General features: G+C 35.6%; 1 protein-coding gene and 1 non-coding gene across 4 annotated transcripts; one reads left to right on the forward strand and one right to left on the reverse strand.

Moving 5' to 3' along the window:
• Positions 1-21301: 21301 nt before the first annotated feature.
• GABRA2 (gamma-aminobutyric acid type A receptor subunit alpha2) lies at positions 21302-168641 on the reverse strand. 3 transcript variants are annotated; one of them, XM_063107958.1, is made up of 10 exons: positions 168571-168641; positions 166001-166116; positions 102207-102274; positions 84078-84298; positions 82028-82110; positions 77343-77486; positions 76141-76293; positions 32773-32975; positions 23506-23508; positions 21302-21598 (listed from the first exon to the last, which is right to left on the reverse strand). In XM_063107958.1, the coding sequence occupies exons 1-10, from the start codon at positions 168639-168641 to the stop codon at positions 21302-21304; spliced, it is 1359 nt and encodes a 452-aa protein (XP_062964028.1). The 3 variants fall into 3 exon arrangements, with proteins under 3 accessions (XP_062964028.1, XP_062964027.1, XP_062964029.1); XM_063107957.1 differs by lacking the exon at positions 23506-23508 and adding an exon at positions 26963-27142; XM_063107959.1 differs by lacking the exon at positions 23506-23508.
• Positions 168642-249365: 80724 nt separating this feature from the next.
• Positions 249366-249508, forward strand: LOC134386646 (U4 spliceosomal RNA). Its single transcript, XR_010024482.1, has one exon. It is a non-coding gene; the product is annotated as a U4 spliceosomal RNA (small nuclear RNA).
• Positions 249509-288358: the final 38850 nt, after the last annotated feature.

A 288358-nucleotide genomic window follows, 5' to 3' on the forward strand; every position in this document is an offset into this window, starting at 1 on the left:
GTGTATGTTTCTATTGGAATATGAAAACTGAAGAACCAGGAACACTGATGTCAGAGGGCAGGAGAAGATGAATGTCCCTGCTCAAACAGAGAGGGTGAGTTCTTCCCTTCTCCACCTTTTTAATCTATTTGGGCACTCAATTGATTGGATGATGCTCATCTATATTGGTGAGGGTAAATGTGATGGTCAATTATATGTGTCAACTTGAGTAGGGTAAGGGATGCCCAGATAGCCGAAAAAACATTTATTCTCAAGAAGAGATTAGCATTTGAGTCAGTAGACGGGTAAAGAAGGTTTGTCCTCACCAATATGGGTGGGCATCATCCAATTCCTTAAGGGTCTGAAATAGAATGAAAACATAGAGAAAAAGCAAATTCTTTCTCCCTTCTTGATCTGGGACATCCATCTTTTCCTGCCCTTGGACATTGGAGCTGCTAGTTCTCTGACCATCAGACTCCAGACTCCAGGACTTACACCAGCTCTATTCCCCCATATCCCAGTTTACCCATAAGTTCTCAGGCCTTTGGCCTCAGATTACAAGTTACACTATCAGTTCCCCTGGTATTCAGGCCTTCAGACCAAAAGTAAATTACAACACTAGCTTTCCTGGTTCTCCAGCTTGCTGACTGCATATCAAGAGACTTCTTGGCCTTCATAATCACATGAGCCAATTATCTTAATCAATATGTTCATATCTATATCTACTTCTATCTCTATCTCTGTATCTATCTATATCTATGTTTCCTATTGGTTCTGTTTGTTTCTCTGGAGAACACTGAGTAACACAAATTTTGGTACTGAGATTGGTTCTAGAGGAACAGAATTTTAAGGATGAATTTTTTAAATTGGTTTTGGAGTTCTGGAACTGGCTCTCTAATCTGATTAGAATTAAAGATACTAATGACTCTTTTCCAGTAGTAAATAGAAAGCTGATAGTTCATGGTATGATATGAAAAATATCTGCACCCGATACTCATAATCCATCACTTATTAGAAGCAAGGAGATAACCAACTGTGTATGTGATACTTACACACACTACTGGAAAACAAAGGAATATAATGACATTGGTTGATTGTTCTTGATGTTGCTAGACAAAGTGGTGTAAGAAAATCTTAGTCATTTGAATTCCCAGCTCAAGAGCCACATCAAAGACCTGTGACCTTCTAGGTGTGCCCTGAGGAAATGCCCTATAGCCCCAGGATTAAAATTGCTGAAAATCAAATGTAGGACCTCATCCTGCAATTGGCTGAATTACAAGGCAAGTTGGACTCTTGGTCTTGCTGGTGTCTACTGATAAAGTTAGGGCATTAATTGGGAAAGAATAGGATACTGTAAGTTGGAATGGGCTGTGTGGGAAGGCCTTGATGAAGCTGGGATATTAAGCCCCTAGACTCCGATGGGTCTTCTTTGACAGTGGAATTAGATTTCCCACTCCTAGAGGAAGTAGCCTCCCCAAATCCAGCAAAACTGGCCTGCTCACCCCCAGTGGCAGCAGCATCCCAACCCTCAGTGGTAAAGGCCTCCCCACCCACAGTAGTCTCTGCCCTCCTTCCACCTCCTTCTGGAGGATTAACCCTGAACTGCCTGAGGAAAAAAGACTGACCTCCCCTAAAGCAGTTGCCATGCAATACCCTGCTGATTCTCCTCAGGACCCACCCCTCCATCCCTCCTTGCTTACAGACCTATAACTAGACTCAAGTCCCAGCAGGCCCCTAAAGGTGAATTACAAATTGTGACCCATCTCCCATAAGGAGGTATGCTACACTCCAAAAGAACCCCTTGAGTTTTCTAATTTATATAAGCAGAAATACAGGGAACATGTGTGGGAATGGATATTAATGATGTGGCATCATGGTGGGAAGCACATAAAGTTAGATTAGGCTGAATTTATTGATGTGGGCCCACTAGCAGAGATTCTGAATTTAACATTGCATTCAGGGAGTTAGAAGGGTCTCCAACAATTTGGTTGGTTGATCAGCTGAAAATTGGATTAAAGATGACCCAGTGTGAGTAAATTGGAAATGCCCAGTCTCCCTTGATTTAATGTAAAGAAAGAGATTCAAAGACTTGGGGAGATTAAAATGCTAGAGGGATTTGCCATTAGGATCTACTCACACACACTAGGAGGATCCAGAAGATATAGCTTTCATCAATATTTTGTGAAATGAATTTGTAAGGGAAGCCCCAGCATCCTTGAAAAGCTCAGTGATTGCTCTTCTCCCTAGGCCTGTTTTAGGGCACACTCAGCTCCTGGCTGAGGCTCCTCAAAATTGGTACCAAATTCACAGGTCCAGCTGCCTATCCCCAGACAATATCAAAGCACCAGGAAGTCAAATGTTGGTGAAAATGGAAGTCAGTTTTTATTCAGGAATACTAGTGACCTGAGGAGTGATGTTAGGCAACCCATCTCTCTGGTAAACCCAAAGGAGAATGGCCAGGCTAAAGCCACCTGAAAGACTTAGATTTACTGAGGGGTTTTTAAAAGGGGGCCAGGGGGTGAGGGAATGTGAGAAATGAAAAGCAGGAGGGAGGGGCATGTGAGCAGCAAGGGCTTCATGAAAGGTCTCAAGTGCAAGGTCTCGCAGAGACTCATCTGGTTTCTGCTATTGTCCTGCTGTTATCTCATAATCCTGCTGGAGGGGTGGAATCAGCATAGCTTTACTGATGTCTTCCTTGGTTTCCCAGTGTCTGGATAGTTCATGCAAGTCTGTAAGTCCTGGCTTGCTGTAAAATAACTTTACATTCATATAAATAATGTCATCTTGTCCCATAACCCAGGTCCAAAATATCAAACAACCATAGGAAAAGAGGAAACTCACAGACATGCATGCCAAGAAAAAAAAAAAACTGTCTTTTTAAAACTTGCTTATAGCGCATGTGGTTTCAGGTCCCAACATGGCTTCAGTCCTGCTCACTCCAACAGACCAGACCTTACAGTGGGAACCATAGACACTCTACTTGAACACCTAAATGTAATGGGAGTAATTAGATCCCAGGGTGGCAGTGGTCAAGTGGTGGCACTCAACTGCTAACGGCAATATGGGCTTGTGTGAAGGTTAATTTTAGGTGTCAATTTGATTAGATTAAGGAATGCCGAGAAACCTGGTAAAGCTATCTTTTTATGTTTGTTCATTAGGGTGTTTCCAGAAGAGATTAGCATGAAAGCCTGAGTGGACTGGGTGGGAAAGATTTCCCCTCAGTATATATAGGCAGGAAACATCCAATCCGCTGGAGGCCCCAAAAGAACAAAAAAACAGAGAAAAAAGATGAATTGCTCTCTCTATCCACTTGGGCTTGGATACACTCTTCTCTCCTGTCCGTGGACATCAGAGTTCAAGATGCTTCAGCTTTTGGGTTCTAGGACTTATACCAAGGACACCATCAGTTTCCCTGGTTTTGAGGCCTTTGGACTTGAAATGAGCCACGCTCAGTTTGCAGACAGCCTGTCATGGGACTTCTCTTCATAACTGTGTGAGCTAATTCCCCTAATAAATTCCCTCTCATATATTTATAACATATCCTATTGATTCCTTCTCTCTGGAGAACTGTGACTACCACAGCATGGTTACCTTAATGGACAGGAGAGTCAAAGCAGCAGTCAGAATAGTCTGACTCTTGCAAAAATCTAGCATTGGATAGTTGATCACAGTGTTCGTAGAAAGGAAATAGATAGGAAGCCTGCTAAATTCTTACTTGTTTTATATAAGCAGAGAAGTTCCAAGCCAAGCGAGCAGAAGTCTAACTCAGATAATAAAAACAGAAAAACATGGCCCCTACAGTCAATTCCCGGACTTAAGCCAGTTTATAGACTCAGAACCCCTTGAACAAAGGGGAGGCTTGGTCTTCTTGAGGAAGGATCCAGTAGTACTACCAAAAACTTACACTGTTAATATTTCTCCGAGACTTCTCCAAAGAAATCTACATCCTTTAATCAGGATAACAGTGCACTGGGGAAGAGGAAATAATCCAACCTTTGAGGGACTTCTGACTCCGTCTCTGAACTGACATTTATTCCAGGAATCAAAAAAAAAAAAAAAAATCTCTGTGACCCACCAGCTTATGAAGGTCAAGTGATCAATAGAGTTTTAACTCAGGTCAATCTCCCAGGGGTCGAATGACACTCTGGTGCTACCCTGTGGTTATTTCCCCAGTTCCAGAATGCATAATTGGAATAGATATACTTAGAAGGTGGACAAATACCCATACTCGTTTCCCGAACTGTGGAGTGGTAGCTATTGTAGTGAAAAAGGCTGAATGGAAGCCATTAGAACTGCCTCTGTCTAGAAAAACAGTGAATCAAAACCAATACCATATTTCAGTAGTGGCTGCAGAGATTAGTGCAACCATCAGGAATTTGAAAGATTCAGGGGTTTCGGTTTCTACTACATTTCCATTCAACTCTTCTATTTGGCCAGTGCAGAAGACAGATGGATACTGGAGAATTACAGTGGATTATTTTAAACTTAACCAGGTTGTGACTCCAATTGCAGCCACTGTATCAGATGTGGTTTCACGGCTTGGTACATCCCCAGGTAGCTGGTATGCAGCTATTGATCTGGGAAATATTTTTTATTTTATTTTCCTCCATCCCTTTCAAAAGGTCCATGAATAGCAGTTTGCTTGATGTTGGGAAGGCCAGCAATACACCTACATTGTTCTATCTCAGGGTTATATCAACTAACCAGCCACATATAATTTAGTGCATAGGAATTTTGATTACCTTTCCTTTCCACAAGATATCACACTATATTTGTTACATTATGCTGATGAGATCTACCAAGTGGGAAGTAGCAACTACTTTAGACTTATTGGTAAGGCATTTGTGTGTCAGAGGGTGAAAAATAAATCTGGCTAAAGTTCAATATCTTTTTACCTCAGTGAAATTTTTAGGGGTCCGGGTACGAGGCATATTGATATATTCCTTTTAAATTGAAAGATAAGTTCTTGCATCTGGCCCCTCCTATAACCAAGAAATAGGCCTAATGCCTAGTGGGCCTGTTTAAATTTGGGGGATCCCTCATTTGGGTGTGTTACTCCAGCCCATTTATCAAGTCACCTAAGAAGCTTCTAGTTTTGAGCGGGGCCCAGAACATGTGAAGACTCTGCAACAGGTCTAGGTTGCTGTGCAAGTTGCTCTGCCAGTTGAGTCATTTGATCCAGCAGACCGAATGTGTTTGAAGTGGCAGTGGCAGATAGGGATGCTGTTTGGAACCTTCGACAGGCCTCCCCAGAGGCAAATCACAGAGCAGGCCTTTACGGTTTTGAAGCAAGTTCCTGCCATTATCCCCGGATGACTATTCTTCTGAGAGATGGCTCTTGGCCTGCTGCTGGGCCTTCGTAGAAACTAAACATTTCATCATAGGCTGTCAATTTACCATGTCACCTGAGAAAACCATCATGAAGTGGGTGTTATCTGACCCACTAAGCCATGTAGTTGGCACGCACGGCAATACAGCATTATCAAATGGAAGTGGTATATACGTAACCAGGCGGAGCATGTCTTGAAGGCACAAGTAAGTTACATGAAGAAGTGGCCCAAATGCCTATGGTCCCCACTCCTACATTGCCTACATTGCCTTTTCTCTCCCAGCTCACACCTGTGGCTCAGAGGCCATATGTGTTTCCTATGATCAGTTGACAGAGGAATAGGAAACTTGGGCCTGGTTTACAGATGTCCTCACAATATGCAGGCACCACTGGAAGGTGCATCGCTGCAGCACCGCAGCCCTTCTCTGGCACGTCACTGAAATGCAGTGGTAAAATCTTCCCAATGGGTAGAACTTTGGGCAGTGCACCTGGTTGTGCACTTTATTTGGAAGGAGAAATGGCCAGACATGATTACATACATATTCATGGGATGTAACCAATGGTTTGGCTGGATGGTCAGCAAATTGAAGGGGAAATGACTCATAATAAGATCACCAAAAGATATGACCTGGGGAAAAATAAATGTATGACTTTAGTCTTTCTAATATGATGATATAGATAGAGGTGGGGAAAAGTTAAACAGGCTTGCCTCCAATAGAACTCTCAGAATTCCACCTGTAATTCTGGTAAATTTATCCATATACAACATCTGATTCAGAGTTAAGATGTTGTCAGCAAACCAGTAGCAGTTCCTTCTACTGGTGGCAGACTCATAATGATCAAAATATGATATTGATGTGTAAAATATATGACTTTAAAACTTCCTTTTTGACTTTAGGATTTAACTCTCAGAGCAAATTTATTTCTTTGATGTCTAGTATTTTGAGAGATTGGGGTGCGTATTTAATTGAGCCCCTACATTTTTGATATGATATAAAAAGCTATGGGCCTGAAATATAATATTGTCAATCATATTATTAGTAAAATGCCTTTCAGCTGAGAAGTTCAATGTGCCATATGTGAGTGCAGTCTGTAATTTTTAGAACAGCCTAAGAGTAAGAATTGGAATCACATAAAAAGTGGACACACATAGCTTGCTCAGAAGCTCAGCAAGACAAATCCCATTTTTCTTGACTTTTTTTGCAATTGTTATGTCATAAGTAACTTCTCCTTTTTTGTACTTTAGCTTTAAAATGCATACCCACTCATCCCATTATTCTTAACCTACATGAACAGCTGGATTTACCACAAAAGCAGAACTTTCTTTTCTCTAGAGAATAAGATGAGAATAATTTAAAACATTTATAATAATATTTGAATGAAATGGCAAATAGGCCAGACATTGGGTGCCTTTCTGGGCTTTCTGTTCAAGTAGCTCATTCTTCCTCAGTCGGCAGTGTGCTGTGTTCTTAATGAAGCCCAAGTGTTCTGTATTGCTTGCCCTATAATTTTCTGGACAGAGTGAGCTGTTGTCTCTGCCAAGAGAGAACTACACACTCCATTATCTTTTCAATAGGCCTGAAAATTATTTGTTTAAAAATCTTTCCCACTGTCACTTTTGGAAACATTTGCAAAAGTGATTGTTACAGATTTCCCTCTAATTATAATTTCCAAGTTGCCTCACATGCATTCTCTCCTACATTTCAGTTAAGAAACTGAACTTGAAGTTTGAAAATCACTTACCCTCTATGGCTCTGTTTCTTTCCCAGGGGTTGTCCCTTCTTTGTTCATAAATATTTTGGTTCACAAACTGCTCTCTTCCCATGCATTCAATTATTCCCTTGTCATTCTCATGAGAGCCCTTCACAGTGCATCTTCTGAGGAACAGATTGTACCATGCCCTTAATTTCTCTCTTCACTACCCACGAAATCATCACATAACAGTGCTGGAAATGTATTTAGAATGGCATTTCATTGCTGATGTCTTTTAGTTTGAGGAATGCTATAATTCTGGGGTGTTTTTCTGCCACATTTGCCCAGTCTATGTTTCTAAAGCATTTCATCACTCAGTTACCCAAACAGTCCTACAATTTCAAGAGTCTTACAGAGATTCTTTTGTGGTCAGTATATATAAAAAACTTACATTTTTAAAATGCTAGCCAAGACTTTTCAATCCACTCTTTATTCTAGATCTTTATATTTGCTAAAGAGCAAAATCAGTTTGAAATAGTACTGATTTCCTGGCACTATCATTCATTATATTTTCTCAACGAATAGATTCCACTTCCTGCAAGTATCCTTCCTTTTCTAGTCATTTCCCAACATGGCAGTTAAAAGTCCTTGTTCCTTCCTTAAAGAATTAGCATACATAATCTCTAATCACTTTCTTATTCATGCCAGTTTACATTTATGACCTCAAATGGTAGCTCCAAAACCACCTACCTGCCTTAGGAGTGGCAGAATGGCATAATGAAATGACTAGACATCTAACTGAGACACTTATTTTGCTACTACTTACTTAATCTCCAAAAAAGACCTGTTGCATAAAATTGTGTTTTCAAAAAACATTTTGTGGTTTATTTGGAGCAGATTTTATTTCTACCACATATAAGAAATCAATGCATTATGAAGAATTTGGTGGAATGGTTCTCAACATCTATCTCATGGTACTCTGAGTATGGTTTCCTGTTCTTGGGAGCCAGAAGATTAATATCTTCATTTTTCAGACTCCTATACATCTGGAGTTCTGGATTTCACTTAAGTTTGGCCAAAGTCATAGAACATTTGAAAAGTGAAAACCAAGAAAAGGAAAGGTATCTCCTGCTTTTGCTTTTTATTCTAGGGAAGAATAGTCTAGGAGATTTGGGGGTTTTGTGCAGTGGTATTAGTAGAGGTCCCACTCTTCCAGTGCCATAGGACTTGAAAGGCAGGGCATGGACATACATTTTGCTCATTTTGATTATGGCTAACACAGTATGTCCGTGCATCTAGATGTTATATACAGTTACTTGGTTATGAGGTTGATTGTGACAGTGGTGTCAGTATGGCATCTGTGGCTTCCTGATTATAGAAGAGGTTATAAAAGTTTCCTTGGTAGTCATTCTTCAGAACATCTTTCAGAGACTTTCTTAACCTAGAGCTTCTTTCCATGGATTTTTTCAATGAGTCTGTGTACAATTTATATCTCACAAGAAATCCATTCTTTCTTAAAATAGAGTGTATTTTTTTCGTCTGCATATGGATAATGGTCAATCAAATAATTGGTAATGATAGTGTTTGAAAGTAATAGATTTTTAAAGAAATGGGAACTTGGACTTAAGTCACCTGGTTTAAATTGGCAATGTCCCTACTAGCATTAGAAGATGGACTATGGATAGTCTATAATATACAGTGGTAAAAGCATTATTTGAATAACCAATTATACAAATTGATTGAAGTCATAGACTGGAGATTTATAAATACAAGATTTATTATATTCTAGATGTGTGACCTCTGGCAAATTAACTTAAGTTTTTTGCCTCAGTTTCCTCATCTGTATAATACTAATTTACAGCTTTGTTTTGAAGATAAAATCTATTAATATAAAGTTCCTAGAAAGATGTTTGACATGGGAGAGCTTTCTTTGTCATTTGTAAATATTATCATTATTATTGTTACTAGTATTGTTGTTGTGATTGTTATTTGTCAAGAACTGTGAAGTCTAAGATTTTACCCTGCATGCAAGCTAACAAGTTAGCCAGCCACAATTTTCTAGGTACTGGCAGAAGACATGAGACTCCAGAATCAGAGACAAAAGACAGTTTATTACTACAGTAAGAGAAATAATCTGGGTAGCATCATGTTTTCAACCATATCCTGAATCTCAATTCTTAAAGGGCAAAAAAATAGATTCAGCACACACGTGCACACACAATAGATTACATTGCAGGAGAGAAATCTAAAGCATAGGTAACTCAAATCTTTTATAATGTGCAGTAAACTTGTCTAGCCTTTGCCCCAGACAGACATTATCTGTGTCAAACTATGCTTTCAATAACCAGACATTGCCGTTATCTTTATTTCCCAAGGCTTTGTCCTATAAGAACATATTTGAAAATGTAGTTTGGAGCAAAGGCAGCCAGTGCTTTTTTGCTGACAAGATGAGCAGAAATGTGAGATACCCATGGAGAATTATTTCCGGAAAGATGTGCCCCTTGTTTCTACACCATCTTGGATTTGGGCAAAATTTTCCAAGAGTATATGTCACTTTAATAATTCCTCTGATAAATCTAATTTGAACAGATTATATCTGTTCAATTTGTCTCATACAATATTTAGCTAAGGCTGTTATCAAGATCTCTATAAACATTGTACCCATTTATGAAATATGAAACTATTTAAAAATCTAGTGCCTAAATAGGACAATATTCAAAGAGAGTCAAATTTAAATGGATTGATTTTGATTTTAGTTTTGAAGTAATTGGAATTATCACTTATAATTCTAGAAGAAGATACACAGGAATGCAAAAGGCATTCATCTTCTATGAGCCGGCTTAAGTCAATTGCCAGAATTTCAGATCATGGAGTTTCAGCTTGGAGGTTCTCCATGGGCTAATGTATGGTTTTCACAAATTCTTATTAAATATGTAAACATTTTATATTCATCTCAACTCTTTTCAAAGCGAGAGAATTATAGACCAGTGTGCAACTTAATGAATAGAGCATGGACTTGAAATCAAAAATTAAAAATACAGTTTTATGTAAGTTATTTAGCCTTTGCTCAAAAGAAATGAGCAAGAATGCAGACCAAAGTCATGAAAACGTAAAAGAGAGGTTAGGAGACATAAAGGATACAGTGAGAAGAGCTAACATATAAGCAATTGGCATTCCAGAAAGACAGGGGAAAGAGAAAAGGGAGAAGGAATGTTGTTTAAAGGGATAATGACTGAGAACTTTCCAGAACCCCTAAGCAATCCACAGCCTCAAAGAATTCCAGTGCATTTCAATCAAAAGCTTTGAAAAATATGGGCACAATCCATACTATTAAAAACATTGTAGACTAATGGGGAAAACAAATATTGAGTAAATGTGAGCAACACGGGAGCCCAGTGATGCACAAAAGGGCATCTGATCAGGCACACGTTTTCAATGAAGGTGATTTAGAGCTTAAGTCCTGGTTAGTGTAAAGAACTTAGCTTCACTATGTATACAAGCTAGGGATGCAATTGACTTCTTTCATCCAGTGCAAGAACTAACTGTGGGATAACTGAGAATGTAGGCAAACAAGAAAAGATGTGGAGCCTGATTTTGCCTAATATAAATTTACAGTTTTATGAAAGTCTGTCTGTGGTGTGATCAAAACAAGCAATATCTTATAAATTATTATCTAGTATTTCAGTTCTATTGTTATTAAAATATTAGTTTCAGCAATTTTATAGTACTAAGAAATGAGGTTCAATATAATAGAAATTATAATAATATATGTTTCATAATAAAAAGTCATTAATAGCAACATCTTGTATAAACATAACTTCATTCTTCTAAACAGAAAGTGAAATTATAAAGTTATGTTTTAGGAAAATAGTGCTGTACTACTATGAAATATTCTAATCAGTTAAGTTTACATTAAATATTAGATGTGATCCTTATTTCTATATCAAAATTTCTCATGTGGCATAAAAATTATCCTAATTAAAACCTTTGAATAAAGAAACAGCAATATGCAGAATGCATGTGTAGTGGTATAAATTAATATTAAATTCTAGCCTTTGAAAACATAGAAGACCTAGTCCTTAAGTCTTGATTCCTGCTTCTATTCATTCAAACCCCAAACTAATTATTTAGTTATTGTCTTCTGCTACTCTCTCTCTCTCTTTTTTTTTTTTTCCCCAAAAGATGACCAGTAAGGGTATCTTAACCCTTGACTTGGTGTTGTCAGCACCACGCTCTCCCAAGTGAACCACATGCCGGCCCATCTTCTGCTACTTTCTAAGATAGAATTGTATTCACTTCTCATAACTTTTACTGCATCTTGTTTATTTTACCTAATATTAAGGGGACCCATCATATATTATGAGGATAATAGGCAGTGAAGACAAGTTTGATATTCTAATTTCATTCTTGGTCATCTACAGAGACTCTATTTCCCTCATTTGTATCGTGTGTTTCAATTCCATTCCAGTTCTGCTTCATCTCCTAACACTCTTGTTTTTGCCTTGTTCCTGCCATTTGGACTAGATTGCAATTTTCCTGGAATGTACCGTGCCAGATAACTTCTGTTTGACATTAAGTTTTAGGCTTTCCTAGTCTTGGATTCTTTAGGATAGGAAATAGAGTTCTACTTTTGTCCTCTAGTACCCCACATTCCAATCATGACTCACTTGCAAGAGCCACCAGTCACCTCCATACTTCTTGAGGGACTGTGCATATAGAGGCAAGTATGAATATAAATGGCCTGTCATCCCAGTATAAACTAAACACAAATAACTTTGATAATAAAAATGCATATAACAAAATCTGTGAAATACATGTTCTCTTTGCTTTCCTACATATTACTTTGTATTTTTATGTTAACATTATGCAAACACATAAACACTAACAGTTCAATTACAAATTATATCATCCTTAAGTAGTTGATTTATGTCAACTAGAAAATACATTTATATGAGTGTTGAGAACAATAGTCTTTTTTTTGTTTTCTTTTTTTACATACTTTAATTTTCAGAATATTTCATAGAAAAACAAAAACAAAAACAAATTCATTTTGGTGTAACAGACAATGTTTTGAAGTGTATGTAGAACGTTTGCCTCAATAGCCACAGTCTCTTTCCATGCCAAGGGGTAACCCAGCATCTGTGCTTATCTTTTTTACTCAAGATAATACAGTCAATTGCACCAAGGGGCTCCTATCCAGTTCCATTACTCAAGAATTTGAACTGAGCTGCATAGGCAGTGAGTCCCGGTATTCCATCATATTAGTAAAGTCCATTGCCCAGTTTCTATCTTTCCTGACTTCATGGGCTTTAATGCTTACTTGTAATTGAATGATACATCTTATATCCTTTCATTGAATTTATTCTGTGCTTCAGTCAGCTTGAAATTGCCCTTGCTCTTAGTTAAAGGAGTCGTAGCTAAGATACTGACTTGTAGTAAGCAAAATATGATTTTCAGTAAGATACTTGTCCTTAACTTCAACACCTCCAAAAGTTACCCGCAGGAGTCATGAAGCTTAATACTACTGGATAGGATTCTAGAATAGCAAAAGAGGAATACAATGATCAGTATGAGGTAAAGTTTAAAAAAAAAATGGAGAATTATAAACATTTTTCTCTTGAGGTATAAATTCAGGTGTCCAGAATGGATTGAACTTTGAGATACACCTTAAAGTAACCCCTGTACGTACCTATTATGAAACCTTCCTGTAAGCTGTGATTGTGGTAGACATGATGACTTTTAAATATCGATAAACTGTTTCATTTTTTTATTTATCTGGCTGTTTTGTGCATTTTACTTTGGAAGTAAAGCTAGCTCAAAGAGTAAGTGCACAGGCAGTTCAAGACTGATATTCTTCAATTATTAGCTTATGCCTTTTCATTATTCTACATTTTAAGACATGATATAGATATTTGTATTGATTCAGGGAAGAAATGCCAAGCTATTAATGGAATATAAAGTTCTCCACAGGAGTAAATTTTCCAGATAAATGAAACTCAAATAATTAAGCTCCAAAATAGTCACTGTTATTGATGGAAAAAAGTAAAATTTCAAAAAAAAAAAAAAAGCAATTTCCCTGATTTCCTAAACCTAGAACACTGTATATAATTTTACATTTTCTTAAGGGACAGTTGAGGGATTTGGTGGTATTTTTACTACTTGTATCTGGTTTTCTATCTTTCTATTTTCTATCTGCATCTGAAAACCTCCCAGAATTAATATTGACCATGGGTCTGAGGATATAAAACCTTTTCAAATTGGTAGTGCAACCAAATTCACAGCATGTTATTATTATTTGAGGCAAAACTTCTAACGCCATATATAGCCCTTTGAAATCTCAGTTTCTCCCTTATGAATCTTTCAGAGCAAAGGTGACATGAATGCTTCCATTCATAGCATGCTTTCATTTAAATGATTGTGATCAAGTCTGGAGTATAAGCTGATTGATTTTAGGGAAACTAGTTGAGTGCTGTTGATGTATGTAGCATTTTGCTGGCTATAATTTTACTGAGATGTGAATTTGGAACTATTAATACTCATCTTATTACTTAAATTGATTATATTTTCCCCGAAGCAAATACTAGCAAAAACGTGCTACTATAAGTAATTTTTTTAAATATTTGATTAAAAAGCATAGGCTGAAGATGACAATTACATCATTTTATATATATACACACACATATATATACGCCCAAGTGTATATATATATATATATATTTACATGGTTTATAATTAATTACAGGTCTACAAGGAAAAGAGTAAGACAGCAATTTTAATTAATTGATTAGAATAGTAAAATTCCAAGAATGAATACTTTGTTAGTGGAGATTTGATATTGTCACTAAAATTCACTATATTATGTGAAAATTGACTTAGAATATTCATTTAATTTTATGGTTGTTTCTTCTTTTCTTTGATAATATAGACTAAACTAAAAGCTATAGACTAGCAAGCAGAGGTCTCCAAAAAGGAAACAGATGAGGAAGAGCCCATGAAAAGGTTTATGAAATAAAGCATATATAAATACACCTGTAGAGTAGAATTACTTGAAGCATTTTTTTAAAATTCTCATAATCTCTTCTCACTCAAGATTCTGATTTATCTGATAATTTATAAAACCTCTCAGGTGATTTTAAAATGTGGCTAAGGCTGAGAAATATTTTATAAGAAATTCACCGTGCTGATAAAAATTGCTTTGTTTTTATACTTTTTTGACATTTGAAAAACATTTTATTTCAGTAATATTAGCAATAATAGCAATAATCAAAAGAACAACTCATTTAAATAATATTGCATTAATTTAAGAAAATAGGCCTAACAAGAAAACTTGAATTTCTGGGTTTACATAGAGAATGAAGTTGAGTCTATCTAAAGAAAGAAAAATCTTACTTATTTTATTTAACACTTTCATGTAAATATGACACTTTTTATGATAGATGGTAGCCAATTTTCTGGGTGAACGTATATTTTTCACAGCACCACTTAAAGTGTTAAAGTGATTAACATTAGAAATTCATGATTCTCCCCCAAAATTTCAGGGTAGGTATATGCTTTTCTTGTCACCCTATAACTTTTTATTTTAAAGATAAGTTTAAGAAACTAACATTTAAAACCATTAATACAAAACATCATGTTATATCCCAATATAAAAGCCATATTTACAATAAATTCAATTCTTATAACCAAACATGTAATGATAAGAGTATAAAAAAGCACAATTTTCAGATCAAATATATTTGAATTAATTTTAATAAGTACAAAAAGATCGTGTTTAGCATTAATTTGTATGTGATAAATCAGGGATTTTTTAAACAGCAAGCCTAATGACACATTCAATAAAGGTCAAGTTGTCTTACATATATAAAAACTAGTGGCTTTTCCAAATTACAACAAGGTCACAAATTATACATATTATTAGCTCCTGAATTATTTTCTTAAGCCAGAAAACCTGCCATATAAATGTATTGTCACCCAGAAAATTTCAAATTTCACATGTGGAGTATTAAAAGTGTAGTGTTGGAGCCTCATCGGGCATTGTTTATGTACATAATTTTATTATAATTTGCAGCAAGGGGAAAACATTTTTTAATTTTTTTCTTTTCTAATTTATCAACAAATATGAAGCTTTTTTAAGTTACCATGCACATGACCTCTAATAGGTATTTCATGAAAGGTCATATTTGACCTCAGGTTCAAAGAACACCAAAACGTGAATTTGTATCTGCTCAGAAAAATCTTGAAAACAAATAGGATATCAACGTAGTTAAAATCAGGTATGGCTCAAACACCCAAGGTCACCAGACAATTAAGGACTTAACCATGGATAGTCAAATTTAATTCATAAACATTCTGGCTCAACAGTTTAGTTTTATTTCATCTTTCTAATCATACATTAAACTTCATTACATATTATGCTGAATTTAAAGCACAGCCAAGTTCTTCATCTACTGTGTTGAATATTTTAAAAATAAGTAAATTGGATACAAATCAATAAGCCATTATTTCTGGAGTAATTCTGCATCTAACTTTTTTGTTTTACTGTGCTAGTACCAGTTGATTTAAGAAATAAAACTTTATTGGAGGTACTCATAATTTATCCAATAATACAAGCTTGCATTTTGGCAGCATGATATAGTAAGTAAGTCTTCTAAGAAAAGTGAAATTTTCACACCAACTAAGCTAATTCAACACTTACAGTCCCAACAATGGCATTTTTTTGGAATCAATTTAGGTTTCTTCATAAAAATAGTAATTTACAACAAAGTGTTTGATGAAATCAATACATAATGCTTGAAGCTCAACGGGTTTAAATGTCATAAACCAACAACATAGAAAGTAAAAACAAAGCCTCTCCAACCACTAACAAAAGTGGCAAAATAAGAGAAAAATAGAAGAAAATAGAGAAGTGCTTACATTTGTGTGCTGGATCAACTTTAAGTATTTTTTTAAAATACATGATCATTACCTATGGATCAACAAAGAAAAATACAACGTATTCCCAGAAACTGAATTGTAACCAATGCTAACGAATAGTTAGAGTCACAAAAATAGATTCTTGGTTGCTGCACCGTACAGTTTTCTTGTTAAGTGTTTGGTTTTATATTGTAGAAAAGAGAGAGTGGCCTTTTAATTGGACGGATGTTCCCCAAAATGTATGAATATAAATTTGAATGAAAGCAAAGAAAAATACAGATTTGTTTGTTTGTTTTTAACTTTTCCTAAAATATGTGTTAGACTGGTATGTTGGTGTACTATACAGACATTGTAGACTTCCAGAACTTCAAGAATCACACAGTGATCACGGTTGCTGTGAGAAATTAATGAGGTAATATTTAAGAAGGGCTTAGAACACTGCCTAACGTGAAGAGCTACCTATGAGAATATACTCAGAACCATTTCAATCCATAAAATAAGGTATGAAACTAGCCAATAATGAATATAGATATCTTGGTATTTGCAAATGATCAACCAGATATTTAATTTTTTAAAGAGCTTTCACAAATCTCTATTGGGAAACTTGAAATTCAAAGATTTTTCTATCTGATCTTACAAAGCAGAATTGCAAGATTATTTTGAATTGAATGGCTCAAAAGAATCAACTAGAAATACACTGGAAAAAGGTTTACACCTATATAGGAAGGATATTTCTAACTATATGTATGACTCAAACCTAATTCTAACTAATAAGCTTTTTATGGATCTATTGATTGAGTTACTTACTAGTTTAATAAGAATTACATTTGCGATTGGATCCATTAGTAAAATAAATAGTTTAGATTTGACAAATTTATCTGAATTTTTCAAAATGTTCTTTTATTCATACCTGGGAATCACGTGCACACATACACACACACACACACACACACACACACACACACACACACACACACACACACACACACACACACACACACACACACACACACACACACCGAAAGCTATGACCTTATTAAAGGTTCTTTGGGATTATTACTATAAACCAAAACATAAACATGTTAATTTTTGTTCCCTACTGGCAATATTAGTTGATGTTATATATTAGATATAGTGAAGAGAGGTTTGAGGTGGGGTATATACTTGCATATAATTACCTATATAAGAAGCTGTTCTTTATATAAACAAACAAAATAAAATATTTCAGTGAAACAAAATGGAAGACACAGTGGTCTAACTATGTTGAGATAATTAAGAATTTTAACAAAAAACATAATGATACATACTTCTTATAAAAATAGCTTGAATAATTTATTATCTTCCCAAATGTCTTTTACATGACCTTTATTTTAGTATTTCAGTCATGATGCTTATTTACCATGACAGTGAAAATATTTCAGTATATACATATGTATTTATAATTTATTCACTTTCAAGGGAGTTAAAAAGGAAAAATGCTTCACTTGGTTTAATTAGCAACGGCCTCATTTTTCCTGTGGGTTCTTCTTTTTAATATTCTTTTCCTGTTTCTTTCTTTGAATTTGATGAAAATATAAGCTCTTAAATATTGATGAAAAATATTAATATCTTTAATACAAATTTAGATAGCAAAATATTATGGATATTAAATAATCTTATTAGATACTGGCTTACATTTTTAAAGTATGAATTCAATAGAGAATAATATCATAATTTGTCTTATCTACACTGTTACAAGTAGTTTTGTTACACGGTCCAAGGTTCCCAAGCATGCAAATGTTAAAAATAATTACCCATCACCAGTTTAAATTTTATTCTTTTGTATGCTTTGGATTAATAAAAGGGAAGCACAAAATGCTCATGGGACCTCAATTAAAAGGAAACTAAAAGGATTTTACTATGGGAAAGCAATGGGTCATGATACTTTTGAAATTCTGAATCTTTTCATATGAAAAAAATTGGCAATTTTTTCAAAAGTATGCAGAAGAAGGTAAGAGTGCCAGAAGACTAATAACAGGAAGGACCTATTTAGAAAATATATATATATATCAAATATATTTACCAGACAAAAAATATAGTGAAATAATAGCTTCGGTTATGTTTTAAATAAGCTATAAGCTACTCAAGAAAAAAAAAAAAAGGAACATGGCTCAAGGGGATCCCTTATCCAAACCTGAGATAAATTCAAAATAGAAAGATCCCTGAAAAAAAATTTCTAAACATTACCATTGGCACTTAAAAAATCACTGATATTTTTTAAAAAAATTTTAAATGTTTATGTTAGTTCCATTTTTATATTCAAACACACAGGGTCATGGATAGCAGAAAAGAGCAAAACAGCCACCATCTTAGCAACTAGTGGTAAACAACTCTCAGTACTAAGTTAATTTACATGTTTCATTTAGTTCTTAATTTTAAGTCTTTGTAAAAATGAGTCACACTTTAATTTTCAACTAAATTCTGTGGGTATAATATGAGTGATACTGACAGCAACTTCAGGGAATGGCACATAGTAGAAGGTAAAAAAAAAATATTTGTTGAATAAATATTAGTTGAATCAGAGTAGTAGCTATACAATAATGAGATTATATCCCTGTATATGTACATGTATTTATCTACATTTTGTACATACCTTAACTCTTTATGTCATTGTATGTCAGCTGCATAAAATAGGTGTAATTTTATGGGTCAAAGAAGCTAAGTTAGGATATAAAAAAATGTATTTCCTGAAAAATTGGCCTTATTTTGATAAATTACTTACTTGATAAATTCAAGTCATTTTTATTTTGTGTTTTAACTGGTTTACAGAAGGGAGAATAATTGTAAAGACTCTGGTTCTATAATTTAAAATTCATTTCCATAGCATCCTCCCTCTAGAAAGAGCAAAGCTCTTTTGATTTTTCTAAACTTTAAAATAATAAGAAGTCTGTAAAAAGTACATTGAAATTAGAGAACTAACAGAAAATTCTGATCCATATTACTGGAAAATCCAATCTGTCAGAATGTCAGTAGGTTCAAATAATATTTTAACAGTTAAAATTAATAATACAAATAACAATAAGGATAATAGGTTTTCTGGTCAATCTGCTATAAATGCTAATAAAACTGGTGTCATCAATGTGGTTGCAGCCCTTTGCCCAAGGTAGTGTTTTCCACTGTCCTACAGAAACTGTTATTTACAATTATTTTTACATATGTACATATTTATAAATTTATAATTCAAAGTCAGCCATTAAGGGGGCAATGCAGACCTTACAAGGAAAACATTCATAAAGTATCTAATAATGCATACCACACAAAGCGTTTTTATTGTTTGCCTTCAAGCATTGTGTACTTTCTCCTATTATTGCATACTTCCCTAAACTACAAAGAACTTTGCTATATTTAAACGTGTAAGAAAATAGAATATCTCTATTTCAATCTATGAATAAAGTGCACATTATAAAACTACAGTATTTAGATGACAAAGAAGATGTTATCAGAAGGGAATTAAAGAAATACATTTGTTGGCTCATATAACAATTTTATTTTATTAAGGATTATGGATTACCTTTTGCGAGGGAATTTTTAATGTCAAGGCTGTCTTCACGGCAAATTCTGTTAATAAGATGTATTTGTGACCTTGGTATTAATACAATCATGCAAAGCACATAATAGAATCACACTAAAACAAAAAAAAAATAACTGAAAAAAATTTAAACAAGGCAAAAGGAATAGCAATTTTTGTTGAAATTTTGCTTATTTCCATAAGGTATTCCTTTTATTGATTTTATGAACATACCTATTTATGCACTATACTAAAATACTGTACAAAACTGCAAGAAATGCCACTATTTGACTACTATATTTCTACAAAAACACCATCATAAAGGTGCATCTATTAGTAAAAGTCAACTAATAACTGCTAATGTACATGTCAATCAAAAGTACTTTAGGCTTGCCAAAAACTTTGAATCTAGGCATGATACATAATTGTTAACTTTTATTAACATATTTCAGGGGCATAAAGAGTATTTTTAAAATATTAAAAGAAAAATGAATTTTACTCATTAATAATTAGTACTTATATAAAATTGGAAGTTGTGTTTTCTAATTTAGCTACGTGTTTGTGTGTATCTGTGTATTTGTGTGTCTGTGTTTGTGCATGTGAAATAATCCATAATCTGTTGGTGATGTTTTAAAGCTGCAGTTTAAAAATGTTCAACTCTTACCAAAACCTTTTCTGGTATACAAAGCTGTTGTAAATTTGAGACAATGAAATTTAAAGTTGCAATTTACAAAAGCAGATTTACATTAATTCTTATCTGAAAAAGCTGCTCTCAAGACAGAAAAATGTGCCAATTAACTGCCCTTTCCTTTATAATTAGTGGCTTCTGAGTCCTGATGAAAAGAAGCCTTAAGGCAGAATTTGCAGTAAACAGGAAAGAAGAGAATCATACAAGTGCTCATCTACAGTTTGGGACACCTATGAATCTCATCAGTGGGAGTTTCTGGCACAGTTTTCTCATCCAATATGAATGTTGCTCCACAGCAGCCAAACTGGATGCTTTTTCCAGTCTCCAGCACCAAGAAAATTCAGCTGATCAATTTCAATACAACACATAAATGTGTGGAAAGACACATTTACTGTCTTTTTTTTTTTTATTTTTACTTTAAGGTAGTTTCCAATGATTGAAATAAATTGTAGGATTTTAATTATTACTTTCAAACAAACTCTGAAGCTAAAAATGTAATGACCATGACATTCCAGTAGTTGTTAAATTGTAGATATAATTAACGTCCTGTCGGGGTGAATCATACTTATTTGAGCTTGTCATGCTATAATATGTACCTGATTCTAGATACTATATAGAGTAATTAAAAGCCGATTTCAAATCTCTGGTTTTTCTTATTATGTGTGTCAAACTTCCAATTATACTAGCAGGGATTCTGAGTACTCATGAAGGGAACTGATGTTGCAGATATGAAGTTGTTATTTAGAAGAATTCATCTTTGAATGACAAAGTTATCTTCCATTATAATTAAGAAACAGAAGAAAATACTCCTTCTTAAGACCTAACTAAATCAAAAGGGTGGTCTAGTCTCTCCATTTTCATTGCTATTAGAAGAACAGGAAATCAATCAGGTAAGCTGAAATCCATTTTAAACCAGGTTGTAGGGTAAATCTTTAAACAAGGCAATGGCTCTTCTGGCGTGAGGTGCTATCTGCCTGCAGTTCCATGAGTTAGCAAATGCATGTCTCCATAGAGGGTTTACTGGTAAGCTATATCGCTATATACATACTGTACATGTAGGTTCACAAATTAGCAGTTATTAGTCGGACTGTACATAGCAAAACAAACCAAGTTTAATGTTGCCATACGTCCCAATGATAACATGTATCTAGATTCAAGGACTGACCCCTAATACAGGCTCCCTGTTTAAATAAGTAGCCCAGTAAACTAAATTAAATGTACCAAACAAAACCGGGAAAACTATTCTAGACATTCTGTCAATTTTGCTAACACTGTTGAAGGTTTTCTTGGCTTCAGCTGGCTTGTTTTCCGGCTTCTTATTGGGCTCTGGAGTGGTTGCACTCTTGGAGATGGTGGAGAGAACTGGATCTTTTGAAAGATTCGGGGCATAATTGGCGACAGCCACCGCATAAGCATTGTTCTGTATCATGACAGAGGTTTTCTCTTTTTTCTAGTGAAAAATACAAGAATTAACAGAGAGCAGGCTGAGTCTGCTACTTAACATTTCCCAAACTCCATTTCAAATTCTGAAGAAACGTGCCCCGATTAACATCATTATCCAGTAGAAAAAAGAAATTTAGAGAAATAAATAAAAGGAGTTTATTAAATCCTAAAACTGTTAGGGTGAGGAAACCCCCAAAGTAAAATCATTGGTACCATTTTCCTGGAGAATAATTTTTTGTTGTTTACATGGAAAATAAACAATAGAAAAATACAACTTCTATAAACAACACATTTTTTTTTTTTACTCTTATGAGTCACTCACATATTTTTGAATGAATGAGTGAATGAAAAAGTGAAATGTAGAAATATTTCCACAAGAGAAATGATCTACAATGAATGATCAAAAATTTGTAACTTGTTAACAGGATCCACATCCCCCCCCCATGTCAAAATCATGCAGTAATATTTTACTCAGATGGTGGGAAATTATAATATTATGCAGATGATAGTGTAAAAGATACTAAAAACGTAGAAGGAAAATGGAATATGAACCACTGAATTTTTCCCTAGCTCACTCCCAACCTGTTCTACTTTATAATATCCTGTTCAGTTATCACTACCTCTTATCTAGGTCACTTTCCTACCTGGACCAAGCACTACTCCTTTGTGCTCTTCCAGCTTGGCTTGAACTTGTGCAATCATTTGACACACAGGAATCTTTTAAAGACATAAATTGGATTATGGCACAACTATGCTTAAATCTCTTAAATACTATCTTATGGAACTTAGAATAAAAGCATTTCTTACCATGGCTTCTTTCCTTTCCTTATTCCTGACTTTACTCGTTACATACTGATCTCACTGCCATAACTTCAGTTTTCATAATACTTCCTTGCTTTGGTGCCTTTGGCCATGCTAATTACCCAGCCTCATACCAGGCCAATTCCCTCTCCTATTTTGGCCTTGTTTTAAATGCCATTTCCTCAGAAAGGCCTTCTCTAATCACTCTATCTAACGTAGCCTTTGTCCACCTAACATGCTCTTTCATAGCACTCACATTTGTTTCTGTCATTGGTATTTTTCAAAATGTGTAAATTCTTTCTTAGCCTTGTGATCATTTGATGGACATCTTCCTTTCTCAATCTAGGGTCGATGAAGGCTGGTGCTTGTGTCTTGTTTACCTTTGTAACCTTGGCACTTAGCATGAATCCTTTCACGAGGTAGACACCTAATACTGACTGTATTCATGAAACCTGAAGACATAAGTAGTAATTTTCTATGTTTCTAATACTGAAACAAATATATTGTTAGTCATCTAAATGCAAAGAAAATTGGGCCAGCAATCAGTTATTTTAAGAATTTTAAAAATATTTGAATTAAATAAGAAAGGAGCTATGAAAGCTCAGGAGGATCTGAAAACAGGACTGGATTACCCATCCCTCTTTGAGTGAATTTCTCCATCTCGTTTTTCTTTTGCTGACAAGACATTCTTCCAGATCTGCCTGGAGTATAAAAGAAGGAAGGATGAGGGATTACCATTTGTAACTTTACAAAATCCATAAAACAGCTCTTCTCCAGTGAAGATTCACGTAGATCCCATGTTACAAGTGGAGGATAATCTCCAAGTGTATAAGCACATGATGCTAACACCTTTTGAGCACTAGAATGTGACCAGTGTTAAGCTGAGATATCATCTCTGACAAATCTTATTTATTAACCCCATGTTATAAATTCATAAATGGAGGCTAATGAGGTTTCATAACTTGACCCAGGTCTCCTGTCTAATAAATGGCTATAAAAGCACAAAAACATAGGGCCGAGCCCGTGGCACACTTGGTAGAGTGCTGCGCTGGGAGCGCGGCGACGCTCCCGCCGCGGGTTCGGATCCTATATAGGACTGACCGGTGCACTCACTGGCTGAGTGCCGGTCACGGTCACGAAAAAACGACAAAAAAAAAATAAATAAATAAAGCACAAAAACATAGATGTGTCTGACTTCCAAATCACTGCCTTTAAACACCATGCTATGTAACTTTCTCACTGAGGAAGCCATCTGAAACTTGGGAGAACTTTTTCCTAAAATATCCTAGTTGAGGTTTATATCACCAAGTCTTCAAGGACTCTTTAACTAATAAATTATATAATATATAGTGTTTATATAATTATTTTGACTGTATCTAAATATCATTTAAAACAATATCAAATTACATTTATAGAGAATTTTGGCCTTGGGAAAGTTCTTAACTTCTCCCTGCCTCAGATTCTAGTTTGAAAAAAAGAGAGATAATGATACCAAAGCCAAACTGAACAGCTGCGATAACAATAAACTAATGTATATTCTTACTACATTGAAAAACCTATATTCTCCTAGTGGAGCGCAGTGACGATCATAACTATTACAAACAAGTTAGACACTGATTACTGGCATAAAAGATGTATATGTAATGAAATTTATTATGTCTTTTGAAGAAGAAGACATAAACACTGTGTGGAAGAAATCAAGGAAGGTTTTATGGAAGTGGGACATTTAAATTGTACTAGGAATTATGGTGTAAGATTAAGAAATTTAGATAAAGAAACAAAGTGTAAATGTCCTTTGTTGCAACAGGAGTCTACAGACAGAAACTTGATGGGCCTTTTGTTGTTGTTGTTTCATCCTAACACTGTGGACTCTTTAAAATGCAGTGTTAAAAGTTTTTCCAATATATATTTGTAACTTTTATTGGCTTAGTTATAAGGGACAAAATTTGTCTTATTTTTTCTTCATTTTTCAAAGTACAGCCTCAATTTCCGAATGAAAGTATAAACTTCAGAGGCGGGCTCAGCACTTAACAAGGTGATGGTTTTGGCTTCAAAGTGCTTCCTTGGAACTTGGGAACTTAACCAGTTTCAGGACGAGTAGTAAGCAAAGTGCAACAGCCACAAGTACTATCTTTAGTGAAGAACCCAGCAGTTGGCACATGTAATTTCTTACCAGCTCTTTGAATGAAGGCTGGGCATCCAGATGGTGCCACATCTTCTCCATTCCTAGCCAGAACACAGCAAAGCTTTTCTGGCTCAGAATCTTACAAAGTCTTGTTTTGAGGGAGAAAATAACTCTCCTCGGCCATTTGAAAGTAATAACCACAGATCTACAGTAAAGCAAACTGTTCTTCTTTCTTTAAAATCATGTGTATAGACAAAAAGTACTGTTGAACTCAAGCTGACTTATAAGTCTAAGATCTTCTAAAGGAAAATATACAGATTTAGTCCACATAATATATTTTATTATTGTTCTTTATAAGACAATGATTTGCTAGTGATAGTACCAAAAAATATTTGTACTTCAAACAATTATCAGGAGATGATACCTTGTGCTATTTACTACCAATTTCTCTGGAAAAGAACTATATTAAGAAAAATTGTACTACAGAGATCTCTTTGAATATAATTCAGGCCTTGGGTCAAACCATACGATTAGCAGGCTGACTACTTAGGCCACATGACTTAGACCCCTCCAGAATGATTTTACTTTACTTAGCGTAACCCTTGGCTTATCCTCAGACCCTTGAAGAAAAATAGCTCAATGAAACCCATCGTTGCATAACTGTTCAAAACAGTACTCACTGCCATGAAGGAGTTTTTTTTTTTTAATTCCCATGTTTATACACAATTTTTGTTTCTTTAGAAAAAGAGAAGTTCTGATAGTTCCTACCACCTCATTTAATGCAATGCTATTTTTCTACTTTAAGGCACTTAGGCCACTTCATATAATTTGAAAAATAGGGCCATGTACGGCTGAAAATATACACAAACATAAACTGGGTTTCTGAAGTAAAAAAAAAAAAAAAAAGTAATGGTAAAAGATATGAATGGAATCGATCGGAAGAAGAATGGGGAAAATGAAAGCAAACTGCTAGTTTCTATTAATTTTAAGTGACTGTTATGGCTTTTGATACCTCTACATGGATGGTTGATACAATATCTCTCAAGAATTCTTAACTACTAGACTAGACTAAACTTCTTCACCTACATGTCCCACAGGTAATTAAAACATAAAATATCCAGAAATGCACTTAGCTTCAATTCACTCTCACTTCCTGCCCAAATTATACACCCTCCTGTACTCCCTAACCTGTGAAGAGTACCACAATCCAGCCAAGAACTGGTAATTAACTCCACATTGGTCCCCATGTCAGATACATTCAACCTCCTTACTATAACCAGGCTAACACTGACTCAGCTCTGAGTCACATCTATCGAGACATCACCTCCTACTGTGGACATTAAACAGCTCTTCCATTCCCTTCCTCACCACCCTGGTGCTTGCCTCTATAATGACACATATATGTATTTTTCCTTTTACTTAGTTGTAAGTTCCTTGAAGTCACAGACTGTGTACTGCAGAGCTCCAAGCACTGTTCCTAGCACAGAGCAGGCTCAAAAAATATTTGCTTAATGATAAATGAATGGCATATTCTAGAATGATTACTATGATACAAATGTATATATAAGAGATACGTTTTATAGAATAAAATAAATACTTTATTAGACTAATAGAAACAGAATTCAATAGCTTATTCTACAGTTCTATTACATAATTATCCTGAAAATCCTAAATTTCACCATCTGCAAATGTGGAAGACTGGTAACTAATAAAATAATCTCAGCTAAAAAAAATTGCCTACGGAAGTAGTTTTACTTGTGATTGGGACCCATAGAAATGGAAAGGGGGAAGGGGTGTGTCTTGTAAACAAAATCAATAACGATGTATTTTTATACAATATCTGAGGTGGGGGAGAGAATAAACTATGTTGTTATAGTTTTCTGACAGTTTGGTTGTCACTGAGGTGGAACGAAAAGGGAATACTACCCACACTAATTGATTTAGTATTTTTAAAATTATGCTTTACAGGATTCAGAATGTTTTGAGTTTATTATTTAATAGAATCTCTGGATATTACAGAAATCAAAATGTCTTAAACCATGATGGCAGACCAATCTTGGCTTCCTTTGAATGATAGAGAAAATAATGTGATAATAACTTGAGCAAATGCTCTAGCTAAAATATAGACACCTATTGGTGAAGAGCTCTGGCACATGAATGAAAATAACAATCACGTGCTTTCAGAGTTAGAAAGAAATTTAGAGATTGGCTTTTACAAAAAGGATATGGGGCTCTCATATCAAACACTGAATACAACAAGCTTTGTAGAAAAACCCAGGTCTCCAAAGTGCAAATTGATGCTCTTTCTACCATACCATCTTGGCTTTTGACAGTTATTGTGGCTACTAGAAAGCCTCTTTCTTGTAAAAACAACATGCTCCCTGGTCAGATAATGCTACTGTTAACTGTCTGCTAACCATCCTGACTGAGAAAAGTGATACTTACAGAAGATTGTTTGAAGGTTAAACAGTCCATCCACTTCTCTAAGTACTCTAAAGTCTTTCCTTGGATTAAATTGGGCCATGAGAAAGCTATATACTTGGACCATATTAGCTTAGATCCTTGAAGAATTGCCTTCACTGAGTTGTATGTTAATGTAATGCCTTCAGCTTTTATTGAAGGGGACTACAAGAAACATCAATATGAAATTCATTACTGCGTTTATTGGGAAAAAATTGACATCACTTGCTATAGTACCCAGCTTTCCCTAATATAAAACCCACATGACATTTTGTGTGTAAAAAAATAGTGATTTCAGTGTAAGGAAAAGCTATTCTCTGAGAAAAGTTATTTCCATTTTTTGACTCAAGAAAAATAACTTCCCCTTTTATGTGTTATTTTGGTCACCAAGAAACTCAGAATTTGAAGCTCAAATACTATAGCTACAGACTACAGCTCATGTGCAGGCCTACTGGTCTATTTTTCTTCTTCCTGATTTCCTACTTCTTTTTCTATTTATTTGATTACAATTTAAGTGCATGCATTCTTTTGATAAGCTGCCTGAAATTCTTTTGGAATAGGCAGGATGTTAAAAATGCAAATAAATAAATAAATACACTTGAAAATGTGTTGTTTTCTATGAATTAAATAGTGATTCACAAAACAATGGAACATTCCAGAATAGTTTGAATATTATGTTGCTATGTGTGTGTTTTAAGTAATTTATCATCTAGTGTTTTCTATGCTTTCCTTAGCCAGTTTAGACTCACTGACTGAGATTTAGAAATGAAAGCAGTCTTAAGGAGTTAAAGATAATAATTTTTTTTATGTAAGTCAAATAAGCTATGTGCCAGATGCTGTGTTATATAACAGCAGATACAATGATGAATAAGACAAAACTATTATCCTCTCAGATCTTGTAACCTAGTGTTAGAAACAGATTTATTTACAAGAAACTATAATTTAATGAGATGGCGCAAAAAATTTGTGCTAAGTGCTGTGGAAACACACTAGCAGGGGTCAATTACGTTAGTCTGCAAAGTTTTGAAATTAAGTAAAATCAGATAGAACTTGAGGAATAAGTAGGAATTTGTCACTTAGGCAAGGAAGAAGAGATATTATTACAAAAGGAGTCAGCACGTCTAAAGTCATGGAGATGTGAAGAGGCATGGATGTTTGTGGAAATGATTGTGGCTTGGACCATATTAGCTTAGTTCCTTGAAGAATTGCCTATAACAATTCTTTAAAGAGCTAAAAAGTTAAATGACATGATTTATGTTTTAGAAGGATAACTCTGGATAATATAGACAATGGATTAGAGGAAGATGCAATTAGAGTTAGAGAGCAGTAAATAAACTATAAAAATAATGAGAGATGGTGAAGACACGATCTAAGGCAGGTAGAAAGAAGAATGGGCAAGATTTAATGACTGGTTAGAAGTTGAAACATATTTTCAAGTTGTTGGCATGTGAAATCAGGTTGTGCCATTAACTGAGGTATCAATTACTAACAAATGCATGAGTAGGAAAAATATATAAAATTAATTTAGGAGGTTGTATTTTGTTTGCTTGTCTGTTGTTTCTTTTATCTTTTTTGTAAGATGTGCAGAGATTGAGATGTTATATTCAGGTAGAAATGTCTGGGGAATAGTCTGTATATATGATACCTGAAAGCTATAAGAAAAATGTGAGGTGTAGTTATAGATAATGACCCTGGACAGTAAGATAAAGACATGATAGATTTTGATTTAGTAATACCTCATTAATTCATACCATATTTACTGAGCTCCTAATACATGCAAGACACTCTGCAAAGGGCCAGGGATAAATGTTTTATTAAAATAAACATGGTCATTGTTATCATGGTTGGTGAAGAAGCTGAGACACACATGTGCAATTACAAACGATGATAAGGGCTCTAATGCAAAAGGGCAAGAACTGGGTACACTTACAATGGGGACCTAATCATTTCGGAGGGTGAGGGTTCAGAAATTTCCTGAGGAATTGATATTTGTGCTGAGGATGTGTAGGGATTATCTGGCTGGGATGATAAATGGGTGGATAGTGTGGTTAGTGCTGCACATAGTCCTGCAAACAGTGTCAGTAAAACCCTTAATGTGAGAATCACACAGTGAATACTAAAAACAAAAATAGCATAAAAGAAAGCTGAAATGACTGTCTTTGGGGATAAACAAGAACAGATGCTAGGGAGTCTGGATCCACTCTGAACTCTGGCAGAGAATCTTAAACACAGAATGAATAGTGGCAGCTGCCAGGATGTGAGGGAAGGAAGCTGATATCCTGGGGCCTGTTTTAAAGAGGAAAAGAAGAGAAAAAGTTTCCGAGTTGGGTCTGAAATAGGGTCTGGAGCATACCAGTAAAACCATTCAATTGTGATCAGTTAAGAAAAATGGAGAATCATTATCAGATCTTAAAATATGGAGGTTATTGTTGCCTCTTGTTACAGGACAGTAAATGGAAAGGAAATCTGTTTATAGTGGGTTGACAATTGAATTGAAAGTGAGAAGATAACACTGTAAGCAATGCTGTCAGAAAGCTTGAAAGGAGAAGAGAGGGTAGAATCTGAGGATGGGGGAAGGCAGTGGCACAAGATGTGGAGAGAGTTTTGTTTTTGCCCATATGGTAAATTAAACATATTAAGCATCTCCATGAACTGAAAGGAAGGAGGCAGATGAAAAGGAAAAGATGGCTTTGAAAAAAAATAAGAGAAGAAAATTATAACTGACATAACAAGTTTGAGAAAGCGACAAGAAGAAAAGAGATCAAGAGCTGGAGTGAAAGAATTAGTCATGGGCAAGAGGGAAAACATTGGGCATGAAGGAAGGTTCCAGAAGACCTTGGGGGTTGCATAAATAAATACTGTTTATATGGAAGGGCATAAAATTTAGAGTTGTATCATTTGATAGAGCACTACATTTTTAGAATGATAAGGTTGTATTGCCTAATTTCATGACTGAAACTAAAAGTAGTTTCAAGTCCTGTCCAAGATCACAGAGCAAGATAAGCTTTGTCTTTTAACATAGGGCTCAAAAGTAGCTTGAATATAAATAAGTGGACTTATTTATTTATTTATTTATTTGCAAAAAGTAACATCAAATATCATCAGAGCACAACCTACATGCAAACTGTAGATTTGTGCTATTCATGTATAAATGTGATAAATACATATCTTTTCTCAAATATACTATATCGATATGTATCTCTGAGTAATATTCTTATGAGACAACACTTGCTGTATTACAAATTTTTAAGAACTTTTCATGTGCTCTTTGGATTGACTTAATTTAACTGCATCTATTCATGTTTACTAACATCAAAAGTAAAGGACTTCTGTCAGCCTGGTTAATCTGAAAGGACACAAAAATGGCCATGGACAAAAATTCTGCATTCCATGCAAATCATTATTTTCCTCTTAAAAATTAAATTTAAGGAAAACTAGAGCAGAGGTAAACTGTACTGAAATATCTTTCAGGCAGGTAGGCTACTTTTGAGCATTCTATCTGATTTCCTTTTAGCTTTAAGGACCTGATTATTTCACCTCCCAAAATTCACTGGAATCATGAAATTGGATGGAGTACCCATTGATAAATTCACCATTGCAAAGTTTTAAAAATGTTTCCATGAAAGAAAAGAAGCCCCCTCGTGGGTACTGCATTGCCATATCAGAAACTCATTTATTCTTTTATTCAATGAATATTTCTGAAGTGCCTATTAAGTGCCAGGCACTGTACTAGGAACTCTAGCTACAGAAAAGTGAATGAGAACATGCAACATGCTTGATATCATGTTCTCTTTAACTAAATCACAAGAACTGAAATAAACAATGTTTGTTGTTTTCCTGAAAATTAGGTTGGAACATCAGTGGTTTTGTCAGAGATTTATCTTGGCTACCTGTGATGTGACATGTGGGTAAGCTCCAGTATTCATCTATAGTAGGTTACTGCTTTTAGAATGCATTATCAAGAATTTGTTTTTTGCATTTATAGGTACTTCTATTTTCCAAGTTGAACAGTTGAGAAGGCATATCATTGATATGACAAATCACAATGTCAATTTGATTGGCATCCCCTAGCATTAAAAATAATACATAAATAAATTTCTATACGGAAATTTATATCACAAAACATTACAATTTATCTTTTGTGACATATTTACACAGAAGTAACTAACATTTTATCTTTGAAAAATATTAGTATGAAAGTGCATGTATAACTGATAGAGCTAAAAAGAAGTAATTGCATAGATACAATGAAAAAGCAATACACTATATGGGAAATGAAAACATAAATCAACAGTAAAATACAATGGAAATGCTGAAATAGCCTAGATGTTAAGCACAGACTACTGATCAGATTCCTTTTAAAATTTATTCATAGGCTCTGTTAGTAGGCAAAACAAGATATATAATATATATATATATATATATATATATATATATATATATATATATATAAAAAGACACTCACTAAAACTTCTATAGTTTACAACATTAAGGAAAAAGAGCAAGACTTTTAAACCATAATATTCATTGTTGGTATGCTTAAACTGCAATATAATCATAGAAATAAAAATATATATTATATTCAAAAAATTGAAAAAATTAAATCAGCAAGTATGTTATTCCAAATTTAATGGAAGACACATTTAGGTAGATGTAGTGTTAAAAGAAATACTCAAACTGAAGTCTTTTACTAGTATTAAGAATACTGTATATATCATTATGGTATACCCAAAGCCTCCTCTTAAGGCAGATAAATAATCTACAAAATAAGAAAGGAAACAGCTGTTACATCAATGCATGAAACTCCCACTAGCTTCAGTACTTGAAATGTAAAAATGGATACCAATAATCTCAAAAGAAGTTAATCTAAGGTTGCTTATTTGAGATTTGTTTCTTTATGATGTAGATGTTTATCACTATAAATTTCTCCCATAATACTATTTTTGCTGCATTTTATAGGTTTTAATATCTTGTATTTTTATTTTTATTTATCTCATATTTTTAAAATTACTTTCTTATTTTCTCTTTGCCCCAATGGTTGTTCAAGAGTGTCTTGATTAGTTTTAATATAATAGTAAATTTTCCTACTTTCTTAAAAAATAAATAAATAATTTTCTTCTTTTAGACAATAAGAGCAATTTAAAATTCCTACTTCCAGCACCTACAAATTGATTTGGTACAACAGGGGAGAGATAAAAATGCTAGTGGGGCTTTGGCAACCAAGAAACAGAGGTGGGAATAAGTGAGGCGTATATAACCCATTGATAGAGCCTGGAATTCTGTAACAGGTAAAGTTCATGCCCACTTTCTTTTCCCAGTCTCTATTGTAATGCAGTGTAGTGTTTAAGAGCATGAACTTAATGATCAGACAGACAGATCTGGGTTCAAGTACACTTACTAACCAGTTGTGTTAGCTTGGGCCAGTAAATAATTTTACTAAGCTTCAGCTTTTTCATCAGTAAAAAATGAGAATTAAGAAGAGACCCTAGTTATAAGGATTCTGTAAAGATTACTGGAAAGAATGTATGTAAAAATCTTAGCACAGTGCCTGACACGTAGACCTCAACAGATGCTTAGGAGTGATTTAACCCAAGTGTTACTACCACAAACACTCCTAAAGGATTTCAGGCAAGAACACACTTTAAAAGAATTCAATAAGATTCTAATTTACATACATATACGTTACATAGATATGAATAAATGTTCTTAATGTCAATTTTTAGGAACATATCCGTTACAAGCTGAATCTATTGGAGGGTTTTCTAAATTACAATGAGAAGGAAGTTCTCACTTACCTTGTCATTTACTACACTCTTCCCATCCCAGGCCCATCCTCTTTTGGTGAAGTAATTAACAGTTGCAAATTCAATTAGGGCAGAGAACACAAATGCATAACATACAGCAATAAACCAGTCCATGGCAGTTGCATAAGCCACTTTGGGGAGAGAATTCCGAGCACTGATGCTCAGAGTTGTCATTGTCAGAACAGTTGTTACTCCTGCAAAAGAAAGATAGGAACCAAAAACATAATAGGTACTGGCAGGACAACATTGGAAGCAGTTTTTCTTTTCTTTTATTTCTCCAAAGCTACTTTCAGCTCTAGTTCTATGTACTTTAAAAAAAAGAAAAGAAAAAAGAAAAAAAGAAAGAAATTAGGATTAAAAAGAAATACTGGAAGAAAACAGTGCAAGGTTAATTGTCTTAAATGATTACTATATTTCTTGAAGAAAAGACACTGAAAATACTATCAGATTTCATTTTTGGCCTGTATGAATCACTTTTCCTCTTCTAAAATACAGTTGAGGTTAAAGAGTGGTGATATTGGAGAAGAACAGTTTCCTTAAATTGACCCATTGCTTATTAACATTACTTTTTAAAAAATTCTACAAAAACCTCACGTTAATTTCTTCATCATTTATTTCTATCATGCTAAGCAATGAATGAATAACCCACACCAGTGATCACAAAGGAACTGTGACTAAGAAATTCTTCATTCAAGTATGGCTACAAAAGTATGAAATTAATTTGGGGTTGATTTGCATTGCGAGGACTTAATCTCTTTCATAGCAGAGCTTAGAATCAAAGCTTATAAAACATAAATCACTATTTTTAAAGAATACTTATATCTTTGTTGGTTTAAAACTCTAGTTTCTTTCATTATACAGCTTTCCTGCCAGTAAAGTTACAATTGCTTAAAAAATAAAAAATAAAAAAGTAACTCAGGAGGTAAGTTGCACTATCAGCACTCAAAATGGCTACACTCACCTGTTTTATTAGAAATCCAACAGAAGTTTATGTAAACAAGAAATACATTAAATTAAAAGAAAATAAAAATGTTAAAGAAGTGTTCATTCATATTTTCAAGTTTTTGCATTTTATTTTACACTTTCCTTAGGATAAAGCAATTTTTTCCTCACCTACAATAGACTTATTAATTCAAAATAGCAATAATTCTACATAATCATGAGTGATTACATTTAAGAATATGACAGTAGTAGAAATAAAAGGTAGAAAAATAAATTTTGTTCCCCTGCTGCTGAGTCATTACTGAAAAACACATTTACAGAAACACATTGCAGTGTATTGACTGAATTGTGTCATAAAGAGTATATATATTAGAAGCTTTATCCCCACTGTAACTGTTCAGAGTGGGAAATCTTTTTACAGTAATTGAAAGGTGGGGCCTTGAAGAAGTGATTAAATTCTAGGACCATGAAGTAGTGAACAGATTAATAATGTTGATAATGGGCATGGCTCTGAGGGCTTTAAAAGGAGAGCACACCCGGAATCTCTCTCTCCGCTCTGACATTTTCTGCCATGTGAGCCCCTTGCATTGCTGTAAAGCCACCACAAAATAAGACCCTTATCAGATGTGTTCTCTGGACTTTGGACTTCCCAGCCTCCAAAACTGTTAGCAATAAATTTTGTTTTCTTATAAATTACTGAATTCCAAGTATTTTGTTATAAACAACAGAAATGGACTAATATACACATGTGTTTGCATGCATTAAACTATGAAAGGTTTTATATTGTTAAGGTGTTTTCTTTTGAGACTGTTGTATAGAAGATTAAACACCATATAAGACAGATACACACATGTACGTATATACAAACATATATATTTATGTGCAGTGTGTGTGTGTGTGTGTATATATATATGCATACAATCATAATGTAGGGAATGAAATTAACAAAGCAATATATGGAAATATATTTAACTTTACCAGCAGTCAAGGAAACACTTTTTAAAACAATATTATCATCAAAATGTTAGCAGAACTTTAAATATTGGTACTCTCCTTGTGTTAAGGATGTGGGCAATGTAAATCCTCTTTAATAGTGATTAAAAATTGGTATCATAGCTAAGAAACTGTTGACTAATCCAAGGTAAGGAAGATTTAGGTCTACATTTTCTTGAGCTTTATACTTTTACATTTATGTCTTTGGTCTATTACAAATAAGTGTTTGTGTATGGTGTGAGGTAGATGTCCAAATTTATTCTTTTGCTTGTGAATAAATAGCCAGTTGTCCCAGCACCATTTGTTGAGAATCAATTGACCATAGATATGTGGGTTTACTTCTGGCCTCTCAGTTCTATGCTGTTGATCTGTGTATCCATCCTTAAGTAGGTTTTACACTGTTGTGGTGACTGTAGCTTTAGATTAAGGGTTTTTTAAGGGTTCTTTTTTTTTCCCAAGTCTTTCTCAAGCTGCCTGTTTCCTCCACATTCAAGAACCCTGGCGATTACAGTGGGCCCACCCAGATACTCCAGGATAATGTCTCTCTATTTTGTTTTTTAATTTTATTTTATCAATATACAATGTGGTTGATTATAGTGGCCAATTACCAAAACCTCCCCCTCCCTCTCCCCCTCCCTCCCAACAACCTCATATCTGTTCGCTTGTTGTAACAACTTCAAGGAATTGTGATTGCTATGTCTTCTTCCCTCCCCACCCCCACCCAGTTTAATTGTGTATTTATTTATTTATTTTTAGCTCCCACAAATAAGTGAGAACATGTTGTATTTCTCTTTCTGTGCCTGACTCGTTTCACTTAATATAATGTTCTTTACCATATGACCCAACTATCCCACTGCTGGGAATATACCCATAGGAATGAAAATCATCAAGTCAAAGGTACACCTGTTCCCCAATGTTCATTGCAGCACTCTTTACAATAGCTAACAGTTGGAACCAGCCCAAATGTCCATCATCGGACTAGGAGATATGGAAAATGTGGTATATCTACACAATGGAATACTACTCTGCTATAAAAAAGAATGAAATACTGCCATTTGCAACAATATAGATTAAGTTTTGAAATTGGGAAGCTTTCTCACTTTTGAGTCCTTTCTTATTTTTATTCAAATTTCCTGTTCTTTTTCAAGATTGTTTTGGCTATTAAGGATCTTTTTACATTTTCACATGTTATGATCAGTTGGCCCATTTATGCAAAAATTAAAAATAGTCATTGGAATTTTGATACGTATTACATTGAATCTATTGATTGTTTTGAGTAGTACTGCCATCTTAACTATATTAACTTTTCCAATCTTTGAACATGGAATATCTTTCCATTAGATAGATAGACAGTCACGCATCACTTAATGATGGGACAGGTCTTGGGAAGTGCATCACTGGGCAATTTAGTCATTGTGCAAACATCATGGAGTGTACACACCTAGATGGAATAGCCTACTACACAGTTATGCTATATGGCATAGCCTATTGCTCCTAGGCTACAAACCTGTACAACATGCTACTGTACTGAAAACTGTAGGCAATTATAACAATGTATTTGTGTATCTAAAAAGTAAAGGTACAGTAAAGATATGGTATGAAAGATAAAAATGGTACACCTGTATAGGGTACTTACCTTGATTGAATAGAGCTTGCAGGACTGGAAGTTGGTCTGGGTGAGTCAGTGAGTGAATAGTGAGTGAATGTGAAGGCCTGGGACATAACTATGCACTACTGTAGACTTTATGAATATTGTACACTTAGGCTACACTAAATTTATAAAAGATGTTTTTTGGTAATAAATTAACCTTAGCTTACTGTAACTGTTTTACTTCATAAATGTTTTAAATATTTTTATCTTTTTGACTCCTGTAATAACTCAGCTAAAAACACAAACACATTGTACAGCTGCATAAGAATATTTTCTTTAAGTCCTTATTCTATAAGCTTTTTTCTATATTTTTTTAACTTTTTGTTCAAAATTAAGACACAAATACACACATTAGCCAGACCTACACAGGATTAAGATTATCTATCACTGTCTTCTGCCTCTACATCTTGTCCCACTGGAAGGTCTTCAGGAACAATAACACACTAAAGTTGTCATCTCTTATAATAACAATGCTTTTTCTGGAATACCTCCTGAGGGACATGCCCGAAACTGTGATAGTTAGCTTTTTATTTTAATAAGTAGAAAGAGTACATTCTAGAAAATTTTTAAAAAGTACAGGGTATAAATATGTACATAAATATGTGCCAGTAACATAATTGTTTGTCATTATCAAGTATTATGTACTATACATAATTGAATGTGCTATACTTTTATATGCCTAGCAGCACAGTAGGTTTTTTAATACCAGCATAACCACAAATACATGAGTAATGTATTGGGCTATGATGTCACTTGGTACTAGAAATATTTTTATAAACTTATGGTACCACCATCATGTATGCAGTTTATTGTTGACTGAAATATCATTATGTGGTGTATGACTACATAGAATATGTATTTATATATGTGTGTATATATATAAAATAAATATTTAAATTTATTTATTTATTCCATTTATTTATTTAAATATTCTTTAATTTCATTCAGCTACATTCTGTAGTTTCTAATGTAAAATTCTTTCACCTACGTGGTTAAATTTATTTGTAGATATTTTATTTGTTTGGATGCTAATGAAAGTTAAATTTTTTCTTAACTTGTTCAGTTTGTTCACTGCTGCTGTATAGAAACAGAATTGATTTTTGTGTGTTGATTTTGTAACCTTGCTGAAATTTCATAATAGCTCTAATAGTTTTTATGTGGTTTATTGAGGGCTTTCTATAAATAAGATCATACTATCTGCAAATAGAGTTTTACTTCTTCCTTTCCAATTTGCATGCCTTCTATTTGTTTTTCTTGCTTAACTGCCCTTGCTAGAACCTGTAGTATAATGTTGAACAGAATTGGTGAGAGCAGACATCTGTTAATGAGAAAGTTTTTCATCCTTCACCTGTAACCATGATGGTGTTAGCTGTGGGCTTTTCTTAGATGTCCTTTATCATGTTGAGGAAATTCTCTCCTATTGCTAGTTTGAATGTTTTTATCACAAAAGAGTGTTGAATTTTCTCAAATATTTTTCTGTGTCTATTGATATGATTGTGTTTTTGTTTCATTTTCCATAAATATGTTGTATTGTGCTGATTAATTTTTCTATGTTGAACTAATCGTGCATTCTTGGGATAAATTTCATTTGATCGTGACATGTAATCCTTTTTAAATGTGGCTGGTTTCGTTTTGCTAGTATTTTGTTGAGGACATTTACATATATATTCATAAGAAATATTGATCTGTAGGTGTTTTATTCCCTTGTGATTTCTTTGTCTGGTTTTGTTGTTTTGGAACTATTTTCCTCCCCACCCGCAAAAGAATGAGTTAAGAAGTGATCCCTCCTCATCTATTTTTTGGAAGAGTTTGAGAAAGATTGGTGTTAATTCTTTAAATGTTTGATAAAATTTACCAGTGAAGCCATTTGGCCTTGGGCTTTGCTTGATTGAAAGTTTTTTGATTACTAAATTCATACCTTCACTTGTTATAGTTTTATTCAGAATCTTGAGTCAGTTTTGGTAATTTGTATTTTCCAGGAATTGAATCATTCAATCTAGGTTATCTAAAATTTTGGCATACAATTGTTCATAGAATTCTTTTATAGCATATATATTTTTAATTTCTCCAAGGTAAATAGCAATGTTCCTTCTTTGTTTTCCTGATTTTAAAAATTTGAGTCAGCTCTCATTTTTTTTTTCTTGGTTATTCTAGATAAAGATAAGGAAATTTTGTTGAATTTTTTGAAAACCAATTTATGATTTTGTTTTGATTTTCCCTATTGTCATTCCTATTCTCTATTCAGTTTGCCTCTACTATAATAGTTATGAGGGTACTTCATAAAGTTCCTAAAAAAATAGAATTAAAAGATAATACAAATATTTCCATGAACTTTTTGGAAACCCTTTACATTATTTCCTTTCTTCTTGCCCTGGATTTAGTTTGCTCTTATTTTTCTACATTTTAAGGAGAAAGGTGAGGTTATTGATTGAAGAACTTTTTTTTTTCTTTTTTTAATATAGATATTTAGAGATATAAATTTCTCTCTAAAAACTGCTTTTGTCATATTCTGTAAGTTATGGCATACTGTGTTTTCATTTCCATTTATCTTATTTTCTAATTTCCCTTGTGACATATTCTTTGATCAAATGGCTATTGAGAAGGCTCATATTTAATGTACACATATTTGTAAATTTTTAAATTTTCTTCTATTATTAATTTCTATTTTCATTTCATTGTGATCTGTGAACATAATTTGTACATAACATAATTTGTAACATTTTGATCTTTAAATGTATTGCGACTTGTTTTATGGCCTAATGCATTATCTTCATGGAGAATGTTCCACATGCATTTGAGAAGAATGTACATTCTGCTTTTGTTGGACAGAGTATGTTAGGTCTAGTTGGCTAATATTTTGTTTAAGTCTCCTACTTTCTTGCCAATCTTCTGTGATGTTCTAATCATTACTGAAAGTGGGCCATTGAACTCTCCAACTAATATTGTTGAACTGTTCATTTCTCCCTTCAATTTTTTTCAGTCTATGATTCAAATATTTTGGGACTCTTTTGTTAGATGCATATACATTTAAAATTGTTATATAGTCCTGATGAATTGAAAGTTTTATCATTACATAATGCCCTTCTCTATCTTATGTAACATTTATTGTCTTAACATTTATTCCATCTGTTATAAGTGTAGTTAATCTAGCTCTCTTTGGTTGTTTGCATAAAATATCTTTTTCCATCCTTTTACTTTACTTATCTGTATTTTGAGTATAAAGTAATTTTCTTATAGACAGCATATTGTTGAACCATGTTATTTTTTGTTTTCAATCCATTCTGCCAATCTCTGCATTTTAATTGGTAAGATTAATCCATTCACATATAATGTAATTACTGATAAGTGAAACTTCTGCCATTTTGCTATTTTCTTTTTGTATGTATTTTATCTTTTTGTTCCTCAGTTCCACCATTCCTTCCCTTTTTGTGTTAAGTAGATGTTTCATAATGTATGACTTTAATTCCCTTGTTTTTTTTTACTATATGTTTTTGAGTTATTTTCTTAATGTTTACCTTGAGGACTAAATTTCATAACAATCTAGTCTGAATTAATACCACCTAAATATCAATAGTATCCAAAATTTTCCTCCTATATAGTTTCATCTCTCCCTCTTTATGCTGTTATATCACAAATTATATCTTTATATATTATGTGCCATCAGTATATACGTATAATTATTGCTTTGTGAAGTTGCCTTTCAAATGAGTTAAAAATAGAAGGAATAAAAACAAAAAAAGTTCACTTAAACTGTTTTTTATATTCACTTATGTAGTTACCTTTACTGTTGCTCTTTAATTCTTACTGTGGATTCGAGTTATTATCCAGTGTCCTTTCATTTCAACTTGAGGGTGTTCTTTACCACTTCTTGTAGGGTAGTTCTGCTGACGACAAAACTCACTCAGTTTTTATTTATCTGAGAATATTTAATTTCTACTTAAATTTTGAAGGATAGCTTTGGTGGATATATAATTCTTGGTTGACAGTCTCTTCCTTTTGCTTTGAATATGACACCCTGCTACCTTCTTGTCTCCACAGTTTTTGATAATTTATTAGGTGCTAATCGTATTGAGGATCACTTTTATATAAAGTGTCACTTTTGCTTGAAGCTTTGGCTGATTTCAAGATTCTCTATTTGTCTTTCTCTTTCCATAGTTTTATTATGATGTGTCTAGTTGTGATTTCTTTGAATTTATTTTACTTCTAATTCATTGAGTTTCTTGGATGTGTCGATTGATTTTTTTTTTATTGTATTTGAAAGATTTTGGCTATCAGCTCTTCGTTTTTTTTGGGGGGGGGGACCGGTAAGGGGATCACAACCCTTGGCTTGGTGTTGTCTGCACCGCGCTCAGCCAGTGAGCGCCGGCCATCCCTATATAGGATCCAAACCCACGGCAGGAGCGCCGCTGGGCTCCCAGCGCCACACTCTCCCGAGTGCGCCACGGGGTCAGCCCTCTTCGGTTTTTTTTTAACCTTTCTCTCTCTCCTCTCTTCTTTCTGTGACTACAATTATGCATGTGTTGATATGCTTTGTGATGAGGAACAGAACTCTTAGATTTTACTTAATTTCCTTTATACTTTTTTGTTGTTGTTGTTCCTTATCCTCAATAATCTTAATTGACTTATCTTTGAGTTCACTAATTCTTTCTACTAAGTGTTTGAATCTTCTGGTGGGCCGCCCTACTGATCTTCCATTTCAGTTATGGTACTTTGAACTACCATATTTCTTTCAATAAAGAAATAGGAAAAAAATACAATTTCCATTTCTTTATTGAAGAACATAATTTCTTTATTGAAGAAGTTATAATTTTTTTCAATAAAGAAATACAAATCATAAAAAATAAAACAGAAATTCTGTAGTCTCTGGTGAAACATTATTCTGCTTTCCTGTAGTTTTGCAGACATGGTTCCCTTTAGTCTTTTAACATATCTCCTACAGTTTATTTAAATTCTTGTCTAGTTAGTACAATGTCTGAGCTTCCTCTAGAATAGTTCCTAATTAATCATTTTTCTCTCCTGTAAATGGGTTATAGTTTCTTTTTTCTTTGCACGTGTCATGATTTTTTTATGAAAACTGAACATTTTGGATACTGTAATTCGGCAACTCTGGAAATCAGATTCTGGCCCCTCTACAGGGTTTGTGGTCATTGCTGATGTACGTGTTGTTGCTTGTTTGTTAAGTAACTTTTCTTAATTAATTCTATAAAGTCTGCATTCATTTTAATTTGAGGCCATTAAAGTTTTTATTAGCTTAGTGTCCCTCTAGTGATTGAACAGTTTTCCTTAAACACCTAGAGCCAAAAAAATCTCCCATTCTTTGTCAAATGGCTGTGTGTTCAGGCTGGCATATGTCTGAAACATTCAGCCAGACAGTTTACAACTCTGTCTTGACATTCACTTCCTGCTTGTGTAGGTAACATTCACTTCCTGTGATATTCACTTCCTGCTTGGCCTTTATGAAGGGGTAGATCTTCAGAATTTTACATGCCACCATTTTTGTTGATGTCACCTCTCCTAACATTTTAAGTGGGAGTACCCTGAGACTCAGCAATTCTACTTTTAGATGAAGCAGGGCAATATGGAATACTGGTTAATAATGTAGCTAGGTGCTCAGGTGGCCTCCTAGTCTGACTGCCTATGTTTGAATCCTGATGCCACTACTTGCTGCCTTTGTAATTTTGAGCAAGTTACTTTAACATTCTCATCACCTTCCTCATCTGCAAAATAAAATTATAAACCATACCTAATTCAGAGGGATATTGCAAAGCTTAAGTATAGCTTTAATACAAAGCCTGGCACATTGTAAGTATGTAAATTTTAGCTATTTCGATTCTTCTTATTTTTGTTATTACTACTACTATTCTGAGAAATCTATCTTATTGAAATGATAGCAAGAAAATACAGAGACCTGAAGCCATAAAACTATTAGAAGAAAACATAGAGGGAAAACTACATGACATGGTCTGGACAATGATTTTTTATATTTGATACCAAAAACATAGGCATAAAATCAAAGGCAGACAAATGGGATTGCATCAAAGTAAAAATATTCTGCATAGTAAAGAAAACAATTAACAGAGTAAAGAAACAATCTATGGATTGGGAGAAAATATGTGCAGGCCATACATCTAATAAGGGATTAATATCCAAAATACATAAAAAACACAAACAACTCTATACGAAAACAAATAATCTGATTGAAAATATAGGCATGGAACCTGAATAGACATTTCTTAAAATGGGTGACAGGTACATGAAAGAAATGTTCAACAACACCTATCATTAGGGAGAAGCAAATTAAAACCACAATGAAATATCACTTCATACCTGTTAGTCTGGTTTTATCAAAAAGACAAAAGGTAGCAAGTGTTGGCAAGGATGTGGGGAAAAGGGAACCCTGGTATACTGTTGGTGAGAATGGAAATTAGTACAACCATTATGGAAAACAGCATGAAGGGTCCTAATGAAAGCAGAAATAGAATTACCATAGAATCCTGCAATCCTACTTTTGGGTATTTACCCAAAATGTTTGAAATCTGTATGTCAAAGAGTTGTCTGCATTCCTATGTTCATTTCAACAGCATTCACAATAGCCAAGTTATAAACTCAATCTAAGCGTCCATCAGGGATGAATGAACAAAGCAAGTATAGTATATAGATACAATGAAATATTATTCAGCCTCAACAAAGAAAAAAAATTCTGTCATTTGCAACAACATGGATGGAATTGGAGAACATTATGCTAAGTGAAATAAGCCAAGCACAGAAAGACAAATACAGTATGTTCTACTTCTACAAGTATATGAAATCTAAAGCAATTGAACTCATAGAAACAGAGAATAGATCGTGGTTACTAGAGAATATGGGATGGAGGAAAGTGGAGGGTATGGAGACATGATAGTTAAAGGGTGCAAAGCTTTAGTTATGCAGGAGGAATAAGTTTGATTTATTTTTGAGATCTATTGCACAACATGGTAAATACAGCTAATGATTGAGTTCTGTACATTTCAATGTCTCTGAGAGTAAATCTCTAATGTTCTCATTACATAAAAAGTTCAATATTTGAGGTGCTATATATGTTAATTAGCTCAATTTATTTTTTATTTTTGTTTTTTTATTTAATCTTTCCACATTTTATTAGAAAGTTTTAACACTACTTTGTGCCCCATAAATATATACAACTATAAATTGTTCAATATATAATTTAAAAAGAAAATATAGAGATAAATGATATACAAGACTCTTACATGAACACTGCTTTTAAAAGCAAAACAGTGGCAAGTTAGCATATTCACTGATAGGGAAATAGTTTCAAAAATTGAATACCTACACTATGAATACTATGATAATATTACTAAGTATAAAGTATAACTATACATTGCCTGTAAATATGTTTCCAATATATTCTGTGGAAAAAAAGTCTCATAATTCTATTTTATTGGAAATACATGCACTTGGATTTATATTCAATATAGATATATGCCTATATAAACCTACTGGAAAAAAATAAGAAAGGACAGTCAAATACATTTCCCAATTTGAGGGAGAATGTAGTATCTGTATTAAATGAATAAAATAGAACATGGATTTGTGGTTGATTTTTTTTTTTTTTTTTTTTTTTTTTTTTTTACTGTTTTACATTTTGGGGGATTTTATAATGAAATACCAGAAAGAAAATCAAAGAACAAAATTTTAAAGATACAATCTAAGATGATAATATTAGTTTAGCTGTGAGAATTAATAATAAAGGAATTTTATTATTTATTTTTTTCTTTCTGTTTATTCACTTTCCTGCAGTGAACCTGCTTTGTTTTTGTGATAAGGAAAAAAAATAAAAATCTTAATTTAAAAAAGGCATCTCTCAGTTCCAATTCAACTGAATTCTCAGAATGAATGCATTAATGCCGATTAATTTGTATTAAAAATTAAAGACATTACAATAAAATACAAGTTGAAATAATGGAAAACCAGAAGTTGAATTCTGTTTGTAAGTCTAAACTGGCAGTTTCAAGTTAGATTTGGGTCTATTAATTCAAGCCAATAAAATGTTATAGCAATTTAATATGAATCAATTATAAGGCTATTTTTCCCCATATTCAAATCTTTCTCATATATAAATTTCATTTTTTTTATTTGATTTTGGAAATTTGACAGCGATACTGTTAACTTTGTCTGTAGGTCCTTTTCTCCTTCCCTCCCTCTCTCTTCCCTTTTGTGTGTTGAGGGAAGAATAAGATTCTCACATGCCAGCTTTTCTGCCTCCTGGTTCAGCCTAGACTGGTCTCACTACACTGTAAATAAAAAGAGCTGGGCATTCAATAAAGACCTGGAAAGCTCACAAACCTTCCATGTACCTGTCTTCCAACAATAGGCATTTTTCTACACTTACCTAGGGCTTTCTATAAATGAGAGTTTCCTTAACATTCCTTCTATTTTTTTTTTTTTAATTAATTAATTAATTTTTTTTTTAAATTTTATTTTGTCGATATACATTGTAGCTGATTATTGCTCCCCATCACCAAATCCTCCCTCCCTTCTCCCTCCCCCCCTCCCCCCCAACAATGTCCTTTCTGTTTGCTTGTTGTATCAACTTCAAATAATCGTGGTTGTTATATCTTCTCCCCCCCCCCCCCCGGTTTGTGTGTGTGTGTGTGTATGTGTGTGTGTGAATTTATATATTAATTTTTAGCTCCCTCCAATAAGTGAGAACATGTGGTATTTCTCTTTCTGTGCCTGACTTGTTTCACTTAATATAATTCTCTCAAGGTCCATCCATGTTGTTGCAAATGGCAGTATTTCATTCGTTTTTATAGCTGAGTAGTATTCCATTGTGTAGATGTACCACATTTTCCGTATCCACTCATCTGATGATGGGCATTTGGGCTGGTTCCAACTCTTGGCTATTGTAAAGAGTGCTGCGATGAACATTGGGGAACAGGTATACCTTCGACTTGATGATTTCCATTCCTCTGGGTATATTCCCAACAGTGGGATAGCTGGGTCGTATGGTAGATCTATTTGCAATTGTTTAAGGAACCTCCATACCATTTTCCATAGAGGCTGCACCATTTTGCAGTCCCACCAACAATGTATGAGAGTTCCTTTTTCTCCGCAGCCTCGCCAGCATTTATCGTTCATAGTCTTTTGGATTTTAGCCATCCTAACTGGGGTTAGATGGTATCTCAATGTGGTTTTGATTTGCATTTCCCGGATGCTGAGTGATGTTGGGCATTTTTTCATATGTCTGTTGGCCATTTGGATATCTTCCTTAGAGAAATGCCTACTTAGCTCTTTTGCCCATTTTTTAATTGGGTTGCTTGTTTTCTTCTTGTAAAGTTGTTTGAGTTCCTTATATATTCTGGATATTAATCCTTTGTCAGATGTATATTTTGCAAATATTTTCTCCCACTCTGTTGGTTGTCTTTTAACTCTTTTAATTGTTTCTTTTGCTGTGCAGAAGCTTTTTAGTTTGATATAATCCCATTTGTTTATTTTTCCTTTGGTTGCCCGTGCTTTTGGGGTCGTATTCATGAAGTCTGTGCCCAGTCCTATTTCCTGAAGTGTTTCTCCTATGTTTTCTTTAAGAAGTTTTATTGTCTCAGGGTGTATATTTAAATCCTTAATCCATTTTGAGTTGATTTTAGTATACGGTGAGAGGTATGGATCTAGTTTCATTCTCCTGCATATCGATATCCAGTTATCCCAGCACCACTTGCTGAAGAGGCAGTCCCTTCCCCAGTGAATAGGCTTGGTGCCTTTGTCAAAGATCAGATGGCAGTAAGTGTGTGGGTTGATTTCTGGATTCTCTATTCTATTCCATTGGTCAGTGTGTCTGTTTTTATGCCAGTACCATACTGTTTTGGTTATTATAGCTTTGTAGTATAGCTTAAAGTCAGGTAGTGTTATGCCTCCAGCTTTATTTTTTTTGCTGAGCATTGCTTTGGCTATTCGTGGTCTTTTATTGTTCCATATAAATGTCTGAATAGTTTTTTCCATTTCTGAGAAAAATGTCTTTGGAATTTTGATGGGGATTGCATTGAATTTGTATATCACTTTGGGTAGTATGGACATTTTCACTATGTTGATTCTTCCAATCCAAGAGCATGGAATATCTTTCCATCTTCTTGTATCCTCTCTAATTTCTCTCAGCAGTGGTTTGTAGTTCTCATTATAGAGATTTTTCACCTCCTTGGTTAACTCAATTCCTAAGTATTTTATTTTTTTGGTGGCTATTGTAAATGGGCAGGCTTTCTTGATTTCTCCTTCTGCATGTTCACTATTGGAGAAAAGAAATGCTACTGATTTTTGTGTGTTGATTTTGTATCCTGCTACTGTGCTGAAATCATTTATCAATTCCAAGAGTTTTTTTGTAGAGGTTTTAGGCTGTTCGATATATAGGATCATGTCATCTGCAAACAGGGACAGTTTGACTTCATCTTTTCCAATCTGGATGCCCTTTATTTCCTTCTCTTCTCTGATTGCTCTGGCTAGTACTTCCAACACTATGTTGAATAGGAGTGGTGAGAGTGGGCATCCTTGTCTAGTGCCTGTTCTTAAAGGAAAAGCTTTCAGCTTTTCCCCATTCAGGATGATATTGGCAGTGGGTTTGTCATATATGGCTTTAATTATGTTGAGATACTTTCCCTCTATACCTAACTTATAGAGGGTCTTTGTCATGAATGGGTGCTGAACTTTATCAAATGCTTTTTCAGCATCTATAGAGATGATCATATGGTCCTTGTGTTTGAGTTTATTAATATGGTGTATCACATTTATTGATTTGCGTATGTTGAACCAACCTTGCATCCCTGGGATGAATCCCACTTGATCGTGATGAATAATTTTTCGTATGTGTTGCTGTATTCTGTTTGCTAGTATTTTAGTGAGGATTTTTGCATCTATATTCATCAAGGATATCGGCCTGTAGTTTTCTTTTTTGGTTATATCTTTACCTGGTTTTGGTATCAGGATGATGTTTGCTTCATAGAATGAGTTTGGGAGATTTGCGTCCGTTTCAATCTTTTGGAATAGTTTGTAAAGAATCGGTGTCAATTCCTCTTTGAATGTTTGGTAAAATTCTGCTGTGAATCCATCTGGTCCTGGGCTTTTCTTTGTTGGGAGCCTTCTGATAACAGCTTCAATCTCCTTTATTGTTATTGGTCTGTTCAAATTTTCTACGTCTTCACGGTTCAGTTTTGGGAGCTTGTGTGTGTCCAGAAATTTATCCATTTCCTCCAGATTTTCAAATTTGTTCGCGTATAGTTGTTTGTAGTAGTCTCGAATGATTCCTTGCATTTCAGATGAATCAGTTGTAATATCGCCTTTTTCATTTATAATTTTTGTTATTTGAGTCTTCTCTCTTCTTTTTTTTGTTAGCCATGCTAATGGTTTGTCAATTTTATTTATCTTTTCAAAAAACCAACTTTTTGATTCGTTGATCTTTTGAATTGTTTTTTGGTTTTCAATTTCATTCAGTTCTGCTCTGATCTTAATGATTTCTTTCCGTCTGCTAACTTTAGGATTGGATTGTTCTTGTTTTTCTAGTTCTTTAAGGTGAAGTGTTAGGTTGTTCACTTGCCATCTTTCCATTCTTATGAAGTGAGCATTTAATGCAATAAATTTTCCCCTCAATACTGCTTTTGCAGTATCTCACATGTTTTGGTATGATGTATCATTGTTTTCATTAGTTTCAATAAACTTTTTGATTTCCTGCTTGATTTCTTCTTGGACCCATATGTCATTAAGTAGAATGCTGTTTAATTTCCATGTGTTTGTATAATTTCCAGAGTTTTGTTTGTTATTAATTACTAGTTTTAATCCATTGTGGTCTGAGAAGATACATGGGATAATTCCAATTTTTTTGAATTTATTGAGACTTGATTTGTGACCTAATATGTGATCTATCCTGGAGAATGATCCATGTGCTGCTGAGAAGAATGAATATTCTGAGGTTGTTGGGTGGAATGTTCTGTAGATATCTGCCAATTCCAATTGGTCTAGAGTATTGTTTAGATCTTGTGTTTCTCTACTGATTCTTTGCCTAGATGATCTGTCTAATATTGACAGTGGGGTGTTCAGGTCCCCTGCTATTATGGTATTAGTGTCTATTTCCTTCTTTAGGTCTAATAGAGTTTGTTTTATAAATCTGGCTGCTCCAACATTGGGTGCGTACATATTTATGATTGTTATGTCTTCTTGATGGATCAGTCCTTTTATCATTAAGTAGTGTCCCTCATTGTCTCTTTTTATGGTTTTTAGTTTAAAGTCTATTTTGTCAGATATAAGAATAGCCACTCCAGCTCGTTTTTCTTTTCTGTTTGCATGGTAAATCTTTTTCCATCCTTTCACTCTTAGTCTGTGTGAATCTTTATGGGTGAGGTGGGTCTCTTGTAGGCAGCATATAGTTGGGTCCTGCTTTTTGATCCAGTCAGCCAGTCTGTGTCTTTTAATTGGGGAATTTAAGCCTTTAACATTAAGAGTTGTTATTGAAAGGTGTTGATTTATTCCTAGCATTTTATTGGTTGTTTGGTTGTCTTAGGTGTCTTTTGTTCCTTGCTTTCTGATTTACTGTTTGGTTTCTTTGTTTGTTGGTTCCTTAGGTTGTAGATAGTGTTTTTGTTAGCTTGTTTTCTCTTCATGAATGCCATTTTTATTGTACTAGCGGGTTTTGATTTTTCTTAGGTTTTTATGGCAGTGGTAGTTATTTTTCAGGAACCAAACCCAGTACTCCCTTGAGGATTTCTTGTAAGGGTGGTCTTGTGGTAGTGAACTCCCGCAGTTTTTGTTTGTCTGAGAAATATACTATTTGCCCCTCATTTCGGAAGGATAGCCTTGCAGGGTAGAGTATTCTTGGCTGGCAATCTTTGTCTTTTAGTATTTTGAAAATATCATCCCATTCCTTTCTAGCTTTTAGGGTTTGTGATGAAAAGTCTGATGTTAACCTGATTGGGGCTCCCTTATAGGTGATTTGACGCTTCTCTCTTGCAGCTTTTAAGATTCTCTCTTTGTCTCTGAGTTTTGCCAATTTGACTATGACATGTCTTGGAGAAGGCCTTTTTGGGTTGAATACGTTTGGAGATCGTTGAGCTTCCTGGATCTGAAGATCTGTGATTTTTCCTATACCTGGGAAGTTTTCTGCCACTATTTTGTTGAATATGTTTTCAATGGAATCTCCATTTTCCTCCCCTTCTGGAATACCCATGACTCGGATATTTGAGCGCTTGAGGTTGTCTGATATCTCTCTCAGATTTTCTTCAATGTCCTTGATTCTTTTTTCTTTCTTTTTGTCTGCTTGTGTTATTTCAAACAGCCCATCTTCAAGTTCAGAGGTTCTCTCTTCAACTTCGACAAGCCTGCTGGTTAAACTCTCCGTTGTGTTTTTTATTTCGCTGAATAACTTCTTCAGTTCAGCAAGTTCTGCTACATTTTTTTTCAGGACATTGATTTCCTTGTATATTTCCTCTTTCAGATCCTGTATACTTTTCCTCATTTCATCATGATGTCTAGCTGAGTTTTCTTGTATCTCATTCAGTTTCCTTAGAATTATCACTCGAAATTCCTTGTCAGTTATTTCAAGGGCTTCTTGTTCTATAGGATCTAGAGTATGAGATTTATTAACTTTTGGTGGTGTACTTTCTTGATTTTTTGTATTTCTGGTGTCTTTTTTTTGGTGTTTATTCATTGTGGCAGGGGGTTTCACAGTCCACCGGTTTGAGACTAATGACTAACTAGGATGTTGCTGTGGTTGCCAATTTGGTATGGCTCCCGCCGTGACTGCTCAGTTGGCCTCTAGTGTCTTGTGTGTGTGGTTGCCTCGGGTCTTGGGCTTCTCCTGGGATCCACCTTTCTGGTCAGCTTGTACTCTGCTGGGCTGGTGGATCACGTACCACAGGGTGTGTGATCTCTGTTGAGCTTTCACTTTCTGTACAGGACTTCTCCCCGTTCCGTGTGCTCTGGCCCAGGCTGTTAGATCGTGCAGTGGCGACCCCACAGGGTGTGTGGTTTCTGTCGAGTCTCCGCCTCCCTGGCCGCACGTCTCCCCACTCTGTGCACACTGTGCTGGGCTGGGGTGTGTCTTCTGCACCCCTCTTCTATCAGCTGGGCCTTCAAGACCCTGCTCAGCACCGTCTCGCCCAGGAAGTCTACCAGGTTTCTGCTAGGCACAGACGACCGGTCTCTCTAGGTGCCTTTGTAGCACTGTGTAGATCTTTCTCGGGTCTTGTTCACCTTTGTATCCCCCCGGTATAAACCGAGTCTAGTGTCCGCCTGCAGCCTGCTCTCCGGCAGGTTCAAGCGGACCTGGGAACTCTCCTACCACACTATTCCCAACCAGAAATTCGTTAGGCTTTTTTCCAAACTGGTGGTCGCAGAGATGGTATCTGCCTCCCAGTAACAGGAAGTTTACTGGGGCCGGAGTCCAGGGTGTGGTGGAGTGACAGTCGGCCCGCCCGTACTTCCTAGCCCTCCCAACACTGGTCGGGACGCCCCACACCCCCAGCCCCACCAGAGAACCACGGAGGGAGTGGGAGAGGAGGCCGGCCCGCAGGGTCCGGAAAGCCCCGCGCCAGGCCAAGCAAATGGGCTCAGTGATGGCCGAGCAGGGCGGAGCTGCCCGCACCTGGGAAAATGGAGGCAGCACCGGGGCAGTGAGTGGCCTGGTGGTGCAGGCGGGAGCCGCGTGGGCATCCACCCCCCGAACAGAGCTGTGCCAGGGATCACTCACAGTGCTGTGCCAGGTCGGGCGCTCGCTCTGTCTCTGGTTTGTTGCCTTCCGTGTTCTCGGCGCTGCTGCCTCGGGCTGTTCAGTCGCGGCGCCGCTCGGGCGCTCCCAGGAATCTTCTTTAATGCCGGCCTGAAACCTCGAATCCTGAATAGGGCAGCTGGCCGCCTTCAGTGCGGCCCCAGCCTCCGGGATCCTGGCTGCATCCACAGCAGCCCTGGCGCCGTGTTCCCTGTTTCAAGACTCGCTTTTGCAGCTAAGAATCAGTTCTTTTCCTGCTCCACACTTCAAAGCTGTTGCCTGTAAATGAGGCAGCCTCTCCTGCCGGGGGCAAAGTGGCGTTGAGCCCCCACAACCGGCCAGCAGCAGCAGTCCTCCCTTAAGAGATGGCCAGAGGAAGGTCCACAAGTTTCCCGGCTGCCTGAGGCCCAGTGGCCACCTTTTCCACCTCAGCTACTCCGCGCCAGCCGCCGCAGCCGCCGCCATCTTGAAACTACTTAAAATTAATTTCAACATTCCTTCTTCAAAAGACTTTCTTCCCTTAATTACCTCTGTATGACCTCCACGACTCACTTCTTCTCTGGGAGCCTTGTTTCTTTCTCAGTAAAATAAAAGCCAAGTATCTTAAAGTGTTTTTAACACTAAAATTCTATGCATATATGTAAAATACATGTGATCATTCCCATGCACAGACAATATCTAGCGTATAGCTCTTTTATACTCTGGTTTTATTTTATGTAATATTTCTTATTTCAAGGTGTAGGTGCCAAAAACCTTACATAACTAATTGATATGTCAACTCATAGTAGTTGAGCAAGTGGTGTCTAAGCAAAAAAAAAAAAAAGAAAGAAAAGAAAAAAAAAATCTGAGTATTGGGTTAAAATATGCACTAAAAGATTAAAGTCAAATCGGGAGGTGGTTTCAGCACAGAGACTGACACTGTGGGTTCCACAGCCAGATGCCTGAGTTCTAATCTTGGGGAAATTGCCTAGTTTTGTTTGTTTGTTTGTTTGTTTGTTTGTTTGTTTGTTTTAAACCACAGCTTCCTCACTTTTAAAGTGGGGATTACAAATAGTGCTTTCCAATGATGCTGTTATTGAGACCAAATGAGTTACTGCACGTAAAGCAATGTCACTATCATAAAAAGATACTTCGTTGCATGTGAGGAAAAAATATTACCCTGAAAACAAAGTCAGAAAAGATTTAAATGAAAAAGATAAAATAAAATGAAAACCTCCTGTAGACCTTTATCCAATCAACTTCTTGTGTGTCAGTGTTTCAGTTTGGGGAATGTGGTAGAAGTTAGCAAGTAGTCTCAGAAACCAAAGGGGCACAAAAACTGCAATAGGACAAATGTAGAATTGTTTGATACCACCTGCTGGTAACTGCTAGAAATGGCAGAAACCAAAATCATTCTAAGTGTTTTTTTCCCTTTCAGCCCAATTGACAAAACAATACCCCGTCCCCCAAGTAAAATAAAATAACATTTACAAATGCAGCCTTAGTGTGCTTTGAAATGTTGCTATTTTAACACATAACTGCACTACATCTGAATGATCAAAACATTGAAACTTTTATGTGTTAGAGAAATTTGAACCTGGCAACATATTTTGTCATAAAACCTAATTAATTCAAACCCCACTAATTTAAAATTTGTGAGAATTTAGAAACAAGTATGGTCTGGAGAAAATGTTAAATAGGCTAATGATAGCATGGACAGCACGGTTAAGGGAATTACAGGTTTTGGTTTTTGCTTACATGACTATATCATGAATTTAATACATCCGAAACTCATATCCTCTCCCCAAACCCTTTTCTTCCTGACGTACTTCTCTCAGTGAAGACTTCACAATCTAAATGATGTCATTTTCACACTCCAGGTCGAAGATGCAGAGACATAAATATTTGGTCAGTCTGGGTAATTGTATGTGCTGTTTGCTCTCCAAGGAGTCTTTTCCCTGTCACTCATTCTCTTCTTCTTCATTTAGCTAACTCCTGTCCCTTCACTTCATTATTACTGGGTACATACTAAATGTCAGGTGCTTTTTATAAGCACTGGGAACACCTCAATTAACAAAATAGCAAAGAAGTCTGCACCTAGAGAACACATTCTACTAACGCTGCAGTATACACAGCTTAGTTTTCATAGTCTGTGAGACCTTCTCTGAGGCACCTATGACCTATTTCTATGCATACTTCTATCGTATCTTATCCTTTTCAAATTTTCTGTTGGTTTATACAACTGTATACCCCAATAAAATACATAAATTATAGCTTTTTTCCCCCAAATGTAAAAGGATGCTTAGTACAGGGTAGGAGCTCATTAAATAGTTTTTGAACAAATTAGTATTTATTGAAACTATTCCTCCAATGATCTGTAAATGATAAGCATTTACTTATTAGGATAATTGTAAGAAATCTATTTTTTTTTTATTTTAATGAAGCAAACATGAATTTAGTCCCCACTTTGTGCTAGGTACTGTGGAACTGTGAATGGAATGTGAGCAAAACCAGATAAGATGTATATACTAAAAAATGAGAGTACAAAGTAGCTTAATGTTACAGCTAGGCAAAATCTATTATGACCCATAATAGGGCAATCTACCTAGACTGGGAGGTTGGGTAAGGCTTCTCTAGGAAATTAAGAGGAGAAGTTAAGGGGGTCACCAGAGAAGAAAGTATAATAGCAGCCTAGGAAATAGCATGTGCAGAAATCTAGAGACATAGCGAAGCAGTGTATTTAGGGGGAAAGGAAAGAAGGCTGCAAGGTGGTGAAGCAGAAAATAAGGGTTTCATGGAAAGAGATGGGGCCAGAGTGTGAGTCTAGAACCAGACTATTAAAGGCCTATTTGACTATGTTGAGATAATATATAAGTTGATTTCAAGAGCAATGAGAAACCCTTATAAATTTTAAACAGGGTAATGACATGATCAGTATTTCTTGTTTAAAAGCTTACTTTGGTATTTTTTCTTTATAGCTAAAGCATTGGTTTTTATTTGTGTGGTTGGGTTTTTTTAGTGTTTTTCAAGATTTTCTCTTTGTCTTTGGTTTACAGTACCTTAAATGTAACATGATTAGTTGTGTGTTTTTTGATATTGTTTTTCATTTTTTATATTATTCTTTTTGGCATTCTCTGAGCTTTCTGGATCTGTGGTTTGGTGTCTTTCATTAATATATGAAAAGTTCTTAGCTATTATTACCTCCAATGTTTCTTCTGCTCTGTTCTCATTTTCTTCTCTTTCTGATATTTAAACTGTACGTATGTTATCACTATTGAAATTGTAGCACAGTTCTTGGATACTTTGTTCTGTTTGGTTGTTTATTCATTTATGTGTTTTTTGTATAAATTTCAGTTTGGGAAATTTCTAATAACCTACATGGAAGCTCACTGATTCTTTTCTTAGTTATGTTGAGTTTATTGATGAGCCTATTGAAGCCATTCTCCATTTCTCTTATTGTTTTTTATTTCTATCATTTCTTTTGATTATTTCTTACAGTTTGCCTCTCTCTACTTACATCATCTTTCTCTGCTTACATGTTGTTTATTTTTTTCCATTAAAGCTATTAACATATTGATGATTGCAATAAATCCTATTTTAAATTCCCTGTCTGATAATGCTAACATCTGGTCACTATTCTCATGTTTGCTCTGTTTCTTCTGACTGTGTTTTGTTTTTTTATTTTGTCATATTGTGTAATTTTTTTGTTGAAAGCTCACCATGTTGATTTGGGTAACATGAACTAAGTAAAATAGACCTTAAGTGTAGGATTTGTGTTAATCTTTCTAGGAGTTGGGCTGTGTTTACTGTTTGCTGTAGTTACAGGTGCCACAGGATTCAAATTCCTTTAGTGTTCTTATTGTTGTCTCTCCTCTGTTGATTTTAGATTTCCCTAAGCACTCTTCCTCAGAGAGAATCTGTATGTTGCCATTCTTTCTGCTGTATGCTACTTCCATTCTGTTGGAGCCCTTTTGGTGTGGCAGTAAGGTATAGGAGAGGAAGACTGTTCTATAACCTTCTGATTAAATCTTAGCCTTCTGGTGGGCCTGTGTCTCAGGCTGTACCTTTCACAAGTGTTTCTCCATTCTCCTTGTTCCCTTCCCTGGCTACAGCATTCCTAATCTATTTCCTTGAAGCTCTGATCCTCTTGACTCTGTTTTGTTTCCTCCCACTCCCCTTAGGTGAGACAGTAAGGTTAGAGGGCCCAGAGATGGAGGAATGACTTTCCATCAGCGGGGGAAAGGATCTGGCAAAGTCTCTTTCTCTACAGACAGGCTTTAGTTATGAAGAAGGCTCTGGGTATATTTCAGAATTGTTATTCCTCCTTTCGCCATCACCTGCCATAATCAGAAAGAAATATTTCTCAGATCTTTACCTTGAGAACCTAGTGGGATTCTTTGAGGCAAAGCCCATGAACATGTGGGTGCCCCATAAGGCTGTGGCCTCTAGGAGTTTCTTATTCTCACACAAGTCCACAATCACTCTCCAGCAATTCATCAAAATTAGCATTTAAGTGCTCCAACCAGTGTATGGCTTCAGCAACTCTTCTTCAAGGTAAAAATATCTGACTGAGTCTTTCTGAATGCACCTGCCTCTTCATAATTTTGGACAGCAGTTTGCCTGTAATCTCAGTTCTCTTACAAATACAATAAAAGTCTTTAATTTTCAGTTCGTTTAGCTTTATCGTGTTATAAGGATAGGAGTGACAACTTGAAAGTGCTGCACATGTCAGCACTTAAACCTGAGGCTCAGTGCCTTAATTTTAATAATGATATTTTATAACTTCCTATGTTATTAGTCAGATGTCTATTTTTCGTCTTCTTTGGGGAATTAAATAAAAAACTAAAATCATCAGCAGATGACTGATACTCAAAAAGAAAAATTCATAAATCTCTGAATGTGTCCAGCAAAGTTAAATTTGAAACACAGATGCTCTAACAGTTCATTTTATTCCTGCTAACTGACTCTTAAGAGGGGAACATTGAAATCATATAAAAATGAATCAAAAATAAATACTAATAAAATGTCAGAGGGTTGTTATAATATTGTTCCATGCATTCCATTTTAAGCTTGCTGAAAAATGGAAAATCCAAGAAATCAACCAAGGGTTTAATTACTATGCGCCTGATTTATTCAATCAGTTTGCCTAATCACCACTGCCCATCCCCCACCCACCCCCCAACTGGTTTTTATGGTTTTGGAAAAAGCATGACCTATAAACTTTGGCCAAATTATTTAATGCTTTCATCACAGGCATAAGCAAAACCTTACTATGACTGAAAGCGAGAAGAAAACCCATACAATAAAGTATCTCAACCTAGTTTAACATCTGTGCACACTTGCTGTTAAATTAGTAAGATGTCAAAAACCTTCATGGGTACAGACTGAAATTTATTTGCAATCAGTAAGAATGTGAAAGTTCACGCACATGGATATTCAAGAACTCTGGGGAATCAGTGGTGGAGTTTCAAGCTGTGAGGATGAAGTACTACTCCAATTCTGGGTTGAGTCCCTTCTATGTTATCAGATACCACCTTGTGTATTTCCATAACATCACGTATCATAATATATTGCAATAGTTTACCTGCTTATCTCCCAAACAGATTGAAACCTTTTTGAGGGTGGGGATCATATCTTCCTTATTTACCAGTGTATCTGTAAGGCCTAGCATAGTGCCTGCCACATATTTTCATATTGAATGAACGAATAAATATAGCTTATGAAGCAAATGCACCTGTTCGTGTGCATATAGACATAGAAATGAGTGGGTATGTTTGTCTGTGTTTGGTGTTAAATACACAAATACACAAAAATAGCTTCATAACTACTTTTTTCCAGAATTCAATGAGTAGGGAAATGATGCCTTGGAGGATTTGGGATTAGAGAGATCTACGATCATTTCCACAGAGTTTTTAAACAAACATTTTATGTGGTCAATATACCTATTCATCATGTCATAGACAGATAGATATTTCTTGACTTAAGCATTAGAAAAACTATTAAGCTAAGCACCAACTAAAGACTATTCTCTGGAGTGAGCAGGTAGGAAAGCATTAAAATGATTAAAAAATTTTCCCCCTCCCCTCTCTCTCATTTAACAGTTATGGCATAAGACATCCAAGGGTAGGATGGCCTTAGTGTTCGGGACAGAGGCTTCCTCTATATTATTTTTCTGCCATTTTTAAGGTATTGCTCAGGTTCTTGATATGCAAGAAGGCTTGCCAACACTGGTCTGCATTCCAGCAAACAAAAAGGGGGAAAGAAAAACAGAGGTATATATGTTCACTTTAAGGGCATGACCCTGAGCTTCCCACCAAAAATTAACCAATAATCAAAAATTATACACTTAATTTTTACACATATCTCTTTGAGAAATGAGTCATATGGCCAAATCTAGCTGTAAGTGATGCAAAGAAATGTTGTCTTGATGTGATATACACAGCTGGAATCAAAACTTCTATTATTCTATAAGTTATCAGAAGACAACTGATCATCTCTGACAGAAGAAGGACTGTGATTATCTAGTTACTGACTGTGTCAGTTGGCTCAAACTTGGAAAGGGAAGAAAAGAATGCTTTATACTGCCCCTCTCAAATTCCAAGCTATCTAATAAACAGAGCAAAACTCAACATATATGCATTGGCCTCCTGCAAGCCACTCCAATGTGCCTGCTATGCAAATGCAGCTTCAAGATAGTTCCAAGCCTCTACTTCCAAACAGGATGGCCTCTTCTAAATAGAAATTTTAGAGCCACTATTATTACATGGACATTTTATCTTTTAGCCACTCCTTTTTCATTCCCTTTGACACTAGCAATTTAATTGTTAGTATCCCCAACGTACTACATTGCTCCTCTATTCTTCTTACTTTACAGCTCTCCCTTGCCAATCTCCTTTCTTCTCTTTTTCTGACCATGAGCTCTAGAGCCAAATATCTGACTGTCTCTAAATATCTCTACATGGACTCAATAAAAATCTATTGAGCCTTCTATATGATATTGACTTATTCATTAAAAATGAATACAGTCTACTATGTGCGACTCACTTTGTTAGACACAAGTATATAAGAAACATACAATATATGCTCAGGGAAAGTACAACCTACTAGAAAATGGACATAATTGTTAGGCAAATTACACAGACAGAATTAAAAGTGACAGAAAAAGTATGGAGTGCTCTAAAATTAATAACGGGTACCTATCCAAGATGTTAGAGTCAGAAAAGGCTTCCTAGAGGAAGCACTTTATAAAAGGAGACTTGAAGAGTCTGGGGAATGTGTTCAATGCTGAAAAAAACATGTTCCCAGGTCAGACGTAGATCAAACAGCAAAAGGAGGATTACAACAAGCTAGGCTGAGGAGGCCTCCTGAAGGCCTTTGAATCCATAATAAGGATTTTTGTCAATGGCTGCAATATAGAGCCACGGACAGTTTTCATGCAGAAAAGAGTTACATAACTAGATTTGAGTCTTAGAAAGATCACTCTTACCACCACGTGTAGAATGGTAATGAAGGTAAGGAGGAAGGTAAGACTAGAGACAGGAAAACCAGAGAAACCTTTTACTGTATATCAAGAGAGATGGGTCCCATAGAAATCTCAGACCTAAACATCCGCAAGTGAATCTATAGTCTAAATCAAAATCTATTACATCTTCCATAGTTCTCTATTGCAGGAAATAACACTGCGTTCCCTAGCCACTCAATTAGAAATCTAGGAATATTTCCCAATGCCTACATCTTTCTCTCCTTCAGACTCACTATGTCCTTTTCTCCCTCCCTAGTATCTTGGAAATCTATGAATCCTTCTCTGCCAACACCCATTGTCCTATTCAGGCCCTAATCATTTCTCACCTGGATGAGGTCAATTATCTCTTAACTAGTCATCCTGTATTCACACACCCTATTTTAATCTATTTTATACCTTACGTCTCATAATAGTGTTCCCCAAACTCAAATGTACCCATTTCATTCTCTTGCTAAAATACATTTCAAGTAGTTTCCATGGCCTTAGCATGGGATATAAGGCTGCACATGAACAGGACACTATCTAACCATGCTTTCAAACAGATGAATCCCATGTCTGAGATACACCAGTCAATAATTTGCTGCTCTCCATATGTTCCACATTGTTTTTGATAATTGTGTACCTTCTGCTTAGAACACGGCCTTTTCCATTATACTAATTTGCAAAGCTTGACTTGATGATTCTTACCTGTGGGCTTCTCTGACTTCCTAAGTTACAATTGCTTTACTTCTTTTTGCCCTTACCTTATTTTGGAATATTTTTCTCCTAATGCCTATGACCCTTCACTTGTTGATATACATGCCTGTCTCATCCCTCCACACTCTGAGAAGCTCATGGGCATGTGGCTTATTGCATCTTTTAAAAGTATTGCCACCTAACTAAGCTTCTGGCAATGGTAAATACTCATTATCAGTTGGTTAAATGAATGAAAGAATTAATTTTAAAAATTTGTGAACAGTAACACTAGTGGACCATACTTACAGATTCTATAGGAAGGAATATACAAATTAAGAATATAGTAAGCTTTAGAATGAAATAGAGTTTTAATCACAACATCATTTTAAAATTCTATAAATCCTATAAATTTTAAAATTCTATAAATTGATGCCTTTTGTACATAATTCTTATATATTCTAATATTCTTACATTATTCTAGATAGAATAATAAGAGCCATCACTTAGGAGCACTTACTATATGCCTCTTCCTTTTCTAAGGACTTTTCATGTAATACTTTGTATAATCCTAACAACCCTATGAGTTAGGTATTAATATCCTCATTTACAGATGAGGAAATTGAATCTAAGTGTGAGATTTAGTATCTTACTGAAGATTATACTGTTGGCAAGTAGTAGAGGTGAGTTACAAAGCCAGGCAGCATGACTCAAAAGTCCATACTCTTTACCGAAAAATTATACTGCTTAATCTGTAAATGGGACTTTCTTCCTTATATGTATATATCATATATTTCACAATATCCTTAATATATCCCTTGCTGGTGCATCCCCTAAGATATTTATAAATTTTAAAGATATATCATGGTTAAAGTGTTTGAATTGCTTGAAAGTGGCTATGGATAGAGAATAATGGGCACTAAAATCAGGGAAAGGTTTGGATTCTGCTTCTGTCACAGCAACTATGCGATCTCACTAAACTTCAGGCCCTTCCTGCATCTGCAAAATAAAAATGATATTCATTTCAGGTGGTTGAGAGGATAAAGTATGAGCATACATGCCTGGTGTATATAGTTGCCCAACGAATGTTAAGTTCTCTGTGAGCCTCAGTGACTTTACCTCTAAAATGGGAATTAGAATATGCATCTTACAGACTTCCAAACACTAAATAACGTATGCAAAAGCCCCATGTAGAACCTGTGAAATACAGAGTTCTATAGTTTCCCTGTTATTTCTGAATTCATTTAGACCCCTCAAATTGTGGAAAGAGGCAAAGAATCCAAACCAAGGCTGCAAGAGTCCCATCTAGTGGTGGTTTAAGAAAAATCAAATGACTACTTAGGCATTGCATTGCTTAAATCACTGTCTAAAAGCCTTGGGCAATTTTATTTTAGTTATGCATTTCCCACCTTGAGAAATAATTTACTGTGTCTTACATGAAAAGAGAAAGGAAAACCTTTGAACTGGATTCCCCTCCATTCTTCCATTGTTCCAACAAAGCCCAGAATGTTGTCAGAATGGATTCACATATTTCTGGTCTCATTAAACTCATCATCTGCATAACTGAACTACTCTGTTCCTAGGTTTTTAAAAGAATATGATTCAGCTCCTTAATTAGGCATAAAGTGATAGCCCGATGCTATTAAATGGATTCACCAGTGTCATTTTGACTGAAGACCGTTCTCTTGCAAGAAAAACACATTTACTACATTTGAGAGGTGACTTCCAAGAAATCTAGTGTAGTGCACATCTAACTTCAAGTGAAATCATTTACGGAGGTTCTGCATTAATATAAGGTCGGATCTAATAATGGCCAAATACCACCTGCTAGGGCTATCACTCTGAGACCCCCGCACTTTTACTCCTTTATATTAGAAGGTCCAATCTGCTGTGACCACTGCTACGTGTCACAGCAATATTCTCATTTTATGAGTTTAAAATAAAATATTTGGCATGATGACAATAAGACAATAAAAGAACAGGAGCCAACAGAAATCCCTACCCTGCATAAACTCCTCATTGCTATCAAATTCTTTTTCTATTTTAGTCTTGTAAATTGCATAGCCATAAAATGTAGAGTGACTATTCAAATGTTAATAGTTTCAATGATTTCTTATAACTCCCCGAGGAGATTTAACTAGGGAGATAGGAAATTATTTGTAATGAATAATGCATTATTAGATAATTTTTATCACAAAAAGTCACCTAACTGGAAATCATTTCCTTGAAAGACTAGAACATATTTGAAAATAAATAATATATTTTATTCTTTCCTTTTTTAAAAAAACTAAGAACAAATATCCACTCAAAATTTTGCTGCAGTGGAAGTACGTAAATATTTCACTACTTAGTGGCTACCTAAATTCTATAAATAGTAGAATAATCAGAGTAGAGAAGCCATTATTTTCAACTTCGTTATTTCAAAGCGTAAGGGAAGAAAACAGAAACTATATTTACAAAAAAAGCAAATCAAAACAAAAAACAAAAAACCCTCCTCCTGAAACACCTGCCATCTCCCTCATATACTCTATAAAGTTATAAAATCATAGATAAGTCCCAAGAGAAAGGATATTACGGAAAAACAGGCTTACAGAATGCAGTCAAAAGAAGTAATTAAATTCTCTACCTCATATTATGCAGACATTTCTAATGACTAAGGTGGTCCTATTATAAATAGCTATATTTTTAAAGATCTGGTGGGACTGAATGTTGAAAAGTCACTTTATTGTATTAGCTGCTGTACCATATTCTGATAGTAACAACTTCTGCTATAGTGCAAGGAATCCAAAATACTTCAATAAGCAGCTGCTGACACCTAACAATTAACTAGGGGAATTCAAATCTAAATGTTAATTAAACCCTCAAACAGAAATTGCCCATATATGAAGCAAACACCCAGGATATTTCTGACTTCAGACTCTAAAAGTAAAAATGGAAAATGTGGTTTGATGTGGCATAATGGTTCAGTAGAAAGAGTGAAAGCATTAGAGTAAGAGGGCTGTAAGGTCAAATTCTTTCTTTTTACTGTTTGATAACAAAGTACTCTCTTAATAACTCTGAGTCTCAATGTTCTTCTTTGAAAAGTGGGGATAATGTTACTTTTCTAACTGTTTTTCTTTTTCAGAATTAAATAATGAGTAAATTTGAAGTGCCTAACACAGTGTATGGTATAGAGAAAGTGCTCAATAAATGCTATTTTAAATGTTTTTTCTCGTCATCATTACTATATCGACTTCAGTGTAGGAAATGGGTTATTTGCTCTCATGACAGTGATATTTGCATGTCCTGGTCAAAAACCTAAAAATTACAACAAAAGTCACCAACAAAACAATAACATATCCTTTTAATTCTCCCCCAAGTCTTTACTATAAGGAGATAATAATTCATTTACAACAATTGAGCTTTACCAGGCCACCTACATTTCTGAAACAAGTTCTTAGCCTAGAACTAGCAAGGCTCTCTAATTTTCCTTGTCATGGCTTATTAATGTATTTTGCTTCAGTCACTTTCCTAATTGGCAGTGGGCTGACTGGGATGAGATTGACAGCAGCGGGGAAGATGGTGGCTGGTGGCCTGGCAGCTTGCGTCTCATTAGCATGTGCTGCCTTGTGCCAAAGTCAATTCTGGGATGCCAGGTGTGCCTCCTGTTAGCACTCTGCAGCCCCTGCCTGCTGGAAGACAGGGATTTGGAATGAGTTTCTGCCCTTCACAGGCTTTCTGCTCATTGGTATCATATCCTGCCACCACCCAGGCATTCACTCCTCCTTCCACCTTCCCACTACTTTCCAGTTAAAAATCACCTATTTCTCCTTCTAAAGGTACCTCCAACTCTTTAGCCTGGGTGGGCTGAAGCTGTACTCATGGGACTTTCTGATTTTTACTCTCTGCCTTTGTTTGTTTTGTCTAGTTCTTATGAAAAGCCCTTTTCTATCTCTGCATGCCCTGACATATAGGCTGCTGATTCAAATGTCCACAAGGCTAGGCAGGAAAATAAATGAGTAAGGTGAACAGTAGTGAGAAGGAAGGGCTGTGGCAGACAAGAGATTATTTGTCTAAAAAGAGCTACTGCTATTCAGTTCCAGTTGAGGACCACCATGCAAGAATGAGTTCCTGTTTTACCAAATCTGATTTTTCAATGCCGTGTGTGTGTGTGTGTGTGTGCGCGCGCGCGCACGTGTGTGTGTGTGTGTGCAACTATCTCTATCTTTCTATCTTGTCTATTTACCTAACTAACTATCTTTACCCTAACTCTGGTATTCAGTAGCTAGTCAGACAGTGTAAACGTAAAAAGTAGTTAGTTTTGTATACGAATGTGGAAAATAGTTGAAACTCTGTAGAACTGGAGATTATGAGCTCAGACTAAAGGAATTGAATTCAAGGAAAACACACACACACATACAACACTGGATCCAGAGCACATTTTACAGTATCCTTGGTTCTCAGGAAATGCTCAAACCTGCTGTTTGTTGAATAAATAAGCAATAAAGATGAGCTACTCTTGTTGGCAATATTCTGTGTGTTGTCAATGGCAGAAGAGTAAAACTGTCCATGACTCCATGGGGACAGGACCTGGACTCTACTTCCTTTCCTCCTTTCTACTTCTACTTCTGTGCTTCTTCCCTTAGCTGATTTTAACCTATATCCTTTCTGTGTAATAAACCATAACCATGAGCATAACATCATTCAGTGAGTTCTCTGAGTCCTTCTAGTGACCTTTTAAAACTAGAGGTGGTTTTGGGAAACCGCAGGATGTATAGTTAGCATCAGAGTGAGAGCATCCCTGCCCTGTGGACTGTGTACCCTCTAAACTTCACAGTTTGCTAATCAATTGCAATGGATAATTTTTATTTATTTTTTTGCCCAATATCCATCAGCCTTCTTTTGGAAGTAGCACTCTCATTTCCTGTGGCTAACTACCTGGTGTACAATTTTATACAAGTTTATACAGATTTGGTTTTGCTAACCTAGCCACTGTTGAATTAATGAATGTACATGTTCACCGATCTATTTATCTTCTATGTATGTAGGTACGAATCAGTCTATGCATATCTATCTATCCATTTTTCTACCTTTTATTATCTATGTACTTACCTATCTAAAATCACTTTCCAATTTACTTATTGCCTCACACCCATATCAGAGTTTTATACACTGTAACATCTTATATCATAAAGTTTGGTAATTAAAAATCCCTCCTCATCTCTCTTTTTAATTTTTTTTTTTTGCATCACAATTATGTGTTCTTCCACATGAAGACTCATACTAAACAGTGTCATAGTGATATGTTATTATTAAAAATTTTCATACAGAAATATGTCTTTCTACACATGTATTCAGATCTTCACATTTCACAGTAAAGTTTGGAGTATTCAGTATTTGGACTATTCTATGACAGTTTCTGTTTTCCACTACCATGGAAAGTAGAATCTTCTTTCTACCCTTTAAATTACCCAACTCATTATTTTATGCAGAAAACCTATGAATCATGCATGCTAAGTTGTTCTAGCCACCTCAATAAAACCACTTATTAATACTAAGAATTTATAGTTGTATGATTTTGCTTTATAGTATACCATTATCTACAGTGATAATGATTTTATTATACTTATGGGATGAAAATATCCTTTATGTTTTCTTACACAGTATGCATTAATTCATTCTATTAACAAATATTTATTGAGGACCTACCATGTGTCATATGGGTCAGCCATTCTTCTAGCCCCACAAGTTAAAAAAAAAAAAAAAAAGAGAGAGAGAGAAATAAAAAATACCTGCTCTCCTTTTCTATAGGATGTTAGAAGGTGATACACGTGATGGAGAAAAAGAGTAGGGCCAGGGGAGCAGAAGAGTCAGGACTGGGATGCAGCTTGTAATTTTAAATCAGGTTATCCAGAGGCCTCTTTCAGAGGATTACAACTGAGAAAAGCCTAGAGGAGGTGAAGGAGTGAACCACACAAATCTCTAGGGAAAGACAGGTGCAGGCAGAAAAAACAGACAAAGCTGGTAGGTGAATCCCTGGTATATTCGTCAAATGAAAGGAAGCCTGTCGAGCGTGCTGGGGAAGGGAGTTCATAGTGCATAACTAAATTTTTGAAGAGTTTTTGGCTGTTACTTTGAGTATGTTGGTGAGCTAATAAGCAGTTTGGAGCACAGGTATGACATGATATGATTTACATTTTGAAAGGATAACTATAACTGTTATGTTGGCGTTATGTTGGGAAAAGACTTCCACAAAGGTAGAAGCAAGAGTCAGTTAAGAGTCAGAGAATTACAAATGCTGGCAATAGAGTGGAGAAAGGGGAACTCTCTTACACTGTTGGTGGGACTGTAAATTGGTGCAGCCATTATGGAAAATGCTATGGAGATTCCTAAAACAACTTCAGATAGAACTGCCATACTATCCAGTAATCCTACTGCTGGGATGGAAATCATCAGTCAAAGGGATACCTGTACTCCCATGTTGATTGCAGCTCTATTTACAATATCCAAGATACGGAACCAACCTAATTGTTCATCAACAGATGACTGGATGAGGAAAAAGTGGTATATATACACAATGGAACATTCATTACTCACCAGAAAAAGGAATGAAATTCTGTCATTTGCAGGTACATGGATGAACATAGAGAAAATTACGTTAAGTGAAATAAGCCAGGTACAGAAAGAGAAATACTGCATGTTTTCACTCATAACTGGTAATTAAAAAATAAACAAATAAATTTTAAAAAGTAAAAAAGAAAGATACAATCATAATAATTCATTGAACTTTCAAAAGAGAAAAGAACTGAGGCCACAAGAGGTGGTAAACAGGGAGGGAGAGAGGGAATTATTGATAAATTGGTAAATGGCCACACCAAATAATTATATTGTATAATGCTGAATATACTAATTATCCTGATTTGAGTTTCACATAATCCGTACAAGTATCAATGATCAATGCTGTACCCCACAGATATGTACAAGCAATTATTTTTCAAAAAAAAAAAAAGAGTCTAGTGTTGTATGGACTGAATGTTTGCGTCCCGCCCCCTCCCATCCTCCACAAATATGGTTAAGCCCTGACCTCTTAATGTGGCTGTATTTGGAGATGAGATCTCTAAGGAAGAATTAAGATTAAATGAGGTTATGAAGGTGGTTCCCTGATCCAATAGGGTTAGTATCTTTATAAGAGGAGATAACAGAGAGCTCCCTCCCTCTCTTCCTGTGCATGCACACCAAGAAAGGCCATGCGAGGACACAGAAAAAGACAGCCATCTGCAAGCCAGGAAGAGAGCCTTCAGCAGAAACTGATACTTCTGAACCTTGATCATGGACTTCTAGTCTCCAGAACTACGAGAAAATAATTTTTTGTTGTTTAAGCCACCCAATCTATGGTACCTTGTAACCTCCCAAGCAGAATAAGACATGTAGTGATCCAGGAGAGAGGTAAGGGTGGCTCAGTCCAGGGTATAAGCAAGGCTAACAGTGAGTAGATTGTGAGGAGAGGAAGACTGAAAGTTCAAGTCTGTGCATATCGAGTTTGTCTACTGGACATCCATTAACAATATTAGCCCAGTGTTGCAGAGGGATGAAACTAAGGAGCAGAGTGGTTAAGAAACCTGCCAGATGTCACCCAGTCTGATATTAATAGAGCCAGGTTTTAAACCATGATACTCTGACTCCAGAATATGTTTTTTAATCACTTTTGACCTTCATAGCAAAACAGCTATTTTTCTTATTGTGGTAGAAACTGCTAGCTACCAAGCTAATATATAGTCAACCTATAATATTAGAACACTGAATTTATTCAGGATGGCAATTTCTCAGACTCTCTGGTTATAGGACCAAGACAGACTAATGATATACAAAGATTATTGGAAGTGACTTCTATGAAAGCTCATTATGTGGCAAACTGAGAGCTTGAAAAGGTTTTTTGAACTTCACTTATTTCTTCTTGTTTTCTGAAAGATGAATGCAATGGCTGGAATACCAATAGCCTGTGAAGCACAACCACAAGCTAAGAATATCAAGCAGAAAGACAAGAAGAGACTGAGTGCCTGATGCCCATGGTGCTGCAGTATCAGTCTCGGGCCACCTCCTTGTGAACTTCCTTTGTGTGGGAAAAACAAACGAATAAAAGAAGTCTTACATATTCAAGCCACTGTATTTGGGATCTCTCATATAAAAGTCAAACTGAATCAAGGAAATCTGTGGAACTAAGAAGAAAAATGATCAATTCGAGCATATCCCTTTTGGAGTTTTAATTATTTCAAAATTTATGTAAGACAAGCAGCTGATGTCCTTGCATATGACTTGAACTTTGTATGCAATATTTGAAGCTCCTGTACTCTTGTGCCAAACATCTACACCCTAATAGATGTTTGTTGTTCAATGTCAGTTCTTATTAGAAAAAATTGTTGTATACTAAATATAGTATTAATATAAAAATATAAGGACATAATTCATAGAAACTTATCCAAAATTTAAAAAGAAATGACTTGGCTTCAAATCTAGAGACAATAGTTGGCAAATTCCTTACCAGTATTTGTTATTTCTATAAATTTCTAAAGAATGTTAGGAACTGAAAGGACCAGAGCCACAATTTTGCAAAATAAGTGTATGAATAATAAAACAAGGTTTGTATATTGTGAATGCATTGTCTCCTCTCAGAAGTCTTGAAAGCACAACACCTAAGGAATAAGGTTCAATTTTTCCAAGTGCTTTCTTATATTGACAACAGACAGCAAATAGCTCATCATGAAGGGAGCTGTGTTTGTTTTTTTATTCAAGGATGTAACCCAAACCTCTAGAACAATACTGACATATAGAACCTCAGCATTTGTTGGCTTTGGATGATTTGGGCATGAAAACTCAGAGGAAGTGAAAGAAGGCTTTTATCATTGCAAGATAAATGGGCAGTCCCTTTGAATTAATATCTTTGAAAGATATCATGCTGGCTGTACACCACCAAACAAATGCAATGTACAAAAAAAAAAGATAAAACCCAATATAATGGAGCAAAGTCTCTAATATCAAGAGATTGCACATGCTAATTTTGACTTCTCTGCCTACAGTCTTGTTTGCTCTGTTTTCTTATTCTATTTATAGCATGAAGGTCAGAAAGACCTCAAAGGTTGAGAAATTCAAATTCTGTCTCCCGGGGCATCTTCATTTCTTTATTTAGCAGTTTCTTTTTTACTGGGATAGATTACCCACCACATAAAGCCTTGGATTGGGGGGAGGGCAGATAATTTAATGATCTCTTACCAGATAGAGAGGGTTGTGAAACTGACTGCTAATTTAAAGTGAGTTATTCAGAAAGGGTAGAAATTTTGCTTAGGTAAATGCTGTGTATAAGTCAGATGATTATGTTTACCATCAAAAGAAGGCAGAAAACAATGAAGGATAAAATGAGGGTCTAGAATAAGGAGAATGAGCAGCTTTCAAGTTCCATTCCAGGCAGTCTTAGCATTTTTGTTAATCTTAAACTTGCCCCCCACCCACCCCACATACACTCACACAGAATTATATTTATTACAATATTTACACAGAATAACTTGTAAAGACACTACTAAGAATGCTTTTAGCACCTAACAGTCTCAATTCACATAAAAATGTGACTTTTGAATCCATAAACATATACCGTAAATAAGTAGTATAAAATTTACACATTCAATTATAGTTTGGATTTTTAACTTTATATACATTATATTTATCACCGATATTTAAAAACATTTGTAAATTTGTTATAATTTAGCTTGGCAGCCTTGACACTAACACCTTCTGCTGATTCAAAGTTAAATATTTATTCTTCTATTTATTGTTCCTTTATAGTTGGACAGGTAGAGTCTTCTATTGGCTTCTTTTAAAATATGCATTTATGTAATTTATGCTATGAAATCTTTGTTATCCTTGTCTTTATTAACCTCAATACAATATTTCATTTCCCTCACAATGTTTATTGAACAAATAAGTTGTTATTTCATTTTATCTAATTTGTCATATATTTACATATAAATTTAGTTCTTTCTGGAATATCACTTCTGTCCCATTAATTTCCTTTGTTTTTTGTAACTATATATGTCCTATTCCCTACAACAGTTTTCTTTATTATTTGTGCTTAGAAAGGCATGCAACCTTATTTTTTAAGTCATCTGAATGAAAACTTTTTGTTATGTTTGGCCACATCAATTTTTTTTTTTTTTTTGTCTTCTACTCAATAATTTGCAAAAAATAGTTTGAAATAGGCATCCCATGGGGGTCCCTGGGAACCCTGTCAGTGGTCTTGTTGGCCTAAGGGCCACCAAAGCCCTCTTCTCCCCATGCTGCTTCCAAGCAACTTCATTCGAAGGGCACAGATGCAGCTTTTGCCAGCTCTTGCCCCGTGTGCTCACCAGGGCCAGCCTTGGAGCAGCCAAGGCTCAAAATGGTGGGAGTGATCTTTTCTTTCTCTCATCGTGGCTTCTTCTGTCTTCATGAACTCTGTAGGTCTGTCTTCCTCTTCCTCTGAGCTCTAGGGGCCCCAGTTTGGCTGTTGTTGCTTTTTAATAGTTGTAATTTTTTTTTTTTTTTGTGGGAGAGAGTGACCTTGGCAACTGTCTATTCCACCATCTTGACCAGAAGCCTAACTTCCTTTTGAACTGCTCATTGCTGATGTAGTAAATCAAACTGATTTTTGTGCATTGATCTTGTATCCTGGAAAATAGTTGAATTGTTTTTTAGCTCTGGTAGGTTTTTAAAAAATTCTTTTGGAATATAGATATATATGTATATATATATTTAAATATATATAGTTATACATATTCATGTCATCTGCAAATAGAGATAGTTTTACTTATTCCTTTCCAATTTGGATGTCTTTTATTTCTTTTTCTTGGCTAATGTCAGTTGCTAGAACTTCTAGTATAATGTGAATAACACTGGTGAAAGTGGGCATCCATTTTTTTGTTCCTGGGTAAAGTTTTCAGTCTTACAACATTAAGTGTGATGTCAACTGTGGGTTTTCATAAATGTCCTTTTACATGTTAAAGATGGTCTCCTCTATTGCTAGCTTTCTGAGTGTTCTGAGTGTTCTTATCATGATAGGCTGTTAATTTTTGTCTAATACATTTTCTGTATCTATTGAGATAATCACGCATGAATGGGGTTATGTTTTGTTTTGTTTGTTGGCTTTTCCTTTTCCTTTACTTTACTTTACTTCCTTGTATTGACTGCATTTGTTATACTGAATCACCCTTCTATATCTGGGATAAGTCCCACTTGGTTATGCTATATAATCTTTTAATTTGTGGTTAGATTTACTTTGCTAGTGTTTGTTGAGAATTTTTGCATCTATATTCATAAGGGACATTGACCTATAGTTTTCTTGTGGTATCTTTGTCTGGATTTGATATTAGGATAATGTTGGCCACATGAAATGTGTAAGGAAGTGTTAAATTTTATCTTCCCTTTTTTGGAGAAGTTTGAAGATGATTGGTATTAGTTCTTCTATAAATGTTTGGTAGAATTTATCACCCACACCTGGTCACAGGCTTTTCTTTGTTGGGAAGTTTTTGATTACTTATTGAATCTCTTTACTTATTATAGATCTGTTGAAGTTTTCAATTTCTTTTTAAGTCAGGTTTGCTAATTTGTGTTTCTCTAGGAATGTGTCCATTTCATCAAAATTATTTAATTTGTTGGTGCACAATTTTCATATTATTCTCTTATAATCCTTTTAATTTCTGTAAGGTTAGTAATGTTCCAACTTTCTTTTCTAATTTTTGAGTCCTCTCCCTTCTTCTTACCTAAGTCTAGCTGATATTTCCAAAGAACCATCTTTTGGTTTTGTTGACTATCACTATGTTTTTCTTATTCTCTATTTCATTTATCCCTGCTCTGATCTTTATTTTCTTCCCTCTACTGGCTTTAGGTTTAGTCAGTTTGTTCTTATTTTTTTATTTTTTATGTTATTGATTTGAAATCTTCATTCTTTTTAAATACAAGCATTAGAGCTATAAATTTTCCTACAAGCACTACTTTCAATGCATCTCATAAGTTTTGGTATGCTGTTTTTTAATTTTCATTTGTCTCAAAGTATTTTCCCGATTTCCCTGGTCATTTATTATTTGACCCATTGGTTGTTTAAGAGAGTTTGATACCCACATATTAGTGAATTTTCCAATTTTCATTTTAGCAGTGATTTATTGCTTCATTCCAATGTGCTTATAGAAGAGACTTTCTATGATTTCAATCTTTTTAAGTTTATTGAGAATTGTTTTATAGCCTAATATATGATCTATTCTGGAAAATGTTTCATGTGTGCATTTGCAAAGCATGTGTAACTGCTACTGTTGAGTTCTGTTGATCTGTGTTTTTCCCCCCCTCACCATCTCTTCTTTATGTGTGTTACTTTTGTTTGTTTGACATTTTGTTTTTGTGGCATTTTCATTATTTCCATATTAATTCCTGTAATTGTGCTAATCTCTTTATTAATGTTCTTTGTTCACATTTCCTACATGTTATTTTAATACTCATAATGTACATTCCTCTCACAGAGAATATCTTTATAGCTCTGTATGTGCATAGGTAATGTGGGCTTTGTTTTGTTTTGTTGTACTAACAATAGTGGAAACACATTTGTTGATGTTTAGAATTAAACTTAATTTTATTTTCCATTATTGTTTCCTTAATAAGTTGAATATGAAGCAATTGCCCCTTGAAATGGGTTACTTTATTATCCCTCCACTCAGTTATCTGTTATCTGTCACTCATTTATCATATACTTGATAGTACATACAATGTTCTAACTGTTGGAACTGTGTGTGGGAACTCTCTGAAGAGTGAGAGATGCATTGAAACAGAATAACTATAATGAAATATATTTAGTGTCATAATTTGGACATTTGCAAAGCAACATAAAAGACTGATGGAAGGGGAACTTTGAACTGTTTAGTGCATTAACAGTTGAAGATATCAATGCGTTAATTTATAATTTGTACTTCATATTGAAAATTAAGTATAAACTCAAATTGAGGGCTATGTTCCATTGGAATTTTCTATGAAATCCTAATATAACACCTTAGTTTAATTCCTAGATATAATTTCAGTATATTATTTCTTAAACACATAGCTTTTAAAAGAGTATACATTTTGAGTATTGTATTCTACATAACTAAATTATGGGTTGTAAAAAATATCAACTTCTTATTGACTGAGCATAAAATATTTAATAAGGCACATGTATAGAAAATAACCAACTTGTATAGTACTATGTAAACTACTTAAATGTTCTGTAGTTAAATAGATCACAGCATGTAATATTAGTACAAAGTAAACATGATGACATAATAACAAACAAATGTTAATAATCTTAAACTAAAATTGATTTTGCAGATATATTCTAATTTAAATTTTGTCCATAAAATATATATATATGTATGTGTGTGTATATATATATATATATATGTTATATATATATATATATGGGTGCATATATTTTAAAATAAAAATTTCTCTTGTTACTCTCCCTTCATTCTCTACTTCTCTCCCCCTTAGTCCTAGTGTATGATGGTTTTGTTTAGTTCTTTCTGAAACTCTCCCATCAAATCTATTCTGCAAAAAAGTTCTGCTATTATTCTTACACAACTTGGTTGAAATTTTAACTCACTATATTAATTTTTGAGGTCATTTGCTGTTTAAATCATATTTATAATTAATGACATAGTCTCTAAGTAATTTTTTTCTACAATAATGTAATCATAGAACACTTTTTTCCAAAATAAACAAATTTTGTGTTTGTTCAACACTCAAGCAAAGATTTTGAGAGAGGAAAGCATCAAGAAAGCCCATCTTGAGCCCCTTTATTCTGTATTGGAGCGAGAGGAGTCCTTCTTTTTGACAAACCTAGCCCATTTTAAGTATTTTCATTAGGTACTTGCTCATCAGAAATGTCTGCTTCTTATGTATCTTCAGTCTCCTTTTTGTTTCTTGACTCCTTCTCCTTAAGAGAGAGTCATGAAGGTAGCATCCTGTAGTTGAAGGAACTTAAGCTTTGGAGTAAGGTTCTGCTTCAAGAACTTGAGCAAGATCCCTAAAATTTTAGAGTCTCAGTCTTCTCCTGCTTAGAAGGGAAATGTTATAATCTACTGCATGGGCAAAATAAGAAGTATGCAACTTCAGCATGTGGCTTGGCATAGAGTAATCCCCCCTATTGTTCTAATTTCCATGTTAATAACAATATATTAATAATAATTATGATAATAATAATGATGATGATTCACCCATCTCTCCAGCTATTTTAATCTTTCTCTTCTTCCAAATTTGTTGTATACTCAGCTCCTTCCCTTTCTCACTTCTTATTTCCACTTCAATCTGATTTTACGCCAAAGCAACTTTTCATATCTAACTGATTAGTGTCAGCAACCTTCTACTAGCCAAGTTCACTCAATGTGTTTTAGACTTACCTGTATGTATTTGATACCTTCTATCCAAAGTGGCTGTGTGAGTGTGTGTGCATGCACAGGTGTGAGACTGAAATTCTGCTCTTTTCCTTTAGAGCGCTGTTGTCTCCTGGTTTCCTTCCTAATTTTCTGATCATTCCAGTTAGTTCTTTTTTATCTTCCAAATCCTGCAATTTTTATATTTTTAAGGAATCTGTCCTCTGATCTTGCATTCATCAGCCTAATTTTTCTGAGAGTTAGGTTCTATACTGAAAGGTCTATTATCTTGTAGTCGATAATTCCCACATTTATCAGCAGCTCCTATTATTTATCTGTGTTCCATATACTTATTTCTGTTTTTATTATGGTCTACTGTATATCAAATTGATATCACAAGGAACTTCAAAATACGCATAACTCAAACTACATTCATTTTTTCCTTCTTCTCTTCTTTCTTCCCTTTTATTACATCAATAGCAACATTATAAACTTAAAGTGTCCGAGAAAGAAAACCTAAATATTACCCTAAATTATTTTTTTCTGTCGCTATAGATGTTCATCAAATTCAATGATTCTCACTCCCAAACATCCTTTGATCCTGTCCTTTTTTCCTTTGTTGCCACGGTCTTCATTTGGAATAACCTAATCATATCTTATCGAGACTATTTCAGTAGCCTCCTAACTTTTCTGCCTGCCTCTGGTTATTTCCATCTTCCAGTTCATCCTTCACAAAGACACTATATCTTTCTAAAGTACAAATAGGATCAGATTAATAATAAGAATAGCTTTAGTTAGGCAAGATAACTAAGTTCTGGAGATCTATATAGCATAGTGCCTATGGCTAACAATACTGTATTGTATACTTAAAATTTGCTAGGAGAATAGATCTAATGTTAAGTGTCCTTACACACACACACACACACACACACACACACACACACACACACACACACACACACACACACACACACAAATAATAATTTTAAAGGGGGTGAGAGGAAACTTTGGGAGGTAATGGATATGTCTTTGGCCTTGATGTTTCATGGCTGTATATTATCTCCAAACTCTTTGAGTTGTATACACTAAATTTGTACAGCTTTTTGTATGTCAATCATACCTCAATTAAGTAGTTAAAAAATAGCTAATATAGAATTGATTAAATTCCAGGCATTGTTCTGAGAGTTATACACATATTATGGCCTCAAAACACTACAGTAGCTTAGTATAGCTTATAAGATAAAGGCACATTTTGTTAACATGACCTACAAAGCCGTTCTCTTCTAGGCCTCAAGCTCTATTTTTATTGGTATCCCCACTGATACTGAAACAGCTCAGTATCACTGAACATACCATGCTCTTTCACCCCTCAATATCACTGCACAATCTATTCATTTGAGCTAGGATTTTTGTCCCATCTCATTTATCTGGGAAACTCCTACTCATCCTTCAATATTTAGCTCACATATTAACTCAGCTACTTAATTAATTCTCCTAGGGAGGATCCATGCTGTTGATTTTTATAACAATGTGGATATGCCTCTTTTATCTTGTATGCCTTTTTCTTGTATTGTCATTACCCTTTCTGGTTATTCTGCTGCCATCCACTATACTAAGCTACTTGAATGCAGAGGCTATATTTTATCTGTATTTGCAGCTCTAGGATCTGGTGTAGTATCTGACAGCAGAGTTTCCCAGTACAACTTTCCTAAAGGAATGAGTAAACCAAACATACAAAGGTAATCTACTTTTCACAAAATGTGCTCAGCCTAGTTCATATATCCAAAAATCGGTAACTAAATTCCCCTGCATGGTTTTAATCAAGAAAATGAACTTTGTTACTAAATACACTAATGGAAAGACCTCTTTCTCTCTCTTTCTCTAATTTAAATACTGAGATCATCCTTCTTCATCTTCAAATAAATAAATAAATATTAAAAGCTCAGAAATATGGTATTGCAGACTCTCAATTAAAAAATTCCCCTGCTTGATTTTAGTCAAGAGAATCAAACACACTATTAAAAGTGAATGAGGTCTCCCTCCCTCCCGCCTTCTCTCTTTAACTTAAATACTAAGATTATCCTTCTTTAGCTAAAAACAAAAGAAAAATAAACATAGAAAGCCTAGAAATACAGCACTGTTATACTAAATTAAAACCTCTAAGAAAATTCTCCTTATACGCACATGGAGGCAAATGTTGACGAGCAACACAATTGGACAGAAAGACAACGAAATGTTATTTCCAATATACTTGAGCACTGTTTCTATTCCCTATTAACAGTGTGGCACTGACTCTGTATGTTACCTCTCTGAGCTGCAGTTTCCTCATCTATAAGGTGAAAACAATACTCCCTGCCCCACACACCACAAAGTACTGGCGTGAGGATCCAGAGAGAGAATGCTTTTGAAAGCACACCGTGAAACATAATGTGCCGTACTACAAAGTGTGTAGTTATTCACTCACCAAACACAGTTCTTGCAGGCACAGATTCTCTGTTAAGCCAGAATGACACTTGGGAGAGAATGACAGTCATGATGCAAGGCAGATATGTCTGAATCACAAAATACCCAATTTTTCTTTTCAAATGGAAATGAGCTGTCATTACAGTATATTCACCTAGAAGAAAAATTTAAGAAGCCTCAGGAACGGTAATAGTGAATAGTTAGAACATTTTGTAAATGGAAGGGATTAGAGATAGAACAGACCATGACTTTTTTTTTTAAAAAGGATTTATCACTTTTATGTCATGAAACTTGTATCACCTTTAAATCCTTCATTAGCATAGCAAGAGTATTTAAAATAGAATTTTAAGAATATCAGGAAACTGGAGTCCCTGTCCCACGACATGGTATTTGTTTTTCTCTCTTGGTCATGCTTATTGACCGAGGAGATTCAGAATTCAAACATGCTCTCTGCCAATGTTATTATCTTACTTGCTCAGGTCCCTCATCCCCACTGGTGCCAAACTCAAGCCTCTACTTTGTTTGTTCTAACTCAGTACTCTCAGGCTCTTTAAGTGTTGATCTCTGGACACATCTCCAAGGCTGGTCTTCTGGCCCAGATTTTCCATTTTTGACTCCATCAGCCAACTCTGAATTCCTTATTGTTGTATGTACAGTCTAATTTGCTTCAGTCACTTCTGTTGGATACTCATATCTACCTTCCTTTCTGCTCCCTGAGTTTTAATTATTGCCAGATATAAGATAATTTGCAAACACAGCTGCTTTTTTCTTAGATGAAGGTAGTCCTTAGAGAGGGAATCTGCTTTTTTACACAGGCCAGTAGCAATTATCCATAAATCAAGAGTTAAATAATCACAAATTATCCAGAATAGGGGAAAAAGAATTAGAAAACTAGGAAATTGTTATCGCTTGTTTGAAAGTAAATGTTAAAACTGACTGGTCTGAGAAGACACACACTTTTTGAATACTTTAGGCTAGTGTTTCCCAAACTTTAGTGCACATAAAAATCTCCTTGGAATCTTGTTAAAATGAAGATCCTGATTTATTAAGAGGTGAGGCCTAAATTCTGAATGTCTAAAAAGCTCTCAAGCACAACCTATGCTGCTAATCCTCCGACCTCAAGAGAAATTTGATACATTTCCAATGATTTTAATGCATTAATTTTCTTAGGTCCTAGCTTTCCTTCAGACTCATTTTACTAACCTGTACTGGATTTAATTGTCTCCTTCCCAATGGATTGGCCTAGTAGATCATACTGATTTAACCTGGAGCCATCAGGAGCAACCTGTACTGAATCAGATGCATTGTAAGTCCAAATATAAGTTACTTCTGAGGTTGTATATGCATCTGTAGGAAATCAGAAAAAAATATTTTAAGCACTTTAATAAGAACCATCAATAGAGTGCAACATCAAAGGTTGTGTATTTCATAAAATCACTGATTACTAAAAATATTAATACTTAAATATCACATACTTTCAGGGCAAAAATGTGTCCTTCGAATTTACTTCAACATGAAGGATGTAAAGTAGACCAAGAGAGATGATCAAGATATGAGAGTATTTTCATTGCAATCACTTTGAGAGGTAAAGAACAAATTTCTCTATCGAGTTTGCAAAAATCACTGGGCCCTGAAATAGTTATATCATTCCCTTTAGTCCGAGGTTAGCAGATGAAGACATTGTGGTAATCAAATTATAAATGCCCAAAGTCTAGTGAGACAGCTTATTCAGAAATAGCAATCACTCATAAAATAAAAATATCATAATTTAAAATTATATTGCTTTCTGGACATAAAAGTAACCTAGGTACGAGTTAAATGACTTAGCTATCATGATAAAATGCATTTCATTAGCAGAAAGAGAACTAATTATTGCAGAACATGTAAAATAAGTCAGACACTACAGTTCCATCAAGTTGCAAAACTTTTAAAAACATGTTCATGTTTAAATTAATTAATGCACACAGATGTCACTAGACTACACTTTCACAGCATCTCAGCTGAGTTATGGATTGGCAGGAAAAGGCAAAACATAGACAGACCAGGTATTAGTTCCTGATTAATCTGGCCAAGGATGCAGAAGTTAGCAGAAGTGAGATGACTATAGAGCTGGAGTGCAGGTAACATATCTGGTCTAAGACTGTCTCTGGCAGTGGCATTTCTCTTGTCCCTATATGTCCTGTTGCTTACTTCTCCATGCAGGCAGAGTTCCTCCACAGTTGAATAAACAGATAATTATTGCTATACTACTGACCTTTTGAAAAGCTTCTGCATACTTTTGCTCATGAGAATATTTAGAAATATTAGTTACTCCTGATGCTTATGCAAAACTCATCATCACAATCACATTTTCAATTGAGGCGGAGAAACGGCCAGTTGTCTCTGGCAGTAGCTCTGCCTCCACCTCCCCAGGACACTGTAAATGTCCTTTCTCCCATCTATATGTTGTCTAGTTTAATATCACTGTGCTATGGCGGTCCTGGAACTGAACTTGATGCAAGGTCTGTGGTCATAGATCAATTTCCAATCAAGCATTAGTAACAATAAAGTGAATGTTTATGAGTTTGTATCTTACTCGCCATCTGGTCTTTCAGCAACATACTGCAATGTTGTCTGGTTTTCTGAATGTTACTACTAAATGCTAATATCAATGAAATGCTGTTTTCATTGTGTATGTATTCATCTACATCCACAAGTAAATTATATTATGTAAAACAATTTTTGAAATAGGATTCTTAAAAATATATATGTATAAGTATATGAAGGGTCTTCAAAAAGTCCATGGAAAGATCCATATCATCTTTTAATTCTACTTTTTCACAAACTTTTTGAACTATCCTCATATATTTTTAATAATAGAGAAATATTCACATGTTTGCATATGAGTGAATTCTAGTTGCTATAAGGTCTGAATTTCTTTTTAATTATTTTCAAATAGTTAATCATCAATGGTTATACTAAGAAGATTAAATAATAACATTGGTAATGTGGATAACTAGCAACTCATTTGCAGATGATGAAATGACTTGTTGTATTTCCTCCTAGAATACATATCCTGGCCCTCTCTTCAATATAATGTCAAATGGCATAGAATTTAATAAATCAAAACTATACATCACACGTGCCATTTTACATCAGAAGGTCCTCATAATACTCCATAGTTGTGAATTTTAATAAATGATGATGTTTTTTCAATTACACCACTTTTGAATTATGGTGTTACTTTTAAACATAAATAAGAGAAGATGAAACCCTATAAAAGTAACAAAATTTGTAAGTAACTAGTGAGATACTGTGGGCAGGAACTCTGTCTGATTCATGTCTATACTTCTAGTACCTAGGACAGTGCCAGAGACACAGAAAAAGTTCTCAGTTTGTTCTTACTAGATTAATAAATAAACTTATAATATTTTAATTGTTATTTACTGTAATAGAGATGAAAATCTGGAGAAGAGTCGAGAATATATTAAACAAAATGACTGATCCTTTACATGGCTGTTTAAAAAGCAGTTACTGCATTTCATTAGTTTGTTTTTTTTTTTTAATTTTGCAAATGTGTAACAGAAAATTATCCAATGCAGATTAGAGGCTCTCTCTGGTGTATTAATATATATAGAGACCAGGAGGCCACCATAATGTTCCTCAGTAACGTACCAAAGAAGAGAAAGACTGTTTTACAAAATTCATTATAAATTCCACCCCTAAATTAGGCTCATTAAATAATTTTATTTAATTCTCTTAAATAATTCATTTTTTATTCCTATGTTGCATTAAACAGATGCATCCTGACTAATTCTTAATATCTGGTAACCAAGAAAAATACTCCAAAATTATTTTTAACTATTAACTTTAACTATTAAATCTAAAAATGTATAACTTCTTTTGGCCTAATGCACAGCATATCCCTACACTTCCATTTAGGAAGTTTTAGTTAAGTTAAACAACAAAGAAAAATACAAAGGGATGATGCAATAGGAATAAAACAAGACTGAATTTAAAATTGTAAACATATAGAAAAGATGCTTCTTTTATTTGAGGAAAATGATAAAGTTCCAGTAATTCAATCATTCGCCAGGGGAACTGCTTGGGGGGGAGGGACTTTAAGTAAGAGAAAAACAAATGACTAGAAGAAAAAGTCAGGGTGCTTCTGCCAAACGTTGTTGTCTCAACATTTTAAGGTTTGGCGTGGCTTGTTGGCCTATTACTCCACACTGGTATCCATACTTTTAGCACTTATGCATCAAGCACCTACTATAGGCAAAAATAAATAAAAGAATATACAAGTTGTTTATTCAGCATATCAAAAATAAATGTGAGAAAACAAAATAAATAATAATTACTTAAGAGGAGAATGCCTAAACACAAACTTTATGTGTTGCTCATATCACTTCTGGATACAGAAAACTATTCTTAAGTATGCAGTATTTCACTACTCTATAGGTGCACGGTAAATATTAAAATGTCTAGAATATTTTCAAGCACATTTATTTTATTTTCGGAATTGAGACATTACATCATTTGATGTCTTAATGACAATATCTTGTCCACTGAAAAAAATGTCTTTCCTCCTTACATCATCACTGCATCTTAAATAATTTCTTTCTTTGCTATCAAGACTTTTCAATTTTCTCTTTAATGCCACTTATGTGATGCAAATGAATTTTTCCCTGCTGCATCTGCTGTGGTTTTGTCAGCACCATGTTTACACTGTATAACATGATTGACTTTCTTAAATCATGTTGCAAGAAATGTCAGTAGTGAAGTGATGGTTTCCATGACAATAAAAGAAGGCTTTGTGGTTAAAAAAAAAAAAAAAAGGAGATTCTCAAAGAAAATTCAGAACTGACACCTTCTATAAGAACAAACAAAATTGAACTCATTCCACAAAACTGTGGTCATCAAAATGATTAGAGGGTTTGCATTCACATTAGCTTTCATTCTTCCCTTTACTTTCACTTGATACAGTCTGTGAAGAGAAGACACACTATGCAGTCATATATTTTCAATCAAGTGAGAGCACTGCATTTCTAGTCAACAGAGAATGAAAAGTCAAAAGCTGCCCCAAATGGACAAAGACGGGGGTGTCAGAAAGAGCACTATTTCTAAAAAGGTCAGGCAATGGGACACACTCACACAAGAGGGAAGCTGCTGAGTGATGTTCATGAATTTATTCAGAACCTGCCTGGAATGCCACGTAGATCTAAGGGGATGATTTGACCTTCCTCCTTTTCAATTATTCAGGGAGTGTGAATGCTTCTGCTTGACATACAAGATATAACCCTAGTGACCTAAAGAATGGCCAAAGGCACAGAGCTTTTTCTGAAATGTTCTGTGTACACCGGAGGTGTCTGAATGTTGCAATCCAGCTACATCATCTCCTTCAAATCAATTTTTTGGGAAAAAAAAAATCCTTTTCATTAGTTACACCATAGAAAGACAACTGCACAGATTCAGCTTCTGTGCTCACCATTTGCAATAGTCTGATTGCTACTTTAATGAAAAATAGAATCTATCTTTTAAATTCATTCCTAGTTGATGAAAAAGAAACATTTATTTTGTATTTTTAATGTTCTAGTGCTTGGAAAAGAAGGTAAATTATTATTTCCGACCTTCAAGGAGCTCCTGGTCTAATTTTACACATGTACTAAAGTCCATGCTGCTCTTTATTAGCAGTAAAATAAGTGATAATTTAAACATCATTAAATATAATGATATTTGAGAGTAGCATAGGGCTAGACAATCAGTTCCTTGAGGGTGATTGGCGTGTCTTTTATTTCTGTATCAGCCAAGAATTAAGTATTCCATAATGAATCTATAAAATCAAGCAATGCTGTTGACTATCCATGAGACTATTGACCCAAAACATGTACTTCCATCCCTGTACTTACAGCTGCCAAATTTCAGAGGACATGAATGAGCATCCATTGGAAAATCCTCCAAGTGCATTGGACATTCAGCTTGAACTGTAAGCCTAAAAGTCAAAATTCCACTCTTTGTTTAAGTAAATTGGCAAGTCAACAAAAAAACACTCATCACTGTTGTCAGCAGAATTAATGATGAGATAGGACCTGCATTACAGCATCATATTAGGCTAATTCACATTTAAATATGTTTTGTTCTTTCACATTTAAGTGATTTCTCAAAAGACATTGGCATAATCATAATCTGAGCATAAATAACAATAATAGTTATTAAAATACATTTAGCCATGTTATACTCCGTGGTTTAAGAAGTAAAGAAATTATGTATGCATTTTTGAAGGTCTGCTTTCCCATCAACCTCACAATATTTGAAATGTTACAGACAAAATTGGGGAAAAAACCCTATTGTGAAAAGAATGCCATATTTCCTATCATCTCATCAATAACCATGCAGCAAGTTAATATAAGAATTCAACACTGGCTTAGAGAAGCTCCCTTCAAAAACATACATATATAGTATCATATACTATATATAGATACACAGATATAAATATAGAAGTAGTTGTAAATACATAAATAGATGTAACTCCTAGAAATATCTTGTTGAGACTAAATTGTTGGCTAAATTATAAATACAAGTTATAAATGTTATATACATTTTTTTCTGTATCTACATGATCACAATAAAAAGTAATCACTGTAAATATGTTTTTTAAAAAGCTTCCAATCTTTCCATTTCACATAAAGGCAAAATGAATAAAGCATGTATTAAATGGAACTTATAGAATAATCTGTCCTAATGAGCAAAGTAAATGTGGCCAACAATTTATTATGATTATATACTTCTAAGAGTACTTAAATAGAGCCTCATGCAGTATTTTCTAAAATTCTGTATATTCTGTGCCTATATTTTGTTTAAATCCGAAATTTGCAATCATTGCCTTAATCCATAAGAATAGTGTAAAATCAACAGGGGAATTGCATCTGAATGTTTCGCAGGATTCAGAGGCAAAGGCAGAAAGAACAGCTAACCAACACTTCCATTTTAGGCAATGGCCATTTAGTAATGAGTCTTCAACAGTTTTTTCTTTAAAGATCAAAATAGGTAGGAATGTATTATTGTCCCTTCTTAAATAATTCTCATAACTAAAGTACAGCACTTAAGTTTTCATATGAAATAACAGCACATCAAATGCCTAGAATACAATGTCTGTCTGTCTATAATGCTGATGATATTTGCCCAAACTTTAAATCCTTTATTAAACAATTTAACTTTCAATTCTACATCATTTTATTAGATTTATGATTCTTTTCTTTCTTACATAGCATAAGTAACTTATTTTAAAATATTAATCCATGAGTATATTTCAAGTGGAAGAGTTGTTAGGATCAACAACTGATTATTTCTTTCAATGATTTTATTAATGTTTTAATCATATAAAATTGATGCTATGTGACACTTTTACAAGATGGTAATTTCCTACGGTTCAATCTAATACATATATTTATCACATACAACTTACTTGTAAGCCTTATCAAGTAAAACCTCTCTGAATTTAATTTTTTTTTGTAGAATAACTTCATAAGGAATATAAAATTATTAAATTAAATAAAACATTAAATTAAGTAAAACCTTGCTTAAAAATCACTTAAAGTTATGATGGGATGTCCAACAGCATATTAAAAATGAAATTACATGCTGGTCTAAACAAAATTAAAGTTCTTGTGTTAAAATTGTACTTAATTAAAATGTAGTGTTAAGAATAAATAAGCAAAAAAATCAATTCTTAATAACTGAGGTAATTCTTAAATTTTAGTATGCTGTGAATCAAATTCGTAAATGCCATTTTATCTTTTTATTCTAATATCTATCTATTTACAAAGCATGTCATGGGTACTTCAACAATCTGTAGGAAAATGTTCAACTTGTGCTAATACTTGACAACTAGGTTGGCTTGTTGTTTAATACATGGATTTCCCAGTATTTAAATGTGGCATATCAAACCTAAACACGTACCTCATTGTATACAGCAGAGTTCCATCATCCTGGATTCGAAGCAGCTTATTTGGCATTGTCATATTATGAGCTACTGACTTTTTCCCATTATGAAAGAAGGTATCTGGAGTCCAGATTTTGCTAGCCATTAAATTGTTAAGTCGAAGGATATTCATAGGACCTTTAAATTTTAAACGTTCATCTTTCCACTTTTGTCGAAAGAAAACATCTATTGTATATTCCTGAAATATAAAATAGCATTCCTTTGAAAATAATAAATGTTTCAGATATAACAGAACACTATAAAATTGTGCAGTATGTGCATGTATTGAAACAACATAGTGTACCCCCAAAATATGTATAAGTAAATGTTAAAATATTTTGAATTAAATAAAAAGGACTCTCACAAATTAGAACAACAAATAAACAATAAAATAAAATAAAATTCTAAATAGTTGAGAGAGCTGAGACAAGTGAAATTTTAATCAGAAAGAGCATTCTTTTAATTTATAAATAAATGTTGCTGCTTACAATGGGATAAAGTATGTGTATTTACACAGTTAACTATGTATTCTTGTGAAAAGAAAATAATAAATTTACTTTTTCTGGCCTTGCTCAGTTGAAAAAGTCTCAGTCAAACTGCTTTACTGCATTCTATAGTTCAGAACTTCTTGGAGAGGGGATACACTGGGGCAGGATCTGGACGGATTATTTTAAGTAGTTTATCTCAAGAGAAAATGAGCAGGCAGCATTTCCAGTAGTGAAATAAATAAATAAACATTTTTTAAAAATTAAAATTTAAAAAAAGAAACAACATTTAAGCACACTGTCAGATCTGTATGAGTCATCATGCCCTGTTGCCAAAGAGACTATAAAATAAGAATATCATATTTCTTTTTTAATCCTAAAAAAAATGGTGAGATATCATATTGTTAGCAAGAATGTGTTAAGGGATGATGAGTTCAATAAAGTTTATTTTTGAAATTAGTTGTAATACAAGTTCCTTACAAGTTATTAGACTATTTGAAGTGCAAATATTTTGTAAATAAACTTCCTCATGTTAAAATGTCCTTTAAAATACAGATCAGCTAGTGATCAATTCTGCTATTATTAATCTCCAATACTTTAACTTAGCTGAACCTCTCTCTCCTTTCTCTAACCGTCTCTAATTTCCATTCTCTCTCTATATATAGATGTTTACATATCTTTACCTCTTTCTGTCTCAGTCTCTATCTCTCTTTCTTAATAGAATGTATACTATTTAGATGAGACATAAAATTCACAATCGTGATTAATATTGACAATGTATTACATATTAAAATTTTTGTCAATGTATGTTTGTGAAAACACATTATAAATAATTTAAATGTTCAATTACACACCTGAGAATGGAAATTCAGAAACTATCCTTTGGGCACAAAACCACAGTAATCATGTTTGAAAATAAACGCTTAAGCAATTGGCAATTGCACTAAACTAAAATTATGTTTGTAGAAAAGCACAGATTAAAAAGGCCATATACTTATGAAAATATCAAATCAATTATACAAATCTGAATCAAGTAAATGATTCCCAGTGATCCCTCACAAATTGAATTGGTGAAGAGGTGATTACATTGTGAGGAGCATACGCTCGTGAATGGATTGCTTCATTCATGGAGTAATGAGCATGGTTCTGATGGATTTATCAGGAGAGTGAGTGAGCAGGTTAGCACTCTCTTGCTCAAGACATTTTCCATGTGATACCCTGCATTGCTGTACAGCCACCACCAGCAAGGCTCTCATCAGATGTGTTCCCTGTACTTTGGACTTACCAGCCTCTGAAACTGTAAGAAATAAATTTCATGTCTTTATAAATTACCCAGTTTTATGTACTCTGTTATAAACAACAGAAATGGACTAACACAGCTTAGTTCCAATAAAATTTTATTTACAAAAATGGGCAGTTGACAGGATTTAGCCCACAGAATGCAGTATGCTCACCACTGCCCTAGACTAATTTTACAAGTGGCATTACTGGAATTAATTGTATGTGCTTCTTTAAAATAACAAAATATTGTCAAATTGAAAACCTGACAGGTATGTAAATTTATATTCTCACTAGTAGTGTATGAACTTTCTTCTTTCTTTACAAGTTGGTGTAGACAGAATACTTCATTTTAGCCATTGTGATTAGTGTGAAATGGTTCATAGTACTAAAGTGGATTTCTCCATTAACTAGTGAAATTTAATAGATTCTAGTTTTCTATGAATTCTACTCAGTTTCCTTTTAGGTTGTCCTTTTTTTTTCTTATCCAGTTATAGAAATTCTTTATGTGTTCTATATACCAACACTTTCTAAAAGAATATACAACTCAGTAAGAATTATCATAAAGATGTCCAAAAATAGCATAAATATATTCCTGTATATTTCTTCTAAAGATGTGAAAGTTCTGCTTTTCACACTTAGGTCTTTCCTCCACCTGGAATTACTGTGTGTGATATGAGATAGAAGTCCATTTTTTTTTTCCCAAATAGAAAACCGACGTTACCAGCATCATTTATTGACTGACACATGGCCTTTCTATCATGTATCTAATTTCTATAAAGGTATGGATCTGTTTCTGAGTTCTATTTTTGTTCCATTGTTTGGAGTTCTATTTTTGTTCCTATCCCTGAATCAATTCCAAAGTCAGGTTTACAATAATTGTATAATAAGTTTGTATTTATAGTACTTTAATTATTGCTCAGTTGAAGATATAATTTCCATTATGGCCTTTCTTTTTCCTTACATAGGAGAATCTGTGAACTATGTTTTTATATTTCCAACTGTATTGGTTTCTTTTATTTATATATTTGTCACTGATGGAATTTGGATGTGTTGTCCCCTCCAAAACTCATGTGGAAATCTGATCCCCAATGTTGGAAACTGATTGATTCGTGGGGGTGGATCCCTCATGAATGGATTAATTCTCTCCCTGGGGGAGGGGGGACCGAGAGAGATCTCGCTCTATTAGTTCCTGTGAGAGCTGGTTGTTTAAAAGACCCTGGCACCTTCTCTCTCTCTCTCTTGCTTCCTCTCGCCATGTGATCTGGTTATACCCACCAGTTGCCTGCCACTTTCTGCCATGAGTAGAAGCAGCCTGAGGCCCGTGCCAGATGCAGCTGTCCCAGAATCATAAGCCAAATAAACCTCTCTTCTTTATAAATTACCCAGTCTCAGGTATTTCCATTATAGTAACACAAAACAGACTAAAACAGTCACTGACGTTTAGTTGTAATAAGAGATTATGTTCTATAAGATACCAGTTCTTTACAATTTGTTAAATCTATACAATTTATAAAATTTCTTGTTTTTTTTTTGTTGAATCTGACAACCTCCATCTTTTCATAATTCAGTTTATTTACATTTATTATGATTACTAATATTAGACATGTTCCCAGGCTATATTGTTTTAGCAATGACAAAATGCCGAGGATCGAAGAAATAACATATATAAACTTTGCATGATCAACTGATGAAACTAAATAAGGAAAGAACTCTAGAAAATTAAGAGAGGGACCATAAAAGAACAGAAGCACACAAACACACACATACACATATGCACACACAAAGCAGAGGGAGAAAAAAATATCAAATCAAAAGAAAATTTTAAAAGCAAATAGACATCAAAGAGTACTGAAACATCATGAATGCTTAGAACTGGAACGGGCAAAAACCAGAATGCAGTGAGTTGAGGAGCGAACAGAGGATGCAAGTGGGTAAGGAGTACAGTACCCTCCCCTACTCTAAAATTTGTAAATGCCAGTAAGATAATGATAAGTTTCATCTTAAGCATATGCTGTAACTTTACATACTGATCAATAACAGCATACGGCTATTGTAAGTTGTAAGTCATTTTAAAAACTGAACATCCAGAACATAAAGACAAACATCTAAAATTTGTGGTTGGGTTTAAATTTGAATTCCCATATTTTTTTCAGCTGTAACAGTCATTAAAACAAATATTAAGTAGCTATCCTATGGCCTATATGTAGGAAAAGTGAGAGAGACTTGTGTGAAACTGAAGAGTTACAGAATCCATATATTCCAATTTGAAAAATTACTTACAGGAAATTTAATCCAACTTCCTACTTTCATAGATGGGGTCATAGATAAATTCAGTGAATTTCCTGTTTCTAAGCTTGCTAGGGGCAGAGCCCAGACAAGGATGCAGCTTCCAGTAGAGTGTTTTCACTACCACTAAAAAATCTCCATTTATACAGTAAACTTCTTAAGTGTTATTTCCATAATTTGTCTTGCAAATAGGGAAATCACTCTCTATTGCAAAGTTTAGAATATAAACATGATTTCAAGGACATTAACTTAGTAAAGACAGTGTATTCTTTAGTGCCTGACTACATTAATTACAAGTCAATGGTTGTAACCAATTTCTGAAGAATTATATCTACTTACTAAAACATGATCAAATTGCAGGACTGCTCTTAGAATGATTTCTCATTTACTTTTATTAACTAAGTTTATCTTAAAGTACTAAAATTTATTTGATTATACCCTTTTTGCTAATAAAAGCTGGTCTCCTCTGAGTAAATTCCAATTAGAGTATTTCTTCTATAATAAAGAAAGATGTGGCTTATGAAGCAGGTATGCAGCAATTAAAGAAACAACGCCCTTGGAATATACAGGAATAGTTAAGCTCAAACACATTCAAATTGGTACTCAAAGGAGACTAGGCATCAAATTTAGCAAAGTATTAACATTGCAAAAATTGCCAAAAAGTGGAAAGCTTAAGAACAGATCAGCAGAGTGCCAATAAACCCAATTATTATAAGATCATAAAGCCCTGTTACACAAAGAAGCTCACTCAAACAGAAATTGCAGAACAACAAAGCCACTGCATATTCCAGCCACTTTGGAGGGAAGACGTTGGGCTTTCTCTTACTAGGGACTGGGAAAGTTTCACTAACAAACTAAAACTGATTCTAGAGATTCATATTCTAATAGATTATTAAAATAACAACCTTACTAAATATGCAAATTTTTTCCCATTTCATAGGTGGGGAACACTTCTGAAGCAATATTTATTTTTTAAAAAATGAGAGCACCAAAATTCAAACTCAAATATTATGCTTTCAAACACCATGCCCTTTTCATTATACCATATATAAAAACAACCCTTGAAGGCAAGACATCAAAGTGAAATTTCCTTCTTTTACAGCCCAGTAAATGGATGTTAGTCATGGATTATGGAAGGTTGCAGGAAGTACTAAGTTACAGGTCTGAGACTGAAGTTTTACAATCTGCGTACGATGGTCTCTTTGATAAATGGTGTTGGGAAAAGTGGACATCCATATGCAGATGAATGGAATTTCACCCTTCTTTTACATCACATACAAAAATCAACTCAAAATGAGTTAAAAGCCTAAATGTAAGGCCTGAAACCATAAAACTCCTAGAAGAAAACAGAGGAAAAGCTTCTTGACACTGGTCTTGGCAATGATTTTTTTTTAAATACCACACCAAAAGCTCAGGGGAGAAGAGCAAAAATAAACAAGTGGGACTGCAACAAATTAGAATGCTCCTGCACAGCATAGGAAACAATCACCAAAATGAATTGGCAGCCTACAGATGGGGAAAAAAATTCTATGTTTGATAAGAGGTTAATATCCAAAACATATAAAAACTCACACAACTCAATAGTAAAAAAACAAATAAGTTGATTAAAATTGGCAAAGGACCTGAAAACACGTTTGTCCAATGAACACATAAAAATATATGAAAAGGTGCTCAACACCTCTAATCATCAGGGAAATAGAAATTAAAACCACAGTGAGATACAACCTCACACCAGTTAGGATGGTGATTATCAAAAAGACAGATAACAAGTGTTGGCCAATATATGGAGAAAAGGGAATCCTTGTACACTATTGGTGGGAATGGAAATTGGTGCAGCCACTCTGGAAAAGAGTATAGAGGTTCCTCAAACAATTAAAAGTAAAACAAACTACCATATGACCCATCAATCCCTCTGCTGAGTATGTACCCAAAGGAAATGAAATCAACACCAAAGATATCTTTGCTCCATTTTCATTGTGGCATTATGCACAACAGTCAAGATATGGAAACAAGCTAAGTGTCTGTTGGTGGACAAATGGATTTTAAAAATGTGGTACATGTATATGAGTAAATATTATTCAGCCTTAAAAAAGGAGATCCTGCCATTTGCAACAACATGGATGAGCCTGGAGGACATTATGCTAAATAAAATAAGCCAGACGCAGATAAACATATACTACATGATCTCACTTACATATGGAATCTAAGGGAGGAAAAAAGATAAATACATAGAAATAGAGAATGGAACAGTGATTACCAGACATGAGGCAGGAAGAGGGAGCAAGTGGGGAGATGTTAGGCAAAGGGTATAAAGCTTCAGATGCGTAGGATAAATAAATATAGAGATCTAAAGTATAAAATGAAAACTATAATTATAACATTGTATTGTATACAGGAAATTTGCTAAGAGAGTAGATTTTAGTTGCTCTTACTGCAAAGAAAAAAAAAGTAACTATGTGAGATGATGGATATGTTAATTTGCTTGACTACAGTAACCATTTTAATATGGACAGGTATACCAAAACATCATGCTGTACACCTTAAATATATACAATAAATTTTTTTTCACATTTAAAACTGACTCAAACACAAGATCAAAAATTAACAACAATAATAAATTGAGTAATATAAAATAGATGTCAAAAGCATGGACTCTTAATTCAGGTAGATCAGGTAGCTGACTTTGAGCGGGTTAGTTAATCTCTCTTCATATCAGTACACTTATCTGTATAGCAGTGATAAAATAGAACCTACTTCCTAGGACTCTTCTAAGGATGAAGTAAGATTATATGTGTCAAGTTTTTAGAAAACAGTTTGTTCATCAAAGAAGGTAGCCTGCCATAAATCACTTTCAAGGGATCCTTCTCCTTCCCCCTATATTCATCAAAAGGGTGGCCTGATAAGGGAGGGACACCCAGCAATAAAAGGTCATGAAGTAAAGTGCCAGGAGGAGGGCTGTGTAGAATGCCATAAGAAAATGCCATCAGATTATAAGTCACCTGTGTTTCTGGTAACTGTGCAATAATGTTCGTTGAGAAGAAATCACAAATGTGCCTCATGAAAGATCCAATATTTATCTACTAGCCGTACAAATGGCTAGTTGTAATTGATTGCCAAGAGAGAACTATCAGTAGAACTAGGTAAGTAAAAAAGTATTTGCCCCCTTTTTAAATCTCCCTTCCCCTTATCTTAATTCTGGAAGACCCAGAAAGAGGGGTGGGAAAGTAGATCATGGCCTGTCCCCCATGGTACATCCCTTAGCTGTGAGCCCAGCTGGGGAAAAGAGAGCAGGTCTGAATAGCATAGGAGTTTAAACTGGACTGGACTGGACTCTAAGCTATGGGATGCACTGAGATATTGCCATGATGTGGAGAAGGGAGTTCCAAAGAATAAAGTGTTGCTGTGTTTGGTCCGCTGAATTTCAAAAGCCCCTTGGATGAAGTTCAAACACTCTCACAGCCTCAAAGCCCTGCATGATCCCTTCCTCCCTTACCCTCTAGACTTGTCACCAGCAATCACCCACCACACAAACACACAAACACACACACATACACATACACACACACACACACACACACACACACATTCACACACACTTTGTTCTGCAGCAGTACTGAAATACGTGTAGGGCCTCTGATGTGGCATGCTCCACCTCACTACACAAACTCATTGATCTCGCTGGAGGAGTCACTCTTCTCTGTCAGCTCCCTACATCTGGACAACTTTTACTCCACACTGAGAACAAGGGCCATGACCACCTTCTTCAATGCTGTGTCACCAGCATCTCAAAAAGTGCATGGGTATAGAAAATATACAATATTTAGTCCATGAATGAATGAATGAATGTAATCATTGGAAATTTAATGTAGTAACAAGAATTCTGAGCAACAAGGTCTCCAATAGCACATATGGAGAAAGGCATCAGGAGAGACAGATGGCAGAAAAGCTCTGGCAGACAGTCACCTGAGCATAATACCCTAATCCTTAAATTTGCAGGTGTGAAGTGTCTTTTGAGTGTGTATGTGTGTGTGCATTTGTGTGTGTTTGCGTAGATATATTAAACTGATCACAGTAGGTTTTTATTATGTGTAAGCTATATTTTAAAGAATGTCAACATATATCTAAAAAGCTGTGCAACAAGCTCTCTGGTAACAGAAATCTACTATGTTTTAAAGTTTTATTTGAGGACACATCTGTGGTTTTTTGTTTGTTTGTTTGTTTGTTTGTTTTGAGCAATTAGCATAACACCCTTCATGACCTGGCTCTGAGTACTTTTCCAGTCTCATCCCTCTCAAAATCCCTATGATCATTCTAGGCTCCAGCTATACTGAACTTTTTTACATTTTCTAAACTCAACAAGCTCTTCCAATTTGTTCTAAAATACTCTTTCTCCATTATGTAGCTGCATAATCCTTATTTGCTCCTCAGTTATCTTCTTTTCCTAGAAACCCTCCCAAACTCTATATCTTCCACCCACATCCCTTCTGATACCCTATTAATTCAACAATTCTTCAATAAAAGCATCATCACACTTCTAAAATTGATGACTTTTCTTAGCTGTCCCCCACTACCCTGTGAGCAACTTGGGGGTAATCCCTGGTTATTCCTAGATATTTCAGCTCCCAACACTGTGACAGGCACAGCGTATGTTACTTAGTACATCTTGTTGAAATGAATAGACACAAGTCACATCATCCAGCAGCTAAAACTGAAGAAAAATTACATGTAAAGGTTGTTATAATCCTGTGTGCAATATCATAAAAATAGTATAAACACCGTGTTGTGGAGCACAAGAAAAAGGACCGTGTACTTGGAGTAAGCTAAAAAGACATCAGAGAAAATGAAACTTGAGCTTGGCCTTGAATAAATAAAAGATCTCCAGTTGGCAAAGGAGGAGGGAAGCATAACAGGAACAGAGAAAAACATGTGCAAGGCCAGAGAGTTGTTAACAATAATGACATGTTTGGAGAACAGTGAGAAGTTCAATGAGATCGTTAAAAATAAAAGCTTCACTGATAGTTACAACGCCTGATACCTACTGCCCCTGTCTCGCCTCCTCTCATCAACCACACAGCTTAAAAAAGTTGCCTGCACTCTTTCCCCATTTCCTCACCTCCCACAAACCTCCACCCACTGCAATCTGCTTGCTTTTACTCAATCAGCAAATACCTCCTTGTTCTTCATCTAATGACATATTTAAACCCTTTTCTTGGCTTTACCACAAAATATGACACAATTGTACTCTCCTTACTTTTGTAATGCTCTCCTGCACTGGCGTTCTTAAGACCACATTCTCCTAGTGCTGTGGAAAACCTGGGAAAATCCTCACTGTGGCATCTGAGACTTCCCATGCCAGTCAACAATCTACATGTACTGTTATCTCCTGGAAAAAGTATGGAGGTAACCCAGTGGTTAATATCTATTATTCTTAATCTACACATGCAAGTTCTATGTGGCTCTCCCAAAAAGACGGGCTCCACACTTACAACCTAGGAAAAGAACATGCAGCCTCTGCAATTTTTATTTTTAAAATTTGCTTTATGTTTAAAAATCATAGTTGTTATTTAGTTTATACAAAATAATGGGGAGGGTGGTAGAGAATGCCACTCTGTGTCCCTAGGAAACCAAGAGAGCTATGACTGGATGTACCAAGTTCCCACAACCTCCCTCTCCAGAAAGGTAATGGAAGGTAATGGATGCCCTCTTGTCTGGAACTGTCACCCCCTCCATAGGTGAGATTTGACTAGGCAAAACTCATGGGTTCATACTATTACCAAATGAACCATACTGTATTCTTGAGTCTATGAAATCTCACCTTGACAGAGAGCTGTGGTACAGATATCTGACTACTGCACATCATTGATCTGATCAAGATTAAAAGGCAGCAGTCTCTGAATTTTGCTGTTAAGGATCAAAGCACAGTCTAATCTGAAAGGGGAACTGCCTTTCATTTTGACAAACATCTATGGTTGCTCCTTCTCGGTATTCTCTGCAATCTTTTTTCATCCTTTTTCTGTCCTTTAAATATTGCTGTTCTAGAATTTCTGTAAGAATATGATGACCATTTCACTCTAATCTCTTTACTTGTGCAGTTGTATGTATGCCTTTGGTTTCAAACATCACAAGAATCCACTCTAAGCCCCCCTACTGAGCTCCGGCTCTGTGACTGCTACCTAGACATCACCAATTAAATAGACCCTAACTCGACAAGTCCAAAACATAAATATTCATCTTCCAAATTACAAAACACAAGCAAACAAAACTTTTCCTCCTGCGTTTCATATGGCAGTGAATTGTATCAGCAGCCGCCCGATCCCCCAAGCCTTTATTCTGTACTTCTTCTTCAACCCCTACACCCAACAGATCACCAGGTTTTGTCAATCTACCACATAGGGTTCTTTTCAATCTTTTCAGTTCTCTCTATCTTCAGTATCCCTACCCTGGCTCAGTCCACAATCATCTCTTGCCTGGAATACAACAGCTTACTACCTAGTTTTTCCCTGCCCCATATTCTAATATTGGATTACAGAAAATCTGATTCTATCACATGCAACCCTCCAACAACCTCAGAATGGATTTTTGCTGCCCTCAGCATAAAGTCAAATACCTTAACCTATTGAGATGCAGACTGTCAAACTCCAAAGCCAGGAATTATGAGTCTATAGATCTTAGAAGAGGCTCAGGAAACAACTAGTTTCATAAATATTCTAGGTGATTCCAATGCAGGTATCTATGAATCACATTTTGAGGAACAGTACTGTAAATTCTAGAAGGGTGCTTAAAAATATTTGCTGAATGGATGGATGATCCCCGAGTCTAATTCCTAAACTTCTAAGATATCAATAACCTTCCAGTAACAAACTTTTATATGCCAGCTTTAAAGTGAGTAAACATTATTATTTTACCTTTGATGTACAGTGTTTGCCATGTTTGTAGCAGGCTTCCTTAGCCAGCTACATTTATAAATAACATCTGATCAAAGATAACAGATAAGCCCATTGACAATTTTTAATCAGATATTAAAATCTAATAACTCTCTAAACCTCCCTATGATGTTAACTACTGACCTACGTGATATCTCAATAGCTTCCAAGGATTCTAAGAGATAATGCACTCTACATTTTCATAGAGGAAGAAAAGTATTAACCAAGAAAATCAATATGATCAATAAACCAAGGTCACACTTACCTGACTGCCTGCTTCTTAACAGCCTGTATTAATCTGTTTTTGTGTTGTTGCTATAACAGAATACCTGAAACTGGGTGATTTATAAAGAAAAATGACATTTGTTGCTTACAGTTTCTGAGGCTGGGAAGTCCAAAGTCCATCTGGTGGTGGCAATAGTGAACCAGGGTTCTCACATTGCAAGATGGTGGAAGCAGAGAGAGCAGAGACAGACAGACTCTCCACTTAAATCCCTCAGAAGCATGCCCTTGACCACCATTTTTAATCCATTCACTACAGCATGTTCCTACAATACAATCACGTCTTTAAGGCTCCACCTTCCAATTCCCATAATAGGATTTCCCACCCTCTTAACAGTCACAGTGGGAGCTAAGTTTCTAATACATAATATTTGAGGGACATAATTCAAGCTTCAGTGAGTTTTGGGGGACATAATTCAATCTACTGCATTCCACCCCTGGCCCCCTAAAACTCATGTCTTTTCACATGCAAATAGATTCATTTCATCCCCAAGGTCTTAACTTGTTTCAACTCAAAAGTCCAGAGCTCAAAGTCCTGTCTGTGAAATCAGTACAAGTTATCAACTTCCCAGATACAATGGTGGGAAAAACATAGGGTATATATTCCCATTCCAAAAGGAAGAAATAGGATAAAAGAAAGGTGTAACAGGTCCTAAGCAAGTCCAAAATCCAGTAGAGCAGGCATTAAACCTGAAAGCTGGCAAATCAGGTACCTCGACTTCATGTTTGACATCCTCTGCACTCTGGTGCAGGGGTTGGGCCCCCAAGTCCTCAGGCAGCTCCACTCCTGTGGTTTTTCTTGTCTCAGGTGATGCTTCAGATCTCGCTGGCTGGCGTTGCACTCTGGTAGTTCCACAGGTCTGGGGTTTCCATGGCAGTCCCACTCTCACAGCTCCACTAGGCATGGTGCTGATGGTTTCCGTGCTACAACTCCGACCCCACATTTCTACTTGCCATTGCTCTAGCAAAGGTTGTCTTCAGTGACTCCACCCCTGCGGCAGATCTCTTCCAGGGCCCCCAGACTTTCCCAAACATCCTCTCAAATCAGGTTGGAGACTCCCAAGCCTCCACAGCTCCAGCATTCTGCAAGCCTACAGACCTAACACCACGTGGATGCCACCAAGGCTTCCTGCTTGTATCTTCCAAGCTGCGGATCCAGCCATACCTGGGGCCAATTTACCCACAGCTGGAGCAGCCAAAGCAGCTGGGGTGCTGGTGCTGGAAGCAACTTCTTGAGATGCCCCTGAGCAGTGAGGCTGTGGAGGGTGCCTCGGGCCTGTTCCCCAAGACCATTCTGTATCTCTAGGCCTCTGGGCCTGTAATGGAAGGGTTGGTCCCAGAGGCTTCTGCAATGCCTTCAGGGCCTTTTTCCCCTTCTCCTGATAATCCCATTCTTCTGTGTAAATCTTCTTAATACCATTGAATTTTTCTTCTGAAAATGCTCTCTGCTTCTCTTCCACATGACCAGGCTGCAAATTTTCCAAATCTTTACACTCTGCTTCTCTTTTAAATTCTGGATTTACAGCATGCCTTTGCCACCATAACTCAGAGCAGGCTGTTAGAAGTAACCATGCAGCTTCCTTAATGCTTTGCTACTTAGAAATTTCTTCCGCCAAATACTCTGGTTCACAACTCCTGAGTTCCAACTTCCACAAATTCCTAGGGCATGGACACAATGCAGCCAAGTTCCTTGCCAGTTCACAGTAAGGGTAAGCTTTGCCCCAGTTGCCAATAAACTCCTTCTGATTTCTATCTGAGACCTCCTTAGAACAGTTTTTACAGTCCATATTTCTATCAGCACTCTGCTTGCCACTATGTAACCAAGCTCTAAGACATTCCAAATTTTTCCTCATCTTTTTGTCTTCTTCTGAGTCCTCCAAACTCCTCCAACCTTTGTCCAATACCCAGTTCCAAAGCCATTTCCACATTTTCAAGTATTTTTATAAGCAACACCCCACTTCTCTGGTACCAATTTTCTGTATTAGTCCACTTTATGTTGCTATAACAGAATACCTGAAACTGGGTGATTTATAAGGAAAAAATGACATTTATTGCTTACAGTTTCTGACACTGGGAAGTCCAAAGTCCATCTGGTGGTGGCAACAGAGAACAAGGGGTCTCACATTGCAAGATGGTGGAACCAGAGAGAGCAGAGACAGACAGACTCTTCTCTTAAAGCTGTCAGAACCACACCCTTGACCACCATTTTTAATCCATTCACTACAGCATGGTCCTACAATACAATCACCTCTTTAAAGGTCCACCTTTCAATTCCCATAATAGGACTTCCCATCCTCTTAACAGTAACAATGGGAGCTATATTTCTAACACATAATACTTGTGGGACATAATTCAAGCTTCAGTGAGTTTTGCGGAACGTAATTCAATCCACTATACAGCCTAATGATGAACATTGGATTAGAAATCTCAAGATTACTTTGAATTTTCTATTGTTCAAGCTCTAACCCCTACACGTAGCAAAACAATCATTTAAGCTAAGGCTGAGTCTAGGCTTAGGCTCAATAATTGTTAGCTGCTATACCACTAATGCTTGAAGGATATGCACACAGTGAAAATGTTATAATTATAGGAAAAGACATCTTACGCAGAAACCAAGAAGTAAAAAAAAATGAAAATAAAAAAGGAGTAAGAAATTGCTGAAATGCTCATGCCTACTACAAACTTTGTCAATTTTCAGCTACTAGTACATTCCAAAGTTTAATTACTTTCTTACTCATGAGTTTTTTTTAAATGTTTAAAGAAAAGATTTTTAAACTTAATTTCAGACACTGTAATTAGAATCTTTAATTATAATTTAGATCTGAAACTTTCTTTGGACAATTACATTGGTTAGCAATTCTGAGATATTTCTCTCTCTCTCTCTCTCTCTGTGTGTGTGTGTGTGTGTGTGTGTGTGTGTGCGCGCGCGCGCGCGTGTGCATGTTTGTCCTTTTGGTTCTTAATTCTTTTTGCTATGCTGCTTTTTCCTCTCAGGCGAATGTCATAACAGATTTACCTCACTACCTGAACAGGAGAACTTAGGGGTTTAGGTTTAGCTACTGAGTATGCATACTGCATAGAAATAACAGTGTATCAGGTAAGTTACGATAAATGAAATTAAATTTATTCTCTACTTGGTCCCTCTAACAAATTGCTTTTGTAAGCCATTAATTAGATATCTCCATATCCACTTTTACTTATAGGTGATATATGGGTATGTTTGCACTTCCTATCATAATAATATTTCTATTTAGAGTGTCACAGCCAAGTTTCATTTCTTGACCTGTCTATACTTTTCAATGTTTATCTTGCCTATTAGCAAAAGCAATGTGAAGATTGAAACCACTCCTCCTGATCATCATGAAGACCAAATTGTTTTCTTCACAAAATGTATGTATGCTTTTTAACTGAGTTCCTTCTTTCCTAATAGATGTACTGTGAAGTGTGTATATCTGTGTCTGTATTACATGTATATAAAAATTATTCAACTTTAATTTTCTCCAGCTTCATCTCCTCCACATTTGAATGAATATCGAATTGTACCTGTTGAATGATCAGACTATCTCCTTGTCCTCACTCTAAATTCTCCCTATATTAGACATCATTTTGTATGCCAGTTATCAGGTATTGTCCCTCAACTCCAAATCCACCTCCTTTTTCCCTTCTTTGTGATGCAGAAGATGGACCCTGTAAACATTACCTCTTTGCTAGTTCACACAATGCTAGGTTTTTTCAAAAGAGGGTGCTGGAGGGATAGTCCAATGTCATAGGAAAAAAGGAAGCTTTTCTCTCTGGTTCTCTTCCTGGTTCAGGTGCACTGTCATTCTCTGGCACAGCTTCAAAGTCTTCAGCCACAAGGCAGGCTAGCCTATGAACCAGCTTCAGCATGTACCCTCACATGCTTCTTCACCACCAACAGTTGCATGTTCCCATAGTAGCAACACCCACCCTAATGAGGTGTGAATTCACTGCTTTTGGATAGAAGGGCACTCTTCCAAGTCCTTAGTTCCTTCCTGTTTCATGATACTGCACTACTTCTAGGCAGATGCCATCAAGCCTTTCAAGAGCTTGCACTGATGTTGAATATATATTTCATTCTGGAGAATATCTCCATATATATGTGTGCACACATGTATTCATACTCATATATACACACTTGCACACACATGTTCTGAACTCTAAAAAGAAAACTAAAACTTCTACGTCAGTAATTTCTTTAAATCTTGTCAACTGAAATTCCACTCAACTCAATTTAATCTACATATAGTTGGGAGTATAAGTGCATTTCAATGTTTACTATAATTTGTGGTAGGTTCCCCCCAAATGAGAAAGTGTATCTTGAGCTGGCTAAAAATTTCTAATGTCCTTGAGTTTGATTTACTGATGAGACCAAAGTGTTTTGAGTTCAATTCACGTATGAAGGAGTTAGTTTAAATTCACTCTATTGCTAATGACTGTACATCTAATACCAGCTACCAACTTTTTAAATGTGTGTTAGTGATCACAAACAATGATCAAAGTAGAGAGGAAGGATTTGCCAAATATGTATGACTTGGGTTTGTCTAAAACCCCCCAAATACCACATGTGTCTTGCTAGAAATATGTATGTATATTTTTAATTTTGATATTTTTAGGTAAATAATTCACTTTGCAAAAAAAAAAAATGGAAAAATTTCAATTCAGTAACTATGACTACTAATATTCAAAATATTTTTTAAAAAAACTATGACATGGAAATCTTGCTGATATTTTGGGGTTCTATATTGTTTGCTCTTTTATTTTGACTGGTAAGAAGACACCAAAGGTAATCATATAAAAATTATCATTTGTATAATATTCTGCTAGTTTCTCAGTGGAGCACTACACAAAATCCTGACTCTCTGCACTTGATGCTACATAGAAGTTAGTTTTTTTTCTTTTTCTACCTTTTTTATTAAATTTAATGTTTGAATTGAAAAATAGTTGATTGTACATATTTATGGGATACAGAGTTGATTGTCAGGATTTGTGTACAGTGTGTGGTGATCAAATCAATATTATTAGCATGCTTGTCATTACAAATCATAATTATTCTTTGTATCCCTTACCTAATTACTCCCTAACCTCCCTCCTTCTCCCCCTTTCCCACCCCTAGTAACTACAGGTCTGTTCTATCCTAGAAGTTAAGTGTTTTTTCTCACTGTGTCTCTATTATTTGGAATCATTTACTAAGACAAGTTGCACTAAGACAAGGAGGATCTATCAAGGCAAGATTACCTTTACAGAGAACTGGTCACATTTGGAATACACACTCTTACTAAATATGTCTATGTCATCATTTCAAGGTCCTGTCTACTTAAATCAACTTATGGTAAGAAGCAGATTAATATTTCAGGTTAAAATATAATATAATGCAGGGACAGGGGAGGGGTATGTTGAAAAGTGGGTTTTCTTGTTGTTCCAGAATTGTGCCTAAGACTCGAAGTTGGGGGCAGGGGAAAGCATTTAAATCTTCACATTCTAACTTGAAAGAACTTTAAAGACCTGACAGTGTTTGGTATCAACCACCACCCCAAAGGTGGGGATCACCCTCAACTCCATGGTGCCTCACATGTTCAGTCACTCAGGCCAATATAAGAAAAGGACTATGATATTAGAGAAGTGGCTCTGATGGAAGAAAAAGCAGACTTTTTATGATAAAAGTGGCATTTCTACTCCCTAATGGAAAGGTAGGGAGGTCCCAATAAATTGACTAATAATTTTTGTGAATGCTGGAAAAAAGGGACAATCTTACTGTTGTTTGTTTATCCAGGTGGAAAATCTCCAAACTTGCCAACTTTCTTCTTTAGTTATTAGAGAGATAGAAGAAATTGGGGAGGAATGACATTGTGGGGATGACTGGGCAAAAACGGGACAAGGGCATCTGCTCTAATGCTTAATCCCTGGACCATAAAGAAGATAGACCTCTGAAGAGCAGTAGTGCCCTGGAGTGCAGGATGCCTGAGGGGTGAATGAGATTATGAGCCACAAACTTGCCAGCGACATAGCTTACGACAAGGGACGTGCACATCAAGAGAATACAAAGCAAGGCTGGTATCCGCTGGCTGAACCTGACAAGATACTAATTAATGAAAAATCATTTAAACAAACATTTCTGTTACAAAGCACTATACTAAGCAGTAGAAATGGAAGACTGATTACTAAAATTTTTATACTAAATCAAAAATTTACCCTTGATGATTCTAGCCCACTAGTTTCTAACCCACCAGACCAATTTCCCTTTCCTATCCTCATTTTAAATAAAGTAAGCACCAATTCCATAGTATCCAAGACTATCAGTGTTCTAGTTTTCTTTAGATTGATTTACATGTGCCTGCTATGTATGCTGACTGTATGTACTGTATGCATGTAGAGAGCATGACAAGGCACCCACCTTGCTCAGTGACAAAAGAAGTTTTTCATGTATTAACACGGATCATGACCACATTCTGTAAGAAGTAGTGGTTTATAAAACTGAACAGACTCATGGAAGTCCAAGCAGGTGCCTTAATCCCAGAAAATTGTTCTCAGTAATATGATTATTTTTATTTAAACAATCTTTACCACACTGTAGCTAGGTAGACAAGTTTTGAAAAGAATATAAAATGTACAAGGGTAATATGAACACTCAAGCTGGAACTGAGCACAACAGCTTAAACAGGTTAACGTCCTTAACTCTTGATGTATTGGGCAGACTAACTAGACCCAAAAGAGATACATAATTCTGTAACAGTAAAAATATTTTTTTTATTTTAAAATAATTTATTCAAAATTACCCCCACCCCCGCTTCCCTTTATATAAAGTGAAAATACTACTTAATGAAAAACTCACCATATCTGTATCTGAGACAGGGCCAAAACTGGTCACGTAGATGTTAGTGAAGACTTCAGTAATACTGTCTGATATGAGAAAAAGAGATTGAATAAAGATATTACATAATGAGAGCCACAGAAGAAAGAAGGGGTCAAGTACATGGTATGGTTAGAAAGCTGTGTGGTAAATTTAAGAGCATTGCTTTTTACTTTCTTTTCAACTTTCATAACCAACAAATATAGCTATACTGTTCAGTTATTTCCCAGATTCTCACAATCCTAAATGAAAAATGCCTAGAAGTATTACCACACCGGTATTTAGAAACTATACCTGATTAGGACATTATTTTTTAAGATTATATTGCTCAGAATGAATAGTTTCTTAGAAACCATCTTAAATGAACTAGTTTACAATAAATTTACCACCAATGCTGAAAATAAACTATGGTTGTTGTCTAATATGGTCCTAAATTTGATGTTTAAACTAAATATTTCAGATTGTATTTCATGATGGTACAGGTTTAGTTTATAGGTTGTAAATCAGTATATCTTCTCTGTAAAGCACAAAAACAGATTGTTAATCATTACTAAATAAACATAATTCATATGAATATAAAAAGCTTTATTATTCAGTGACATAAAATAGATGCAAATAACTTGCATTAATCACAATGGATTACTTACAAACAAGCTTGCCTTTAAACGTATTTAAGAATGCCTAAAATGCTAAGATTGAATTGAAGTGGATTCTAAAATTAAATAACTTATTAACGGGATTCCTCTACTAACCAGGTAATTTAGATCTTTGATTTTTTTTTTAAAAGCTAAATAGTGATGGGGAAAAAGCTCAGAGAAAAGATTTAAAAATAAAAATCCTTTCAATGTTCTCGTAGAGAAAAAAAAATACATCATTAATTTCTATCATCATGAAGTAAATACCCCATCTACTGTCAAATTTGTAATTCTACACAACAATATCATGAAATATATTTTATGAAATATTATACTGGTCACTAATTTACAATCATAAAAGTAAATTATGTCTGGGATATTGTATCCACTAAGGTAAAAACAAAAAAAATTTTTTTAAAGATTTTGATAAAACTGGGTAGAATTTGGATGCTTATTACATACCAGGTACTCTTCAAAAGACCTTAAATTTGATAATCTGTATTTCAAACCTATGCGATAGATTTTCTGTTATCATCCCTGTGCACATGTACAATATGCACAGAAACGGAAGTAGATGTGCCCAATTACCCATGGCTTGTAGAATAGATAGAGCCAGGTTTTAGAACCCAAGAAATCTGGCTTCTGAGTCTTCAGGCTAAACCAAAACAGGGTACCATGGTCAACAATAAACTTGAAACTAAAAGTAGTTTCTTATTAATTACATATTTCTATTCAGAATGCCCTGTGTCAAAACCAGTTATGATGCTCCATTCAATTAGATTATATACTATTTTATTCCTAAAACTGTATTTATGAAATTCTATTATTATAGACATTTATATATTTATAACATTATTTGCAGCTGCCACGTACCCCAAAGACCTGCAAAGGTCAGCTTCCTTGGCATGCAACTTGTGTAGTGCCATAGGATCCTGTGCTCAGAATAGTCCTAGGCTTGCTTAATGTTCTTTTTTTTCTCTTTTAAAATTCTTAATTATTTTTTGAATAAAGGGCCCTGTATTTTGGACCGGTCCTCACAAACTATGTAGCAGGTGCTAGACCTGAATTATATATTTTATTAGAAAGAAACTATGATTGTGAAAATAAGGCCCAAGTCCCCCCCTTCTTCTTATTCACGACAAATTAATCATGCTATCATATTTATTAAATAAACAACTGAATAAACTTTAGCTGTTACAGAAGTTGATTTTAAATGTTCCTGAGAAGAGAAATGAAGATATTAAAGTAGTTTTCACCCTAATAGAGGCAAGTGAAATTATTCTCCTTAGTCTGAATAGTAAAGTTAGAGAAGAGAAATGACAAAAATGTGTGAATGTACTGATGCTGAGGATATGAGCAACATTCACTACATGTCAAATAGCAAGCAAAGGGTAAGGGGATGCTATCCCAGTGGCCGTAGGAAGGTTTCAGCTAAGTATTGGAAGAGAAGAAAAAGGTTAACCTCAAAGCTCTAAGAAGTAAGAGAAACACCTAAAAATGTAGAATATAGATAGGCAAAGTCACCTTAAGAAAAGGCAAAGGTTCCATGATTTATTGACTTCAGAAACATAGCTAAAGGATGTATGCATTGGAAGGGATATTATTTTGCTATGGAAATTTAGAAACGGGAAAATCAGCAAGTCAAACACTGATCATGAATATCCAATAGCTATCTGGGCCTGGAAAAGGGAACCTTGGTAATTAGATTTTGAGGACAAAAACCATATGATTATCTCAATAGACATTGTAAAAGCATTTGACCAACTTCAACATTCCTTCATGGTAAAGACTCAAGAACTTAGGTATAGAAGGAAAGTATCTCAGCACAATAAAAGCCATCTATGACAAGCCCACCACCAGTACATTCTGAATGGAGAAAAACTGAAGGCTTTTACATTAAGAACAGGAACAAGACAAGGATGCCCACTCTCACCACTTCTATTTAACATAGTACTGGAGATACTAGTCAGAGCAATCAGGGAAGAGAAAGAAATAAAGGGAATCCAGATTGAAAAAAACAAAATCAAATTTTCCCTATTTGCAGATGACATGATACTATATATAGGAAAACCTAAAGACTCTATCAAAAAACTCCTAGAGCTGGTTAATAACTTCAGTAACATTGCAGGATACAAAATAAATGCCCCCAATTCAGCTGCACTTATATACTCAAATAATGATCTAACAGAAAGAGAAATCAATAAAGTAAGCCCATTTACAAAAGTCACACACAAAAAATAAAATACCTAGGAATCAATTGAACCAAGAAGGTGAAAGATGTCTACAATGAGAACTACAAACCGCTACTGAAAGAAGTTAAAGAAGACACAAAAAGATGGAAAGACATTCTATGCTGTTGGATTGGAAGAATTAACATTGTGAAAATGTCTATACTATACAAAGTGGTCTAGAGATTCAATGTAATCACCATCAAAATACCAATGTCATTCTTCACAGAATTGGGAAAAACAATCTTAACATTCATATGGAACAAAAAAAGACCCCAAATAGCTAAAGCAATCCAAAGCAAAAAAAAACAAAAAAAAAAAAAATTAAAGCCAGGGGCATAACACTACCTGACTTCAAATTATAGTACAAAGCTGTAGTAACCAAAGTAGCATGATACTGGCATAAAAAAAGACACTTGGACCAATGGAGCAGAATTGAGAACCCAGAAATCACCCCCCAGGCTTACAGCCATCTGATATTTCACAAAGGCAACAAAAACCTACATTGGGGGAAAGACTGCCTCTTCAATAAGTGCTGGTGGGAAAATTGGATATCCACATGCAGAAGAATGAAACTAGATATGTATCTCTCACCATATACTAAAATCAACTCAAAATGGATTAAAGACCAAAGTATAAGACCTGAAAATGAAAAATTACTAAGGGAAATTATAGGTGAAACACTTCAGAAACTAGGTCTGGGAACAGACTTTATGAACATGAGCCCGAAAGCACAGGCAATGAAAGAAAAAAATAAACAAATGGGACTATATCAAACTAAAAAGCTTCTGCACAGCAAAGGAAACAATCAACAGAGTGAAATGACAACCTATAGAGTGTGAGAAAATTTTTGCTAACTATGCATATAACAAGAGATTAATATCTGCAATATACAAGGAACTCAAGCCATTATACAGTAAAAAAACCCAATAACCTAACTTAAAAAATAGGCAAAGGAACTGAATAGACATTTTTCAAAGAAAGATACATAAATGGCCAACAGATACATGAAAAAATGCTCAACATCATGAGTCATCAGGGAAATGCAAATTAAAACCACATTGAGATATCACCTCACCCCAGTTAAACTGGCTATAATCAAAAAGACTAAAAATAATAAATGCTGCCATGGGTGTGGAGAGAAGGGAATGCTCCTACACTGTTGGTGGGACTGTGAATTAGTACAACCACTATGGAAAACAGTATGGAGGTTTCTCAAACAACTACAGATAGCTCTTCCATACTATCCATCAATCATACTTCTGGGTATATATCCAAAGGAGTGGAAATCATCATGTCATAGGGATATCTGCACTCCCATGTTTATCACAGCTCTGTTTACAATATTGAAGAGCTGGAATCAACCTAAATGTTCATCAACAGATGACTGGATATGGAAAATGTGGTATATATACACCATGGAATACTACTCTGCCATAAAAAAGAATGAAATTCTCCCATTTGCAACAACATGGATGAGCTTGGAGAAACTTATGTTGACTGAAATAAGCAAAGCACAGAGGGATAGATACTGCATGTGTTCACTCATAAGTGGGAGCTAAGAGAGAAAGAAGGAAGGAAAGAAAGACCACAGTGGTGCATTGGATTTGCAGAGGGAGAAAACATACCTAGGGATACAAAATGGAGTGGGGGATTGGGAGATGGGTAGGGAGGTCGGGGACAATTGGGTGGGAGACAGAATTTGTGGTAATGGGCATGCTGCCAATATGGATCTGGCCATCACATCTTGGGCATGAGTGGTGACAATCAGCTTTGTATCTCATGAATATTCATAACCAATAAATAAATAGCTTTTGTAAATAAAATAATAATAATAAATACCCAAGCAAATCAGTAATTACCTTAAGTGTGAATGAACTAGATGACTCAGTTAAAAGAGATGCATCTAAAACCAAACGATATAGAAAGATCAAAAATTTAAAAACAATAAAAATTTTAAAAAGATTGTGAGGATTTCAGTATGGACGGAATCACTTCACAGAGCTGTGAACAACTCACCCAGATTAGTGAAATATTTTTGTGTGATGACTACAAACATTTGATAGATCTAACATAACTCTCCAGGGTTCTGTATTCAAAGTGCAATCTTTGGTGATGATTTGGCTTTCCATAAGAGAAGGAAAGCGAAGGGAACAAAAGGAAAGAGAAGAGAAAGGAAGGGACAGGAGTGGAGGAGAAACAGATGAGAGCATGTGAATGTGCTCTGTTTCCAGAGCTGGTGACACTGACTTGTCAAAAAAAGTCCATGGTATCTTCTAGTTACGTTTTGTTTTCCCATACGGATTTAGAACAGGGTGGAAATGTGCTGTTAATGACTGTTACAATTGTCTGATCCATGGGACAGATTTATGTCACAAAAGTAAACAAATAGACTTAGAGTCTGGTGGCATCCTCGGTCTCTGTGTATTTTAGGTGTTATTTATCACCTTCTGAATTCCTGATCTCCCAGTGGACACACTGAGTGCTGTCCTGACTCAGCTTCCACACTGGCCGTGACCTCTTCTCTTCCTTTCTTGAATAATTGCTTCTTTGCCTTTAAGTCTGAGTCTAAATATTCTCAGCTCAGAGCAGAGGTTCACTACTCCTCCTATCTAATGTAAGTCTCCTTCTCTCATTTTCGGTCAGTGATATTCTGTTTCTTTTTATATGATATTTTAAAATTCACCATTATTTTCAATATTTGCCATTATTTTCATTATTTTTCTTCATAGTTTTTTACTTGTTTTTTGTTTTGTGTTTAGTTTGTCTCCCAAATCTAAAGGGCAAAGACTGTGTCATTTCTGTTCACTATTATATCATGAGTGCTTAGATAAAGAAGGAAAGAAAAGAAAAAAAGAATGAAAGAGAGAAAGAGAGAAAGAATTACAATAATACATTAAACTTTCAAAAAAAAAAGAACAGAACTGTGGTTATCAGAGATGAGAAAGTGGGAGGGGGAGGGGAGTTGGTGAGAAACTAGTTAAGGGTCACAATGATTGATCATGTTTTGTAAACATGAGTATACTGATTATACTGATTTGATCACCACATATTGCACACATGTATTGATATTCGATTCTGTACTCCACAAATATATATAACCATTCAATAAAAAATGAGTGCTTAGTACAATATCTGTCACATATTAGGTGCTATATACTGTATTTGAATAATCTAATCATTTCTCATTACAGTTTATGTAGAACAAATATATTTTCCCAAAATATTTCATCAACATTAAAAATAGCCATTCATAGCTATTGCTACTCATAAGAAAAAGACAACTGTCATTTGTGAAGGCAGAGACCAAACTGTCCATTAACAAAGGTAGGTTGAAAGTCCAATAGGTTCCCAGTGAAGTAACAAAGTTAAGCAGAGGGGAAGAATGTACTTGAAGAAAGCACTGATTCAGAGCAAGCCGAAATTAAATTCTGAATAATAATTAGCTCTTCACCAAACCTCAATCATGAATTAATTCAAAATATATATATTTTTTTACCAGCTCAATGTTTGACTTTAGGAATACCAACAGTGTAGCATGCAAAAGTAAGATGATCTTCTGTATAGATTTCTCCAGAGGGAAAATACCATGAGGTTTATAATAGGTAATTTAGGAGAAATAAGGAATGCATATGGCAAACAGAGAAGAGTGTGTGATCCTTAGAAACAATCATTAAATTCAGGATGGCAGGAGAGAAGAAAAATAGCCTGCAGAAGTGTACCAAGGGGAACATAATGTATTTCTAATATATTCCTCTTTTAAAATTGATCCTAATCAATTTTGGCAAATCTTAAGATTCAATGAATGTGGTAGTTGAATAAATCATATTATTCTTTGTACTTTTCTGAATGTTTGAAATACTTTACAGAAAAAAATAAATGACTATGAAGCATATTTAGAATAAATATATAAAGAATTTCAAGAAGTGTTTATATTAATTCATAAAAATTTCTTAACTGGGTAATGGGTAATGAAGAATACAATACCAAAGCTTCCTTACAAAATCCTTCAAACAACTATGGACGAACAAAAATAATGGGCAACTAAGATTTCTTATTCTAGAAAATCCACTTAAGATAGACACTTGAGGATAAAAAGTGAATAAGCAAAATGTCTGCCTGTGAAGGAATAACAGCATACTAGAAAACAAATGCAAAAAAGACTAGTACTATAAATGTCTCTTGTAACCGAGAAGATAGTACATATATTGAGGCTCCCAGAAGCATCTTGCAAAAAGGAATCTAGGTGAATTTCACTCTTTAGTGATTTTCAAAAGTGATAAGCACCCTTTAAGCCAACAAAATGCTGGGGGGCTATTCCAGGCCAAGAAAAAACCTTTGTGCAAAAGTCAAGTCCCTTAAGCAGTTAAGTTTGACTCGTGAACATGGTGAACATGTGCAGAAGGGTTGGGGATCAGTTTGTAAAGAAAGGCAGAAATTGTATCAAAAAAACCTGATGTGCCACCACTATGAGAATATCGTCTATATACATGGCCACAGGGGATTCATGGGAGGACTCTGATCTGGGGAACAGTATGGCCAAGTCTGTGTTATTAGAAATGTGATGTTACAGGTATAACAGTGGGCAAGCTGAATCTAAGGAAACTGAAGACAGTGTATCCAGTTTGGAAGATGTTACAGTAGTTAAGACAAAAGAAAAAAAATAATGAGATTGAGAATAGGAAAGGGTAGAAATCAAAGGAAGAGTTTGTTTGCTTGCTTGCTTGTTTTTAAAGTGACATTCCTGAAATAGGCCCTTTTGTTTGAGTATTTAGAGCAATTTCAGTAGAACTGTAAAGGCATAAAACACCTGGAAAGTGAATGGATAGTAAGGATATGAAAAGAACAAATGGAAAATATTCTTTTGAAAAGCTTGTCAAAAAATTTTTGATGAACTTATGAACAGTCGAACTGTACTGGGTAATGTGACATGCAATAGCAGTCAAACTTTCCAAACAAAAATTTCTAACATCTGGCAAGAGCAAAATGATTGATGGTTATTTGTAATGTATATTGTTTGTACCAAGTCTCTTTTCTCTCTCCCTCCCCACAACCACACACACACACACACACACACACACACACACACACACACACACACACACACTTTAAAATTTAATTTCTCAAGACAGCTAAAATAGTACATGCAAGGTTAGAAAGAGAATCATAAAAACATTTCAAAGAATTTTGCATGCATCAAATTAAAGAAAAAAGAAGAAATAGTGGTGGACATCTATTGTTTATGTAGCCAATAACTCCATTATTCAAAGAATGAAAAATAACTTCTCTAGGAAAAACCTATTTTCCCCACTTCAGTGATGTGGAATCCCAGGAAACTATCTACATTCAGTTGAACCAGAATAGTTCCTCAATATACAATCATCTGCATATTTTTTTTAAAACAAAACCTTTATCCAACATTTACTTCTATTTAGTTCTTATCGCATTGGTCAATCTTCAATAAGTATGTTAAATATTAGAGAAATGTATGCTTGCATTTATTACTATTTTTTTAAATTTATGTTACTGGAATACATCTAGCATAGCACTTCCCAAAGTGAGCTAACCACAATGGATGGGAAGAGAACTAACAGATTTTTCATAATCCCTGTGTGTGCTAATTACCAGACTCTTGTAGGCATTTGAGACTAAAAATCTTCAAAAGCTATACAGTCCCTCATAGTGTTCTTTCTTCTCAGTCCCTATCCATAGAATCTTCCTTGGATGAATTCTTAGGCTATTATTTGCTGTGGCTAACCTATCCTATCCCTGTCTCTGACATTTTACTCTTATTATATTCTTAGAGTTCAAAAGTCTAAAGAGACAGCTACTGATAAGTGGGAAGGGGGGACCAGTTTTCTAATTTAAAGACATTGCAGTTCAAAAATATAGAGCAGGCAGTTTTGATGGAATGAAGGATTTTTTCACCATCCACAAGGCTAACCAGGCTTGTTTCCTGTGGTTTATCATGGGTAGGTATATGATTTTCAACACAATCAAATATAGCAGTGTTTTTGTTTTTGTTTTTGTTTGGTTACCTCCTCAATGAGGCCCACCCTTATCATTCCACTTTAAATTACAACAACTCCAAATTTCTCTTGGCTCTATATATTCATTTATTTATGCTTACTGTTTGCTGTCTATATCTACCAATACAGTAGACACAAGCCACGTGTGGTCATCTAAATTACATTAAAAATTAGTTCCTCAGTCACTCTAGCCACATTTTATCAATATGTGGCTATGGCTACCATATTGGATAGCACATTGAACATTTCCATTATCACAGAAAGTTCTATAAGATAGTACTAGTCTATATCCTCCCACTAGAAGTTAAGTTCCATGAAGACAGGGATATTTTTTGCTCAGAAAAGTAAAACCACAGCAGAGAACAACTTTGATATAGTGTATGTTCTTAATACATTCTTGTTGAATAAATGAGTAAATGAATTCTTACTCTTAGTTCACAGAGTCACGGTCATTTAAATTAGACATAGTCTCCGCTATCATAATGGAGTTTATTACAGCCTAATGAAGAGAGATGCTATGTAAAAATCAAGTAAATATACAATTACAGACATGACATATGTTATGAGAGCATATAACAAGGAAATACTCCTCTTGGAAATGCTTTTTTCACTTTGTCTCCCGGACACCACAGTTTCCTGATTTTATTCCAACTGCACTGGTTGCTTCTTTTCTGAATCCTTCATTTCTATCTGCCCAACCAGTTAATATTGGAATACTATGACTTTTAATTTTGGGTCCTCTTTACTTGCACTTACTTCTTTGATGATTTATTTCATGTAGTCAAAGACTCCTGAATTTCTAGTTTCAGTCCAAAGCTTTCTTCTAAAATCTAGACTTCTCCATTCAGTTGTCCAATTGACATCTCCACTTGGCTGTCTAATATTTTTCAAACTCATCATTTTCCAAACAAAACAGATTTTCCTCCCCCAAATCAGCTACTCTTACAGCCTTCCCTATTGTATTTGGCTGTTAGTCCAACCCTTTGGGCCACAAATCTTGATTTTATTCACGACTTCTCTCTTTCAGAAGTAAATCTCTCAATGATATCTACAATCCAAAGACTTCTCACCTCTCCCATTGTCACTACTATTAAGGCTACCATTATCTCTCTAAGGGAATACTGCTTCCACTCACTCACCCCTACAGACTCTAATTCAATTTTTTAAAAATGGATTTATTGAGATGTAACTTACATAATATGAAATGCACTCTTTTAATATGTACAATTCAGTGTTTTTTAGCATAGTCACGAAATTGTGCAACATCACTGCTATCTAAACTTAGAACTTCTATCACCAGAAAGAAGCCCTGTACCCATCAGCAGTCATTTGCCATTCTCCAATTTTCCCAGCCTCTGACAACTACTAATTCAGTTTCCGTTTCCATGTATTTGCATATTTCACTGTAAACAGAACCCTTTCTTTTCCTAGTTTGTAGACAGTTTTTATGGTACAGGATTTTGTCAAATGCTTTTTCTGCATCTGTAAGAATCATTATGATCGTGAAGCATTTGCTTTCCACTTAATATGATGCCTTACATCAATTTATTTTCATGTGTTTCATCAACTTTGCATTCATAGAATAAATCTTGCTTGGTTTTGGTGTTTAGTTTTTACATGTTACTAGGTTTGACTTGCTAGTATTTTGTTGAGCATTTTTTGTCTATATTCTCAAGTGATACTGCTCTGCAGATTTCTTGTGATATATTTGTCTGGTTGTATCAGGGTAATATTGGACTAACAGAATGAGTTGAGAAGAATTCTCTCCTTTTCTGTATTTTTTAGAAGAGTTTGTGAAGGATCAGTGTTAATTCTTTAAATGTTTGGTAAAAATCATGAATCTGTCTGGGCCTGGGTTTTCTGGGTTTTGCTTTGTGGGAAGTTTTTATTACTAATTCAACCTCTTTATTTGTATAAGTCTATTCAGATTTTCTATTTGTTTTGTAGTTAATTTTGGTAGTTTGTGTCTTCCTGCAAAGTTGCCCATTTCATCTGAGTTATTAACTTGTTGTCATGCAAGTGCTCATCCTATACCATTACATTATTTCAATAAGATCAGTATTAATGACTCTTCAATTTTAGTAACTTGAGTCTTCCTTATTTTTCCTGGTCACTCTAGCTAAAGATCTGTCAATTCTGTTGATCTTGTCAAAGAAGGAAATTTTACTTTATTATATTTTACTTTTCTTTATTCTCTATTTTATTATTTTCCTCTCTAATATTATTTGTTCTGGCTTGTTTTAGGTCTAGTTTGCCCTTCTCTTTGTAGTTTGATAAGGTGAAAAATTAGACTTTTAAAATAAGATGTTTCATTTTTTTCATATAAACATTTATAGCTATAAATTTCCCGCCAAGCACTGCTGTGACTGATTCCCATAAATTTTGCTCTGTTATGTCTTTACTTTAATTAATCTGAAAGTATTTTAAAATTCCCTTTGTGGTTTCTTATTTGACCCACTGCTCTTTATGAGCATCCTGTTAGTGTGCACATGTGAATTTCCCAAATTTCTTTTTGTTTTTGATTTCTAATATTAATCCTTTGTTGTAGAAGAACATTCATTGTGTGATTTTAATTATTTTACATTTATTAAGCTAGACTTTTGGTCTAACATATAATCTATTCTGGAAAATGTTTCATGTACACTTAAGAAGAATGTGTATTCTCTTATTGGGTGATGTCTGTTAGGTCTAGTTGGTTCACAGTGTTTTCCAAGTCTTCTGTTTTCCTGCTGATCTTCTGCTTAGATCTATCCATCAAAAAGTGGGGTACTAAAGTTTCAAGATGTTATAGTGGAAACATATATTTTTTTGTTGTTGCTATTTTTGACCTAAAGATCCTTCTACTTGTTTTATCCCATGTCTTTCTTTTATGTTTCATAGACATTTTATAGTACATCATTTTATTTCCCTAGTAGCTTCTTTTACTATATTTTGTGTTATTTTATTAATAATTTCCCTGGGAATTACAAAATTAAAATTTTAACTTAAGACAATCTAGTTTGGGTTAATATCAATTTAATGTTAATAAGAAACAAAAGTTTGCTCTACTTACAGTCCCTTCCAAATACACCTCCTTTATACAATTTTCATCATATAAATTATGCCTTTATACATCTTAAACCCATCTATGCTGTGTAATTTTTAGTTTAGGTAGCTATCTTCAAATGAGATAGAAAAAATGTTGCAGACAAAAATACATTTTTACTATTGTTTACAGTCAGCTATATATTTACTTTTAGTCATGCTCTTTATTCCTTCATGTGGACTCAAGTTACTGTCTAGTGTCTTTATTTAAGCCTAAAGGGCTATCTTTAATATTTCTTTAGGGGAGGTCTGCTAGTGACAAGTTCTCTCAGTTCTTGTTTATTTGTAAATGTCTTAATTTCTCCTTAATTGATAAAGGATAGTTTTGCTGGATATAGAATTATTAGTTGATGGGCTCTTTCTTTCAGAAATTTGAATATGTCATGGCACTACCTTCTGGCCTACAATATTTCTGATGAGAAGCAAACTGCTTATCTTACTGAGGATCCCTGGTAAATGATGAGAAATTGCTTTGCTGTTTCTAAGATTCTGTCTGTGTCTATCTGTAGCTTGAATATGTTGTGTCTAGATGTGGGTCTCTTTCAACTTATCTTTTGAATTTAGTGAGCTTCTTGGATATATGGATTAATGTTTCTCATAAAAATTGGGAAGTTTTCTACCACTATTTTTAAGTCATAGACTTTATTTTTAAAGCAGTGCTATGAGTTAAATGTGTCCCCACAGGTTTTTTGTATTGGAAAAACTAGACCCTTATTGTGACAGTGCTAAGAGGGTAGGAAATCCAATTACGCTATTCAAAAAATGGGGCCTTTAAGAGGTGATTAGATTGTGAGGCCTGCGCCTTCGTGAATGGATTAATCCATTCATGAAGTATTGGGCATGGTTTTGATGGCTTTAAAAAGAAGAACAAGCAAGGTTAGCTCTCTTGCCTCTGTCCAGTCTTGCCATGTGATACCCTGAGTTGTAGAGAGTCACTTCACCAAGAAAAAGGCACTCACCAGATGTGTTCCTTCAACCTTGGTTTTCCCAGCCTCCAAAAATGTAAGAAATAAATTTTGTTTCTTTATAAATTACCCAGCTTCAGGCATTCAGTTATAAGCAACAGAAACAGACTAATACAAGCAGTATTAGGTTTATAGAACTGAGCAAAAAGGACAGAGCGCATACCTCCCCCCCACCCACACACACACACTCACAATTTCTCCCATTATTAACATTTTACATTAGCATGGTACATTTGTTAACAATTATAAAACAATAATATTGATACAATATTATTAACTCAATCTTACATTCGGGTTCCCTCTTCCTGTTATGTTCCTTGGGCTTTGCCAAAAGTATGTCATATGTTCACTATGACAGTATCATACAGTATAGTTTCACTGCCCTAAAAATCCTCTGTACTCCACCTATTCATCCCCCACTCTCTCCTCTTCTGAAACCTTGGCAACAACTGATCTTTGTGTGTGTGTGTGTGTGTGTGTGTGTGTGTGTGTGTGTGTGTTACCTCAAACATTTATTATTTCTTTATGTTGGGAACACTCACAATCCTCTTTTAGCTAATTGAAAATATGCAACAAATTGTTAACTACAGTTAATTACAGTGCTGTAGAACACTAGATATTATTTCTCTTATGCAGCTGTAATTCTGTACCTGTTAGGCAACCTCTCACTATCCCTCTCCCCTCTCCCCTTCAAAGTCTCTGGTACTCACCATTCTATTCTCTACTTCTATGAGATCAAGTTCCTTAGCTTCCACATGAGTGAGAACATGCAGTATTTCTCTTTCTGTTTTCGGCTTACTTCACTTAAAAGAATGAACATTGTTTATTTAAATATCAGTTCTTCCCCTTTCTCTCCTCTCCTTCTGGGACTTCCTTTATGCAAAAGTTGGGATACTTTATGTGTCCCACAGTTCTTTCAGGTTGCACTCATGATTTTCATTATTTTTTCTTCTGTTCTTCAAAATGAATAATTTTAATTAAATTTTTTCAGGTTTATTGAGTCTTATGACAGTTCAAATTTGCTACTGAATCCCTCTAGTAAATTTTTCATTTTAGTTATTTTTTATATCCAGGATTTCTATGTGGCTCTTTTTAAAAAAATATTTAATATCCATCTCTTTAACAATATTCTCTTTTGGTGAAGCATTGCTTTTTTCCTTTCCATTTATTGTTTAGACAGTATTGTTACCTTTAGTTTATTGAACATATTTAGAAAAGATCATTTAAATTTGTTGTCTAGGAAGTCCTATGTCTAAGTTTCCTGAAGGACAGTTTCTACTGATTCATGTTTTTTTCTGTATAGAGAGCATACTTTCCCATTTCTTTGTATGAGTCATAATTTTTTGTTGAAAACTTGAAATTTTACTTATTTATTTATTTAAATATAGTTGATTGTACATATTTGTGGGAGTACGGAGTTAAATATCAATATTGGTGTGCAATATGCGATGCTCAAAACAGGATAGTTAGTATATTCAACATTATCCAATGTAATAGTTATTCATGGCCCTTTACCAATTCCTCCCTTACCGGCCTTTCTCGCCCCATTTCCCATCTATGGTACCTCAGTTTTGTTCTGTCCTTTTGAAAGTTCAGTGTATCATTGTGATTGTTGTAGCTTTCTTACTTTTTTCTTTGTTTTGATTTTTTTTTCTTTTTTTTTTTTAGCTCCTACTTATGAGTGAGGACATGCATTGTTTTTCTTTCTGTGCCTGGCTTATTAATATAATAACACTTAATGTTCTCTGAGTTCATCCATTTGCTGTAATTGGCAGTATTTCATTCTTTTTTATGGCTGAGTAATATTCCATTGTGTATATACACAATAATTTCCTTATCCAGTCATCTGTTCATGGACATTTGGGCTGGTTCCAACTCTTGGCTATTGTAAATAGAGCTGAAATAAACATGGGAGTGCAAGTATCCCTTCAACGCGATGATTTCCATTCCTTTGGGTATACACCCAGCAGTAGAATTGCTGGATCACATGGCAGTTCTATCTGTAGTTGTTTGAGGAACCTCCATATCATTTTCCATAATGGCTTCACCACTTTACAGTCCCACCAACAGTGTGGGAGGGTTCCCCTTTCTCTGCATCCTTGCCAGCATTTGTTATTCTGTCTTTTGATAATAGCCAGTCTAACTGTGGAGAGATGATCTCTCAATGTAATATTGATCTGCATTTCCCTGATGCTGAGTGATGTTGAGCCTTTTTCAAGTGTCTGTTGGCCATTTGTAGCTTTGAAAAATGCCTATTCAGCTCCTTTGTCTATTATTTAATCAGTTAATTTTTTTTTTACTGTTAAGTTGAAAGCTTGAAATATGAAATACTATAATGTGTTAACTCTAAATATAAGAAATCTCCATACTTCTAGTGTGTGTGCATGTGTGTGTGTTCTGCTGTTTGTTGCTGGTGCTATTTTTTGTTTAGTGACTTTACAGGACTATTTCTGTAAAGCCTATGTTCTTAGTCTTTTGCTGCTACTGAAGTCTCTACTCGATTAGCTCAGTGGTCAGCTAATGATAGCACAATAATTTTTCTTAAATGCCTTGAGCCAATAAGACTCCAAGGCTTTCCTCAAAGTCTCTCTATGTGTGCATGTATGAGATGCGGGATGTAGAGTAAAGACTTCAGCACTCCAGCACACAGTTTATAGCTCTACCTTAGCCTTAACTTCCTGCTTGTGCAGAGCCACAAGGCCATACTGATGTGAAATATTAGGGCCTTCTCACGTCTTTCCTGGACATGTACATAGCCCTGAACTTGTGCACGGCTTTCTAGATTCTCAGGAATACCTCTGAGGTTTCAGAAGTCCCTGTTGTCATCTCAGTTTCCAGTTTTTCCTTTTAAGTTTGTTTTGTTGTTGTTGTTTTTGTTTGTTTGTTTTTGCCTACCTTCTTGTTAACCCCAGCTGGTATCCTGTTAAAATAGCTGTGACATTAAATAATAGCTGCTGATTTGTTTCAAAAAATGCCTTGGCAATAAGGCTATTTACACAGAGCAAGCTGAGTCAGGTAATATAAAGACAAGCCCTGAGAATGGAAAGACAGATCAAATAGTGGCAGTTCTTTGAGGATGGGGCTTTTGGGGAAGCTCCAAACCCATTGCATCCCTTCCAGTAGATGCTAGGCTGCTGGTTTTCACAATTTACATAGTTGCAAGACTATTGTTTTTTAAGTTGAGCACAGAGCTGCAGAAAGGGAGATGGAATAATGAAAGTTAAAATGACAAAAAGCTCAATATGCTTACTGAGATTCAATCATTTTTTTCTAGTAAACACTCCTTAAATTGTTGCAAGCCTTTGGTTAATTTTCAGAGTTCTGAGAAAATAGATCATATAAATTGTGTTTCTGCTCTTGTTGCTGTTATAGAGGAGCAAATTTTTGGAAGTCCTTACTCTGCCATTCCACAAGTGTTTTCCCATAGTCTTTTCTTAACTTATAAATGAGATTGTGACAATTCTCTTCACAAAACCTTAGAATAGTTCCTTACCTCCCTCAGAGTAAAATTATAGCCCTCATATTCATGAGCTACACAATACTTCATGACCACACCCTGTTACCTTTTCTATCCTGTTTCCTGCCATTGTTCTCACTAACTCCTGCCTCATTGACCTCCTAGCTGTTCATCAGACATGCTTAGTCTTTGCACAGACATACCCTGCCTGGGAGGCCCTTGTCACAGTTAGGTATATAGCTTACTTTCTACCTCATTTACATAAGTATGTTTGTATTTATACATTCATTTTATCATATAGTTATAGAGGGTCTATTAAATGTCAGGCACTTTCAAAGCATTTAACAAATACTAACCTATTTAAGGCTTTGATCAAAAGCCACTTTTTTTCAATGGACCCAGTAAACTGGACATCATAATTCAAATTGCACTTTCCCTTCACCCCCAGCACTTACCTTGCACTTATCTCTCTTACCTTGCCACCCCCCTTTTCCATAGTAATAATAACTTCCAATATTCCCTGTAAGTTGCTTACATCTTATGTAAATTGATTGAAATGAAACCTCTAAGAAAGCACAGACAGTATGTGAAAGCACATAAGTATGTTTGGTTTATCAATGTGTTCCAAGAACACAGAAGGCTCTGAATAAATATTTGTTGAGGGAATCGACCATTGAGGCTGACTCAGCTTGGGATAGGGAGTGTGGGACTGGGACTGGTTTCCTTCATCACAGTACATCTCAGTGACATCAAAAGATACATTATAGCGATTGTAGTAAAGTATGTAGGCTGGAGGGAGACACATAAGATAATATTTAGTTCTTACTAGCATAAAAGAAGCTACACATTTAAAGATCCTGAGATGGGAAATAGTTGGACCCCTTGAGGAAGTTAAAAAAAAAAAAAAAGAGCAGTAAGAGAACAGAAAGGGAGCACGAGAATAGTGCAAGGTGGATCTGGAGAAATAGAGCTAGACTTTGCATGCTTTGTAATTGTGTGATCTTGGACGAGTAGTTTCATCTGTGAAATACAGATAATAACTATACCTACATCATGGGCTTGTCATGAAGATTAGATAATTTAATTTATAAAATATCTTATAGCACACACTTAGAAAGTCATAGGAAAATGCTTGCTACCTATTTATATCTACAGCAAACTGGGGAGTTCTGGGTTGTGAATGCATAGTGCAGAGTCCTTTGTTCTATTGATAGTAACTGGACAAATTATTCAACCTGTGTGTACCTAAGTTCATATCTAAAGCAAGAAAAATAACAGAAACCACCTCACTAGTTTCCTGTGAGGATTAAAGCCTTTAAGAAGTAAAAAAAAAAAGTGTCAGATAATGTTCCATAATGTGAGATATTAGCACTGTTACTGTTATACTATAAATGGAGTCCTAGAAGTAGATATATTCACCTAAGATCAGAATATAAAGCAAAATGGAAAAAAGACCACAGCTTCAATATGTAAAGAACTGCAAAAAGAAAATGAGCCAAGAAGGAGAATCTAGAGAAGTAATGGCATCAAAAGTAGAGGAGAATATAGTGTCCCAAAGACTAGAAATAGAGTGTTACAAAGGCAATTTATACTCCCTTAAGAAGGCAGTGATGTACAGCCAACCCTACCAAGAGGTCAAGTAATCAGAGGCCTGAAAGATTTGCTGGATTTTGAGATCTGGGAGTCACTGGTAAAGTAAAGGATGTGTGAGAGGCTAGCTTGGAGTGAGACATGGGAGAAGAGGAAAAGGCTAGAGTGACATTAAACCATCCTTGAGAAGTTTGACTGTGAAGGGGAAGAGGACTCTAGCAACAGGACGAGGTGGGGCAAAAGAGACAGCTTTTTCTTTTGCTTGTGTAAGGTGGAAGATAGTTGAGCATACGGTAACACAGATGGGAAGGACTGGGGTGGGACGGGCGGAGATGAACATGCAAGAGAGAAAAGACAATGACAGGAAGATTCCAGAGTGAGCTGTTAGAACGTTCATTAAAAGGGATTGGCAATAGATATATGGAGGGAAGGAGGAGGAGGAAAATACTCTTGATTACATCAAGAATGAGTAGGGGGAGTGCTGAAATAAGTGGAAATAGAATTTTACCTCGTGTGGTAAAAAAGCTGAGGAAATTCCTGAAGGGAAATTTCTAGTTATTTGCCAAATATTTGTACATCATTCTTATTGTAATAGATGACAATTCCAGGTCAAAAGTCTGACAGTGTAAGCAAATATATTAACAAAATTTTAAATATTATGCATCCATAGAAGGCTAGTGTAGCTTCTGCCATCAGTTCCTCATCCATATTCCCTTGGCAATCACAATTCCTCTGCATGCTGTGGAGTTCTTCTGCAAGCACCTGTGATTCTCTGTCTGAAGGCTTTCTTTGGCTGTGTGGGGAAAACCAGAAGTACAGAAGAGTTTATGCTCCTGGGAACAAGCATTATCCAATGACTGATGGAATATGGAAGAAATATAAGTCAGCTTTCTCTCCCTCTCGATGGAGAAAACTGTAAGGCATGTTCCACACCATTTCCCAAAGGTCCTCATTGGAACTAAACCCCAGTGTCCTCAGTAGTAACCTGCTCATTAGTGTACCTTTCATTGCCTTCCTTCTCTTCCCTGAGTCACTTTTCCACCCCCTCTGCTAGTCCCTTCTTTCATTCCTTCTCAAATAAATCCATATCTTAGAGTCTGTTTCTGAGGGAAACCAAACCAAATGCAAACATCACTCACTTACTCTAAGAAGGAAAAATTATAATAGTTACAGAATAGAAAAGACATTTATTGAATTCACAGGAGCTAACCATCCAAGCAATAATCTATACTTGCCTCATCCCTATGATTTAGATACTGACAGTGATATCAATGAAGACATGAATTTACAATACTGAGAGTAAATGAAACTGTAGATGACATCCCTTCAAGAAGATCAGAATGCTAATAAATTTGCTCATCATTTATCATAACTAGAATGTCATGCACATATTTTAAGACAAGTTAGTCATTGCTGTGTTTTGCGTTAGTCTGTCAGCAACAACAAAGACATTTTGCTTCCTGGGATGATTTTCATAACACCTACATGTGCCATTTGCCATCGATCAATTTCATTAAAGTCAACAAAAGCTTATTAAGTGACTTCTGTGTACATGGCACTTAGTGTTCTGCACTAAAAGTTAAAGACATTAAATTTAATAATATAATTTGTAATCATTCTACCACAAAGGAATTGTTGCACCTTACCCAATATCTTACTCCCAGAAGGCACTCAATGCTCATTTGATAAAAAGGATGACTAAACCACACAGTTTGGCATTTGGATGGTTGATGAAGTGTCCATAAAAGCAGGGAGAGTTAAGAACAATAATAAAACCAGTATGTGTTTTGTTTTGGTACAATCATTTTTCATTATATTTCTAAATTTTCATCTTTGATACACTGTGATGATTTGGAGAACTGAAATATCAATATATGTTTAATATATGAAATTTCTTCTCAGTGTAAGATTCCTAGTGCTTTTTAATTTGTTTGCATTTTTATGCATTTTGTTTGTTAAAGTTTTATTTGCTTACTTTTTCCATTTTTTTTTTTCAATTAATGAAAATGCATTGATTTTAAAATATAGCCTATTTGGGAATCCTGAACAAGAATACTTGTATGCCTGTCTCACCACTTCTATTTACCATAGTACTGGAAGTCCTCACCAGAGCAATTAGGCAAGAAAAAAATAAGTAAAAGCCATCCAAATAGGAAAGGAAGACATAAAATTGGTCCTGTATGTCAGAGACATTATCTTATACACAGAAAACTTTAAAGACTCCACCAAAAAACTGTTAGAACTGATAAACAAATTCCATAAAGTTCCAGGTTACAAAATCAACATACAAAAATCAGTAGCATTTCTATCCACTAACAACAAACTATCTGAAAAAGACAATATATATAACAGCATCAAAAAAAAAAAGATTAAAAAGACTTAGGAGTAAATTTAATCAAGTTGGTGAATGATCTGTACACTGAAAACTATAAAACATCATTGAAAGAAATTGAAGATGTCACAAATGAACTGAAAGGTATTCTGTGATCATGGACTGGAAAATTCTGTATCATTAAAATGACCATACTACCCACAGAAATCTACAGATTCAATAAAATTTCCAACAAAATTCCAATATCATTCCTCACAGAAATAGAAAAAATAATTCTAAAATTTGTATGGAACCATGAAAGACCCTCAATAGCCAAAGCAATCTTGAGCAAAAAGAAGAAAGCTGGAGGCATCATACTACCTGATTTCAAAAAAATATTACATAGTTACAGTAATCAAAACAATATGGTGCTGGCATAAAAACAGATACATCAACCAATGAAAAATGATAGAAAGCCCAGAAATAAATCCATGTATCTACGATCAATTGATTTTCAACAAAGGTGGCAATAACACACAATGGAACAGGACAGTCTCTTTAATAAAAGGTGCTAAGAAAACTGGCTATACAAATGCAGAAAAATGAAATTAGACCCTTGTACCACCCCTGGTACAAGAATCAGTAAAGGAAACAATTAACAGAGTGGAGAGACAACCACAAACTGGGAGAAAATATTTGCCAATCATACATCAGATAAAGGGCTTATATCCAAGATATACAAGGGGTCTTTAAAAAGTTCATGGAAAGATTAGTATTATCTTTCAATTCCAGTTTTCCACAAACTTTTTGAAGTACCTTTGTATAAGGAACTCAAACTACTCAATAAGAAGATAATAAATAACCCTATGAAATTTTGGCAAAGAAACTGAATAGACATTTCTCAAAGGAAGATATACAAATGGCCAACAGATCTATCTATCTATCTATCTATCTATCTATCTATCTATCTATCTATCTATCTATCTATCTATCTATCTAAAGTATATATAAAAATATGTATATAAATATATATAATAATATGTATATATATAAATGCTCAACATCATTAATCGCCAGGGAAATGCAAATTAAAACCACAATAAGATTTGACCTCACACCTGTTAGAATACACTGTTGATATGAATGTAAATTAGTACAATCACTATGGAAAACAGTATGAAGGTTCCTCAAAAAACTAAAAGCAGAATTACCACATGATCCAGGAATTTCAATTCTGGGTATATCCAGAGGAATCAAAATCAGGATTTTAAGGAGATGTTTGCACCCCACGTTCATTGCAGCATTATTCAAAATAATGTAAATAATTGGCTATTGTAAACAGAGCTGCAATGAACACAGGAGTGTAGGTGTCCCTTCAACATGATGATTTCCATCCCTCTGGGTATATACCCAGAAGTGGGATTGCTGGATCATATGGAAGATCTATCTGTAGTTGTTTGAAAAACCTCCATACTGTTTTCCATACTGATTGTACTAATTTACAGTCCCACCAACCTAAATGCCCACCAATGGATGATTGGATAAGGAAACTATGGTTACACCATGAAATACTACTCTACCACAAAAAAGAATGAAATCTTCCCATTTGCAACAACATGGATGAGCCTGGGGAAACTTATGTTGAGTGAAATAAGCAAAGCACAGAGGGATAAATACCACATGTACTCACTCATAAGTGGGAGCTAAGAGAGAACGAAGAAAGGAAAGAAAGACCACAGTGGTGTGTTGAACTTGCAGAGGGAGAGAATATACCATGGGCTACAAAGTGGAGTGGGGTGGATAGGAGGAGAGGGAGGGAGGATGGGGATTATTGGGTGGGGGACACAGGGCATAAATGCAATTTGTGGTGATAGGTATGCAGCCAATATGAATCTGGCCTTCACATCTTGGGCATGTGACAGGGTTGACAATCAACTCTGTATCTCATGAATATTCATAATCAATTTTAAAAGTGAATAACTGTGTATGAATAATAAATAAGTGAATAAATGAATTTTAAAAAGTGGCAAATATACACTACTCAGCTTTAAAAATACAACAAAATCCTGTCATTTGCAACAACATGGATGAATCTAGAGGACATTTTGCTAAGTGAAATAAGTGAGGCACAGAGAGGCAAGTACTGCATGATCTCACTTGCATGTGGAATGTAAAAAATCGATCTCATGGAAGTAGAGAGTAGAATGGTAGTTAAGGGGTAAGGGGAAGTATTAATCAAAGGGTACAAAGTTTCAGTTAGACAAGAGGAATAAGTTCTGGTGATTTATTAGACAGTAAGTTTACTATAGTTCATAATAATGTATTGTGTATTTCAAAATTACTAAAGGAATGGATTTTAAACATTCTCACCATAAAGAAATCCGAAGTATGTGAGGTGATGGATATGTTAATAAGCCTGGTTTGCTCATTCCACAATGTATCAAAACATCACACTATACCTCATAAACATATGCAATTATTATTTGTCAATTAAACATTTTAAAAAGAAAAAAAAAAAAAAACTTCTGGGTGCTTATGGACAGGATACAAAAAGTCCTTAAAAGAAAAACTAAAGACATCCCATCATTATAGTCTCTGACTGTGGTTTACAAATGAATCTGACTTTGAAATTACTGCAGGGTCTATCTATCCCCAACAAGTTTTGAAACTGTTCTGGCTCTCAGAACCATCACCTAGGTAGCAGATTTGGAGTGCCTTCTCTCTCTCTGAAATGTCTTTCTTCAATACCTAATGATTCAGTGTACTCTAGTGAGGGAACTGAAGATAATTCTCTCCCCAAAGCCCTAGTGAAGGAAATCAACTAGGAAAGGGAAGAGGAGATTGAATGCACAATGATTTGCATCAATTTGGTGTGACCATTTGGTTCAATTAACAAATATCTACCAAGGGCTTACTAAGTACAACTTGGAGACATCCCTGCCTGACAGACAAGGGAGAGAATGCTTCCAGAGGAAAGCTGTATGTGGTACCTTAAGCTATTTACATTCCTCAAGGTAATGTTTCATCAAGCAATTGCTACATGCTCAGTCTGGGGCTCTGACAAGGGAAAGGAGTGAAGATGTTCTCACAAAGATCCCACTTCTATTATAAACTAGATTCTCCTGGGAGGAGATTCTAGTGACCCGCCCCATTCCAAGTTGTTAAAGATGGCATCCAGAGCACGTGGGGTATGCTAGAACACTAAGTCCACAGTGTAGTCAGAGACCAGCCATTGCTGATCTAGTATTCCTGAGTTAGTTAGTAACTTGTAGCATTTTAGTCATTATCCTGAATCCCATGCTGTTCCCAAAGGCACTGATAGAAACCAGCTTAATAGCTGACTTATGAGAATTTGAAAATAAAAATATGCTGATATGAATTTACATCTTGCTGCCAATATTCATGTTAGTGAGAAAAAAACTCTGATAGCCAACATATAACAGGGATAAACTTTCATCTTTTTAAGATAATGAATTATTTTATTAATCAACATAAATTGAAGATCTTAGTACACTAAGAAATACAATTTGTATATATTGCTAATATTAAGAGAGCAAAAAATCCTACTGTATTCATTCTCTTTATTATAAAAAGGTACCTAAGTTAAAATATGCTAAGTGACTTTTTATGACTTTTCGTCACCCCCACACAATACTGCTGTTGACAATATTTCTGTTTAACTTATAAAATAAGTTTTCTGTTCTGTCCGTACTATTTTGTAGAAGGAAATAAAAGTATTAACACTGAAAAAACAACCCAAATAATTTCAAAAGTTTATATAGGCCATGGCTTTCAAACAATCAAAATTCTGCCTCCTGTATTTTCAGTCTTGGTAAAAATACACCGTTATCAAGGCAGTTGTCAAACATTGTTAGACTCAATCTGAACTTCTAGCTTATATTCTACATTTTAATTTTTCACTGGGTTCTGTTGGTTATATTTTCTATGTATTTCTTAAATTTTCTTTCTCTCCCCACACTCACTGGTAATGGTCTCTTTAGATTTTCTCTGCCTCTAGTCTTGCCAACTCCTATATACGTTCCATGATACTGCTAAATGTTCCTTCTGAATTAGAAATCTTGTGTTGTCTCTTCTCTGATCAAAATTTTTCTCAACAAACTTTCCTTTGCCTAAAGGTCAAGTTCAAAGATCTTTGCATGGCACATGAGACCCTTCATGATGTGTCTTTGTCCACCTTTATTTTCTAATCTAATGGTGTTCTATATTGTGTATCTTGGCTCTACCAAACTCCATGACATTCTCCTTCCTGCCTTTGTTTGTTTGTACTTAACTCTTTCTTCTATGTAAAATGCCTTCTCATTTAACTTTTGTTCTTAAAAAAAAAAAAATGTGCTCAAATAACACTTCCTAAGTGAAGTTATCCTTGCCATTCCTGGGATATTTAGTTAATCTTTCTATTGGTTCCAGGATTTTCTTTTTTTCTTTTTTTCGTTTTTTTTACTTCCTCAAATAGAATAATCAAATCACATAGTAACTTTAAACGCATGAAAATGTATTAAATGGCCAGGTGGTCCCCCATTCTATTTGCCACTCAACAACCCCCCGAATCTTGTCCTATAGGAGCAACATAGAGCATCAAAGATAATCATCAAATGACACAAAGTAACATGCTACGAAAAATGTCTTTATTTTCACTGTTTTCTATCATCTACTTATATCTTATTTAGAAACATTGCTTTTAAGTAGGTAATTAACTTTGATCTCCTTCTTGTTGGATAGCATATTATAATCTAAGACCTTACAAATACTGTCACACTTGACCATGAAATAAGTCAAAGAATTATCTTTATACCTATGGATAATCTGAAATAAATTACACGTAGAAAATTGTATGGTAAACTGCTGAATTACATTAGTCATGCAGAAAAATTTTAAAGCAGCATTTTAGGTTTAGATGCTAAAAAACATAGGTTTTTAAGATCAGTTGCTTTTGTTTCAGGTAGCATTCAGTTCTCACATTCACCAAACCAACATTTTTTATCTACAACATTACAAAGTTACATGCATTCAAAGCCTTGTTGGCAATGTTAAGAGCCCTTGCTATCTTTCTCTGTATCTCCTGGATCAGCCTCAAAAAGAAACTCTGTACTTATAACAGGGAGCTTATTGATATTCTAATTTGATGATAGTATCAACGTCTTCTTAAAAATAAATTTAGGTTAAAGTATTATAAAAAGAAAAAAGATATCTATTAAAGTAATTAACTTTGTCACATATTACTGGATGCTGAAGGTATGTAAATTGTTAAATATTATGATTACTCTATACCTAACACGTAATTAAGAACTTTTAAAAACTTAAGTAGCAACACTTAAGTACTTGTCATATCTGCTGAATTCCCAATGTATGATAATAAGAGGAACTTACCACCTATTAAGCATTTACTACAATGCCTGGACTAGGTGGAATTTTTATATATATGATCCAAATTTATCTCTATGACCACCCTATGAACTGTGCATAATTATATTCATTTTATTCCTCATCCAAATTTAACAGCTAATAAGAGAGAGAGCTGCATTGAAATTTTTTTCTCTGACTTAAAATCTCATTCTCATAATCACTACAGTAATAAAATGCCATTCAAAAACACAGCCAGGAAAAAAAAAAAAAAAACACAGCCAGTACAAGCATTTTTCATTTAGTTTAAGACTGGTATCTTGAGCTGTGCCAGTATAGCAAACACCCTTCATGGGCCAGCCTCATATTATATATTTTGGGAGATATAATAATATAAAAATTGTACTAGAGAAATCTACAGTCCAGTTATCAGCGCTAGTTGTGCAAAACATAATGTCATTTAAACTTTTCATCTCATCATAAATATGACATACATGTATATATAATACATATCTAAATTTTGATGTTGAGTGTTCTCATATTTAAATAGAAGAATTGCATCACTCTGTCTCAGTACTGGACAGATGATCTAGGCAACAAACCAACAGAGGAACAGTTAATCTATCAGATGGAGAGAACAAATCTATGGTTATTGTGGGGGGAGAGGTAAGGGGGAAAGGGACAGATTGGATAAGGTGCATAAATAAGTATTATTTGCAACAATGAATATGCTATTAAAAAAGAAAAAAGAAATATAAAAGACACTGGACAGCCTTCAAAAAAAAAAAAGAAAAAGAAAATGAAAAAATTTGAGTGCTCATTATACTGTGCAATATACTTAGATAAAAGACAAATAAAGAAGATAATATGTAGCCATCATAGTCCTGGAGGGAAAAGAAATAAGTAAATAGATTATTGTCCATGAAGTGTGCATAAATGGTAAAAATAATCAAAGATGCTGAAGTGTGGTGTGGGCAGGCAAAAGATGGAGATGAGTAAGGGGAGAGGTGGTATTGAACGCAGAGCTAAGTCAGAGAAAGCTTCCCAGAAAAAGTCCTCCTAGGCAATCCTATCTATAACACATATATCTATGCTTCTTTTTATTTATATTTTCTTCTGTTTTAAGAACCTTTTCCTTCTATCACTTCAACTCATTTTATTACATGATCTCATAGTTGCAGGCATAAAGAGAGAGAGAGAGAAAAAAACAGAGTTATTAATTACAATAAACATTGATGACTATGATAAGCCCCTTTGATAAAATTCTAGGATATCTAGATTTTTTTCTTAGGCAGAAAATCTTAAGAAAATAGATGCGAAATAGGGTTGGAATCTCAAAGTGAGTACAGAAATTGATAGAAGAAATTTAACTAAAAAGATTCATTAGACATGAAAGAGAAAAATGAGGAAATAAAAAAAGATGACTATAAATTAATCATAGAATTCTCTGGTGGTCTTTCAAAATTGTTTTGAATGCTACACCTAAATCTGGTCATAAAATGCTAATTTTGTTCTAATGCAAGTTCTCAAACTAAGCATTCTTTGCAATTCACAACATTATTTACCTTTGTTATAACTCTGTCCTTGAATCCTATTTATGTTTATATATTTTTCAGAACAATAATTATTTTTATTTTAGGCATGTGCCACTAGAAAAAAGAGAGACAAAAAATACATTTTTTACAAACAAAATTTTAGAAATCAGAATATTTTAAAAGATATGGGAATAGGTAATAATATTCAAGACTTAAACATGAAAAAATGATTTTCCAAGAGAACTGATTGCAGATCATGTTTGAAATAAAAAACTGAATTTACTTCTAATTAGTCTGGAACATATCTTTAATTTCTCAGCTATGATCATGTGTCTTATACAATATATTTAAATATAAATATTCAAGCTGCTTTATTCTTATTTCATTTGCATTTAAATTGTATTGTTTTTCCTTCTCTGCTCTGATACACTGTTGCGAACAGTTTTCCCCCACCGCCACCCTTAATTCAGTTTCCACTACTGCTTCTTATTTTTTTTTTTTTTTTTGTCTTTTTTGTGACCGGCACTCAGCCAGTGAGTGCACTGGTCATTCCTATATAGGATCCGAACCCGCGGCGGGGGCGATGCCGCGCTCCCAGCGCCGCACTCTCCCGAGTGCGCCACGGGCTCGGCCCCCCTACTGCTTCTTATAAGAGTATTTGTCATATACACTTGTAAGTGGATACATTTGGGGTTTCCCGCCTGTCCACCCTTACTTGCTCTTGTCATTCCCGGTAGTCTTTTAAACTGCTAAAGCTCTCTGGGCAGTTTTAAAAGGTACCTGGTACAGCCCCAGCTAACAGATCAAAGAGACTCACCCCATGTTCGCCTTCACTGAACTCAGACCAGGGGACTGTTAGACTCTGGCTCTAAGGGCTGAGAATCACTACAAATGAGCCTTTGGACCTCATGCAATAAAAATACATGCAGTGTGTAGTCTCAGGGACAGTCATAGCTAAATCAGCGTATTCCATTTGTGCTCTGGTACTCCTCATCGACACCTCTCCTGTTTGGAACTAACACTGCATTTCTGAACTCTATTTACAACAGTTGAGCCTCAACATTTGGCTAATAGTGTGACTCACAGATTAGGAAGGACAGACAGAAATAGTAAGTAAGCTACATAATTTAATTTTCTTTTGGCCCTCCCAGAAATAATGTTTGGCCCTCCCAGAAATAATGTTTGCTTCTCCTCTCAGTGTGAAAGGTTTTATGTATCCCATCCGTAAATGTTCACAAGAATATAAATCCAATACAGAAATGAAATATATCATTTCCTGAAAGCATTGTGGTATTCTTTTTAATTCCTAAGGATATAACAGCACATAAAGAGAAGAACTGAGATCGACTTTTGCCCATGGAAGAGAAATTTTAGACAAACCTTGTAGGACTTATTTAGCCAGGTAATTTCATCCATTGTTCGTTTCCACTGAATATACAGGACTTGACTCGATGTAGCCAGAGAACAATGAGGCCATGTCGTTATGAAGTCTCTTAAAAAGGGAGCCTATTTTCTGCAATCAAGAAGGCTGTGGGCACCCATATTGGTTTTGGAAAAAGGCTATAGCACAGTGCCTGGATCAGTCAATTTAATGGAGGGTGAATAGGCAGAGCTAGCCATACATCCAGCTGAAAGTAAAAGAAGTTTTTCTCTGGAAGGCTTTATTATCTTTTTGTGACTTACTGTTTGTTTTCTCTGAGCAGTAGAGTTGTCCCCATATTCCTCATGGGTTCTACTATCATTCATTCAGCATCAATTTTATGCATATCATTTTCAATAAGTACTGTGCAGGATATAAAGAAGTACACAAGTGTGTTCATAGTTCTTTTATAAGTGTGTAAAACAAAAAGACACAAATTTTAAAATAACAATAATTACATTTATTATAAGCCTTCCTGTTAGGCCAAAACCTTGTAACTATCCTTGACTTTGCTCTTTCACACCCACATCCAATCTGTCAGGAAACCTGTTGTCCCTGTATCAGAAGATATCCAGAATCCTGCTGCCTCTCAAGAACTCAGATCATGTCTTGGATCTGCTCAGAACTCTGCAACAATTTTTTATTTCACTCCAAAGCTCTGAGAGTGGCCAGCAAGGCTCAAAGTGATCTGAGCCATCCTCTGACTTCATCTCCTACTAATCTCACCCTCTATCATCTTGGCCTTTTTTCTCTAGGCCCTTTCACGTTAGAGCCTTAGTACTGGCTGCACACCTCCCCAACACAAATCTTGTCCAGACATCCAAATAGCTGACTCCTTAAACCTTTAAGTCCTCATCAAAATGTCAACATCTCAATGAGGCTGATATTAACAACCCTATATAAACTGAAAAAGTGCTCATCTTACTCCCAGTTTTCCCACTACTTATTTCCATAAATAAATAAATTTTTATTATTTAATTTTATTTTCTCGATAGTCTTCATCACTTACTGACATACCATATATTTTACCTCTTTTCTATGTTTATTATTTATTTCTGCTCCATTTATTAAGATGTAGGTTCACTGGGGCAGGAACCTGTTTTGTTCACTGATGCATTTCAATGGATTAGAACAATTGCTGACACATATTTGGCACTTAATAAATACTTATTAAATAAATAAATGTATGAAAGAATGAATAAAAAATGCTGTCTTTTACTGAGTGCATGCTAAATGCCAGTGCTTTGCTAAGTATTTTGCATACATTATCTTATTTCATGTCATAAACCCTGTGATGTAGGTGTTAATCCTCTTCCTGGCAAATGTTGAAAGCAACATGTAGAAAAGTTTGTTACTTGTCCAAAGTTATACAGCAGGTAAGTGACAGAGCCAGGATAAAACTCATATTTACGTCTGAGGTCTGGATGTTAACCACTGTGACATGCTGTAAGTAGCAACTTGTTTCACTACACAGTTCTGCATAATCATGAGCCTCTGTTATGTGTAGGAAAAGGATTTAAGCTTTCAGAACTGAGAAGCATAAAGCAATTATCAAGAAATGTGTTATTCCAGAGACTAATCCTAATTTAGAAAATTTCTCAAAACAAAACACTGGCTCATATTTTCTATAAGAAAAGACAAGAAAAATACAGAGAACTTGGGTGAATTTGAATTTGTTATTCTTTTAATTTATTTCATAATATGCTGATTCTCAATTCTCCCCTGGAGATTGCTCCTAAGTGTCTCTAATGTTTGACCTCTGTCCTTGACATCTAATTAATGCAAAACACAAACAATCAGTAAATTCAACATTTTAAAATCAACAGGTGATTTTTTTAAATAATCATTCCAGCTGCTTATTTGGAATCATGTAAACCAACTGACCAGCTGCTCCTCAGCTACTCTTGATGGCTTCTCTTGAATTCAGCCATGGTCTCAAGAATAACAACAATTTGTCCCAGCTTGAAAAAGCAAAAGAATGTTTTAACTTCACTCACTTGTGGTGGCAGTTTTATGCATTTGCCCCTCTTCTTGTACATGTTACCTATTTTAAGTTTGAATTTGTCATCAGTTGTGCTCCATTTGTGTAATGCCTGGCTCCACATGTGTCTTGGATTCTAAATTTCTTTTTTTTTTTTTTTTTTTTTTAAATTTTATTTTGTCGATATACATTGTAGCTGATTAATGCTCCCCATCACCAAAACCTCCCTCCCTTCTCCCTCCCCCCCTCCCCCCCAACAATGTCCTTTCTGTTTGCTTGTTGTATCAACTTCAATAATTGTGGTTGTTATATCTTCTTCCCCCCCCCCCCCGGTTTGTGTGTGTATGTGTGTATCTGTGTGTGTGAATTTATATATTAATTTTTAGCTCCCACCAATAAATGAGAACATGTGGTATTTCTCTTTCTGTGCCTGACTTGTTTCACTTAATATAATTCTCTCGAGGTCCATCCATGTTGTTGCAAATGGCAGTATTTCATTCGTTTTTATAGCTGAGTAGTATTCCATTGTGTAGATGTACCACATTTTCCGTATCCACTCATCTGATGATGGGCATTTGGGCTGGTTCCAACTCTTGGCTATTGTAAAGAGTGCTGCGATGAACATTGGGGAACAGGTATACCTTCGACTTGATGATTTCCATTCCTCTGGGTATATTCCCAACAGTGGGATGGCAGGGTCGTATGGTAGATCTATTTGCAATTGTTTAAGGAACCTCCATACCATTTTCCATAGAGGCTGCACCATTTTGCAGTCCCACCAACAATGTATGAGAGTTCCTTTTTCTCCGCAGCCTCGCCAGCATTTATCGTTCATAGTCTTTTGGATTTTAGCCATCCTAACTGGGGTTAGATGGTATCTCAATGTGGTTTTGATTTGCATTTCCCGGATGCTGAGTGATGTTGAGCATTTTTTCATATGTCTGTTGGCCATTTGGATATCTTCCTTAGAGAAATGCCTACTTAGCTCTTTTGCCCATTTTTTAATTGGGTTGCTTGTTTTCTTCTTGTAAAGTTGTTTGAGTTCCTTATATATTCTGGATATTAATCCTTTGTCAGATGTATATTTTGCAAATATTTTCTCCCACTCTGTTGGTTGTCTTTTAACTCTGTTAATTGTTTCTTTTGCTGTGCAGAAGCTTTTTAGTTTGATATAATCCCATTTGTTTATTTTTCCTTTGGTTGCCCGTGCTTTGGGGGTCGTATTCATGAAGTCTGTGCCCAGTCCTATTTCCTGAAGTGTTTCCCCTATGTTTTCTTTAAGAAGTTTTATTGTCTCAGGGTGTATATTTAAATCCTTAATCCATTTTGAGTTGATTTTAGTATACGGTGAGAGGTATGGATCTAGTTTCATTCTCCTGCATATCGATATCCAGTTATCCCAGCACCACTTGCTGAAGAGGCAGTCCCTTCCCCAGTGAATAGGCTTGGTGCCTTTGTCAAAGATCAGATGGAAGTAAGTGTGAGGGTTGATTTCTGGATTCTCTATTCTATTCCATTGGTCAGTGTGTCTGTTTTTATGCCAGTACCATACTGTTTTGGTTATTATAGCTTTGTAGTATAGCTTAAAGTCAGGTAGTGTTATGCCTCCAGCTTTATTTTTTTTGCTGAGCATTGCTTTGGCTATTCGTGGTCTTTTATTGTTCCATATAAATGTCTGAATAGTTTTTTCCATTTCTGAGAAAAATGTCTTTGGAATTTTGATGGGGATTGCATTGAATTTGTATATCACTTTGGGTAGTATGGACATTTTCACTATGTTGATTCTTCCAATCCAAGAGCATGGAATATCTTTCCATCTTCTTGTATCCTCTCTAATTTCTCTCAGCAGTGGTTTGTAGTTCTCATGATAGAGATTTTTCACCTCCTTGGTTAACTCAATTCCTAAGTATTTTATTTTTTTGGTGGCTATTGTAAATGGGCAGGCTTTCTTGATTTCTCCTTCTGCATGTTCACTATTGGAGAAAAGAAATGCTACTGATTTTTGTGTGTTGATTTTGTATCCTGCTACTGTGCTGAAATCATTTATCAATTCCAACAGTTTTTTTGTAGAGGTTTTAGGCTGTTCGATATATAGGATCATGTCATCTGCAAACAGGGACAGTTTGACTTCATCTTTTCCAATCTGGATGCCCTTTATTTCCTTCTCTTCTCTGATTGCTCTGGCTAGTACTTCCAACACTATGTTGAATAGGAGTGGTGAGAGTGGGCATCCTTGTCTAGTGCCTGTTCTTAAAGGAAAAGCTTTCAGCTTTTCCCCATTCAGGATGATATTGGCAGTGGGTTTGGCATATATGGCTTTAATTATGTTGAGATACTTTCCCTCTATACCTAACTTATAGAGGGTCTTTGTCATGAATGAGTGCTGAACTTTATCAAATGCTTTTTCAGCATCTATAGAGATGATCATATGGTCCTTGTGTTTGAGTTTATTAATATGGTGTATCACATTTATTGATTTGCGTATGTTGAACCAACCTTGCATCCCTGGGATGAATCCCACTTGATCGTGATGAATAATTTTTCATATGTGTTGCTGTATTCTGTTTGCTAGTATTTTAGTGAGGATTTTTGCATCTATATTCATCAAGGATATCGGCCTGTAGTTTTCTTTTTTGGTTATATCTTTACCTGGTTTTGGTATCAGGATGATGTTTGCTTCATAGAATGAGTTTGGGAGATTTGCGTCCGTTTCAATCTTTTGGAATAGTTTGTAAAGAATCGGTGTCAATTCCTCTTTGAATGTTTGGTAAAATTCTGCTGTGAATCCATCTGGTCCTGGGCTTTTCTTTGTTGGGAGCCTTCTGATAACAGCTTCAATCTCCTTTATTGTTATTGGTCTGTTCAAATTTTCTACGTCTTCACGGTTCAGTTTTGGGAGCTTGTGTGTGTCCAGAAATTTATCCATTTCCTCCAGATTTTCAAATTTGTTGGCGTATAGTTGTTTATAGTAGTCTCGAATGATTCCTTGTATTTCAGATGAATCAGTTGTAATATTGCCTTTTTCATTTATAATTTTTGTTATTTGAGTCTTCTCTCTTCTTTTTTTTGTTAGCCATGCTAATGGTTTGTCAATTTTATTTATCTTTTCAAAAAACCAACTTTTTGATTCGTTGATCTTTTGAATTGTTTTTTGGTTTTCAATTTCATTCAGTTCTGCTCTGATCTTAATGATTTCTTTCCGTCTGCTAACTTTAGGATTGGATTGTTCTTGTTTTTCTAGTTCTTTAAGGTGAAGTGTTAGGTTGTTCACTTGCCATCTTTCCATTCTTCTGAAGTGAGCATTTAATGCAATAAATTTTCCCCTCAATACTGCTTTTGCAGTATCCCACAGGTTTTGGTATGATGTTTCATTGTTTTCATTAGTTTCAATAAACTTTTTGATTTCCTGCTTGATTTCTTCTTGGACCCATATGTCATTAAGTAGAATGCTGTTTAATTTCCATGTGTTTGTATAGTTTCCAGAGTTTTGTTTGTTATTAATTTCTAGTTTTAATCCATTGTGGTCTGAGAAGATACATGGGATAATTCCAATTTTTTTGAATTTATTGAGACTTGATTTGTGACCTAATATGTGATCTATCTTGGAGAATGATCCATGTGCTGATGAGAAGAATGAATATTCTGAGGTTGTTGGGTGGAATGTTCTGTAGATATCTGCCAATTCCAATTGGTCTAGAGTCTTGTTTAGATCTTGTGTTTCTCTACTGATTCTTTGCCTAGATGATCTGTCTAATATTGACAGTGGAGTGTTCAGGTCCCCTGCTATTATGGTATTAGTGTCTATTTCCTTCTTTAGGTCTAATAGAGTTTGTTTTATAAATCTGGCTGCTCCAACATTGGGTGCGTACATATTTATGATTGTTATGTCTTCTTGATGGATCAGTCCTTTTATCATTAAGTAGTGTCCCTCATTGTCTCTTTTTATGGTTTTTAGTTTAAAGTCTATTTTGTCAGATATAAGAATAGCCACTCCAGCTCGTTTTTCTTTTCTGTTTGCATGGTAAATCTTTTTCCATCCTTTCACTCTTAGTCTGTGTGAATCTTTATGGGTGAGGTGGGTCTCTTGTAGGCAGCATATAGTTGGGTCCTGCTTTTTGATCCAGTCAGCCAGTCTGTGTCTTTTAATTGGGGAATTTAAGCCTTTAACATTAAGAGTTGTTATTGAAAGGTGTTGATTTATTCTTAGCATTTTATTGGTTGTTTGGTTGTCTTAGGTGTCTTTTGTTCCTTGCTTTCTGATTTACTGTTTGGTTTCTTTGTTTGTTGGTTCCTTAGGTTGTAGATAGTGTTTTTGTTAGCTTGTTTTCTCTTCATGAATGCCATTTTTATTGTACTAGCGGGTTTAGATTTTTCTTAGGTTTTTATGGCAGTGGTAGTTATTTTTCAGGAACCAAACCCAGTACTCCCTTGAGGATTTCTTGTAAGGGTGGTCTTGTGGTAGTGAACTCCCGCAGTTTTTGTTTGTCTGAGAAATATACTATTTGCCCCTCATTTCGGAAGGATAGCCTTGCAGGGTAGAGTATTCTTGGCTGGCAATCTTTGTCTTTTAGTATTTTGAAAATATCATCCCATTCCTTTCTAGCTTTTAGGGTTTGTGATGAAAAGTCTGATGTTAACCTGATTGGGGCTCCCTTATAGGTGATTTGACGCTTCTCTCTTGCAGCTTTTAAGATTCTCTCTTTGTCTCTGAGTTTTGCCAATTTGACTATGACATGTCTTGGAGAAGGCCTTTTTGGGTTGAATACGTTTGGAGATCGTTGAGCTTCCTGGATCTGAAGATCTGTGATTTTTCCTATACCTGGGAAGTTTTCTGCCACTATTTTGTTGAATATGTTTTCAATGGAATCTCCATTTTCCTCCCCTTCTGGAATACCCATGACTCGGATATTTGAGCGCTTGAGGTTGTCTGATATCTCTCTCAGATTTTCTTCCATGTCCTTGATTCTTTTTTCTTTCTTTTTGTCTGCTTGTGTTATTTCAAACAGCCCATCTTCAAGTTCAGAGGTTCTCTCTTCAACTTCGACAAGCCTGCTGGTTAAACTCTCCGTTGTGTTTTTTATTTCGCTGAATAACTTCTTCAGTTCAGCAAGTTCTGCTACATTTTTTTTCAGGACATTGATTTCCTTGTATATTTCCTCTTTCAGATCCTGTATACTTTTCCTCATTTCATCATGATGTCTAGCTGAGTTTTCTTGTATCTCATTCAGTTTCCTTAGAATTATCACTCGAAATTCCTTGTCAGTTATTTCAAGGGCTTCTTGTTCTATAGGATCTAGAGTATGAGATTTATTAACTTTTGGTGGTGTACTTTCTTGATTTTTTGTATTTCTGGTGTCTTTTTTTTGGTGTTTATTCATTGTGGCAGGGGGTTTCACAGTCCACCGGTTTAAGACTAATGACTAACTAGGATGTTGCTGTGGTTGCCAATTTGGTATGGCTCCCGCCGTGATTGCTCAGTTGGCCTCTAGTGTCTTGTGTGTGTGGTTGCCTCGGGTCTTGGGCTTCTCCGGGGATCCACCTTTCTGGTCAGCTTGTACTCTGCTGGGCTGGTGGATCACGTACCACAGGGTGTGTGATCTCTGTTGAGCTTTCACTTTCTGTACAGGACTTCTCCCCGTTCCGTGTGCTCTGGCCAAGGCTGTTAGATCGTGCAGTGGTGACCCCACCGGGTGTATGGTTTCTGTCGAGTCTCCGCCTCCCTGGCCGCACGTCTCCCCCCTCTGTGCACACTGTGCTGGGTTGGGGCGTGTCTTCTGCACCCCTCGTCTATCAGCTGGGCCTTCAAGACCCTGCTCAGCACCGCCTCGCCCAGGAAGTCTACCAGGTTTCTGCTAGGCACAGACGACCGGTCTCTCTGGGTGCCTTTGTAGCACTGTGTAGATCTTTCTCGGGTCTTGTTCACCTTTGTATCCCCCCGGTATAAACCGAGTCTAGTGCCCGCCTGCAGCCTGGTCTCCGGCAGGTTCAAGCGGACCTGGGAACTCTCCTGCCACACTATTCCCAACCAGAAATTCGTTAGGCTTTTTTCCAAACTGGTGGTCGCAGAGATGGTATCTGCCTCCCAGTAACAGGAAGTTTACCGGGGCCGGAGTCCAGGGTGTGGTGGAGTGACAGTCGGCCCGCCCGTACTTCCTAGCCCTCCCAAAACTGGTCGGGACGCCCCACACCCCCAGCCCCGCCAGAGAACCATGGAGGGAGTGGGAGAGGAGGTCGGCCTGCAGGGTCCGGAAAGCCCCGCGCCAGGCCAAGCAAATGGGCTCAGTGATGGCCGAGCAGGGCGGAGCTGCCCGCACCTGGGAAAATGGAGGCAGCACCGGGGCAGTGAGTGGCCTGGTGGTGCAGGCGGGGAGCCGCGTGGGCATCCACCCCCCGAACAGAGCTGTGCCAGGGATCACTCACAGTGCTGTGCCAGGTCGGGCGCTCGCTCTGTCTCTGGTTTGTTGCCTTCCGTGTTCTCGGCGCTGCCGCCTCGGGCTGTTCAGTCGCGGCGCGGCTCGGGCGCTCCCAGGAGTCTTCTTTAATGCCGGCCTGAAACCTCGAATCCTGGATAGGGCAGCTGGCCGCCTTCAGTGCGGCCCCAGCCTCCGGGATCCTGGCTGCATCCACAGCAGCCCTGGCGCCGTGTTCCCTGTTTCAAGACTCGCTTTTGCAGCTAAGAATCAGTTCTTTTCCTGGATTCTAAATTTCCATGTAGAGAACAAAACTGAGGCCTCCAGAGGTAGGAATGGGGGGAGGAGGAGTTAGAGAGAAATAGGTAAAGGGCTACAAAAAAGTTATTACATTGTGTAAAGTTGAATATACTAATTTTCCTGATTTGCACATCATATATTGCACACAGGTGTTGATATTAAGCATTGTACCCCACAAATATGTACAATTACATTTCAATAAAAAAATAAATTTTTTAAAAAACATGCATGCTGGAAAAGGATACCTGGATATAATTATACACACTAACTCACTTTATACAGACCTCACAGGCATTCACGAACTCAGTAGACTCTTAATATGTACATCCTGATAAAAATATCCTAGTTGACTCCCTTCCAAGGCACCCTCCACCCACGGCTACAGTTCACTTTCTTTTTCATTTGCTGGTGACTCATATCAGTGCTGCAAATTTATATTAAATGCTTCAATTCCAATTTCTTGCCCTTTTTTTTGGCCAGCATTTTCTTAACCTGAATAGTCCTTATAACTGCAATTGTTCACTTCTTGTGGTATAAACATCAAGGAATGTATAAGTAGTCAACAGACTCCTAGCATTTCAATGCACTAAACAATATTTTTTTAGAATTAAACATTCATCATGCTTTAAAAATACTCCAACAGATTGTGTTTCTAAATGGTGCCTTAAACAGCAGTTGTCCCTTTCTTTGCAAGCTCAGTGAAGAGATAATACATCCTTTGGGGTCAGGCTATGCTCCATTTCCGCCCCCCCCCTCCAGTAAACCCCTTAACAGCAAATAACTTTTCTTAAATGGATTCTCAAATTTCTTTTTAAATCAAGGCTATTATTAAATTAAAGAAAACAAGAGAATTGCTTCTTATACCAAGCATTCACTTTAGCACTTCCTGCAGGGTAGCTTATTTAAATATGTAGGATCTGTGATTCTCCCTTTTCCAAAGATCCCTCTGAGCACAGGAGCCCCTAGGTAATCAGGGCTATGCTAAGCACAGCACTACCAGAGCACTGTTGGGGAAAAAAATACTTTACAGCCTAATCTGCTACATGTTTTCTACCTTGCTTTCATTTATTTATGATTTTCTGTATGACTTTAAAATATTACTAGCTTAATTAAAATGGCAGCTCAATAGTAAGACTCTTCAAGGTTCTTTTTAAATACATGTCCCATCAGATTGTTAGAACACTTGAAACTAAATGCTAAAACATTTTTGTTGTTTGCATTTTCAATTATTATTTTCATAATGATGCATTGCCTACCTCGAGAGGCATGTGGGCTGATCTCCATCTTCAATGAACTTGCTGAATCATGATATTCCTTGCTTCACATAAGGTGTCAATATCAGACCCCCGCTAATCATTAGTTAAATCACATGCCCCTGCCCCAGTTAATCCTCATGAAAGAATACCACTTCCTTCCAAATCCACCCTTTAAACTCCTAAAGTCGATTTATTCCACCACTACTCCATTGTGTTCCTCAGAAAACTTTAATAATTCTGGGGTTCTCTGAATATCAAAATCAGCTTTCTTTCGATCTGTTTTTAATCTCTTCTCCTAAGATTTTTAATTTTATCCTTCTGTCCAGTCCCTCTCCGTGGATTTGCCAATGCCAATCTGCTTGTTGATTTTCTGATTTTCTTGAAATCTCCCATTCAAGAACCTGTTTACTGCAATGTCTTCACACCCCTGCCCAGGAAGAAAATGTACAGTACTTGCAATTATCCGGGGTATGGCAAACTTACTGAACAGAAAGCAGCCACTGCTTTTCAGCTTCCCAAATGTGTGGCATCTAGCAGCTCCTCTCCTTGATGTTCATCAAGCAATTACAGCTGTACCAGAATAAGCACACCTTTGAAGAACATAGAGTCCTCACAACAAAATCACTTCTGAGATTCACATGAACCCTGGGTCTGCAGAGATAGTCACAGGACAATCATGAGCTAATCTAATGATTTCAGGATTAGTATATTCTATTTTTGAAAATGGCCAGAAAGATCAAGACATAACTGCCTCCCTGTGGAAGTTTGGTCTAGTATTAGGAGGAATTCTCAATACCCACGCCTCACATTGTTATGGATGTGTCCCTCCCTAGAGGGACATTATTAAAGTACCACTTCCAGCCCATTCACTACTCATTCACATCTCCCCTGAGAGAGAAGTAGTGACTCTTGTGACAAGTGAGATTGGGAGAAGGAACTGAACATGACTAGCTTTGCCACTTTCTGTGTTTTAGAATCTCCCTGTCCAGAAGAACTGTGACTAGCACCCAAGGTCAGGCATAGGCCTGTCATGCAGAGGCAGGTCTGAAAGAGTGCCTATTTCTGGATGCACTATCGAGGTTCTACACACATACAGCAGTGTCCATCTGCAAGCCCCAGTACTCCTTGAGTTGAAATATTAGAGAGCCTGACTAAGACCATACAACTGAGCCACGTTCTCCAATCTAGCTTTGTTAGTAATAAAACCAACATCTGATCTTCATCAATTTGCTTTCTATGTCTAGTTTTTATTGGTGTTGGGGTTTATAAGAGTAATAAAGGGTTCTTATTACAGGCCCCGTACACCCTCAACAGCTAGAGAGGAGCAAGTATACGTGGTTTTCACCCAAAATATTGCATTTCACTTGGTTAGAATTGTGTGGAATAAAGAGATCTTAATTTGAATCTAAATTCTGTCACTTAACTATCTGTATAAACTTGGGCAAGTAATTTAGCCTCTTAATGCTTCTGTTTCCTCAATCATGTATTCAACGAATATTTAATGAGCTCATACCATGAGTCAGGCACTAGTCTAGGGAATGGTGATATACAGTGAACCGACTAAGATGTCTGTGTTCATGGAGCTTTCATTCAGTAAAACTGAAATATTCGTATGACGTAAGGTCAGTATGAGTTAGTATAAGAGACCCACTTACAGTGATGCCCAGAGCATAGTAAGCACTCAATAAGTAATAATGTTGTTGATGATGATAATAATTGTTCTTCATTAAGGGAAGCAACACCAACTCTAGCCAAATAATTCTTGCTATTAATGCAGTTCTTCTTTCTCTGTGATTGTCTCTGAGCATCAGGATATCCCTTGATGCAATGATAATTCTCAGGTGAAAATATTTTACAGCTTCTGATTTCTAAACTCTACTCTCAAACCCTGAATTCAGCTCCTTAGGGGATACTGTTATTTAGCATACTATGCTGTGTCAGGAAGAATTATTTTCTGACTTTGAAAGTACAGGGCTTTCATTTTTGTTTTGTTTTGTAATATTCAGGTAAACATGTTCTGTATAGTAAATCATATTTTTAGTTGGATTATGGTAGGCACTACTGAAAATTATTTTGTCTTGTCTTTTTGAGACAGTAGGACACTGCTAAATAAATACAGCTAACAAATTGCTATGGTCTCAATGTTTGTCCCCTCCAAAGCTCATGTGGAAGCTTGATCCCCAAGGTGGCAGTGATAAAAGGTGGGGCCTTTAGAAGATGATTGAATGATGATGGCTGTGCCCTCATGAATTAATTAATCCATTAATGGATTAATAGGTTAGTGAGTGAATGGAATATCACTATCATGGGAGTGGCACTCACAACTTTATAAGGAGAGGGAGAAGCACATTAGTATGCTCTTGCCATTTGATGCCCTGCACAATCATGGGACTCTGCAAAGAGTCCTCACAAGAAAAAAGGCCCTCACTGGATGTGCCCCTTCAGCCTTGGACTTCCAAAGTTGTAAGAATAACCTTCAACCTTTTTTCTCCAAAACTGTAAGAAATAAATCATGTTCCTTTGTAAATTACCCATTTTCAGATATTCTGTTATAAGTAACAGAAAATGGACTAACACAGAAGTCAACAAGGATGTTGCCAAACAGAATTGGCACCTTTTTAAGAATATTCTTATCATTATCTCAGTGGCACTCATTGAATAGTTAGGAATTCCAGGCTCACATGTTTGCTGGGTTGGTTCTAATAAAAAAATGATGGTTACACTGGTACAATCCTGCCCTTAGACACATACATAGCCACTGACTCCAATGCAACTAATCTAGATTTAGTCTCAGACTAACCTCAGTACAGTTTTCTATCAGAAAGTCCTTTCATCTACATGCCATGCCAGTTATGATGATCTCACATGCTAGCTCAGTTACTTGATAGAATTTGTCCATTTGAATTCCTGTCTAACCATCTGTGACCAACCCATTTATCTCAGCCACATTAGTGTTCTGTACATAAGGGATGATGACTTATTTTCACAGCCAATACATAACAACCAAACACAGCTCATTTCTTCATCCCTTCATTCAACCATCATGAATACATGCTTGTTTTTTTTTTTTTTTTTTTACCAAATATTGTGATCTGCAAGTTTATCTTCATTTTGAAACAGGAAATAAAAACTTGTGTAATGTAAATATATAGTTCATGGGGTCATAAAGATAATAAATAGCAGAGGCATTAACCAAAATGTTTTCTTCCTGACCCAAGGTCTATTAAACTACAGATACCGGTCTGTGGAGGTTTACTAAAAACTGCCCAAATATGTTTTAAAGTACAATAAAAATCACTCACTCCAAATTCGAGGATATATTCTTAAACTACATCGTTATTGGACCCAGTGTTCTCAAACACATTCCCTCCATTAATGTTGTAAACTCTAATGAAAATTACTCACCCCAAATTTAAGGAGATATTCTTAAACTAAATCTTTATAAGACTTAACATTCTCTGACACTTTAGAGAAGACCTTCAATTGTGGACACTCATATTTATTATACTTAACTGTGCAGGACTCATGAAAAGGTACTGTCAACCCCTTCTACCAACTGTCAAATAGAAGATGATTGATGTATGTCATGTCTTTCTTTACTCAGAAATGTGTAAACAACATATCTACAATTGCCTTTCTAATACAATAAGCCAACTAATATTGGTACCTTTATTGTGCTCTCTATTGTTAAGAATTTCATTTTTTTTTTTTCAAAAATAATTATCTTCAACATGGAAGGACATCATATAGCAATTTCTGTTTTTACACTGTAATGCAAGACAAATCAAAACCTGAAAGAATTTTAAGGGCAGTGGGAGCTGCACTCATCCCTGAAAAGAGAGGGTTAAGAAGAAAATCAACTGGTGAAAAGAGGATTCAACCCCCTCACCACCACCACCACCATCTGTCTACTGGTCAGGGAGCAAAACAAGGTAGAAATGCCCTCTGGATCTTTTGGAATGTGATTTATTCAAGACATTCAAAAATAATAAGTCCAACATTTCTTCAACTTTGTTTAGCACTTTGATTGTGGTGATGGTACCAAGGGTGTGTGCACATAACCAAATTCATCAAAACGTATACATTAAATATGTGTGCTTACTTTGAATATCAATTATCTCTCAATCAACCTAAGAAAAAGAAAACTCAAAAAATTAAAAAATTTAAAAACACTGTTTTACAGGTAGAGGTTAAGTTATATTCCATTCAACAAGAAAAGCAGTTTGGAAGTAGAACAGGTTTCAAAAATATTTTGATGAAATTATGATAACAGAGCCACAAAAAGCTACTAAGTAAAAGACTTGAGATTATGTCTCTAAACTTTTAATCACTGGTTGTAAGCAGCTGCCATATGGCTGCTGAACATTATTAAGAGAAAAAGACAGGTCTTAGCAGACTTATTTGCAGTAAAACAATGTTTTGCAAAAGGACAAAAGATGATCAACTTAAACTCGCTTATTCAATTATTAAACATTTATGGGGTGATACTCTATGAAGGATGGTGTGCTAACTGCTATGGGGATAAAACAATCAAATTACTTAGTTCCTATAGCCAAAAAATTTATAATCAACTCAGAAAGCTAAGGCATGTATAACAGTAGCTATTAAGTTCAGATCTTTTCTATTTAAGTAAAAGTCAACAGCTTCCATCCCCTTGCCTAAGTCAACATCCTTTGAGCCATCCTTGATTTTTCTCCTCACCTCATCTAGTCTAACAAGTTAAATTTCTACTACCTGCATGACAGATCCCAAGTCATATGTTTTTCAAAGATCAGTAAAGCAGCTATGGATAAGATAGACAAGAAGGAATAGATAATGAATGTAGAGAACGAATGAATATTTCAATATGCTGGAAAGAAGATAAGTGGCTGAAGGAGTGTTAAGGGTTAGTGGAGACAGCTAAGAAGTAAGCATGAATGGATAGAGCTACGAGATGTTTACACCTGCAAAGCAGAGCACCTGTAATGTCTACAAGCTACGAAGAGATTTGGAATCGTGTACACCGAAGGGCAGCTGAATCCCTGGGAATAGATGAGACCACCAAGAATAAAAATGAGAGTAAGAGATGTATATGCACACGGATTTAAAGAGAAAGAGAAGAGGTCATCAGAGAAAAAAGAAGCAGAAACACACTAATATTAGCTAAAAAATATGACATGATAATGGCCCATTTGAAAAAATATCTAATGACTTATAACTAGTTTAAAGAACAGTTTTGCAAAGCTTAAAGAAAAAAATAGACTTTATTATATAGAATTTCTAATATGTAATAGCTTAACCTTTTAGCCATAAAGTTAATATTCTGAGAATATTTTCTAAGATATTTAATAAAGATACAAGAATATTAACAGTCTTAAAATGGTTTTAAAAGACATTTATTCAATATATGCAAGGGTGATAAAAATAAAATTAAACATGAGTGTGTCAATAATGCACTCTAAAAGTGAGTAATTTTGGAATGTGTAATTTTATTTGGATTAATGACAATTCTGAGGTATACACTAACAATTTTGTGACCCTCTGTACATTACTTAACTTGTATGTGCTTCAGTTTTCTCATCTGTTAAATGGGGCTCATAATGCCTATTTTACAATATTTTTAAAGAATTAAATGAGATGATGTCTGTAAAGTATACTTAAAAATATTTGTTTTTTTTTATTATTAGCAATAGTAGTTGTACAAGTATTAGTTTTCTACTGTTGTGTAACAAATTATTACAAATTTAGCAGCATAAAACAACATCAACTTAGCATATAGTTCTGTAGGTCAGAATTCCAGCGTGGTGTGGCTGAGTTCTCTGCTCAGGTTCTCACAAGGCTGAAAACAATGTATTAGCTGGTCTGTGTTCCTTTCTGGAGTCGCCAGGGAAGAATTATCTTCCAAGCTTATTTAGGTTGTTGGCCAATTCCAGTTCCTTGTAGCTATAGAACTAAGGTTTCCATTTTCCTTGCTGGCTCTCATGTCTCATCTCGCAGAGGCTGTCAGATTCCTTGTCACATGGCCCCCTCCAGCAAAGAAAGATCTTTCTCATGTTTCTAGTATATCTGACTTCTCTATCTCTGATCTTTAGATCCAGATTTAAAGGGCTTATGTGGCTGGGTTAGGCCCACCTGGATAATATACCTTTCCTAAAGCCAAGTGTACCACAAAACAAAACCTCATCACAGGATTGAGATCATAGTCATAGTCCCAGAGATACAAGGCATGTAAAACATGTGGCAGGAATCTTAGGTGACATCTTAGAATTCTATCTCTTATAATAGCTTTGGTAACAGTCTTGATAATTGTCTATTGCATGACACTTCCAATCATTTTAAATGTTTACCTTTTTTTTCAGATTTGAAGAAATCATAGGTAATTATGATTAGAACCCTAATAGAAACTTTTGTGTTATTATATCATTAATGCCAAATTACATTTATACATGGGAGATACAACATATTTATGGGAGTTTACACATTTATACATGGGAGATACAACATTTTTATGGGAGTTTACTTTTCTAAAGAATAAGCCAAAAGAAGCTACACAACCATTTACCAGCCTGTTCATGTTTTCTCAGAAACACCTTATTCCCCAGTTTGGTTCTGCACTTCCACAGAAGTAATCTTGAAAGACAGCAATTCCCTTTAATTTAATTCCCGTGTTTGACAAGAAATACAATGCAATTCCCAGACTCTATGGAGAGATTTGCAACAAACTTTTACTGGAAGGCCACCCTCCACAGAAGAAAAGTTTAACAGCAGGCAACAAAATAAAGATTATCAAACTCCATAGTTTCTCTAGTAAAAATAACTGTCTCCTATCCTATTTTGAAAAGATCCCTCATTTTATTTCCTAAATTGTGAAGAAATCTCCACATTATGACATATTAGCAAGAATCAAAGGGCAAGTAGGAAGTTGGCCACTAATAAATAGCTACCACATGCCAGGTACTTTTATGAAAACATTACACATACAATTTCATTTAATCTTTGTAACCTTCCTATGAATGTTAGTTATTTTAGATCTATTTTACTGATGGAGCTTAGAGATGGTAACTAATGTGTATAAAAACCACACAGAAAGAACATGCTCAAGCCAGAATACAACCCGGGTTTATCAGACTCCAAAGCCTGATCTCTCTCCAAAGCATATTATACTGCCTCATAAGATCAACAAGGGTCATATGAGAACAGAGAAGGAAGCAGTCTTAACTCAATACATCTAACAAAAGGACTCTTGCATTTCATACTCCTTCATTTCTTTGGTTTTCCTGTACTTATCCTTCCTTCACGTGCCATATTCCTTAAATATCAATTTAAGCCTATCATAGTTGAAATAGACATAGCCAATTGTGTCTTTACATTATTGATTTAACAAATAATCTAACCACCAATTTATTAAGTACCAACCAACGTTGGAATTATCTACCTAGACTACATGATATTCTTGGGTCCTTCTCATTAGCAAATCTGGAGCATAATAATAGAAAAGCTCTGATCCACATCTAGTAAGGAGTAAAACCAGCAGAATGAGAGTCAAAGATTCTAGCTTTAATTCACAATGTCCTAAGAGATGTTCTACTAAGCACTGTCTTTTCTGTCTCTTCATATCCAAGTCCAGCTCCAAGTCTGGGATATATGTCAAAGTCAAGGGCAACCAAAAAATGTGAAAAGGAGAACTCTTAAACAATAAACGAGTGGGGTTGCACACCATCCTTCCCCTTCCACAGGTACTTACCCAGAGGCTCATGATTACACATTAGTATATCACTGCCTCCCAGGACACAGAAACACTCACTGCCATTCACCACCTTTGTTGGATTTGGAGGTTCTTAATTCCTGACCAATGGGACTCTGGAGAAAGGCTCTTGAAAAAGATGCATCTGATGGAATTTCCACTCTATCACAACATATTGGGTGACAAAGGGCAAGTAATTGGTCTCTGGCTCTCATTTTCTTACTTGTAAGGTGAGGAATCATCAGTTTACCTACCTCATGGGACTTATAATGAATATTAAGTCATAGGTAAAGTGCTTAGCATTGTACCTGGCACTCATACATGTTAGAGACTATTATTAATTTAGCATGATTCACATTATTTTATATTATTTAGTTAGACAACCTCTGCAAGACAATTGAAAGATTTAAATGGTCCTTATAAACTAGCAACAGTTTTGAATAATATCAACACAGGGAAACATTTTAGGCTTCTGCTACTAAAGATTTTGAAATACATTTTTGTAGTTTTGTTTTTGTTCATATCATGCACAACTAGTGTCTCTTCCAGAGCTTTCCTTTTGGTGTTAGGATGCAGTGCATACACCCTGCAGATAACTGAAACCATGAAGCTTTAAGTCATGATCATTGCTAATAACGAATGGTTTCAAATTCTGTAACAGCACGAGCCACCGAATTAGTCCATTTCACTCTATTAAATCTATGCTCATCCTAGTGGTTCTAATTTTATACACTACTGAATGTAAGGTTCAGCAGAGTAATTGAACTCATCTATCAATCAACATTGTGTCTGAGAAGGATGAGTCATTGTTAGCAATGTCAGAAGTCTAAACCACTAAAATTTAGAGATAAAATTAATATCTGAGAACCCAAAGTAAGGAGCTATCCAAACTAGAGATATACCTATGTACTTACATGTATATGAGTGTTAGATTCAAATACATAATCAGTTGACAAATAGTAAATTCTAGATACTATGCCAGGCACTGAGGACACAGCAGCAAACAAGAAAGACATGATCTCTGCTCCTCGCCCATTTAATTCCACTCCCTGGCAATTACTGTCACGGAAGCTTGAGATTTCAGGCTAACACTTCAAAGACTCTTTTTAAATACCTGCAATTGGGGTTATGTTTTCACAGCCCAAATGGCAAAACTCTTTATTCCTGGGAACTGGGAAAGAGGACTTTGAAGGTATATCACATCAATAGTGTCAAAAATAGAAAGCACAACAATTAACTCCATAAACACTCTATGCACGTTACACATAAAACAGAGTTGCAGGATTACATATCTTGAAATGAGATATAACCTTTGTCACCAAGTAGTGTGCACAGTCAGTTACTACTGAAGATGAGTTATACCCTGAGTGCATCTTGTTAAGTGTGGTAGACACTAAGCTACTTGTCAAATTGTTCTAATTCTTCTGCTTTGGAGTAAGTGATAGGGATGCACTTCCTTGCCCCTTTGTGCTTCCCTTAAACAATGGAATGTGAGCAGAAGTGATGCTGTGTCAAATCTGGTCAGAAGCTTGGTTACAGTGTGCACCTGGCCACGTGTCTCTCCCCAGCCATGGTGACCAGCAATCTTTTAGATGGTAGAAGCTCATCAGCCTTAGACCCTAAGTGAAGATGACATGTAGGAGATCCAATCTCCACTTACCCATCCAACCTCAGTGGACAATGTTAGGTAATGAGCAAGGTAAATGAGAGAGAAATAAAACTGGATATTTGTCACTGCAGCATGATCCACTTCATGTTGACTAATATATTCAGTAAACAGAAGTGGGTCTCTGACCCTATAAAAGTGAGAGCCAGCTCACAACAATGGGAACAAATGCCCCTCTTTTAGGTTATTGAGCATATTGCTATCCAGAATCACCTGGTGAAAGACCAATCCTACTATACACATTTATTTTTATCTTTTAACTGAAAAGGGTACGCATAACGTACTATGAGAGAAAGAGGGAATAAACTATTATTTTTAACCAGAAACTTGAAGATGGGTGACTCAGCAGAGTGTTCAGACCATGTATATCAGAATCAAGAATACCTGATGAAATGCAGAGTAATGCTGAATATACTAATTATCCTGATTTGAGCATCACATACTGTGCACAGGTATTGATTATAAACTTTGTACTCCACAGTTACATACAATCAACTATGTTACAATAATTAATTAATTAATTAATAACAAATCTGAATGAATCTTTAAGTATTTGTTAAATTTGCGTTTAGCAAGTTCTCCAATTGATTCCTTTATACCCTTCATGAGAAATCTTGGTTTGGGCTAAGAGGTTACAAACTAATGCTCAGGTATGTTTTGTTTGAGAACAAGATTTTGTTTGTTTTGATTTGAATTGGAACGGGTTGGCCTTTAAAATTAAGAAACTTCCCATAAAAATTGAGATTTCCACCAAGTTTTGAAAAATAATTGGAATATCTGGCAACTCTGATTTCAAAGACTTATATTGCAATAATTAGATAAAACTTAGCCCTCCTTCATACAAGGAGTGCACTCTCCAGGTTTTTCAGTCTCCATAATGCTGAACTCATTCCTTTATTTATTCTTTCTATGAGTTTGGGACTCCTTTTTCGAGTTCCTGAATGGTATTTTATACAAACTGGGAATTACACTCTGGAAATTGTGGATAAAGAAAGCCATTGAAAAATGTTGAGCAAAAAGAATTACATAAGCAAGTCTAATTAAAAATTAGAAATCTGGCAACATGGAAAAGAGGAGAGACCTACGTTTATACACTCAAATGTTTCCTTGGAGCAGCACAGGATTTACTGGTCACGCAGCTACCGACTGAGTGACACGGACTAAATGAGATCTCTGGCTAAACGAAGTCTGTGGCTAAATGTAAAGGGCACACCCCTGTAAATAGGGGAAGCTGCTACCCATTTCAATGAGTTGCTGTCATAGGAAATTTCATCCTGTGGTCACCAGATCTGACATTTATAAAATAGAAGACAGAAATCCACATTTTTATTGAAAATGTCCTGATTTCTAAATGTTTTAATTATTTATTTAAAAACAAAAACAGGCCAATCAGTCAGGTTGATACCTGTAGATTAGAGTATAGCAGGATTAGAGTCAGGAGACTGAATAGGAGTAAAGAGGATTTGAAAAATTATTCTCAGATGGATTTTTAGCTCTTGCAGTTTGACAAGTACTGATACCATTAACCATGCATGAGAACCACAGGATGAAAAGCAGTTTCAGATGGCAAAAGTATGAGCTTAGTTTCTAGAAGTTAAATTTGAGAAATTCGCATGTGAAAGGACACAGTTCCTCATTTCTTTATTCATCTATTCAGCAGATATGATTACTATCTATCTCCTAGAAACATTACAAATAGTACTAGGGATTGAACAACAGACAAGGAGTCTTAAATCTCTGCCTTTAGAGATCTCAGATTCCAATATATGTTCTGCAGAGTTGTAAAGTAGTACATTAGTGTTATGCCAAATATAGTAATGGTGATTTGTTCCATAGAGGTGTGTGCGCTGAGGGGTGGCAATCACGCAGTCATGTAAGCCTTCTAGAAAGTACTGATATCTCAGCTAGATCCCAAAGAAAGGAAAATGTGTTCTCAGTAGAAGCAACAGCTTGTATAAAGGCCCCCAGGCTAGGGAAGCCAGATGCATTAAAATATAAAAAGTGAAATGAGGTCAGTGAATATTGACCACCATGTACAAAATATGATACATGAGAGGTGAAGCCAGAAAAATGAACAGAGGCTAGGAGCTGTGTGATCTACTTTACAGGATCTGGATTTGATCCTGAAAGCTGTGGGTGGTTGTAGAAGGGGGTCCACGTGGGCAGCAATAAGCAAATTTATGTCAGAAAATAGTGTCAGGACTGTAGGTAGAGATTTTTGAATTATATGCATATATGTTAATACTTGAGGTTATGAAATTGACTGAGATTGTTCTGGGAAAATCACTAAAAAGCAGTAACAGCTAAAGGTACAGAACCTTGGGGCACACCCACACTTAAGAAGAGAGGCGATAGAGAGAAATCAAAGAATAAAAACTGATGAAGAAGGGCACAGAGACTAGGAAAGAGGAGTGAGTTTAAAGGGAGGGAGGTCCATGATGTCAAAGCAGAGAAGTAAAAGAGGGTGAGCTTCGAAGAGAGGTTGCCATTCACATCACACATACAAAAAGTACAGAGCAAGTTTTAAAAACATAAACATTGGTAAATATAATTGGGTACATTTATCACTACCTCACTAGTACTGATCACTTCTTAATCAAACCTTACTTGGCTTTAAGAGAAGCTTTTAATTAAAATATTCATGCAGTGGCAGTACCTAGTTTTGGACAAACTGCTAGTTGCTAGGATTCAGAAAACCAAACCAGTCTTTGTATTCTTCCAGGCTGGACAGATTTTAGAGGCTTAGCAGCCTTATTCTGTTAGCTTGTATTCAGCCCCATACTCTGTCTCTCCTCTTTTTCTGTACAATGAGAGAAAAAATTGGTTTTAGATTTCTGTTCCAAGAATCTTATTTTCTACTCTATTTGCCTTGAAACAAGCCACAAAAAGATGGGAGAGATTTTAGATGAAGGGGACATTGCAGGTCATTGGCTACAGACTGCTCATCTTCATGATTTGGAAACTGAGGCACAGAGATAATAATTGTCTCGTCCAATGTCATACAGCTTTTATTAAGAAGGAAAGGGGAGATTTTCATGTATTGACTAGTTTTTTTTTTAATACTTTTCTACACTGCTTTGCCATCACAGCCTCCTCTGATCAAATGAAAAGCCCTTTCTCCTTTCAGCAAGTTTGTAAAATTAAGATACAATTATTTCTTTACCAGTTTAGGATCCTCTAGGCTTATAATCTGGCCTCTATAAGGCCCTCTAATACAAACCATGTATAATATAATTTTAAAGGAAATCACACATTTTCTATTTCTCCGAAAAGAAAACTTGAAACCTCTTAAATAGAACATAAAGTAACTTGAAAATAGTGCTCTATTATTTTTTTACCCTCAAGATTACACAGCGGTAAAATTTTATTTAACATAATACCATATCCAGAGTTAATTTTTTTTATCAGCAATTACTTATACAAGTTTAGTTCACAAGTTTTATGTTAGGATTTTTTCCCCCATAACTAGTTAACTGCAATATCCAACACATTTTTATGAGGCAAAGTTCAAATATCAACACAGCATTATCACAGATTAGTTTTAATTTTTTCTATATAGATATAGATATGTCTTTATTTCTAGGGTGTGATATAACTATAGTGTGCTTATGGCTGGGTAGAAAAATTATATTTAATATTATACAGCATATTCACCTAAACTAATGATCAACCTAACATTTACCAGAAATTTTCCAAAAGCATATCATAAGGAATAAACTTGTCTATGATGATACTGTGCTAAAAATAAAGTTTATCACCACCAACTTTTAGAAATAAATTATAAATTCCTAATTGTCAGAAAAAACTTGAAATAACAATAATAGTAATACATTTGGTGCACATTTAAAGGACCTCTCCTCTTCACTGCACGACATTCTATGAGTGTCCCCTGAGGTTGTACCACATGGTAGCCTTAGCTGAGCACTTCCTTACTACTCAAAGTGTGGCCCATAAACCAGGAGCACTGACATCACCTACAGGCTTATTAGAAATGCAGCATCTTGAGTTCCACATAGATGTACTGAATCAAAATATGCATTTTAACAATCACCATACAGGTGATTCATGTGCACATTTTTACACAGCAGAAAATTGAGGCACAGAGAGATTAAGTAATTTTTCTTTTAGAATGTTAGTAGATGTGGCAGACATTGTCTGTAGCCTACTGATTACCCAATACATCCTTCCTTTTATCTAATAAATCCCCAATTTTATTTGGAGCAAAAATGTACCCAAACCCACGTAGGACACTCATTTTCCCAGATGCCCTCATAGCTAGAGAGCCATTACAGAAAGGTAGAAGTAAGCTGCAAGTGCTGGGAAGACTTATTTTTCTAATGAAAGAAGCAGATAGAGCTGGTGCCACCCCTTCCTTTTGTTCCAGCTTTAACCACGGATAAGATAGCTGGAGCTGCAGCAGCCATCTAGGGATCACGATGTGACAAGCATAAGGACAGAAGTAAACACAAAAGAAGAGGATGGAAAAATAAAAACCATCTGTGTTCCTTCTGCCATCACTTAAGAACTCAACCAGTGCTAGGAGTCACTACCTCTAGCCTTCTTATTGGTGAGAAAAATTGACCCCCCAAAGAAGACACTATCAATGAATTTTTCTGCCACTTTCAAGCAAACACATCCCTAACTGTGGAAGGCTACCATGACATTCTTCTTTCTCCTATATTTGATTACTTTATACCAATGCCAGGGAGAAAAGTTTCCTTTGTTTCCAACTTGCATTAAACTTGCAATATAAAAAGCCACTCAAGATTATTATATCAACTTCTAATGTGTTCAGACAGAAGTATGTGATGTGTCATACCAGCCTCTCTAAAAGGGTGGGGAAAATTACAGAGATGACAGGCCACAAAAAAGTTCCCTAAAGGGAAGGTGTTTGATGAAGAGACATCTGCTTTCCACTCCACTGACTTTCATATCCACTCACTTAAACATGCACCTGCCCACTTTCCTTATCTGTTGGTAGATTTTGCTTAACATCCCAGCTGTTCTGAAGCAGTGGCAACAAAGGTAGAAATTGCAGCTGCCCCCTGCAGCTGGTGGCAGTCAGATGTCTAAGAGTAATATTCCTGCATTAGATGCCTGTATTAGAAGCTGTCACCAAAATGACAAAGACCCAGTTGGGTGTGGTAACAGCTAAAGGAGACGGCAAAGGCAGGCAACATCAGTGGAAGGAGCATCTAAATGTAAATGTCTCCATCCTGAGTCAGCAACTGGATCCCCTGGGACTTTTCATCACCCCTCTGTTTCACAAATAATCATGTAAATCCTAAATGACCCTCCCTGCTAAAGCTATGAGTCATACCATCAGTTTAGTGGCAGCCAAAAATACCTCTGAGAGCGATTCAGATTCTGTGGGAAGCTTGAAGGAATGAAAGTTGAAAGGAATCCTACTACAGCAATATTTTCCTCACAACAGCGTCTCCTCATCTTTTCCTTTAAGAATTCAGACACTGCTATTCTGATGTATATGTTTAAAGAGTAACAAGTCAATTTTCATCATTTAATCTATTTTAAATGATGACATACTTTAATGTATGCATTATTAATAAGACGGTTCTATATATGGTTTTCTTGTTATCTTTTGATCTTGTAATTCTGTAATCACTACTATGCCAAAAGCTACTCAAAATGATGAAAAGATACTCAGTTTTAATTTTGACTTATCAAGGGACTTCACTGTTCTCTTAGTAATGCTCTAATGACTACTTACTTAAAGTGGCCATACACTGACCCCCTCTCTTATATAACATTTTCACCACTAAAGGCCCCCACCATTCAGTTTCTTTAGACTCTGAAGTTTCTCCTACTCTAATATCTATTGGATAATTTTTTTGCTATTCTCCCAAGCAAAATCATCAGTTTCTCATTTTTTGCTTCAGTGATTACACTCACATGCCCTAGATAATTAATTAAACTTATCTCCCCATATTCCCCTTTACCCAACCTGAGCAACAGTCTTGCACTTCCATTTTCTTTTAATTAAAATTTCCTCTCTCTTGGTATCCAAATTTTAATCTTCCTTATAAAACTGGCTGGAATTTTATTACACTATTTCCTTTCTTGAGAATTTAGAGAGTTTCTCCATATAACCATGGTAAAAACAATAATCTTTTTTCCCCATTTACCTCAATTTTCCATGGCTAACTTGCTTAATTCCATCCTAATGACATCTAAAAAATTCATATAAGTGAAAAAACTTGGACTATCCAACTCAAAGATCTGAGTAGTAACTCAGCATCTTTAGCTTCAAAATCTAGAATATTCTCATGAGTAATTAAGAGTAAACAAAAAATCCTTTCATCTCTTTCTAAAAGTCTCCCATGACATTTGTCTTCCTCCTATAAACTGCTCCTCAATTCAAGCCTGGTTCTCTTCTGTCCTGGCAAGCTTTTAACACACATCATTCTCAAATCACCTGATCCTTTTACCTTCTAATGGAAGCCAAATGCTTCCCCAACACTTACTAAAATACCTTAGGTACCACTACAAAACATAATCTAAATAATGGGTTTTGGAATGCTATTAGGCAACATTTATAATTTTTATCCTTTCTTCAACCTTCCTTAACCTTGTGATATAACTCTATTCCCCTACTCATAAACAATATCCAATTGTCTACTCATTATACCATATTCCTGAAATATTCATAAAGTTATTAGACTTTGCTAACCATAATAGTTCAACCAAAATAGTTGAAAATAGCATTATCTTATTTTTGACATATTTTTCTGTGGATTCTATATGCTTATCTATATATCAGAAGAAGGAAAGCCTTACATTTTATTTATTTATGTTTTAAATCAAATTAGTAATACCTTGACTAAACATATGCTCTAAAAATACTGAAATGTTTCTATACAGAAAGAATATTCCTGGAACATTTTCATTCAGTCCCCCAAAAAGCTGCTGACATCCTGAATGTTAATAAAGATATTTATAAAAGGATGCTCTTAGAACATACTACTATTTTTTAAATTTTATATGAAACCATTTTTTTGTTTTTAATATGTTTTAAATATTGAAATAAACAAGACAGAATATAAACAAGATGAAATAAATTTAACTCATTTCAAATTAAAAAGGCAGTGTACTGATTGTTCTACATTCTGGTTTTTCGATTTATTAAAAGGGTACAATAAAAACATACAAAGATATCAAAACTACTACCTAATGTTAGTAACATAAATTACAAAACCCAATGGACAATCTGAAGGAATCTGTATCTTATGATGAGTTGATATCCCTAATCTGATGAGCATCTGTGTAAATTTTTTATATTTAAACATTAATTTTATTCTTTTCATAACTTATTCATAAATGATAAGATCTGTACGTCATGGGATAAGGGAATTTTAAGTTAAAAACAAATTTTCAGAATTCTGTGATGTGTCAACAACATTAAAAATTCAAAAGAAATTCTTTTAACCCTCATCGTACTATCTTCATAACTTTAACTTTTCATTTCACAGTGCATGTCTAGTTATTTTTTCATTCTCCTGTAGCTCAGGTGAGATACAGCAGAAAATAAGTTTTCCTTGAGAAGATAACTGATGAGTATTCCAAAATTTCAATTGGAATTAACACCATCTTAGTACCTCTGGGAATGCCACTCTTAACTTAAACACCCTCAACATCCCTGGTGCAGACACAGAAAGACATGCTCTCTGGGTGTTACATTCTTCTGTAGATATAATAATTCACAGCCTGACAGTAAATATACCAGAAATCACTCTTCCCTTCATGAAAGAAGACTCACAGTTTATTAAAGAAAACATAGGGTAATCATACAGTATTCATAATTAAGGAGAAAAAGAAGAAACCAATGTCTAGAATACATGAAAGGGAAAAAGAGCCAAAATACAGTGTGATATGAATTTATGTAAAGACAGTCTTGTTCGTTATAATATTTCCAGCATTTAAAATACCTAGCAAATCCTGAGCCTTGGAAAGAAACAGTTAAATGAATGAACTACACTTAGAGCTATGGAACTTGGCTAACTCCAGTAACGTGATATAAGTAAAAGTGATTTCTCACTTCTGTGAACTTCCATAGTACATTCATATAATGGAACATGTGATGTACTGTTTTGAGTTATTCTGAGAATGATAGTATACATGGCTTATATGCCCTCCAAGAGACTTTATTCCCTAGAAGACCAATACCACACCTTGTACGTCTTTATATCCTGCAGAGTGTCTGGCACATCACATGCCTTTAATACCTATCTGTCAAGAAACAAAATACTAGAATAATTTCATTTGACTCTTTCCATGTTAACACATTGAAAAGTAATGAATTGCTGACTGGCCAAGCTGTTCACTTGGCCATCTCCACTACCAATATAGATTTCTACAGTGTGATTGAGCTGTAGCAATCAAAAATAACACTAAAACAAATGGATCTGTCATGCTTATAGTCCAATTTATCCACTGTGTATTTAGGGGGAAAAAACCCCACAATTTTGACTGCACCTGAGTTTAAGTACTAGAGGAAAAAAAAAAATACACTGAATTAGGTATGCTTGTGCCTCAAAGACCCACAACAACAATCCCTCAAAATTGTGACTGAGGGCAACACCTTTCTAGAGGTGATGATTGAAAGAACAAACTTCTATTAACCAAAAAATATTTTAGGGTGAAAACAAAGCTCTAGTGTCAGTTCATTAATATATGGGTAGTATTTCCTGAGTTGTCATGTCAGTGACGTCATCTTGAATTTTGCCTAAGCATTGCTCCATGGGGAGAAAGGGCCACGTCTAACCTAATGCATACCAGTGCTGTCAGGCATTCAGTCTGGCTTTCCTATAAAATAATCATCAGCTATAGATCTAATTAAAACAACAAACTGAGGAAACATTTTGCAAAACTACCTTACTCTAATCTTTTCTGAAGAAGCCTGTCTTAGGTTCTCTGCAACAGGGAGTTACCCAACGACATACACAGTGTTACTGACAGTGTGCAGAAACACTAAGATGCCTGTTAGTCATGCCTCGAAATACTAAAAAGAATACCAAAACCGGTGCATAACATTACCATGCTTCTAGATAACCTAGCATGCCCTGTCATGAGGCCTGTCAGCACACTATCTTCAGAGAAAAGCAGGACAGGCCTCAGACAAAACTGAAGAAGCTGACTTTGAAAGCTGTGTCCAGGGTCTCCAGCTCACCCAGTGGCATTCCACTTCAGGCAGCCAGTGCCTTTCCGCTTTCTATCTTTCATGCCTCCAGAAAATAGTCTTAAATAAATAGGAAATGACAAATGACTTGATATCAGTCATTTGCACTTTTATTGAAAGCTACTTACACACCTGTGTGAAATCACCTCAATTTCCATGTTCTCATTCGTGAAATGATCAAACAGTGTTCCTGTACCCTTCAGGCAGGCTCAAGAGGGTGGGTCTGGTGCAGAGCACATTCTGAAATCTCCTTACCCTAAAGCTTATTCTGAAGGTTATCCTATTCCGGGCACTGTAGGAGACCCCAGGAGTCTGAGTCAGAAGAGAAGGGAGACTAGATTCTCAGCCACCTCACGCCTCTGCAGGAGCATCAGCCCCAAGTGCAGCTGCCTGAATGACGAGGAAAATGCCAAACATCACAGTTTCTCAAAGAAGCAGAGGCCCCAACGTTGGGGGTTTACCCTGCCTCCATCTGAAATCAGAACTACTTAAACAGCTCAGCTCAATCTCTTCCTTTCTACTCATCTTACAGCCCACCTCTCCTCTACCTTCCCCTCTCCTCCCCAATTCTATATGGTGAGATTTCAAACCATTCTCAGTGTGTTCTCTACCTCTTGAGGCCTCCACCACCCCTCACCTTAAAGATAAGTATACTACTATAAAGCATCAGGCATACACTCTATAGTTGCAAGAGCCAGAGTTTTTGTCATTCAAGTACCTGGTACATCCCAGGTAAACTGATAGATATGCTTGCAATTCTATGTCCCTAAAATCATCATTAATGTCATATAGCAAGCTTTTATTCTGTAAATATAATTGTGTTCCCATAGGCAAATTAATTATCATGAATTCATGATGCCAAATTATCTATCACGATAATTATGAAGGACAATAAACATCATCTTTCTGTTGTTATTGGCTTTGTTATCAGAGATTCTGTGCATATACAAAGGTGTGTCTGCAGAATGAGACTGAATGCATAAGAAACATACAAACATCTCCTTTCTTTAAAACTGTATTATGTGTATTCCAAATTTATCAATTTTTAGAAGTCACAGCTCCTAAAAATCCAGTGTGAATTTGGGTGATATCTTCTATTGCATTTGAAGTAAAAGTAGCGGTAGAACCAACAATAAGGGTGATTATTATCTACATGTATTGAGTTCTTTCTCTGTTTGCCAGACACTGTCCAGAAGATTTAAAAACAAAAAATAAACTAAAATAACCCCCCAACAAACCACTAAGTCACATACTTTTACCCTCATTTTACAAATAAAGAAACCAAAGCAAGGAGAGTTTGAGTAACATGCTAAAAGTTATGTGGTAAATATATGATGGCGACAGAATTAAAAATCCAAAGCAGGCACTGATCTTTAACCATTGCTTTATCAAGTAACACAACACTCTTTTGAGGTCAGACTCCCTCTTAGGTTTTGGGAAAAATCAGATTTTTTGGTATTAATTTTGCTCACTGAATAGCCCACATTTTATTTTTATAATTTTGAGAGTAATAAAATTCATAGAAACATGTTATCATACATCTCTCTATAGCCTGAGGATAACTATTCAGGAGAGAAGTTGGAAACCAAACCTCAAACCCTAAATCTATGATCCATCCTCATGTTTTTCATGGATTTAAGGGTAAAGTTTCTTCAAGATTTCTGAGTATAAAACAAGTGCACAAGGGGAGAGAAATTCTACACAAACTCCTAGAAACAGTTTTTTAAAACACATTTTAGCATGGTACTCAATCTGCATTTTCCTGACTGAATCTATAATTTAGATAACAAGCCTTGTCATTTCTAATATTTGTCACTGTTGAGCATTGTGGATGTTAGCTGTCATAATTATATGAGGCCTGTCTACACATTTACTTTTCCAATGACCCCATAAAATGGGTCCAAAAATCAAATGTTTCTTCTTTTATTCATTTAACAATTTGAACACCTTTTATAAAAGGTAAAAATCCATGAGTGGCACCTCACCTTGTTAGCTCCAATAATTTAAATAAAAACAAAAGGAAAATTTGGTTCAGTTATTAGTTCTAGCTAATCTCAATATATGATCTTGGAGGCAATCCCATCTCAGATTTCCAGACCCACAAAGAAATAAGACTACCAAATGCTTAAGACATACCAATGTTTTATTGACGTGTTTTCAAAAAAATATTATCTCCTAGGAAAATATTCTCAGAGAACTTTCCTCCACTGTTCCTAACAGTACTAATATTTATCAATGAGACGTCACACCATGCTTTCTTAAGAATTTTAATTTACTTGAGCCACACAATATCCCTGTGAGATAACAACAGAATAAGTAGAACTCTCATTTCACAGATAAGTACATTAAGTCACAGACAGAATAATGAATCAACCCAAAATCATGCAGTTATCTCAGGGCAGAATCACAGGTAACATAAAGTCAGAAGTTTGAATAATTGGTGCAATAATTGTTCCAATTCACCAAGAACTCAACCTAAAATATGCTGATGCTAATAGTGAGAGGCCAGTGTGGTAAAATTAATTATTCCATTGACTTCAAGGATAAGGTAAGTTCTACAGTTGATTCTTTTCATGGTAGCATACTAAAAAATTAGACTTAATTAATTATTTTAAAATTCATTCAAGGAATATTTAATTGAGTGCTTAGAACATTCCAGGCACTGTTCTAGATGTTTAGGATAGATATATCAGTGAACCAAAGAACAAAAATAGGCAAAAATCTCTGACTTCATAAAGCCTATGTTCTAGCTAAAAGAGACAAAAATAAGCAGTTGACATAATGGCAATAAATAAGTAAATAAATAATTTTGAATATTAATATATAAATGCTAAAGAAAAAATGAAGCTGGGTGAAAGCGATCAGGATTGCTAGGGGTAGACAGGTTTAGTGGATATTAAATGGGTTGGGGTAGGTCTAACTGAGAAAATGAGATCCCAGGAAAGAGGGAACAGCCTCATGAGAAAAGGCCTCATGGAGTACCCTGGTATGTTCAAAAAACAGGAAGAAAGCCCATTTGACCAGCAGTGTTAGCTAGCAGGAAAGTTATTTAAGGTGAGGTCAAATGGGGAGACAGATCTTTCAGGGCCTCGGAGGACACCACAAGAAATCTGGCTTTTATTCTAAAAAATAGGGCACCATTGCAGACTTTTGAGAAGCTGAGTGGCATGATCTGACTTAAATTTTAAAAAGGATCTATTATTAATCATTAAATACTTTCAAATTGTATCACTCAATATATTACATAATCTTTGTCATATACATGAATCACAATAGACTCTCCTCCTCTCAGAATAAAATACTATTATTCTCATTTTCCCGAAGAAAATATCAAAAGTCAGAATGTCTAAGTAAGTTGCCTAGAGTAAGATCTAGTAGTAGAGCCAGGTGAAAAGAAAAATTTTTGTAACTCATAGTTCAAAACTGCTTCTTCTTTCCTAAGTACTCATTTATATTAAAGTTATAAAGGAAAGAAAATACAAATTGAGATTAATTATCCAGATTATCCATCAATAGGAATGTTCAGCTTGATATATTAAAATTGAATCAAACCTTTTTTTTGTCCTTATTATTAATTTCTGGGGTGTAATGATATGTAGGTAATTTACCTGAACTTTCTATTTGAAATGTTATATGTACATTCAAGCTAAGAATTTTGGATACAGAAGCAATCATCATAATAATCTAAACTTGTAGCAGTATATTTAGAAAGTTTTTCAAAGTCTTTTAGTTATTGTGAATTATTAACTCTCTACCATATGTTAGTCAGTGTGCTAAATTCAACGCATATAGCATCATATTTAATATTCACCTGAACTCTAAGAAACATATTAAAAATCCCAAATGTGGACCCCAAAAGGCTAAGGATTGAAAGATTATGCGACTGCTAAGTACCAAAGCTGGGATTTGACCTAATCTTCACAGTCTAAAGTTATGTTGTCTTCACTAAACCATGCTCCCCTCCTGTAGCATGATAGTCAACACATCACGTCAACATTTCTGACTAAAAAGTCAACCAGATATGAGTAGTCCCATTTTCCAGATGATTAACTGGTCATAGAACAACTAATCAAGAAATCAACATTTATTTTATGGCCACGATATGCAAATCAATATTTAGTAGCTGAGACACAGAGGATTTATGATACAATATCTTGCTTCGATGAGCTTACAATCTTATTAGGGTAACAAGAGACATATAAAAAGGGAATAAATAATACATGATAACACATAGTAAGTACTAAATGAGATAATGAGCCAACAACTGCTAAAGAAATTCAACAGAAAGAAAATTGAATCTGGGAGCTTCAATTCAGTTAAGACAGATCTTTGCTAAAGAAGACTTGTATAAGATGATTTTTTACAGGAAAGGTAGGGTTTAGATCAGCAGAGAGGATGAGAAAAAAATCATTCCAGTCAAAGGGAATAAAATGACCAAAGGTGAAGGGAGCAGAGGGGAATGAACTATCAAGAGAAAATGAATAGTTGGTGTTTGAAATGCAGGACGGACAGAAGATAAGGTAAAGTGGTAAATGAAGCCAGACAACTAGATTGTGGAAAACCTAGTTAAATTAGGAATCTAACACAGAGAAGAAATTGGTATTTGTTGCACTGCTAGTATGTAGCATATGCTTTGTGTTTACTTTTTGTGTAATCCTCTCAATGACCCTGTAAGGTAGAAAGGTAGATATAGCATGGCCATTTTAAATCAAAGGAAACAGAGATCATCTGGCCAAGGCACAGTTATGTATGTGTGAGCAGAATTCGAGTCTAGATCTGTCTGCCTCCAAGGACAGTCTCTTCCACTATCCCTTACCTTCCTGCAAAAGGCAATGGGAAGCCATCAAAGGTATCTGATCAAGAGAAGAGAGTGGCACAGGAAAGGCAGTGCAAGACTAAAAGAAGACTAATCTGACTGTGAGATATTAGCATATGTTCAATATCAGAGGATTGGGGAAAGAAGACAATAAGACAAGAAAGGCCACTTAGTATATTGCATTAACGCAAACAACAAGATAATGAGGATCTATATTTGAGTGCAAGCAATAGAAATAAAAAGCATGTAAGATATTACCAAAGAAATATGAAGAGATGGATGGCTATACCCAAGTCCCAAAACAGGTAGTTTCTACTACCCAACCATACACCCAGAGGGTAAATATTCTTCTTAAAAACTCAAAAAAGACAAAGTCCAAGGTCTAGCTTGAATATTTCAAGATTTTTTGACAGCACATGATTTATTTAAAATGATAAAATCTATGGCTTAGAAAAGAGATCTGCCTTAGTGTAATCTACCTCTTAAACCACCATCATGAATTATGACAGCCTAATGCAAAGCTTACTTTACTTACCTGAGTTTGACTATATTTCACTGCTACATATGCTAACACAAATAATTCCTTATATCCATGCTCATTAGACATATTAATTATTAAGGAGATATTATTTTCCTTTTGATTTTCCTTGTAGAAACTAAGCGTATATTAAATAATTAAATTTTCCTTTAGGGATACAATCTGTCATATTTTTGAAAATTATTTCTTCCTAGGACTTCTCTCTTAATACAAGGTATCAGTCAGGGACTCGAGTCAAAACTAATAGCAATTAAGTGGCATATTAATTAACAAGTTGGGTCTCTTCTGACTTTTATCACCTCCTGGGCAATTCAAATCATGCAATTTCCAAAGATGTACATAAAATTAACAATGACTTATATTGCTCAAAGTAAATATGACATAAATATTCAGGCATTTAGTCAAGAAAAAAATCTTTTCAAGCAACTTAATATTGCAAAGTCACCGAACTTGGCAATAACCAGGCTAACTATATAAATCTTTGATCAGTATCAAGTGTTCCACTAATTTGTCTTAGTTTTGAATTAATTATTAAATTAAACATCTTAATAATTATAAAACATACATGTGACAAATGTCATAATTAAACTTAAACATATTAGTCATTTAATTTCCTTTAATTTTCTGGATAAAAATAAGTTTGTTTTTGAATGAAAATTAATGTTTAATTTTGAAGTCACACCATGCCACAACCCAATAATTTAATGCCTTTAGCTAATGTATATCTAAAATGTCTTTGAAAATTTCAAGAATGTCAAATCTGTGCTGTCTTTTAGAAATATCATATACATGTGTAAAGAAGTATTACCTTAAAATCCTAAAAAATCTGTTTGTCAAAATACAACCCAGATACTCTTTTACTTTTTTATGTTCCTTATTTCTGCATATCTGAACCAGGTGAAAACAGGCATCTATAAAATATGATGAAAGAAACCAAAAATACTACACAAGCATGTCTGCTCAATAATGTTAGACTTTAACATACTCTAAGTTTGAAAAACTTAACCATTAGAAATAAATTAATTTGAAAACTATCCATGCAGGAAGCCTGGGCTCCATATGACTTTAGTCATTCTATTAAAGATATGTTAAATACATTACACAGGTATAAAAAGAATCACACGGACAGTGTTTATTTCATATATCTATCTTTCTTTTATATGTAAATTTTAAAACAGTGATGCATTCATATACAAAATGTATTAAAATAGAAATGTTACCCTTTACTTTTAAAGGCATTATTTTGTGAGAGTTTAGAGAAAAGAAAACTATTTTTACCTCCAAGTCCTGGTCTAAGCCGATTATCGTAACCATCCAGAAGTCTGTCTAGAATTCTCGTAAAGATGGTAATGTTATTTTTAGCTTCATCTTCTTGGATGTTAGCCAGCACCAACCTAAACAGATAATTTTACAAGCTGATATATGTACATATGTGTGTTTTGCAAGTGCCAACATGCTCTTCTTCCTTGATTTGAATTTTAAGCCTCCCTAAGCTATTAGTGTCACCCATTTTCCTCCTCTTCTTCACTTCTATAAACACCAGTATGTCTTCAGGAAAGGTAAACATGCTGTTAAAAATGAATACAAAATAGTAGATTATCAGAAGTTTGATGTTAAAACTATCTGAGCTTTCTACCACTATATTCTATGTGAACTATTCATTTTTTCCCTAAAATTAATTGCCTAGAATACATTATGATTGTGTATCACATGCAGACACTATCGGTAATGTTATTCTGCATTAATAATGTTATTTCTGCAGAAATGTATAATTATCAAATGGACTCCTGAACTAATTCTTCAGTATTTTGAATATTAATTGGAAAATAAATTGCCTCCTTGGGGGTACAAAATTTTTGTATCTTCTTCATAAATATATTTCTTTTTCTCTTCATGTCTTTTGCTTTTTTAAACCAAGATGATTTTCTTACTTTGGGTATACCTCCACCCAATGGCCAAGTGCAATATAGACATCAGGGAAACTCCACTGGCTGTTTGCCAGGCTCCACTGTAGCCAGGAGGTGGAGGTGGGCTCAGAAAACACCAGCAACACACACCCAGCTACAGAGGATCTTGGAGGACTAGTCCCTCCTGATTAGATCCATAGGGGCTACATAAAGATTAAAATGCCCAGTTACTATTTTCTGGTGATAAATTTGTAGAAAGAACAGGTGGTCTTAAAATATCACCAGAAAAGGTTTGGGAATGGTGATATTCTCCATTATTTCTCCATCACAAAGCCAGACATCTGATTTTGTGACATCCAGCAGTTTGGTGCAGAAGCAACTGAATATAGAAAACAGAATGTCCCTTTTCACTGCCATTTTTTTTTTTTTTTTAACTCAGAATGATTCAGAGATTTAAATTACTGGCTCCAAAAAAGAATCATTTATATAATAGAATAAAATACTGGCATGAGAATAACTGGTCAAATATAGAACAGAAAACTAGTGGAGAGAAATATGGTAAAGCACTGAGGATTTTCAATGATTATTAATTAATCATGGATTGTTCACTGCTTTAAAATCAAAGATTACATATAATTATATTCTGATCAAGATGTATTATGTAAAATATCATTGACAGAGTCCATTTGCACTTAAATGATTACAGAACTAGTAGCTAAAAATAGTCATAATACATCGAAAATTGGTAACCAACTACAAATATTGCTATACGACCATAGAAAATGCTAAAACACTGATATCAACATAAACATTTATAAATTAAATAAGTATATTAGTTCACACATTTTAGGCTCAAAAGTTTCTGTATCACCTATTTAAGCTAATTTTAAAACCAATCACTAAAATAGTCATAAAGTTCCACATGGAGATTTTTAATCAAAAGAGTTTTTTAATCACATTTCATATTTTCTTTCTAAAGTCAATATGCAGATGTTAAATGAATAGATATTGTCCACTTAAAAATAAGGCTTTACAAATAGATTTCTTATCAATTCTAGAAAATATTTTCATACTTTGACCATTTTTTGACAGGAAAATAAAAAATTAAAAGGGAATTAAAAGTATTATAAAGACATTGATTTTTTAAAACAGAATGATTACAGGAACATTCTTATGAAACTTGTATTTTTAAGTCCTCTGGTATTTTGAAAATCATACCCTAAAGGCATTAGATACAAGATACCCATTGATGACAAAAATTAGAAAGGACTACAACTAAAATTAATTTATTTATCATAATAAAAATTAATTTCATGTTCGAAGAGTATAGGCAAAAAGAAAACCAGTTATTTGAAATAAGTACTCTGTATGACAGTAACCATGTGAAAAATAAGAGATCTCTAAATTTATAATATGAAAAGTTGACTAATAAATCAAGCTTTTGTTTCATTATTTGTAATTTGGGAAGTTGTATACTACCTCCACCTAGAGGTTTAAAACTTACACATCATTTCGGTTTTCTATGTTGACTAAAAGAGCAAAAACCATTAAAAAAGAAAAAAAAATTAAGCTAACACAAATCATTTATCTGGTACTTTTCTGTCTGGCTTGAAGAAAAACTTAGCTTTTGTACTGAATTTGTTGTTATTAGAAGTGCATATAATTTAACCACTTCAATTCGCCGAAGAATATGCCATTGAAAGGACATTCTTTTCCTCAGTGATTGTTTTGTATAGAAAATAGCTCTTTTTACTTTTGCATCTTATCGCTAAAAACAAGAAACAGTGAACTTTTTGTAGTCTACCACTTCACAGTACACTTTCCTGGTAGAACTCTTTTTTTGTGGGAAATAATTCTTGAAAACATCCCTGTATTGATGGCATTCAAGAAACACCTATTTAAAATTTGAATTAAAAGAGTCAAATACAATAAATGTCTCACCTGGTTGGGTCCCACACCAAAACAACAAGAAGCAGCAACTGCATATTGTAAATGTCCAGTTTCGCCTTCATCTTCTCTCTTTGCAAAGCCATGAGAGAAAAACAAAATGTACTTGAAATTGCCTTGGTCTCAACATCCAAGTAACCCAAAAGAATGTTATTTCAACTGGGAATTGGAGTTAAAACTATGGAGATTACTCCAGTGGACTAAGTGTAGGGAGAGATGATTGGGGGAGGGATTTTTGATTTTCTTTTCTTTTCTTTCTTTTTTTTTTTTGAACAGGAAGATGACCAGGTAACAAGACTTTGCCTTGCCAGGAACTTCCCCCAGCCCCATCGTCAGCAAGCACTGTTTTGTGCACACATGTAATAATAACACCCGGGATTCTAAACTGACATACGAGCTGGAGAAGGGAACGGGTTGGAGAGGAGAGTGGAAAAGGCGAGCAGATGGACTCTTCATGCCACAAGCCCCTCAACCAAAGCCACCCCCGCAACCACAGTGGAAAAGGCAAGGGGCAGCCAGCCCACTCTTTCAATTATTCTTTTCATTACAGTCAACTGCGGTCCTCATGTCTTCACTTCTTCACTCCCCCTATCGTAAGATAGAATAAAATAATCTCGCTCTCTGCTCATCCAAGGTTGCCTAAGATCACGTCTTTAGGCAGCCGGGTTCGGATCCAGTGCTGCGAAACGACGCGTTTGACAGCTGCTCAGGAGCTGCGGGTCACAGTAAGAGAAGGAGCGCGAGGCTCCCGGATCAAGCACCAGCCAGGCGGGCAGCGGCAACCACAGTGTGCAAAGTTGAAGACTATAGCGGAGCCAGGCTAACGTGCTGACCGGCAGGCGTCCTAGATCTCACTGTAGTTGCAAATATGCTTCCGATGATGAATATCGAGATTATTTTTCTAATGAGCTGGGGAGGAGGGGGCGGGGGGACTTGAGCCTCCTCCGCTTCCAGGGAGCATCGCAAAGTGGGGTAGGGGGAGATGAGGCATGCACGCGAGGCAAAGGCAAACGGCAAAGGGTCCCTGTGGGGACCAGCGTGTGCGACCCTACCTGAAACAGCAAGCAGAATTCAGTGTTTTCCTTCCTCTGCCCTGATCTTGAGGATATAGGAAACTTGGGGGGGGGGGGGTGGAAAGAGAGAGGAGAGAGAGACTGCTGCAGCCGAGCGAGCAGGGAGCGATGGGCTGGTGGAAGCCGGAGGGGAGCGCGAGGAGTAGAAGGAGGCGAAGGCGTCCGTAGTGGCGGTGACGGGAGGAGGAGGAGGAGGAGGAGGAGGAAGAGGAGGAGGGGAGCGTCGGCAGGAGCTGGCGGGGCGGGGGGCAGACGCGGGCAGAGGCGCGGAGCGCGCACCGGCGTCGGGCACGAGCCCCGCGCCTGGAGGAGGAGGAGCCAGGACGAGGAGGAGGGCTAACGAGCTTCCCAGGAACGCAGAGACCCCCGGCCCGACTCCGGGGAACCGACCGCCGCCCTCCAGGCACCTGCAGCGGCGCAGCTCCGGGCGGCGTCGGGGGCCCGGGTGCGCCCCGAGCGCCACTCCCAGCGCCCACGCCGCGCCGGAGGAGAAAAGCCCAGGCGCCGCCCGGGGCTGCTCCCCGCAGCCGCCTGCCGGGGCTCCCGAGAGGCCCCGAGGTTCCTGGGGGCGCTGCCGGTGGGTGTTGGTGCAGAGTCGGGAAGGCAGGGTGTCCGCCAGGCCCTAGAGCCCCGGGGCCGCGCCCTGCCGCTCGCCCCAGGGCATCCCCCGGCTGGCTGTGGAGCAACGTGGCTGCCCAGAAGAGGTAAAGAGGTACCGCGCCCGTTGGAGGGCGAGGGGGGGCTCATCACGCCTTTCCTTAGTCATCAGCGCATCCACACAGGACCAAGTTCAAAGCATGCTGCGTGGAATCAGACAGCAGGAAGTTTCTTTGATTTCCTGAGCCTTCTTGATATAGCACCGTTCTTCCACACTTCTGCAATCAGGACCAATGTTCTCTCAAAGCTCTGAGGCTGGAGACTTCTCTTGAACCAGTCTGTAAAGTCCATTTACAAATTATACACTTCAGGAAACCTCCCTTTCACGTTCAGCAATCACGTTCTCCCCAAGCTCTTTTCACAGGCGTCCTCCCTACCAAGCGATCAAACTCAATCAACATCTCTAAAAAGTTCACGATACCCCCAGGCGAAAAGGGACCTGCTGTGCTTCTAGTACTTCTGCAATTCATTCCCCAGGCGGGGGGGAATGTGGCAAGATTTGAGGTTTTCCCCGTTTAGGGCTTTTTGCTAGCAAAGGGACTTGTAATTCCATCCCATGTACAATTTCAGCATTGTGTGTTTGATCTGTCTCATTTCTCTTCCATTTTATCTTAGGTGATAAAATCCAAACGTGCAACTTGAACAAAAAAAAAAAAAAAAAGAGAGAGAGAGAGAGAGAGAGAGAGAGAGAGAGATTTCCTTTTTTTACTGCACATGTTATTCACATTCTACTAAGGCAAAGCAGAGCCGGGGTTTATCTCTTCCAGAAGTTGTTAGAAACGTTAGACACTTAAAAAAAAAAAAAAAAGATCAACACGCTGATATGTTGCTGTCATTTTACATTCAAAGTCAACACATGCCAAACACTTCTATTTCATTAGTTATGCACCAAAAATTCAGATGTTTTTCCTAGATGGTGCGTTTTCATAACAGGCACTGCTAATCTACAGTAAATTTTAGCTTTGCTTTGAAGATTATGTGAAGAGAGTAAAACCTTTACATTGTAAATATTTCAAGCTGTCCTTTTCAACCTATTAATCACCACTTTCTGAATGAGCATTTAATATGCTACAACCTAAACAAACATTTGCTCTGTTATTTAGCTGGCTCTGTGAAGAATGGAACACCACCCAGCTTTCTCCTCCATCATTAATATTCCTTTCCTGACTTGCCCATTGCAGAGGCTAATTGAAATTCACAAAGATAAAAAGCATGCCGTTTAAAACCTTGCAACCAGGCAATCCAAACGTCTTATACTTGGCGTGAACACTTCACTTTCGTCTATAGTTTCCTCTCTTCCATTTCTATGAGTCAATCGTCATTAAGATCTCTATCCCTTTGCCATTTATATTACCATTCAATTGTTTATATTTTGATAATGGAAGTTGAGCAGTGCATGGTTTCTTTCCAGCCTTAATTGCTGTGCTCTTTCATGAATGTCACAATTTTGTAAATATCTTCATATATTATTCTCATACTTACGACTCTGGTATTTTACCTGGATTATAACACCAAATTATGGATTTGGGTTTCAATAGCTTTTTTTTCTTTCAAAATGTGTATCAATTCTTTTGATCTGTTCTAAAAAAAAAAAAAAAACCAAACAAACAAACAAACAAAAAACAAGAAAAACTCAACTTTTCTCATTAACACCCTTATATATTGGTTTGTAATCTCATTGACATATGACCCACTTATATGGAATTTCAGAGAGTTCAAATTATTTTGGATGATTTTCATCTTTTTTTTTTTTTTTTAAGTGTATGTCCAAAGATTTGGATATGCCTTTACTGGAGAAACATCCTTAGCAAAAACTAGATTTTAAAAAAAATTCATTATAAAATCCTGCTTTTTACTTCTTCCCCACAAGATGTTTTGCAGTTGTATTGATGTTGGATAACTGTAATTTAACCTTCAAAGCACATGAAAGGGAATAGAAATCAGAAAAGCTGACTGCAAGCAACAGACCTCTACTTCTAGCTATCGGTATACTGATATTTTATTGTAGTGGCAGTCCAGGCAAATTTCTTCGGACACTTGGAGGACTGTCCAGCTTTGCCAAACATCTGACAAATCCATTCTGATTTCCTTCTCCCCTCTCTGTGATACAGTGCGGGTTAACTGCTTGAGATTTGAGAGCCAGCCTGTGTGGGTCGTGACTAAGCTCTTCCTTCCTACTCCTTTTGGAGCATGTCCCAAGGCAACCAATCCTGGAGAAGAATTGACAACTAATTGGTTGCCAGTAAATCCATTCCCACCCAGGCTTGGGCAGTGCAAAACCTTCTGTTTGAACCTGTTCGAATTACTCTCCCACCAATTGGATTGGAGGGGCTCACTTCTTATATTCCTCATCTTTAACATCCAAGTCCCAACGGAAATTTCCACATGAGGACCAAGAATAGAAGAAAGTGGAAGAACTGGGGGATCATGGTTTTGTCTGACTTTTTTTTCTTTCCTGATATCTCATAATACTGTGCAATTATAAAATTTGCTATAAAAACTATTCATGGTGTTGAACAGATATTTCTCAGTGCTTTCATTGTTAGGGCCCAGCTAGGCACTACTGCTCCAGGGAACTACTATTCTGTATGCCCTAGAAGGCTTTATGAAGCTTTAAGTTTTCTATAAGAAAATATGTGTATGTGTATATAAGCATATACATACATACCTATATACAAATAGGCAGATATAAATCTGTAGATAGATAAACATCTGAACTAATAAAAATAGATGAGGATTTTAATAAAAATAGTATTTAAGTGACACATTTCCACAAAATGCATTCAGTCTTACTACTACATGATATGATCATGTTGATTTTTACGTACTTTGAAGATAAATATTAGAATTACTTCAACAAGAATAGCATTTCACAATATTTAATTTTTTAAAATATCCATATTTCATATAATAAATATGCGTACACTTTAACTACATACCTTCTTATGTGATTCATTTATTCCAATGAGGATATAAATTAATGAAAAAATTAGAAACTAAAACACAGATTATCCTGTTTTCACAGAATCAAATACTATCTTGTACTTTTCCCCCTGAATGCCATACTAATTTCAAAATGTTATTGGAGTATAAATCTGTTCTCACATATTAACCACATTACAAAAAAAAAAAAGAAAAGAAAAGAAAGAAAGAAAGAAAAAGAAAACACCTGGAGCAATTCCCATTTGGCGATTCTCAAGTCAAAACTGTGGCTTGATCAAGCTCCATTTTTCCTGTAAGTTGAATTTAGATGGATGGTTAGTCTCTAAGCTTCTGAAAGAAGAAACAGCTGCAAAGTGGGAGTAACTAGTCTTATAAACAAATAATTCTAAAACTACTCTCTTACATTAATGTATCTAGGTCACATTTCAGTAGAGCTAAATATATCACGTATACTAGCTTGGATAAACTATGCACGTTACCATCTTCAAACAGAGTTAGTAACTGTTTATAAGATAATTTTACAAATTCTTATTCAACTTGCAAATTGAATATATGAAATATTCAGTATATCATGGTGGTTTCTGAGATTTTAACAACTATTCACATCATCACAAACATACAGAGTAATTTGCAAGAAAATTATTTTGCCTTCCTTTTGTGAAATTTATTAAGTAGAATTTATTTTGAGGTAGTTTACTTGTTCCCAAGACAAAGAGGAAACTCCAGTAATTCAAACCAAAAATTCCCTCACTGAAAAATACACTGTGCATTTTATTGAAGGATAAGCTGCTAGATGATCAGCAACTTTTCCCTGTGAAGTATGTCTTGTAAATAATAATCATAGTAATGAAAATAATAAAAGTAAAACTACGGTGTCTTCATGTGTATAACAGTTTAAATTCCATTCTAAATACTTTCTGTGTATTAACTCATTTAACTTTCACAAGTAAGAGTTAGGTTACTATTATTCCCATTTCACTGATGAGAAACTTTAGGCACAGAAAGATTAAGCTGCTTCAAGGTGTCTCAGTGGTGCCCAGGCAATATGGCTCTAGGGTTTCCATTCTTAACTACTGCCATATTTGCATTAACACCTATCATGCAAAAATATGCAGAAGAAGCCTGCAACAATAGAAACAACAAAATCAGAGAATAGGGGGGGTCCAGGATCTAATTTGAGCCCGTCTGCATACATTTCAGGTGGGATAAGATTGGTCCCAACTAAAGAATTATTCCAATATTATTATAGCATTGAAACTCTTCCTTCTTGAGAGGAAGAAAGGGTGTACATATTGTGAAAAAATAAATGAAAAATATAATCAGGCTATGAGCATTTCGTGGTCAGTCAGAGAGACATGAAAGAGAAAATAGAAATCAATTATTTCTAAGAAAAAGTGAACAATGCCATGGCAAATTAATTATGGATATCAAATGATTTTAAATATAGATCATTTATCCATGGCAGAGACTCTGTATTTGCCAGAGTGGCTTGTTCATAGATGCTCAATAAATAAATGCTGATCTTTGTAGAGTTAAGCACTTTGGGATACAAATTGGGAACCTTGGTTCTAGAGTTAAAAATGGCATGACTTTTGGCAATCTTAGCTATAATATATGCTTGTATCTCCCAAAGCTTGCTCTATGTGTAATAGCTCAATGTCCATCACTGCTTAGACAACTTCTTTCTTCAAAATGTACTTCCTCTGGTGTTCTCTATCTTACCCCCATCAAAATCCTAAAAACTGGGAGTCATTCTAGCCTTTCTTTTTCAACATCCTATAAACACACATTTACTATTGCTGAGAAAGTACCTCCCGTCTATGGATTATCCAATCAATTCAATCCATTACCAATTCCACAGCCTTAGCTCTGTCCTCACTTGGACTCCTGCAGTACAGGACAATAAGCAGTAGCCTACTAACAAGTTTTGTTGCCTTTGATCTCAGCTTTCTCCAGTTTGTCTTCTACAAGGCCAAAAAAAGAGTCTTTCTAAAACCAAATTTAAGAGTATCACTCAATCATTTAAAATTCTTGCTTGGTAAAGGTATAAGGTTAAATTTTTTTTACAGATCACATCTGACTCCAGCTTATATCTCCAGTTTCAACTCTGCTCTTTCCACGTACCCCTTGTCGATGTGTGCATGTGTATGCATGTGTACACACACAGGTGCACACACGTGCATACATCGGTAACCAACATTCATTTTCCAGGCATCATCTTTTCCTCTGTTCTCCTTACAAATGGAATTCTGCATTTCTCTCAACAGCCAGTGGCCAGTTATAGGGTGGCAGTTCCAGGTTCTTGATCCATCCAGTGAAAGGAAAAGAAGAGAGAGACAGGGAAATGGAACATAATAGGGCTTTATTACCAAGTGAAGGTATGCACCACAGAAATGAACAGGCATCTCTGCCAGACAGAAACACATGCACCCCTGACCTTGTCCTTTCTGTCACCCATGGAAACCCATAATGGTGGTCATCTGTCCTTTTGTTCCTCCTACTGTGCAGGTGCTGGCCCATCCAGTCTGAATGTTTATGAGCAACCTCCCTGGGGTGTGTGCCTATTCTGCCCTGCCTCAACTCCACCCTGAGAGAGTTTGCTCCTATAAATCTTTTTGGGATGCACAGGGCCACAGATCTCATCAGTCTTAGATAGTTGCTTCCTGCTGGGTCGGGGTAGTTGTCCCTGCCTGTCCTGGGTAGCTAAATTCTCTGCCTAGACTGTCAAGCGGTCCCAGGGAAGGCTCAGGTGTAGAAAGGGGCAGGAGCTCGTATCCTCAAAGCGCCATGATGGAGAGCTAACTGCCTCAGTTCCACGCCTCTTTGCTTTTGGTTCTCATTGCCTCCTCCAGGTGGAATGCCTCTTTTACACTGTCCACCTGGTGAACACTTCAAGCTTTAGCCCTATAAACTATTTCTTGCCCATATAGATAAAATTAGCTATGTTTTCCTTTGTACTCCTGCTGAACCTAGCACAGGTATTTGACATTAAACCTAGAATATTCAACTGAATTTATTTATTAATTTTTCTACTGTAGTCATTTTTGGCTGCTATAACAAAATACCATAAATTGGGGAGCTTTTAAGAAAGGTAAATTTATTTTGCAGTTCTGGAGACCAGAAAGCCCACGGTCAAGGTGCCAGTGTCTGGAGAGGACCTGCTTTCTGATTTGCAGATGGTGCCTTCCCACTGTGACCTCACATGGTGGAAAAGGGCAGGATAGCTCTGTGGGGCCTCTTTTGTAAGGGCACTAATCCCATACATTAGGGCTCTTTATGACCTAAGCACTTCCCCAAAATCTCCTGGTTTGGATTTCAGCATATGAATAGGGGGCTAGGGAACATTCAGATCATAGCACTTGCCCTGTTAGACTGTGAGCTCTTTAAAGGCAGGAGTCACATTTAATCATCATTATCTTCCACATGCATAGACAGAACGAGGTATATATAATCTTTTAGGAAATTCTTAAGGAATAAATGAAAGAATGAATCCATGAATGAGTGCACAATGTGATGAATTAATGGAGAAGACCTGATATCTGTGCCTTCTTATGTGTATGCGAACCATAAAACCTCCTTCAGAGGAAATGAGATGCAACAGAGAGCCGTGGTTAAGAGCTCAGACTGGACCTATGTTCAAATCCTAATTCTACTACTGACTATGCAACCTTAGGCAAATTCTTTAGCCTCACTATGTCTTAGTTTTCTTACCTGTAGAATAAAAGTAATTGTAGAACCTACTTAATATAGTCACCATGAGGTTGATATAGGTGCACAGAACACCTAGATCATAGACAACACTGCATAGTGTTTGATTATTATACTGAAATATTTGAAACTGTTAGATCACTCCCTCTACATTTGGTACGTGAAATTTAATTGCACTCACAGCCCTTGAATTTATTGGATTTTTTTTCTCTCCTTTCTTTTCCCATAGTGAGCATGTTCTCATCCACTCTTTCTACATTCAAGCTCCCACCTTCACAGAATAATCTGTCAGAGCCCAACACACACACCCACATTCTCTAATGTTGCCTTATTTTTTCCCATGAATACATTGTTTTCTTTCATTCTCTCATCTCTTTTCTGCTCTTTTTTTTTTGGGTTACTGTCCTCCTTTTAGTATACCATACCCTCCTTTTTATAGCAGCTTGCCCTGTTTCCATCTTTTGTTAGCTCTCTAATGTCCCCTTTTCCTCCCTCTTTCTCATTGCTGTCCATATTTAACATACGTCTGCATTTGCATATGCACTTGTCTTTTGGCATATGGAAAACTGTGTTTATGAGAGCCCATATAGATAAGAAAGTGTCAATTTAAGCAACTGGGAATGCGAGTGCCTGTATTGCACATATATGGTTATCCCTGTCTGTGTTTCTGTGTGTAGCGGTGCTATTACATCCACCCAAGTACATGGTCTCGATTTGTTATTTTAATTGTAGTGAAAAGTAAGGTGACTTTTTCTTTTGAATTGGCTACTGACTTTCTTGAAATAAAGAAATTGCCATGTGTTGGGCCTTTTGTTTAAATGAGACTCATATCTGTACCATCCAGGCAGCCAACATCACTTGTCAACATGGAGACTTCCAGCTGCAATGTCCTAGTCATGCCCAAGAATGAAATTTGGTTAGAAGTTGCTCTTCCTTGCTGTGACTTCTGGGTATTCAATGTCTTCATGGTACACAGCTAGAAGAGACAAATATGAGAATTCTGCATTATGAATTAGGAGGTAAGCTATTCTTAAAGGTTTTTTCTTTTCTTTTTTTTTTGGCAAGGGAGACACTTTAAAAGAGGCTAATGACAGACATTAATGCTATCCAGCAAATATTGCCAGCTTCCGGAATAGAGGTGTGAACAGATTGAATTTCTCCACTCTCCTTGAAATTAGAGGCACCAATGGAACTTGGTCTGACCAATGACAGGGGAACAAAAAAACACGGGCCATTCCCAGATGGAAGCTGGATGAGTGTGTCAGATTCGCCATGCTATCTCCTTCCCTGTTATCTGTTTAGGGCCAGTGAGAGCCCAAATGCTAGCTTGTGGGGCTTTGAGTGAGGACGACAAAGCTCAGAGCTCCTAGCTGACCAGCATTGGACATATTGCATGAACTAGAAATAAATATTCGTTGTTTTAAGTCTCCACAATTTGGAGTAGTGTTTAACTACAGAATAACTTGATCTATCCTGACCACTGAACTATGAAGAGAAAGGGAAAGTTTTTTGTAGTGTTTTGTTTGTTTGTTTTATTTTAATGCCAAATACTGAGAGATGGAGTGGCATGTGAAATATTTTCTTGCAGAGACTTTCTTAAAGATCCAGAAATCACGGCCCATGAATAACTGCTGGCCTAAGCCTGAACCAATTGATTTCCTTGGTCTTTAATAACATTTGGTGCTTTGTTTCCACTCCTTAACTGTTCTTCTCATTCTTTCTCCACCTAAACACCCAGAAGGGTTGCGACTAAGTCTGAAGTTATTCTTGACAAACATTTCTTTTGAAGCTCTGCTTCATCTTTCCCCACGGAGACAGAGACACTGGGTGGGTGGATGATATTCATTGAGTTCCAGCAGGAGCTCTGATTATCGAAACATCTGACAGATATTAGAAAGGGAATGGAAAGTGATTAAAAAGAGGAAGGAAAAGAGGCCTGCTTGTGACAACAACTGCTAGATGTTAAAGTGAAAGAGGGATGGATAAGCAAAGTGGTTCTGAGTAGGAATCCATGTTAGGAATATATCTCCAAATCTCTACTACCTAAAGAAAAACAAAAGAAATTGACTCTGACCTAAAAATACAGTGTGAGAACTTTAAAACCATTTTCAGAGATTTCCAGCAAGGTAGAAAAGGTCAGTTAGTCACAGATTTTAATATGAATTCTATTGTTGTCATTGCACAATTGACTGGAGCAAACATTTCTAGGCTTAAACTGTTTTTAGCTGGTCAATCAACATCATTCAAGTATAAACCATGGCAACAATTTGACATTCTAATTGTGAGCAGAAAAATTTCCTCACCTTTAATAAGCTCTTGAGGGAACAGAAACCAGGATTATCTCTCTTTCTACCCCTCACAGTGCTTCTTACATGGTAGATGCTCAATAAATGTTAATAGAAGGAAGGATACATGAGTGAATAATAACATGTGTGAATTAATAAATGAATGGAAGGCTGTGTCAAAGAGTTCTTAGAGGTTGCTCACAGGAGCTCACCTGTTCTCCCCTTATCCATTTTTGAGCCTCTATACCCTGGTCTACATGCAGTAGTTTGAGTGATTTTTCCACAATACAGATCAGATCATGTTACTGCGTAACTTTAAATTCTTCAGATATTTCCTATTTCCTCTAATAAAGTCAAGACTAAAATCCTTACCACAGACAGTGTCCTGTATGCCTGGACTCCTGCTTGGCCCTGAACAATTCTCTTCCTTACCCCATCAACACCAGCCTTCTCTCAGTTCCTGGAATGTGCCAGGCTCCATACTGCCATTCCTCCTCCTGCCATAGGGCATTGTGGCACATGTTCCCTCTGCTGGAAACCTTCTACCCCTCTGCCCACCTGATCCTATTCATCTTTCATAGCAAAAATTAGAAAGGACCTCGTCAAGAAGCCTTCCTGGATACAGCAGCTCCCCGCTACCAGTCTCTGTCTTGTTCTTTTTTTACACATGCTTTCTCTTAGATAGCTTATCTGTTTTTATTATTTGTGTGTGATAGTTTGATTAACATATGTTAACCATCTGTGCTGTATCCATGAGTTCAGGGACCATGCTTTATTATTATTATTATTATTTTTTTACTTAATATTGTATCTCCTTGAATTAGTGCATTGCCTGATTCCAAGTAAGCACTCAATAAATAATTGTTGTAAATAATGAAAGAACAAGTGGACTTTTAACAAATGCAGAGTTTGATATATAATGTTACTTTCAAAGCTAGCATTTCCTCTTTTAAATTAAACCTGCAGTTCAATAACATGGATTGTTGCCATAGTCATCATCTATGGGGAAATAATAGCTGAAGACCTCTCTGCATTTATGAGAAATGAGGAGAGGGCACACTTTGTGTTGGTACCAAAGGGGTAGGGGTGGGTAGGAGAGAATTTAATCAAGTTTAGGACAGAAAGAGAAAATGATGTATTTGGTTCACAATGGGGAGGATTGAGTCTGCCCATCCAAAATATTTGGTAATGGTGGAGGCCAATAGACTCTTAGCTTCACAGAATAAGGCTACATGTAGGTCTTTGCCAGTGTTTGGAAACTGACAATCCCAACAAATCTTGCCTTAATATTTTCTGCCTAGATAGTATTATCTATTCTTATTTAGTTGGAATGTAGCACTAATTAACAGCCTCATATGTACCGTGTAAATGCAGGATCAATGAATTCCTAAAAGGATCTTTGTCTTGAAGGAGTTACAGTGGGTGAAATTCAAGAGGCCTTCTATTTCTAATATATTTCTATTTTATCACAACTCTCCTTATTTGCTAAGAGGCTAACTTCCCAGGAATTTTATTGCAAATGGGAATTTTTGTGGCATCAGTTATTCCTAAATTCTAAGCTCTTGAGTTACATGAACTGTTTTTCTGTCTCCTCTCTCCATAAATCCAAGTATATGCTCAGAGAAATGTATTTTACATCACATATATAAATAAGTGAATATTTGCACAAATGTATTTACATGTATTTACAGCATGATCAGAACTAATCAATTAAGAGTCCAGGAGCCAGTAAATTACTTGTTGGACAAATCTAGCCTGCCACCTGTTTTTGTATATAAAGGTTTATTAATTCATAGGCACGCCCATTCTTTTATGTGTTGTCTAATGGCTGCTTTTGTGCTACAGTGGCAGAGCTGAGTAATTGTGACAGAGACCATATGGCTCACATAACCTAAAACATTTTTTTTTTTTGTCCCTTTAAGGCAAGAAGTTTGCCAACCTTGAACTAAGTCAAAGAGTTGCACATATAAACTTAGAAGCAATTTAGAAAGATTGGACTGTATAACAAGGTGATTATTTTATATCTTCTTTTAACAGTTACTATTTGAAAGGCTCCTTTCCAGATCCTGCAAAGAATATTGTATATTTTTTTATCAGAAAATGTGTTGGTGAATTAAATAGTTATTTAACTCTGCAAAAGAAGAATTGAAAAATATTTTATATATAATTTATGAAATGTAAAGCACTATAGCAGACCTTATTTTAAATTAGAAACAGAACTAACTGGAGTTACCTCCCCTCAAGAAACAGTTTGGTGAAAGAATGTGAGATCTGTACCAAAGAACTGAAATAAAATGTCTTATAAACATCCTCCATATTGGTGGCTGCTCTTTCTCTGTGTTCCCATACCATCCTTGCTTGCATTATAACACCATTTTACAAAACTATGTTCACCTCTTTCCCCAAGTGGAATGTGAACTCCTTAAGAAAGGGGGATACTTATTTATTTCTGTGTCCCCGTCTATGTAGAACAGTAATGGGTACTCAATAAAAATTTGTTGAAAGAGTGGATAAATGATTATGTGGATAGATGGATAGATCAAACTAACACTGATATCCCAAAACAAATTGGCCTGGAGAGGGGAAAACCTTTGTTTTATGGAGATACACACCTTCCTACTTGATAATCCTGTGAACACCCATATTGGTGTCACTTATTCATTGTTACCTATCGTTAGCAGAGGAATTTCCTGGTGTTTCAGACTACTTTATGTCTATTGTCACAGGGTTGTCTAAAAACATTTCTATTATTTAACTCACAAAATGCACTGCAGTTAACAATAACAACAATTCATATCAGTTGAAATTTTATCAAAGTATCTGAAAGCAGAGATAAAACAAAATTGAATTTAATCAAGAGCGGATTGAATTGTTTATTCAGGTATCATCACCTGCCAACTGTCAAGCAATTGATTGTCAACAAAATCATGGTCTAGTGCACAGGACTCTCTTCAGATGAATGTGAGCTCTCAGGCTTTGGTTTTTCTACTATTATTTGGTAAAAGGTATGAGTATCTGAATAGAACATGAATGTGGCCATGAGAAGATGCAAAAGAAAGAGAAAGAGGAGAGAGAGAGATTTAGATCACCTTTATCTCCTTTAAATGTACACTAGGAATATGACTTTGACTGCATAAAAGTATTAGTGTAATTAATGGCCTAACTACTCTTAACACTAGCTAAGAATAGACAAAACCTTGGGACAAATAAAGCAAGGCAGTGTTATTTTGTTCCTGTAATGTTGGTTGTAGGTCATTTAACTGTTCCCAAGGATGAATCCCACCCTAGGCTCTTAAAATAACTAGAGCAGAATAATGTTGAGTCTCCTAGAAACAGAGTATGATTGACCAAACCTCAAGTCAGCCTTGCTGTGGTTCTTCCCTGATCTGACTTTGCAGTTGAAGTAACAGAATTCTTTGGATGAAATTAAGTTCCAACCAATACTTCGTTCTGGTAAGTAAACTTCTACTTTATTCTTTCACTCAGGACTCCTGCTTTGGTTCTCTCTTCAATATCCCCTCTCTTTTGACAATTGGTTACTGTTTAGCTCTTCCTCATCCTCTGAGGGCCTCAAATCATAATCTTGAACTGTAAATTCCTCTAGCTCTGTTCTCACTTAATTGTTTATTCTTTTCCTTTGAACTTTTTTAAGGTTCTACCTAACAGTAGAAAAGTGGGTGACCCATTAAATAGCACAATCCTGGAGAAGGTTGACAAAGTCTTATGGATAAAGAACACCTACTTTAGAGTATTGTAGACTGAAGTAGTACAAGCTATCTTAAATGTCATTTAAACTTGTTCTGCTATCCATTTCTACCTAGGACTATGTCTGATCTGTAAAGCTGAATAACTTCAAGATACCATTGACTATTTATTAAGTCATCTAGGACATACTGAAGAAACTTCTCAACATCCCCTGTTTTCCCCACTATCACCATGAGCTGGTTTGTTCATTATATTTTCTGGGTGTAATTAACTTTAAATATTTCAATATAAGCAGTACAGCGTATGTGTATGGACAAGTTAAATTTAATTAAAACCTTAGAGAGGGTTAAATAGCATAAGAATTTTCTCAATATGAACCAACCCCTATGTGTTAATGAATTAGCATCAAACCTATGAGAAATAACCTTTTGTTGGTGATAGTAATGGAGAGTAATGGGATTTGAGATACGTAAAAAGTTAAAAAGGATTTTAAGAAGACCCAAAGCCCTTGTGTGAATAACGTATACAAAGAGCAAGGTCAGCAATACCAGGAGTGCAGCAGGACACCTCTAGGGCCTTTGACCTGGAGCCACTTGATCCAGTTACAAAGCCCCCAGATCCTGCCATTAAAACTTCTTGTGTCCCATTCAGAGTTAATGTTTCATGGAAGATGCTGGTCCACGGACCCAAGGACAAAAAGACGAGCCTCTCTCAAGCTAGAAAAGTTCTGTGATGATGCCTGCTTGTTAGTGAATGTTTTCTGCTTGGCACATTTTGGCCTAAGGTCTGCATTCATTGTGACTTAACATCTGGTAGAGAGGTTGAAGGGTGGGAACTGCTTCTCATCAAGGATGGTGACTGATGTTTACCAAAAGAACATCACATTCACTAAAGGACCAGATTGGTTTTGGTGTACTTGAGTGATCTGGAACTGCTCACAGGAATGGCACAGTTTGAAAATGAGAGAACAAGGAGTGGGAAGTTAGTATTCAAGAAAATGATGCCAGGGCTTTATAGTTGTCATAGGGCTAAAGGTAACAATAATGACACAAATTGACTGGAGCCAGTACAGAAACAGAAGCCTTACTCAGACCTGAACCTGGAGATAAAACGTCTTACACAGCAGGGAGTAGAGCCTGGGTCAAAAAAGGTGTTTTATGTCTAGAACATCTGTAGGTAATATGGAAAACAACCCTTTTGTCATCGTAGTTGTTGGCTGGCCAGTACAAGGCTCTGAACCCTTGACCTTGGCATTACAACACTGCACTCTAACCAGCTGAGCTAACCAGCAGTACCTGGAAAGCAAGTCTTGAACATGGCTGTTGGTACACACAAGTCAGAGCCAGAGATAGTCTAGGTTTTAGCATCCTTCCCCAAAGAAAGTACATCATGGCACATGCTAGAATGAATAGGACAAGAATGGGAAGATCACAGATTTGTAGTATGGATAAGAGCTCAAGAGAAAGCTGAAAGGTTAACAAGTCTAAGCTACTGGCCAAGGAATTATTAGATTCTATTAGATTCTCTACTTGGGGGAGGGCATGATTAATGAGTTAATAACCACTGTTGGGAAGGTTAGAACATTGCAAGAATAGAAAACCAAGCAGATCATTACAACTTCTAGCCTTGGGAAGGTCTATATTGTCCCCACTTCCAGATTTACAATTTTATTAGAGTCTATTTGAAGAAGATTAATGTTCAGGCCCCTTTCTCTCCTGAGTCTCCACCTTCCCTTTCTCCAAAAGGAGCAGATAAATTTGAAAAATGATTCCAGTTCTATTTGGCTGAAATGCTGTCTGACATCACAGGGCTTCCAGGGAAGGAAAGATATTAAGACATTATTTTCTTCATTCAATTACTTTTCATATGAATTCTACCATAATTCATATGATAGAAATAAAGTATTTTTAAACATTCTTCTTTTCAAAGTAAAACAAATTGTTTATGGTCACTTTTTAAGAATTTGGTCAATAACTTAGTTTTTCACTCATCTGTAAAACATCCAAACAAAAATTAAATGTAAATGTACACAAAATCGATGTAGTACATGAGGTCTACATAAGCCAAGGAACCTGGATATGTCACCCAAGATATTTCAGTTTAATGCCTGAGTGATTAAAATAAGCAGTTAATTTATAGAGCCATCAATTATCATTACAAAGAACTGTTTCTGATTGAATTTTCCAAACCTCTCAGTATTATATGGTAGCTATGTAACAAGGAATGCCACCTTAGGCAGAAAGTAAGAAAAAAGAAAAGAAAAGGGGGGGGGAGAGAGAGAGAGAGAGAAAAGGAAGGAAGGAAGGAAGGAAGGAAGGAAGGAAGGAAGGAAGGAAGGAAAGAAAGAAGGAAGGAAGGAAGGAAATAAAGAACACTTTAGGTCATTTTGGCTGTGGTAACAGAGCCAAATTCTCCATTTTTAGCAAAACTTAATAATAACATTTATCAAGCCCCTTCTCTGAGCATGATACTGTACAGAGGACTTTATATACAGTATTTCATGGGTTTCTTTTAATAGCCTTCTCAGACATTATCCCTGCTTTAAAGATTAGGAGACTAAGGTTCAACCTGGTTAAGTTACTCTTATTTAACTCATTCAAGGTGATTGGGCTATTCAGAGCTGAATTTTGACTTTCATGAATTCTAGGCACTTTGGTATTTGTGGGTCCCCTCCTCCATTAAAAACAAAAAGAGCATAAGCATAAAGACAATTAAAATCCAAGCTGGATTTACTCTTACATATTCATTATTAATGTATTTGATTACTTGCTTTTGATTTCAAAAGAAATTAAAATTGAATTATTTTTGTGGAAACAAAAAAATCATGGGTTCTAGGCATTATGCCTACTGTACCTATAAAAGTTGTCCCTGAAGAGACAGGAGTTAAACTTGGGCCAATGGATGAGTCCAAAAGCTTTGCTCTTCTGCACATTCCCCTCATCTTGATCACCATGAAATCATGAATTTCACATTTTTCTCTACTTCTCCCAAAATGATTTTTAAAATGTTAATGTAACAATAACCTTATCAGCCTAAAATCTACAAATGTATAGAACTCCAATTTTTTTGCTTCCAAGATATGACACTGCAGAATTAATTCAGAAATTTACAAAAAATTGTCATAGTATTTGCAATGCTGCAAAGGGAAAGGAAAAGTTTTATTTGTAGTCATTTGAACTCTTAAAGCCAAAAGGAACAAAGATGCTTAACTTATTTTTTTCATTGTTTTCTGTGTTATTGAACCAAAACTGCCTGCAGGTGTGCGTGGCTATTTAAAGGACATTGTAGATCTCTTTCATATCTTACTAATGTGGTGAGGATGTATAAATAGTTGCACATGGCACATAATTAGTTTATGCCAACACATTATTGTGCTTATGAGCATCTGGATATCAACTACTTGGCAAAGGAGCCAAAGGAAGTTATTGCTAACAAAATACTATGAAGTCATTTGCAAAATGCTGAATGGTGAATATTTAAGTGACAAAAGGAATATGTTAAACTTGTGCTAATGAATAAGATTTAAGTTAAACAAAGAAATTCAGAGAAAAAGTAGTCATGACAAACAAGTAACAGTGTATTTAATCTTAATGTTTCCTAATACCTATTTAGTTTTTCTTGTATTACTTTCTCATAAAATAGTAGAGAACAAATACATAGATGTATGGATACATATATGAGCAGTCTTCAAAAAGTTTATGGAAAATGTGTATTATGAAAAAAGTGTGCATGGATTTTAAAATTATTTTCTACCAAAATAATTTTGTAGTAACTTGTTATAATATATTTGAACAGGATCTAGTTTGAGGATACAAAGAAATATAAATCATCAGTTTGAAAAAATTTTCCATCACAGCAACATGAATTCTGCTAAAATTGAAGGCAAGAACAAACATTAAATATATGGTGAAGTTTGGGCAGAAAAATGGTGAAATCATTGATTCTTTATAAAACATGGGTGGGGACAATGCCCCAAGGAAACCAACAGTTTATAAATGGATAATTCATTTAAGAAGGAACAAGACTATGCTGAAGAGGATGCCCTCAGCAGTAGACCATACACACAAATTTGTGAGGAAAAATATTCATCTTGTCCATGCCCTCACTGAAGAGGACTGACAAGAGCAGACAAGAGCAGAGCTTCTAACGGATTTTTAAACCAGTGGGGTTAAGATGCTAAAGTATATCTTCAAGGAATTGTAATGAAAGATAAAGCACGGCTTTACCAGTACAATCCTGAAGACAAAGCACAACCAAAACAATGGCTACCAAGAGGAGAAAGTGATCCAGTCAAAGTGAAAATGAACCAGTCAAGAGCAAAGTTTATATAACATAGCAACAGTTTTTTTTGAATGCTTAAGGCATTTTACTTGTTGACTTTCTGCAGGGCCCCAAAATGATAACATCTGCTTATTATAAGGGTGTTTTGAGAAAGTTAACATAAGCTTTAGCAGAAAAATGTCCAGAAAAGTTTCACCAGGCAGTCCTTCTCTACCGCATCATTCTTCTCATCAAACAGAGGCAGTATTGTGAAAGTTTTGGTGGGACACCATTAGGCATCCACCTTACAGTCCTGATTTTGCTCTTTCTGACTTCTTTTCATTTCCTAATCTTAAAAAATCCTTAAAGGGCACCCATTTTACTTTAGTGAATAATGTAAAAATGACAGTATTGACATGGACTAATTTCCAGGACCCTCAGCTCTTGAGGGATGGATTAAATTGCTGTAGTATTGCTTACAAAGTATCTTGAAGTTGATGGAGATCATGTTGAGAAATAAAGTTTGTATTTTTGTCTTTATCTTTTAATTCCATTTTCCATGAACTTTTTGATTATGTAGACTATATAACTATATAAATTATTGTATAGATATGAATATTGATTGTAAAGTAGAAAAACATTATTAGAAATGTTTATTTCTAAAAAGGAACATTATATATATTTATATACATATATACACAATATATAGAATTTTTAAAGGGTGTGGTATACTGTATACCTAAATTCTAAAAGCAATTATAGGATAAATTGGTAATTTTCTCTTGTCAGAAAGAGAAAGAATTAAAATTTATCCATCCACTGAGAAGGCTAAATTGCTTATGGCCTTCATAAACTGTGGTTGTTTTTTCTCTTACATCCCATATACCATTCAGATGTTGCAGATACTTGAGAAGAGGTAGATAAGTCGTCCATTTGCTCCCTATTGCAGCATCCAGACCATCATCCTTCCCTTCAGTCTAAATACCCTATATTTGAAGTTAATGTCTTGAGTACACCACCTCTTATCCCTCTCGTTGCACCTATTTCCTAACTTTTCACTCCTTATTTCTTATACCACAAGGCCCATAATTCCACAAGTACAAGTATGTGAGACCTATTAACCTTACCACCATTGACCATGTTTTTATTTTTTTTTTTTACCTGACTCAGATTCCATGGCAATCATCATAACCAGTCTTCTGCATATACCTGTTCTCCCTTACTCCTCTCTTAGTTTGTTGAACTAATTTGAAAAAACTCCAATCCTTGTTGAATTCAACTGTCCACATACTTGGTGCCAGCCCCTGAGCAGGTGCACATGGCTAGAGAGAAATACATAATATCATGATCAAAAACCTCGAGTGAGCCCTTAGTACTCCTGGCCAATCCTACTGTATTTCTATAAGCAGCTCTCTCTTGCTCTTTCTTGCTCGCTCTCTCTTGTCTGCTAGGTGGTTGTTTCATACCTTCTTGTTGCTCCTCAAACACTCACAGCTTCTTGCTTCACTCTCTCCTGATTATTTTTCTTCTCATTCTCCAGGGATAATAGAAGCATAAAAGACAAGAAAGAGTTTTCATATGGTCCACCACCAAATCTAAAATCCTATGTGGCATATATGTTGCTATATGCAAGCATCATTTAATTCATAGTCTTCACTTAATTCCTCAACATTTGAAATCATTGCTTATTTTTACCTCCTTGAAATACAATCTTCCTTGACTTTTTGAATGCCACTTTGTCTAGTTATTCTTCTACTTCTCTGGCCATCACTTCTCTGTCTCTTTTGCTGGATACTTCTTATCTTTCCCACCTAGAACCTTAAAAGTGGCCAGGACTCCACTCTCAGACTGTATTCCTTCACTCTCTGTGCTCACTCCTAAGGTAACGTCATCTATTCATGGCTTTAAATACTATCTGCGAATTAATTCTTCAGACTATTTCACTATTTTAGAACTATTCCTGAATTACAAACTTATATATCTAAGCTCTTATTTGACATTTCCACTTGGAAGTATAATGGGCACAGCAAATTTGTCATGTCTAATTATTGAACTTTTGGTTTTATCTCCCAAATCCGTTTCTTACATAACCTTTTTCATCTCCATAAAATGGTAATTTTATTCTTTACATTTTTCGGATCCAAACTTTAGACTGCCCTCTGTCTCTTACACTCATTGTCCAATTCATATACATTTTTTTTTGTATATACCTTAAAAACACATTTAGAATACTTCCCATTCTCACTAACTGTATCACAACTGTCCTACTCCAAGCCTAAACTCTCTTACTTGGACTATGATAATTGCTCCTAAATGTTCTTTCGGCATTCATTCGTTCCTTTCTACACTTTATTCCCTACACACCTGCATATCTGTGTGGAATCTTTCACTTACAGCCCCAGCCATTTGAGAGCTGGGATAACTGCTTAAGCTGCCTTCAGGGGATTAAAGAATAGACATCAGGTATATATACAACGGTACTTCAAAAAGTTCGTGAGAAGATTTGTATTATCTTTCAATTCTGTTTTTCCATGAACTTTCTGAAGTTCCTTCATGTATATCATTATGAGTAGTATTAAGCATTTTGCATTTCTTATAGTCATTTAAAGTAAATGTTATTTCTAATCAGAATAATATGTGTGTGATTAAAACCCTAAATATTATGGAGAGCTATACTCAAAACCCAAACCCTGCTTCTCACTCCTGAGTTGCACCACCTCAGAGGCAACAACTTTTATTAACTGTTTTCTCTAGCGGTTATCTCTGTATATACAAACAACATACATTGATTGATATTTCCTGATTAGTTGGTTTCAAATGTTATCTACAGAGTTTCCGCTATCTTGGATGAAGGTTTAGTCTGTTACAACTCAACCCTACTTATCTATCTCACAGGCCCTATATGATTTTATTACTATTTCTAGTTGAATGAATAAATAGTGCATACAGGATTACGGCTAGGTAAATATTTTGCCCTAGAGAGCCAAGCAGGGTTACTTCTATTCCATTTTCTCCTTTTTGAGGTATTTTCTTTTTCCCTAAAGTGTTCTTGACTAAATTCTCAAACATTCTTTCAAACATTTACGATGTCAGGAATTCTGCTGAGACAGTCTCTCTCTTCACCTCTTTCTTTTTCTGCTAAAGACCTCCCTGCTGGAGGCCTCTTTCTCCTGTTCTAAACTGGATGACATGATTTTAGACAAAAATATTTACCTAACGTTCAGTATCCTCACCTATAACATAGAGATAGGACAAATCTTCTGCATAGTTATTATGAGGATTAAATGAGACATATAAGAAAATTCTTTATGAACTAAAAAGTGCCCAAAATTCTTGATGGCATTATTATTATTATCATTCTCATGTAGAGTTGTCAAGTCAATTTCACAAATGCAGTATACTAAATTCAAGACCTCAGAAAGGAGGAGCTCTTCCACCAAGAACTCTACCTGGCCAACCCAGTGTGTGGCTGGGAGGCAGCAGGGAGCATTCGGAAGAGCAAGGGCCTCATGAGTACCTGGACTTAAAATGTGGGCTTTTCACTACGTGGCACTAGTTTAGTCATTTAACTTTTCCACATAGCACTTTTTAATTGTTTTAGTTAGAATAATTAAGAGTACTAGCTGCTGTAACAAACCCAGTGGCTGTGGCTTACCACCACAATTTCTTTTTTCTTGTACACTGAACATGCCAATGTGGTTGGTCCATGTTGGTGGTCAGCTCTCTTCTATGCAATACATGGATCCCACATTATGGCTCTGCCTATTTTATGCAGTAACGTAAGAGAAATAGAAGCACACAGAAGCGCACATGCTGCTTAGAAGCCCTGGCCAAGAAGTGATAGGTCTTACTGCCACTCATATTACATTAGTGAAAAAATAGTCACATCACTTTTAAGGGATGGAGGGAGAAATATGAGAAATAGTTTCTACCTTGATAGTCACTTTCTGGCAACTACTTTATACCACAAATGAAGAAATACAAATTGTGGTGGACAGCTAGCCAACTTCTCCATGTTATTTTACAGGTATTTATAGGGATAAAATCTGATTATACACCTAAAACTACTTTATAAACTCTAATTTGCAATTAAAATATCAGCTCCATGTGTGAGAATACATCTGTGTGTGTAAGTGTAAATATTTCATTACTAGGACTGCACAACTGACTAAAAATCAAGAAATAACTTTTACCATTTAATTCAGTTCAACAACTATTTATTGAGCATCTGTTATGTGCTAAGCACTCTGCTAGGAAAACATACTAAACATACTGGTATAAACAAGGATATAGGCAGAAGTATTCCCTGCCCTTGTAGTGCCTACAGGAAAGAACACTGTGAGAGATACAACAAATTAGTCTTAAAGCATCATCACCATGACCCAAGTACTCAGGAAGCCATTTCTTAGTTTCCATTAGAAAAACAAAACAGTCTATGGTAGGGGAAAATTTATGGGAAATATTGTGCTAACCAAAGCTAGACCAATTTCTTTATAGCATGACTTTTCATCCATTATGAAAGTCCAAAGAAAATAAAAAATACAGAATCCTAAACTTATTTGCTCACTTATATGCACCTCTAATAAAAGCTTCTAGAATATCACGATTTGAGAATCTCATGTTCAAAGCATCATCTTTCACAGTTTTATCACAGAACTTTCATGAGTCATAAATGTCATAAAAGTTTACCTCTACTTTTTTTTTTCTTTTGTGATTTGACTTGAATTTTAGATTTAAAAGACCTGATTTTAAGCTATCTTGGAAAATGTTCTCATTTAGGACACTGTGGGAAACTAGAAGAAACACCATCTGTTAATACTGTGAAATCAGGCACCCCAGGCTGGGGATTTGAGAATATCTTTTTTTCCCCTTAATTTAATATATGTCTGATCCCTTCGCTACCTTCCTGTAGGCCCTCTGTTCACTGAGACGTCAGGTCAAAACTAACACATTATGTTTGAAAAAAAAATAGTTATATAGATTTACTCTATTCCTGGGTTGCTGAACAACATGCTCCTGACAAATGTCTTAAGTCCCCTCCTAGGAATCACTTACATACTATTACTGTTCACACTGTCTGCTATAAAACTCACTCCTGGGGAGCATCACCTTCAATCCTGTCTAGTAAATTGTCAATTAATAATTACCCTTCAGCCACATTCTATCCAGCCATCCAGGATATTTTTGCTGCTGATATAATCAAGAACTATTTAGTACGGTGACGAATTTTAAAAACTGATTATTTAAATCCCATTTAAAAGTGTACGACATTTTTTTTATGTCCCACTTAGAATTTTTTTTCCAAATAAATCTAGGGTTTTGGGATTTTTTTTATGGGGGAAATACTATATCTGTCTCATCATTGAGGTCACACTTTAATAAAATGAGGCATGTGCTCAAAATGTATTTTCAAAATAGCGTTCCTACCTGTGACCTAACAGACAATAAAATAACTCTCTGCAATGTTCGTTCCATTATTTCCATGCATCAGAAGTTTCTCCTGAGTTGGGGAGATATATAAAATAGCTGAGCTTACCGATATCTGGTCATTGTCCAGCAGTCCTCTGGCCCTTGTTAATATCAGAACTAGAACTTATGAAACCTCTCATTCCTTCTTTTTGCAAAGGGAAGTTGTTTGGAAAGTTAATCTGCTGATTCTCTGACCGTTGGATAAGCAATAGAATAAAACAGGATGATTTGTCCAGCCCAGTAGAGCCCAGGACAACTTGTCCAGCCCAGTGGAGTGTGGGGGTGGCAGGACAGGACAGATAGAAGCACTGACCCAGCTTGAGGGCTGAACATGTTTCCATTTCAGTAGGACAAGGTCTTCTAACCAGTTTCTCTCCTATTGTTTTCTAACATTCTCTGAGAGATGTTATTAACAATAAACACTACATGACATTGGCATAGCACCAGGTATTTTTTCATTTTTCATTTCATTTGGCCTACTCTAGGGAAGGCAGATGACTTTACCCCCAACTTGCAGAAGAAGAAACTGAGACATAAATAGATGAAATGAGACAAGTATGGAGTGGGTGTAAATATACAGCCTTCATCATTAGGAAGGGATTCACCAGCAGCCCCATTCTGCCATTGATTGTGTGTTTAGCATCTTTCTAAGGCTCTATCTCTGTGTAAAAATATGGGCATGACAGTATTTACCTGGAAGGATGTTTAGGAAGATTAAATGGAATACATATAGTGCCTGGATTAGAGTAAATGCTTAAAAATGGCAACTGTCTCACAGGAGTCTTGTGATAAAGCTAAGCTTGCAGCTGGACTACTCTCTCTTTATTAAATCACATAGAAATCAGTTAATGCAGATTTTCAAATTAAAAAAATAATAAAGAGCTGCACAATTCTCTCCACTACTAGAAACAAATCTATTTTATTTTGAAAATTTGAAAATGACACAGGAAAAATTCCTTCTCCCTTGCACCCCTTTCTGCTATTTTTTTCTTCTAAATCAATCCCCCTACTTTTTTTTCAGAAGACTCAGCTGTTTCATTTTGTTTTCCAAATAAGCATTTTAAATTATTTTTATTGTGTTTTTCAAAGTTAACAAATAGAAAACTTATCAACATTGTTGATTTTACACTGTTAAAGCCAAATTTGTAAAATGTACCATATACTTTTAAAATTAATTTTAAACATTATTTAAATAAAATATATCAACAATAAGAGGGAAAATTTTTTAAAAACATATCAACTGATTTTTAAATTATTTTATCATAATATGCTATTTTGGAAAGAGATAGGCACTTCTTTGGGTTGTTTTGCAGCAACTTTGACCCTTTTAAAGTAAAACTAATCAGTTTTTCTGAGCCACAGACAAATATATACACATAAATACCAAAGTGATAAGAAAAGCAGTGGTAGATATATCAAAGTTAGTTGTGCAGTGCATCCAATAAAAATGATGCATTCAACTCTTAAGCATTTTTACTTTAACTTAAAATACATGTGCATTTATTTGCCAATATTTTAATATAGAAATGCAAACACATGTTGTTTTCTTTGGGTTTTATTGAAGTTTTGCATTATCTTTCACATGAATCGCATCCAAAATGTGTCATCTTACAGTTCCAATTTGTTTCTTTTTAAATTTCTTCTCTCTCTCCTTCCTTCCAGTATAATGAGAACTTGAAAAGTCACACAGAACAATCTAGGTTCAGAACCTGGTTACAAATCCTTTGTAAATTTATACAATTTCACCTTAGATTTAATTATCTTAGTTCAACATCAATTCATCAGAATTATTTTAGCAACTCGTATTCATCAACGCTTAGCAAGACAGTACATTTTGTTTTCACATTTTATCACCTTACAAATATCTCATCAAGTTAGGTATTGGCCTGATAAATATAATCGGCATAAATGGGTATGAGAACAAATACAATCTTGAAAAACATCTTAATCAAAAAGGGAGAGAAGTCTGTGGCTGAGAACAGTTGCTGACTATGGGCGTCCGTTAGCACATTTTAAGGAGAGAACAAGAAACATTTTCAGACACTTGTTAAGAGGCCAAATAAGAAGGCATTTACTGTAATTATTTTCAAAGCATTTATAAATTTTAGCAAAACTGACCTTAACGAAATAAAATGTTCTTCAGAGCCTGGGTCTGAATAAATCTAGTGGACACAGCCCAAACATCTGGACTACCCACCCTACAGCTCCTTTCCTATGCAGTAGGGTACGGGACTGACTGTAAGATGAGACGGCCAACTATCTGCTGGAAGCAGGAGCTGCATGACCCACGATGGGCTATGAAGACATTGCTTTACATATTAATAGGAGAGGTTGAATGTGTTTGTCTCAGTCTAGATAATTCTAATAGATTGGTTAGATCACAAGATCAATCTCACTTTTGAGGTTTGTAGAAAATGGGAAGAAAACTTTAAAAGCAAAAAAGAAAGAAAACAGGTTCTAAGTAGATATTGTTTTCTCTTTTTCTTTCTTCTTTTTTCTGTTTTTGTTTGTTTTTTTCACTTCTCTGACAGCAAATTCACCTTTGTTTTCCTCAATAGTCACTTCCTCTCAGTCTCTTTTGCTGGATGAATCGTCTTCTTTCTGACCCATAAATGTCACAATACCTCATCTCTCAGTTCTCTGAAGTCTTTTTTTTCCCCCCCTATAGTTAATCTTTAGGTGAGTCCATCTGATTCACTAATAACTCCTGGAGTTAAACCTCCAGCCCTTCCCATTTTCCTGAAATTTAGGATACTCCAGTTAGGTGTATAATAAGCATCATAAACTTAAATAAGACTCCACTTCTTAATACCATCACATTGGCAACAGCTGCAGTTTGGAGGGGATATATTCAAACCAAAGTAGAGACTTTAAGAGGCAATTAGGCCACAAGAACTCCTCTGCTGTTAATGGGATTAATGCCCTGATGATTCTCACTTCACTTGAAAACCAGCTCCTCTCTGCCTTCCTCCTACTCAGCCCATAGTGCTCCCTGTCTCACTGAATAGTGCTGTCATCCTATCAGTAGCTCAGGCCAGAGCTCATGAAACTATTCCTCACTTTGCTCATCTAATCCATCCACATTTCCCACTGGTTCACCTTCAAAATGAGTCTAGAGACGAATCATTTCCCATTTGTTCTGCTATTACCATCCTAGTCCAGACTGCAATCATCTCATACCTGGATTACAGCAATTGCCTTCTAATTAGTCTGTGCTTTCAGTCTCACCATCCTCCAGCTTATAATTCACAGAGAAGTCTGAGTAATCCTTTCAAAATAAGTCATACCTAGCCATTTCTTTGTTCAAAGTCGAAAACATTTTTTAAAAAATCTCAATAAAATAATATCCAAATATGTTAATATATAGATATATGTGTATATGTCAGAATAATATCGAAGGTGCTACAATATCAGACTCTACAATACTGCCTTCAAGGTCCTATAATATCAGACATCCTCTCCTTTTCCTTCCTACCACACTTCCATCTGCTCACTGTGCTACAGCCACAAGATTCTTTTGCTATGAGTCAGGCACACAGTGCATGCTCTGCCTTCAGCCCCTACTTTTGCTATTTTCTGTGGAGCAATTTATGCCCGGATAGCCACTGTATCTGATCAACTGTTACCACTGTAGAGAGGTGACTTGACAACTTTATCTGAAAATAGCATCTCTTGAAATTCTCTGTCCCTTTATCTTCTCTACTTGTCTTCATGACACTTATTACTACCTGACATTATAATATATATTCATTTGATTATTTTTCTACTGTCTGTATATCCAAATTGAATGTAAACTCCATGAGAGCAGTATTTTGTCTGTTTCATTCTCTGATGGATCCCAGAGCCTGAAGCAGTGACTGGCATATAGCAGACGTAAAATAAATATATTTTGAATGAATAAATACAGAGATAAGGAAGGGCAGAAAGTGATAGCACTTTAATAGAGCCTAATTTAGATGACAAAAAGGAAGAAACGTGAACAAGGTGGCCTTTGCTTCCTGTTGTTATTCTCTTTCATGGATGGCTCAGCATTACTCCAATTCTAACTGAGTATCCAGAGTAGTCCAAAGTGAGGAGGCAAAAATGAGCAAGGCATTGCTAATGAGCACTGAGCACCTCGTGTGAGCTTTGGCACTTGGCATACAGAGATTATTCAGAAATTCTCCCTGAGTTCCAAAGATTTGTAACTTAAGAGAACATAGAAATAAATGAAGTGCACTGTGGTAAGTAAAATAATTGAAGTATGAGCCCCATCAATACTTTGTAAGGACACAAATTAGGAAAGGCTCATACTGTGCTAGATGTAGCTGAGTTAGAGAAAGCTTCACAAAGGATTCTTGTGTCAAATTAGTCTTCTGGTTGGCACTCATATGTCCTTTAACTTCTTATAAGTCGACTTGACAAAGAAATCATAATTTGTTTTTAGAAATCGTAATTTATCTTGTTGAAAACCGTATTCTAATTAGTATTGTTTCTCCTTGACAGATTGCAGACAAATAGTTTTCTTAATGGTCTATCCAAAGGAAATGGAGAAAAAGAATACTGCAGTTAGTCAGGCAGAATACATTTCAGAAATCTGACATAATCTTTGTTTAAATTTTTAAAAATATGTTCACACAGAACTCATCAGGTAATTCTGATCATTTCTACGACTGGGTGTTATATGTGTAGCATTAAGCTCAATTAAGCAGATGATATAGCTTGAAACAGATTTTAAGGGCAAAAAATTAAGAGTGGAAATATTTCAGCAACTTTACATTTTTATAACCTTTGAAAAAATATTTTTCAGAGATAGAATTATTTTCAAGTGGCTTAAAATACCATACTGTGTATTTTCCCTGTACACTCAGCTTAATTAATTGGTCCATGCATTTGATGTAAAACATCTGTAAACTGGTGGATGGAGATAGCATAGATGGACATAATTAGCATCACAGTATAAAACATGCATCTCAAAATTGTTTCCTCTATTTTACCTCCAAAACACATGAACACACATACACAAACACACACTGGATTAAATGTTCCCCCAAAACTCATTGAAACCTGATCGCCATTGTAACAATAAGAGAGTGGGAAATCCGACTATGGTATCTGAAAGGTGGGGCCTTTAAGAGGTGAATGGATCATGAGAACCATGCTCTCATGGATGGGTTAATCCCTTCATGGAGTAATGGGTTAATAGTTTAATGGGTTGTCACAGGAGGGCACCGGTGTCTTTCAAAGGAGAGCAAGTGAGCACATTAAAGGGCTCTTGCTCAGCACTCTTGATGTGATTGCCTGCGTCACCATGAGACTCTAAAGAATTCCCACCAAGAAGAAGGCCCTCAGCAGATATTCCTCCTAAACCTTGGACGTCCCAGCCTCCAAAACTATAAAAAATAATTTCATTTTCTTTATAAATTACCCAGTTTCAAGTATTCCATTACAAGCAACAAAAAAATAATAGACTCATACACAGACCTTACCTGGTTAATTAAAATATACCTTCAACAGCTTCAAACTAATGTTGGATAGCTCATGGTGCCGTAAAACTCCTGGAATCCCTTAAGTTATTGTGTACACTCTCTTAGCTGATGTTTAAAATTTTGGCACATAAAACCATTATGTTCTTTCTACTATTAATTTTTAATCCAAGTAGGCAAGGTAGAGGTAACATGTACACAAATTCTACTACAGTGTAAGTGACTGGCAAAAGAATACTTCTAAGAGTGGGTTGTGGCATAACTTTTCACCCAATTAGGTGAATAAAAGGAGCAAAAAAGGAGAGGCAGGTATAACTGATCTTTCGACACACTGTCTTAGGAAGGTATCCCATCTAAAGTCTATTATTTTATAAAGGTGCCCTGCAGAAACCTCTGCACTTAGTCATAGCCAATATTTTAAATGAAAATTTTATATATATAAAATGGTCTTTAAGAGTATTAAAATGTTCTGGCAGAGGACTTTAAGCACTGATCAGCTGAATGGTATCCCCTAGAGCAAGGAAATGCTTTGGCTTACTCAATCTTTTGAAAAGAAATAGGAGGGGGAAGAGCATGGCCTACCTTTTTGAGAGGAGTCATTGGCTAATGTTGGGTTGGTTATTTCAATAGCAGCAATTTCCCCTTCTACTGTACTGAGGAGTCTCAGTTTTTGCCTGATGTCCATCCTCACACTTCATGTGACCAGAATTCTTTTTTAATTTAATTATCTTGAGGTATATTTGACAACTAAAAATTGTATATATTTAAGGTGTGCAATTTGATGATTTGATATACATATATATTGTGAAATAATCACTACAATCAAGATATTTAGTATATATATCATCTCAGTAGTTGCCTTTTTCTTTTTTTTTCTTTTTTTTTTTTTTTTGGTAAGAACACCTAAATTTCAGGTATACAATGAAGTATCATTGACCATAGTCGTGTTGTTGTACATTAGTTCTCTAGAGTTCTCATTCTTCCTTCCTTTGTGTGGTTTAGGTGTGGATACATAGCCCAATTTCAGCTAATAGGACATGGGAAGTGCTCTGGGGGCTTCTGGAAAAGGCTTTCTCACTCCTCAATAGAGACACCAAAGAAGAAACAATTCTGTTTCTCCCACTGGACACTGTGATATCTTCAACAAAGGAATGGATCTGTTACAGACATTTTGCAGTTAAAAAGAGACTCAGAATGAGCATATTACACTATAGAGGGCATGAGAACAGAAAGAAGAAACCTTGCTCCAGATAACATCACTAATTTACAAAATGTACCAAATCTTAAACCAACTCCATCTCTGAGCTTTTTCTTTTGTCTTTTTCTTTTGGTAAGATTATTTCTTTATTATTTAAGCCATTTTTGTTACTTGCAGCCAAACCATGTTTTCTGCTTTAGAATCAAAAGGAAGATCATGCACAGCTATAATTTTAAAAATGAATTATTAAATTACAAAAGGTACAAAACCCAAGTTTATTACTATACTTCCAACTGAGATGTCTTTATTCCTAATTCTCACATCCAGATAAGGAAATACATTGCAAACATGTTGCAGCTGCTGAATGACTCAGCCTGGCAAGTTTCCTGTCTGGAATTACATGCTGCTCTGAGTACTTCTCATCAAATATCTACCCCAGGAGTATAAGTATATGCATTCAACAGATATTTATCAGACACCCATTATTGAAAATAAGGATTATATGGAATATAGCAGAAATCGAAAACATAGCCTTTGCCCTTACAATGCTGACCATCAAGTTAGGAGAAGGCATATATGAATCAAAAATAAAAATGGAAGAAAAAATGCCACAGATAGTATAAATCCAAATGCTAAATAAATGGTGTCAAAAATAACTTCCACAAGCTGGAAAAGGGAAAAAAATCAACACTATCAGGAGCATTCAATAGATATGATGGAGTTTATATTAGGACTATTAGACAATTAGAATAGGGAAATTCAGAAAGGTGGAGAAAAGATTTTTCAGTGTTATTTTTTAACTCCGTATGGTACTATGTTGGGTTGAGCAAAAAAATGTGCAGAGAACATGAAACAGAAGGATGACGCAAGGGAAGAGTCAGATAAGCATAACATATAAGCTTGGGCTGACTGTAGAAGGCCCTAAACATCTAAGAAATCTGACCTTGACCCTGTAGGTGAGAAAGTAATTGGAGGTTTTGAGCAAGGAAATGTAATGTTGAAAGCAATTTCTTGAAAGAGAAATCTGATGTTTGTACGAAAGATTGGATGGGAATGATTGGAAGCAGGATGCCAGTGAATAGGCCATAGAAGCAATCTGGGATCATGAGATACAAGCTATATTCACAATTCACATCATTAAGCAAGGTTATCACTAAGTAGAACTAAATGGACTTGAATGAGATTGACAATTCAGTAAAAAAAGAAAACCCAGTGCAAGGTATTCCATATAGTGCTTTGGCATAATCCTGCTGATGACACCAATTGCAGAGCTAAGGCTAGGGTCTCAAACTCACAGACCCAGCCCTAGTTCTACAATTGGCATAGTTGGCAGGATTACACCACAATTGGTATAGTCGGTGCAGGATTCTGAGCAGGTTCAGGAGCCAAGAAGCTCTTGGAGAAGGAGGAAATGTGGCTACTTTTGTTGTGCCCTGTGGCCACTTTCCTGTTGATGGGGATCTGGTTGCTGCTCACTGCAGTGCAAGTCAGCATAGAAAAGGAACTACATTGAAAAACCCCTTGGGAGGGGGAGGAAATGAGGCTGTCCTTGAGCGTGTGGTGCTCAGTGGCCACTTTTCTGCTGACCGGAGCCTGGCTTTTGCTCACTCTGCTGCAAACTGACCAAGATTTGAAGCAGAAAGCAGAGTTGTTGGTGGATGATGTGCAGCTACTGGAAGATTTGAAGAGGAAAGCAGAGTCTTTGGAAGCGCAGATAGATGTCCTGGAGGATGATGTGCAGCAACTGGCCATTCCTGCCTCTCACACCAGGGAAGATGACAAACCCAGTGGTGAGTTGGGGGGAACCATGCAACCCCAGGCATGGCCTGTTGTGCACCAGAAAGTGAAACACGAGCAGCCTATGGGACCAGGTGGACAACCAGTGGGCAGTCCACAGGTGACCCAATTTACCACCTATGTCCCATATACCAAGGTTGAGTTAGTTGACTTGGGGAGACAGTTTTGGCAAAAACAGGGGGAGCCACTGGCTGCTTGGCCGCTACAGTTATGGGACCTAGGGGAGGATAGTGTAATATGCTCTGGTGAGGAAATGGAAAAATTGGCCTCCATCACCACACACCCATGCCTGAGGCAGCGGCTGCAAAATAGCCACAGGTATGCACAAGGGCCAGGTAATCACTCCTTAATGGAATGGGTAAGTGCAGCTGCCCGAACCGTTTGGGCAAGTGCTGGAGAACTGCCCAAGATGGTTAGTAAATGGCCAATGTATGCTGAGTTAGTTCAAATAATTCGAGAGCTGGGGATGTGGCAGTCCATGTTTAATGTGAACACTCATGGCCCCTTAGCCAGTTCAGGAAATGATAAAGCCGATGCCTTGGCTAAGGTAAGATGGCTGGAGAAAGCCCCAGCTACTGATGTAGCCCAGTAGTTAAATATGCGAATGCAGCATGCTGGCAGCAAAACCATGTGGATGGCAGCTCAAAGATGGGCCCTGCCTATAAAATGGGAAGATGTAGTGAATGTCTGTCATGCTCATCCAGTACATGCTCAAGAGAGTCCATATCCCCGGCGGATGCCCCATACAGATGGGCAAATAACTTGAGGAAGGGTGCCCCTGACTCAATAGCAGGTGGACTTTGTCAGACCACTGCCAAGGTCGGAGAATTTCAGATACATCTTCACAGCTGTTGATATGGCTACTGGTTTTCTGTTTGTATGGCCTTGTAAGGCCCTAGACCAGGTAAACACTGTGAAGGTATTGAATAGCCTTACTGCTATGTATGGCCGGCCTGTAGTCATAGAGAGTGATAAGGGAACCCACTTTACTGGACATGGGGTTCAGAGGTGGGCCTCCCAGTTGTCCATTCAGTGGAAGTTACATGTGCCATATCATCCCCAGGAAGTGGGAATGATTGAACGGTACAATGGTCTTTGTAAAAAGGGACTAAGGGTATTTAGCCAACCCCCATCCCTGAAGGGGTGTACATGGCAGTTATGGCTGACAGGATTCTAAATGAGAGACCCCACAAGGGTGGGCCCTCTCCAGTGGAAGCTTATTGCATAGGGCTGCAGCACCTATACAACTGCAAGTCACTACTAAAGATGAGCTTTTGAAGCCAGGATATGGTAAGAATGGAAATATTCTCTTACCGGCCCCACCCTGTTTGCAATAGGGACAGACAGTACAATGGGAATGGCTTGGATAGTAAAGGCCCCCCAAATACACTGGATTGGCCTAATAGGGCCTTGGGGAAAAGGATTAGAGGAAGGCTTGCAAGTTTCACCTTGGATGACAAGTACCTGGCCTCCTGGAGTAAAGGTAACATGGCCTGGAACAGATAAGCATTCTGTTCTAAAGGGCACATTTGTATTATCATTATGGCCAATTATGAGTTCCCCTATACTGTTACATGTAGGACCTATAGATCCCACAGCATTAGTAGATAAAGTATGATATCATAAACCAGGTAAGATACCTATTCCTGCAACCATCCTTTCCCAGGATGGCAAACTGGCATGTATTTTACCAGAGGGGCAAGAATTTCCCCTATTGGTACCAATAACCCTTCTGTCTTTTCGCCCATAGTGTTCTGGCTGCAGGCACTGCACCAGAGTCGACTGGGTACATACATAGGTACGTGGGTGTAATCATCTACTGAATATGCACTGAACTTCACATCAGTATGACTACAAGATTTGCATGGAAAATCACACCAATGATGACTACTAACCGGACATGTATGACTAAAGGACAGAACTACGGGACAAGCCTTAAGGCATATCGAACAAATAATAGGTTGTATAAATAAATGGGTCATTTATCTTAGCTAAGGGAACAGTGCGGAAGATTTTTAACGTGTAGATTGTACGGCGAGGGACCCTGAAGGGGTGGATTGTGGGGGAAATAGAATAATTTAGTCAAGCTTCCTCAGCTCAGGTCTGGCTGGGGGGTGGAGCAGCACATTTCTTGTAAACAAGTTGTGTGGGTGGAATTAGTGTGCATGTGCACCCATGTATCTTTCTAGTTAATTGCTTTTGTGTGTTCTGCAGTTTGTGAAGGAAGCTGGCAGCAGAGCTCAAGTCTGAAAATAGAGCATGTCTACTCTGCTGGCAGCTGCTCAGTTTTTCTTTGGACTTTGCTGGTACCAGTTGAGTTTCTGAGTTTCTCCTTTGGACTGTTTAACTATTAGATGTGTGTGTGCTGAATAAAGACTATTCCTACTTCACCCAAGGCTCCAAGGACCATTTTGTCCAGTTGCCTAGCTCATAGACCTGCTTATGAAGCGTTTGTGAACGGGCTCGAGGGGTCTGTGAGCTCCAGATCCAGCACTAGCTCTACAGTGTCAATTAACAAACCAGATATTAATTGGTTTTACCATTTCAGAAGGAGCTTTGTGCCTAATGTGGGAGTTTCCATTTGGTACAAAGAGGAAAATGGAGATCAATGGTATATGGTCCTTTTAGATGGCAAGAAAGAGACATTATTCCATGAAGATGAAAGAGAGGGTTTAACAAACGTGGAGATGAGGGGAATTAAGAGAAGAGCCTATGGAGGAAGGATGATTTTTTTCCAAGAAATCTGCTGATAATGAATTATTGATGAGCAGCATTTTCTCTCAGTTTGTAAGGGCTTGCTGCTTTCTTCCATTTTACCTTGTATTTCGCATTCCCCAAGCAGCAACCTCTGTGTCTCATCAAGCTGTGGCAATACAAAGTGTGTTTTTTCATGTTTACTGTGTGGGAAGAAAATGATTCTGATTCAAACTCCCATTGGGTAGAAATTTTGTTTATTACTTTTAACCAGGCTACCCCCAACTCAAACAGAAAACATCCCCATATTATTTGCAAATATGAGTATTTCTCTCTATGTACCTTTTAACTTTTTTTCTTAGAAAAAGAATCAATATTTTTCATAAGATTCTCAATGGGGTTTATGACCCTCTCCAAAATTTGTTCTAAAAGTGGATGATAATCCTAGGCTACCCCTCACCACAACCTCAGTTAAAGCATAATGTTCCACCAGCTTTAAAATGATTTACATACCTTTTATACCTATTTAGGTTTCCAACTTATGATATCTTCTGGGGCTTTGAATTCCACAAGAGTACTCTCCATTATTGAAAGTAATTATTTCCATTTTCTTATACTAAAAATCCTTCAAGCATCAAGTTATATCCACAAGTCCTAGCATTACAGGAGCGTGGAAAAGAAGTCTCCAGTGAGAAGCATTGTAGGGTGATGTGTTTCAAATTATCTATGACAGAAGGCAACTTTTTTCCCCCTTCTAATCTATTGCAGGGTGACACTGTTATAAAATAAAAATTTTAAATATGGCAGTGTTAACTTTCTGCAAAAATTTCTAAGTTCATGCTCTCAATTTTTGTACGTACCTTTTCACAGATCGGTAACAATTAGTTCACAGATGAGCACCGTTCTTTGGACCACACTTTGAACAGCATTGGTACAGAATACTGGAGATAGAATGAATTACCTTTTAGGAACATTTCCATTTTATAAGTAAATTGTTAAAATTGAAAGACCCATATGTCCCCCAAAATTATTTTTTTCTTGTAGTAAAAAGCACAGAACATGAGATCTATCCTCAAAATTTTAAGAGTACTGTACTGTATTAACTGTAAGCACAATGTCGTTCAGCAGGTCTCTAGAACTTTTCCATCTTGCATGACTGAAATTCTACACAGTGAACAGCAATTCCTCCATTTTCCCCTCCCATCAAAAATAAATCATTTTAATGGTAAAAATTCAATCTATGAAGGTAATAGAAAAGAGAAGCAAATTCCTAGCTGTATCTTACTATGCTCATGGAATGATTAAATCAGATGACAGGACTCAAAAAAAAATAATAATAATAAACTCAATAAACGTAAATTTCTATTCTCTTCCCCTATGATAATATCATATTATGGTGTTTCTGTGTTCTTTGTTCACAGAAAAGATCAACTATTATGCTGCATATAAGCCTTCATTTTTATAAGCTTTTCTTTAAAACTGGAGATCTTAACACAAACACAAAACACAAAAATGCTTCAAGTACATTTCATTCAATCCATATTCTAGGATCAATGCCTATACAAGAAGTGTGAAAAATGAAGTCAGATTTCAAGGTGCTTGCCATGTAATAAGACAGAGAACCTAAAAATTAACCCAATACAAGGTATCTTAGGACAAGCATCTTGTGAGACATAAAGAAAATAAGAACAAAAGATGTTAATGGGACGAAAAAACATTTTTTTCTAGGGCTAGGGGTGAAGGCTAATGTGAATAACTTCTTGTCTGTTTTGCTTCACCATTGAGTTATCCTATGCATTTTAATCTTCTGTGGAAAATAATATTATTATTTTTTATTATAGGATGCACGTTCATTGTGCGATGATTCAGAAACTATAGACCAGATCTGTTTAAGGGCAGAGGCAATTAGGGTGAAGATGCTAAAAAGAAGAGATAACTGAAAGGACAAATTTTGAAGGAGTTATAGAAGGGCACATTTTCAAGACATATACCTTATAAATAGGCAGCAGAGAAAATCATAAAAACAGTTATCTTAAAGCAAGGTAGAGATTGGAGGAGATGATAAAGTTCACACCAATTTTCCTACATAAAATAGGCAAGATTGATAAATGGCACATGATTTACATCAGAAAGAGGAAATGTAGTAAATTGAAAGGGACAGGTAAAGGAATGGAATGGGGACATGGAGGAAAGTAGGGACATTTTAGAATAACAGTTAAGTGAATGTGCTGACAAATCACCAAGTTATGAATAATGTTATTTTCTTTAAGAACCCATCTAAAACCTAACAGCAGAGTTCAATTTTTGGAGTCATCAACATTGGGAAAATTCCCTGAATTGATTATGGGGAGATTCCCTGAGTCATCTTTAGTGTTCCAAGATAACTGAAACATTTTTCTGCAGATGAAAATGAACAAAATTATGTCTGCATTTCTCTCCCAAAGCAACATACAATGTGATTATATAAGTGTAAGAAATGACTCATAGTCTGTATCTATGAAACTACAAGCCTAGGCTGTGAAATAGTTTATCTCCAATTAGATTTCGTTAAAGATCGACTTAGATTCCCATATAACCATGATGATTATTTTAATAAAAACTACCCACTGGGTAAAAACCAGAAAAAAGCAAAATAAAAAGCACAGTTACCTGATCGGACACAGTCTATTTCCATCATGGTGAGTCAGAGGCTCACTACTAAGCACTAGGTGCACAGTTCAATCTACAGAATAAGCCCTACCTGAACATCCCAACAGCCCTTAAAATAAAAGATGTAACAAAAAATTAACTTATTATCGGTCTTCCACCAGTTCTTTTGCCCCCTGAAGTTTCAAATTACGTTGATGTCATTCTTATTCCAGGAACTCAAACTACAAACTGTAGAATCATTTTCTATTCTTTCTTCTGTCTTGACAATCATAGCCAATATGCTATCAAATTCATTTGACTTTACAGTAATATTTTACAATAATAATAATAATGAAATAGGCAATATTTTTTGAGCACTTAGTACCTACTACTTACTGCTAGGCTCTATGCTAAATTCATTTTTTGTGTGTGTGTGTATTAAATCTTCATCCCCATACAAATCTAGAAGCAGTACCTTTATTATCCTTATTTTGCAAATGAGGAAAGTTAGGCTTAGAGCAATGAGTAACTTTTCCAAATCCATGCAACTTATAAGTGGGGAAGCTGGGATATGAATGTGTGTTCTTACCACTATACTGTACTCTTCTTTCACCTCCTTTCCATTTGAATGCATTTCCTCATTTAGCATTTTATCACTTTTTTATTTTCTCTTATCTTTCTCAGCTCTAAGTCATTTCCTTACCAAAGTATCATAAATGCATTTCTATTACTTAGTAGCAGAAACCCAGATTTTATAGCCAAAGGGTCAAAACGTTTCATACGTTGAATTCAGTTTATCTTTTCAGTCCTACTTTCCCCATATCCAGCCGAACAACTGATACGCTAGCCAACTTAACAATTTGCTTTCCCTCAGAGGGCTATGCAAACCTGGGAAGTGACCATTGCTTGAGGAAAGGGTGCATAGAGGAGGGTGGTAGAGGCTAGGCTGAAAAGGTGGTTTGGGCCAGACTGCAAAAGAACTTGAGTCTCAAGCAAATGAGTTTGACTTTTAGCCTGGAGCCCTGGTAGACCTCAGGGGGTGGAGGATGTGTGCCTGTGGGGGTACAGTCTCTACACTCACAATGTGTCAATGATATTCTGTCTGAAGAAACAATACTTTTATTTATGGGGCATTTACTAGAGTACTTCAAAACGTTCATGGAAAAATGAAATTAAAAGATAATACAAATCTTTCCGTGAACTTTTTGACAACCTCTTGTACATCAGCATGAGCAAGAAAATTAGAACATACAGCAAGATCAGTTAGATTTGTTTGCTTCAAATAACTCAGTGGTTAATGTGGACAATAAGACAGTCTTGAACCAAAGTGTTTGACTTTCTCAAGATTTTAAAAAGTATTATGGTGGGAGAAATGTCAAAAGAACTTCAAAAAAAAAGCTAATCATATAAAGTTGTTTTCAAAAGATGGAAGCAGTAAAGACTGACTGATAAGCAGTTGTTTTCATGATATATGGTAGTCAAACCTGTTACAGGGCATACAATATAATTGTGGACAATTACCAGTAATTTTACTAATCAATTTAAAGATTTAACATAAAAATTTTCTTATTTTCTATAATATTTTTGATTGATCTTATCATTTTTTCACTTATCTTTCTTAGAAAATCTAATCATAAGGTATCTGTTTTTGCACATATGTATGCTATTATTTTATACAGGATGTGAAATCAAACACAAATATCAAAATATCTCTATAGGCAGTCTCACATATTGTATTCTAAATAATAAATCATTTTTTTATTTTAGTTTTTATAAAAATAATATTTAAAAGTTATAGACACAATAATAGGTTTCATTAAAAGAATGTTTTTCAAAGCACCAAATCTATCCTACTGGGTGATTTAAAAAGCAACCTATATACATTACAAGATAGAATTCTCTATCTTGCATTCCATGCATGTGGGAAAGGGAACTCAAGCCCAGAAGTGCATGTATTTGGAAGACTGAGAATCCGATGGGCATGACATTTTCTAGCCAGATAAAAATACACATGCATATGTCTGTATGACTCACTCCACACAACTCAAAATTGCTGGAGAGTGGGTGTAGCTATGAATATTACTGCACAGTGTAGTTTTCAAAGAAAAAAAAAACAAATTTGGCAGCATCCTATGTTCCTGAATAACTTTAGATTAGTCAAAATTTCAATTAATAAGATGCTTGACTAAAAATGCATTAAAGACATGTTAAGTGCTGGATAACAAATGTGAGAGAATAGATAATACAAAACCAAGGTGATAACTGCTGTGTAAATGCACGTATTTGTTTGTCTGTCTGACTACATTTTAAGTGAGTTAGGCCATGTCTCAGTCAGTAAATTGAAATAGGAAATTAACTTTTTTGTCTGTACTTTAGTTTCATTGTTTTTCAGATCCAAATTGTGAGATATGAATTGTTCAGTTAGTTTTCTCAATTTCAAACACTCTTTGTAAATTGTGACTTGGTTATTAGTTGTGATGGAGCAGGTTCCATAGACACAAAAAATAGTAAAGATAGCTTTAACAGTTGTCATGTCTGAGTGTTTTCTTATGCCAGGTACTGGGACAAGTGACATTACATGAATTATCTCTTTTAAACCCAAAAGAAAAAAAACAAAAAAGCTTTTTACTATTATTATTCATATTTATTTGACATAGTCAGATTTCAGTCCCATTTTTGTCTGATGGCAGATTCTGACTCTAAACTAGCACACTATTTAACGTCTCTAGAAAAGGCTTGTTTTGGTTTAACAAAGGTTGTGGGACCACTGATAATAATTAAACTACAGGTAAGAGGAATAATATAAAGGCATGTCGACGGGGTTTCAAACATATATGTTAAGGTTATTATATAAATAATTATATATTTATATACATGCAATTTATTCATTGCATATTCCCATTTTATATAAATTGTCAACTTCAATAAATATAGTCACTCAACTCTACATATAGCAAAACCAATATTCTCATTCTATTTTTTACATAAAAGCTCATGCAAACATTAATGTACAGAAGTTGTGGAGGAAGCTCATTGTTGAAAAGTTTTTAAATAGACTAATTTTTTTATCCATAACAAGAGTCCAGTGCACAGACTTTTTATTAATCGCTTTATAGAAATTTTTAAAAATTGGATAGTTAGTAAAGGTTAAGTCTAGCCAGACCAATAGTGAATGAATCTACTTCATGAGACCATGGCTATGTGAGAGAGGGAAATTAGCACATCTGTATAGAAAACAGCCTCCATGCTTCATTTCCATGCATCTTAACAGTTATTGCCAGTCACTGCAACTTTTGCTACTGCTATTGATTATGAAATTGGCATAGCGAACCATGAAGGCTTTGCTTGCTGTCCTGACATACATTTTATTGACTTAGGCACAAGTGAACTTTATCAGCAGACATTTGCTTTGTGCATCTTGAATAAAGCAAAAAGCAGACAAGCAAGCAGCACTACTATTCTCTCCAATTGTCTGTGTGCGTCCAACCTAGCCTCAGTCTTTATTCACAATCTCATAACTGCCTGCATGTGACCTGAAAACTCTGGTTCACACTGAAGTCACCTCTACTGATTTCATATATCCCTATTTATCTAAATAGTACATTTGACTTTTACTATTAGTCAGACTTGAATTTCCCAATTGTTTTACAATTGTTCTTCTTTCCTCAGATATTAAATATTCCTCAGATGGTAAATATAAGCTTTCTTAAGAGCAGATGTGTCAAATTTATTTATTTATTTATTCATGCCTGCAGGCATTCTTTCATTCAAAAAAGATTTCTTATCATAAAATAATCAGCATTACCACAGCCTTTTGCTTTTTTAAACTATAAAATGTTACTTAATCACCTGAGTTTCAGTTTTTTATCTCTAAAATGTGCATAATCAAAGTAAATTGTAACTATAGTAAAAATTAAATGAGAAAAATTTTGGAAAGTGCCTAAAATGTGGCCTAGAAAGTCTTCAGTGCATGATGGTTCCTGTATTTCTTTGACTAAGGCTTGAGAAATGCTGAATTAGATAGTAGTAACTGGTTAGTTTCATTAAAATGGTCTATTAAATAATCTGTTTAGACATAGTAATTTACTCCTCTAACTCGTTAATAGAATTGGATTTTAAAAATGAAAATAAATTTTACTCACTTGATATATTCAGGAATATCAAATGCATTGTAGATGGTATCTTTGGAAAGCAGGAGAGAAAGGGAATGGGGATCAGAGATGGGGGTGGAATAAAAAAGAAGAAGGACCTTGCATTGATCAGTGATGACAGTGTGCCAGAGCCTGAGGATTATGATTAAATTAAACTTCTACTCATGAGAAATTGGGAGACAGGAGGGATAAGAATCAAACAAAAACAAAAACGCATTCATCTTGTTTGCAGGCACCAAAACAAAAAATTCCATGTCCATACGTGAGTAAAGACAGTGATGGATGCTGAAGGTTAAATGACCATGGCAACTTCTTAAAATAAAACAACAGTGTAGTTTGCCACATCAATGACTGTTCCTTTCACAACAGATTTCTCTGTAGTATGTGAGCCTGTTTGATAGCATTTTACCTACAGAAGACCTTCTTTCAAAGGCAGACAGTTCTCTCAAATCGTGCCGCTGCCTTATAAACTAAGTTTATGTAATATTCTAAATCCTTTGCTGTCACAGCATCTTCACCAGGAGTAGATTCCATCTCAATAAACCACTTTCTTTGCTCATCCATATAAGCGATTCTCATCCATGAAAGTTTTATCATGAGATTGCAGCAATTCAGTCACATCTTCAGGTTCCACTTCTAATTCTAGTTCTCTTGCTATTTCCACTATATCTGAAGTTACTTCCTCCACTGAAATTTCGAAACTCTCAAGTCATCCGTGAGGGTTGGAATCATCTTCTTCCAAACTCCTGTAAATGTTGATATTTTGACCTCCTTCCGTAAATCACATGAGGCACAGTAGCAGAATATTTCTGAGAATAGTTTCCATCATAGCTTTTTTCTATGCTGCCCTTCTAGCACATATAATATGGACAATAAGACACTTAAAAAACAGAAAAATGCTGATTGATTTTAACACGTTAGTCAGAAATAAAATCTTGTGTATCTTCTTCTAGAGTATAGAGAGGCCACTCACTCTTCACAGAACATACCTTGAATAATATCCCTTTAAAATATGTAAAGAAATTAATTTTACTCCATGTCTATGTGTTTTCAACAGAGACAAATTTTAACCTTTGTTTAGATAAATATATAAATTCCAAGACATTGACACAAAGCTCTATGTGGTTTAATCCTTAGGTTACTTTTATTGTCTGCTCTCTTAATATCATAAAAGAAATAGTAACCAAATTTCTGACTAATTTCAGTGAAACCAGTCACTTTATAAAGGATATGTTTTTTTACAGAGAATATATTGATTTGAATTGAATCATGGATCTTAAATTTGCTAAAGCATAAAAAATTATAAAGAATTTATTGTATCACAAGTATAATAGTAAGGAATGAGGTATTGCTTATAAAATTATGATTTGTAATTACAGAATTATTCTCTATATAGAAAGTTTTGTATTCTTAATATTTAATTATAGACTGCATGGGAAATTTTTTATTAATTTATATTTATTAATTTTGTATTAATTTTGAATACATGAATAATTTGTCCATGGGGTAGTGAGTTTTCTTGCTGCAATGAAAAAAATTTGCTAAGATTGAAGTATTACCAAGAAAAGCCTGATGCCTTTAAAATAAGAAAATTTGGAAGGTGGCATTAACTCAGTGGTCAAGGGACAATGTTCCTTCACATGCAAAATGTCCCCCATTCACCAGACTTAAATGTAAGGCTCTTCCCCAGATTATTCCACTGCAGATTGTACTTCAACCACACTCTGAGAAACACTAATTTAGGGACTGACTCTCATCCTTACGGGCTCAGAAAGCTGAAAAAATTTTAAGTACACTAGGTATGGGTCCATCTGTCTGAAGCGTACTCATATCACACTTGAGTTCACAGAGAGACATGTAGATAACTCATGAGTTCATGAATTCATAGAGAGCAATGTATATAACAAAATGCTAGAGAATCAGTTAAAATTAGAACTATAATCTTCATGCAAAGCAGTAAACTTAGGTCACTAAGACAGGGCAATTATAACCATAAAGCTGCTTAGAAAATATTGAATTAAAACAATATAATCTATGAGATTCAAATAAAATAACATCAGGACGTAAATTGTTATTGATCTTACAAAATATTCTTTGAATTACTCAGAACGGTAATTGGTATCTCCATTTTTATGAAGAAATGTTTATATGTATATATAAATTTGCAAAAAGGACACAACATTCCTTCATATTTCCATCACTCAGAATTAACAAATGTTAAAATTTCAAATATACTAATTTCATTCTTAAATATACTAATTCCTTAATACTTAAATATTACATATTTTATATTACACACATGATAAATGCATATATTGTCTCTTTGCTCATAAAACATTGCAAATAATTGGTGATGATAGTTAACGATAGTCTATTGTATACTTGAAATTAACTGAGAGGATAGATCTTAAATTAAATCTTACCACAAACACACATACTCTCACACACACACACACACACACACACACACACACGCAAATGATAATCATGTAGAGACGATAGACATATTAACTACCTGATTGTGATATGGTCGTTTTACAATCACCACATATGATTTACAATCATACATGTGTCAAAACATTGAGTTGAATACTTTCAATACATACAATTATTATATGTTAACAACCTTTCAATAGAGCTATTTTTTAAAAATTACAGGTAAAGTCCTTTATGAAAACCACTCGGTACTCCTCTGGATAAATACTGCAAGTTGTTCTCTGGAGTCATGCAAAATCTGCCAGAAATAATATTTATTTATATGAAAGTACCAAGTGTCTGTTGCCATATTGTCACTGTCAGCTGTTGACTGGCCATGCTGCTGCTGTCCATTTGAAGTGTATCCAGGAATATTGACAGCATGCTTACTGAACACAGCAGCCTGAAGGATATTTTATATATGTAGGTACATACAAATAATATGTGAGGAAAATAGCACATAAAAGAACATTGTATCTATAACTCATCCTAGAACCATAAATATAAACAATTAACCAAACAAAAAAATTAGAAATATCACACCACACAAAGATGTTTATATTGCAATCAGACAGCGAGATTGATTGATATATAAAAAGACATAGATGGGAGATAATCCTTAGATGGGAGATAATTTTTGCATATCTTCTATGGCTCTAAATGAAAGCATAATAGCTTATAACAAAGATAATTAAGAAAGGCTTTTGGGGGAAGGGGGATCTTGACCTTATTAATAGCGGTTCTGTACAAAAATAAGAGAAGAGAAAAAGAGAAGTGTTGTCTGCTGGGAACACAAAATCACAGAAGTGGAAATGAACAAGCCTTGTGTAGACCATATCACGAGACAACCCACACTGTGGCTCACAACAGTTGTTGACATGATTTTTAAAAATAGGTGAGCTGCTTAAGAGTAGGTAGGACTTTTTAACAACAGGTTTTTTCAAAATGATTTCCACAGATTAGCTTCCCATTGATGGCATTTTGTAAAACACTGGTATTCTGTTAGATATTAATGCTATCTCCCTTTCCCTCCAAAGTAATAACACATTGTACTGGGGAACTGCCACCTACTGCATGCCCTCACGCAATCTACAGTGTGTATTAGCCTCTGGTCACTTCTATACTATTGTGTGGCCAAAAAACTTCTTTACATTTGTTCACTTAGGTCACAAAACTCTTTTTATAAGATGAACAATTTTTGGTGGAAAAATTTGCAAAAGGTACTGGGAATGAGCACAGATTTTTGAACAAAGGAGTAGCATGGTAAAAATCATTGTTTCGGAGGCTGGAAGCAGGTGAAGGAAGGATGTGGAAGAGGAGAGAAGAAAAGTGAATTGCGTAAGGAAATTTTCAGGGCAGCTAAAGCCCTAGTGCAGTTATGAGGTAATGAGGATGAGACCTCAGTGCGGCAGAGGAAATGATGAGAAAATGTGAAATTTGAGAGACAATGGGACAAATGAAAAGAACATTTCGATTGCTTGGATAGAAAGGAATGAATAAAAGGAACGGAGAGAAACAGCTTAGTGTTCGTAAAAACTACTCACTAGCTTTATCTCTTTATTGTCTTCAAAAACTAAAAAGATTGTAAAGAAGTCAGCAGGGCAAAAATGAACTACTATGAATGGATGTACATGCTATAAAAAATAAAAATAGAATTAATGAATTCAAACAAAATAGAATATAGTTAACCAATCAAGAAGATAATCCGTGAAAGTTGAGTCATCTGCATTATTAAAATTTATATAAAAACTTTATAAATCTAAGCAATTTATATAAATACATATGCATTCTATTAACATCTTATATGTACATATATATCTGTAATATGTCAATTTTTTTATGTTTTTGAATTGCAAGTTCTGGATTTAAAAGGAAATGTTATTATTGAGGTCAGAGGACATACAAATAGGAAAATATACATAAAATAAATATGAGAAACATATACTAAGATTTCTGATAATTCATGAGTTAGTGTTCAGAGGGAAAAAAATGGTACTGTAATTAATTTTTCTTGAAGCCTGTGGTGCAATGAAGTGAAAGAAAAGAATGTGAGTTAATTCTCTATCCCTGCCAATACCAGGTTCCTGTGGAATGACGAAGTGAGAGAAGTCAGGCAATAGTAATTTCAATCACCTCAATATTGATTTATTTTCAATTGCAAGTTCACTCTGGTGAAAGGTGTTATCATGGCAACTCAAGATCCCTGAAGTAAAGTAGAACATAAGAGGCAGTAATTTAAACTTTTCCACATGCAGGCCTCTATCCAACCTAGAGAATCACTGTGGACATTCAATTATTGGACTCATCTTTTGTTTACACTAATGCTATTTCACTTGAATGTGAAAGGTCCTACAGTGAAGGGTCCTTTATGTAATTTCTATCTATGTCTTCAGAAGATATTATATACAGTACATTTTCCTTCAGTTATAATAGTGTGACACTGGACCATTGTCTCTATGGCACTAGGAAATGCAAGGCATTTATGTAGATGATACTATCAAGGATATGCATAGCACTTTATCACTACAAAGTGCTTCTACATTATCATCTCATTTGGTATTTAACAATAACTATATTATGGTTAAAATTATATAATGATTGATTGAGTGCTTTCTCTGTGATTGTGCTAAGCACTGCATGACTATATGTTTCACACCAGTATTTGTCATTCTTGGATCAGTAGTACCCTGGGTGTCTGCAAGTTCAGACATTATTGTTTTGTTTTGTTTTTAGTTTTTTATTTTATTATTAAATAATTAGTACAAACCCATTCTGAATTATGTGAACAATCATCTTATAATTGAATACTGATAAATTTCAGTTCCTGCTTTGGAATTTGGGATTACAACCACACAGTATTTACCAAGTGAGACCATAAAATAACATTGAACATTAAACACAATATTTCTTAAATGGAGTCCAAAGACTGAGACATCTGTGAATATAATCTTGGAAAGATAAATACTTATGGTTCAGCTTTTAGTTTCAGAGAACAGAATCTGCTGAAACTTATTTAAGCAGAAAATGATGTAGTGTATAGTATTATGAAATGGTTTGCAGAATCTTTGGGAGGTCTAAAGAAATATGTGCCAGTAGAAATTCTTCCCAAAGATGCTACAGAAATAGACAGCCAAGAGAGCTGTGGCTGCTACACCATAGAAGAGCTGTCTGCCTGAGTCAGCAAACCGGTGCTAAGGCTGCTGGCTCCAGAGCCACATGATCTTGGCTAAAATACACACCACCACTTGTGCAATTTATGTTCGTGTGTCCAGTAGATACAGTGTTTATCACTAGGTAACTGTTCAATAAAAACTTGTTGGAAGAATGAGTAGATATTCTTTCTCTTCATTGTACTGCTCCATGCACATGTTCTGACATGGGCTACCTTCTGAGTCCATTTGGACAAATGTCAACAGGAATTAAAAGAGGAATTAAAACTATGTCCATGAAGAAGAGAGGGGTATTCATACAGTTAGTCATATTGTTATAGTCTTTGAATTATTTCATGTAGTAAACCAGCATGAAAAAAAAAAATCCCTGAAATCTCAGAGTTCTAAGAGCATTGGAGTGGACTTCTTATAGTCAAGTGAACTTCAGAGGCAGTTAGTGGAATGGGGGTTACTCTGCTCCATATCTTCATCCAAGACAAGAGGCTTTGGGAGCGACAAGTTGAAGATTACTAAACCTTTTGTAGTCTGGATCAACATGCAGTTGGCAAATTGTGGAAGTAGAGGTGTTTATGGTACAGACTTCACAGTGCTACACACAACTTCTGCCCGCATCCCATCTGACAAGCATTAAGTCATATAACTTCATCTGACTACAGTAGAGACAGATTCTAGTATTGTTGTTTATTCTGTCTCCGGGAGGGATAGGAAATGGATTTGATGGATATAGCTGACTCTGTGACAGTACTGAAAAAGAAAACATAGCTTTTGGTTTATAAAAATCATTGTATCAAATATTACCAGAATGCTGTTTTTGAAAGAAATTCAAGAATAATATGGACAAAAACACTTGGTTTGTAAAAGTAGTAATGACAGGACCTTAAAAATCCCTATAAGACCACAATGCTGGGATTTAATACATCTTTGGGCAGTAAGATTTATCTTTCTCCACACTACAGACCAAGGTCATTTTCCCTGTGCTAAGCATCTAAATGTTTTCCAAGGGAAGCTGGTCACAATTGCCACCTCTCCCTAAGTGAGGCATCTTTTCCCCTTGACAAGTAGCGTTCTCTTCTCTCCCAATTATCTGTGTTTCATGGGAGTATCCTTTAACTGACGCTAATAAAAATTTTTAATCTCTAAGTATGGACCCTCAAAAAGGAAGGTTGATATCGAATCTAAGTTAATGTAAGCCAAAACCAAACAATAACAATAGATGAGAACTGGGAAGAACTGAAATGTAAGGAACTATGGTAGATAAAGACCTTTAGAAAGGGAGCAAAATTCTATAGCTACCATGCATATATGGAGTTGGCTGTTTTTTATATATTTTTATTTTTCCAAATATCTCAAATTGAGTAAAATTGTCTTTGACAATAGCTGCTTTAAATTATAATTTGAAAGATTTCATATGAAAATGTAGTATAGAAAAAATCTGGAGGGATTAGACATAACAGTCCCGAGACTACACCTTGAAGAGGGGACGGACTCAGGTTTTAGTACATAAGAACAATGGGTTGAAGGAAAGCTCCTTTTGGTTAAACCGTGGAGTCTTATTCATCTTTATCCTAAAAGTAAAGAAAGTTAAGAAATCCCATAGGCAAAAGGTTAATTTGAAATAACTTAACTTCAGTTTTGACCTTCAAGACAATCCAACATTTTCCCATTAGTAGCTAAGAATTGGGAATGTGATTCTCATAATATAAATTTGGTTATTACAATATCTTAAATTTATATTGACAATGCATTTTACCTTTATAATAGTTTTCTCATTTTCTTTCTCATTTTTCTATATGTTTACTGAAAATTGTAACCTTTGTCATTTATTTTTTCACAAATCAGATATCTAATAAATATGTGCTGTTAATGTTATCTATGTACACATTCATACATTTTTGTCCTTCTACCAGAATATTGTCAGAAAACCATAAAGCATTAATAGTGGATCTACTAAGATGATTTCTAAAAAATCATTCTTATTCTTACTAAATTTTCTTAGAGTTGCATATTTTTCTTCAACAAACAGTATATACAGTACATTATGCCCAGGATGAGAGTCACTAACTTTTTTATTGTAAGTGGCACAGTTAAAGTATCAATAAATGACTAACACAAAGTTAAGAATTTTGTTGAGCTAGAGAGGATTTTCTCCACATGGACTTGGCTTTTAATTGGGATTCCTTAAGTATACACACACACACGTGTGTATATATACATATATATATATATATATATACAAACACACATTAACATCTTAACACACACACCCATTAACTGTATATGTATACACACATTAACTGTTTATGTATATATGTAACTGTATATATATATATATACACACACACACATATGTATATATACACACACACACATATTAACATCTTAAGGAATATATATATACACACACACAAGTATGTATGTGGTACTGAATATATATATATAGGAATATATACACATATATGTGGTATTGATTTCACATTATTATTTATTCAATCAAAACTTTTAAAAAATCATCTACCATTGGCTGTCCAATGTTTTATGATATAGAATGGATAAAAGGCAGACAAGGAGTCGACTCTTATGAATCTTAAATTCTAACAGAAGTAACAAACAAGAGTGAAATAGATAAATAAATAAAATAAAGCAGATAGTGATAAGTGCATAAAGAAAATAAAACAGAGAAATGTGATAGAGACTGACTATGATAGCGTACAACATTACACAAAGAAGTCAGGAAATACTTCATGTGAGGTGACATTTGTGCTAAGATCTGAATGACAAAGTTGTCAGCTATGTGAAAACCAGGAGGAAGGGCTCTCCAGGGAAAAAGCAAGTGTAGAGGCCATGATGACAGAATGAGCTTGGTTTACTTGTAGAACTGAGAGAAAGACAGCGTGGCTACAGACTAGAATGAGGGGGAGAAAGTTCAAGAGATTGGAAAGGAATCCAGGGCCCTATTTAACAATAATTTCCCTGTCTCTTGTGCTAGGTTGGATGTCTTCAAAGAGAAATCAGCTATCGAACTAATTGTCTAAGAATATTCTTAAGAGTCTACAGATGAGTTATTTTTATTTTATTAAATTTTTCATTTCTTACAAATACAACTGTACTAACTATTCACTGTGGAAATTTTAGAAAATAGAAAAAAACAATAAAAAATAAAACTTATCTCAAATCTCAAACCTACAGGTACCCATTATGAGAATCTTTTAAATTTTATGCCTAGTTTTCCTAGGTGTTTAGACCAGGGGTTGTCGAACTCTCTGAAAAAACTTAATAGTATTTTAGGGTCATATGATCTCTACCAGGACTGCTCAGCTCTGCTGTTGTACTTTGATATCAGACATAGACAATATGTAAATGAAGGGTAAGGCCTTTATTTCCAATAAAACTTCATAGATTCTGAAGTTTGAATTTCATATAATTTTTTTTATGAAATATTATTCTTTTGATAAATCTCAACCATTTAAATATTCTAAAGACCATTTTTAGCTAGCAGGATGTACAAAAACAGGCAGCAGGCCATATTCGACTAGAGCCGTACAAGGTTGACCCTTAGTTTAGACACATAGATACAGACATAGCTATATCCACCTACGTGCATATATGTGCCTGGCATAAATAACTAATTTTAAAAATTGAGACCAAACAATATGTATCTGCTCTAGAAATTTCTAATTCTCACTAATAATCATCTCATTCTATGGCACATGAAAGGAAAACATTTTCTACCTTTTGTAAAGTTACCCAGAACCATATGGCTATTTGAAGTTACTGGGTTGAGGCTTTGAGGATGGGAGTGAACCCTGAAGTTTCAGGTTGAGCTGGCAGGACCATAACATGGAAGCAGGCTGAGGCTCTGAGCCACCATTTACCATGAGGCATTGCTGAATCCACAGCATATTTTGCACAGATGAGGAGTGAATCTTTATGTTTCAAGCCTTTGAAGCTTTGATTCTTGTTGTTGATTGAGCCTAATCTGAATAATACAATGTTGTTTATATTTGTCTTTTTAATAATGTATTCTGAAAACTCACCTTTGGAAACAACATTTTTATGACAATATAATTTATCATTATATAGAGGTCCACTGCCATGTATATAACCGACCATTTAGTTAGCTTTTAGGCTTGAATTATTTTCCAGTGTTGTCCAATATAAATTCACCTGTAAAGAAAAGAATTTTAAAAATTGATATTTTATTTTCATTTATTTATGATGAATTCTAGAAATGTAATCATTGGGATAAAGTGTTGAATATTTTAAGGACCATTGATATATATTCTCAAATTGTCATAAAGTTTGTGACATTTAAAACTTTTATTGGCCATATATAGTGGGACTTCAAAAAGTTCATGGAAAAATGGAATTAAAAGATAAATATAAAAAATACAAATTTTATTTCTCAGCATAAGCTCCATCAAGTTTAAGACACTTTTCTAAGAGATGATACCAGCAATTTAGTCCATCCTGAAGAACTGTGTGTCCTGGGAATTTAACTATATCAATGGGGTCTGAAATAAAATGGGTGCCCTTTAAAGATTTTTTAAGATTAGGAAATAAAAAGAGGTCAGAAGGAGCCAAATCAGGAATGTAAGGTGGATGCCTAATGATGTCCCATCAGAACTCTCAAAATTTGCTCTCTGATGAGAGGACTTAGTAGGAACATTATAGTGATGGAGAAGGACTCTCTGGTGAAGCTTCCCTGGGTATCTGTCTGCCAAAACTTTGGCTAACTTTCTCAAGACACTCTCACAATAAGCAGATGGTTTCATTCTTTGGCACTCAAGAATGTCAACAAGCAAAATGCTTTGAGCATCCCAAAATACTGTTGTCATGACCTTTGGTCGTGAGTGGTCCACTTTTGTTTTAACTGGACCATTTCCACCTCTTTTCTTGGTAGCCATGGCTTTGATTGTGCTTTGTCTTCAGGACATAGTGGTAAAGCCATGTGTCATCTCCTGTTACAGTTTTTCAAAGAAATGCTTCAGGACCTTGATCCCACATGTTTAAAATTTTCACTGAAAATTTTGGACAAGATCAGACAAAATTGCTTGTCTGCAGCTGATCTGAACACAATTGTTTTGGCACCCATCAAGGAGAAAGTTTGCTCACCTGTAGTTTTTCAGTTACAATTGTGTAAGCTGATCCAGTTGAGAGGTCTATGGTGTTGGCTATTATTTCTGCTGTTAAATCATCAGTTTTTTTCAATTAGGGTACAAACAAGATTAATGTTTTTTCCTAGCAAATTAATATGGGAGTTCTACTGCCATGAGCTTCATCTTCTACATTGTCTTGTCCCTCCTTAAAATAACTTATCCATTTGCAAACTGCTGATTTCATAAACTTTTCAAGAAGTATTAGTGATTTCACCATTCTTTCACCCAAAGTTCACCATAAATTTGATGTCTATTCTTGCTTCAATTTTAGTAAAATTCATGTTGCTCGGATAGGGGTTCTTTTCAAACTGATGTCTTACTCTTCTTAGTGCCTCAAAATAGATCCTATTCAGCAATGTTATAACAAGTTAGTATGAATTTATTTTGATGCAAAAAATTTTTGCAATCCAAGCATAGTTTTTTTCATAATACCCATTTTTCATGAACTTTTTGAAGATCCTGTGTATGCTCTACATTTTATTATCATTAGTCAATATTGTTTTATTATTCTTGTTTGATGTGATAAGGAAAATGGCACCTATTTGTACTAGTTTGCATTTTTAACTAGTAATGTTGAATTTTTTTTTACATTTTTTATTGGCTTCTTGAATTTTCTTTCTTTTATTATTACTTTGTTCAGCCCTTTGCTCATTCTTCTATTGGGATATTCATCTATTCCTGTCTGGTTGATAAAATTATTTTTAAGAATGAAAATGTTATTTATTTACCCTGTGCCCTATCTGCTACAACTATTTTTCGTGGCTTCATTCGCTGGTTATTTTACTTAATGTGGTATGTTTTTCCCATGTACATAGATTTTTCATCTTGTTTTAAATCTGACAGTCATTTTTTTTTATGATTTCTTCATTTACTTCCATGAGTGCAACATTCTTCCCCATCCTAAAACAGATTCATATCAGCTAGTATTTTATTTTTGTTCTTTTATTGTTTTATTTTTACTACTTGTGGTAGGCAGAATGATAGCTTCCCAAAAGTATCCAATCTTAAGTCACAGAACCTGTGAACATGATACCTTACCTGGCAAAAGAAACTTTGAAGATCCGAATAAATCAAAGACCTTGAGGTGGGGAGATTATCCTGGCTTCTTCAGGTGGGCCCAATGGTACCATAAGGGTACTCATAAGATGGAGGCAGGAGGCTCAGTGTCAGAGAAAGATGTGACAATGGAAGAAGAGTTCAGAGTGATGCTGCTACTCGCCAAGGAACGCAAGCAACTTCCAGAAGCTGGAAAAGGCTAGGAGCAGATTTTTCTTTGGGGCTTCTAGAAGAAACACAGTTCTACTGACACCTTAATTTTTTACCTTCTAAGGCCCATTTCAGACTTCTAAACTTCAAAACAGTTGGATAATAAATGTGTGTTGTTTTAAGCCATTAATTATGTGGTAATTTGTTACAGCAGCAATAGGAAATGAATGCCATTTAATCCACTTGGAAATTATTTTTTGTAGATATAAAAATGAGATTTATTTTTGTAAGAGCTAGAAAAAAACAAGGGACTCAGAAATGGTTTATAGAACCCGGTGAACAAAGGACTCCCTAAGAAGGCTTGAGTGGCTAGAAAGGTAATTTTAACAACAAGAATGATAAGATTTTGAGGTTCTAGGGTGTCTATACCCAGCAATCCTTTTGGACTCGTTCACTGTAAATTCAATAACATGTACTAAAGAAAGAGACAAGTTGCCCAGGGGACCCCAGCCAGTTAAATTCAAGTCCCAACTCATTTATAACAGAGAATTCACTTCAGGTTAAAGTACTCTCAACTGGGGCCTTTACGAAGGTGAACAGCTGATTCCTGGCCTTCTGGAATTTCTTCTATGCCCTTCTGTCTGATTCCCAGTTATATATCTCCACCAGAAATTACCTATAAAAAATCTAGAAGCTCCAGTTAAAAACATTCAGAATATTCTATAAATATGTACTAAAGCTCAATTTTGTTTTATAGAATCTGGTGACAATATTGGAAATCGAAGAAGTTATTGTTATTATCTTAGTGTCTGTACATTTCAACTTTCCTGGCAATTTGAACATCATATTTCTCTTTTCTATTTCATGCTCTCTGTGTGTGTGTGCTCACTCCTCTCTTACCTATGGCTCCCAATAAACTGAAATATTCTTCCTCAGCCAAGAGGAGTTGTGCGCAGTGGTTGAGTTGAGCTCTATAAGTAGAGTGCCTGGTTTGAATCTTCCTCCACCCTTCCATTGGTCTGTGAAACTGAGCAATGTGTGCGCCCTCTTAGAGCCTCCATTTCATCGTCTATAAAATGAAAATGATAATAGTACCTACCTCATAAGAATAATTTGAGGCTCAAATTAAATAATAAGTATAAAATATTTGGACAGTTTCAAATGCAAAATCCACACGCGGTTAATTTTGATTATCTGTTCTTTTTTCTTCATCCCATTTTAAACCTTATCTACATTCCAATGCACAAACTATCTAATTCAAAACTTACTCCTGGCCACCACATATCATACATAATACTCTTTTTATCTCTGGAACTTCTGTAAGGTATTATATTAAAAAATCAGATATTTTTACCTCATTGGATTCATAATAATATACTGCTGAATTTTTAATTTTAATTATTTACACATTTTTATTTAACAAATGTATGTTTAGTAACTAGTAATTGCTGTGTGATTTCTGAATTTCTGCTGCTCAGTTTCCTTATATGTAAAGTAGGGATACTGATAGTATTCATAGGTTTATTGTAAAAAATTGAATGAGTTTAGGTATGTAAAATGCTTGGAACAATACCTGGCATGTTAGAAATGCTAAATAAATGATGGTTTTTACTGGAATTATTACTACATGCAAAACACTACAATTTTTTTTCCCTACAGGGAAAGTGTGGCCTAGCTCCAAAGATTGAGTGGCAGCCGCACTAAGTTTAATACAAAAGTAAGAAATACATGCTTTACAAAGTTCAGACTGTTTCCAGAATGAGCAGCAGCCTGCTAAAGACAAGCCCACCACAAAAAATAAGATACACACACCTCAAAGTTGAAGCGCAGGCTGGGTCCCGAGAGAGTGAGCAACAGCTTTGCCTTCTTCCTGGATTCAACTTTTATAGTTTGGTCATCTATACATATTCATGCTACCTAATAAATATTCAACCAAGGGGGTGGTTCCCAGTTACCTATCCAAGTCTTGCACATGCTCGGTTGGTCTTTTTTAGAGCATGCTCATTGGTCAAATTCCATCACATGTACCAAATACACTTAAAATATTCTGGGTGCTCTCTAATGCCTCCAGTAGAAGGTAATTTAAGGGATAGACTCCTCTATAGTGAGCATGTTCAGCCACTGAGATTACACAAGTCTGCCTCCTGTGGTCTCAATCTCTACTTTAAAAAAACAATTAATTAATTATTATTATTATTTTACATTCTAAGATGTTGTGGAGCAGGTGCAGGGAGGGGGAGAAGGGAAGGGGGAGGGGGATAGGTTGAAGGAGGAGGCGGGAGGGAGGGGGCAGGGTCAAGGCCCATGGCATCCCCCATTCTGGCAGGGGAACTGACGGGTCTTCCAGGGGTGGCTTGGGGGGGCATGGCTGAGGTCCTTGCCTGCTCCCTGGCTTGGGAGTCTGGGGCGCTTCTGGTCCTTCTAGGTTTTATAAGTGTTCTTTGGTGGTGTTAGATCTTTACTGGTTAATATCAGAATGTTGTCTCTGATCTGTGGGTTTTTTGTGTTTTCTTTCAGTTCTGTATTGGATTATTAGCTACCCCCACCACTTAATCTCTGCACTGGAACTAATTTGTTGTCCTTTGCTTACTTCTAAAATGGGGGCGTTCCTGTGGGAACCAGCACTTGAGACCTGTGGTTGAGTTAAATCACTACTTTGCTGCTGATTCTCTGGAGAAGACTTTTTGTGCAGTTCGGGTTTTAATTGTTGACCTTGTAATCACTTCCAGGTCTTGTGAGGTCTGGTACACCTGGGTTGTGTGAAAACTTTGGTTTGGGCCTGAGTCTTTTCAGCAAACTACACTCCCTGCAGTTCTATATTACTGACCATTCTCCACTGAGTAGACCTGTGCTGATTGGAGGGCAGATCAGCTGTCCATGCTGTGCCCCCATGTTCCCCCAGTGGGCCCATCTCCCACAACCCCCACACTCCAAACACTTCCCATGGGGTGGGCCATGAACAGGGGGACATGCAATGAGCCACTGACCTCTGAGTGGCTCCTTTTTTCAGTTTTCTGTGGCTTCTCACTCCTATTTGGGTCCACGGAAACCTTGTCTGTGGTCTTGCTGGCATGGGAGCTACCAAGGCCCTCTTCTCCCCTGCCACCTCCAAGTAACTTCACACAAACAGCACAGCTGTGGCTTTTGCCATCTCCTACTCCATATGCTCACCAGCTCCAGCCTTGAAATGGTCAGTGCTCAAAACAGTTGGAATTCTGTCTCTTTCTGTCTCTCACCATGGCTTTCCTGCCTTCATGAATTTTGTATGTCTCTCCTCCTTTTCCCCTGAGCTCTAGTGGCCCCAGATTGGCAGTCGTTGCTTTTTAATAGTTGTAAATTGGTTGATTGTGGGAGCAAGTGATGCTGGGGACTGTCTATTCTGCAATCTTGATCGGAAGTCTCCTGATTTCTCTGGCTATAAAATTTTTTAACATTACAAAAAGACTACACTATACACTTCCTTAAAAAGGTCTATTGCCTATGCCTTCCTTATACCACATTGTAAACTTCCAACAGATATCATGTCAATGACTGAAAAACTCAAAAATTAACTGTGGAAAGTTAATATTTGCATATAGAATCATTTCAGGGGAAATTAGGTATGTGATTAGATATGTGAATGTATATCTACTTCAAAAGAAATGAGAAGGAAGGAGGAATATAAAAACACCCTGCTGTTTTTTTGCATCCAACCAATTGAGAAGATTTTTGGCTGCCTCTCCATAAAGGTGATAGAGAGAAAAACAGTAAAAGCAACAGCAAATGATTTATATAGCAAATTGCTAGAAACAAACTGAAAAAGCACAGGACTGTGGAATGTTTATTTGCACACTCATGCTAACACTCTGCAACAAATTCATTAAAAAGGGATATGTGACAGTGGAATTGAGAGGATTTGTGTGTAAGAAAAAAAATTAGCTTGTAAAATATGAAAGAAGTTCCCTTTCATTGCAATGCCATGGCAAAAGCAGAAATTTCTCAAAAGCTGAACAGTTTGGCAGAAGTATAATTTGGGAAGAGTCCAGAAAGGAAGTTTCTGGAGATAACAGAGGATATCTCTGAAGCACACGCTAATTATCAGTGCTGAACTATTTTAAGTTGAAGTTTTCTCTGGAAGGTCTGCTCCTTTCCAGATATATCTGCCAGTCAGAAGGGGAAAAAAAGAGCAATTCAGCATCTGGGAAATTCCTGTTCTTACATATTCCAATTTATATAAATTCTATTGTGTTGCTAGATTGTGTATCTGAGTGCATTATTTTCAATATCATTCATTCTTTCATTAGCTCATTTATTCAAGAAATATTGAGCATTACTGTATAACAGATATTACATTAGATATTCTGGAAATGTGTCTGTGACTAATTATAATTATAGTTGTAATAATTATTATTCTAATAAGTATAATAAACTTTTTAGCAAACTTTACAGAGTATTAGCTGTGAGTCCAACTGGAAATTATTCTAAGTATTTGATTCTCACAAACAAAAAATTATAAAGCAGATACTAATAATAACCCTGGTTTACAGATGAGTTAATGAGGCAAAGAGAGGTGAGCAACTCTTCCACTAGTAAATGTCACAGCTGGCATGATTCCAATCTGTGTGCCCTTAGCCACCATGCTAAAGATACCTCTGAGATGATCTGGTGCTCTCAGAAAACTTAAAGGCTGGCACAAGGATAGTTATAGTAAAGTTTGACAGACATAATAAAGTGTGACATAAGCTGTACTGGGATAAATAGAAGGTATTGTGGGGACACATACAAAAAGTGTCCAATTCAGGAAGAGCAAGAAAGAGCCCATCTAAACTGAAGCCTGAGGTATAAAATGGGTATTGGTCAAAATGTTCCAGGAAGAGGAAACAGCATGAAGGCCAGAGTAAGAGAGGATGAGATCTGGTCCATTTGAGAAATGGAATAAAATTTACTGGATCTATAGGGGAGACATGATGAGAATGAGCTCAATGATTTAAGAAAAATAATTCTTGGTTGGAGTCAGGATGCTAGAGCTACAGACACAGTCCTCTTATAGGTCTTTCCCATCAGCTGATGTCTGACTTGCCTTCCAAAGCCCCCCTTGTTATAAAAAGTGCATGCCTGTTTAAACGGGCTTCTACCTTGCTGGGTAGAAACATTCCAGATAGCCAGGCAGATTTAATGGGAAACCTGCATCTCTGCACCAGTCCTTTGCTTTCTGGAGAATTCTCCTGTGTGCCTTCTTTTATAATCAATAGTGGATAATCTCATCTATGAAAAAGTACTGTGAAGAATTTTGTAGGACAATTTTAGAGCTGAAGAAATAAACTTATAATGTTAAATGGAGGATGAGATGTCAGAACAGGAAGAACTTACGAGAGGATTGAGAGAGTGAAGCTCAGATGCCCTTTCCAGATATCAGAGAGTGACTGAAAAAGTTAAAAGTGATATGGAGAATGATTTTAAAAGGGACTGAATAAAGACAAGGCTTTCAAGAAGAAAGTCAATATTCCAAAGCCTCCAGAAACATTTCGTGGAGAGAGCAAGGATAGAAAAACAAAGGGAAGGAAATTGAAGCTAAAAGAGCAAATCAAAGTATAGGTAAGAGAATCATTAAGGTAAAAAGTACAGAATATGCAGAAAAAAGGTTATGATTAGATTTAATATGTTAAAAATAGACAACAATATGGCATAGAAAGAGAAATTAGAAATCAAGGAAAAGTTTTTTAAGAAAGAAAATTATGTTATATAAAACAACAGTAATGTGTGCTAATGGCAGGGAATTAGGCAGAGGGTTAAATATTACCCTACGGCAGATACCTCAATTCAAATACGCAGAGTAGTTAAGGTAAAATTTGACGTTTCTTTTGGGTTTGATGTTTGATTGTTTTCTGTTGAGTTTTTCAGCCCTTTAAAAAAGAATTCTAAGAAAACCTTTGGATTAAAGGTATATGGATAAAAGGTGAAATGTTCAGTACAAGGGAGATTATTCATGATAATTATGAGAGAGGAAAATCACTAGAATCTGGAGGCCGCAAACATTATGAACACTGATCGCATGACTTCTGTAGGCATTTCACTGCAAAGGTTGGCCAGCTTAGCAGAAGGCATGACACACAGGGAAAAAGATATGCCAGAGAGCCAAAAATAGCTAGATGAGAATTTCAGAGATCTGAAACAGGCCAAAATGGAGAGGTAGGGAAATTATAAATTAGTTTATTCAAAAATATGGTTTTGATAATTACAGTAAAATTTCTCTTGCCTTAAATCTAGATCCAAAATAGTATTTGCCAGACATGCTACTTCAATAAGTGAGGATGTTATATATCAATTTGACCCACATTATACTGCTCAGTTGGTGGTGGAAGAAATAAATTAACGTGACAAGGAGGGTGAGACAAGTCTACCCATATAGACCTTTATTTTTATGTGTGCTCTGTAGACCCTCTCAAAAGAAAATAAATAACAAATCTGAGAGAAGACAAATGAAAATGATTTAAAAAAGAGATGCTATCATAGGTTAATAAGCCCAGCTACCTTATGCAGATAACATCACTTTGAAGATAGCAGACAATCCAAAAATGAGAATATTTAAAATCTGTAAAGAGTACTCCAGAAAAGCTGAAGCAAGATGCAGCAAAACATAATGCTATAAAATGGGACAAATGCAGATGAAATAATATTGAAGATATCAAAGTGTAGGCTGGGCCACTGGCAATCTTTGACTTGCTTTGGAGAAGAAGAAGATGTAAAATGACATTAGTGCAATGAAAATAAGAGAACAGAAGATGAAAATAAACATAGGGTATTTGAAAATTATTACTAAGTAGGATACATCTAATTAAGCATTGCCTAGTTCCACTTCATATTTGCACGGTGCAGCTTGCCCCAACTGTGTGCTATATGCGGCTCCCTCATTAATGAGTCATTTTAAAAGTCTCATAGAACAACAGGGACAAGAAAACCAAATAGGAGGCTTTGAAAGAATGGAGTGATCAATGTCAAAGTATTTTATCAGCTAATATTTTTTTCTTTCAAATATATGAAAGCAGAAAGTGGCAAAAATTTGCAGTGATGTTGAGGCATAGTGGGAAGGCACCAGCTTTGGAAGTCACCAGGCCTCTTTATTATCAGGCTTTACAATCATCAGCTGCAAGCCTAGGCCAGTTACCCAATTGGAGTCTAATGGTTTCACAAATACATGTATCCTAAAATTATAGTAAGAATTAAACGGGATAATATATGTCAAGTGCTTAACATATAGGTGTTCAAATATTTTTGTACATGTCAGTAGAAGTAGCATTTTCAAATGTAAATGCTCAGAAAAGGGTTGGGAGGGGGGAGACAGCATTGAAATAATAGAACAAAATTGAAGAATTTGAAGTTGAGGGCTTCAGAAATGTCTCTATGTAGCTACTAGATATCATGGAATGTTTCAAAAACAAACAAGCAAACAAACAACAAAACCGAAAAACCAGCTGCTGAGCATGAGAAATGCGAGAAGAGGAGACAAAGCAACATAACAGAAGGTCTTGGAAGCTGTTTGGCTGTGGAGGGGGAGGGAGATGGAATGACTTCCAGTTGCAACTGCAGTGTGTGGGGGACATTATTAAAAGAAAACAGGAAAGAGAGCAAACAAAGGTGGTAAAGGCTCTCTGAGACAGCAGAGAGAAATATGCATTCATTCATAAATTTAACAAATATTTACAGTGCTAGGCATTGTGAAAAAAAAGAGGAGCTAACCAAAAAGAAATGACTTAGAAAAAAAGGACTAATGACTGAAAGAGCACCCCATTGATTTGTTTGCCTTATATCACATTACGATATGCTTGACAGTGATTGTAGCAGAGCAAGAATCTATATAAAGAAAATTAGGGCACTACGCATGTGTGACAGCCTTATCTGAGAATGGCTGGCCTGATTTTCACAAATTTGAGGAAAGGTTTTAGATGGTCTGATTCAATCTGTAAGTTGTGCTTGAGGAATAGGAAAGAAAACACGTTTCACAAGGCCTCTGGTTTGCCCTTGCTCTGCACACCCTTATTTGCCACTGGCCTATGACCCCATAATGTCCAGGCTTTTTCATAATCATCTGTGCGTATACAGTCAGCACCCAGCACCGTACTCTGCACAGAAATGGCATTTAATACCTGTGGGACTCAACGTTTTCTTCAGTGTTTGTTTATGGTTTAGTAATCCTTTGTTTCCTCACACCTTTGTAACATAGTAAGTATATTTCACAGATACTTCTACACTAATAAATCCCAGGGTGTTCTTTTTAAGATATTCCTGGCTGACAAGGGATGCTGAAGTCATATTTTCTCAAATGTTTCTCTAATAGAAATATTAAACACTAGGAATATTTCAGCAAAATTAAAACAAAAAATATTAAGAAAAAAATGGGCAAAATAGTGACTTGTCAGCAAGGCAACATAGTCGAGGTAATCAAGTTCAAAATCACTTTATGGGTTTTTTCCCATCATAGCAAAACTAAATTAAAAAAATAAAACAAGTATTACTGTGTTTAAAAATACTTATAATGTCAGGACGACATACAGTTTCTGTAGTTGTAATGTTGCTACCATTTAGCAAGTAGCTGAATAAATTAGAAATAGAGCACAATATTATCCATTTAAAAAAAAAAAACCCAACACGAAAGGTTGCCAAGATACTGAGCTTTTATCATTTCTAAAGCTTGTTCTCCTGGTTACTTTTGTTCTGTCTACCCTACATGATGATGTTTGTTGCTATAGTTAAATCCAATTTTCTTTTTTAGTGCTGTTGCATGCTGCTAAGATGCACAAAAGTCTAACAACACTGTGTCTTTAGGCAAAATTCCTCTATCATGGTGGAACGTAAGCGTATTTTCCATAGTAATTTTTAAAAGCCTAAATGACATCAGGATTTCTTAGTTTGTGTCATCTGCATTTTTTCCAGACAAAATATATTCTCACTCATCTGGCAATGGTGTTATGGGGGTTGACAAAGACTCTCTCCTTGACTAAACTTTAGGCTCCTCTGAGCTCTTTTGCAACTCTGCCCCATTGTTGGACATGTCCTCAAGAGCCCAGTTTTAGTGGAGATCCTGCTAAGATGACTTAGCCAGAATCCCCCACCCTCAATGTCTGATCCTAAAATCGAAGTCCTCTCCTTCACCATCCCCTAGATGATATCTGATCACCCCAGCCCGCCTCAGCAAGAATCTTCTCAGTTGGGTTTAGTCATAACCTCATCTTACACCTGATGTTTCCCCTTAGTAATTTTCCATCCACCAAACCCCCCCACCCCACCCTGATCATTGGCTATAATTCCCCACTATTCCTTGTTGTATGTATAGTTGAGGCCAACTCTCTCCCCTACTGCAAAACCCCATTGCTACAGACCCTGTGCCTCTCACGATAGTCCTGAGTCAAGTCTGCCTTACCATTCTTTAACAGGTTTCATGAATATTTTTTTCCTTAAGAGGGAGAATTCTCCCTTTCATCCTTATGTATTATATCTATGTTACATGTAATACTGACTGCATATTGAAATGTTGCCTGATAGGATTTAATACTTAAAGGATCATACATACTTTATACATACTTCATCTTTAATCATGAGTTTAACAAGCTTGAATATAATCTATTTCACATATTCAGGGAGCTTATGGACTAATAGGGGGATGAACCCAGATGAACCCACACAAGCAAATTGCGATGATTGTCTCTAGAAGTTGAACTAGTAAAGAGGAAAGGAAAATTTTATTATTTATGTCACAATGGATATATATATATATATATATATATGTATGTATACACACACACACACACACACACATATATATTATACATATCAAATGTGCTTTTCTACACTTTCAAAATTTTCCCTCATAAATTACTTTTATGTTTCAGGAAAATTACCAGTAACACATATTGAAAAAGATACCATTTGAAAACTGGTATAATTGGGGTCCAAAGTGCTCTGGAGACAAATCCCCCAATCTGTGGGAGAGGGGTTCAAGGAATATTTCTCAAAGAAAGTAATGCCTCAATGTGGTTTTGATTTGCATTTCCCGGATGCTGAGTGATGTTGAGCATTTTTTCATATGTCTGTTGGCCATTTGTATATCTTCCTTAGAGAAATGCCTACTTAGCTCTTTTGCCCATTTTTTAATTGGGTTGTTTGTTTTCTTCTTGTAAAGTTGTTTGAGTTCCTTATATGTTCTGGATATTAATCTTTTGTCAGATGTATATTTTGCAAATATTTTCTCCCACTCTGTTGGTTGTCTTTTAACTCTTTTAATTGTTTCTTTTGCTATGCAGAAGCTTTTTAGTTTGATATAGGATGGCTAAAATCCAAAAGACTATGAACGATAAATGCTGGCGAGGCTGCGGAGAAAAAGGAACTCTCATACATTGTTGGTGGGACTGCAAAATGGTGCAGCCTCTATGGAAAATGGTATGGAGGTTCCTCAAACAATTGCAGATAGATCTACCATACGACCCAGCTATCCCACTGTTGGGAATATACCCAGAGGAATGGAAATCATCAAGTCGAAGGTATACCTGTTCCTCAATGTTCATCGCAGCACTCTTTACAATAGCCAAGAGTTGGAACCAGCCCAAATGTCCATCATCAGATGAGTGGATATGGAAAATGTGGTACATCTACACAATGGAATACTACTCAGCTATAAAAACGAATGAAATACTGCCATTTGCAACAACATGGATGGACCTCGAGAGAATTATATTAAGTGAAACAAGTCAGGCACAGAAAGAGAAAGACCACATGTTCTCACTTATTGGTGGGAGCTAAAAATTAATATATAAATTCACACACACACACACACACAAAAACCGGGGGGGGAAGAAGACATAACAAACACAATTATTTGAAGTTGATATGACAAGCAAACAGAAAGGACATTGTTGGGGGGGGGGGGAGGGAGAAGGGAGGGAGGTTTTGGTGATGGGGAGCAATAATCAGCTACAATATATCGACAAAATAAAATTAAAAAAAAAAAGAAAGTAATTCCTCAGCTAAAATTGGATTTAACATTTCTTACTTTTTGCTTCCTCGTTACCCACAAGCGGTTTGCTAATTCCTGTTTCCATGCGTTTCTTTCTTCCATGCTGACATTAGGAAATATTCACTCTTCCTCATTACAGTGTCCATCATCTCTTTCAAGTTTCAGATCACAAGGCACACGTCCATCATTATTTCATAAGACAGCTGGAAATGTCTTTTTTTGAAACCTGTCCTGAATAATCCCATCCTATTATTAAGTCTCGCACTTTAAGTTCTTTAAAAAATAACAAACTGCAAAAATTCAAGGTGAGAGAAAACACCAGATTCATATCAGGCTTTGTGTGCCAAAGGTATGATACAACCGCCAGTGAGAAGAGCAAGGGGTCAATGGATGGAAAAGTACTAAACGGAGATATCAGGGGTAGGGGTGTTCTTGCCTAAACAAATTAACAGATTCCCACTGAAGGCAGGCCAGCATTATCAGACATCAAGGGTGGGGGATGTTTGCTAAACTAACTTAGCAGGATGCTTGCTAAAACTGGGTTTGGCAGGGACAAACACTGAGCCTATTCTGGAAGAGTACTCAGAGGAGCCTGATGTTTGGTCAGAAAAAGAAAAAGTCTATATCAATAACAGTAATGATAACAATAATAGTATCTTTTTTAATGAATGAGGAACCAGAGGCTTACAGAGGTTAAGTGACCTTCCCAAGATTACTCAGCCAGCGAGCAGGGATCAAACTCAGATAGATATAGCTCCAGAGCTCAAGCGTTAACCATTGTGTATCCTACCTCTTTCTTTATAGAGAGCTTCTTCTGAGTTAGCCTTCAGCTAGAGGTTATTTAATCAATGATATTGAAGAATTCCTGAATTAGGTGGAAGGCGAAGTAATTACTGAGGTGTGTTCTAATTTTAACGTCTGTGGTTTTATGATTCTGCCATGACATTATTTTGATTTTTGATCTGGGATGGAAGGAACCTTAAGACAATCTAACTTACCTCAGTTTCGAGGCATTAAGACTGAGACTAAGAAATATAAGGTGAATTGTCCATGATCACATAGTAGGTTTGTGACAAAGTAGAGACCACTGACTTATGAGCCCTAGATCATGCTTGTCCATTATTTTGTAATAATCTAATCCATACTCCATATACCTTGTTGACTAATTCTTCTTAAACATTATTTTTCATTCTTACACAAGGTGTGTGGTAGTTCACTATTGCCTAACACATTAAATACAAAGACTGCTTTTCAAGATCCTGAAAAACCTGGTCTTTAACTGTCCTCAGAGTAGATAAATTTTGTTCTGTGTTGGGGAAAAAAATAACCTGATTGAGGGACTGTTCCCATGTAGGTATTGATTGACCCTTAATCAGTCAAGGCTATTTGCATTTTAATACAAATTTAATGATGCACTAATTCAAATGAACATGGAAAAGGAGGTTTAGTTGATATGATTTTACTATTAGGTGAAAGGAGCTATTTCAGGATAGAGACATCTTTTACCTTGCAGAAGTGAAATGGTTCGTCTTCCCGCAGACTCACTAGTTATTGATCCAGAATCTGAGAAAACCACATGCACCATGTTTTCTCCTCACAGCTGGTCTGATACATACTGAGATCATGTCAGATTCTATAAGCCTTTCCCAAATCCAGCTCTTCCTAGATTATTTCCTTTTCCTGGGGGTTACGCTTTGCATGTCCTATGGACGGCTTTTGATTTCAATCTACTGTGCCAATAGGACGTTGTTAGAGTTTTCTATGTCACTACCTGAAAGGTGAGCTAGAATCTGGACCCCTGCAGTGACAGCATAGAAAATCTCTACACAAGATTCTGAGCAGTATCTGCTCATGAAAGTTCACTTTTTGTATATTGTTAATCGTGAAATATAAACATCTAAGCTCAGTTAAGCAAACTCTTTAGGATCTGTTTTTCTAAGTGAAGTATGATAGCATTTGAAGCTAAATTATTTAGCAAATCATAGGGGGGAAAAAAAGAAAGAAACAGAGAACAATGGCAATGAATCTAATTTTCCTGGGTAGTGTACTTACTAAATAACTTATTTTGTTTTAAACAAATTCCTAACATTTGCTGCTGATTTCACAGTGCTGGACTGAAGTAAACAACAATAATTTGTAAAGTGCCTACTTGAAGAATGGGAGCTGAAATGTTATTTTTAATTATAGCTTAAATTATTACTAATAACATAAGCAAGAGCAAGAATAATACTGACGAAAAGCTTTTACAACATTGTGACAAAAGATTAGAAGTTGGGCTTTGTTAAAACATGTGACTCATAGGAACATGGGACAAATTATGCCTTTCCAGCCCCAGTGATGCTCAATTTCAAAGCTAAAAGTAGTACTCACTTTATGTCTTGGATGGGATGATGAAAGGGATACACAGAGCTTCCGTGCTGCCTCAGGGAAATACTTCTCAAAAGTAATGGTGAAATAAGTCTAAAGAATTCCCTATGAACCACTTATCTGTACTTCTAGGCTCTATACAGTAAGTGGGTGTTGTGCAGAGAACAAGGAAGTCAGTCCAGGGTGGAGGTGAACTTTTTGGAGAATTAGATTTCTCTAATTCCTGTATTGTGTTCCCTTTGGGAATAATCAGAGAAACCTAGAAGAGTTTATCAAATGCTATATTTGTATATTTTCTGTTATTTTCAACAGAATGGGGTGCTTCATATAAGATCACTTAGTGAAGTGGAAAGAACGCTGAGATTAGAGTCAAAGGATAGACCTCACTTTGAACTCCAGCTCAGTCATATTTTAACAGGGTACCTTTGGCAAACTTATCCTCTCTCCCATCCTTAGTGTTTTCTCATCTGTAAAGAAAAGAAAAGAATGCCAATAGTATCTTTAACAAAATTTACTGTAAGAATCAAATGAGATAATATAGGTGCATCATAAACTTCGAAGAGTTATGCGAAATCACTTACTGTATTTAAACATATATATAAATATTAAATTTTTATTATAAAATTTTCCAGTATTTGAAATGGCATGTACTAGAACAGATATATGCATGTAGTTATTTTTGATTAATAAGCTGCTAGACCTCTCATTTTGCTTATTTTTGTGGTCTCACCCACTTTTCCTTGTCTCAAATTCATCGCATATAATTTTCACTCTAAAATAGTGGTTTATGGTACTAGTTCTGAGTCCACACTCATGAGTTTGCCTCCCAGTTCTGCCACTTACTAGTAATCTATGTTAATTCATTTTACCTATAACTGCCTTAGATGTTATTTTTTTTCCTATGAATAAGGATAATAACAATAAAGGTACTTAACTAATATGGTTAGTTGGATGATCAAATGATGTAATATATGTCAAGTGCTCAGTACAATGCTTCATACATAGTATGGACTCAGTAAGTGTTGGCTGTTTACACAGACCCACAGAGTCAAATAAAGTGGAAACACTATCCCACCTAAAGATAACCCAGTCCCTCCACCTGCATCCTTCATCCCATCTATTCTTGTTATGCACCAAGAAAGCCTTACTTCTATCTACACTTAATCATCTTTCCTCTTTTCTTCAGTATCTTTGATGTCCAGTGCTTACTGTATGCCATCTTTAATCTTCATCACTAAATGACACTTTAGGCAGACACTAAGAACTGATATACCCAGTGAACTTTTCCCCATCCTCTCTATTTTTGTTCTCTCTCATGCTTCAGATAATCCTAAAGAAACTTACCTTTTGTAAAAACAATTCTGTGATGATTCATATGTCTAGTGTATATGCCTATCTAACTTCTTTGATTCTATAACTTGCCTGACTCCTTCTGACCCCTAACTATGGCTTCTCACTTAACCTTCTTTCATTTTTGTTCTACTCTTAGTCTCAGAAGACTCATCCATTTACTTGGTTTTAGCAATAACCCATGCGGGTGACTCACAAATTTCCATCACGGGGCCTGATCCCTGACCCAGGCAGTAGAGCTCTCCAATTTTCCACTGGATAGTTCATCTCAAACATAAAAAAAAACTAACATATCCACTTCAAACACATAAAATTTTCACTCAGAATTAGCCCTTCCTTCTAATTTTCCTTCTTTGTCCATGGTATCACCATTTTCCCTGCCATTTAGATTTGAAACTATGATGTCATCTTTGACTCATTACTTTTCTTTATTCTCTATACTCAGTACATGGCCAAGAACTCCATATTTTTACTTGAAATAATTATTTTGTTTTTATCTTCCCCTGCTTCCCATCTCCACTGACAGCACTTAATATGGGCCTTGTTATTTCACACACAATAGAATGACTATTATAGACCTTTAGATCTTGCAGGGTTTCTTCCTCACCTGATCATTTTCTGTGACTTATAACAACCAAATTATTTATCACTACATGTATTTTCATGTTGTGGGCTTCCGCCTAAAAGTCTAAATGTTTATCAGTTTTACTATATGAAGCATAAACTCCCATGCTTAGTTTTCAGATTCCCAATTACATTAAAAAGACCAGCATATAAATATTCATATCTCACTTCTTTGTAACGCTCTGCTGTACTCAGGATTACTTCATTGTCCCTCAAAAAAATCTCAAATCTTTCCTTTACTCATGTCTGCTATTGTTATATGAGGACATGTCTTTTCTTCCATCGATACAAATCCTACCACCCCATATCAGTCAGCTTGTCTAAGTTATGATGCAGTAATAAACAACCCCCAGTTCTTATTGGTTTACAAAAACAAATGTTTATTTCTCATTCATGTTGTGTTAATCTCAACTACTCTGTGTTTCTCCTTACATAATCTCTATTTTAGTACCCAAACTGATAGAGTAGTTTCTCCTGGGATATTGGCATTCTTATTTTGGGGGAGGTTCATGGGAGCAACCTGGTAGGGGCTGTTAAAGCTTTTGCTCAGAATTGGCACATTTCGCATCTGTTCACATTTCACTAAACAGGGCAAGTCACGTGGTGAAGGCTGATCAGTAGGATGGGATGTACCTTGTCCTCAATGGAAAGGCACTACAAATTCCTTAAAAACGGGTTTAAGCCCGTTGTCAACAGAACTGGAGTGTGCAATACTTTCAGAAAGAGAAGCAGCTAATATTTTGAAAATTAACAATGTCTACTACAGTTCCCTCTCTTTGTCACAAATAATTACTGTCCTCCTTTCTGCTCACAAAATATACTCACTCCCTCTCGAAGGGAGACAACCCAATGCACAAATGCCCATAATCAAAGACTCTGACCTTATGATATTCTAAGCAGGTCAAAATATGTCTGCTTTTGATTTACCAATTTATTAACTAAGAGGAAAAACTGTATGTGCACCACATACCCGAAACAATGGCAGTACAAGGACAGGATAGTATCAATAAATACATTTGGAAAGGAAAAGAATAAGAGGCATAAGGCAGTTCCAGTTCGACCACAATTCTCAAACCTTTCTAGCAAAGGGACGAGGAATACTATTTAGGAGATGGGAGAGCTCCTTAATTAGACCCTGGGCCTCCTCCTCCAAAGTAGTTCCCTAGTCCATTTTCCTTCTCTGTGTTCTCCAGGACACACTAATGTTCCTCTTTTATGAATTTGTGGATTACTAATACGTGTTATCAAGTTTTATACATTTTGTTTCAGACATTTGATATGATTGTGTGTATATTAATATTATCTCCCCAAACAACTTGTAAATTCGTTAATTTACGGATACTGAATCTTATTAATATTTCCAATGTGTTATGCATGCAATCACATAAGAGCACATTATTAAAAATGCAGTAAAGACAGGATCATTTGGTTCAGGCTGATTTATAAGGAAAAGCTGGTCCACCAAATGGGGTTTCAGAAGCAACTCTACAAGAATAGCATATGTGACAAAGAGTGCAAAGTTGCTCTCATAGGTTGAAACTCACAGTTTCCTAAGAGCGGCCATGGCCATTGGATATTTCTCTTGAATTCATGCATCTTTTATAAGAAGTAGTTTGTTTATTAGGCTTAGGTTTTGTTTATGTTTTCATTATGGAGACATTATTGGTACAGGGCAGTCCTTGGAGCATTTAGTGAAACAGGAGAAGACAGTTGTCCTTGTACTTGACTTGCTATTAGCCTATAACGTGACTTTGAAAACTGTAATAACTTTACCCACTGCTCCATTTTAACTCAGAGAAAATCTGCTTTGCCATTCACTGTTCCCAGGGTGTCATGAGACTCAGTGTCTCAAACTCATGAGACAAATTGTTTTGAGTCCTTCATAATAAACAAAATTGCACTGTGATTATGAACATCAGGCCTAGATAAAGCTGTGAAATAAGCAAGTATGCTTTTAAATTTCTTGGTCTGTTTACTTACTTACATAAAGTTCAAAAGAAGAAGTAGTCTAGAAATAACTATCTTTGATTGTTCTGGTGAGGAGGTATTTTGGACGATGAGCCAATTATGACCCTCTCGAGAATACCACCAAAAATGCTTCCTGCCATCTACATAACATTAAAAAAAATCTCCCATACAATCCTGTGAGATAGATGTTAGGAACTGCTAATAGTGAAAAGACCCAACGTTAACCAGTGGCATTGTACTGTTCAATAGAATTAACAGACTGAGGTGAACTGAAAGGCAGACGGCTTGTGAATGTGACCTTTCTCCCTCTTACTCTTCTTTCTAACTTGGAATCTTCATGAAGTTTCGTGTTTCTCGCAACTTTATCTCTTAATGACTTTAAAAGAACACATATGGACTTTAAATATTATGAGATCAAGCAGTCTGGGAAGTTTGCATACCATAAATTAACTGCTAGTACTTTAGATCATAAAATGCTAATGAAAAAAAATATTTAGCAAGGATTCAACCTGCGTTTTGGTTAAGGATGCTAGCTGTTTCTTACAGTTTCTTACAAGGTGATACTAATAATAACTAACATTTGTTGAAGGTTTACTATATGTCAGGGATAATTCTCAGCACATCACACATGTTAACATTTAATCCTTACTGTAGCACTATAAGGTATGTATTATTATTTTTATTACCATTTTGAGATGAGAAACTGAAGGACAGAGGAATTAAATAATCTGCCAAAGTTATTCAGCCATGACACTATCCAAGCAGTTTAGATTTATAGCAGGTGTTCCTAACCATTATGAAAAACAGCTTTCCAAGGGATGGCAGTTGTTTCAGAAACAGAAACAGAGTAACTGCTAGGAGTCTGAATGCAATATCATAATGGCTGAAGTTCATCATTATCATCTTAATGAAAATCTTGTTCTCTAAGTCAGACTTGAATCCAGGGCCAGCCTGTTCTCAGTGGGTTCCAGGACTAATGGGATATGTTATACATAATTCCCTAGAGGTCTATGAATCTCACTGTCTTCTCTGTGTGTCCACAGTATCCTGAGTGGGCATATGGGGAAGAAGGAAAAAAAAATAGCTTTAGATGAATTAGCATTCGTTTATGTAGATATCATCGTCTGAAATGTGTGACATTAAAAAGGATATTGCAGTAACCTTGCAAAGCAAACTAATAGTATAAATAAGGTTCAAATGAGAATATTTAACACTTAGAAGAGTAATAATATATATACAGAAATAAGGACTCCTGAAGATAGTCACAGTTTGGCTAAAACATATTTTCTTATTGGTTATGAATATTCATGGGGTACAAAGCAAATTGTTACCACTTGTGCCTAAGATGCGATGGACAGATCCACTGGCAGCATGGCCATTACCACAAATTGTGATTTTTTACCCCGTGTCCCCTGCCCAATTATCCCCCCAATTATCTCTGACTTCCCTCTGCATCCCCTTTTCCCCACTCCACTTTGTATCCCTAGGTGTGTTTTCTCCTTCTTCTGTGGCAAGATTTGTGTGGCAAGTCCAACACACCACTGTGGTCTTTCTTTCCTTCCTTCTTTCTCTGTTAGCTTCCACTTATGAGTGAGCACATTGGTATTTATCCCTCTGTGCTTTCTCTGATTTCACTCAACATAAGTTTCTCTGGGCTCATCTATGTTGTTACAAATGGGAGAATTTCATTATTTTTTATGGCAGAGTAGTATTCCATGGTCTATATATACCACATTTTTCTTATCCAATTGATGGATATAGACATTTAGGAACAGAGCTTCATGGGAGTGTAGGTATCCCTTCGACATGATGATTTCCATTCCTTTGGGTATATACCCAGAAGTTGTATTGCTGGATCATGTGGAAGATCTATCTGTAGTTGTGTGAGAAAACTCCATACTGCTTTCCATAGTGGTTGTGCTAATTTACAGTCTCAACAACAGTGCTGGAGTATTCCCTTCTCTCCACACCCTCGTCAGCATTTGTTATTCTCTGTCTTTTTGATTATAGCCAGTCTAACTGGGGTGAGCTAAAATCTTATTCCTGCCCCTTCAAACATTATTACTAATAGTAATACCTGATCCCTTAGTAAATGTTTGTCCCAGACTTCTCACTTCCTTTTAATTCTAAAGTTTTCTAGCTACCTTCCTATTGCTTTCTTCTCACTTAATTTTTATTTGTTGCTATCTGGTCACTTGACATTCACCTTCTGTGTATCACTGAAATGTATACCTGCTCTAATTATATTCTATTGACAACTTCATCTCTTCTCTTTTTATCTGTTAGTGTATACTTTCTAGCCTGATTTTGATTCTCTGGCTCCATACACTTACCTTAAAAATTTGTTGGAAATGCAGAATAATGTGATGCTTCTCAGCCATTTTCACATCAAGGTACACATAGAAAAAGATCATATTTGTATACTCTGGGGTTATTTGATGAAACAACTCCTATCAGTGATGATAAGTCAGGGATTCCAGCTGCTGAGGCCTTGCCTAGCTGACCTTTGGGATGAAAGAATCAGTATAACATCCCAAATATTATCTATTTCTACAGTTACTGAGAAGCCTTCGTGTAGTGGAAAGAATATGTTCTCTACAGTCAGATATAACAAGCTTCCCATTCTGACTTTGCAATGGCATAACTCTGTGATCATGATAAAATGACAATATCCTACTACTGCTTTCCATGTTGTCAAATAGGAGTAGTAATATCCAAAGAGGAAAGGACACTTACAAACCTTCTCTGATGAGTTCTACATCTGCTTACTCCTTTTCCAATTCTTTCCCAGGAGAGAAGTTGGCAGTTTGGTTGGTGAGAGTTCTAAGATGGTCATGGGCCACATTAATAGTAGTTAAGGTCAAAAAGCATGTACACATACTCTACTTCTTCCCTTCTCATCTGTCTCCTCCATGAAGTCAGGCTGGATCCTTGACAACTATTCATGGGAGGAAGACAACATTAAATCAGAAGTTCCTTCTCCTAAGAAGTTTGCCTGCCTTGAATTTGTTAAGAGATTACTTATTTCAATGTCTACTACATTGTATCAGAAAGGGCTCCAGGCAGGAGTGGCTACAGCAGCATTGCAGCTTGCCTACCATGTGCTTTCAATCTCTTTTTCTCCCTATGCATGTCTGCACCCTTTTCCAGAGTAAGGGATATTTCTGATGCTCCTTCCAAAAATTGGAAGTGAACAGAACTCTGTAAGGCTGTCCCTAGGCTCTTCAGCTCAATGATTCAGGCAACCGTTCTTATTCTCCAGGTACAGTGACCTATTTGACCTGGGGCTTTTCTCCAAGATTTACTGTTATCTTCAGGCTACACCTTGGAAGGTTAGAAAAAAGTATCTTTTAGTCCCAGATTCTTCACTCTTGTTTAGAGTTCTATTATGCTCCTGCAGAAGGGGAGAAGGATATAGCACCTCTTCTTAGAGTCACACACAAGCGACTCACCTGCTGATTAATGTCTCTGATTCCCATTTCAAGTGGCCGGGGCAGCATCATCTTGTCCTTTTGCTATTCATTGTTCATGGCAAATGTTTCCTACTTCTATTGCTAAAGAGCTAATGTGTGACAAGCAAAGCAAGGCTTTTAGAACTCAAACCACTTTTAATTCTAAATGCCTAATTCTCACAAATCAAAATACAAATGATTTTCAAATGGGAGGAAAGTTAGGGAGAAAACCTTGGTTGATATCCAAGTATCTCCCCTCAAATCCAACATGCATACATACAAAATAATAGGATTAGCTACTGATTCCCGGGAAGGTCAACTCATGCTGAGCTTGATAAGCAAGGTTCTAAGACTTGGTAGGAAAATCAGTACAAATGATTTCATAGAAATCAAGGCAGGAGTAAGTTTCAAGGAGATAGTGTTCATCAGGAAGAAAAATAAAAGGCAGAGAACATGAATAGTCAATCCACCAAAGAAGAAATACAAACATCCAATAATCATTTGAAAGCATATTCACCTTTAGTAATAATAAAAGAGATATAAATAAAAACAATAATCAGAAATCACTTGTCTTCACTACCTTAATATATTTTTTTAAAGCATGACATTATTCAAAGCTGCCCAGGTGGTGTATACATTGCTGTTGGCATAATACAGAAGTGTGATTGTTTGGAAAAATAATCTGGGTAAAATATGTTAAGCCTTAAAAGTGTGTATCTCCTTTAACTTATTATTCCCACTTCTAAATATTTGTAAGAATAAAATAATATGTTAAAAAAGTTTCTAGATAAACATTCTTGTTTTTGTGATTTTATAACTTGAAAAACAACTATAATAGTGAATATAAAATTAACCATTTATGTACACTTATACTAATTTCTATAATTTGTTTATATGTGTTTAATATGTTGCATAATTTGTAATATATGTAAGTATAATATATAATATTTTTATATAATATGTGATATGTAGCATTCCATACATATTAGATTACACATAAGTGCACATGTACATAATGTGTGCCATTATGTATATACAAAAATCAATTAATTACTTTTAAATTCCCTTACTTTGTTCTTCTTTTTATATTTGTGCATTTTCCATGTTTTCTAAAATGACCAACTGTTATTTCTGTAATAGAAAAATCACTATTTAGAAAGAGAAAATAGTAACCAAATGTTTTAAATGTTGGAGAGAATTTAAATACAAGAGTTGATATGGAGTTGGCATTTGGAACATAATTGGTGACTTTTCCCAAAGCAATTACAAGATTATAGCTCATTTCCATTGCTATTTCAGTGGTGGTGGGTTGTGTAAAGAGAGGATCTGAACTTCATTTTCAATTCATTCATCTTTTAGGGTACTATTTGATAGGTGCTTCAGCTCAATATTATTTGTGGTGACTTTTTTCAATTTCAAAGGCTGATTTCTCCAGATTTTACTTCCCAAATCATGGTGCATTTCATATGGCAATGTAAGCAATGCAATAAAATGATGAGATACAGCAAAGTAAGAGTTTATTTACAGTCTGTTAATAGAAACGGGCATTATATGAGGCATTGTCTGTTGGGTAGATTAGCAAATGCATTCAGAAGCCCAAAACTTGAAGGAAAAAGACCAATGCCATGTCTCAGGCAAAATGTCTAAAGGGAAGGAGACAAAGTCATGGTGTAAGGAAAAGAAAAACAGCTACTTTGTAATAATTTGGTCAGGGCAAATCATGTATTACGTAATTAAAAGTAAAAATGAGGAATGAAGTACCTTAGACTTTTTATTTCTCTTTTCTCTTAGATGTAAATTTATGTGTTTCAGAAAAAATTCAGGAAATTTCTGGGTTCAATGTCTAGAAAGATAAGAATTCAAGTGATACACTTATGTCCCAGTTGGATTGAAAGAAAAGAAAAATTGGCAAGGACATAAGTAGGAAATTGACACATCTTAAGCTATAATGAGCAAAATTAAAGAAATTTAAAACATTGATGCTGGAACAATAGAACATTCATAAACAAAAGACAAACAAAAAATTCATAAAATAGATAAAGCTATAAATATAAAATCTAAGATTTCTTAAAGGAAACAAAACAGAAATTTTGCAACCTTGGGTTAAGCAAAGATTTCCTCAGTAGGACACAAAACGTATAAATCATAAAGAAAAATGATAAAATTCATCAAAGTTAACATTTCTGCTCTCCAAAAGGCACTGATAAAAAAAAAAGAAGACAAGCTACCAACTGTGAGAAAATATTTGCAAAACATATCTTATAAAGGACTGGTGTCCAAAATATATAAAGATGTCTCTTAATTTAATAATAAGAAAACAAAGCAAAAAATAAAAACCGGCAAATGGTTTGGACAGACACTTCAAAAAGGAGATATATGGATGATAATGAGCACATGCAAAGATGCTTAGAATTACTCTCAATATGGAAATATAAATTAAAACCACAATGAGATACCATTCCAATAAAAGTGGATAAAAATATTAATGGCAATATCAGTTGCTAATGAGGATGCAGAATACTCAAATTACAATACACTGCTGGTGGAAATGGAAAACAGTACAGTCATTGGGAAACAAATTTGTAGTTCTTTATAAAATTATGCATAAACATCAAATAACCCAACAATCCTGCTTCTCAATATTTTCTTAAGATAATGAAAGCAAATGCAAACTCAAATATCTCTATGCAAAAAAAGTTACAGTATTGTAATCATAATTACACCAAATAAAAAAACAGCAGAAATGTCCTTCCACTGGTAAATGTATAAACGACTATAGTGGATTAAATTATGTCTTCCTAAAAATCCCTGAAGCTTGAACTTTGTCCCCCAAGTTTTATGTATTAGAAACTTAACCCCCACTGTGACTGTTAAGATGGCAGGTATGGTAATTGAAAGGTGGAGCCTTGAAGAAGTGATTAGATTGTAGGACAATGCCGTAGTGAATGGATTAAAAATGGCGGTCCAGTGGGGGAACCAAGGGCCTCAACCATGCCCCCCTAACACCCACAACCAGCCCAGCAATGACCACCAAGCCACTACGAGAGCCCCTCTGGTCGCCCCTGCTGGAATGAGGCAGGTGCCATGGGCCTCAACCAAGCCTCCTCTCCTTTCTACTCCTCCCACCCTATTTCTTCCACCTTCTCTCTCTCTCCCCCAGAACTTCACCACAACAATGTCTTAGAATGTAAAAGTAATAATATTAATTAATAAATAATTTTTTAATAAAATGGTGGTCAGGGGTGTGTTTCTGAGGCTTTAAGAGAAGAGAAAGGATAGTCTGTCTCTCTCTCTGCTCTGTCTGCTTCAACCAACTTGGTATGTGAGACCCCCTGGTCACTGTCACCACCATCAGATGGACTTTGGACTTCCCAGGCTCAGAAACTGTAAGAAGTAAATTTTGTTTTCCTTTATAAATCACCCAGTCCCAGATATTTTGTTATAAGCAACAGAAACGGACTAACACAACTATATGCTAGAATAACACTTTACAAAAAAAAAAAAAAAAAAAAAAAGGCAATAAAAAGCAACAGACTACTGAAATCATGTGATAACACAGACAAATCTCAAATGAATTATTCCAAATGAAAAAAGCCAGACTCACTAATATGGCAACCCGGAAAAGGGACAGACAAGTAGTTATGTTTCTGAGTTTGAGCAGAGGGAAGTGAAGGGAATGAAAAAACTTCACAGGGTGATGGGTTGTATTCTATATCTGATGATGTTGGTGGAAAAATTAATGCAAATTTATGCTTAAAAAGTTTATTTTACTATATGTAAATAAATTATAACTTCATAAAACTAATTTAAAGCAAACAAACAAAACCAAACATAAAAGTTATTGGAAAAGACTAAGGAGCATACTCATTGGAGTATGGTATATTCCTTGACAATTTTAGAGAAAATTTTTTGACAGAAGTGCATATTAGTAAAGCTGAGGTTTCCCTTAAGTAATTCTAAATATATGTATACAGAAAATCTTTGGAGAGTTCTAGTAATGAGTGGTGAAACTTAGGTTTGACTTCCCAAAATTCAAGTTTAGTAATATATTTGGTCTACTTTATCTTTATTTTTAGGGTCATTTTACATCATGATTTTCCTGAGACATTCCCATTTATACCTAATTTAATTATTAATAGCACTGTGTTTTACTCTCCATAATGTCTCTATTTGGGCAATAAATTAAATGGCCACCCTACCTAAGTATATATCCTGTTAGACACCTCACAGGTGTATAGGTAGAAGAATGGCTTTCTCAGTATGGAGTGTCTGGGAAAAGGTGAGATTCATGTTAAATTCCCTTGAAAAAGAATGCTATGTCAGTCTGAAGGTTAATCTTATCACTACAAAAAAAAGAAATGAGCAGGATTTTGTACTCAAGATCTTTAATATTCTATTATACATCAATTAAGAGTTTGCTGAACACTACAAATCCTGGTCAGCATTTTTTTTTTTTTTTTAGAAATTTAGTTACTTTTCTAAAGATGGAATTAAGCCATCAGTGCAAATGAAGTCTAAAACCATATTTAGTGCTGGTGCCTCTCCACTCCTATTTCACAGTGCTTCAGCAGAGAGTCAAAAAAAAAAAAAAAAAAAAAAAAAAAAAAAGAAAGAAGGAGCGGTTAATGATGAGCTATTCTCCAGGGTTGCTGAAGGTATAGGATTAATGAGATCAAGTTGCAGATACTTACCTGTTCTTAGGTTATTGCTCTAAAGATAGAAGGAAAACACAAATTAGTGTGGTATTTAAGCAATTTGTTAAAACTTCCATTGAGAGAGAAGCAAATCCTTGTTTAATATCTTACTCTATGCCTTAAAGAAATAAATGAACTTGGAATGGTTACTGAATTCAAATGAAGATGCTCTGAGATTCACAGGAAAAATGACAGAGCTAGTATTTTCTACCAATCACTGAACTGATCCCAAAGACAAACTCCAATGAATGGATTAGATATTGCTTTTTGGTGAGTAGAAGCTAGATTAAGCAAATTAAACTATTGGGAAAATTAGGAATCAAACTACACTTTTTTTTTTTTTTTTTTTTGACCAGTAAGGGGATCTTAACCCTTGGCTCGGTGTCCTGCGCACCACGCTCAGCCAGTGAGTGCACCGGCCATCCCTATATAGGATCCGAACCCGCGGCCTCAGTGCTACCAGCACTGCACTCTCCCGAGTGAGCCACAGGGCCGACCCTCAAACTACATTTTTAAAGACTATTATAAAGAAATTTCTATGTAAATAGAAAGATATTCATCCCCTTGCCTTTCTTTGGGTCTTATTAAATCATACACAATATTTAACTTATTTACTCTTCTAGGACATAATAACTCCTATTAGCTTGAAAAATAATTCTCCAAATCCCTGTAAAACATCTAAATTCTTCTCTCCGTAGGTATAAAATAGTCAGAATTTAAACTGCAATTTGAAGAATTAGACAATCATTAGTAGAGTAGTTAATACTCAGGTAGAGCTGGTATAATTCCAAAGCAAAGCTCAAATTGAAAGCTCCAATTGGAATGTTTTGTGCACAGTTCAGTTATTTTCAGCTGTGAGGTAGGAAAAGCAATATAATTTACCTCAAGAAATAGGTGAATCATTTTTAAGAACGCAGATCTAGCAGTAAAGTGCTCTAGAAAACACACTGAGTGAGCAAGATTGTGGAAGAAAACCATAATGCATAGGGGAGATTGCTAAAATATGTGCTAATTTCATGAGAAGCAAATATTTTTTATAACTTAAACTCTGATACCTGCTTGGGATCTAGCAATGTGGAAGAAAATTTACTCTATTCTATAATAGAATGCAGGGAATAAACCTGGTAACTTATATGCCATGGCAGTTCAAGGACATGACAGTTTTTGACAGGAGGAGCAACATTCTTTCAATAAATCAACCTTGACCTTAAATATGTTGAAGTCCTAATACCTAATGTACAAATATTCCATTTAAATATAAATCTCTTCCAAAAATGCAGCCTTAGGATTCAATTAAAATGTCCTTTAGCTTTGCGCAGTGGCAGTATCGTAGCCAATGAGGTTTATCCGAGGCGCGATTATTGCTAATTGAAAATGTCCTTCTATTCTTTAAAACAAGTTGACTAGATTTTCATATAAGTTTGTATTATTTGAGTTTATATCCTATATATTGGATTGTATTATTTTACTTTGGATTATATTAATCTGTATGAATTTTAAATTTTGAACTGTCCTGATATGTAAAACCCACCTTTGTAAGGTGTAGATTATTTGTATTCAGCCCAAAAGAAAACAATTGTCAATTTCAGAAAAAAATGTGGATAAAATAAAATATGAACAATATTTATTTTAATTTTGTGAGCAATGTATTAACCATGTTACTAAGTGAGTCTTTTACCCTCCACTGATTAAATTACTTCTATATTAATCTCATTTGATGAATAAGCAGCAGAAATAATGAGGTGTTAGATTGTGTCACCATATTTGAAGTGCATCATAGCATCAGATGATTTCAAAATCTCCTAAAATCCAAGATTTAAACATTTTGACCTCAATTCAATTCAGAGCTTTTGTCAGAGTCATTCTGACAAATGACTGTAAGTATATATCTGTAAATATTTGTGTTGTGTGACTTGTGACTGAATGTTTTTCTAGACATTCCAAATCTTCTATATTCTAAATAAAATCAAAATAAACAAACACAAATGCCATGGGCCCTGCATGTTGGAACCTAGGCTCAGTTGTGAGATGAACAAAACTAACTTCACTAGGACCTTTTCTGAGTGAGCTTCCAGCAGTAAATAAAGGCTCGGAAACTAGGCAGGATGGGTGTGTATAAAAGCAGCCTAGCAGAAACTTGGTGCCAAAAGTGTCCAGAATCAAGGACACAAGGACCAAGAATGGATCTTAAAGATGACTCCATTTCTCAAAGTGAGCATTTACTTTGTAAAGCCAGATGCTTGTCTCGGGAATTATCTCAGGATAACAAGACCTCTATTAAAACAGAAAAAATAAAATAAAATAATACAATTATAGGAGCTGGGTATGAAGAAGAAGGAGGACTTCTCTGGATTCCAAGGTGTTAGAAATAACCAAATCCTAAATCTGCAGAAGCATGTTCTAGTTGAGAGTGTTAGCATCTCTACAGAAAGAACTAGCGACCAAGTAGCCTTCGGTTACATAGACCTTCTTGGAAACCCTGGCGATGATAAACAGAGTTAGCACTTGTGTGAAAGAACATAATTTGCTCCATCTGCACAATTTCCACTAGACCTATTCCCTAATCTTGGTCTCAGAAGTCATTTCTCTGGTAGCAAGATGTACTTATCCTAAAGCTTAGAGCTGTAAACCTTGGCAAACACTCACGCCCCCATTCTGTTATTAGAGATTTCAAGATCTATCTCGTACACTACACAGACTATGCAAAATTATGAGAGGACAGCTAGGTGAATCAATCCAAAAGGAGTCTCTAGAGTTCAAGAAAAGGAGAGTTTAAGACTACAATGTCTGTTATAATTCCAAAGAAATAAATTGGTCCCAGATTTTAAAGCAGGAGTTAGTTTCTAAGTAGGAAGTAAATTGTTCCATCAGTGATATTTGTAGCAATGCATTTATTCCTTCAACTATTGTCATTAATTGAACAAATATTTGAATAAAAGTAGACTAGCTGGAAGGCTATGGCAGTAGTTCAGGAGACAGACAAGCAGGGTGGAGAAGGGGAGAAATAATGATTTCCACTAAAAAGGGAAGTAAAATGGATACGACATAACTTGTCTGAGGTCTCATGTGTCATGAAGGACTCTCATATTTCTTACTTGAGGACCTATTTGGAAGTGATAGGAGACTGTGGAGAACAAGAAAGTTTGGGGAAAGATAGAGACATGAGTTAAGTTTTGACCATGTTAAATTTGAAATGCCTTTGAAAAATCTAAGCATAAATGCTAAGTAGGCAAATCAGTGTATGGGTCTATAACTCAGAAAGAAACTCTTGGCTGGATATATAAATATGAAATTTTATATCAATTTTGTGCATATTGATTGAAGTCCTGCAAATGAATATGATCATGTGGGCAGTTAGGGTGAAAGAGAGGAAACTAGGAAAATACTTAGGAGCTATGATATTTAAAGGTCTTGAAGAAAAGAAAGAGCCAAGAGACAAGGCAGAGAAGTAAAGAAATGTATTAAGAGACAAAAGGTCATGGTGCTGAGAATCAAGTAACTTAATAAATTAAAATTCTGTAAGTTTTCTTAGGCAGTTTATTGAAGAGGCAGGCCCTCACTAAAAATCGAGGAAATGTACAGAAAATGGAAGCTCCAGGCAACTTTTGAGAAAGCATGCTTCATCTGTTTTCACACAATAATACAGAAGGTGGCTAAGGATTCAAAGAGGTATTTTTGTTTAGTGGTGGAAGGTTGAAGGAATTTCAAAGTGCTGACTTTTATTTTCTATAGTAAGCAAGAGACTTCTGAAGCTGCTGAGTATGGTAAAGTAGAGGAGGCTGGAGTCTAGGAAGAACAGAAAGACCTGAAGTTGTTATTGTGGAAAGTAGGTATTTAGCTATTCCCCAACTAGAATAGGAAAGTGACATTTAAAGTTTAAGCACCATTTATGTTGGTGAATGCAAATTGAAGACAGCATCATTCAAATCTGTTTCTGTCATTTCCTTCAACAACGCTCCCCTGCCCAGGTGGAAAGGCAAGAGAATGGTTAGGCTCATTATGATGGGGGCAAATATGTCAGGTTTGGAAGAGAGTGACTGAAATAATGGAATATGCAATCTAGGCTGAATATGGAAGGAAGTGAAAAAAGGAAGTAACTGATGGATAATTTGGACGATGAGATTAGTGATTAGACTAGACAGCTGAAGCTCCCAAAAGAGCAAAGAAAGAAAACATGTAAATGACAGGATAAGCAGTCTGGAAAGGCAGCAAGTTGAAGTTGGAGAAGGGAATGTTATTGATTTTGGAAATGGGGGATGAGGTGACTGCAAGGCCCACAGTGGAACAGTGTGAGGGTGTAATTAGATGGATGTGTGACACTGGAGATGTCATTTGCATTGAGATGCAATAGGAATGGAGATCAGGCACCAAAGTCTTCACTGAATGAAGCTGATTCCACAAGGTGCAATACTATCCAGAAGGAAGTAGACAAGGCAGTATAGCTAGGAAAATTAAAACAGAATTCCACAAGCTCATAGGTGAAAATTATTCTGAACACAAAGTCTGTTTGGTAAATTACTTACTTAAGGGGACTGCAGAAGAAGCAGTGTCCACAGGAGAGCAAGTTGGAGGAAATAAAGGAATGTAACGTTTATTGAAATTGAAGCTAACACAAGAGTATTACTAGATCACTGTTCTGTAATCACAGGAAGTAGAAGAATGTTTGACCTAAAACATTTAGGTCAAATTTGCCATATTTAGCCTTTGTTTATTTGTACAGTTAGAACATAAAATAACAGTGAGAGCCAAAATCTATAACTCACAAAGGCAAAGTAATCATGCAAATTCATGGAATTTCCTAACTTATGAATAAAAAGGATTTTAGTTTCAGGCAAAAAAAAAAGTGATGAAAAAGAAATAATGTAATAAAAAACAAACAAACAAAAGACTGCAAATTTTAAAAACAAACAGAAGATTTCAAAATAAAACCAAAGAAGCCCAGTTATTACCATTTTCTATAAAGTTTCCTTCAAAAGTAATAAGAATATATTTCAAAAGTTATACACAAACATTGAATTGACTTCTTTTACCAGAATCACCTTTCCATGTTTTATATTTGCCTGTTTTTATTTTTTGGGGGGTTGAATGCAATTTACTCTGTATTTTCTTATTCCAACACAAAAATCTTGACTGTAATGGAATCACAGGGGCTATCCAGTCCAGATATCTATGACAAGGCATAAAATTATTTTCCTTTTTTAATTGGAGATTTTATTTTCATAAAAATAATTGAACTTTTTTATTGAAACTTAATTGATTATACATATATACAGGGTACTGAGTTGATTACCAGTATTTATGTACAATGTGATGATCAAATCAATATTATTAGCACGTTCATTATTAAAATTGTAATTGTTCTTTGTGTCCCTTACCCAATTTCTTCCACTTCCAGTAACCATAAGTCTGTTCTCTCCTTCTCAAAGTTCAATGTATTATTGTGGCCTTTCTTTCTCTTCCTTTCTTTCTTAGATCTCACTTATGAATAAGGATGTGTTGTATTTGTCTTTCTGTGGCTGGTTATTTCACTTAGCATAATTTTCCTCAAGCTCATCCATGTTGCTGTGAATGGCAGAATTTCATTCTTTTTTTTTTTTTTTTTTAGGACTGAGTGGTGTTCCATTGTATATATATATACCACAGTTTCCTTATCCAGTCATCCGTTGATGGAATTTAGGTTGGTTCATATCTTGGTTATTGTAAATAGAGCTGCAATGAACATGGGAGTTCAGGTATCTCTTCAACATGATGATTTCCATTCCTTTGGGTATATACCCAGCAATGTAGACCCCAAAAGCACAAACAACAAAAGAAAAATAATAATAAATAAATAGGGTTATATCAAACCAAGAAGCTTCTGCACAGCAAAGCAAACCATCAACAGAATGAAAAGACAATCTACAGAATGGGAGAAAATATTTGCAAAGTATACATCCAACAAGGGATTAATATCCAGAATATACAAGGAGCTCAAACAACTTCACAATAAAAAAACAAATAAGCCAATTAAAAAGTGGGCAAAGGAGCTGATGAAAGGCATACAAGTGGCCAACAGATACATGAAAAAATGCTCAACATCACTAGTCATCAGGGAAATGCAAATCAAAACCACATTGAGATATCACCTCACGCTGGTTACTGGCTAAAATAAAAAAGACAGAGAATAACAAATGCTGATGAGGATCTGGACAAGAGGGAACTCTTCTACACTGTCGGTGGGGCTGTAAATTAGTGCAGTCATTATGGAAAACAGTATGAAGGTTTCTCAAACAACTACAGATAGATCTTCCATACGATCCAGTAAGCCCATTACTGGGTATACGTCTGGGTTTTCTTTTCCAGTGTGTGAGTCTTTCTTGTGTCTCTCTAACACATTAAACATACTTACTGTAATAGCAGGGTATAATTGTCCTATTAACTCTGGTCTTTTGAGTACAAATTCCATTTGTTGAGTTTGTTGTTCTTTCATAAACTTGGATTTTCTCAAATACATAGTGGTAAAATTTATCATAACACATCTTTCCAGCCTCTTCTACATTTTTTAAAATTGAATTTTATTGTGATAAGTACACTTAACGTGAGATCTACCATCTTCACAAACTTAAGTGTGTGGTACACTTGTTGACAATATTGGACAATATTATTAACTACAAGTACAATATTGGTGACTATAGGCACGCTGTTGTACAGCACATCTCCAGAACTCATCTTGCAGAATCTGAACTGCAGCTTCCTTAAGCAGCTGTGGGCTTCACTGGGTACTACCAGCTGCTTGCCGTTTTCTAACGAAATCATGAATTACAGATTTTACTTCCCTTCTGCTTTTCCTTTTTTGAGGAACTCATTTCAGTTTATTCTTTATTGATATTTTTCTTTCTTACTTTTGAACATGACATGCTTATTCATTTATTTGTATTTAAAAATATTTAAAATATTCTAACATTTACTAGTACATATTTGTTATTTCAATAATGGTTCTATTGTTTCTCAGTTTGACAGATGTGGGGGAGATTACAGCATGAATGCAGTCTATTGTTTTATAATTAGAAATCTTAAGAGAGCTATATATACACCTGGAAATGATTCATTAAATGTGATGAGAACTTGAGCTTTGTCGATGCTTTTATTCATGATAAAAGATGAATAAATAAAAAATTCTTATTGCCCAATTAAAACCACTTATACGGTTAGTTGGTCTTCCTATCATATTATTTCTAATTTTCTATAATGGGAATTATGGTATGTATTTATTGGTTCCAAACTTCTGCTACTTATTTGCATAATTCTAAGAGCTAATTAGGTTATCTTTAAAGAATTGCTTACCTATTAAATTATACTTTTGGTATCTCTCCAAGTCAATTTAATTGGATAGAATGTTTGGAGTCACAATCTATTATAAAATAAAGCAACCTACACTCTAGAAAGAAAGCAAATTAATTAACACATGAGTATTAAAAAATTGAAATTATATCTGAACTTACTAGGACAACTTAGTGCAAGCCAAAGAACTGAGCATATGAGTCTTTGCATCTTGACACAAACAATATACATCTAGCCCATAAGGTTTGAAAGTCTATGTTTGAATGTCTAACTTGAAGATAATTTGTCAGTTATACTAATCTACATGAACTTCGGTATTTGCCTTTTTCTTCTGATAATGATATTTTATGCATTTGAATACAAATATCATTATAGGAGGACACATACAACACCATATCCTCTTGAAAGCTGCAGCACACTTGGGAACTGAAGCCTCCAACAGCTATGTTGAAATGCTGAAATGCCATTTCAAAAGTGAATCCAAAACTTAAGACCACATAACCTTAATACGTTGTAGTCATCTGGATTTTCTTATATTTCTTATTTGAAATCCTGTTGTCATGTCCAAAGGAAAACATAAATGTTGAATGTAAGGTATTTGCCAAGGTTTGTTCAAAAACAAAATTATTAACAAGTACTGAATTCTTTCTATATGCCAGGAATTGTGCTGACATTTAACAGACATCTTAGAATTGTAGTCTTAAGAGTCAAGTTCAGGGGTCAGGCCCTAGTCTCATGGTTAGAGTAAAATGTCAGTGGGAGACCTTCCCCATCCCAGTTCCTGGTAGGTCAATTCAGACACAGCTAAAGGTTGAAAGTCACATGATCCAGGATAGCAGGTATCAGGCAACTGAATCCCAAAAATTGAAAAGTAGCTGCTTGAGCAAAATCACCCCATGCAATGTGGAAGTTTTCAGTCTTCATCTGTAGGGTGTTTTATTTTCTTTTCTGGGAAATTTGTACACATGTTACAGCAGTCCTTGAGGTTCGGAGGGATACCAAAGAGATTTAAAGTTACATTCCTCTTCTCGAAGAGTTTAAACAATGGTCTTGCTGGAAACCAAACACATACAAAATAGCAAAACACCCACCTCTAAATCCTACCAAAATACACTAGAAGATTGTTCAGAAGTAGGTAGAGACACAAAGGCTGAGAGGACTTATTTAAAGAAAGAAGTTTTATCACATAGAGTTGAAATAACTTTTGAGATGGACCCTGAAAAAAGGAGAGTTTAGTTAGGTGGATGAGAGAGAATTTACTTTCCTGGTATTTGGAAAGGCATAAATGTTGTCTCCAGGATAAAAATAAATGTTTATAGAATGCTAACAGTACTACAGTGCAGAGATAATATTGGGGAGTATTAACAGATTAATGAGAATAGATAAAATGAGCCAGTCCTTTGAGAAACTTGATTACCAAGCAGATAGATTCAGATATAATTGTACTATACTGAGTAGTTTTATGATATGATAAAAAAGATTTTAAAAAAGGAAAATATTGTTTTGGGGGGTACTTTTCTATATAGGACACTGTGCTAGGCTTATCTGCTGCATTCATTTCAACACATATGAAAAAGAAGGTATAATTGTGAACTGACAGAGGACAACTGGAACTTAGATGCAGTGGTAGAACCAGCATTCAAATTCAAGTGTGTTTGCCTCTAAAACATATATTCTTTCCCTACAGCACAGAGCAGAAACAGCCAGGGGTTTAAAATACTTTTGGCTCAGGTCCTATGTTTCAGTACACACACACACTCACTCATACATATATACACACATATATGTATGTATGTAGATGCATATTATATATATATATATTTATGTATCTATAGATGACCCTCAACCTGTGAATATATATGTGTTTATAACTTTTCCTGTGAACATACATACATATATGGAGATACAAGTGTACTTCAAAAAATTCATGTAAAAATAAAATTAAAAGGTAATACAAATCTTTCCATGAATTTTTTGAAGTACACCTACATGTATATATGTGTATATACATATATATGTGCATATGCACACACATACATATATTCACAGGCAGAAGTTCATTTATTGATTTAACAAATATGTATTCAATAACTAATAGGTGAGAGGCAAGTTGAGTGACTTACAGATGTGAACCTGGTCTCACTCTTTCCATTAGCTAGAAATTTAACAAACCTAAATGCTTAACTTATGTGTAAAGAAATCTTTGTTCATGAAAAGGAAATAAGGGTTAATATAATCCTAGAGGTTTTAAGTTTTTGTTTTATATATTTATTATAATATTTATTTTATCTTTCCACCAGATATTTTTGGTTAGAATTTAAAACACTTTCATTTCATAAAATTGTTTTATTGCTAACCTTCAATTAAAACTGATAAAAGAGAATAAAAAGAAAATTAACACCATGGATCTTTCACAAGTCCATTCATGTAGAATACCCAATTTTCCCCAATTATCACCATTTGCCTTCTTGTACAGAACATCCTGCAACATTTGCCAAGTACCTTTTAGAATCACGATCAAAGAATAAAAGTGAACCTCAGTGATTTTTGGCTCATATAGATAGTGTCTTCAGTAGCAGCCATGGCATTGATTTGCCCCAATGGAATGTGGTTTCCGGAAAGAGGGTGAATGAATCACTTTTAAGGGCTAAGACTCTTTCTCTGCATATCACCTTGCATTATTAATGGTTGATCAACTTTGCTGGCTAGAATTAGAGTTTTTTTTCTAAGATAAGGTTAAATCCAAGTAGCTATTATGATTTCTTATATTATCAACCATTAGTATTATTTAGAACCAGGAAACTTCATTCCTCTTTTCTCTATATTTGAATATATTCTTAAGTTCTATGTTAACTTCTGGAAGATTCTTTTGATGGCTAAAAGAAAACTACTTGTGGTGCAATACTTTCAGACATGGGCTTTGGAATCAGACACACCTGGATTTGATTCCTGGATCTATCATTTAAGCTTTAACACCTTGAACATGTTAATCTCTCTAATGCACAATTTCCTTGCGTCTTATTGAGGCTATTATAAGAATGAAAAAAGATAATAAAAGTTCCTGGAAGCATTCTTGTCATGTAGTAAGCCCTTAATAAATAATAGGCATAATAATTTGTCAGATACTGCTAGGTCAAGCAATCAACAATAAACATGGTAATAATTCAAGTTTAAAAATACAGACATAGGTTTAAATTAACATTGCACAAGGATTTGTTTGTGTTTTCTTTTCTTACTCTTTTAAGTTGACAGTTATATTCTTTCATATTTAGTGAACAGTTATTAAGTAACTGTTCTATGCATGACAATATACTAAATATTTGGGTGCTTAATGATTCCACTGAATAAGGGATTTAAATCTCCCTGAGAAGGAAAGATCAGGACACGTGGAGCTGTGGATGATGGAAATGATACATATTCGTATGTTGCATTGTGTGGTAGAGAAAATGAGTGTACAGGAGTTACAGAAGAGAGAAATGAATGAAGATGAAAATTAAATATAGTCAGGAAAGGCTTGCTTGATAAAGGACTTAAGAACTTAAATACGATCTTGAAAGACAGTTACAATTTCTATAAACAGCTGGAAAAAAGCTTATGAAGGAATAAATATGTTTATGTCTCATTCACAGAGACTTAGAGTTAAGAATACACACACACATACGTACACACACATACACTCCAACACAGAGACTCAGAAAGCTGATGTTACTTGCTCAGATACTTACTTCTAGTCAGTAGTAAAGCTCAAACTGATGTCTAGGTCTCCTGCTCCTGTTCCAGTACTTTTTTTTACTGCAATATGTTGAGTGAGCAAGCTATCAAAAGCTTCTTGAATTATTCATATATATATGGACAATCCTATCACATTGCATAATATAATTTCTATTTATAGATATTAAGACTATTAAGACTTTTCTTGTATTCAGCCATCTCAATGACTAATTCATTCTTGCACCATCAGTTTCAGCAGCGTGCCATAGCTGGATTTTATGTTTATAAAGGTCAGTTGCGCATTGCTTCTCAAATCCATCTTCAGTGATGTCACATTGGTAGCTTGAAAGCAGCCATGATAGGAGTATTTACACGAAGGAAATAAGAGAATGCTACAAATAAGAATTGTTTTTTTGTTTGTTTTATTTATTTTCTTTCTGGAGATTCAGATGTTACACATTTACCAGCACAGCACTGGTTGTAATAGTAAATTCTATAAGTTCCACTATTACAATAGCTAAAAATATTTTAAAATGTTTTTAATCTTATATAAATGGACTTTAGAACACTTGACATATGGAGAGGTCAAAGAAAGGACATTGTCAAATAGTAGAAATACAAGAATTATTGCTCTACCGGAAGGTTCTATTATAAGTAAGGAAAAACAAACTTTTGAAATATAATGCACATGGGGTTTGCAATTATAGTAAAGTTTGTTAACTTCTATGTATATTTACAGAAATTGAATAGAAATACCCTACCATAAATAGATAAATTCTATCACAGGAACTAAAGGATATTAATATTTCAGGAAATCTATAATTCTAGGCTTGTACTTATCAATTGGTGAAATACGAAAATAATAATTATTTCAACAGATGAAGATAAAGCATTTGATTTAAAATCTCGTTTATTAAGACAATGGCATATGCAAGCTACAAACTGAAAAACTCAATACTTTCTTTTATCTAAGTAAATAATTATAAATTATGCTAATTAAATATAATCAACAAAAATGTACTATTTTATTTATGTAGACATAGATCTGGAAGACTATGCTAAAAATATTAACCATACTTAGTTAAAATAGATCATATTGTGGGTGATTTTTATTTCTTCTTTAGAATTTTCTTTATTTTTTAAAAATGTCTCCATAGTGAATCATTTAGACTATGTAGATTAGAAAATTATAAAAAGAAAATATTCTGGAGACCAGAACTCATTCGCTACAGCAGCAAAACTTAAAATAAACAAGAATAACTTTAATTGGAAAAGATTGAATTTAGAATCAAATAAATCTTAAATGTATAGGAATAACAAGGAGGAAAAGTAGAAAAAGAGGAAGAAGAGGAATAAGAAATGGTTAAATAAACTTTAGCACATAGATAAAACACAATGCCACATGATTATTTAAATATTTTTTAAAGAGTCTGCTACCCAGGATGTTGCAATATTAAGAGCAACAACAAAATATAAAATTTTAATGAAAGTAACATAAATTATATTAAAGTGCTGGTGTGGAGAAAATCTAGAAAGAATTAAAAGAGAATTTTAACACTAGTGCCTAAGTGGTATTATTATATGTGATTGTTTTTTTCCTGTGTATACCTTTTGAAAATATTTTCCAACCTTTTACAGTAAGCATGAATTATTTTAATTTTAATTTTAATATTGAAAAAAGAAAAGGTGCTACATAGTTCACTTTGTCAAATGTCCAGGGCCTTTGGCAAGAAAGTTCCCAAACCACACTGCAGCTCCCAACCTTGTTGTACATAGCTGAACTCCCCCACCACCATTATGGAGGTCTTGAAAGGAATCCAAGACTGTCCTATCTAATATGAACCAATAATAGTAGATACTCCTGCATTTTATTTGTCTCTTTCATTGCCCTTACCAAAATAATAAGAACATGTCATGTTAACTGTTTCTCTCTCAACCACTTACCATAAGCTCCCAGAGACCAGTGACGTTTTCTCTTTTGTTCACCAACATGTAGTCATTGACTAGCACAGTGACTGCGTAAGCACAGTGACAGAGATAAGCACTCGATAAATATCTTTGAATTAATAAATATGTAAACCAGGTATGTAAAACAATAACATTTTCGGGGAGTAAAACTGAAAATCTATAAGTGTAAAATAAAAATTGATTTGTAGGGGCAAAACGTGAGTATGGTTGCAAATTCTTCTATGATCAAGAAATAGGCCATTAGTGTCCAGATGTTTTTTTTCTTTTACATACTCTTTTTTCATTTCTACTTTCATTGAGATTTGTTTTTCCCAACCTAAAATACAGGTATACTACATGAGAACAGAATAAACAAATAGTTTTGAAATAATGTAAGTACGAAGATCAGGACAAGGGCCAGGTAAAGGGTGTGTGGGGGGCACCACATTTAAGAAGGCACTCACTTCAGGTTTGTGCAAGCCCGCCCTGATCCCAAACCTTCATGGCCCTGAGAGTGAATGCCTCCTTAAATGTTGTACCCCAGGGTCTTCACTTGTCTTATCCTAGTGGCTCAAGTAATTTATTATTTATTCTTCCCATGGACCTATCTTTGGAGAAAAAAAGAGAGCATAGCTTGGCTTTCTCTGCTTAACTGTATTCTTCATGCATACCCCTTCTCCCATACACAGATTCTTTTCCTCCTCTTGGTCTCCTGCCAAACCCACATATCAAAACTTCAATGTTAGGTAGAGCTACCTACTTCCTTTTGTCCAGTCCCCTTTATCATATGCTAAATATGATAAAGGTTATTGGCTGCACTATAAATTTCTGCTATCCAGCATAGCTGGTCTTTAATGAGACATCCTTAGTCTTTTATTTTGACCCTTCAGGAAAGAGCTTACAAACAGAAAGTCTTGGGTTTCAATTCTACAAAGCCACTTCCACATTTTTAGCTATTTGTTACAACAGCACCCCACTTCTCAGTACCAAAATGTGTATTAGTCTGCTAGCACTACCATAACACAATACAGACCTGTAGAGCTTAACATGGGGATATGTTCTGAGAAATGCATCCTTAGGCAATTTTGTCATTGTACGAACATCGTATAATATACTTACACAAATCTAGTTGATATAGCCTACTACACACCTTGGCTATATGGTATATCTTATGGCTCCTGGGCTACAAACCTATACAGCATGTTATTGCACCAAATACTGCAGGAAATTGTAACACAATGGTATTTGTGTATCTAAAAATACCGAACATAGAAAAGATACAGTAAAAATACAGTATAAAAGATAAAAAGTTGTACACATGAAAAGGTAACTTAACCATGAATGGAGCTTGAACAACTGAAAGTTTCTCTGGGTGAGTCAGTGAGTGAGTGGTAAATAAACATGAAGGCCCAGGTCATTACTGTACACTACTGTAGACTTTATAAATACTGTACACTTAGGTTGCACTAAATTTATACAAAAAAAAAAAGTAATTGCAGTATGACATTACAATGGCTACAACATCCCTAGGTGATAGGAATTTTTTTGCTCCATTATAATCTTATGGGGCCCTGTCGTTTATGCAATCCATTGTTGACTAAACCATCTTTATGTGATGCATGACTGTGCCACAGACTGGGTGATTTAAACAACAGAAATTTATTTTCTCACAGTTCTGGAAGGTGGAAGTCCAAAATCAAGATATGGGTGGGTTTAGTATCTCCTGAGCCTCTCTCCTGAGCCTCTCTCCTTTTCTGTGTCCTCACATGGTCTTTTCTATGTGTACACATCCTTGGTGTCTCTTCCTCTTCTTATAAAGCCACCAATCATATTGGACTAGGTCCCACACATATAACTTCATTTAACCTAATGAAGTTATTAATGACCCTATTTCCAAATAAAGTCACATTCTGTGCTGTACTGCAGGTTAGGACTTCAAAATACTAACTTTGAGGTGGGGGGACACAATTCAGTACACAATACCTAACATGCTCCCCATTTAATTTTCAGGGTCCCAGGAAAATGAGGCATTTACTTATTAACAAATCCGCTCAAGTCTTTGCGTTCCTCAGTGACAGCTTCCATCTAAAGAACTGTTACGGAGCTACAGACTGCTGAGGCCTCTGCTGCTCTTTCCTTCCCCTACACACCAAATACAAAACTGTAATGACTTCCCATGAACAAAATGGCACTGTGTTCCTCCAGTCCCCGCTGTACCAGATGAATCTGTGACATTTGTCAAGATTGGAAACAATTTTCTCCTTTCATAAGGCTCAAAGCCAATTTATGAGGCTAGCTTGCTTCATGAACATGTGTCCCCCCTTCATTCTGCTCCTGTGATAAATTGAACTATCGCTGTCACTTCTTCCCTACTCTATACCAATACCCATGCTATGCCTTAGGGAGGGCATAGCATACTTCCCTGCTCTTTGACATGAGGCTTGGCTGTGTGACTTGCCTTGGCCAATGTGATATTGGCATATGTAACAGAAGCAGAAGCCTTAAGTGATTTTGCATAGTTTGGCTTATTTCTGTGCTCCAGGCAACTGTCGTGAGAAGAGCTTCTCCTAGTAACTCATGTCCTATCCAACTGGTCCCTAGAACAAACCCACATGGAGTAGATTGGAGCCCAATCTATCATCTGGAGCCAGGCCCAGCTGACACATAGTCTGAAGTAGATTGACCAGTGGAGCCAGCTCAGATCAGCCAAACTGCATTCAACCTCCTGACCTGTGAACTCGGCAATGCCTGTTTCCATAAGCCACTGAGTTTTGGAGTGGTTTGTTATTTAACGTCATTGTTGGTAATGGCTGACTGATATAAATGCCCAAGAAAGGTACACAGTTGTCTTTCTGTGGTCCCTTCCACCATCCATGTAAAGTAAATGAATTTAATAGATAATTAGGGGCCATCTGCTCACCAGTTATCTTCAGACACACTCAGATTCTGGAGTCCAATTTAGTGTTCAAATCACAGTCTCAATGAGGAATACTGCTTCATATAACTGCATGATTGAAGGTGAATTTCTTGGCTTACTATGAGCGCATAATATATCTATGGATTCACAGGTCTTGTAGGACTGGAAGGCACAGTAAAGGTCATACTATAACTCTCTTCAGTGGATGTTTATGCGAAGCTCAGGGAGGAAAATTCACTGACACGAGGCCTCACCATAAAACAATGTCAGCACGAGGACTAGACCCTGGGCTACCTGCCTCCTTAATCCAGCACTCTTCTGTCGAGACTCATCATTTGTAATTGGGTATTAGTAAAACTACCCTATGAAACTTTTTTGTTGCTGTTGAAGGCTCCCATAATAGCAACAAACTTGCTCAGGAATTCCCTGGTTATATCATGCCCATTATCATCTTACTTTTGTGGTTTCCTTCAAGGTCAATCTTTGATAATTTTGACAGAGATTTTTGATATGGAGCGTAACTCAAAAAAAGTATTTAGTGAAAAGAGTAAGATACATTAAGTATAATGAACTACACCAAACATTGCTATCTATAAAGTGCCTGAGAACCCCTGAGCAGTCATTTACTCAAATCTGCTCAGTCATTCTCCTTGCTAATGAGTAATATTAACTAGAAATATGTACTAAAGGGATCTTGATTAATAGTATTTGGTTACTTTCTAGTGTTGACATTCTCAATTACTAAAGAAAAAAAGTTAGAATTCTGGGGGGAGAAATCTTGCTTATATTCTTTGAGGGGAAAATGTAACAATATTTAAAAGCAAAAGATGCATCTGTATTATGAACTGTTTGCTACTATATATGTTTTTCTACAAATTCTGTAAATGCGGACTTAAACTCCTGAAGACATGGTAGTGGAATACAGAAGCAAAATTTTTTAAGAATAGCTGGCTTTTTATGAAGATCAAGGTTTGCATATCAATTTTCCTTTTTCTCACTGATAGGCTCTATTGCCTGGTTTTATCGGATCAGATTTTGCAGTCAGATTGTCTGGATTTGACTCTATGCTTGGCCAATTATTGGCTGAATGATCAAGGCAAGTTGCTTAAACTCTATTTACATTGGTTTTCCCATTTGTAAGTTGAAGATAATAATAATATTTATCATAGAGAGCTGTTTTAAGAGATTGAACTAATTCTATAAGTAATTTTTATTTAGTGCCTACTATCTGCCAGATATTGTTCTCAGTACTTAAGATACATGAACAAACAAAAGTGACAAAGGTCTCTGCTGTTGTGAAGCTTATATTTTAGAAGAAACAAAGAATAGACAAGAAAGCTCATAAGTAAGTAATGATATGTAGTGTACTAGAAAGCTATAAGTACAATGGGGAAAAACAAAAGCTAAACAGAGTAAAGAAGATCAACAGTGCTGAAGGGGTGGGCTGCAATTTTAAATAAATTCATGGGATAGACGTCATTGGGAGGGTGCCTTTTGGGCAATGACCTAAAGAAGGTGATAAACTCATGCTCACTTACATCTGGGGAAAACATTTACAGTTGAGGGAATTACCTCAAGTTTCTAAGATGGGAGCAGGAGATGAAGATGGTGTGGAAACTGAGGCTCAAGGAAGTTAGATGACTTGCTTAAGCTTGAATGAATCCATGTGAAAGGGTATTTTGGCAACCTGGGGTATAAGGAACAAGAAAAAAATGTTTTCGGTTCTTGGAAATGATATATACTTACTGTATCCTACATATGAGATCCCCATGAGATTCACTCTGATAATGTATACGCTTTACAATAAATGAATCCACCGAACTTGTAGGACAGTCCTACTCATGAATGTTCATGATGACTTGAGATCCTAGACACCCTTATCTTTTCATATTCTCAGAAGGGAGAGCCCACATGCTCGTGAATACAAATGCTCCGTAGCCCTTCTGGTCCAACAAACAGAGCCTCCTACTGCAGTAGACAGATTCCAAGGTGGCTCCAATTAGTTTCATCTCCTCATACTCACACCCTTCTGTGTTCCCCTCTTCTCAAGTGTGAGTGGGACCTGTGATTTGCTTCTAAACAAAGCATAGAAAACTACGTGGACATGATCACATTACGTAAGACTGTAATGTTTATCTTGCTGGAAAACTGTCTTTCTTGCCAGCTTTGAAGAGGCAAGCTGTTATGCTGTGAGCTGCCCTATGGGGAAGGCTACATGACAAGGAACTGAGGGCAGCCTATGACCAACAGCCAACAGCCAGCAAGAAACTGAGGCTTTCAATTTCACCACCTGTGAGGACCTGGACTCAGAAGTTGGAACCTCAGATAAGAACCCAGCCCTGGTTTATACTTTCATTGCAGCCTACCAATAATCCACGCTGACTCCGAGCCTCTCACTACCTCCCTGGGGCTTTCTTTTTGTTAAGGTAAGAATGTTGAATGAAAGGACTGGTGTTTTTCCTTTCCCTTCCTACTTTCTCTAAGTGTAAAAGGAGAAGCAGATTCTAAAAATGTCTTAGAAACAAGCACAGTGTAAAGAGTGGGGACTATAAAAAACTAAGAGAGAAAAGAAGAAAATAGACAAATAGAACTAATGGAAGGGCTGGTGAGAAAAGAATCATAATGCTACATTGGCCATTGCAAACAGTTCTGGTTTACATTCTGATATTTTTTAATTTTTAAAAATGTTTTGGATGTAGTCTTGATTTAGCTGCCATAGTTACAGCAGGCTTGCTTCAGTCCATCTTATTACTTTCCTAGAGATTTCAGATTGTAAAATCCCCAGGGCTATATCTAAAGTGAAGTCCAGTTTCCTGTGCTATTCTTTTTCCCGGTGCAGTCCCCATGGACTCAGTCTGCTTTTTCTTCCTCTTTAACTGTTGACATGACGCACTATTTCCCGGGGCTTCTCACCCTTCCACATTTGCCTCCTCTGTGGTTTATCCTTTCTCCAGCTCAACATGTTCTTGGTGTGCTCACAGATAAATACATGCCCTTTTTTGTTTTAAGGTTTTTTTTATTTCAAATCCCTCTAGGGAAACAGTCAGAAGATAACACAAGAAAAAACATAGGGGCATTCAGAGTTTTAAGAAATCTTACCAAGTTCATAGAGTCACTGTGCATGGTCTGTAGTGCTAGCTGATGTGACATCTACACTAAAAGGCACACTGGACAACAACTCTCCTCTGATGTTTCCTTCAGATTCCATTTCCTCCAGATACAATCATTTCTCTAACTCTGAAGACTCTCTTCTCCACAAAGCACCTTCCTGGTAAAGAAGGTAAGATCCTGGACAGAAATATATAAAGATGCAATGAATCCATTCATATGCCTACTAGAAACAAATGTGTACTTGAATATAACTAAAGAAGAGGTGTTGGCAGATAACATTTTCCAAAGCTGGCCACATCAACAGCTCCCATTCCTCACAGTCTTCTACATGCTATGTGATGTTGTCAACCTCCCTCTGAAAAGTAGTGTCAGTCTTTCCCTCTTGAATCTAAATGGGATTATGCCTAACCGAATCAGTAGAATACTATTTGGGTGACGTTGTGTGACTTTTCAGACTGGGTCATAAAAATCAGGGAAATTTCTGCCTCATCTCTTGGGACATTTTTTTAGCACCCTGAAGCCACCATGCTGTGAGGAAGCCCAGGCCACATGAAGAGGCCTTGTGAAGTTGATCCAGTTGAAAAACCCAGCTGAGAGCTCAGCCTGCAGCTAGCATCAACTGTCAGATGAGAGTGAAGATTCTTCTAGGCATTTTCAATGCCCAGCCATAGAGTGTCCTCCCCAGCTTGACCATGAGTCTTTCCAGCTAGAGTCTCATGAAAGAAGAGCCACAGAGACAATCTGGATTCCTGACATACAGACTCCATAACACGATAAAAAAAATTTTTAAGTTGTCAAGTATTGGTGGGTTTTTGTTTGTTTGTTTTTTAAACGAAGACACAATAACCAGCACATGGTTGGAACACTTTCAGTTCTGAATTAATTTATCTTTATTTACTGCCTAGATACTTGGTATTGCTCTATTTTTTTTTTTTTCATTCTAAAGCCAGGGGTTTAGTTTTTTGCCATCTCGTAGACTCCTAATATTTCATCTTTTCATTTAACTCCTCTAGGTTTGTTTTCTCTTCCTTGCAACGAGTAAATACACACTGATTCAATATTCCCTTGCACTGATTCTGTACCAGTGAAACACTAAGCTAGGAAGAAGGCTTCTAGTACTAGGAACAAAAGACCTGCCTTTGACTCCCCCAAATCTCCATCCCTTGTAGTCAATGAAGCAAATTCTGGCAAGATACAGGTTTATTATGTTAGGTAGCAAAGATATTGAAAGTAAGTGGGACATTGATCAGCTACATTTTAATTGAAGGAAAAAGGAAAATCACCAAGAGACCCAGATTAGATAGTCTTTTACACTTTGAGTTCAAGGGTCTTTCCAAAGTTAATAGTTGAAAAGTTCTTAGGCATGATTTGGATATGTTGGATCTGTTAACAATTTCTTCTCCATATAATACAGTCAACCTGTTAATTTCTAAGTTAACAAATATATGGACTCCTTTCAAATGAAAACAAATCTTATGTTGTCTTATGTTTATGTTAAATGATTTATTTGATATGTACAAATATAAAACTAGTTAAACTCATTATGCATATTGCTATTTTATAACTATAAAAACAAGAACATTTTAAAGTTCAATGAAAAGGAAACTACAAGCCCAATTGAGTTATACCACAAAATGTTAATTTAATGAGATAAACTCTAATCATAGTACTGTATGACACGATCTACTTCACTGTCCTCTTGCTTCCATGTGCTAGATGAAAATGTAATCCATCCAAAGTAACATTTTATACTAAAAATTTATATCATTTTGTGTAAAGGAAAAATTCACATATTTAGTCTTTCTCTTTTTTCTTATGATCACAAAGGAATATTAATTGGTGTCAATTTAAACATAGTCATCACACTTCTAATGAAGGATTCATCTATAATGTGGTTATCCACTTGGAAATATATTATTGATCAAAATAGGCAATCTGTATATGTCTAGATATATATGTAGATATATTGACTGTTTATAGTATAGATATACAAGTATGTGTGTGTGTGAATATACACATAAAATATATAATGTAGTATAGATATATTTCTATACATATCTAAAATATTATTATAATAATATTATTATTATTTATTCCACAACACATTTAAGTTACTTCAAAATAGTTTGCTCATTCTAGATCTTGCTTTTAGTCTTTGTTTGGGAAGACCAAGGAAAAATTCATCCTAGAGCAAATTTTGCCCCAATACTGAGGCTAAATTTGTCTGAGGACTTTATTCAATGCCCTGTGAATTATGAGGTTTTCCACTCTGGCTGGTGAGAACACGCACTTTTCTTGGACTATGTGAGTTCCCAGTACTGTTGTCTTCTCATTGTTTGGTGTTTCTCCCCCCCCCCCACCCCCCGGCCCAGCCTTGGGTAGTTTCTTCACCTACATGCAGTGAACAGTGTTCATCTGAAGACTTGAGAGTCCAGGACCTTCGATAGCTTTCCAGAATTTGCTTTCTGTGCATCTCTCCTCTCTGCTACTCTGCCTTCCGAACTCTAGCTGCTCCTCATTAAATGAGTCAGACCAAACTTTCCGCCCTGTGTCCTCAATATAGGGAAATTGTTGACCTCCACCTGGTTTCCTTTTCTAGTACTGCAGCCGCGAAACTCTCCCAGGCATGATGCTGGGGCAATCATAGGTCTCACCTATCTCAAGGATTCTGTGTTGTCTGGTATGCAATCATGAAAACCATTGTTTCATATATTTTGACTAGTTTTTTAGTTGTTTCAAGTGGCAGGGTAAATCCGGTCCCTGTTACTCCATCCCAGCTAATGGCAAAAGTCAAATGATACCAGTTTTTAAACAAGATAGGCATTGTAGCATGGCAAAGGTGACATATACTCATGATCTCCAGTAGTAAACCTTGTATATTGGCCCTATGAGTATATTTAAGCTGATCAAAGCAAATAACTGTAGCTAATTTTTACACCGAAGAATAAAATAGATGATTATCTCCACAGGACCACTGTAGCTCACTGATCTAACATTAAAATAAAGGAGAAGAGGATGACATTGAAAAGCATTAGGTCTATACTCAAGGTTCATGTCTGCTATTTAGGAAATAAACTTAGGTTTTCCCTCTGTGCTCTCTGATTATACTCTTTTTTGCTTAAACGTCTTTTATTCACAACATTTTTCTTTTTTAAGTCTAATTAGTTAAGTAAAATCGAGTTAAAGTACAGCCTAGCCACAAAGTCTTTGTATCTCATGAGCAGATGCTGAAATTGATGAGAACTACATATGTACATGACCATATTTATATACACAGCCTGCATAATGTCAAGAAATCCCCAGAAGTAGTCCAGAGTTCACCCACAACGATAGACCAGTCAACCATTTAGCAATAAATTATATTCAAACAAAGACAGTTTTATTTAGATTATTAAGTAGGACTCATGGCATAAATTATGCATTATTATAGGTGATTTTTCTAAAATGTTGCATTCTATTTTCAGAAATTATTGTATCTTTTCTTGAGATGAAAGCTACCAGCAGACAATATTCATTTGGCCTCTATTTGATGGCTAATCAAGTATATTAATAGTATTAACAAAATAAAGACAGGCGGTATTTTTACACTTCTGTAATATAAGCAGTCTTTATTAATTCAGTGATTCTATTTAGCACAGCTTCATTTTTTAATTAAAATTTTCCTAGTACTTGTACAAAGAGAGTTGAAATGATTCTAAAAGATGATATTTAAACACATATTATGATATGGACATAAACTAGGTTGAGAACAACAGAACAATTGAATATTGTTTAATATTTCAATATTAATGATACGCTCCTAGATTTTTAAGTTTTCCTTTTTGTTTTTCATTTGCAAAGTGGCAGAATCTGCCCTCTTTTTCTCCAGATATTTCTCCCTTATGTAAATTATTACGTTAGAATTGCTGTTCTGATTCAATATCTAAAATCATAACAGGAAAAACCAGCTTAAATCCTAATTTTTTTTTTTTTTTAGAAGGGGGCTTATTTACTTTTGGAGAGGCTATTTTTTAGTCAACTCTGGTTAAAATGTGTATAATATTAGCAGTCCTGCATTACCATCATTGTGAATATATGTATGTGGTATACATGGATTATCTTCTCTAATTCTTATTACAATCCCATGAGGTCAATAGCTATTACTTTTCTATATATGAGGAAACTGAGTCATGGAGGGGTTAAATGATCAGCCCAAATTCATATATTAAGTGAGTGATGGAGAAGAGATTCAAATCCAGGAAACCTGAGACCAAAACTCACATACTTAACAATACACTATGTTATCTTACAAAGGATATAATCAAAGAGAAAGGCAAATAATAAAATATGTATGGAGAGAGTAAGTGACAGATAGATAGATAGATACAGCTAAAAGATGTTCATCGCTATGTTTTTACTGCAATACAAAATTGAGGAAACAAGAATAACTAGAGAGGATTGGTTAAAAAACATCATAATATTTTTATACAAAGGCAAAAATAATGATATAAAAAGAGATTTGTTGACATGGTAACATTTCCTTCATATATTCCTACAAGAAAAATCAAAAGTTAAAAACAGTTTAAATGTTATCTTATTTTTATGAACATTCACTAAAAAAAAAAGTCCTGAAGGCTTTTCACCAAACAACTAGCCCAAACTACCTTGTCATCTCTCAGTCTCCAGGTAAAATTGTTTCTCTTTTTTGTTTCTTGATTTTTATTTTTCTGCAATAATCATGAATTCTCATGGGGGGAAACTTTCAAAAATTCAATTACAGACTATCTTAAAAAAATTAAAATGAAAACGCTGACTTTCAGTATTTGTGGAATATGCTACAATCACAATTAATTCAGCAGTTCATTCCATGTCTTCCACTTTTTTGAAAAAAATAATTAAGCAGTCAACACCAGATGTTAAAAGAAAAATAATATTTAAGAAAAAAGGAGAAAATTATAAACCTGAAAAGATATATCAATATATTTGAAAATAACATATAAAGTAGCAAAATAAAAAGTATTGAATGTAATATTTTGTTCTTTAAAAAAAACCCTGATTTAAAAACAAAATTAAAACAAAATATTAGAAATTTGAAGGAAAATGTAAAACAAGAGGTATAGAGCATGGTGGTTAAGTTCGTGGGCACAGTTGCCAATTATGTGAGTTTGAATTCTAGTTCCTGTATATACAAGCCTCATCTATGTAACAGAGATAATAATAATATCCCCCCAATATAGGGTTTTTTAAAAGATAAATTGAGATAATTTAAATAATGTTATTATCTAGGCTAAAAACTTGAAAAACCTTGATGAAATCATTGATTTTCTGAAACTAAAATTGCTTCCGAAGGAAGAAAACATTCAAGAAGCAAATAATTAACTTTTCAAAGATAAACTTATCCCCACCTCCTAGGCAAGCCCTTTCCTTAGCATCTTGCCACAATGATTTCTCTCTTCTTTCTCTAAATAATAATTTTAACTCTGTTTTTAAACTGCCCTTTCAGTATTTATGGTGGGCAAAATAATGGCCCCCAAAGATATCCATACCCTAATCCCCAGAATTTGTGGCAAAAAGGATTTTTAAGATATGATTAAGGTTAAAAACACTGAGATGAGAGATTATCTTGGAGAATCCAGGTGAGTTCAATATAATCACATGTCCTTAAAAGTGGAGAACCATTCCCTCCTGGCTTCAGATGAAGATGTGATGAAAGAAGAAAGGTCAGAGAAAAACCCAATGTTACTGACTTCGAAGGTGGAGAAAGATAGTCCCTAGAGGGGGGATGTGGACAGCTTCATAGCTGGAAAAGGCCCAGCGGTGAATTCTCCTCTGGAGAGTCCAGAAAAGGAGTGCATCCCTGGAGACATCTTGATTTCAGCCTGGTGAGATCTGTGTGGGACCTCAAAGCTACAATAACTATAAGATAATGAATCTGAGTTGTTTTAAGCCACTGTGTTGGTGGTACTTTGTTACAGCTGCAAAAGAGAATGAACCCAGTATTATACTCTGATATTCAATTATAATCATGTGAATAGTCTTGTTCTCCATCTAATACAGGGTATCTGAGGACAGACTGAGCATTCTACATTTGTCTATAACCTATAGCATCCAACATGTTGCTTCGCATCCAGATGAAAGTGCTCAGTATTTACTTGATTCTATTCTCCTCTTTTAGTGTTGTACTCTACAATTTTTCTTTCATCTTTCTATATTCAGAATCTCAAGTAGTTTGTGGGAAAAGTCATGCAGGTTTATACTAAATAAATGTAGTTAGACTTTTAGTTATGGGATTTGGGATCAGCACATGTACCTAATGGGTAGAGTCCCAGAGTCCTTTCAGAAACAGCTTCCCTTTATACAAACTCTGCCACCTGAAATATTAATGCAATGATCATCTTTTGTTTTAATCATAACTATTTTCCCTAATAACCCATCATTTCACTAGCTGCTTGCTTGCTTTAATTATCACATAGACACTTATGCACCACAAAGGCAATACAAATTACACACAGACTAAATCATTTTACTTTAGAGAAGTACACTGCTGATTAATGACAGAGCCATTATCAGATACCATATTTGAGCTGGGCTCAAAAGATAGACTATTTATAGAAAAAAAAAATTACACATATTTAGAAAGAGAAAAGTAAATGGCAAATAGAGAGAGAAAATAGTCATAGAGCTTTATGGTATGCTAACACAAATGTTTAAACAGGTGTAAAAATAGTTTACACATTAGTATTACATATATGAGCATTTGAATAAAACAATAGCTATTATAAGAGGTTTTAAATGTTTTAAAATTGTTTTTCAAGTTGTTTTAAAATAAAACAATTTGAAGATAGTTATAACATTACAAAATATTGATCTTAGAAGGTAATTCTGAAGTAATTTTGTCCAGCCTTTCAACTAAAGTAAGAATTTATTGTCTAATTTTAATATCTTCATCTATTAACTTAAATTATTTGTTATATGTCTGTTTAGTTTTGACAAAATTCTAAAAACTCAAAATATGAATGATGTTCAGTAGATGAGGCTATGAAGTCAGGCAGTGAGGAAGTTCAGAAAATAATCATTGCTTTCTTTCAACAAATGTTATTATGATGCACAGGGAAAGGAGAGAATAACAACTAGCCAAGAACAAGGCATTGAAGGTTTGGGGAAGGTGTGAGAAACTTGAGATTATTTGTAGCAGTTGAGAGAGTTTGAGTTCCATCTGTTATTTATTTGCTGTGTGACATAGAGAGGTCACTTATTCGTCTTTAACCAGTTATAAAGTTAGAAGAAAACTTGATAATGGAAGTGAAATAACTTTATAAATCAATTTCATCTATATAAGTGATCTCTTCAAGATCTTTTCTCAGGTATTAAATTAGTATAAATGGATTTACTCTTCATCAAGTTATGTTGGTTTACAGTCAGTATTTAATTTATGAATGATAAAAAATATTTTGCAGAAATTATGTTGAGTGCATTTCTTTTTAAGGAAACAATTTTAAATTCAGCATTTAAAAATCCAATATGTGATTTACTGAAACTTTTCCAGAACCAGATTAGTAAAAATAAGCCCTTATAACTAATTATTCAGTTTTTACTTGTTTCAGAAAGCTAACACATTTGTGAACAAAGGAGTTTCCACTTAAAAATAATCCATAAAATTTTCAATTGGTAATAATTGTTACAGTAAATTCAAGGCATTCAGAATATTGTCTGTCTTAAAATGTTCTCAAAACTTTATCAAGATTTTTCTGGTAAAGGTAAGCCCATTTGTAATATCTACATTCTCAATGAGAAGAGCTAGAAAATCTGGAACAAAATATCTATATGGTGATTTCAAAGAACTCCCCAGTGAAAGAAGAATTACAAGGCCATGATCTGGAAGAGAAGGAATGGCTATGGAAGTAAATTGAGAATTTGAGGCCATATCTTCCCCAAAGGCAAATACTTGTTATATATAAGATTATGGAGAGACTAAGAACCTAAGAAGCAGAGCATTTGACAGATTCATGTACGGCAAGTACAAAATCTAAAGTTCAGAGCCCATTATGAATAAGAGGCTATGGTAAACTCTCCAGGTTTTGGTTTAGGACCAAAAAGTACTAGCAATACATATTGGGAATAAGGCAGAGAAAAAAAAAGAGAGAGAATCTGGCATTAAAGAGAACTTAAGAAAAAGAAAGTAGAGGAATTATAATAAAGATAACAAGATAGATCAATAAAATAGAAAATAAAGTTGCAATAAACATGAGTCTGAAATGTCAAATCTTAGGTTCTTTAAAAAGACTAATGTGTTGTTAAATCTCTAGTGAAACATATCAAGAAATATAGAGATTTATCAACACAAATAAAATTAAGAATGAAAATGATGAAACGCAACAGACTATATAGTCACTTAAAAGATTACAAGGGGATATTTATGAGAATAGATTTGAAAATTTAGGTGAAGTTGAAAATTCAGATGAAACATCTATAATTATAATAATAGACAAGTGAGATATAAATAATGTGAATAGATAATTACTAGAAAATAAAAATAGACTTATAATTTAAAACTTTCTTACAAAGAAAATCTCAAGCCTAGATTGCTTCATCAAAAATTTTTATCAAATATTTAAAAAAGAATTACCATTGATTTTACATAAACTCATTCAACTGAACCTCTGTTTAATTTTATAAGATCACTTTTCCTTCTGGGATTTAGTTTAAATAATTTTTGAAATATATTCAAATTCACAGATATTTTCTTCTTTTGTAAATAATGTACTGTTAAATTGAACATTATGTGATATTTTATTTATAATTTTCACATTTTTATTTATTTATATTTATCAGTTCTGGGTTTACATTTGATTCTATTTTGCTCCCAGAATTCTTCATCTTTACATCTCTATTTGGAGTCCAGAAAGAAAGGAGAAAAAGAATGGAGGAGAAAAAATAATTTATAAAATAATTTTTCCAACATGTGGTGTCATAGTCTACTTTGTGCTGCTATATCAGACTACCTGAGATTGGGTAATTTATAAAGAACAGATATTTATTTCTCACAGTTCTAGAGGATGGGAAGTATAAATTTGAGGGCTCCACATCTGGCAAGAGCCTTTTTGTTGGGTAATCCCATTGCAGAAGGTAGAAGGGCTGAGACAGACAGACAGAAAGAGAGAGAGAGAGAGAGAGAGAGAACACACTGAACTCATTCTTGTATAAGGAAACCCACCCCTGCAATAACAAACCTACTCCCACAATGATGGCATTAACTCATTCATGAGAGTGGTGTCCCTGTGACCCAGACATTTCCCATTAGTGTACACTTCTCAACATTTTCTCATTAGGGATCAAGTTTCCAACACATGAACTTTGGGGGACACATCTAAACTATAACATATAGTGAAGAACATCAATGCACCAATCCAGGCAGTTAAGCAAATGGTAAACAGGATAAATAAGAGAACACCTAGATACATTGTGGTTAAACTGCTGGAAATCAACAATAAATAGAAAAATCTAAAAAGTTGCCTGAGGGAAAAAAAAGACATATTGTTTTCAAGAGAATCACAATTAGAAAAATGTCTGACTTCTCAGCATGACAATGGAGACAAAACGACAATGGAAGATCATTATTTTAAATTGCCGAAAGAAAAAAAAAAAAGAACATCCACCAAAACTCCTGTAAATGAGAGTGAAATAAAGATATTTTCAGATAAATGATAGGTGAAATAATTTATTACCAGCAAGTCATAACTGTAAAAAATACTAATGGAATAACTTCAGAAAAATAATCCAGTTTTCCATCTGGTATGTCATGAGTTGAATTGTGTTCCCCCAAAATTCATGTGCTGAAGGCCTAACTTCAGTGCTTCAGAGTACAAACATGAAGATAGAGTTATAGCAGATATAACTGGTTAAGTTGAGATGAGATCACCCCGATGTAGAGTGGGCCCCTCATTTATTATGACTGGTACACTTTAAAGAAGGAAATTTAGGTACATTTAGACACATCTAATCTATGATTTTAGAAATCAAATTGGTGATACATTTGGCAAGAACAATGAAGTATGTTTGGGATAGATCACAGTGGGATTTTTGAAAGTAATGGTAATGCTCTATTTCCCAATCTAGATAATAACTGCAGATTTACTCACTTTGTGATACTTTATTAAACTGTACATTTATGATTTGTGCACTTTTCTTTATATTGTTACACTCAATAAAATTGAAAGAAAAACAAGTAACAATAGAGCAACTGACAATGATCTAGTTCTACTTAAAAATTATATTAGCAGTCTTCGAAAAGGCCAGTGATGATTCTGTTAGTTTTTCTTTAATTTCAGAGTTGTGTAGAACCTACCAATAGGGTGTAAAATTTGTTCCACATGAAAAAAATGTTGTTTTTAAAATATAAATCAGACCTTGCCATACCTATTCAAAACTCCCAATGACTTCTTGTCACTCAGAAAAAAATCCTCAGCAGGTAAGGCTTCATATGATCTGGCCCCAGGTTATTATGCTTACTTCCTTCCCTATTTCTCATTTTATTTCAGCACTCTAGATTCCTCACTGAAATTTAAGGCCTTCAATTCAGGATGTTTATGCTTTTTTGCTTAACCTGGAATATTTTTACCCTAGAGATGTGCTCCCTTGCACCCTTATTTTATTCATGGTGCTGCTCCAGTGCCATCTCCTCAGCAATGCCTTCTCTGAACACCCTGTTTTAAATAGCACCCTCATCTCCTAGATACCTTCTCTTTCCTTACTCAGCTTCATTAATTCTCTTAGCCCTTATTACTGGCATTATGTTGCATATTTTTTTGTTGTTGTTTATGTGTTTGCTAGCACAAGGGATTTGTTGTTTGCACATAAAATATGCCTGGCCTGGAGTAGACATTCCACACATTTTTGTGAAATGACTAAATGAATGCATAGATGAGTTAATGCATGAACACAATATATTCAATAAAGGGTTGAAAAGAAGACTGGAAAACTTTAATACAACTGCTAATGTCAAGACACTTTTATACCCTGGGCCCATCAGCCTTAACTTTAGCAAAGAGAAGGCAATTTGTTTTCACAAGGAGGTTAAAAAAAAAAAAAAAGACGTGAAATTTCTTTGTTATTGAATTGCTGCAGACTACAAAACATAGCAGGCTTTGCTTACAATGCTATTGACTGACTGTTCACATTTGTAGGTGTAGCTCACAGCACTCCCCTGGGTGGGGGAGGAGGGAAGACTTGTTAAGGCAGTATTCTGCACAGGTTATTGTTTACTTAATCTTATATTCTCTGGGCACCAAAATCTTTATCCCTTTGCCTAAGTGACCTTATATGATACTATATGGTAGATCTCTTTTATCTCAGAAATCTATAAAGATGACTAAAACTAAACTGAGACACATCATAATTAATTATGTCCAATTGAGACACACTATATATTTATGTAATTAGTGGAAGAAGAATAAACAATACCTGATTTCTGATACAGTTCTCCAGTCTTATACTATCAAGAAACAAAATTTTTCCTGTCTGAATTCTCTCTTTAGTGCATAGTTTTGCTGTAGAGTGTTATTGTCCATGTTAAAACGTCTGCTTTTGGCTTCAGAGATGTTCAGGGTTAGCAACTGCAAGCATGAGATTTGGAGTTATCAGAATTAGCTTCAAGTCCCAGTCTTGAAATTACTAATTGTGTTGTCTTTAGCAACTTAATTAACTTCTCTAAGACCCAATTCATCATTTTTGGTTAAATGGGGTTCATAATTTTACATATTTCCTATGATCATTATGAGGCTTAAAAGCAATAATACTGTGAAATATTTAACTCTGTGCTTGGCATATAGTAATCAATGAATGTAAGCTAGTATAAAAACAAAAATGTAATACATATTATATAATATATGATATATTTATAGAATGAAATAATTTAACATATTAAGTTTATGTACATTTTCAACATAAGACTTTAAGTATTTGATGTTTGTCTGTTAATTCTTGAGAGACTTTATTTTCTAGCATGCTCTGAAACTTACTGTCTTCCATCAGATTTCTCTGTGTCTATCACCAGCCATTCTGTGGGAATATAGTTTTTCATTTGGTCAATAAGAGGCAAGACCTTAAAGTCACTTTGTCAAAGAAGAGTACCTTTTTGTTAGGCGAAGAGGTTTCCCATAGTTCAGAAGTATTACACCATCATACTTTCCCTGCATCACCACTAAACTTTCCTCAGGAAACAGTAAGTCAGGGAGTTACTATTTCATCCTTACAGACACTAAACATACTGTCCTCTACTTGATATTTAGCCCTCCTTTGCCAATGGCTCTTGCTACTGCATCAGATTTTCTCACTCGAGTTATGTCTCTTGTATTTTAAGATTTGGAAATGGAATTTCAGCTCTTCAGTGCCAAAGGCACCACCTGAGGCTGTTGCGTGATTCAAGTATTTTTATCTCCTCCTGCTCTTTGCTTTGAAATCAGTAAGGTTATGTGTAATCAAAGAACAAATATGATTGCTCAAAGGAAAATTAGTGGCTGGTAAATTTAGAACTAACCCTTCATATACGACTTCACACAGAGATTGTTTTTCATCTTTCTCTGCGTGTCACACAGCTCATCTAAATGAGAAGTACAAATGTTTTCAAAGGAAACTTCACACACAGCTAAAAACTGTGAAATAACGATGGAAAAGACTTTGCTGTATTATGAGTTACACCCACATGACTTTTTATTGCACTCAAGATACATTAATGATGTGACTCAGTTTTTAATATATTTTTTAATTAATTGAACAAGGTTACATCATGTAGGAAAGGATATTTGAATTTTAATACCATTTAAATGGCAAACATGCAGACTTAAGAAAGAGATTAATCAGCATGTATTAGTTGAATATCTATTCAGTAAAAAGTACTTTCATAGATTTGGGGGGAATATAAAAATGACTAAAAATAGTCACTGAGATCAAAGGATTTCACTCTCGAGTTGTAAACACATAAGGCATAAATCTATGAAACTATAACTTTCAAGAACATAAACTCTTGTGCTTAAAAAGTCAGATTAGTTGCTTGAGGAAAATTCTACTGTTTAGGCCAGAACCTGCACTCAATGTGTCTGGGAAACATGCCGTATTGGGTAGAAAATCTCTTTTTGCAAATGGTCATAACATAAGGTGGAAGAAAGGTTAGCAGGAAAAATAATCCCAAACAGCAACACGAGATTACATATGTAAACTGAAAGTTTTGCTAAATCTCAGTGTTTAACATACCCATTCCCATCACTAATCGTCTTGGGAGGTGGAGACCCTTTCAGCCCAGCCTTACTTTCAGAGCTAATAGAGTACTTGCATCCCTGTTACCCTGTGAGTTTCTCACTGAGACTCGATTTCTGTTTCTCTGGGACCCATTATTGATTCTGTTGCCTTCATACATTCTCAGCTCTGTGCTCTGTTGTCTTGAGTGATGTCTCTACATGAAGTTTGAATTTTACCTAGAGAATGCTTTTGTTATTTGTCTCAGTCCCTTTTCCCATATTATAAATATTTTCTTTTTTAACCTCTGTTCCCTTATTAAAAAATGTAAAGTTCATCACCACATGGAGCATTAGAAAATACCTTTCTGCAAATATGGTTCATGACATGACAGTTTGTTTACAGCAGTGGGTCTTATTCAAAGACTAATATAGACTAATATTCACAGTAAGAACCAGATAAGCCCCAATTTATACAAATTAAAATGAAATAGAACAGTTTTTCAAAGAGAGTTCCACAGGTATCAAAAGAATTGTCTGGCGCATTTGCAAATGACCCATTGTGATTAGAAATGCCATAACTTTAGGAAAGAAAGATATCTCTCTGTGTAGGTTGATATAGAACTGTCTAATGGGTTGTTAGTCTAAAGATGGATAGAATTTATATGGTGAAATTGAGTGGGAGGATTATCCTGAATGAGAGAAATCTGTGAATAACAGTAGGTGCATAAATGTGTTATAAGCTGAACTCCACTGAAAATAGTAGGGTGTATACAACTAAGGTCTAATTCCTTCAAAATTCTGAACCTGGATCGAACTCTTTCTTCCTCAGGTTAACCCTCTGGCAATCATGCTCCTTGACTTATTTTTTTTTATTTTATTTTATTATTTTTTTATTTTTTGTCCTTTTCTCGTGACCGCGCTCAGCCAGTGAGCGCACCGGCCATCCCTATATAGGATCCGAACCCGCGGAGGGAGCACCGCACTCTTCCGAGTGCGCCACGGGGTTGGCCCATGATGGGATAAAATTCCAATAAACCCATTGTAAACTGAAAATATCATTAAGTCAAAACTGCATTCAGCGCACCTAACCTACCAAACATTATAGCTTAGCCTACCCTACCTTAAACACGCACAGAACACTTACATTAGCCTACAGTTCAGCCGTATCATCTAACTCAAAGCTTATTTTTATAATAAAGTGTTGAATATTTCATGTAACTTACTGAATATTGTACTGAAAGTGAAAAATAGAATGGTTATATGGGTACTTGAAGTACAGTTTCTACTGAATGCCTATTGCTTTCACACCATTGTAAAGCTGATAAATCATTCTCAAACCATAGTAAGTCAGGGACTATCTGTATGCAGAAAATATATGTACATGTGGAGGGGTACACGTGTGTGTGTATCTGAACACCAATAGTTTCTTAATGAGGTAATCAAATACTGTTTCATTGTGTGCCTATATGCTGCTGGGATTGAATCCAATTGCAAAGTAATAAAAGTATAGAGAAAGAATATTACTATATTAAAGGATAAGCTTTCAAATATATTCCAAAGGACACTGTTAGGGGCTTAGGGGAAATCTCATTTCTCTTGCTAACTTTTCTAATTCAGGTTAGGTATATAACTTGTCTCTTGAGAGAGTAGAGAAAGACATGCTGAAAAAGGCTGAAACCAGCCAACACCAAGCAGAAAATGATGACCCCTGTCTTACTTTACTGCTCACCATGATGTAAGGCTAAATAGTGGAGTGTTTGTTGATATTGTTGGCAATGCAAGTATAAATATTAAGTAATGTGCTTTCCTTGATTGCTATTTTATTACCTTCATGGAAATATATGTAGCAACTAGGCCTATTGGTGCTACATTTTTCATGGCGATAGTTTGGTATTTTGCATTGAACTATATGATTTATAATTTTTCATTGTTCAGATTGTCCTTCTTTCTAATACCCAGGTATTCCAACTTGGCTTGCCCCCATCAACTTCTTCCCCACTTGCCTACTGTCTATTCTATAGTCTCAGATTTATTCATTGGTTCATTCATTATTCATTCAGTGAAAAAAGTGAGAGAAGGTATCATGGTGAGAAAAAAAGAGAATAGAACCAGGAAAAAGAAGATTGGAAGGAAAGACAAGTATGTGATAAATGTCTCTTTCAAGCCTTTTTTCTGAGCTCTAGAAACCTTAAAAATCTCATGCTTTCTGAAGGACCTTGCCACAGATAAGTTTGAAAGAAAGCAAACTACTGATCACATCCCAACAAAAATGTCATTATAGTTCTTCTCCATAAGACAAACAAAAAATATTTAGAGGCCAAACATCAAATCCGGTGAGTTACAAGGGCAGATTCAGTACCATAAAAACAAAATCTTTTTCAAGAGGGACTTCCTTTCTCTCTGTTGGGCACATTTTCCCTGTCTCCAGCTCTATTGTTACCATGGTATAGAGAATACAGATTTTCAACATCTGTTACTCTCTTGATTCACATGAGTAATTGATATCCCACTTCACTCTTTCATTGTGTTTTCAATGATTCTTGAGATAACGGTGGACATTATATTTTTCTGCAATAATCAGATTAAGCCATAGATTTAATACTGCCTTGTAAATGGCACAAGTAAAAAAGGCAGCAACCATAGGTGAATGACATTCTCCATGATTCCACAGAGTCTGAGTTAGAGATGCCAACCAACAGCAGCAGTACTCCATGTGTGAATTACGGAGGAGACATTTAAGTGCACCCAATGACTACTCTTAACTCTGTGTCAAAAATCAGCAAATAAGAACTCAAAGAGATGAAGTGCTATGACTTAACTTTACAGGTTTCTCCCTAACTGCCGAGTGAGACTTGAACCCAAAACCTAGTTTCGTATGATAAATACTACTAGTAATGAGAATTTTATTCACCAGTGAGATAGCTCTCAAAGTACAGGGGTTTTGAAATACAAAAGCATTTTGATTTTGCATTTAGTGTTTCACAATTTGTTTACTTTCTGAAAGAAATCCTGAAAATAAGTAAAGAAGCAAATGAACATTTATCTAGGATCAACAATGCAAATAATTCTTTGATATACTAGCTAAATATTTTTGGTAAATTTATTTACACAAAAGTCTGCAGTCACATTACCATCGGTCTTAGATAAAAGGGTCCCAGAAAATAGACACTACATTTGCTTGGTCCTTAAGAAGGACCTGTTATAAGCAAAGGCTTTTTGGCTATGTTAACAAAGTAATATAAAATTCATGCAAATAAGTAAAAAACAATCCATATGCATTGCCGAACCTTTTCAGAAATGTTAAACCACCACCACTTAGCAGTCTATTTTTCCAGAAAACTTTGATAAACATGTCACGTGAGGCAAAGCTCATCCTTGTCAGACCTGGGCATTAATCAGATCTATACAGCCCAGCTAGTCCACGTGGGTCTCTTGCCTATGGCATAGAGAAGTGTGCATCAAACAGTAACCTAAAAACAAACACGTACCTAGAAGTCATAATAAACTAGGTTCAAGCCTTACATATGCCATTTCTTAAGTACACGGCCCTAGAAGAGCCATGTACCATCTTTTAGGTTCAGTTTTCACTCTGTCAAGGAGAACAATAATACTTATTTCATAAGGTGAAGTGAAATTTAAATAAGATAGATGTATATGGATATATTTTTCAGTCTTAGTAATTATTATTATAAGACTGACATATTAGCTATATTTTTTTTAATTTAGAGCTAATATAATTTTGAAAACTTTATGATTGATGACTCCTAAAATAACTTTTCAGTAAAGGTATATTATAATTTAAAATAATTTTAACCATTTAAAGAAGCTCCAATATGTTGTCCAAATCTCAGTACATTGATCTTAATCAATCAATCAATAAAATAAATAAATAAATAAATAAATAAATAAATAAATAAATAAATAAATAAACAAACAAATAAAGAAAGAAAGAAATCAAATAAATCAAATAAGCAAAAACCTATGATAAAATAATTAAATGGATAGTGCTCAAAATTTGCCAGTGGAAGATGGCTGAATCGAGGCACCCAGTTCTTGGCTCTGACACAAAGTCCAAAATGACAAATAGATAATCACATGTTGAATGAAATGTCTAGGAGAAAACACTGGAATTCAGCAAAATAGAGAAGACTCTCCAAGGCTCAAAAACTCAGGATGGCTAAAGACAAGTTCTGGGATAGGCTCGGAGCTAGGAGAGACTTTTTACTAGAGGGAAAACATAAGCAAAAAAATCCCCGGTGGTCTACCTTTCCACCACAGATGCCTGCAATCCTATCTACGAGAGCCACACAGCCCCTGCAGACCATGAGCCCAGTAGAGGTACCTGCATGGAGCCCTCATGACTGCATTATTCCAGAGAGAGAATTCACACTAAGCACCCCCATACCCCGGGACCCAGGCTGCTGCAGCATGTCACTATTTTGGGATTGGGGCAAACACCAGTGTGCATTCTCTCTTGGGACCCAAGCATCCCCACATCCCTAAGGCCTCTTTAATGATCCATCATGCTGTGACTCTGGCACCCAAACCCATACAACACCCTGGATCCCTGCGAACAGGCAGTCCTGCACAGTGGGGAGGCCACCCCCAAAACAAAGGGAGCCAATGCTCATACTTTCCAGAGCCTGAGAGCCAACCAGTTGGAAACTTCTGCCACTTCCAGCAGCCCTGATCTCTTTAGTGGAGCACATGTGCACCTCTCCTGGGGATAGGGTCCTACTGCAGCTCCAATGTACCCACTCAGAGCAATCCACTCCACCTGAGGAGCTGCAGAGTGCCCAGCATCTTTCATGGGAATTTAGGGTCCCTCCCACAGCCCCAGTGACCTTTACCAGAGTTGTCCACTCCAGCTGAGGAGCTGCAGAGCACCCCAGCATCTCTTTTCGTAGCCCAGGGTTCCCTGAATGGTTCCAATGACTTCACCCAGAGTCAGCCAATCCAGCTGAGGAATTTCAACTCTGAAGTGTCCAAGCACCTCTCTTGAGGGTGCAGGGTCCCGTTTGAAGCCCTAGCTACCCCACCCAGAGTCACCCACTCAATCTGAGGATCTTTAGACCATATCACAGCCTCTCCTGCGGGGGCAGGGTCCTACCCACAGCCTCAGAGACTGTGCCCAGATTTTTCCCACTTCAGCTGAGGAGCTGCAAAGCACTCCATTACCTCTCATGGAAGCACAGTTCTCACCTGCAATGCCAGGAACCCAGCCCTGGGTTGCCAACTTCAGCTGAGGAGCTGTAGAGTGGACCAGAACCTCTCCTAGGGGTACAGAGTACTGCTTGCAGCCTCAATGACACCCCAAAGTGGCTCACTTCAGCTTAAAAGCTGCAGAGCACCCCAGCATCTTTCTTGGGAGTCTGAAACCTCTGCCACAACCCCTGTGATTTTGCTCAGGATCACCCATTCAAGTTAAGGAGTTGCAGAGTACCCTAGCACCTCTCTGAAGCTCTAGCAAGCCTGCCCAGGGTAACACACTCCAGCCGAGGAGTTGAAAAGCATACTGACACCTCTCCTAGGGGCATGAAATCTTACCCACAACTCCAGCTAGTGTCATCTATTACAACTGAGGAGCTGCAGAACATCCCAGCATCACTTCCAGGAGTCAGAAGTCCAGGCTGCAGCCCCAGCAACCTTCGCCCAGGATTGGCCACTTGACCCAAGGAGTGGCAGAGCACCCAGTGTTGCTCTGAGGGCTCCAAAGTCCTGCCTGTTTAACCAGAAACCCTGATAACTTTACTAGAGAAATGGTAAAAATTGCAGAGTGCCATAGCACCTCTCCTGGAACTTCAAAGTTCCAACTGTGACCCCAGTGAACCCATCCAGGGTCACCTACTTCAGCTGAAGAGTCACTGAGCACACCAGCACATCTCCCAGGGGTTTGGTGTTCTGCTTGCAGCCCTGGTAATCTTTCCTGGGTAACCACTCTAGCAAGGAGCTGATGAGCACCCCAGCACCTAGGCCATGAAGGCACTCACAAAAAACTATGATGTTGAATACAGTCAATGAAATCCCATGGAGAATACACTACTGGGCTTACCAGAACATAACCCACTAAAACAGCTTATTCAACTGATACTATAGAACATACCTACAGGAAAGAGTCTCTCTCTTTAAATGTTATTCAGGGAAAAGAAAAAGTGTCTGTTTCACTAGATGCCCAGACACCGATGTAGAGATACAAGAACCATGAAAAAACAGGAAAACATAATACCACAAAAGGAATACAATAATACTTCAGTACAAATCCCTCCAAAATAAAACCTATGAAATGCCTAAAAAGGAATTCAAAATAATAATCTTGAGGAAACTCAATGAGATGCAATTTAACAAAATCAGAAAAACAATTTAGGCTCTTAATGAGAAATTCAACAAAGAGATATATATCATAAAAAAAGAAATAAGCCAAAATCTTACAACTAAACAATTCATTAAAAGAAATTTTAGAAATTCAACTGAGAGCTTTAAAAGCAGGCTAGATCAAGCAGAATAAAATATTTCTGAACTTGAAGACAAGTCTTTTGAAATAACCCAGTTGGACAAAAAAAAAAAAAAAAAGGTATTTAAAAAATAAAGAAAACCTGTGATGTACATGAATCACCTTTAAGTATATAGACAATCATATTGTGGGTGCTCTAGAAAGAGAAGACATGAGAAAATGCATCAAAACATACTTAATGAAATAATAGCTAAAATCTTTCCAAGTTTTGGTAGAGATACAGACTTCCAGATACAACTGGGTCAAAGATCCCCAAAAAGATTGAACCCAAAAATGTTCTCTCTGAGGCATATTGTAGTGAAACTGTCAAAACACAAAGAATTCTAAAAACAACAACAGAAAAGTATCAAGTCACCTATAAGAAAATCTCATTCTGACTCACAGCATATTTCTTGACAGAAACTTTGCAGGCCAAGAGAGAATGGGATATATATTTAAAATGCTGAAAGGAAAAAACTGTCAGCCAAGAATACTATACCCAGCGAAGCTATTCTTTAGAAGTGAAGAAGAAATAGTGTTTTTCTCACATAAGCAAAAACTGAAGAAATTTATCACCACTCAACCAGCCTATAAGAAATCCTTAAGAGAGTCCTACATCTTTAAGTAAAACAATAACTACCATTATGCAAACACACAAAACAAAGAAACTCACTGGTAGAGCAGGTATTCAAATGAGAAAAAGAAAAAAATTGTCTTATACTATAGAAAATCAACAAACAGCAAAGACAAATAATAAAAGAAGAAGAAAAGAACAAAGGATATACCAAACAACCATAATACAATTAATAAAATGTCAGGAGTAAGTCCACACCTTTCAATAACAACCTTGAATGTGAAAGAATTAAATTTCCCATTTAAAAGATAGACTGGCTGAATGGATGAAAAACAGGACCTAACTATATGCTGCCTACAAGAAAGTCTCTTCATGTGTAAAAATGCACATAGACTAAAATGAAGGAGTAAAAAAATATATTTTATGCAAATGAAAACCAAAGATGAGCAGGAGTAGCTATACTTATAATGGATAAAATAGACTCTAAGTCAAAAACTATAAAAAGAGACAAAGAAGGGCATTATATAATTACAAAGGGATCACTTTAAAAAGAGGACATAACATTTTTAAATATATATGCTCCAACATCGGAGCACCCCAATATATAAAACAAATATTATTGGATCTAAAGAAATGGATAGACCCCAATACAAGAACAGTCAAGGACTTCAACACCCATCTCCCAGCACTGCACAGATCATCTAGACAGAAAATCAACAAAGAAACATTAGATTTAAACTGTACTGTAGACCAAATAGATCTAACACACATTTATAGAATATTTTATCCAACAAATCCATAATACACATTCTTCTCATTAGCACATGAACATTCTTTATGATAGACCACATGTTAAGCCACAAACTAAGTCTCAACCAATTTTAAAAATTGAAATTATATCAAGTATATTTTCAGAGCATAATGGAATAAAAATAAAAATCAGTAATAAGAGAAACTTTGGAAACTTTACGAATAAATGGAAATTAAGCAACATAGTACTAAATGACCAATGAGTCAAA

The sequence above is a fragment of the Cynocephalus volans genome, chromosome 9 (genome assembly GCF_027409185.1).
Source record: "Cynocephalus volans isolate mCynVol1 chromosome 9, mCynVol1.pri, whole genome shotgun sequence".
Taxonomy (NCBI): domain Eukaryota; kingdom Metazoa; phylum Chordata; class Mammalia; order Dermoptera; family Cynocephalidae; genus Cynocephalus; species Cynocephalus volans.

Excerpts from the sequence above, each read along its gene's own strand:
- GABRA2 (XM_063107957.1), bottom strand. The coding sequence starts at position 168,641 with ATGAAGGCGAAACTGGACATTTACAATATGCAGTTGCTGCTTCTTGTT. Across the intron at positions 102,275-166,000 it reads GCTTAGACCAGGACTTGGAG|ACAGTATTACTGAAGTCTTC; the intron begins GTAAAAATAGTT and ends TTCTCATATCAG. Across the intron at positions 32,976-76,140 it reads GCCTGCAAGAACTGTGTTTG|GAGTAACAACTGTTCTGACA; the intron begins GTGAGTGAATAA and ends TTTCTTTTGCAG.